This window comes from Oncorhynchus clarkii, chromosome 5, assembly GCF_045791955.1.
Source record: "Oncorhynchus clarkii lewisi isolate Uvic-CL-2024 chromosome 5, UVic_Ocla_1.0, whole genome shotgun sequence".
NCBI classification, from domain to species: domain Eukaryota; kingdom Metazoa; phylum Chordata; class Actinopteri; order Salmoniformes; family Salmonidae; genus Oncorhynchus; species Oncorhynchus clarkii.
The window spans coordinates 34,835,503-35,080,694 of record NC_092151.1 but is presented as its reverse complement, the minus strand read 5'-3'; the positions used below and the strand labels follow the sequence as shown (position 1 = coordinate 35,080,694).

Genomic DNA, 245,192 nt, shown 5'->3' with positions numbered 1-245,192 from the left:
GAAGAGACACATGTCATTATAACTGTGGATAAGTCTTACCTTGTGGGGATGGACATATTCATGACCCTTCTTCAATGACACAGTGGTCTTTACAGGGCATGTGTCTTTTATAAATCAAGGTATTACCAAGACGCTGTAGAACATACACTACATGACCAAAAGTATGTGGACACCGGCTCGTCAAACATCTCACTACATAATCACGGACATTAATATGGAGTTGGTCCCCCCTTTGTTCTTCTAGGAAGGCTTTCCACTAGATGTTGCAACATTGCTGCGGGGACTTGCTTCCATTCAGCTACAAGAGCATTAGTGAGGGCGGGCACTGATGTTGGGCGATTAGGCCTGGCTCACATTCGCCATTCCATTTCATCCCATTGGTGTTTGATGGGCTTGAGGTCAGCGCTCTGTGCAGGCCAGTCAAGTTCTTCCACATGGATCTCAAACCACTTCTATATTGACCTCGCTTTGTGCACGGGGGCATTGCAAGAAACAGGAATGGCCTTCCCCCAAACTGTTGCCACAACGTTGGAAGCACAGAATAGTCTATAATTTCATTGCTGTAGCGTTAAGATTTCCTTTCATGTTTTCTTTTAAATCCACAATTTGGATACCTCCACAGCCTCACAGGATCTTGGTAGTGTTTCTAACTTCTCTGGATTACATCCAAATTATGATAAGTGAACTATATTACTTATTGGATAAAAAAAAGACAATTTTTACATTACCGTGCACTTGACCAATAAAATGGTCTGAGAGTGAAGTTGACTTACTCAGTATACATATTCTAAAAGAAAGAAATTCTCACTACAATTCATTTGAAAAGAAAGCTAGCAAAAATAGATAAGATCTTGCTACCATCGAAAGGAAAATACCTGTATACTTGTGTAAAAATCCCCCTGATTAATTATTTAGTCTTATCCCAGTTTACCTACTTGCTTATGGCCTTCCCTACACCTAGCGAATTGCTTTTTAAATTATTTGAGCAAAAATTATTCAATTTCATTTGAAACAGCAGGCAAAACAAAATTAAACAGGACTATTTATATAATGAATATGATATCAGAAGGCAGAAATGATTAAATATTAAAGCATTAGACCTCTCACTAAAGTCCTCAGTCATACAAAAGATACTTAAATTCAAACTGGTTCTCTAGCTTGAGGACTTTAGTGAACACGCCATAGAAAGTTGGTTGATTTTCAGTTTAGTCCAACAGAAAATACAATATTATGCTTCAACCTAAATGATTAAGACAAATTATACACTGCTCAAAAAAATAAAGGGAACACTTAAACAACACAATGTAACTTCAAGTCAATCACACTTCTGTGAAATCAAACTGTCCACTTAGGAAGCAACACTGACTGACAATAAATTTCACATGCTGTTGTGCAAATGGAATAGACAACAGGTGGAAATTATAGGCAATTAGCAAGACACCCCCAATAAAATAGTGGTTCTGCAGGTGATAACCACAGACCACTTCTCAGTTCCTATGCTTCCTGGCTGATGTTTTGGTCACTTTTGAATGCTGGAGGTGCTTTCACTCTAGTGGTAGCACGAGACGGAGTCTACAACCCACACAAGTGGCTCAGGGTGGCACATCAATGCGAGCTGTGGCAAGAAGGTTTTCTGTGTCTGTCAGCGTAGTGTCCAGAGCATGGAGTCGCTACCAGGAGACAGGCCAGTACATCAGGAGACGTGGAGGAGGCCGTAGGAGGGCAACAACCCAGCAGCAGGACCGCTACCTCCGCCTTTGTGCAAGGAGGAGCACTGCCAGAGCCCTGCAAAATGACCTCCAGCAGGCCACAAATGTGCATGTGTCTGCTCAAACGGTCAGAAACAGACTCCATGAGGGTGGTATGAGGGCCCGACGTGCACAGGTGGGGGTTGTGCTTACAGCTCAACACCGTGCAGGACGTTTGGCATTTGCCAGAGAACACCAAGATTGGCAAATTTGCCACTGGCGCCCTGTGCTCTTCACAGATGAAAGCAGGTTCACACTGAGCACATGTGACAGACGTGACAGTCTGGAGACACCGTGGAGAACGTTCTGCTGCCTGCAACATCCTCCAGCATGACCGGTTTGGTGATGGATCAGTCATGGTGTGGGGTGGCATTTCTTTGGGGGGCCGCACAGCACTCCATGTGCTCGCCAGAGGTAGCCTGACTGCCATTAGGTACCGAAATGAGATCCTCAGACCCCTTGTGAGACCATATGCTGGTGCGGTTGGCCCTGGGTTCCTCCTAATGCAAGACAATGCTAGACCTCATGTGGCTGGAGTGTGTCAGCAGTTCCTGCAAGAGGAAGGCATTGATGCTATGGACTGGCCCGCCCGTTTCCCAGACCTGAATCCAATTGAGCACATCTGGGACATCATGTCTCGCTCCATCCACCAACGCCACGTTGCACCACAGACTGTCCAGGAGTTGGTGGATGCTTTACTCCAGGTCTGGGAGGAGATCCCTCAGGAGACCATCCGCCACCTCATCAGGAGCATGCCCAGGCGTTGTAGGGAGGTCATACAGGCACGTGGAGGCTACACACACTACTGAGCCTCATTTTGACTTGTTTTAAGGACATTACATCAAAGTTGGATCAGCCTGTAGTGTGGTTTTCCACTTTAATTTTGAGTGTGACTCCAAATCCAGACCTCCATGGGTTGATAAATTTGAATTCCATTGATAATGTTTGTGTGATTTTGTTGTCAGCACATTCAACTATGTAAAGAAAAAAGTATTTAAGAATATTTCATTCATTCAGATATAGGATGTGTTATTTTAGTGTTCCCTTTATTTTTTTGAGCAGTGTATACATATATATATATATACATATATATATACATATATACATATATATATATATATATGTATACACTGCTCAAAAAAATAAAGGGAACACTAAAATAACACATCCTATATCTGAATGAATGAAATATTCTTAAATACTTTTTTCTTTTCATAGTTGAATGTGCTGACAACAATATATATATATAAATATTTTTTTTTTTACAAAAATTATATAATCTGGTCCTCCCGAGTGGCGCAGCAGTCTAAGGTTCAATCCCAGGCTGTGTCACAGAATGCTGTGACCGGGAGACCCATGAGGCGGTGCACAATTGGCTCAGCGTCATCCGGGTTAGGGGAGGGTTTGGCCGGCTAGGATTTCCTTGTCCCATCGCGTTCTAGCGACTGCTTGTGGCGGGCACCTGCAAGCTGACTTTGGTTGCTAGTTGGACGGTGTTTCCTCCGACACATTGGTGCGGCTGGCTTCCAATTTCAGTGAGCAGTGTGTCAAGAAGCTGTGCGGCTTGGCAGGGTCGTGTTTCGGAGGAGGCATGGCTCATGACCCTTGCCTCTCCCGAGTCCGTATGGGAGTTGCAGCGATGGGACAAGACTAACTACCAATTGGATATCACAAAACTGGGGTGAAAAAGGGGGTAAAAGTTGACACACGCAGCCAACAAAACTATATGGAATTGTCTGCTCTACTCAAAATTACAACCAACTAATTGCAGCATTACCACAAAATTGGTAGAGGCAAGTGGAAGAAGGGAACTTGTCTGTCGGCCCTGCATTAAAGACAGTCATACTAGTTTATTAAAGGAGCAAAAAATAGACAGCTGTGCTAAACAGATTGCAAAATACTTGGATAGAGATATTCAATGTACCGATTCCATGGCACACGAAACAACGCCGGATCCAACACTTGCAGTAGAGTTTTTCAATTTAAATTATACAAAATTCTTGCAATATATAGAATGTTGTATGTATGGGGGCCACAACCATGCCAGCTCTGCAGATTTATCTGCAAAAAGACTCATTAGATCATTTGTTTTGGTACGGTCCATATATTGCTTGTTTTTGGTCACAGGTTCAGAACTGGCTGAAGAATTGCAACATTCCCCTGGAGCTAACTCTGCAATAGCACTGTTGGGTGATTTTAAAAATAATTCAATCAATAATACTTTCAGAATTTAAAAAAAGTCTTTAATTTACAATCTGTAGAAACTATGAGATAGAAAGGTTCAGAACTTTTGTGAAACATCACAGCACAGTTGAAAAATATATGGGAAATAGAAATCATAACAGGATGGTTTTCAGAGATACAGTTGAAGTCGTAAGTAAGTACATGCACTCAGGTTGTAGTCATTAAAACTCCACAAATGTCTTGTTAACAAACTATAGGTTTTGGCAAGTTGGTTAGGACATCTGCTTTGTGCATGACACAAGTCATTTTTCCAACAATTGTTTACAGATTATTTCATAATTCACTGTTTACATACACCAAGTTGACTGTGCCTCTAAACAGCTTGGAAAATTCCAGAAAATGTAATGGTTCCAGAAACTTCTGATAGGCTAATTGACATAATTTGAGTCAATTGGAGGTGTACCTGTGGATGTATTTCAAGGCCTACCTTCAAAGTCAATGCCACTTCGCTTCACATCATGGGAAAATCAAAAGAAATCAGCCAAGACCTCAGAAAAAAAATTGTAGACCGCCACGTCTAGTTCATCCTTGGGAGCAATTTCCAAATGCCTGAAGGTATAAACACTATGGGACCACGCAGCCGTCATACCGCTCAGGAAGGAGACCGTTCTGTCTCCTAGAGATGAACGTACTTTGGTGCAAAAAGTGTAAATCAATCCCAGAACATTAGCAAAGGACCTTGTGAAGATGCTGTAGGAAACAAGTACAAAACTATCTATATCCACAGTAAAACAAGTCCTATACCGACATAACCTGGAAGGCTGCTCAGCAAGGAAGAAGCCACTGCTCCAAAACCGCTATAAAAAGACAGACTACGGTTTGCAACTGCACATGGGGACAAAAATCTCACTTTTTTTAGAGAAATGTCCTCTGGTCTGATGAAACAAAAATGGAACTGTTTGACCATAATGACCATCGTTAGGTATGGAGGAAAAAGGAGGAGCCGAAGAACACCATCCCAACCATGAAGCACGGGGGTGGCAGCATCATGTTGTGGGGGTGCTTTGCTGCAGGAGAGACTGGTGCACTTCACAAAATCAATGGCATCATGAGGGGAAAATGTGGATATATTGAAGCAACATCTCAAGACATCAGTGAGGAAGTTAAAGCTTGGTCGCAAATGGGTCTTCCAAATGGACAATGACCCCAAGCATACTTCCAAAGTTGTGGCAAAATGGCTTAAGGATAACAAAGTCAAGGTATTGGAGTGGCCATCACAAAGCCCTGAACGCAATCCTATAGAAAATGTGTGGGCAGAACTGACAAAGCATGTGCGAGCAAGGAGGCCAACAAACCTGACTCAGTTACACCAGCTCTGTCAGGAGGAATGGGCCAAAATTCACCCAACTTATTGTGGTACGCTTGTGGAAGGCTACCTGAACGTTTGACCCAAGTTCAACAATTTAAAGGCAATGCTACCAAATACTAATTGAGTGTATGTAAACTTCTGACCCACTGGGAATGTGATGAAAGAAATTAAAGCTGAAGTAAATCACTCTACTATTATTCTGACATTTCACATTATTAAAAGAAAGTGGTGATCCTAACTGACATAAAACCGGGAATTTTTACTAGTATTAAATGTGAAGAATTGTGAAAAACTACATTTAAATGTATTTGGCTAAGGTGTATGTAAACTTCTGACTTAAACGGTAGATGGATGGCATTGAGGAGAGCTGAAGGGTGGGACTAAAAATAGCTATGCACACAGCCAAGACAACGCAGGAGGGGCTTCGGGACAAGCTTCTGAATGTCCTTGAGTGGCCCACTCAGAGGCCGGACTTGAACCCTGGAGACCTAAAAAACAGCTGTGCAGCAATGCTCCTGATCCAACCTGACAGAGCTTGAGAGGATCTGCAAAGAAGAATGTGAGAAACTCTCCAAATACAGGGGTGCCAAGCTTGTAGCGTCATACCAAAGAAGACTCGAGGCTGTAATCGCTGCCAGATGTGCTTCAAAGTACTGAGTAAAGGGTCTGAATACCTATGTAAATGTGATATTTCATTTTTTATAAATGAGCAAACATTTAGAAAAAAACAGTTTTTGCCTTAGTCATTATGGGGTGTGTAGATTGATGAGGAAAAACCAATTGAGTCAATTTCAGAAGGCTGTAACCTAACAAAATGTGGAAAAAGTCAAGGGGTCTGAATACTTCTAGAACACTGAGTGTACAAAATATTAGGAACTAACTAATGCTCTTTCCATGACATAGCTTTCACCTGGTCAGTCTATGATCCCTTATTGAATTAACTTGTTAAATCCACTTCAAAATCAGTGTAGATAAAGTGGTGGGGGGGGGGGGGGAGACAGGTTAAAGGATTTTTAATCCATAAAACAATTGACATTCAGAGGGTGAATGGGCAAGACCACATATTTAAGTGCCTTTGAACAGGATATGGTAGTAGGTGCCAGGCGCACAGGTTTGAGTGTGTCACCACTGCTGGGTTATTCACACAATATTTTCCCATGTGCATCAAGAATGGTCCACCACACAAAGGACATCCAGCCAACGTGACAAGTTGGAGCATTGGAGTCAACATGAGCCAGCATCCCTGTGGAACGCTTTCGACACCTTGTAGAGTCCATGCCACAACGAATTGAGGCTGTTCTGAGGGCAAAAGGGGGTGCAACTCAATATTAGGAAGGTGCTTCACACCAAATTTGTCCATCGGCTCAGTTCTTATAGCCCTGGTTTGATATGGTGCCATCTAGTAGTGTAGTGTGGCTGATTATTCTCCAATTCATTAGAAGCTAATTCATTGAGTCTTCATAACGAAATCTGGAGTCAATATGATTTATGGTTCATGAGAAGATTAAGTATTTTTTGCATCAGCATAAGTGCTAACGTGCATCTATAGGCACTGTCCATCCATACAGTATTTGAATGCAGCAAAAAAAAAATCTCAAAACCATTAAGCGACTGATGTAATGAGTCTATATACACAAAATCTGGAGTGAATCTGGTTCATGAGATGATTTTGAGCATTTGCGTTAAATATGAAAATAATTAGTTAATAGTTTCCATGTTTTTTGAGAAATCAACAAGAAATTCAGTGTGGTTCATCTTAGGGACGTCCATGATAGCGATGACACATTTCAAGTTGATAGGTCACTATGGAAGTGGATTTAGTGGTTTAAATGGACACAAATCAGATTTGTCAATAACTCAGCCATCTTTTGACCAATCCCTTAGTTTGAGAAAAGTTTGGAGTACCACCATGGTCCTACATTCCAAATTTAGTCAGGGATTTTTATGATTATTTAAAAGAATTAGCATTACATAGTCAAATTTGATTGTAAAGGTTCCTTATTTTTGAAGATGAATGCCAAACTTAACACGGTTCATCATGGTAATGTCTGTGATGACCCTAAAAAGTTTTGAGTTGATGGGACATTTTCTAGTGGATTTAAATGGTCAGAAAAATAATCAGATTTCCTGATTTATCAGTCATCTCTTAACCAATCCCGTAACTTAATTTGAGATCATCTAAGAGATGTCCCATGGGCCTACATACTGCATTTGGTGTTTTTGTAGTTCTTTTTTTTTAGAGTGTATGGTTCATGAGAATACGTCTTTCAAAAGTAAAAAATAAATAAAAAAATGTCCAAGATGGAGGAAAATCTATCCTGATGGACATTATGGATCCTTGAGGAGAATATGTTCAGGATGAGGAAAGACACCTACAAACAAGGTTTCAAGTGTTTAGGTCAAACGGGCCGCCGGATATGAGGGTTTAAGTGAGACTGCTTATAACAGTGCCACCTATAGACCTATCGGTAGTTGGCCTGTAGTATCTGTGTGCCAAATTCAAAACAAAAGTAACCAATCTATGCGAGTTCGCTGTGAACCCCTAATAATTAGCCAGACACATCAATAGCTATTTCTTAAATACTTTATACAAAATTAATAAATTGTAATGTACACATTTTAATGATCAATACCATGATTTTTCCAGTTGCAAAAATACAAATGAAACTTCACAAAAGTCCAGTTACTCGGACATACAACACGTGCTAACTATTGTAGTGATTTAATTATAGTGCAATGCTTCACAAGATTTAAAAAATATGTATTAAAAAAATGTAAATGAAACAATAAAAAGTGAACACTTGCACAGCTTGGCACAAGGAACATGTATGTTAGTGGCAATGCCCTCCTTAGAAGTATACATTTTCCCCTAAATCAACAGCCAAAAAGATGTATTCCCATTGGTACTGTAGATACTGCATATAAAGCCCAGATATAGCTTTAACAGTGTGTGATGTTGCAGTTTTCCTCTTTGTGTGAACATCAAACTGACTATTATTGTATGGACAACGGCAGTGTTACTTGACAAATAGCAAAACATTCTCCTCGTTTCTATCAGGGATATGACAGGCATGCATTACCCCTTACTGTATACTGTAGATCCAATAGATTCATGATACCGTACTGAACATCACTCCAACATTTAAGAGGGATCAAAATGGAAAACAAAAATATAAATACTATATCTAAGAAAATGAATACATCTAAACAAATATAAATCCTCCAATACAATTAAAAACTAAAATAAAGTAACAGCAATAAGGAAAATCACATTGACAATATCAGTCTGATACGGTTGATTTAGGTCAAATTGACCAACCCTCTGTATCGTTGTGAGACAAAAGAAATACACAGAAAATGGGGGGTAAAAACATGTATATAGAAATCTTCTATTATCACCAATGTAAGGCCACTCAGAGATACAAGGAAACATAGCTGGAAAATATTTGCAAACCGAGAGCTTGGACTGCCTTTTCCTAGCCTTGTTACAAACCATACGAGGCTAGCCTTTCCCTCATCTGAGATTAAAATCATTTAAACTCCTCTGATCCCAAAAGACCCTCTAGGTCCAGTTAGTATCTGTAGGGTCCTGCTAGAAAACTGCAGTAAAAAGAAATTCAAAACCACTTTGAAAACTATACTCAAACTGCATCTAGCAGCCCTCTGTTTGCAAAGTAGACCAGAGTATACATATGGAATAAATACATAAAAACTATAAATAAAATGGCTGTCATTGAGGGTTGGCCACATTAGCCAAATGTTTGTAAAATGTTGTATTCAACAGGGTTATTTAGCAGTGATTACTAAGTTCAAGACAGGGCCCTACATACACCATTGCCGTTTTTGATGTACGAAACAATAGTCCATATTAAAAAGTGCTCACCCCTCTATCCTTAAAAGGAAGTTTCTCTGGATAGAAGGCAGCCCTTGTGTTAAGAACATTTGACAATTTAGACTAAAAAGTATTACAGTAATTCTTATTCAAAGTGCATTGTTAACACTGTATGGGACTAATGGGTTATGAATAGGAGCCCAATACTTGACAAGGCACACAACTTACAAACCATTTACATTGAGTGCTGTTGCCGTTACAGTACCTCATGTCCAAAAATAGAGGGGGGAAGACAAACATAAAACTCACTTCAGAACCACCACACGGCACTAATTTCAATACAAAAAAAAAAAACACTTCACTTTTCTACAGGGAAAAACGGTGGATTTGTACACTATATTTAGGAGTAGGGTACTTGACATGCGGTAGAAGTCCAAACGATAGAAACCAGGTGAATCTACTTCAAACACCAACAATGACATCCTGCATTTGGACCCTAATAGTGGCATCAATGAGATGAACATGGATCCTGAAGAACACTAAAGAGAGATTGAGGAAGATAAACAGCTTTCTACTACAGTTACAGTTTTGTGTCTGAACTTCACACATTCACAGCTTCTAAAGTGTAAGGCATCAAACATATGGCCACAGTTGGGGGGTATTGCACATGAACACTGAGGGGGATTGTGGGGTGAGGGGGAGACCCTGTACTGAAGTACATACAGGCTGGCAGGAATTGATTGGCATATAGCGCCCATGGCACGTCCATAGTGCCAGACTGGCGAACCAACATAAGTACAATATCGTGTGAGATTGTGCCTAATAACCATTGAGTGAGAGAGAAACTAACTACGTATGTGTAGTAGATGGTGAGTGAGGGACACAAAAGGTGGAGTCTGAGAAAAACACAGTGAGTGACAGTGTGATGGTGAACCAGTGTAAATCAAACAGCCAGTAGCAGCCAGGGGACATTATTAGTCCAAAGTAGTAGTAGTCAATGTGCTCCTATTACTTCCCACTTTACTAGAGGCCCTTCACACCCCTCCCCTCCTTCAGGGAGACCTCATCTGCCCTCCTCCTCAGAGCGTAACTCAGACTTGAGCTTGACGAACTCCTTGGCCACCTCGTCGTTGGAGCGCTGGGAGAGGATGCGCATGGCGGTGAGGCCGGTCTCGTCCATGGTGACCCGCTGACCTAGGGGGCACCAGCACGCCACACTGCCCTTCTCTGCCACATCCCGCAGCTGCATCACAGCCATGCCCACCACCCGATCAGCACGGCCAAAACAGTAGTCCTTCACACACATCTGCAGCTCATAGCACTCAAAGCCATCCTCATTACCTAGGATACTGAGGAGACATGGAAGAGGGGAGGGAGATCAATTTTTACACTTATTTTTTTTTTTACAATGAGCAATGGCTATTTCAAGGGAGTACACATTGATAATTTTAGGCAACAGGCTACTGTACTATTGCTTGACTCTGGACTCACAAGTGGAAGGTCTCGTTGAACTTGGGCGCCCAGCTGTTGTTCTTGGACTTGGATTGGAACTTGCGCTTCTTGTCACTGAGGTGGGGTCCAATCATGGTGATCTCCACAAAGGGCCGGAACATCCCAGACGTCTGCCACTTCAGATCATTGGCTCCCACCACTGGTACAACGAGGAAGGAGATGAGTTTGTTTGTTGGGATGGGGAGACAGCGAGAAAAGTGTTTATTGGAGTAATTGTTTTCCTTAACTCCACAAATACACAAACCTTTGACAGTGACTTTGTGCTCCCCAGTACCAGGGTGGGTGAATAGGTCGATCTGAATGGATATCTCTCCCACCGGCTTGTCCACTCCTGACCCTAGCGCACACAAATGGAAACACAAGACATTATCTTCCAGTGGTGGTCAATGTGATTATAGATACCAGTAGTATCCTTTAGGGAGGAGGAGGAGAGGGTATGGGTAGGGTCATACAACCAGGAGGAGGAGCAGTCAACGTTGGTGTTTGGGGCAAACTCACCCACTGGGGCAGATGGGAGGGGGTTTATGTACAGAGTAAAGGAGACCGGTGTTGTTAGCACATGCTATCCATTAATGGCACCACCTACCCCTGGAGGGTTGTATTTTTTCGTTGGGAGTTAACCTAATACCCTTCCCATTGTGCACTGGTGAGGAGGCAGCAGAAAAGATCCCAAGAAAGAAGACAAATAAGCAAACAGTGTCAAATGGCAGCAGTGAGTCATTTTAGAGTTAGACAAATCACAGCACACACAGAACAGTCACAGAGCCAGTGAAAGTTTGTTTCTAGGTATGTAACAGAGGCACAGTATTTAGCTGATAGATCAACTTCAAGCCCAATACTAAATAGAACAGTACTCAAGAGGGAGCACTGGAGCCTCTGGTGACCCCTGGTGGCAAAGCAGGGGAGAAGCAAAGGTCTTATTTTATGACTAATGTATTTAGTTAGACACAATGGGAAGCAGACTGATGCTATTGTGTGTGTGTGTGTGTGTGTGTGTGTGTGTGTGTGTGTGTGTGTGTGTGTGTGTGTACTGCCTCACCTTGTGTGTGTTGTGTTGTGACAAAGGTCTTGATGAGCGTGTCTGTGGTCTGTGTGTAAAGGGACAGAGCGTGGCGTAGTGAGGTCAACTCAGGACTCTTCTCCAAGAACGCCTTCTTCAGACCGTTCCCTCCTGCATGGAAGTATTGCTGCAGAAGAGTGAGAGTGAGTGAGAGAGAGAGATGAAGAGGGAGAAGGTTTGATTCCCTAATATACAATGAATGAGGCCTGTAATTAAAGGATCAGCAACACAGTCCCCTCATCATCTAAGTAGTAACTTTACCACAGGTGTATGTTTGCCTATAAACTCAAAGACAAACTTTGATTGTGTCCAGTGCTATATCCATGACAGCACACTGTTTAGGTGTCAGGCTTTTGGCCTCTCCTGCCATGTGATCTTTAAGCTTCGAGAGCTGCCCCAGTTCCTTGGCTGCAGACAGGATCTGAGCCCCCTGAGGAGAGGAATACACAACATTAGGTGACGGTGTGTTTGGAGTAGAGTCTCGTGAGGAAAAGGGCCAGGTTTGAAGGTAAATGTTAGGAGGGTGTTAGGCCTTACGAAGGTGTCGTTTCCTTGGGGCAGGACGATGGTCTTCTCCAGGCTGCTCATCACAATTCTCCACAGCTCTTTCAGAACCCGCTTTAGAACAGTCTTCTCACACGCTGTGGCAAACAGAGTTAACCTGCATAGACACACACGGACGTTTAATGAGAAAACACATACAGCAAATCAACAAATACACAATCACGCAACATGGCACAACATACTGACAAAAACAACTGACTTCTGAGGGAACGCACCAAAATGGGCACCACCAAATCAGCAGCCAATAGAAAAGCAGGAGGGATCCACTCACTTTGAATCCAGGAAGTCCATAAGTGGCCGTAGCACGTTGTCCGAGTCGGCCTCCACCATGTTGCGGCTGTTGGCGTTGACTGGGCCCTTGATCTGGTACAGCAGAGAGGCCATCTGTCTCATACAGTCATCAATACAAACCTGGAAACTACAGGAGAGAAAGGAGCCACAGGTTTTAGGGTTCAGAGCCAAAATGGACTCCGTATACTACAGACTGAAGCTGTGTGTATGAGTCCACAGTAGAAACATTATGAGTGACATAGTATGGGGAGAGTGTACACGTTGGAATCCTGGGACTGTGTGGGAGCATGCGTGTACCTGTTTCCAAACGTGGTACTCAGCTCATCCAGCACATTGTTCAGCTTGACCTGAAGCTCATTCAGGAGGTCACTGGCTTCGGTGTCCAGCTGCAGACAAACAGGCAGACACACAGATAGTCAGACATACGCAGCGAAGCACACAGGGACAGTGTAATAAGTACAGAAGTACTGGGTACAGAATTGTTTTTGTAAAACAGTTAAGCATGATTCTCATAAACCATAGATATGGGGGAAAACAGCAACATAATTCCCTTTGATGCCAGATAATACACATACTGTAAAGTATGCGAATTGCAAGCCAAAGTTTTTGCCAGTAGATGAACGAGCATGGCAAGAAAATGCAATGGTCACTCAAACATCATTTTCAGAGAAACTGTGAAAAATGTTTGACTGAAGTAGCGAGATTCCCTGCAAGGTCACTGCTACTTCTCTTCCAGTTAGTTAGTCATTGTTATTAGAGCCAACACTCCTGTAGACTAACCCACCTTTTTGTCGGTAATAATCACCACCTTCAAAGACAGCAGATGAAAGAAAATGGCGGTTTAATATGACAGGAGATTCATTGACTCAGAAGTATATTCTATTGGAGGACCACCAGGGGTCACAATGTGTCCCGTATCTACAACCACAGCATCAGTCTGACAGAAACCATCTCACAGAGGCCTAAAGCAACCACAGCCAGACAGATGACAACATGATGTGGCCCATTAAGCTAATGCTTCAATAGGCCAGCTGATACATGGACTGCCAGGGACTAGACTACATGTCTAGATTGCAGACAAGAGTATAGGACAGCTGTAGGGGAGACTACTGAAGGAGTTCTGCACCAGTGGATACGAGGAAGGCTTACAGGGGCTATAGGGAGAGATTGAGTATGTTTTTCATGAGCCTTCTGTACGTGTGTATACTGCTGAGTAAGTGACAGTTAGTGAGAGTGATACAGTGTTAGTGGAGATGGGCACTGATGATGTCACATCCTTACTACACTCACCTTCTCCTCGTCTTTCTTTTCAGGCTATCAGAGAGTGGGAGGGGGGAAAAAAAAGGAGATGACCGTATTTATTGCTGTCTTTTATCAAGAGCTAGTATAGAGGTAAAAACTAGAAATACATGGCAAATATCTGATGGTGCTATAAAATAATATTGTACCAATTGGGAAATGTGTTGACCAATGAACCAGTGACATTTTCGTGAGCAGCATAGCTACCACTCAACTATACAACCCAGGGATAAAGGCACAAACTAACCCACCTTTTCCTCTGGGGGTGCATCCATCTTTGAGAGACGTACAATTAAAAAAAAAAAGAAAGTCAAATGTGTCTTTTGTTGCAATAAAGTACGGACCAGCAACAAACCCAACTAGTACTAACAGCAGGAGAAGATTTAGGATAATAAACTTAACCAAGACAAAATTGTTAAAAGAGGTACAGTAAACCTTTGCATACATACTGTAGGACTACATACTGTATGTATGCAACACTTGTTTGTAATGAACCCACCTTCTCTTTGTCAGTCTATTGAAAACAAAAGAAAAGGGAAAATAACTAAATCATTAAACTGCGTAGTAGTCTGAAAGTAAATGAAGTTGTGGGAACGAGATGTCTGTGTAATGGAGCGCAAGACAGCTGCACTTGGATTTAGCCAACAGGTAAGGGACAACAGTACCGTAGTCATATAGGGGAAGAGTGTTGCACCAAACAGATGACCAGTGAAAAACCCAACAAGATCAAAGTCACCCGGGTAACGATGGTGGTGTCCATTCCCACCATGAGAAGGCACAATGACGTGGCGAATGCGAGTGTGACCACCACTACGTGAGTGGAGAGAGGGGCAGTGAGTGGGAATGACTATATGTGACCATGACGATATCAGTGAGTGTGTCACTGACACAACCTCTACTACACCAACAAACCTCAACCTGCTCCTCCACCTCCTCCTCCACACTTTCCTGAAGGGTTGGAGTGAGACAGAACACAAAACATACTGTGAACCTTCAGCCAGAGGCAGAATGGTTGATAAACCCTCAGAGAAATGATTGATACACTGAGTCGGTTTACAAGTTACACCAGCCGACCATGTCAACAATGACAGCAGTATCAGACAGTACAGTATCATGTTCTGTATTTACAGTGCATTCGGGAAGTATTCAGACGCCTTCCCTTTTTCCACATTTTGATATGTTACAGCCTTATTCTAAAATTGTTTAAATAAACAATTTCCTCAGCAATCTACACTCAATACACCATAACGACAAAGTAAAAACAGGTTTGGAACCACCAAGACTAGTCCTACAGCTCGCTGCCCAGCCAAACTGAGCAATCGGGGGAGAAGGGCCTTCTTCAGGGAGGTGACTAAAAACCCGATGGTCACTGACAGCTCCAGAGTTCCTCTGTGGATATGGGAGAACCTCAAAGAAGGACAACCATCTCTGCAGCAGTCCACCAATCAGGCCTGTATGGTAGAGTGGCCAGAAGGAAACCACTCCTCAGTAAAAGGCACATGACAGCCCGCTTGGAGTTTGCCAAAAAGCACCTAAAGACTCAGACCATGAGAAACAAGATTCTCTGGTCTGATGGAACCAAGATTGAACTCTTTGGCCTGAATGCCAAGTGTCACGTCTGGAGGAAAACTGACACTATCCCTACGGTGAAGCATGATGGTGGCAGCATCATGCTGTGGCAATGTTTTTCAGTAGCAGGGACTGGGAAACTAGTCAGGATTGAGAAAAAGCTGAACAGAGCAAAGTACAGAGAGAGATCCTTGATGAATACCTGCTCCAGAGCACTCAGGACCTCAGACTGGGGCAAATGTTCACCTTCCAACACGACAACGACCCTAAGCACACAGCCGGGACAAGTCTCAATGTCCTTGAGTGCCCAGCCAGAGCCCGGACTTGACCCAATCAAACATCTCTGGAGAGACCTGAAAATAGCTGTGCAGCGATGCTCCCCATCCAACCTCACAGAGCTTGAGAGGATCTGCAGAAAAGAATGGGAGAAACCCACCAAATACAGGTGTGCCAAGCTTGTAGTGTCATACCCAAGACTCAGGGCTGTAATCGCTGCCAAAAGTGCTTCAACAAAGCACTGATAAAAGGGTCTGAATACTTATGTAAATATGATACGTTTTTTTTATTTAACATTTGCAAAAATGTAAAAACAAAACTGTTTTTGCTTTGTCATTATAAGGTACTGTGTACTGAGTGATGAGGGAAAAAAATACAATTTAAATCCATTTTAGAATAAGGTTGTAGCGTAACAAAATGTGGAAAAAGTCAAGGGGTCTGAATACTTTCCAAATGCACTGTACGGAAAAGGGGTCGTCAGTTTTCTATTTGAGGTTCAAAAACAATATATTATATATATATGTATATCCATGTACAGAAAGTCCATACATGCACATACATAATGTCCTCGTCTTACACCCACCTGCCGCCATTCTATCATTTTGCCCATGTTGCCCTAGGGGGGGAAAAGAAGGGGAAAATGCCCAAGTTTTTTTTATTCCTGCTAACTGCACGAAGTCAGCACCACAGTTTGAAGGTCTGAGTGATTATAATGAAGACCTGTGTGAAGGCTTTCCAGGACACAGATAAAAAGACATGTCGTAACAGCAGAATGTTCATTATCAGTCAACGGTTTATGACCATTCCATTATATTGTACAATTTTGAAGATACTGTAGTTTATTTGAGTATTTCTGACTGTCAAAATAAACATAACAGAATTGTTTTTTTAATTTTAATTTTTAAATTGGTGCTTGTTGACAATGAAACTTGAACAGTGTGTCTTTTAAGTGTCTAATTTGTGTTGACAGGCAGAAGAGCGTGAGTCAGCATGTACTGTGAAGTTCCTGTGAACTCTTCCTACTCAGCTTCATCTGAGATAATGCCATTCCTAATCACTCCTTCCCTCCCACATCTCCCTCCTCCTCTACAGGAGCCCAGAACAGTCCGCCTTTCAAGTTCATCTCCTTACAGCACGACGCAGAGCTTTGACGACAACATCACAGCTTCACACAACCCCAGAGTTGTGCTTCTTTGAAAACACAGCTCAGATTAGAGTTCCACTCTCTACATTCATTAGATGAACACTGATTGTCTTACCTTAGAAAAACCCAACCACAAGACAAATGCCATTCATCAGCAGTGAATAAACACCAATTCTGGATACTAGCTTATTCCATGTATTTCACACTTTCACAGCCCCAATAATCTGAAACTGAAGTTCTTACCATTACACTTCCATACCCTCAAAAGACTAAAGACTCATCTAATTGGCCACAGGGAACTATCATGTGAGAAATCTAGCTCCAGTAGTTGACTTGTCTATGGTTTTACTATGGGGGTTCCTAAAGGCTCTATAGAGGGTGAACTCTATCCTACAGTCGTCTAATGATAAATACCCACCAGAGTCTTTCTCTCCTCATCCTCAGTTATGACCTGCTAGTCAGGGGGAAGGTGAGTTGGACAATACTTAATATGCAACAGGATCTACAACACTTTGGCAACTATCAAACAGCCTCCGACCAAAAGTGAACGAACACCCACCTTCTCGTCCTCTTCTTCCTCATCATCCAACTGCTCGTCAATCTTAAGCAGCGAAGGAAACACCTATTTAAAGTCAATTTGTCAAAGTCTAGTGCTACAATTCAGCCATGGATGCGTAAACCAAAACGATGGGATTACTAGGCCAAACTACAAACTGCTTTGCTCAACATCCAAACCACATAACTGACTTACTACGCAGTAAAAACGGAACAATCATTCAGAATAAAGCATGTCCTAAACATACTTAACATATAGATACTACATTGTGCTCTTAAGAAGGGATGCTAAACATACTGAAGGGACGGTAATGAAAACCTATAGACCGCACATAGCTTTATGCACTCTAGGAAATTGATCTAGGGACATAATAGAATCACCAAGGGCATATGTTAATGTAACAGTCTAGTAGTCTACACAATAAGCACTGGCTTATAGCTGCTATTGATCTAATGCTTTATTCCACATGGCAGGATACTACAGTAGCACACATCCACTTCTCCAAGTCACGTGAACCATCTCCCTACCATTGCTTCCGCTTTTGCAATCTGGTACGGAAAGACACAAACATGTTCATAATCTTGTCTATGAAGAACAGTCACACACAAAAGCAATTTTAACCATGTGTTCACAGAGCAAATAGTTGATGTTCTTCATTTCTCTAGGCGTGATGCCAGAGTAGCACATCATTCACTCCTTTAAATCAAAACCTGCCAACACCAATGGCTGCTCGACCGGCTGCATGAGCCCAGAGACACAATGCGCATGTAGTCTTCTCTAGGAGGTTTCTGGTGGTCCAGAGCACAGTGAGTATGAACATTGTTCACCCCGATTCCATCTTACCCATCTGTGACAAATAGCTATTTGTTATCATCTTTTCCCCGTACATAGTGTTGCTGCTTACCTGTTTGGCACCCATGGACTCAAACATCTTCTCCAGCTGGATACGCAACTGCTGCACATTGTTCATCAGTACACAGGGCTACAAAGGGGAAGAGAGCGAGCGATAGATAGAGACCATTTAGAGGTTGAAACTCCCAATGAAAACACTAAGGATACAGTCCATTAGGAAAGTATTCAGACCCCTGGACTTTTTCAACATTTTGTTACGTTACTGCCTTACTCAAAAATGTGCAATGTCTAAAAACCTGATTTTTCTTTGACATTATGGGGTATTGTATGTAGGGAGAAAAAAAAAACGCTTAAATACATTTTAGAATAAGTCTAACGTAACAAAATACGTAAAGTCAAGGGGTCTGAATACTTTCCGAATGCACTGTATGTTGTGTAAGGCAGAATATGAAGACTTACAATCTTCTCTTTGTCAGAGTAGGAGGGGAAGCTCTTGGTCAGAATGGCACTGTACTGCAGAAGAACTTTGGCAATAGTCTGTGAGGAAGAAAACGGATCATTACAGTGTCATTGGAAATATGTTCTCATTCCAACCACTAAATGACTGTCATCCTTTTCTGTTAATGGGTAGTGGCCTTTAACACTGGCTAGAGGCTAGTGTGTTTTTTTAGGTAAAGTTAGAGTGAGGGTATGTGAGATTACTGTCGGGTAACTTTTCTGCACTACTGCTGGAAAGAGTCCTCTGAAAGTGGGAATGCATTCCCTGAATATATTCTCTGTGATGAAAAACCTCAGTCTCTCTATAGACTGTGCCAGCCCAAGCCCAGCTAGAAAGTACGATTGTCGCATTAGACATTTCTATTTAATAAGAACATATCATATCCAATTCCTTTACACAAATGTTAAAGTCCCCCAGACAATGCTCGGGCTGCTTTTATAGAAATAGGATTTTCTAAGGCTAATATCTGTAATAAGGGTATAGTACTCTAAAATAAGAAAAGCAATGGTAAGGATTTCTCTAAAGGGCAGAGTTGGCTGCTTTCCAAAGAAAATGCAATGGGCGGTCATGATCATTAATCACTTTAATGAGATTTGGGGCTATTTCAAAAGGTTTGAGCAAATGCCAAACTTTTTCTCCCAGTAACCAGGTTTCCATCCAACCATTTCATGTGAGTAAAGTACATGTCGGATAAAAAATGTTTTGCGACAGGCCTGATGGAAAAGCTCATTTGTCAGAAAATGTTGAGAAAACAAAATACGCTAGACAAGGTGGGATCTTTTTGTGTGAATAAAATTGGGCGAGAAATGGCGGGATAAACTTGGAGTCACACAATGATATGTTGTGTGGTCCTCACACTACAACTCGGGAAAGCATACAATTTATTAGGCTACAGATGAAATAAATTCTGATCAACTTCACAGGGTTGGGTCTCCCGAGTGGCGCAGCGGTCTAAGGTACTGCATCGCAGTGCTTGAGGTGTCACTACAGACCCAGGTTTGATCCCAGGCTATGTCACAACCAGCTGTGACTGGGAGTCCCATAGGGCGGCACACAATTGTCCCAGCGTCGTCTGGGTTTGGGGATGGTTTGGCGGAGGGGGCTTTAATTGGCTCATCGCGTATTAGCGACTCCTTGTGGTGGGCTGGGCGGCTGCAGGCTGACTTCGGTCGTCAGTTGAATGGTGTTTCCTCTGACACATTGGTGCAGCTGGCTTCCGGGTTAAGTGGACGGTGTTAAGAAGTGTGGTTGGGCGGGTCATGTTTTGGAGGACGCATGACTCCACCTTAACCTCTCCCTAGCCCGTTGGGGAGATGCAGCGATGAGACAAGATGGAAATTGGGGAGAAAAAGGGGGTAAAATTTAAATTTAAAAATCTTCACAGGTTGATGAAAGTGCACGGTGATGAGCTTGATGTTGTTTTCCAATAAATATAGAGGGTCTTATTCTGGTAACATGATGATCAATGCTTGGCTGCCGTTTGAGAAACAAAAATATTCTCACTATTTTGTCCATAATATTCTCAACATGTAGGTTGCTTAACCAGGATCTGGGGAAAAGAAATGACGAATATGACTAGATCTCTTCTCTGCCCAGAAAGCTACCATTCAAGCTACCACTCACCAGTTCTGCGAGTTATGTCAATCAATATATATATATATATATATATTATATATATATATATATATATATATATAAATAACTCACCAAATATGCAACAATTCTCATTTACTGCAGTTATGCCCGGTACGTAGTTCCAGAATAGGTGTATATGAAAATGTACAAGCAAATGTATTGTTTTTGACCGGAAAAGGCACCACTAGGGTTTCACCACCTGGTTTTCCCCCAAATCCCAGTTGGAGGGTCCCGGAATCAGGAGGGAATGAGCCACGACATGCTGAATCCTCCAACAAGGATTTCTGGAAAACCATTTCTTGCAACCCTAGCGATGCCTCTTCAGGTCAAAAACAATACATAAAAAAAATATGATTGCTTGTAAATTTTTATTTAGACCTATTTTGGTACAATACATACCTGGTGTAACGGCAGTAAACTACGTTAGATGCAGGCACATTTGGTGAGTAACAAACATATTTTGACATAACTCTTGCAGAATTGGTGAATGGTAGCTTTCTGGTCAGAGATCATCATATTCATCCTATCCTTTGCCCAGACACTGGATCAGTAGGTAGCATACCTGCGCTGTATGTACAAGCTCTTGGCTAGAGCGCACACTGTGTGCCAAGTACAGAGTGGGCACATTCGCAATATAAACACACATTTATTCATGAACAAAACCATTAGAGTTGAAAATGCGGTGGAAGCCCATTTAACTTGTATTTTTTTATTTGGTACATGGAAATGTAACCACACGTTATTCTTATGTGCACTACGTCATCACGCACAGCCTTTACCCGCAACAAGTCAATTTGATGGAAACACATCTCTGGTGGGAAAATGTGCATATCTTTTTTTAATGCCGATTTTTCATATTCACATTCAAATGTGTTGCCAATTGGACGGAAACCTAGCTATTGTTTGAAAAACATTTCAAGCCAAAAGTAGAACTCAAGCATGACTCAGGGAGAGGTTCCCTAAAATGAATCTTACAGATGGTAGAGATATGAGAGAACAATCTATCCCAACAGGCATTTGTCAACAGGTCAGACAGGTAGCTAAGACAACGAGGGTAAGGTTACCTTGGCGAATCGTCGGCTGTAGTGGGCCATGACCTTTGGGTCAGGACAGTCCAGTTTCTTGATGATCTCAAAGCTCTGGTTGAGCTGGGTGAAGACGTCCACCACCGAGCAAGAGAAGAGAGCATGCTCAGATGTCTGCTGGAACTGGTGGGAGAAGGGGATGGAGACAATTGTAACTATATCGTTTATAGTGAAGAGCTGACAAAGATTGGTTATCTTCCCATTACTCACTCCATCTTTCTTGTCTCTCTCCAGAGCTCCATGCATGAACTCCATGGAAACGCTTTCATTCTCATCCAGCCACTGCAGCACAAACTGTAAGAACCACCTGCACATGGGAAAGATTGGCACCAGGGGTAAAATAGAGTGAACCTATTTTTATACACATTTCTTAAGTTAAAACAAGTCACGGTTAACTCACGATGGGTAGTCGGGTACAACCCCTTTGAAGTTTGGCAGGTCCTTCACATACTCATTGTACAGCCACTTGACCTTGAAGTGCAGGTTCATGTAGTCGGCACTCTTACACAGCCGGTGCTTTTCATGCTCTGTGGAGACAAACACCACTGAGTGAGTGTGTGTCTCTCTGAGGGTGTGTTTCTTTTTGTGCGTGTCATTGTGTACAAGTGTGCATAAATATGCACTTATGTATGAGTGTGAGTCATAATATTACTTTAAGAGACGTATGGATATTTAGGGCACATAACAGGTAGGATTCAGTAAGCTTGGAGGTAGAGGAGTGAAGAGCAGCCAGCCACCCCCAGCGGGCTGTACAGCCACAGCCAGGTGACATGAGGGCTCTCCTCTCTCAACTGGGCTTTGAAGTGGGCTTACTGCAGGCTGAGTGTGTGATGGGCAGCTCCACTCCCCTTGTGCCCCTGGGCACGGTGATTAACACACACAGTGTGAAAATGAGTTTCATGATGACAGAGGAAAGTTAGAGATGTACAATCCACCTCTGGGGAGAGGAGGTAACAGATGGGGTCCTGGGAGACATGAGCAGCTTTCACACCCAGCATATCTGCTCCTTGCTTCTGTCGCCCTCTCGCTCTGCACCGCATGAAGCTCTACTGTGTCTCACATCCCCAGAACTCCTCAATCCTCCCCTCTCTCTCTCCATACTCAACTTCAGTGTAGCTTGTTCCACATTCTTCTCCCTCCCTAGTAATCCCACTCAGCCCTCCGCCTTGCCCTCGTCGGAATAAGTAAAACATTGTCAGAAACTGTCCGACCACAGAGAAACAGCCTTCCCTATAGGATTACCTTTGCATCTCTGTTGGAAATGACAGTTTTCACTGGAAACACAGATCTAACTATGTTTATATGTTGGGGGTTCTGGGAGAAGAACAAGACAAGAGGAGTGATGGGGTGGAGTTGATGCTCTCACCAGCATAAAATGTCTGCCCACGAAGGTGGAATTCAGATGGGGCTAGAACACAGAGGAATGAGCACGGACCGAAGGAACGAAATGAAAGACAACAAGGCAACAAAATAGAAAGAAATAGATCAAGATAGAAGTGGAGAGGAAGATGGAATGGAGACGAGCTCCGGTAGAAATAAAATTATATTCAACACTAAAATACATTATATTCAACTGGGTGGTTCCAGCCCTGATAGCTGACAGCTGTAGTATATCAGGCCGTACACCAGGGGTATGACAACACGTTTTCTTTTACTGCTCTAATAAAGTTGGTAACCAGTTAATAATTGCAATAAGGCACCTCGGGGGTTTGTTGTATATGGCCAATATACCACGGCTAACGGCTGCATCCAGAACAGTACCTAAGAACCGCCCTTAGCTGTGGTATATTGGCCATATACTGTACCACACCCTCTCAGGTGTTATTGCGGAAATATCTAACGGCTAACAGAATACTGGCACATCTTGTAGAATAGCATAAGAAGAGGGTCTCTTATCATTTACAGTACAGTATGCAGTCTTACCCTGAAGCCACTGGTAATGATCAACGTTATCCATTACTGAAAGAAAGACATGGTAGAAGACACATACACAATGCTGAGACAGAGACGGAGCCACAGACAGGGGGTGGAGAAGACAGACTGGGGAGATGTCCTTTTCCTTCTACTGTTACTTAGTACCTATAGTACACTCCACATGAACAGTTGAAGTCAGAAGTTTGCATAAACCTTAGCCAAATACATTTAAACTCAGTTTTTTACAATTCCTGACATTTAATCCTAGTAAAAATTCTCTGTCTTAGGTCAGTTAGGATCACCACTTTATTTTAAGAATGTGAAATGTCAGAATAATAGTAGAGAGAATGATTTACTTCAGCTTTTAATTATTTCATCACCTTCCCAGTGGGTCAGAAGTTTACATACACTCAATTAGTATTTGGTACCATTGCCTTTAAATTGTTTAACTTGGGTCAAACAGTTCGGGTAGCCTTCGACAAGCTTCCAACAATAAGTTGGGTGAATTTTGACCCATTCCTCCTGACAGAGCTGGTGTAACGGAGTCAAGTTTGTAGGCCTCCTTGCTCGCACACGCCTTTTCAGTTCTGCCCACAAATTCTCTGTGATTGAGGTCAGGGCTTTGTGAGTAGTCTTGCTTTCTTTATGGCGGTTTTGGAGCAGTGGCTTCTTCCTTGCTGAGCTGCTTTCAGGTTATGCTGATATAGGACTCGTTTTAATGTGGATATAGATACTTTTGTACCGGTTTCCTCCAGCATCTTCACAAGGTCCTTTTGCAGTAGTTCTGGGATTGATTTGTACTTTTCGCACCAAAGTACATTCATCTCTAGGAGACAGAACGCGTCTCCCTCCTGAGCGGTATGACGGCTACGTGGTTCCATGGTGTTTATACTTGCGTACTATTGTTTGTACAAATGAATGTGGTACCTTCAGGCTTTTGGAAATTGCTCCCAAGGATGAACCAGACTTGTGAAAGTCTACAATTATTTTTTTTCCTGAGGTCTTTGCTGATTTCTGTTGATTTTCCCATGATTTCAAGCAGAAGGTAGGTCTTGAAATACAGTGGGTTAAAAAAGTATTTAGTCAGCCACCAATTGTGCAAGTTCTCCCACTTAAACAGATGACTGTAATTTTCATCATAGGTACACTATGACAGACAAAATGAGAAAAAAAATCCAGAAAATCACATTGTAGGATTTTTAATGAATTTATTTGCAAATTATGGTGGAAAATAAGTATTTGGTCAATAACAAAAGTTTCTCAATACTTTGTTATATACCCTTTGTTGGCAATGACAGAGGTCAAACGTTTTCTGTAAGTCTTCACAAGGTTTTCACACACTGTTGCTGGTATTTTGGCCCATTCCTCCATGCAGATCTCCTCTAGAGCAGTGATGCTTTGGGGCTGTTGCTGGGCAACACAGACTTTCAACTCCCTCCAAATATTTTCTATGGGGTTGAGATCTGGAGTCCAGAACCTTGAAATGCTTCTTACGAAGCCACTCCTTCGTTGCCTGGGCGGTGTGTTTGGGATCATTGTCATGCTGGAAGACCCAGCCACGTTTCATCTTCAATGCCCTTGCTGATGGAAGGAGGTTTTCACTCAAAATCTCATGATACATGGCCCCATTCATTCTTTCCTTCACACGGATCAGTCGTCCTGGTCCCTTTGCAGAAAAACAGCCCCAAAGCATGATGTTTCCACCCCCATGCTTCACAGTAGGTATGGTGTTCTTTGGATGCAACTCAGCATTCTTTGTCCTCCAAACACGACGAGTTGAGTTTTTACCAAAAAGTAATATTTTGGTTTCATCTGACTATATGATATTCTCCCAATCTTCTTCTGAATCATCCAAATGCTCTCTAGCAAACTTCAGTCGGGCCTGGACATGTACTGGCTTAAGCAGGGGGACACGTCTGGCACTGCAGGATTTGAGTCCCTGGCGGCATAGTGTGTTACTGATGGTAGGCTTTGTTACTTTGGTCCCAGCTCTCTGCAGGTCATTCACTAGGTCCCCCCGTGTGGTTTGGGGATTTTTGCTCATCGTTCTTGTGATCATTTTGACCCCACGGGGTGAGATCTTGCGCTGAGCCCCAGATCGAGGGAGATTATCAGTGGTCTTGTATGTCTTCAATTTCCTAATAATTGCTCCAACAGTTAATTTCTTCAAACCAAGCTGCTTACCTATTGCAGATTCAGTCTAGTGCAGGTCTACAATTTTGTTTCTGGTGTCCTTTGACAGCTCTTTGGTCTTGGCCATAGTGGAGTTTAGATTGTGACTGTTTGAGGTTGTGGACAGGTGTCTTTTATACTGATAACAAGTTCAAACAGGTGCCATTAATACAGGTAACGAGTGGAAGACAGAGGAGCCTCTTAAAGAAGTTACAGGTCTGTGAGAGACAGAAATCTTGCTTGTTTGTAGGTGACCAAATACTTATTTTCCCCCATAATTTGCAAATAAATTCATAAGAAATCCTACAATGTGATTTTCTGGATTTTTTTTCTCATTTTGTCTGTCATAGTTGAAGTGATGGCAATTACAGGCCTCTCATATTTTTAAGTGGGAGAACTTGCACAATTGGTGGCTGACTAAATACTTTTTTTGCCCCACTGTACATCAACAGGTACACCTCCAATTGACTCAAATGATGTCAATGAACCTATTAGAAGCTTCTAAAGCCATGACATTTTCTGGAATTTTCCAAGCTGTTTAAAGGCACAGTCAACTTCGTGTATGTAAACTTCTGACCCACTAGAATTGTGATCGTGATTTATAAGTGAAATAATCTGTCTGTAAACAATTGTTGGAAAAATTACTTGTGTCAGGCACAAAGTAGATGTCCTAACCGACTTGCCAAAACTATAGTTTGTGAACAAGAATTTGGGGAGTGGTTGAAAAACGATTTTTAATGTCTCCAACCTAAGTGTATGTAAACTTCTGACTTCAACTGTATAGTCTGGGGCTCATTCTTTCGCCATATAGTCACAACTAACACAAACACACTCAGACAAAAGGCCAGATAGGGCCATTAAGACTGGGAATATGGTATTAGTGGTTGAGGAGCTTGACCCCAAATTGACGCAGACTGGACACGTGTCTGCTCGGCTCCTGATCGGCCATCTGTGGTGACTCACCCTCCATGGCATACTTCATGTCCTGGGAGAACAGCGCCCACATGACTTCAGCACACACCTTCCCCACATTCAGCTCCTGAGGGAACCTGGAGGAGAGATGGTAGAGAGTATCATTACATACTGGAAATATTACAGGAGTACATAAATTATTAGTGTGTGTGGATACTAACTGGTTGAGCACGGGTGTGTAGGAGTTCCTGTCCTCCTCTATGATGGAGACTATAAGGGTGATCAGTTTGGGCCAGAAGTCCAGGTTCTTGATGCTGGGGCCTTGCTCCTCCAGGGGAAGATCCTCTTTGTGCTGGACCAGAACACAACCACACTCCCAGTCAGACAAAACACTGAATGTAACACTGGTGGATTAAAGTGATATCCCGTGACATATTCATATGAAAAGGGTGTTGAATCAAAAACACATTTTGACCAACTGCAAAATGATATGTTAATTGTATAGACACTCCTCTAAGAAAAACAAATGATCGAAACTTTATGTCTCTATCATAATACGTTCAAATGTTAGAGTTTTTACCCTTATAATGGTTAAAATTAGGGTGACAAAATAAATGGAGACCAGAGGAAAAAAAGTGGTCATAAATCAGGAAAACAGCATCACGTCAGCTAGGGGATATACTGTGCAAGATTTAAGGTTAACTGACAGGCTCACTGTTGAACTCGCCATCTTTCTTTTCGAATCCGGAGGACATAAAACAATAGAGAGGTAAGATAAATACTGATTTTGATACATGACATAGTATTTTAATATACGCTGTTCATATTCATGCGAAATCCCTGTTCTTTTCCCAAAGACTTCTCGCAAAAACAAGCGTATTTCTGTGAAATGTCAACGGAACACTGAGGGTACTACAAGCTTTTTATTTATTTTCAAAGCCTTTTGCATTTAATTCAGCTCAATGTCATGCTAATTTTGATTATTGCGACACTCAGTAACAACTTGGAAGACAAAAAGTAAATTCCTCAAAAGTGTCGGCGATAAAGCTGCACCAATCTGTCAACTGAGCTTGGTGCTCATTATGGGATGTACTAGGTTATGACATCTGACTTTTTGATATCATGTTAATGATATGGTAGATAAAGACCCCACTGAATGATTCAGAACATGAACAATTATACTTGCCTTAGTAAAATGTATTTCTAACATAATGAAGTGAAATGTCATCACCAAAGTGCATTTTCAACCACTCTGGGTAGAATATGAATATCCTGCATTAATTCTGTTAGTGTAAATGGCAGTGAGTTGAACTAAGATCGACTGTGTGACTCACTGTGTCCAGCAGCTGGTACTGGCGGCTGTACAGCTCCTGGCAGTTGTTGAAGATGTAGTCGTAGGTGGAGTTGAGGCAGGCCTTAACACAGTCCCTCACCACCTGACTGGCTCTAGGGGGACTCTGTAGTTCCTGGACCTGAACACCAGAGGGAGATGATGAGTGTTACAGAGAACACTTACACAGCACAATAAAGAGTGATATATCATGATGATTTACAGTCATAGCACCAGTACTCATTGAGAGTAAGAAAAACTAAACACATCAAAGGCAGGAGTAGAGAAAATGTTTCTTCACAGAGAGTCTTTGTAGCCCATCCCTTTGCCTATACCTTCATCCTGAAGAAGGTGATGCTGGTCAGTAGGTCCACAGTGGACTTCAGGTCCTGGAGACGATCCTTACTGCTGGCAGGAAAGTTGTTCTGAGGGAGAATAATTGGGGACCATTCCATGAGGAAAAACAGAGATAGAAGGGGAAGGTGCATATTTAGAAGTCAATGTTAAAACTTCTCAATTTACCCTATATGTGGAGAGGTCAATGCGCAAGGAGTTGTGGAGTTGATCCAATAGCTTGACAAAGCGCTCTTTCTGTTGGAGGGAAGAGAGAATTAAGGTGAAAATCATTCAGAGAAAGACAACCTGTGGTATATGACAACTACAAGGTAAATGGTGTTATTGGGGTTGGGAGAGAAAGGGGTGTGGGGCCATACGAACCCCGAAGTTGGAGGCGGCGAAGCGGTCAGAGGCGGAGACGTTGGTGGAGGCGGTGGTGTGGGCGTAGAAGGCATTGATGTTGGCCAGCAGGGTGCTCATCACTGCCGGAACGCCAGGACACATGTACTTAGAGGACAGGCAGGCGAAGTGCCTAAACACACCAGGAGAGGGCACTGTCAGGGAGGGCTCAAAGACAGCAGCTCAATGTTGGTTGATTCTACTATTTAAAAGTTTCATTATGTCTCTTGTTCACATACCATAATTATCACAATGTTCAGGTCGAAATGCTAAGAACATGTTTATGTAATTTGACCCAATTTATACCACACAGACATCTTTCATTATTGGGCAAAATAATATACAGTAGCAGTGGATTTCAGGGACGTAATAGGATTTACAACACACTGCACAAGAGCAGGCCTATGTTTAGCTAGCTAGCACTCTCTCTGGGGTCAGGTTTTCACCCAATGATCCCTCACTATGTGGGATGGCTGTCTCATTTCTCCCATCAGGCCCCTGCCCCATTACGTCTGAGGGATGGCCACCTGAGTGTACTTTGTGTAAATGATGGAGCCAGTTAACAGGCATCTGTACGGAAAATGGCACCTCATGGAGACAAAGCCATTCTTAGACCATTTATAATAGACTTTCCTTCATTTGGGGCCACCAGGAAATGACAACAGCACCAAATGGCTATTTCATATTAGAGAAAAGGGGGAGGAGAGGGGGAGAAGGACAGAGAGTGAGACGGAGAGAGCACAAGAGAGAGATAAGATAAATAACAGAGATAAGAGACGAGAGAGTGAGAGAACAAGAGAAAGAGAAGAAACAGAACGAGAGAAGAGAGAACCAGAGAAAGAGAGCGAACAAAAGAGAGATTGAACAGAGCGTGTGATAGCAAGAGAAAGTTAGAGTAGATCGTCAGATTCCTCTGACTCACGTCATTGCTTGGTAGATTGACTCGATCCCGTATCGCATGGCAAACTCGTCCACTATCTCCTGGGCCACCTCGTCAAAGTACACCTTCCAGGCATCGTCTCCTTTGGCATCTGGGATCCTCACCACCCCCTGGCCCAGAACGTCCGTTGAGTGGTGGAAGAGGTTCTGGAAGGCAGACGGCCACAATGTCCGTGTGATACAGAGACCCACAAGAAGATGCGTTTCAGAGCTGGTTTAGGACTAGTTTCACTGATGGTTTCTGCAGTAATCTTACGAACAGAGAGATGTACTGAGTGTTGTACCTCGTGTAGACAGGTGTACTGGACGTGATAGGGAGCCACTTTCTCCTCTCCCTTGATCTCCACACTTATGTGGAGACGAATAGCGCCGGACACGGCCGACTTGTCGGTCCTCTTCTCTGTAACAATAGACATACAAGTCAGTGAGTCAAATAATATAATCTAGATCTGTCACATTGACCAGGTCTGCTAATCAAATGGCAATTACAGACTATTACTATCAATGGGTCTACAGTGGCTCTGCTACAAGGCCATTCAGTGGGTGCTATACTACTAGCATTACTACAGTTTGTACTGAGGACAAGGGCTCAGGGTTGTATGGATTTGTCCTTGTTCTTCCGGCTGAGGACACTTCAGCTGGTCTTATTCTGGAAGTGGCGTGTTCGGCAGCTCATCCCCGGCTATTTCCCCTGACAGCCACATTATCAGGGTAATTCGTACGTGTCGTCTAAGCGGTCGCGATACGACTGGAGTGTGCTACATATTAATCAAGGAGGAGATCTCCCCTAAGAGGATGGAGGAGGTGAAAGAGAGAGAGTGGCTTTGCGTATGATTTCACAGCTCTTTTAGTGTTGTATCGAACACAGTCAATGAGTAACATCAGCTAAATGTATATTTCACAGTCTAGGGAAAGTGTACAGACGTTTCCCCTTGTCATAGAGCTAACACACTAAACAACCACTTTAACATTCAAGAAGTGCTGTTCCTTTGAAGGCCTTTTCCGTATCATGGCGGAGTCGTTTTCAAAAAGTCATGATTAAACAGGCAAAGAAAGAGGCCTGCAGCTTCAGAATGGCACAGTTAATCACATACCCATGCACGCAACAAACACACCACATCAGTAACTCATGCTGGGTCTCTCATCTGCAGGGATAGGAAGTCCATGACAGACAGTGAGGCATCCCTAAAAAGGTTGACTATCATTAAGAGGAGGAAGAAAAAGGAAAGCCAAGGGCGATGAAACAATTCACTTTTGGAAAGTGTTTAAAGCAAGAAGAACATTGAAGAGCTTTTTCAACACCCCACCCTCCTCCTGAGTCCCTAACCAGCCCACTCCAAAAGGGAGAGTGTAAAAGCTAGAAAACAGAGGAAGAAAGAAGCCATGTGGACAAAGGAAGACAGAAAGGGGCAGGAGAGGAAGCACAAGTGAGAGTAAGCCCAGGGGAAAGTAAAGACCATGGTGGTGACAGCCAATGTTTTCATCCAGGGCAAGTAGGAGCCTTAGGGCCACTCCTCGCCTGTGCAATTGGGCAAGACAAATGGTATTGCTGGCCAAGGGAGACGTGGGTAATGAGGTACAAGCACAACACAGACTGGACTAGAGAAGAGGGCTACAATGTAGATCAGAGCTGGTGACATATGAGAGGCAGATACACTAGGGTGCTAACTAACCCACTGTGTTACAGTAAGAGGTCTTGGGTGTTGCGGGAGCTAGCACATAAGGATTTCACTGCACATTTCATGAATGCTGTCAACTGTGTATGTAACAAATACATTTTGATTCAATGTTTATTTTCTTAGACTTTCAACCCATCATTAACTAACCCTGGGACAGACAGTCCATTAAGACAAAGCACTGTGTAGCAACTAACAATCTGTTAGTTGAAAGGGTTGATTTCAGCCCTCCTATAGAGTATAATAATAATAATAATAGAGTATAATTCAAAACGGAAAAGGAGGGAATTGGCAGATGCAATGAGGACGCTAACAGAATATGCCTTTGGCATAACTTAGAAGAGTAGATGTATGAGTGATAGGGATTAGAGCAGTACATATCTGGAAAACAGAGGATTCCAGGATAAAAGCAGCATGAACAAAACAAACAACCTTCACCCTTTTGATCATCTGAAACGTTTTGATTCTCACACCAACCCCATCAGATCAGAAGGGAATATTCCCTCAAAGCGGCGGCTGAATACAAGCACTTCTACGTTGAGACCCGCATACACACACTAAAAATAGAGCCTCTTGGACACAATGAGGAGGGAACACAGGGGCATGTGAGGACTGAGGAGAGGCTGTGAAAGGAGGAGGGCCCTGTACACTGGACACTTTCCAACGGCTCAGAGTTGGCCTGGTATGGACAGTTTCATGGCTTCACTCCAGAGAACACATTAACATTAGATTAACATAGAATCAACAACTCCAAAACAGGCCCTGTGTGAAGCCACTATTTCTCAGGGCTGCGATGCAGTGGAATGTCCCCCTTTGACGCGGTCATTCTTACCATTCTGATCCCTTTGACTTATCTGTACATGCACTTAACATAATAACGATGGGTCTCGAACACAGGCAGCCACCTTCGTCTCACATACAGTCGACATTATACTGCAGGATAGCGAGGACGTACCCAGGTTATACCAGACGTCCATCTCTCCGCTGAGCGTGCGGACCTCGATGATGCTCTGACCCAGGAAGTCGTCGGACTCTCTCTTCAGACGCTGCTTCACCCGGGACTTGATGTCATCGTCCTCGTCCCACACACGCACCTTGATGCGGTCCGACGAGTTATGACACTCGCTGGGGGAGAAAATGAGTAAGGTAGCTTTAATGTGTAGATTTCATACCAAGAACAGATATGCATGGTAACTACATTGCGTGGATGCTAACATTGCAGCTCATTCTAAGGTAGTAGAACTGAACTAGGTGTGGCCTGATGTAATATAAAGGGAAGAGTTAATTACACGTGTGTGCTCCACTACCATGAATAAATTAGTGTCTCCCATTGTCAAATGGCTCCAGACAGCGTGTGATATTTTGGAAGTGGGTTAAACATGACCACATACGTCCTTTGGGTGAGGAAATTTAGACTGCCTGAGGCTTGAAGTCTTGGCCTGCTTACACATTAGAGGAACACGCGCTCTCGCAGGATAATACTACTGACTACATGTGCAGGGCCAAGTCAGACTCACAAGTGGAACTTCTCCTCCCAGACAGGGTTGAGGTTGCCGTAGATGGTTTTGGTCCTCTTCTTGGTCTTGCCCACCTGGACCGTGACATAGGGGTCGCTGGAACCCGTCTTATCTTTGGCCTGCAGTCCCTGGGCACACAGCACTGCAGACAGACATATGAACAGTGAGACAGGGAAGCATCATACCACAGGTGGACAGACAGGATGACACAGAGTCATTCGAAATCAATAAAGACACATGGACAAAGTCAGATGGGGAGAGAAGACTAGTTACAGTACAATAGAACAGTCATGGAACGTGACCACTGGTGCAATACCATTACTCCCTGTGTTGGTGTACCTGTGATGGTGATCTTGGCCGACCACTTGGAGGTTCCGTCCAGTACACTCTGTTTGATGGTCTTCATCTGCTGAGCGTGGATCGCCTTGCTGACGACAAAGACATCCCGGATCACGTCAAAGATCTCCGGCTTGTTCCTCTCCCTGATCTTCATGCGGTCCTTCATGGCCATGATGATGTTCTGGGTACGATCCTCAGCCCCATGCTTGGAGCTCTTCTCCGCAGCACCTAGAACATCAGAAACCATCCAAAAGCAGTACATGGAATAGGAGTCTCTTTGTGGCACCATAATGTGAAGGTTGTGATGTAAATATTCATATATATTTCCCCAGTTGTTAAAAGCTATTTATTTGACCATCCGAGTCATCAGAATGACAAAGCACTTGGATGTATAATTATGTCTTCAGTGCAACATCAGTCATAACCAACAGAGTACACCATATAATTCCACTGTACTTTACATATCACTGACAGCTGTATTCTGGGATGGTGAGGAGGTAGGAGTAAATCAACAGGAAAGTTCAAGCCACCAACTCGGTTGACAAAGTCTGGAAAAGTGTTGACCCAGCCAAATGAGAGAAATTATAAAACACAAATCTATTGCAAAATGCATATCTGTGTCTCATACACTGTCAATCGTGTGACTGGCTTTTCAATGCATCAGATCGCTCAGTTTAGCAATACGGCTGCGTCGTCGCAACAGGATCCTAAACATACTTTGTCTGTCTAGCTTCAGATGTGGTGTACTTACGCTGCAGGCAGTCAGCATTCAGCAGTTCCTGGCACTTCTCGTGACACTTAACACCGCACTCGGAGCACCTCATGCCCTGGCGGGCAATGCCCCACAGCAGCCCCTCACACTCGTAGCAGTAGGTGGGCGTGGTGGCCGTCCACACCTCAAAGTTATGGGGCGTGGTGCAGGAGATGGGGTAGATCAGAGCCTGAAGAGTCTTCTTATAAACGTGGTTCTTCTACAGAGGGGGAGGAGAGAGGATACTGAGATATTACTTATTCCTATGATATTGGTCCTCTCAGGTGAGTTTTGAACAGAGTCTTGATTAATTCAGTAGAGTAATATGCATCCCATGATGTACTCACCAGCTCCTCGTCTTTGACAGAGGAGCGCGCGGCCATGGAAGAGGTGATTCCAGCTTTTCTAGCCTGGACCAGTGACTGTGGACGACAGGTGAAAATCTTGTTAGTTGCCATGTTAAAACAACTAAACCCAAACAGTGATCACAAAGATTGGTGGAGTATTGTAAGTGTTCTGTGAACCTTTACCCAGTGAGTGTACTACCCAAGTGAGTAGAACAAGGCCCATAGAGTTAACACCAGACCGGGTGAAGGAAGGAACTAATGTAAGGATTGTTACAACACAGGTCATGTAAGGTGATAACATGGGAGGAACTAAACCATCACTGACCAGTCAAGATGTGTGTGTGTGTGTAGGTGTGTAGGTGTGTGTGTGTGTGTGTGTGACCAATGGAGGATTCAGTTAAAACTCCAGTAGTGATGGTCTGTACATGGCTCAGCATGTAAGGGTGGAGAATAAAACCCAACAGAACAAATCAATTTATCATATGAATGAATTAAGGGGAGAGGTAGAATACGAGGAAGGGAATATTGTTTTAAATGGTTATATCAAGTAGGAAAACTACAGTGCAGTTGCATGGTGACATTTGGTTACTCAGGTGCAGCATGAAACCCCTGTTGCACATTATTTGCAGAACAGCTGCATGGTGTACAATCTCTTGTCCTACTTGATATACAGTATAATAAAAACAATTCTGACTAAAAGGAGCAATTGTGTTTTTTCCACTTACCATAGCCTGACCAAGGAGAGTGATTGCATTCAAGAGAATTGTGGGGAATAATTAGAGAGAATGTAACACTGGTTTGACATGTGCCTCACTGGGTGATAGCTCTGTGATTCCTTATGATGATATCACTTTTTTTCAAGCAAATGCTTAAATTATCAATTGAATCCTTAATTATCAAGATGCTTCTCTTGTTCTGGTATTACAGGATAGAACAACATGTACTGACAGACAGGACAGAAAGTGTGATTTGAAGCATTGAGACGGATGGGAAGCAACACCTACCACATCGCTGACCAGAGGTATAGGCTTCCTCTTACGAAGGTCTGGCATGCTGTCAATCCCAAACAAACCACTTCCACCGCTGTGGACACGGAACAGAATGATACACTCGTACAGAATACACAAACACATGCATCAGCTTTTCCAGCACATTAAAAAGGTATGTGAAATATAAATCAACATTGACAGAAATTATTTGGGCATCATCATGATTTACCCTGGTTTGATCCAAGCTTGTCTGGAGTTGGGTCCATCATCTCGTCCCTGCAGGATTTAACACACATTAGTTTTTCAGAGTCAGTAATTAGACCACAGTAATATACTTAATCTTATATGTTAAAAAATGTACACAGAGGTTAGTGAGAATGGAAAGAGACAGAGCAGGTTGAGTTTCACCTCTTGGATGGTACATGCAGAACAAAACCATTTCAGAACAGCATTTTAAGTAATGTCTCGAGACAAGGAGAGGATTACATTTGATCCATACATGGCATCTAATGATTGTTGCCAAATTGAAAAGCCTAAAATAGATCAAATTCAACAACCAAAATGATCATTGTTTATACATACAGTACTAGTCAAAAGTTGACACACCTACTCATTCAACAGATTTTCTTTATTTTTACTATTCTCTACATTGTAGAATAATAGTGAAGACATGAAAACGATGAAATAACACATATGGAATCATGTAGTAACCAAAAAAAAGTGTCAAAATATATTTTATATTTGAGATAGCCACCCTTTGCCTTGATGACAGCTTTGCACACTCTTGGCATTCTCTCAACCAAGCTTCACCTGGAATGATTTTCCAACAGTCTTCCATTGGTGTTATTTCATAGTTTGTCTTCACTATTCTACAGAAAATAGTAAAAATAAAGAAAAAACCTTGAATGAGTAGGTGTTCTAAAACTTTTGACCGGTATATGTGTTTATCTCAATAGCAAGAGGGAGGTGCATGTCAAATCAGATGTGGGAAGGAGATGAGGAACACTGAGCAGTTTGCTGTCCCACATCACTACAATGTACAGATGCAGATAAAGCAAGGCACAACTTGTTTTTGTTGCACAGTTCAGAGTACAACAGAGAGAACTTTGGTTTGGGAAGTACATTGGATAATTATTTTGGAGTTTTACAATAACTATAAATGTTTTCTCTCTCTTCCTCTGAGGTAAAGTGTTTCATCAGCGCCAGTGCTCCTCTTCCAGTCAGATTAATGGGGCTACAGTTAGGTAGCTAGACCCCTCTGGGGCTCTCCTCTCCCAGTACTAGGAGGTTCTGACAGCGTTTGAAACAGTTCTGAGGGAACCAGGTAGATTCGGCTGTTGTATGTAAACACTGAAGCCAGTGCGAGAATATGGCTTCTCCAAAAACAACTTCACCACAGTGTTTTCTATTGGTCTGATCCTGCCAAGAACATAATTATTTTACTCTATTCAGGTTTACAGAAATAATAGGAGCTTTTAATTCAATCAAAACATAATTCTATATCCATTTGAAAATGCATTCATTAGGTGCAAACCTCAAAAATAAATCACAAGCAAAGAGTTAAACACCTCAGTTCAAGGTATGACAAACAAAAAGGGACCATGCTTGGCTCCGTGCATACAATATAAAAACACCCAACGGCAAACACAACAGTCGCACCAAAACTCAAACTATATCTGTGTAAATGAAAACAACAAAACATAACTGAAAAGGGAGCTCATTTGAAATTCATGAGAGTAACCTGGTCATCTTCTCTGCTGCCATCTGGAAGGAAGAACATCCATCAAAAAAGACAGCATTAGGATTCATGTATATAAACAGCTAAGAAGATCATAAATAACCAGGTCAACTATACTACCAATCAAGTGACAATTTTCAATCCAAGGTGTCAGGATCTATCATATCTTATACTGTTACATTAATAGTTAAAATTATGGGCTAAACGTGTAATTTCCATCTAATGAAGAGAAAAGCAGTCAGAGTTTAGGTACATAGGGAATATGAGTGTTAGATTACTTTTTTTTTTTTGCTGTACTTGCAAGTAATGTAGCACACGAAAGGAGATCTACCTGGATTGAACTCCTCCTCAGAGAATGTGGACTGGGATCCTTGGGAAGTTTTGGAAAGTTTACGTCTCTGTCTTTTTTCTTTCAGGATGCGCTGCAGATTAGCAAGGCGTTCCTTCTTAGGGCTGACAACATCCTGTTCTCTAAACTCATCCTGATCAGCTCCATCATGATCTTCTCCTATTGGACTTAACCCTGTTGGACTTAACCCTATTCCCTCTGGGCTGATGTTAAAATCTGCTGAACTCTTCCCAGCCCTTCCTGGAGGACTGTGGTCTGGTGTCAGCTCTGGGTTGGACAGTTCTCCATCAGTCTGATACTCTCCTTGGCTCTCTAAATGCTCCATGGAGTGATACTCGGTAGGGGTGCAGGGGGAGTGAGTCCTTTCATTTGGGGATGCTTGTAGGGAGCAAGGCAGGTTCTCTTGGGCTGGGCTGCAGTCCACATAGATTGAGGCCTCGCTGTATTCTTCCAGAGGAGACGCAGAGCGAACGTGATCAGTTGGCATAGTGATCGCTCCCTCCGGGGGTTCAGGGGAGCAGGTTCTGACAGGAGAGGGAGCTGCTTCTGACTCACTGTCATCGTTGCCAGGCTCCGGGCTCGAACCCTCCAGCTTCCTCAGAGCCCCTTTCAAAGCAGACCTAAAGGTGAGCACAGCCTTCCCAATGTTTTTCACATCAAATCCCACATTGAGGAGCTGGGTGTTCTCAGGCTCAGGGCTAGGCAGGTCCCCCGACCCCCACCCTCCTGCATCGTCTCTTGGGACACACTGTTCAGTCCACTCCCTGTCCAGGCTCTCAACGGATCCCACATCCAGGGTGTCAGCGGAGGACGTATAGCGGCCATAGGGGGAGTGCAGCTCCAGGTAGCCATCATCACAGTCTGTGAGCAGCACAGTGGAGCAACTCATGCTCCTGGACGGCCCACAGCTCCCCACATCAGCATAGGCGTCCATTGTGTGGTAGCCGGAGCTCCGAGAGTATGGGCAGTTGGCTGAACAGTCACACACTAGGTGTCCATTGCTGCCCTGCTGCCTGGGGTGCCGCCAGTCCACCACACTGGACGAGCTGGAGGGGGAGTTCTTATGGATGCCGAACAGCAGGGACAGGTGCTCTGAGCTGCTGTGGGAGGACTGGCCTGTGGTGCTGCTGGTCTCTCCTGTGGTGTACCTGTCCCAGGCACCTGGCCCTGCACAGTGGTCCTCCACCTCCTCCCCACTGTTCTGACAGGAGTAGATGTCTTCTTCGCTCCAAACGTTCTCATCGCTCCACCCCCCATCTCCGCTCACACTGTGCTGCATGCCTGCCGAGGCCCAGCCACTCTGCCATAGCCTGGCCTTAACTGAGCGGTACCTGGCATCCCGGTCCAGAGTGTTGGAGCTGTGACCTGATGACAGGGAGCTGGTGCTGGGGCAGTCATGGGCATACCCTTGGTCCAGGTAGGAGAGGCTGGCTTGACTGGGCCCTGGTTGTGAAGAGGGCACTTCTGAGCTGTGGTCGGAATTCTCCTGGTCAGCTGGTTCGGGTTGGCAAGGAGCTAACCTTTCTCTCCATGTTTTAGGTGACTCCTGGGGTGGCACCATCATCATCTTCACTGGGTCTTTGTCCCAAGACCCCTGCAGGCGCTCCAGTAAAGGACTGGTGGCCCTCTTGTGGAAGGCTGTGACAACATTTTGACAGCCCGGGCTGCCACTAAGCCTCTGAGGGGTCTGGGGTCCTGGTGCTGAGGCTCCAGAGGAGTAGAGCTCCCCTATCTCATTCAGCACTGCATCCACACAGCAGGAGACCTCGTCCACTGAGCCTCTCACAGAGGTCAGGTACTGCCGCAGGTCTGCGATCTCCTCCTGAATCTTGTTGATACCTCTCAGCTCTTTCAAGATGTGTTCGACGAGGTCACTGGAGCATTTCTCTCCCTCATCTTCCTCCTCTTCACTAGGAGAAGGCCTGTGTGTGTCCTCCACAACCCCGATCCCATCCTGACATTCAGCGCTGCTGTTCTCTCCAGAGGGAGTGATGGGTAGGCTAGCGGTGGGGCCGTTGGAACTTACAGTACCGGGGGCGTTGATGAAGCCCTCTCTGTTCAGCGTCATATTCCCAGCCACAGGTGGGTTTAGAGCCCCTGTGTGACTTCGGCCATTGGGCAGGGAGGAGTGGAGTCCAGTGAACTCCCCACTGGAGGGGTCTCTCTTCAGGCCACATATAAATATGTCCTGCTCCACAGGGGAAAGCAGATCCTGGGGCTGGTGGATGGAGGGCTCCCCCGGCCCTGCCGGGCCCTGCAGGAACTTCTGGAACTTCCTCCGCAGGCTCCGGCCCACCTTGGGGCTCTGAGTGCTCTTCTTACCTCCCAGCTCCCTCCTCTTGGACCACTTGTGTGGACTGTGAGGTGCCTCTACACCGCTGTATTCATCTGGTCCACTGAGGCCCTTCTCGTGGCCCCTAGAGAACATCCCTGAGGACTGTCTGGGGGCCTGGCTTCCTGGTCTTCGTCCTCAGGGGCCAACCAGCACCCTGGGCCTCAGTTCTTTGTGTGACCACACAACATCCTGATGATGTAGAAGAGACTGATCTGCTCACAGAGCCATGTCCATGACTGGCAAGGCAGAGAAGACAGAGACATAATACAACTTTGTTTTTCAAAATATTATTATATACACAAAGATTTTTTTTATTTTGCAATGTTTGTTTCCTATCAACATGAACCTTCCCTTATGCATGCGTACAAGCCATTTCATTCTTTACATTTCAGTCATTGGCATACAGTACACAAATCCCTCAGAGAATCAATAAACATATTTATAATTCCACCTTCATTTTGAGACCTTGCCAGTATACACATTTTTCAGTCCAACAGACCAGAAAGCAGAGAGAGAAAAACACCAAATTCCTGATGCTATATAATGGCCGCTATATAATGTCTGGTGATATCATTAAAAAACAAATTAAATAAGTGGTGCTATAGCCAAGATAGGTAAAATTGCAATGGATGACTGGATGAGTTCTTTGAGCAGTCCGTTTCTATATGGTTTGCAAACAACGCACATAAGAATTTAGCTAGCTCATGCCAATGCATTCCCATTTACACTGCCGGCAGAATCATACAAAACACACAGACAAAATGCAGACACTCAGGCATGGGAGAGTGGGAGTAGAGGGCATTCATCTCTGCAACGCCAGAGAGATAGATTATGTTGGAGCGTGGAATTGTGATAAAAATCCCACATTGATATTGGGGGTCATTGTGAGTCAAACCAATGCTCTGTACATCAGTGGGTTGGCCACTCACCCCCTCTCTTCAGTCACGGAGAAGGAAGGAGCAGGGAAATGATCGGACACCGTACAACTGTTATAAACTCTATAATTAGGACATGATCAAAAGACAGCCTGGTAATTAGTTGACGGCTCAATTCTCTCCTCTGAGTAAGGGTATTTTTTGTGCACACACCAGCTGCAGTAGAGATGCACTATATATACAAAAGTATGTGGACGTCCCTTCAGATTAGTGGATTTGGCTATTTCTGACAGGTGTATAAAATCAAGCACACAGCCATGCAATCTCCAAAGACAAACATTGGCAGTAGAATTTCCTTACTGAAGAGCTCAGTGACTTTCAAAGTGGCACCGTCATAGGATGCCAACTTTCCAACAAGTCAGTTCTTCACATTCCTGCCCTGCTAGAACTGCTCCGGTCAACTGTAAGTGCTGTTCTTGTGAAGGGGAAACGTCTAGGAGCAACAACGGCTCAGCCGCAAAGTGGTAGGCCACACAAGCTCACAGAACGGGACCGCCGAGGGCTGAAGCGCGTAACTCGCAAAAATCGTCTGTCCTCAGATGCAACACTCAGAGTTCCAAACGGCTTCTGGAAGCAACATCAGCACTAGAATGTTTGTCCGTAGCTTCATGAAATGGGTTTCCATGGCCGAGCAGCCGCACACAAGCTTAAGATCACCATGCGCAATGCCAAGCGCCATTGAACTCGAACAGTGGAAACGCGTTCTCTGGAGTGATGACTCAAGCTTCATCATCTGGCAGTCAGACGGATGAATCTGGGTTTGGCGGCTGCCAGGAGAATGCTACCCGCCAGATGCATGTAAAGTTTGGTGGAGGAGGAATAATGGTCTGGGGCTGTTACTAATATAATTGCTCAGAGAAACATATTTTGTTTAAAGGTGTAAAATATAGAAATCGAACTGCCATTTCCTTGTCAGTTTGTGACAAAACAAGCAATGGACAGTGTAGATAATCATTGTACCATCTAAACCGCTGTGAAATACAGTATCTTGTCATTAAATCCTAAAAATTTTATTTTCTGCAGTTTGAAGCTGGTGTACAAAACCGAAAGCAAAAGACACAAAACGAAACTTAAAACCCGGGAAGCATAGAAATAGAGCGAATAGAACAGATTCTTAGAGGGTGCCAATAATTATGAACCTGGATGTACATAGAAATCCACAAATGTACTCTATAGTGAGGCAATAAGTAAATATGCACTTACGCAACAGCCAACTAACATTTAAGGATTCATTGCTTGTTCATTCACCCAGTGTCTCCTGACCCCTCCTGCCTCAGCCTCCAGTATTTATGCTGCAGTAGTTTATGTGTCGGGGGGCTAGGGTCAGGTTGTTATATCTGGAGTACTTCTCCTGTCCTATCCGGTGTCCTGTGTGAATTTAAGTATGCCCTCTCGAATTCTCTCTCTCGGAGGACCTGAGCCCTAGGACCATGCCTCAGGACTACCTGACATGATGACTCCTTGCTGTCCCCAGTCCACCTGGCCGTGCTGCTGCTCCAGTTTCAACTGTTCTGCCTGTGATTATTATTATTTGATCATGCTGGTCATTTATGAACATTTGAACATCTTGGCCATGTTCTGTTATAATCTCCACCCGGCACGCCACCCCACATAGCCTGGTTCCTCTCTAGGTTTCTTCCTAGGTTTTGGCCTTTCTAGGGAGTTTTTCCTAGCCCCCGTGCTTCTGCACCTGCATTGCTTGCTGTTTGGGGTTTTAGGCTGGGTTTCTGTACAGCACTTTGAGATATCAGCTGATGTACGAAGGGCTATATAAATACATTTGATTTGATTTGATTTTGATTTACCCCTCATCCCCACTGATCCTGGTTGTTTGAAGCAGCTCAAACAGTGACAGCCAAACCCTATCCACTCACTGTGTGCCATTATGCTGTTAAGAACCAACCCGCTGAGGGGAATCAGTGCTGCACAATTTCCCTCCCCATGCTGCTGTCTCTAACTGAATGACAGACAGAATGGTCAGTTTAACCACCATCATGCTGTGTGGTTCTGTGGCCATTTGCCCAGACCAAGAAGTCTGTATCAGACAGAGCACAGGGTCGCTGGCTTAACTTTCTTTCCTGTCAGCTTTTGAGCTAGTTTATCATCTACGTCTAACTGGACTGGAGTTTGATGCATATACTGTAGCTAGAGCACATACCAAACATATCTAGGAAAATGTCCAATAAGATAAAATGTACACCGAGTATACTAAACATTAAGGACTCCTTCCCAATATTGAGTTGCACATAAAAACAGTCTCATGCATATAATAGGCCCACAAGAAGGGGAGACAAATATACTATGAAATCCATCTAACTGAGGACGAAATTGTCAGAATTATTTTTTTGGCACTGACCCAAAAATGATCAGACTGAATACAGTCTGACAGCAGCCAATGATCCTCTGTGGCCAAATCATGCTTTCTGGTGTAGTAGCCCATTATTTATGATTTAATTGATTTCTGTATTGACAAGAGTAGACTAATAAGGCTATATCATTTTGACAATTTAATTCAACGTACCTTATGGACGTGCCTCCTATGCCTAGTACTATATTAGACGCAAGTTCACAATGTAACATCACAAAGGTACTGCAAAAACGGCTTTGCTCCCATCTGAAATTGATAGGGGAGTAATTTTCTGGCTGGTGTTAAGGTGGAGAAACTAAGAGTATGTACAAATATAGGAGACAGTGGCGAACCGTATTGGGTATTGGTCTTCGGCCTTCGGTGGGGGGGGGAAAAAAACCTTCCAACATGTTGTACCAATTGCCCAAATCAAGAAAAAGAACATGAACATAGTATCAGGTCCTCAGATCCTGAAAAGGTTCTACAGCTGCACCATCGAGAGCACTCTGACTGGTTACATCACTGCCTGGTATGGAAACTGCTTCTACCCCCAAGCCGTAAGACTCCTGAACACATAATCAAATGGCTACCCATACTATTTGCATTGCCTACCCCCCCCCCCCCCCCCCCCCCCCCCCCCCCACCCACTCTTTTACACTGCTGCTACTATGTTATTATCTATGCATAGTCACTTTAATAACTCTACCTACATGTAACCTGTGCCCGCGCACATTGACTCTGTACCGGTACCCCCCTGTATATAGTCTCGCTATAGTTAATTATTTTACTGCTGCTCTTTATTTATTTTAGTTTTATTTTTTATACTTATCGGTATTTTTTAAAACTGCATTGTTGGTTTGGGGCTCGTAAGCAAGTTGAACCAAATAAACAGCTGGACTCACTAGGAGGGTGTACAACAAAAGCAGGATCAATGAGTTAGCCAGATAACTTTGATAAACAACCAGAAAGCTAAACTTAGATATGTGTTTTTAGTTGTTAAGTTTAGTAGACCATTTCAAGCTTATCAAAATAAAGTGATTTCAGAATTGAGGTAGGCCAACTCCTTACTCCGCTTTCTCCCGTTGTGCCGTTTCATTCAAATTTCTAAAGAAAAACTTCAAAGAAATACTTTCAATGGTATTTATTGAAAAACCATCCTGTGGCTACTTCCAAATAGCCCGGTATACAGTATACAGTATACCGCCCATGCCTAACACTGACCGTAATATGCAGAGCACACCATGTAGGAGACCACACTTTTTGTACAACAAATAGGCCTGATAGAGACAGCAGTCACACACAGCATGATGCTAAACGATAAGCAGCCCATTCACTCTGACATAATAAGCCAGTAGGTCCCAATCATAAGAATACAAAAACACAACCATTAGGCTAAGCATTTCCCAACCAAAATGTACAAATATTACTTCCCAGTGCAAAAAATTCTCACGTTTAGCACAAAGTAACCGGCGAGCTAAAGTTTAAATGCAGCAATGTTTCACATACATAAGTTACTTTCAAAGAGATAGCTAACAGCAAGTGAGCTGCAATAAAAAAATGTCAAACACTTCCACGCACCAGACGATGAAACTTATCTTCCTGTTCAATGTTAATCTTGAAAAGGGTGAAGCTATTAGCACCATCCTCTTCGATAACACCTGCTGCAGTCACTGCACACTAGCCTAGAACAGGAGTCTTCAACCTTTTCTTGCCACGGGACCCCTCCAAGACAAACCGGCGACCCAGAGACACCTATCACGCGTTAGCAAAAACAAAACAAATTCACGTCTCTTCGTCTCATCAAGTGAATGACAATGGCAAGGAGAAGTATTCAACAATTTAAAATTAATTGATGTGGTAGAACATTTTTCATTATTTTGACCTCCCCACATTATAATTGGAAGAGGAAGTGTAAACTTTAACATAGTCTATTAGCTACAAAAGGTAACTCCAAAAACATTTTCACTAAGAGCAGCTGTTTAGCTGGTTTAACAAATGTTAACCATGTATTGGCAAAGTCCAAGTCAAGAAAGCTTACCATCAGCACTTGCCACACTGCTAACCTATTTGCAGGGAGCTTTTTCAAAGCCTATTTTATGTCAGATACTCCAGTAAATATAATTGGAACCAATGAGTATAATTGGCTCAATATCAGGAGTTGAGAATCATTGTTAGAAAGAAGACATTATCCTCTTTTCTTCTGTAGGAATGTAATTTGTTTATTCTGTTGTTGCTAGCGGTCATAAAAATCCTCAGCAGTACCTAGGGGTTTGCGGACCCCATTGCCTACAACAAAAGCTAGCTAGCTAGCTAGCTAGCGAGACCATGGGAAACCTGTTCACATACGTTTCTGCCGAAACCGTCCCACTTATTACAAGTCAATATGTTATTGGTCGATTCCACTGTCACGCCAAAATTCTGCCCTAATACCACAGATCAAACAATGAGACATATTTTCCTGGATGTACAAATGTTAAGCATCCACTTGGAGTTTCAACTCACAACCAAATATGGAAGAGCAAGGTGTTCCCTAATGGAAATATGCAAATGCATGCTAGAACACGCCAATGGGATCTCGCTAGCTCGTGCTTGGCTCTGCCCACCTCCTTGCTTTGTTCCAATTTGAAAATGACAGGTGTATCTTGGTTTAGTAATAACAAATATTTGCTAATTCAGTGCAATGGCAGATGCCTTCTATCTAGCTTCTGAGAGCAAATGACTGACTTGGCTAGGATTTATCTCCCAAAAGACCAAAGAAAATTCTGATTGCATCTTTCTCTTCAGTGTTAACCCTTTCCATTCCAACAAACTGAAGTGATTAAATCAGAATATCAATGAAAAGAAAAATACAATTTCAATGATATTCAAATTCTATTGAAATTAAAAATGTATCTATATTTTAAAACTACAAATAATTTCATAAATCTTTAGGTCTTCTCAAATAGTTTGCGCAAGTTTTTTTTCTGGCAGACACTTCTCTCAAGATTAATTGCATCTGTGGCAAACCTGTGGTAGCAACATTTATTTCCACTAGTGGCAAACAGTTTACCAGCAGCATTTATGGTAAACACATGAGTTCCATGACCAGTAAGCATTACTGACCAATCAAGGGGAAACATCTGTTGGAAATTAGAAACCAATCCATCTCGCTAGCTACAGTACCTGACAAAGTTGTCTGGTGAGTGTAACTTATTCAACTTCCTAACATTTTATTCGCTAAATGGTGCCTAGTTAGCAATGTCATGTTTTATGAGATAGAGTGAAACACATTTTTGTGATACCAGTTTCAAATCGGTCAGCACCACTGACTGACTGGCTGGCTGGCTAGCACTTAACTAGTTAATGTTAACTATCATATTTTTGCACAATTCATGTGATTAGGTAGCTAGATTACTAATGATTTGCCTAAACAGATTTCTAGGTGAATACGTTGCAGCCTTTTAATACCAATATGCATGTCAATATGCTAGTGTCACGGTTCAGTAGCATGTTAGCTAGCGACTCAACTATAGCCTAAAGTTAAAGAAGAACATAAGTCTTTCACGCAGTGAGTATTCTATAAACGCCACCTTTTTTTTTAATATTAGGGAAGGTCCTCAGGACACACATAGGACTGTGGGCACACTAAGCGACACACCAAGCTTGAGCAGTAGCCGGGTCTTGCCAGGTATATGTTGAAAGATTTGTATATTATGAAAACTGATGTTAAAAGGAATATTATTATTTATTGAATACTTTGTGCTCACAACAGAGTCAAATATGAGAGCGCAGCCCAGATGACCAAGTGGTTGAACAACATCTGTCCTGCAAACCAGGTTGCAGAGTACATGAAGGAGACCATGATCTGGAGGGCTCAGTGGACCAGACAGAATGGGGCCAAGACAGTTGAGATAGTCAGAGAGTATCCACGTCTGCTGGATACTCCAGGCCATGGTGGATTACATTTTTTACAAAAACAGACTTGAATTTTATTCTGTTTGCTGTGATTAACTAGCCTGGCTGATGCAACTCACAGTGCAGGGAGAGCTGTGACCACACTGGTCTGGAAAGGAGGCTGTTTGTTAATGCAATATGTTCTAATAAATCGTGCAACAGGGTTTGATTGGTTCTCTGTTTATTTTTCCCTCGGGGTTGAGACCTCTCATTGTTTGTATCTGAAAATCCAACCATTGTAAGAAAGTGGGCAGTACTCAGGGGCTGTTTGAGAGAGAAATACAGAGAAGAGCCAACCAGTAAAAGCACAGCCCCTTTCATTATCGACGCATTGTGCCGACAACATCAAAGAGCCATTCCAGACTCTGAAGTCCGGAGGACTTCAAGAGTTAGGTGTTAGCCAGACTAACGATCAACTGCAATGGAAAAGTAATTGTTTGTCTGGCTACAACATAACACAATTTGAAGTCATATGGGGCAGTAATAAAATATTACACAAAAAGTTAGTCTGCTTTACAACAGATTGTTCAGGACTTCTACATTTCAAACCCAGACTGCTCATGGAAACTCACTGGTACTGGATTGCAGTCTTCAAGGACCCCAAAAAACTTTGTTTTGCCAGCCCAGCAAGAAACAGATCTAAAAACTTCTTGGAAGTGCAGGTATTGTTTTAAATAACCCTGCTGGTGGTACCTCATTTACTTTTAGCCTGAAACTATCAAGTTATTCCCTAAACAGTCTTCTCTCCAGATACACAAGGTGACATCGCTTTAAGACTTCTGACAGTGGTCCTCCCAACACCAGTATACAAATTAGGCAGGAAGACATTCCGACCCAGCTTCAATGAGACCAGAAAGCCCTTCATTGACTTTCAGCCTGTTAGTTTAAATATTAGATAAGCATAGGGAGATTGATGGGACAATTAGATGGCCTTTTGTAAACCTTGAATGAAAGGAACAGCATTCCAGAATCTGTTACGCGTTACTGCACACTCAGACATTGGGTAGATTTCCATCCAATTTGCGACAGATTTAAATGCAAATATTTAAAAAAATCTGCATAAAACAATATGCATTTTCCCACCGGTGATGTTGCCAGCAAACTGACTTTTTGTGGATAAAAGGCTGTGCGTGATGACGAAGTGCACATAAAAATTACTTTTGCAGTCAAATTCTCATGTAACTAGTAAAAAAAAAAGTGAAATGGGTTTACATTGCATTTTGAACTCTACTGATAGTTTTGTCACAAACGGTTGCATTATATAGCAAATGTGCCCCCTCTGGCACATGAATTCTAGCCCAGTGTTTGCCAACCCTGGTCCTCAAGTACCTCCAACAGTACAGTTTCGTTTTAGCCCTTGACAAACACCTCAATTCAACTCACCCAGGCCATGATGATTAGTTGACAAGTTGAATCAGGTGTGCTTGTCCAGGGTTACTTCGATATGACGGTTATTATAGCAATATTTGTGTGTAAAGGAGTTTCCGCCGCCATTTCTCGCGTAATACATTTAGGTTACTCTGGGTTAAGAGACATCCCACTACGTCAAACAAATTGTCTGTAGCCATTTAATCTTTCTATCAGCCCGGTCTTGACTATTCATGCGTCAGGTAATTCAGCCGCATGAAAATGGTTGGCTGGAAACATGGTTAGTGTTGTGTAAATGAAACTATATACCCCAGACCAAAATGAATAGAAGACGTAGGCATCAAACAGGGATTGGGTGTTGATTGATGTAAATTGCTATATACCAAATATACCAAATAAATTGTGTGATGGCATTGTCAGTGTGTCTGACAAGTCCTCATATTCTAACAAGTTGGGACCAACATGGTTGAGTACCAGCACCAGGCAGAGGTGACCAGACCCTACCCATTTGTGTTGACTCTTGGGGACTGCTCACAGGTGTTTACGGTCATTAATGGACCGGCATTGGAGCAAGGTACACACTGTTTTGGCCTCTGGATGTGTGCTTCAAGTCCTATGATGTGTTTGATATCAATTTTCCAACTGTGCCCCAGCATAGAAATTCCTACAGACCACAGTGTATCACCTGCAAGGAACCGAATGCTTACAACAGTCTTGCTGCAGGGGATGTATTTTTTCCACTCAACAATAGTGGATAAGTATCTGCTCTTGTATGTAGTGCGAGAAGTGACAGGAGGAAGCACAGCCCTCCTGCTGATATGTTCCTATGAATTAATAGATCAATAGACGGAATGAGACACTCATGGCTCATCCAACGCTAATATGCTCTTAAGCCACTGTTAAATTACTTTTAGTTTGTTTTAAATGCATTTGTGCCTGCTTTTTGCCTACAGTATGGTATCTGGCTTGTTAGCCTTTGGTTCAACTACTGAAGCACGTTGTGTTACACTTTCATTCTATCACAATAATTTATTTTAAATTCAAAATGTTCCATTTTGGAGATTGTGAAAAGTGCTTTATGAATAAAATACATTTAAGTAATGAGTCATTAGTCCATGTCCTTAGTAGTGACCTTCAAATGTAACATTTTAAAACATGTTCTCTGTGTAACAATGTTTTAACTTGACCCAAATGTAGACCATAACAGCATGGTGTGTGTATATGTGTTGTCACCTAAGATAGCCAAAGTGTGTCAGTGAATGTGAATATCTATTGATTTGCTCTGGTACTGTCTTTTAGACAGATCTATGTTAACACCACTTAAGACTGTCACACACACACATTTTGTATTTTTCTGATTGCAGTCAGAGTGTGCATATCAATTCTAATAATCAATCCCATCTTTTGAAAAACATTTAGACAATAGGGCTTTGTTTCAATGGGTTTCAAAAATGTATCATATATTCCTACACCTTCTCTGACATGTACAGTACCAGTCAAAAGTTAATACACACCTACTGTACTCATTCAAGGTTTTTTCTTTATTTGTACTATTTTCTACATTGTATAATAGTAGTGAAGACATCAAAACTATGAAATAACACATATGGAATAATATAGTAACCAAAAAACAAATCCAAATATATTTTATAAATTGTGATTCTTCAAAGTGGCCTGCCTTTTTGGCAGCTTTGCACACGCTTGGCATTCTCTCAACCAGCTTCATGAGGTAGTTACCTGAAATGCATTTAAAATTAACAGGTGTGCCTTGATAAAGTTCATTTGTGGAAATTCTTTCCTTCTTATTGTGTTTGAGCCAATCAGTTGTGTTGTGACAAGGTAGCAGGATATACAGAAGATAGCCCTATTTAGTAAAAGACCAAGTCCATATTATGGCAAGAACAGCTCAAATTAGCAAAGAGAAACGACTGCCCATTACTTTAAGAGGTCAGTCAATCCAGAAAATTTCAATAACTTTGAAAGTTTCTTTAAGTTCAGTCACAAAAAACATCAAATGCTACGATGAAACTGGATCTCATGAGGACCGACACAGGAAAGGAAGACGCAGAGTTACCTCTGTTGCAGAGGACAAGTTCATTAGAGTTAACTGCACATCAAATTGCAGCCCAAATAAATGCTTCACAGATTTCAATTAAGACATCTAAATATCAACTGTTCAGAGGAGAATCAGGCCTGCATGGTCAAATTGCTGCAAAGAAACCACTATTAACGGACAGCAATAATAAGAAGACTTGCTTGGGCCAAGAAACACGAGCAATGGACATTAGACTGGTGGAAATCCATCCTTTGGTCTGATGATAATTTTTGGTTCCAACCGCCATGTCTTTGTGAGATGGAGAGTAGATGAACGAATGATCTCTGCGTGTGTGGTTCCCACTGTGAAGCGTGGTGGTGTGATGGTGCTTTTCTGGTGACACTGTCAGTGATTTATTTAGAATTCAAGGCATATTTAACCAGCATGGCTACCACAGCATTCTGCAGCAATACGCCATCCCATCTAGTTTGTGCTTAGTGGGACTATCATTTGTTTTTCAACAGGACAATGACCCAACACACCTCCAGGCTGTGCAAGGGCTATTTGACCAAGGAAAGTGATGGAGTGCTGCATCAGATGACCTGGCCACCACAATCACCTGACCTCACCCCAAATGAGAAGGTTTGGGATGAGTTGGACTGCTGGGTGAAGGAAAAGCAGCCAACAAGTGCTTAGCATATGTGGGAACTCCTTCAAGACTGTTGGAAAAGCATTCCTCATTAAGCTGGTTGAGAGAATGCAAAGCTGTCATCAAGGCAAAGGTTGCTACTTTGAAGAATCTAAAATAGTAAATATATTTTGATTTGTTTAACACTTTTCCATATGTGTTATTTCATACTTTGTCTTCACTATTATTCTACAAGGTAGAAAATAGTAAAAATAAAGAAATTCTTGATTGAGTAGGTGTCCAAACTTTTGACTGGTACCGTACATTTAGTATGTTTAGTTTTTAGTAAGTTAATTTAAAGTTAAGTGATTTGATTTATGTTGATACATTTCAATGTTGTTTAAGAGTCACCAAAAACCGGATCTAATTTGCATATGCATACAGAGTTTGCAGCAAACACCGTTTACCATAAGTTTTCTGGAATTGTTTGCCAGACTTTCACAAATTCCCGCAAATTAACCACAACAGCTGGTCACAAAACTAATGTGCATGTGAAAATATGAGCGTGCTGCAAATTTGCTGCCAATTGACCAAAAGTTTGCCACAAATATTTGCCAGATGCCCGTTTTTCCCCGGTCAGGGCTTAAAGGTCCACACTGGGAGTAGATGTTAAGTGCGTCTCCAGCCTGTGGATAGTATGCACAGGACTCTACGCTGGTGAGAAACTTCACTAACCCTCCCCTATACCAGAGGTTTTACCTCTGTCCAATACCACTCAAGTACTGGAGGTGTGCATTAGCATGATAAGAGCACAGTTGGCAGGAAGGCATAATCATGCATAGCAATAAGAAAAGCTAGCCTGCCAGAACCATTTGGCTATTAGTGATGTATATACATTTATAACAGCTGTCCACGACTGTCAGGAATTAGATATCCACATTCATTAACTTTCCATTTAAAATGACCCGTTTTAGCCATTTCACATCATACTCCATTAACTATGACAATCAGAAAATAAACCTGGACAAGATTAACAGAAACGTTGAGGCAAAATACACATTGATTATCTAAATGTGATTTAGACACAAATTACTTTCAGCAGCAGCTCCTGAAGATCATTACTGGCCCATTTAACCTAGCCAGCCAGTGGCCCATATAGTCTGAATGGCCAGTGGCTCAGCCTCCACAGTAAGCTGTCCAGACTACGGAGAGGGGGAGGCAGCTGGTAGGAGCCTGTCTGGGTAATTCTGACAGTCACTTTAGTGCCCAAGAGCAACGTCTTTTCTCTCTTTCCTTCATGGTCTGCGGCCTGGAAAAAAAAGTCTGGTTTGCTTTGTTCGTTTTCAACTGATCGATGTGCCACTTTTTTTCTTATTCAGGCAACAGGAGCAAAGTTGTTCTTTCATATTTGTAAAAACAATACTCAACTATAATTCAATATTACACTTTCTTATGAAAAGCAAATATTCTATTAGTACATTTCACTAATAAAAGTCAGGAGAAAATATTCTCTTTATGTAGTGCAATACTGAATGCAAACTTCATGCAAGAACACAATTTCTACAGATGCATATCATTCAATAAACCTTACCCCATGTGGAAAACTGCTCAATAGTTGACAAGCGCAAAATTGTAAAAGTCACCATGGATTTTTAAAAATTTAGTTAAATATCTCCAGGTACTATACATTTAATTCCATGCTCGACATACAAAGAACATACGGCTGGTCGTCTTCACCCAGATTGACAGACGCAGGGGAAGTGTTGACTCTCTCTCATTCCAGATGTACAAACAGGAAGGGCAGGAGCGAGGAGTGTAGGCTCACATGACAGTTCATTCCCAGTTAAGTATCCCTCCCACCACTCTTTCGTGCGTTCACTTTCTCTTGTTCCCTCTCTCGCTCGCTCTGTCCTCTGGCGACATATTCCAGCACAAAGCTAATCTGAAACTGTGAAAATGCCAGCTCTCAGTCTCCCTCTTCATTTCCCCCTCTTTATCGGTCTCCTCCCGCTGTCCTCACTCACTCTCTCCGTTTGGCTGTGTGCCTACCCTTTTGACTTCATAACTCACACATACAGTGCCTTCAGAAAGTATTCACACCCCTCGACTTGTTTCACATTTTGTTGTATTATAAAGTGAGATTAAAATGGATTTGTCAACAATCTATACAAAATACTTTAACGTCGATTTTATTTTTTTTAAATTTCACAAAATGTTACAATTTATGAAAAATAAAACACTAATATATTTTTATTAGTTAATTAAGCATTCAGGCCCCTGACTTAATACATGTTAGAATCACCTTTGGCAGCGATTACAGCAGTGAGTCTTTTTGGGTGGGTCGAAGAGCTTTGCACACCTGGATTGTACAATATTTGCACATTCCTTTAAAAAAAATGTCAAGCTTTGTCAAGTTGGTTGTTAATCATTGCTACACAGTAATTTTGAAGTCTTTCCAAAGATTTTCAAGACATTGTCATCTTGGTAAGCAACTCCAGTGTACATTTGTCCTTGTGTTTTAGGTTATTGTCCTGCTGACAGGTGAATGTCTCCCAGTGTCTATTAGAAAGCAGACAACCAGGTTTTCTAGGATTTTGCCTGTGCTATTCCATTTGTTTTTATCCCCCCCAAAAATCCTAAGTTCTTGCTGATGACAACTATACCCATAACACAATGCAGCCACCACCATGCTTGAAATTATGAGGAGTGTACTCAGTGATGTGTTGTGTTGGTTTTGTCCAAAACTTTTCATATTCAGGACATAGAGTAAATGTCTTTACCACAGTTTTTGCAGTTTTACTTTAGTGCCTTATTGCAAACAGGATGCATGTTTTGGAATATTTGTATTCTGTACAAGCCTCCTCCTTATCACTCTGTCACTTAGGTTAGTATTGTGGAGTAACTGCAATGTTGATCTATCCTCAGTTTTCTCCTATCATAGCCATTAAACTCTAACCGCTTTAAAGTCACCATTGGAGTTATGGTGAAATCCCCAAGCGGTTTCCTTCCTCTCCGGCAACTGAGTTAGGAAGGACATCTGTCTCTCTTTGCACACAGAGTCCATGCAACTTATGTGACTTGTCAAGCAAATTTCTACTCCTGAACTCATTTAGGCTTGCTATAAGAAAGGGGTTGAATACATTTAATTTTCTATTCATTTGTAAACACTTCTAAACACATCATTCCACTTTGACATTATGGGGTAGTGTGTAGTCCAGTGACAATATCTCAATTGAATCCAATTAAAATTCAGACTAACAACAAAATGTGAAGGCACTGTACATGACATGCACACTGATGTACCCAGACAAACAGTCCTTACGAAGCTAATATCCATTCCCAAATGTGTGAAAATGTGTCTTAAGATGCATTGTAGCACCCCATTACATTTATTCTGACCTTTGACACCTTTGTTGACTGACTAATTGTACTTCCTTACACAGTCTTGTCAGGATACAGGCTTGTGTCTTAAGTCCCTCCTGATGTCCCAAAATAAATAACACTTACTGTGTATGGCTTTCACCTTTCTCTACATCTCTCCTGTTGCCTTCCATCAGCAGGCGTTTACATGGTCCTCTCTCTACCGGCCCTATAGCAATTAGTATAATGGAACCGGGCTATGACAATTGCTCGCTCATAACCAGACACTGCACAACAACTGTAACCTGTTCATTACGACCAGCACTGATCTCTAACCGCGGGTGGAGTTTGATTAATCGGGTGCATGCTTAGACAACATAATCTGTGCTACAGCTGAAAGCAGTCCTCACACTGTATATGAACTGTCTCTGACCAACAGACAGACTGGCTTCAATATGAACATAATCTTTCAATATAAAACCTCAAAGCAGCACCAACCCAGATACCTACATCACAGAGAATAAGGATAAATTGAGGTTGACAGAGGTCATTCTTTTTTTGATGTATTCAATTTCCTTGAGCGACAGTTTGGAGATACTGGTTTGACCACCCTCTCATTCAAATGAGTCCTAAGCACCAAGTCTACTATGTGAAATCAGCATGGTTTCTGACAATATTATTCTGCCAACATCTCAGCCCATTCCTTTCCCTTGTACCTTTTTGGTACAACTGGGTGTGTCAGTTATTATTTCCATATGTGCAACACTTCCCCACTATCCTTTCACTCCAAGTGAGCATCTTCAGAGAATAAAGCATGGCCTACATTTGCTCGAAAAAATACGCAAAAGAAAAACGGGATAAACATTGAAGCTGTACTTTATTCCCCTCACACTCATTCCCCATTTTCCCGCATCTCTCCCTCTCTCTCATTCAGTTGCTCAGTCTCTCCCCTAGGCTCAATTCACCACTCCATTAGCTCAGTTGCTGCAGAGGGATAGATCCATAGACAGGGAAGACGACAACAGGGATCGTGGAGCAAAATAAATAAGTACTGTAGACGGAACTCTGTTTTTCAGGAGATATTTTGGACATCAACATGCTTACTTTTGAACTACACATAATTTGGTTGTAGCTTGGGTTGTATTATGGAAAACACTAATCTGATATAGCACGAGAAGAAAAGAGGCTACATTTGAGAGGTCCTTTGTTGTATGAGAGAGCGATTCATTCCTGAGTTAACAATTCAATAATGATAATTATTCACCTCTGAAGCACAGGGCCACCAGGTCACGTGTAACTTTACAAAGAGAAGCTAAGCCTACCTCTCACAATTGCATGGTGTCAGGATGAGAGGTGAAATCAACTAGAGGGGTCTGAAGGGGGGGGGGGGGGGGGGGGGGGGTTGAAGAGGCAGAGAGTGCAAGAAATGAAAGGTTGTACATTTTCCAGAGTAAACTGTATACTGTACTGAAATACCAAGCAGAGTAACACATTCAGGTTGTTCAATACATTTTTATGCAACAAATAACTCCCAGTAGACCTTAGAGTGATGATCTATCTGCATGTACAACATGAAAACCCCTCTGGTACCTCACTGAGGGAACACCCAGATAGCAGTAAACAAGTAAATCCATCTAAATAGACACTTTAAATAAGAAATATAGTTTGCCAAGTTCAAACTACCATAGAGGTGAAACCCAACCATGCAGATGGGGAAACCATACAAACAGGTAGCAGGATATAAAATGGTGGTTGCAAATGTGTAGAGAGTGGGTAAAAGATAAGAGGAAAGGACCGACAAGTTACACTGAGATAACTTCCTACCTCCTGCAGCTGTACCCTCACTTTGTTGATGGCCTTCAACCAGCGTATTCTGGATGGAGAGAAGGGCAAAGGAGGCCCATTGTCGTGGAAACTGGGGTGTGTGGAGAGAAAGAGATAGATTGACCACTCACTAATACTGTATTTGTAATATTTACTGCTCAAAAATGTGGATGCTTATTTAAGTGTTTGAAATGTATGACACTAGCTGGAACTCAGACTCACCTTTGCAGCATTTTATTGGATATTTTCTCAACTGAGTGGTCCAATCTCTTCATAGAGCCATTTAAGCTCTTCCCCACATCCAGGGAGGGTCTGCGCAATACCTCCTGCCCCAAAACAGAGTGTCCATTGCTGGGGAGGTGTCCGTTGGTGGGTTGCTGGCCAGCGGTAGAGGGGCAGAAGGTGGTACTGTGGTAAGAGTGGAAGGACTCTTCCAGCCCTGAGCCTGGAGCACTCTCCTGGCCTGTCTCACTAAGCTGGGAGCTGGTCTGGCTCAGGTTTCCAGAGGACCCAAAGCGACTACTTTCCACCGGACTGGAGTGGTGAAAAAGAGGTAAGGGAAGAGACTTAATATTAGAATAATAAGTGAGGAAGAAAAACACTTTGAATTGTGCAACTGATTGGCTCATTAATTGGATATAGACATTATTACAACTAGTGCATTGTTCCTACTGAATTGTACACCATTGTAAAAGACATCTAACCTTACAGAGAGAGAAATACATTTTGGCAAATTAGAATGAATACACCAATTGCCTGAAATGAATTTGAATGTACTAAGTTATTTAAATAATTTAGTGTCTATTGGTTTAGCCTGTGTTGGTTTTCTGTATTTCTATTTCTGGGGGACAATGAGTTACTGAAATCTCTTTTGATCAAACTGAATGACAGGGAATTCTGTAAGGTTAGACTTCCTTTTGAATTAATTCATATAATTCATCTTACATTAGGAGTTCAAGAGTAAGAAATACTTAGCTTATTATCACTATACCACGATGGGTATGATACACTTCACAATCAACCACCAACACAAGGCTACAGTAGTACAAATGCTAAAAACAAACACGGTTAAAGGAAAGACACAGAACACAAAATTCAGTGGGGTGGAGTGCGGAGCTGGACCTGGATTACTCTCCCCAAAATATCAATGCATCATAAATGGTGTTGGGGAAGACCATTTATTATGCTTCTACTGGCCTTTTAGAACTCAATAGGTCCTTCTTGGACTGGTTGTCCAGCAGCACTTCAGAGGTGGAATCTGCAGAGGGGAGTGGTTCTACAAGGCTTTCTTTCTCCTTTTGGGACAGGGATGCTGAAGGATCTACGTCAGGTGTGGAGATGCAAATCTGGGGTTTGGCTAAGTCAGGGGGACCTACCGAACTTTGATCACTTGTCTCCTTGGTTGGCTTATCATTAGCTTTGGGCTGAGTGGTAATAACCGGAGGAGCTTGTGGCTTGGACGGTTCGGCAGCAGCCCCCCAGAAACCTAATTTTGTCCCAAATAGAGAGGCTGTGGATGGTGCTTGCTTTGCTGCGCCTGGCTTCTCCTCCTGAAACAGGCCTGCAGACATAGTTTTGAATCCTGAGAACAGACCACCACCTGCTTCTGCTTGAGGCATTGTGGGAAGGGCTTTGGGAATTGTGGGGGGAGATGAAAACATGGATCCAAAAGACTTTCCAGCATCACTGGTTCCTGTCATAAAATCCCCAAACAGGGATTTGGGGGCTGGCTCTTCAGTCTTAGTCAACTGGTCAGCTTGGGGAATCTTCTGGGGACTTTCCACTGGTGGGCCTGATTTGTCCGTTCCCTTACTCTCAGGCTCTCCCACAATTACAATAGGCTTATCATCTATTACTTCTCCTTCCACAAATGCAGCCTTTTCTTTCCCAGAACTGGACTGATCATTCATTGGAGGTTGTTCTGACTTTAAGGGCTGTTCCGTTTTATCAGGTTGCCCTGATGATGCAGGGATTTCCGCTTCTTTTGATTGACAGTCCACAGCTGTAGCAGGAAGTTTCTCAAACCCTTGACCCTGGGCTACTTCAACAGCATTACCATCAGGTTTGAGGCCAACCAACTCCTGAGGCTGAGTTTTGGTGTCAGGTTGTTTTGGTGCCTCAGATAATTGTGAGTGTTCATGCAAAGTAACCGTGCCAGTGTCTCCTGGCTCTTTCATTTTATCAGTGCTATCTGCTGTGGTGGTGTCAGGGGCAGCTGTTGAGATTTTATTCTCAGGGGGACTTGCTGTTGCTGTTTGAGGAGTAGTTTTAGCTGGTTGGGGAGTGGACCCTCCAAACAACCCCCCAAACATAGAAGCTGCAGTTTGAGAAGTAGCTGCGGGCTGGGGACTTAACCCTCCTAACATACCGCTGAACATCGAACCTGCAGTTTGCGGGGAAGCTGTAGCTGGTTGGGGACTAGACCCTCCAAACAGACCTCCCAACATAGAACCCGCAGTTTGATGGGCAGCTGTAGCTGGCTGGGGACTGGACCCTCCAAACAGACCTCCCAACATGGAACTTGCAGTTTGAGGGGCAGCTGTAGCAGGCTGGGGACTAGACCCTCCAAACAACCCTCCCAACATAGAACCAGCAGCTGGAGGAGTAGCTGTGCCAGGCTGGGGAGTAGACCCTCCAAACAGGGAGAGAAATCCTGTAGCTGATGGCTCTTTAGGGGTTTCTGGCTCTTTAGGTGGGGCAGGTTCCTGAGGTGCACCCTTTGGGATGGATTCCTTTTGGGCAGTGGCACACTCCGGGGTAAGCGCTGTGGTTTCAGCCTCAACTGCAGTACCATCTTTAGGGGTGTCTCCCGGCGCTTTAATTTTGGCAATGGTATCTGGAGTGGTATCAGACACAGCTGTTGATATTTTGTTCTCTGGGGGTTTTGTTGGTTCTGTTTGAGGAGTGTCTGTAGCTGGCTGGGGATTAGATCCTCCAAACAACCCTCCCAACATAGAACCTGCAGTTTGCGGGGCAGCTGTAGCTGGCTGGGCACTAGACCCTCCAAACAACCCTCCCAACATAGAACCTGCAGTTTGTGGGGAAGTTGTAGCTAGCTGGGGACTAGACCCTCCAAACAACCCTCCCAACATAGAGCCTACAGTTTGCGGGGCAGCTGTAGTTGGCTGCGGACTAGATCCCCCAAACATTGAACCTACAGTTTGAGGAGTGTCTGTAGCTGGTGGCTCTTTAGGGGTTTCTGGCTCTTTAGGTGGGGCAGATTCCTGAAGTGCACCATCTGGGATGGATTCTTTTTGGGCACTTGCACACTCAGGGGTAGGTAATGTGCTTGCAGAATCAACAGCCTCAACTGCAGTACCATCTTTAGGTGCGTTTCCCTGCTCTTTTATTTTTATAGTGCTATCTGCTTGAGTTGTGCGAGGTGCAGCTGTTGATATTTTGTTCTCAGGGGTTTTTGCTGTTTGAATAGGTGCTGGGGGTGGACTGGGTCCTCCAAACAATCCCCCAAACACAGAACCCGAAGTTTGAGGGGCAGTTGTAGCTGGCTGGGGCCTAGGCCCTCCAAACAACCCTCCCAACTTAGAACCCACAGTTAGAGGAGCACTTGTAGCTGGCTGCGGACTAGATCCTCCAAACAACCCTCCCAACATAGACCCTGCAGTGTGAGGGGCAGTTGTAGCTGGCTGTGGACTAGATCCTCCAAACAACCCTCCCAACATAGAACCTGTAGTGTGAGGGGCAGTTGTAGCTGGCTGCGGACTAGATCCTCCAAACAACCCTCCCAACATAGAACTCGCAGTTTGAGGGGCAGTTGTGGCTGGCTGCGGACTAGATCCTCCAAACAACCCTCCCAACACAGAACCCGCAGTTTGAGGGGCAGTTGTGGCTGGCTGCGGACTAGATCCTCCAAACAACCCTCCCAACACAGAACCCGCAGTTTGAGGGGCAGCTGTAGCTGGTGGCTCTTTAGGTGGGGCAGCTTCCTGAGGTGGAATACCTGAGATGGATTCCTTCTGGGCATTGGCACACTCAGGAGTAGGTACTGTGGCTACCGAGTCAACAGAGCTTGCTTGTGGGGGTGACAGAGGTCCACTGAACATGGAAAACACATTTTTAGTAGGTGGTTCTTTAGGCACTGTAGATTCTGGGACAGAGGAGTCTGGAGCTGACCCAGCTTGTCCTGGAGGTTGTGGGGCACTGGGGCCACTAAACATAGAAAATAATCCTTTTGGTGGGCTTTCACTGGCAGATGAACCAGAAAAGAGCCCCCCAAGAATAGAGCTAGTCTCTGGTTGAGGTTGAGCTTGTGGTGGACTGGGCCCAGATTGAGGTGCCTGTGGTGTTGCTGCCTGCGATGGTCCCCGTGGTGGACTTGGTCCACCGAACATAGAGAATAAACTTTTAACATGTGGTTCTGGAGGTGGTGCTTGAGATGACTCAGTTTGGGTTGGTGCCTGCTGAGGACTAGACCCCCCAAACATGGACAATAACCCCATACCAGGAGATTCCTCTTTAGTAGTAGTTGTAGTAGTTGTTGGTGGTGTTCCAGAGATCATGTCTCCAATTTCTCCCATAAAGCCGAACAGTCCAACTGATGGTTTGGGGGGTGGTTCCTGTTTGGTTTGTCCGGTTGGTGTCATAGTCTGTGATCGGCCTGGGGTGGGGCCAGTGCTTGTATTGGGAGGAAATACTTGTGACATGCTTTTACCTGGTGGCTGACCAGGAGCTGGATGTGGTACCCCACGTTGCACTCCATCCATTGTTTGTTGTTTCTGTAGAGATGGTCTTGATTGAGAACCTTGTGTAACAACTCTGTTTGGCTCATTTTTAACAACAGGTTTTGGTTGCTGTGATGGAGGAGACTCTGCACTTAAGAAGCTGCCTATTGACCCAAAAAGATTAGAGGCTCCTGTGTCTTCCTGTTTATTTAGGGATGTGCTGCCAGGTAAGCTAGCAGTAGAACCATTTCTATCTTGTGGTTTTGACAATGGTTCTGGGGGTTTAGGGGGCTCTGGCGTTGGCTCCTCAATCAGTAGGGCAGACTTGAAAAAGCTCATAAATCCTCCCTGTGGTTGTTCAGCTGGTTTTTCCACTGGTTTTACAGATGATCTATCTGTGGTGTACTGTGATTGTGGTTGTAGTGGAGAGAAAGATTTATTGAGTGGGTCCATGGAACTGGTTGGCACTGTGGGCTGTGTTGGTGGAGCAGCTTGCTGAGACATGGTGGCTTGTCGTGCAAGTCTAGGTTTCTGAGTAACAGTTGGTGGTTGTGCTGGAGGTTGCCCATATTGTCCAGATGCGGGAGGTGTGGGTAGAATTCTAGAAGAGGTGGATGCGGCTGGTCTCTCTGTCTGTTGAACTACACTCGGAGCCGGAGTTGTTGTAGCAGGGGGATCTTCTTTGATAATCTTTGATTTGAGACTCTGGAAACCTGATGAAAGTATGCTCTTGGCCTGTTGGTCCACCGGGGTAGACTCAGTACCAGGTGGTTTATATTGTTCTCCATTAACACAAGAGGCCAAGCCAGCTCTTCCTTTGTTCAAATCTGACTCAGCGGTTTTGCCAACGATTGAGGAAATGAATGAAGAGAACTTCTTGACATGCCGATTAGGTATTTCCTCTCCTGGAGTCACTCTCTGTCTCCATTCCTCCTCTGGTGTGTCATCTACATGCCTGACTCTGACCCCAAAAGATGAATGCCTTCTTTGACGAGGCTGGTAACAGTTGTTCAAGCGTTGTTGAGAGGAATCTGTGGTGGGGGTAGCATTGTGCGAGACAGCAACCTTTTGAGAGAGAAGTTCCTTCATTTGCTGATTGTTCCAATAAGGGCCTTTCTGATCCCTGTTAGAACATGAAAGGTCTATGACCTCCAAATATGGATTCTGATAGGCATGATTGGGTTGTCTTGGATCCATTCTGACTTTGTTCAGTCTATATAGTGAGAAATCTACAGCCTGTTCTTTTTGTGCAAGGAAGGAGCTCTCAAACATCTGAGAGAACCGCTCCAGGTTCAAATTCATGATCTGATTTCCTTTTCTATAGGCAGCAGATAGGTCCAGGGGGGCATTGAGGAGTTTGGGAACACCCTGATCTTGTCCAGGGAGCCAGAGGAGCTCATCCTCATTATAGAGAGGGACTTTAAATCCACATACTGTGACCATTTCATTATGTAGCCAAGCACTTGGGAAGTTATCAGGCCCAGTTCCCAAGGACTCTCCCTCAGGTGCACAAGCATAGACCATCGTACCTCCTGCATCTGTTAGCAGGGCATATATGTATTCATGATCAGTGTAAACAAAGTACCCACAATCCCCATCATCAGCTGGCCACCACATACCTTGCTCCAAAAGTACAAGCCATTGATGGTACCATTCTGTCTCTTCCAAGTACAAACACTCTTCCATCTCTCCATTGTGAGGTTTAGGGTAACTGCGATCAAATGACCTAGTCAAACTCAATTGACTTTGATTAACCATGCCTTGGTCACTATATTGCCAATTAGCTGAATAAGATAGATTAGGTGGATTTTCCTCATAATAGCCCTCATGATATGAAATGCCATTCATACTATAACAGCTACCATTATCAAAGGAGTTCCATTTACCAAACTTGGCATTACTCATTTTGGTGCTTAAGTTCAATGCACCCTCTTCTTCAGTCCAGTACTCCTTCTGTTCCATCATTTGATTAGTATGCAGATTTCCCAAGTCATCATAGCTGTTCATACATTTTTTCTTGGTATATGGATTGCTGTCAACATTTCTGGGCACCTCTTGTTGGTGGTGCTTAATCGGTTCTTGGTTATAGTCAATTTCATGCCATGGTTGAGGGGAACTATATTGATCATCTATATTTGTGGAGCTACAGTAGAGAGTGGAGTCTTGGAACACTGCTCCTTCTGGAGGCTGTACATAACTCACATCACTTGTGTGATAAGTCTGTGATTGATTTTGAAGCTGCTGCCACAGAATTGATTCTTGGATCCATTGGTTTTCACCATAACTAGAATTGACTCTATATGATGCCAACAGATCTTGGTAGCCATCCTGTCCGGTTACAGAATATAAGGAATGGTTACTTTGATTAAGATATTGTTGGGATGACATCATTGCAGTATTTGGATGCCCTTGTAAAATGGATAACATATTTTCTGCACTGTAAGAGGTGGCTAATGGGTGGTTAGACTGAAGAGAACCATGGTAGTGCATTAACTGAGGTAAATGGCCAGTGCTGCATGATGTGTAGGATGGTCGGCTCTGAAAAGACCTTGCATAAGTAGCTGACGTCCTTAAATCTAAAGTCTCAGCTTCCCACGAGCCAGGTGCAATTTCTGCAACATTTCTGTTTTGTCTTGGAATGGAGTGACCAAGGAGACCACTTTCTCTCCTCTCCATTTCAGACTCAGAAGTATTGTTCGCTACAGTGTTGCTTGGCCCAGTCTTGAACATGCTTGAGAGCAAACCTGGGGAGCTTGCAGATAGTGTCTTTGGCTCTGAATTGTACTTGAGCATTTCTGCTGATTTATGAGTGGAGACTTCATCATTCCTATTGAATAGTCCTGATAGAAAGCCTGGCTTTTTGTCAGCCTCCTCATTGGGTTCATGTGGGACCTGATGTGCTATATGTGTAGATGGAGGTGTTTGCTGTGTAGGCTGTCCAGCTGGAGTGATTGTATGATGTTGTATTTGCTGTATTTGCAAGGGTGGTGACGGATTGCAGGCCTCAACATTTCCAGAGGAGTTTGTTAACTTGTTAAACAATCCAGAGAGAACTCCAGGCTGGCTTGCAGTATCTTGCCGTGAAGGAGTTAGATTTTGCCTGGCATTTGGCGAGATTACATTTGGTGGCGAAATTACATGTTGCGGTCTTTCTTGGCTGATTGGTGGCGACTGCTGAGGCACATTTTCTGTGGAAGATTTTTTGAATAGCCCAGACAGCAGACTAGGCTGTTGAGTTGGTTGATTTTGGCTTTGTACCTGTTGACTAGGCTGCTGTGTTGGTTGATTTTGGTCTTGTACTTGTTGACTAGGCTGTTGAGTTGGTTGATTTGGGTTTTGCAATGGCACATTCTGCCTGTTTGGGTACTGCTGGCTAGGCTGATTGAGAGGAGGTGCAGAATGTGTCTGAGGTATTGGGGACTGATTGGTAGATACATTGTCTGCAGAAGCAAACTTAAAAAGTCCAGAAAGAAGACCACCTTGTTGAGCAGGTTTTGGAACTGTATGTTGTCTAGAGAAGTCTGGTTTGTTGTCTAGAAAAGCCTGGTCCCTCAGTGGATCACGGTTTGGCCCTTGCATATTCTGTTGGTTGAAGTTCTGCTGATTACGAGGACCAGCAGACGGCGGCAGTTGTTGCTGGAGTGGAGTTGTTTGGGTGCTCAAAACATTATCAGAGGAACCCAATTTAAACAAGCCAGAGAAAAGTCCTCCTTGTTGAGGAGGTGCTTGTTGAGAGGGTGGTTGTTGGGATGGGCTTGGTGCTTGTTTCTGTCTGGGGTGATTGCTAGGGAACACCCCTTGCTGTTGGCCCTGGGGAGGTGGTACATTAGGTGAAAGGTTTTCTGCAGAGGAAAACCTCAGTAACCCTGAGAGAATACCCCCAGGCTGAGAAGGAGGAGGTGCAATTTGTTGTGGGGGAGGTTGAGGAGGGAATTGTTGACAATTACTGGCACTAGGAGGTTGACTGTTTGGGGGAACTTGCTGTGGTGGTGGGTTCCCAGATAAGTCACTTCCAGAGCCAAATCTAAGAATTCCTGACAACAACCCTCCTTGCTGGGGCTGATTGGAGCCAACCTTAAATGTATCGTCAGTGGCGGCCCCTTTAAAAAGACCTGTCAAAAAACCTTGATGTTCAGGAGGTGCTTGCTGCATCCCAAGAGACATTGGTGGTGGCCTTTGATGTTGCTGCATATGCTGCTGATGTGGAACTGGGGGCAATTGGCAATGCTGGGCCTGTTCTTGATTGGGAATTTCTGGGGGTTTGTAAGCACTGACATCCTCACCAGAAGCAAATTTCATGAACCCAGAGAACATTCCTCCTCCTGCTGCTTTTGGAGGCTGTTTGGAAGAGACATTGTCAGAGGAGAGAAATTGAAGTTTTAGCTTACTGCCTAAAGATGGCTCCTCCACAGGCTTCTCTGATGTAATATCTGGTGCCGACCCAAATACAGGATACACTGCAACAGGTGGAGGGCCCTGCGGGGGAACAGGGTTAACTGGTGCAATCAATGAGCTGAATGATTTCTTGAAAGGGCTAAAGAACCCTGAACTTGCTGGTTCTGGTTGGTTGATGGACTTCCCATCCACTGAAGTAGGCACACTTTGCTGAGAGGCAATCATAGAGCCAGGTCTCACATGCACAACTTTTCCTTGTGTATTAACAAATGGTTTATTTTGGGGTACATTTCTTGAATTATCAAGTCTTCTGCCTCCTCCCACAGCCATTGATTGTTCACGTTGGTGGATATGTTTCTCCTCCCAGTTTGCAAGATTTTGAAAGCCCTCTCTTGAGCCACTTCTCCCTGGGGATTGTTTTCCCTCGGTGGAGTTCACTACCTCTTCACCAGATTTTTTTATAGCAAAACTCATTTTCTCAACAATTGAAGTGACTGCTGGTGTTTGTGGCTTTGTTGCAGAGTCCTGAACTTCATCACTTGTACTATACATCTCTGTTCTCATGGCTGGCATTTCTTGATTCTGGACTTGTGTCTTGGCATCAGACTGGGAAGGCAAATTGAAGGAAAATGTCCCGTTGGGGTGAGCTGTAGGAGATACAAGAGCTACACGAGCAGGAGCAGGGCTGGTGGATTTTGGAATTAATGAAAATAGCTTAGATATACCAGATTGAGAAGATGGTGCCGGTGGTACTTTTTCAGTTTCTGCAGAACCAGAGTGTGGCTGCTTGGGGGCTGAACTAACCTTGTCTGTGAAGGAACTGAATAATGAACTCATAGCATGTTTCACTCCAGATATTCCTGGTTCAGGTGGAGCCTCTGTCTGGGTCTCTTCCTTGACATCAATAGGGGTCCTTGGGTCCTCTCCAGTAGATTCTGTTCTTATGCTGCCCTGGGAAGATAACCTTGACTTGGATGACTTGGGAAGAGACCCATACCTGCTTATTTCCTCCTCTTTTTCAGCCAGGTATTCTGAAACTGTTTCAACTAGGCACTGGAGCTCATCCATGGGATCAACATACTCGTCGCTTGGTTCCTCCACTGGAGACAGCATTGCTTCAGGAGCCCATCCTCCCATTTTCCCCTTTCCACTCTTCTTAACCAGATAACTCTGATACTTGTCTATGTGACCTCCATGGGATGAAGCATACCTGCCTTGGCCCCTCCCATTCTCAGAGTGAATGGCCTCCGCTAAGGAGGCAATTTCCTCTAGCTCCTCCTCTGATCCCATGGAGTACGGCAGCTCCTCCTCTGAATCGTACGCCAAACCTGTTCTCATTCTGGCAGCTTCCTCCTCCTGATAGACCACATAGTTCTCCAAGGTGTCCCCCAGCTTGTTTTTGGCCCACATCCTAGTCTTGTAAAGAAGTCCATTCTTGTATGGCTTGAGGCATGGCGTCATCTGCTCCTCCTCTTCCTCGATCTCTGCCACCTGCCGCAGCACGAGCTCCCCTCTCTTCTGGCGGAGGAGTGCAAGGTCAGGGGGAAAAGGCTCATCTGTGAGTTTCTCCGCCTCGGAGAAGGACAGCCCTCCTGGATCCCGGATCTTTTTTCTCCGCCGCCGATCGATAGTGTCATAGCCCACTGGGTAGGTGGCAGGTATGATGCCACTGTGTTGTGTGCTTTGGCAGAGCGAGCTGCCTGAGGGCTCAGTGAGAGCTCGCCCCATTCGGAGAATAACATCGTCCTCAACCCAACGATTCTCTTCCTTGTCCAGGAACTCGCTCAGGTGATTTCTCCCCTGCACTTTGTATTTGCTTTCCCAATCCTCCACACCCATGCCAGAATCTACAGGGATGATTCTGACCCTCCCTTTATGGTTTATTGCTCTAGTTTAGGTTCATCGATTAAAGAAGCAAAATGGGATGTGCGAGGGGGGGGGGACAAAAACCAGAAAGAAAAAAGCAAACAGAAATTACTGCAAAATATAAGAGGACAGAAAAGTAATAAAGCCCATGTGACTGACAGACAAGCATTAAATACATATGATAAATAAAAATGTTTTTAATGTGTAAATAACAAATTAAATTTGGTGAATGTGTGTTCAGATTGTTTGATATGCCCATTTTATGTGCGTGATGCCGTCATTCTGGGGGATTATCAATAACAGCACAAAAGCCCTGAAATCCAACCTGAAGTATCTCTCTGTCCAAAGTCATTTTACAGACTGCATAGAAATTCGGTCAGGGAGGGCAGTATTTCCCTATAACTGAACCTTCCCTTCCAAAACCAGGGTCACAAAGACCCATATGTGACAATAGCAGGCTTAACTAAGCTCAGTTTCATCCAAACTGCCAAAGAAGTTTCATATAACAATACGTCAATTTTAAATCAGTTTTTCCTGGCTGTAATCCCACTTTTCTTTTCAGATGTTATGGAATTATCCGGATCAGCTTTCTATCTGTCCACACAGACTGAGATTTACCACAATCTCACTGAAGCACATGTTTTCCACAGCAAGTCACACATGTAAGAGAGCAAAGACCCACTCTACACTGGGTACGTGAATGGAGTTGGCAGATTATTTGTGCTCCATCTGGGAAAACATCTAAGCAGTTGGACAATTTCGACATTGTTTAAGACCAAATCTGTTCCTTCTTCAAAGCTACACTGCATTTTGACATTCCATTAACTAAATGAAATTCTATACTAGATCCAAATATACAAATCACCAAAGACTCAATTGCTATTAGCACGTCCTCGGGGACACTGTTCATATATTCAAGCAGGTGACATTGTTTACCTCCTTCCTATGCGGTGTCAAACCATGTGCCAGTGACAAATGAACATAAACTGACTAAATTTAAAGCTGCTCACATTACTTGAGGAATATGCTTGTATTCAGGGTACAACTAAGGCAGCCAATTGATTCTGCCATTCTGTCCCAGGAGGGTGGATGTCCCTTAATCGTCTGAAAGAGGGAAGCCTTCTAACATACAAAACAGCTAAGACTCAGGCCCTCAGCTAACTGGGTCTATTTGCAAAATTATTTATTTACATAGTTTGTTTTAAACAGTTTTCTAACAAAACAAAATAAATGTCCGATACTGCACTAAACATTGTTTTATTAATGTCCTAACTCTGGACATCCTTCACTATCTGTCAGTAAGTATGATTGTAGAATATATGAACAGGTGTGCAATCTTTTACAGTTGAAATTGTGCATTTCTGTGAATTCTGTGTCGGGGCATGTATTGTACGTTTGCGGGTGGTATCAGAAGCTCTACCTGCTACCACGGTGGTCTCTGTAGTCCATGTCAAAGCTGTGGATGGAGTCGGTGCAGGAGTCCAGGTGGTTCTGGAGCCGGGGGCCCATGGGGTACTGGTGCATGGAGGAGTTGGGCTGGGTCGTGGTGTGGTAGCGCGGGGGCAAGCTGTTGCTGGTCTCACTACGGTAGTCACTGTCCCGGTCGTCCACCGCACTGTCATGGTCATCCAGGGCTGTAAAGGGGGAGGGGCAAAAGGACAAGCTCCACAAGATAACTTCTAGAGACCTAGGCATTATAACTGCTAAAATGACTACAGAATCTCCATTCTATCCCACTGATGCTCACAATTTCACAAAAAAAAAAAAAAACATGTTCGCCTCACACATATGAGTTACACAATAAGAACAAGTGGTGATATACACTGGGGTCAGGTAGGGTCAGGTAAGAGGGAGGTAAGGAGGGCAAGGGTCATGCACCTTTGAATGCAAGCCAACCAGGAAGTAAACCACAGTGGGAAGGGGAATGTGATGCAACTGAACGTATAAATCATTAAACAGTCAAAAAGGGACACCCAAATTAATCAGTTAAGGAACTCAAATGCAATTTTGACATCGTCTCTCAGTGACGCAGTCTCAACTTTGGCACGCAAACAGGTCCTTTGGATTGCAGAATGCTGACCCTAAGCTGAGTGGCCAACTTAAGGTGACAGTTGAGGTGGGCTGCGTCCAGACTGATAAGTGAAAAAGATAGTTCAGGACAAACTGATGTTTCGATTTCTCAAAACAGGCTGGCGAACACTGCCCCCTGTCTGTGTGACGATGCTGTTGCATCTCATTGACATTGTTCACAAAGTCATCAACTGCCACTATGCTTATTAAGGTCACCTACTGACTGCAAAAACAGATGTAGGCTTAACTGCTATTGTCCAGTTCTGTTTACATGCAGGTAGAAACAATAACAATGTGTGTGTTTCCATGTCCCGTGGGGAAATTGATAAAGGTGATGAAACTCAAGAAATATAGATGAAACTGACATGAGGTGTAGAGAGAGGAGAGTGTGTGTGTGGGGGGGATATTTCCCCTGGCTGTAGCGATTGTTTTTGGTGCTGGATAACATGCACAATGCATTGAGGATAGGCCAAGGTGAAGCTTTGGGAAGGGATAAAATTCATCACAAAAAAGACTGTTACATACTCAGTGTGTCAGCCCATCCGAAATAGTTGCCTGGTGAGGGTGTTGGCAGAGAAGTAAAGTGAGAGGTAGTGGAGAGTGTGCAAAAACTGTGCATGACATAGGAGGGGAAATTATGACCATGCATGAAAGTGGCATCACTGTGTGTTGACATTCTTCCTAACTTTGCAGGAGTAGTGACTGTTTTGGGAAAAAATGTATTGGATAAAAGGCTTACTTGATGTTAAGTCTGGGTTAGGAGATTCACACATAACTCAGGAATACGACAACTTAAACAACGTGAAAAGCCCAAACTAATGGTAAGCCAGAGAGACACGGGGCTGATGAGAGACCGCCATCTAGTGGGATATTATGGTGTGGAAGTCAGTCCCACTCACAACATTGGGAGGCAGCAAGCGGCATGGGGCGTCTTTGGACCTCATCCTGCAGAGGGTACTGGAGAGAGGAAAAGAGAATAGGAATTGTGACCTCTGACCATCATCCACAACAAAGCATCATCGTCACTCTCAAACTCCTGCATTTGTATAACCACCATGACTTCAATGCCACTGCATGCAATAGTTATCTACAATCTATGTTGTCACTTCAGAGCACAGCAAACAGTGATGAACACATGTCAATACAGTACCTAACCAGTGTTTTCTGTGAGGAAAGAGTCAAATGACCAGAGTTAGTCCCATCGTCTAGTTACATGTATTTTACTGTGTGCTAGTGTATTTTACTGTGTGCAAAGAGCCAAGTGTAACAGAACATTTGACCGCAATGTACATGGTATTTTACAATATGCAAACATAGAGGCTAATTTCATAAATAGATTACCAGTGTAACTGCTTGAAATATAAATACGTACATTTTGTATCTACATATTTGACACACTGTTCCTGGCGCCTTGCATGTTGGGTGGGCCTTACCTCATCATGGATCCTCATAGTGTTGATGCGATCCAGCTTGCCGGTCCAGTACTGTGCCTCATCGTCTGGGATGTCTGGCAGAGAGGGGTGCAGACACACACACACACACACACACACACACACACACACACACACACACACACACACACACACACACACACACACACACACACACACACACACACACACACACACACACACACACACACACACACACACACACACACACACACGGGTGACTGGTGAGCTGCATCCTAACCTACACCATCCGTGCTCCCACATACACCATGCTGCCATTACATATTCATGTCCCTTTAAATATATCATAAGCCACTTAAGAATAAGACATTACAAATAGTTGGCTCGGCCCTCAAACTGCACTGTTGGGTGCCAGGGCCCGGTATTACAGCTCCACTGTAGAAACGTTTGTAATGACAGAGACAAATGAATGCACAGAAGAAAAGGATCATAGTCGTGACAGAACTTCAGAGACATAAGAAGCACAGAGTACAGGAGTGTTATGGGCTGCAAAACTGCACAAGCCTTTACTTGAGGACATAACCAGCCCAACAAGTGACTAATGTACAGACAGATAAAGTACACATTATTACCTACTACCAGGGTATTATGATGGCGCCGTGGGGGGGGGGGGGACTGCCGTCTTAACTGCTGTTAATCAACCATGCTATTTTGTTTGTTTTTTGCGTTGTTTGTAACTTCTTTTGTACATAATGTTGCTGCTACCGTCTCTTATGACCGAAAAGAGCTTCTGGACATCAGAACTGCGATTGCTCACCTCAAATTGAATGAATAGTTCTTCAATGAGTCGGATGGGAGGGAAATACTACTACAGAAACCCGACCAGATCCCCGTGATTCACTTGAGAAGGAAACTGAGATTTGTGAAAAAAGATCAGGGTGCCTTGCTAGGATTAGACGAGTGGCTCATCTGCCCTTACCTTCCATACTGCTAGCTAATGTTCAATCGATGGAAAATAAATGGGACGAGCTGAAAGCACATATATCCTACCCAGGGGACATTAAAAACTGTAATATCTTATGTTTCATTGCATCGTGGCTGAACAACGACATTAAGAATATACAGCTGGTGGGTTATGTACTGTTTCGGCAGGACAGATCAGCAGACTGGTAAGACACGTGCGGGGGCCTATGCATATATGTGAACAACAGCTGGTGCACGATATCTAAGGAAGTCTCAAAGTTTTGCTTGCCTGAGGTAGAGTATCTCATGATAAACTGTAGACCACACTATCTACCTAGAGAGTTTCTGTATTTTCCGTAGCTCTCTACATACCACCACAGACCGATGCTGGCACTAAGACTGCACTCAATGAGCTGTATACCGCGATAAGCAAATATGAAAACTCTCATCCAGAGGTGGTAGTAGCCGAAGACTTTAATGCATGGAAACATAAATCAGTTTTACCTAATTTCTATCAGCATGTTAAATGTGCAACCACCTTTACCCTACACACAGAGGTGTACAAAGCTCTCCCTCGACCTCCATTTGGCAAATCTAACCATAATTATATCCTCCTGATTCCTGCTTACAAGCTAAATTAAAGCAGGAAGCACCAGTGACTCGGCCCTCCCAAAAAGTGGTCATATGAAGCAGATGCTAAACTACAGGACGGCTTCGCTAGCACAGACTGGAATATGTTTCGGGATTCTTCTGATAGCATTGAGGAATACAGTCACTTGCGTTATCAATAAGTGCATCAAGGATGACGTCCCCAGTGACTGTACGAACATACCCCACCAGAAGCCATGGATTACAGGAAACATTCGCACTGAGCTAAAGGTTAGGGCTGACGGAAGCTTATAAGAAATCCCTCTATGCCCTCCGATGAACCATCAAACATGCAAAGCATCAACACAGGGCTAAGATCAAATCATACTACACCGGCTCCGACGCTCGTCAGATGTGGCAGGGCTTGCAAACTATTACAGACAACAAAGGGCAGCACAGCCAAGAGCTGCCCAGTGACACAAGCCTACCAGACGAGCTAAACTACTTCTATGCTCGCTTTGAGGCAAGGAACACTGAAACATGCATGAGAGCATCAGCTGTTCCGGACGACTGTGATAACGCTCTGAGTAGCCAATGTGATTAAGACCTTCAAACAGGTCAACATTCACAAGGCCAGATTGATTACCAGGATGTGTACTCTGAGCAGGCGCTGACCAACTGGCAAGTGTCTTCAGTGACATTCCCTGTCTGAGACTCTCCCTGTCTGAGTCTGTAATACCAACATGTTTCAAGCAGACCACCATAGTCCCTGTGCCCATGAACACTAAGGTAACCTGCCTAAGTGACTACCGACCCGTAGCATTCACGTCGGTAGCCATGAAATGCTATGAAAGGCTGGTCATGGCTCACATCAACACTATTATCCCAGAAACCCTAGATCTACTCCAATTTGCATACCGCCCAACAGATGATGCAATCTCTAATGCACTCCACACTGCCCTTTCACAGCTGAAGAAAGAAACACCTATATGAGAATGCTATTCATTGACTACAGCTCAGCGTTCTACACCATAGTGCCCTCAAAGCTCATAACTAAGCTAAGGACCCTGGGGCTAAACACATCCCTCTGCAACTGGATCCTGGACTTCCTGACGGGCCGCCACCAGGTGGTAAGGGTAGGTAACACATCCGCCACGCTGATCCTCAACACGGGGGCCCCTCAGCTACCTCCTGTTCACTCATGACTGCATGGCCAGACTCCAATACCATTGCAGATGACAACAGTGGTAGGCCTGATCACCGACAAGACAGCCTATAGGGAGGAGGTCAGAGACCTGACTGTGTGGTGCAAGGACAACAACCTTTCCCTCAACGAGATCAAGACAAAGGCGAAGATTGTGAACTAAAGGAAAAGGAGGACCGAGCACGCCCCCATTCTCATTGACGGGGCGTCCACATCACCAACAAACTAACATGGTCCAAGCACACCAAGACAGTCATGAAGAGGGCACGACAAAACCTATTCCCCCTCAGGAGACTGAAAAGATTTGGCATGGGTCCTCAGATCCTCAAAAGGTTTTACAGCTGCACTATCGAGAGCATCCTGATGGGTTGCATCACTGCCTGGTATGGCAACTGCTCGGTCTCCGACTTCAAGGCACTACAGAGGGTAATGCGTACGGCCCAGTACATCACCGGGGCCAAGCTTCCTGCCATCCACGACCTCTATACCAGGTGGTGTCAGAGGAAGGCCCTAAAAATTGTCAAAGACTCCAGCCACTCTAGCATTAGATTGTTCTCTCTGCTACCGCACGGCAAGCGGTACCGGAGCGCCAAGTCTAGGTCCAAGAGGCTTCTAAATAGCTCCTACCCCCAAGCCATAAGACTCCTGAACAGCTAATCAAATGGCTACCCAGACTATTTGCATTGCCGCCGCCGCACCCCCCCCCCTGGAACATTGCTGCTACTCTCTGTTATCTATGCATAGTCACTTCAATAACTCTACCTACATGTACATATTACCTCGACACCGGTGCCCCCACGCTTTGACTCTGTACCGGTACCTCCTGTATATAGCCCCACTATTGTTATTTACTGCTGGCTCTTTAATTATTTGTTATTCTTCTCTTATTTTCCTAGGTATTTTATTAAAACTATTGTTGGGCTTGTAAGTAAGCATTACAATGAAAGGTCTACACCTGTTGTATTTGGCCCATGTAACAAATACAACTTGATTTGATGCCGCTGGTCTATTAGAGCAGAGCTCCCACTCCCTCCCTGTGCCCGGATGGGCCATGATCCTTTACAGAGACACTGGACATTAAAGAGAGCCGAACACAAAAGGCCAGGGCTTCAAAGGCAGATGAAACCAAACCCTTTTCCTGGTGAATGAATGGGATCAATTGTACAAAGAACCCAGACAAACACACAGCCTCACCTACCCTACCTTCAAAGGCCTGCCTTTAAACACCTGAAAGTAGCCCAAGCACCTCCCACAGTTTTAACTTTGAAGCTACCAATCTGAAGTGTTTTAGGCACGCCGACGCCAATACTGGCAACATTAAGGGACAGTGATGTCGAAAGTGACGTACAAATTACATAACTGTTCCCTCTCAGTGTGGAGAGACGAGAGTGGCTGCATCCAAGAGGCTCACTACTCAACCTGCTGGCATTTCAGCCAATCGATATCATGTCTGGTGACGTACGTTAAAGCACAGGTCATTGGAAAATCTACTACTGTATAAATCATTACTGTGCCTTATGTCTGTCACATCTTCCAATGCAACAACAAAAACAGACCTACAACATTTCAGCATCGTACCTTTAGGTACTATAACTGTAAAAGCTATTTGACCATGTACTGTATAGAAGCAACAAATACATTTTAAAGAGAGCCAATTATATAAAAGAGATAGCTATGTGCCCAATCGAAAAATGGTGATCTATATGACATTTTACCGAAAGGCAGCTCAAAGCGCGTGTCTAGCAGAACCCGGTGGGGAGTTGGGTTCTTGGTGCCGTAAATCTCATCAGCCTTCATCAGAACCTCAGCGTCCAGGAAGGTCCACTCCCCTGAGCCCTCCTGAAGGAAGAGGAAGACAAGGTCAGAGGTCATAAACAAACCAGATTAAACCAACCGGGCGGTGAACTAGTGCCCAGACATATGTGTACATGGTTTCAACATTTGAGCTGGATGTCTGATGTAATTGTGTGCGTACGTTTGGATGCATGTATGCGTTCTGTGTTCCTCACCTCCTCTGACTGGCGGATGCTCTTGAGGGGGATCCAGGCAGTCCCCAGCATAGTGTCCCAGATAAGGCCTTTGTTCCACACCTCCACGATGAGCCCCAGGTCCAGACGGTTGATCTCACTGGAGAAACAGAGGATGGGAATGAAGGAGATTGGGTCATAATCAACTCTCATTTGATAAAGTTTGATAGACAGAAATTGGTATTAAGAGAGACAAAGTGATTGAGCCCATAGGTAACAATGTAAACTGTAAATATTCTAAAGGATGGTTGCATTTATTATGTAGTGAGTCACATCCATTCAAATGGAAACGTCGAAGTAACTATGACAACAGAAACTGGGATAAGTACTACTGTCTGGCCTGCTGCTCATCGACTACTTGTGGTCTTTGTTTACGCATCATGTCAGACGTTGTGATGCATTCAGTCCTTTATTTGCCATTCAAATGGAAGCAAAGCCTGCTAACAATAAAAGAGCATCTCCTTTGAAAGAGACTATTGCTCGTGATGTATCGATCTCATTTGCATACTGGCATCGACCGTGGTTGACAACTTAATGTGGCAAAAACAATAGAAAGATGAGAGAAGATAATTATCAAAAGTGCACTGCCCTAAGTAACAGTGGCAGTAAGAGTGAGCCCAGGTGCAAACAAAGATATTGTAACCACTCACACTTAAAGAGATGCACCAAATGACGACAACACTATTACCCTAATGAGAAAACCATTCACTGTCAATCTCTTAGGCTCTTTTGTTGCCACAGTGAATGCAAACATGATCAACCAGGTACTTGTATAAACTGCTTATGGTCATAAAGTAATTGGTCATACCAATATACTTTTAGAAAACAAATAAACAATGAGAAGACAATTTTGCACATATTAAAATAGTAAACAGACTCAATCACACACTGAATTCACTTTGAGCTCTCTTTCTGCAGCATAGAAACAAACTAAAGAACCCACGGCACAGACTGATTTCTGTGAAAGCAGCATCCAGAAATCCATTAACGTTTCATTTGAGCTTCCCATTGTCTGTGGAGTGAGATGGGAATGAACCACAGGACCCCACCCCAACAGGCTTTGGGAAACAATGCTGGAAAATACTGCATTTATAATTTACCCCCATTACTTTCTCTAAACACTAAAAAAGCAGGGATAGGACAGAATGATGATTAATTGATGGGTTGCCATAGAAACATATGGTTCTTTTGAGGCCTCATTCAAGCACAGAAACATTAAGGCTCTCCTCCATGTCACTTCCTGGAGCACCCCGTCACGGAAACAGTGAGAGATCCTTCCATTACCACAAATCGTCAAAAACAACACCATCACAGTCAGTGTAAACATAAGCCCCAGTCCAAATGAGACAATTCCATGTAGGCTCTTAACATCACATACTGTAGGCTTGGCTCTATCAAACTCTGTTGTATTTGTAAACCGAAAGAACATTAAGAACAATAGGATTATAATGACTCTGAGCTGCATAGCAGAGGCGCTATGGAAAAAGCCCTACCTAGAGATAAGGCGAGTGTGGGATGTAAGATATACATATCGATCCACAGCTGTCACTACACGCCTGTTTTCTGTAACCTCTGGTGGCCTGAGCATGTCTCTAGGTGGGGATGGCCATTCAAATCAAATAATCAAATTTTCTCACAAGGAAGGTGTGGTCTGATCTGGACTCCAGTCTCGCTCTGGCTAACATAGAAACAGAAGCCTGGCCTGACAAACCATAAGACCCTTTGGCAATCTGCTATGTCATTAAGAAGACCAACGTGCAGCCATCCACTAAAGTATTCGGAGTCAATTATATAGAATGTGATCGATATCAATTAGGGAAGCTGTTCCATAAAGGTTGACCCACAGAACTAATAGGCTACAGCTTTCTGGCAAGAAAACATCACTGAAGGAGGAAGAAATCGAGCTGAGCCAGTTTTCAGATAACAGTAAACTTGTTTATTTTCCGACACACTAGATATCATTTTTAACATGCCAATGCCATTCGCTAGCGCTTCAATTGCTCACCTCAGCTAGACCATACACTGTCCTGTTCATTGGCATAGGACTTGTAGTTTGTGCTAAACTAACACATTTGCTAAACATGATTTACATACAGGACTAACAGGTGGTGCTCGTCAAGGGGCCTGAGCTGAATGTTTGATGGCAACACTGTTGAGTGATGTGCTAAGCTATCGTATTGTGTTTCATAAATAGTACTAAGGCAGAGCATTTACACGCCGCAACATCCTTGTGAAAGTTCTGGAAAAATAAACAGAACGATGACCACACACACAAAGAGTAAATCTACAGTTACAACATAACAGCCTACAATCAGAACACTAAAATGAGGAGATGAGACGATTAACAATAAGTGAACAGCTGCGAGAACCGGTTAGCTACCTTTCTCGAAACAACAACCCACCTGGTAGTCAACAAATGGGGACAAAACTGGAAATCCCTGACTGTGACCTACTGTCACGTATTACTGTCTGAAAATCATAAACCTGAAGTGTAGCTACAGAGCTTTACCACCAGCGGCAGGCTAGCTTTCCTGCTCTCACCTGTCTGTAGGGTAGAGCACTCGGGTGATTGCATCTGCTGCATAAAAGGTGTTCGTGACTGAGCATGGAGGACATACTGTCACAATAAAGTCTGTTGAGCTCAGAGCCATAGAGCCTCCCTTTATCTTCACTCTCTGATCCTCATTGACCAAAACAAACCTGATGTTACATGATTCCGTTGACACGGTATGAAAACAGCGACACTTACAGAGCCCTCAGACTATTCTATACTCCACACAAACAGGTGTGTTGTGGCCTATACGACAGTGTGTGAGTGCATAGGACAGGAAGAGCAGTCTAAGTGTGTGGTCACTGGTCACTTACAACATAAAGTCCTGCTCCCAGCATGGCTGGTCCCCTCGCACGGTGATGGTGGTGCTCTTGACATTCTGTACCTTCAGAGTCACATATGAATTGAACTTGTCTGTAATACAAAGAGATGAGAAAGGAGGTTAAAAGCCTGCACGATGACATAAGACCATGGAGGTGACTCCTATACACGGAATACAAATATAACCCGCAACATGTAAAGTGTTGGTCCCATATTTCATGAACTGATAAGATTGCACAAATTTGTTTACATCCTTTTTAGTGAGCATTTCTCATTTGCCATACCAATACGTTGATTACACAGCTTGATCATTACACAGGTGCACCTTGTGCTATTGACATTAAAAAAGAGCATTCAAAAATGTGCAGTTTGTCACACAACACCACAGCTGTCTCAAGTTGAGTGTACACAATTGGCATACTGATTGTAGGAATGTCCACCACAGCTGTTGCCAGATAATTGAATGCTATCGCCACCTCCAACGTTGCTTTAGAGCAGTGGTTCCCAAACTTTTTATAGTCTCAAACCCCTTCAAACATTCAACCTCCAGCTGCGTAACTCCTCAAGCACCAGGGTCAGCGCACTCTCAAATGTCTTTTGCCATCATTATAAGCCTGCTACACACACAAACATAATAATTAGTGTGTTTGTGTCACAACCCAGCTTCTGGGAAGTGACAAAGAGCTCTTATAGGACCAATGCACAAATAATAATTAATAATTTAGCTCTTTATTTAACCATCTTACATATAAAACCGTATTTGTTCATCAAAAATGGTGAATAACTCACCACAGTTTAATGAGAAGGGTGTGCTTGAAAGGATGCACTTAACTCCGCAATGTTGGGTTGTATTGGAGAGAGTCTTAGTCTTAAATCATTTCACACAGTGTGTGCCTGTATTTAGTTGTTTTCATGCTAGTGAGGGCCGAGATACCACTCTTACATAGGTACGTGGTTGCAAAGGGCATCAGTGTCTTAACAGCGCGATTTGCAAAGGCAGGAAATCTGGCAGTGGCGTCTGATTAAATCAAATTTTCACAGAACCGCTTGTTGCAATTTGGCTCTTGTTCAGATATTGGTAAGTGGACTGGTTGCAGGGCATGAAAGGGATAACGAATCCAGTTGTTTGTGTCAGTCATCCATTTCAGGAAAGTACCTGCGTAATTGCATACCCAGGTCACTCAGGTTCACATTTTACATTGTCCGTAAGCTTTAGTTCATTTTCACACACAAAAAAATCCTACAGTGATGGAAAGACCTGTGTGTGGTCTTTGTTAATGCAGACAGAAAAGAGCTCCAACTTCTTAATCATAGCCTCAATTTTGTCCCGCACATTGAATACAGTTGGAGATTCAGCGAGAATTTTTTTTAATAATACTTTTAATTTTTTTAAAAATTTTATTATCACCCAGTCATGTGAGAAACTCATCACCACACAAGCAGTCAGACAAGTGAAAATTACGGTCAGTAAAAATAAAAAATTTAAACACGTGGCAATACTTTGCCTCTTGATAACCAGTGCATTTCTCTCTGTTGTAAAAGCGTTACATGGTTGCTTCCCATATCATTGCATAGTGCAGAAAATACACGAGAGGGAGCCTTGCTTTACCATTTTCACTGTAGTTTCCAAAACGTCTTTCAAGCTGTCAGGCATTCCTTTGGCAGCAAGAGCCTCTGTGTACCCAAGTGGCGTTGGGAGCAACGGCTTGCATGCACGTTACCACTCCACTACGTTTTCCTGTCATGGCTTTTGCTCCATCAGTACAGATACCAACACATCTTGACCACCAAAGTCCATTTGATGTCACAAAGGTGTCCAGTACTTTAAAAATATCCACCTCTGTTGTCCTGGTTTTTGAGCAAACGGAATGAGCAGCAGCTACGTTAGGCTACATACAGACCGTTAGTGGAACTCCCACGAGAGAGTAATTGTTAATGTGAGTGGATGTTAATTATTTTACTAGGCTACCTTTATTTGATAGTGTTATTTCGCTGAACAGTAGATGGTTTAATTTCATTTTTGGCAGTGAAACGAGGCTACTCAGGCAAGAAAAAAAACTCACCCAAATGTATAACCCCGTTGGAAAATCGAAATGGACTGTTTGAAAATGGTAAATCACATTTTTATTTGGCGTAACCCCAACGGCATTGCCACGTACTTCTGGGTGGGAGTAGCCGTTTTAGAACATTTGGCAGTACGTCCAACAGGCCTCACAACCGAAGCCCATGTGTATGGGCGAGCAGTTTGCTGAGAGTCCCATGGTGGTGGTGGGGTTATGGTATGGGCAGGCAGAAGCTACAGACAACGAACACAATAGCATTTTATCGATGGCAATTTGAATGGACAGAGATACCGTGACAAGATCCTGAGGCCCATTGTCATACCATTCATCTGCTACCATCACCTCATGTTTCAGCATGATAATGCACAGCCTCATGTTGAAAAAATCTGTACACAATTCCTGGAAGCTGAATATGTCCCAGTTCTTCCATGGCCAGCATACTCACCAGACATGTCACCCATTGAGCTTGTTTGGGATGCTCTGGATCAACATATACTACAGCGTGTTCCAGTTCCCGCCAATATCCTGCAACTTCACACAGCCATTAAAGAGTGGGAGAAGACTCCACAGGCCACAATCAACAGCCTGATCAACTTTATGTGAAAGAGATGTCACGCTCCATGATGCAAATGGTGGTATATTTTTGTTCAGTACACAATACTGATACAGTATTTATCCCCACCACATAATTAGGATAGGGTTGTCATGCTGAAAGTACCTCAGTAATTGTGGGAGGGGACAAAAGAGAAAGATACAATTGAGTCAAACATATTACTGTGTACATGTAGGAGACGAAGTCTCCATATTACTTTGTCTTTATATGACATAGGCAGTAATCTGCAGGACATCAAATGATTTTCCAGACAAGAATCATAGAACTTCTGTATGTAGGTCAGAAAACAAAAACATGGTGGCTGACGTGGCCATGATGGGATGCAGTAACATGATAGTAACATGATTGACCATAGATCAAACTTCAGGCCTGTACAGTAGCAGTAAAGCTAGCTTGGCCAACAGCTTCACTTAGTCTTTGTGCGACTGTGACGGTTGGCAACATTAGTGAGAGACCAAGGAGATAAGTCTGTTCCCCCCCCCCCATGCTAATCTCACTACAGAGTCGGACACCGCCAGGGTGGCAGCAAAATATAGCCTAGCCATTCTCTCCCCAGGAAGATCCGATTCCCTCACTGCAGAGCAGCCTCCCGAACATAGCTCTGGGAATGATCACCACTTCACCTCGGATACTGAAACAAGCCAGTACATAAGACTACGTGATGCAGAGACAGTCGGTATACTTGTGACCTGCTTCTACAGCAGAAAAGGTCACTGTCATCAATCATACTATGAAGTTAAAGACTAAGGTTAAAATACCATTGATTCATAAACATTGAAAAAGGCAGCACTGAAGCAGGTCGTTTCATTTAATAAAACAATGATAGGCAAACTATTTCATATTTACTGTAGGATATTATACTGACTGTAGAAAACATTAGGAATCTGTTAAATCAACTTCAGTGTAGATGAAGGGGATGAGACAGGTTAAAGAAGATGTTTAAGCCTTGAGACATGGGTTGTGTATGTATGCAATTCAGAGGGTGAATGGGCAACACAAAATATTTTAGTGCCTTTGAGTGTGTCAAGAACTGCAACACTGCTGGGTTTTCCACGCTCAACAGTCTCCCTTGTATATCAAGAACGGTCCACCACCCAAAGGACATCCAGCCAACTTGACAACTGTGGGAAGTATTGGAGTCAACATGGACCAGCATCCCTATGGAACACTTGACACCTTGTAGTCCATGCCCAAAGAACTTTAGGGGTGCAACTCAATATTAGGATGGTGTTCCTAATGTTGTATACACTTAGCGTATAGTACAGTATACTATGTTGTGTACCAAATCTAAATAATTGGTAGAGAAGACAATCTCCATCTTGATTGTTATTGAAATATATGAAGGCCACAACATGAAACATATTCCACTTTAGTGGTAGGAGGATATGCAACCAGACGTTGGCTGGCCCTTCAGTCTGAAGTTGCATTGTTAACTCCCTCTATCCCTCCAGCAGCACTGACATGGAGAGAGGGATGACAGGAGGAGGGTAGATCAGGATGAGCCCATCCCAGTGGCCCTGGCCGTAGTGTACAGCTTTACACAGCCAATGCTCACCCTCAACGTCAGCATAACATAACGTTGTTGGTTGGTTTCTCCCAAAAAGGGAGCCAGCAGCGGTTTGCAGCGGCGCCAGCCCAGGGGAGATTAGAGCCCGTGTGACATAACCACCACTTTTCATTTCCTGTGCCAGTTTGCGAGAGCGGGCGGGCCCGACACGTGCCTGCTGACGCACTCTGCTAGCTACCAGCCCCCGCGCCACCCCCGCCCTCCCATAGTGCTGTTGGTTCTGCTTGACCCACAGCCTGGGGCAGAGGGGAGGGGCCAGGATTAGAAACAGTCATCTAAACTATCAGATACAGTGGTAGTGGTACCGTAACACAGCTACACAAACACGCCAGCACCAAAGCGCTCAGACTATGGATTTGAATGTCGTCCAACAAACCAGTAGACAATTATATACAACACTCAGGAAAATGACCTGTTTTCCAAGAGCGGTGATCTCCGACAGACACGCATTCACGCAAACCCACCTATCGACCTGGGAAAATATACATGTAACCAGATTAGTTTTAGACTGGTTAAATCACATCCCAATGCCTCTCCACCGGTTTACAAGGTGACAAAAATAAACATTTATTATGCCATGGACACAAACTCAACAAAACTTGATTAAAATCATTAGAACAGGTACAGAATGAGACTGTATAGGGCAACAACGTCATCCATGCACGGACCACATTATACAGAGAAGGAAACAATGCATTAACACTAATGGAATATCACCTGTTAGCCCCAGAGGACTCATTAGATACATAACCAGGCGAATTAACAACAGCAGGGTTTGACATTCAGGTACATTTGCCAGTGCTAACAAAGCTACTGGTCCGAAATAAAATAATAATGGCCCGAGAAAGCGAACGTTGCGCACGTAAATAAAATGTTCTTAATTAGCGGGCTGAGCAAGTAGTCTATAGCCAATAATGTCATGCCCTGCGAACACAATTAATTCCAATTTGACAATATCATATTTACATTGATTGTTTGGAGGGAAGAAATACAACCTTTCGCAATCTCAAAAAGGGTGTTATTGTTTGCGATTCACTCCACAGGCCCTATGAAAATCAGTTCAACCTTTTTCCTGGTATTATTTTCCAGGTTAACGAGTTGTCCTAGGTTTTTCAGGTTCACTCTCAAAATCACACTTTTTTTAATAGAAAAAAGTAAAAAAAATGGGATTTTCTAAATCCACAACAATGCTTCAACCACTTAAGGTCTGGAAACACATTTATTTATTTTAAAAAATGAAAAAAAATAATAATAATAATAAATATATATATTGTGTGTAGATTGAGGGGAAACAATTTTATCCATTTTAGAATAAGGCTGGAACGTAACAATGTGGAAAAAGTCAGTCTGAATACTTTCCCGAATGCGCTGTATGTGTATATGTGTGTGTGTATGTATGTATGTGTGTATGTGTGTGTGTATGTATGTATGTATGTATGTATGTATGTGTGTATGTGTGTATGTATGTATGTATGTATGTATGTGTGTGTGTGTGTGTGTGTGTATATATATATATATATATATATACACATACACACATACAGCGCATTCGGGAAAGTATTCAGACTGACTTTTTCCACATTGTTACGTTCCAGCCTTATTCTAAAATGGATAAAATTGTTTCCCCTCAATCTACACACAATATATATATATATATATTTATTATTATTATTATTTTTTTTCATTTTTTAAAATAAATAAATGTGTTTCCAGACCTTGAAAACAAATGATAGTCCCACTAAGCACAAACCAGATGGGATGGCGTATCGCTGCAGAATGCTGTGGTAGCCATGCTGGTTAAGCGTGCATTGAATTCTAAATAAATCAGACAGCGTCACTAGCAAAGCACCCACACACCATCACACCACCTCCTCTATGCTTCACAGAGGGGACCACACAGGCGGAGATCCTCCATTCATCTAACATGCGTCACACAAAGACAGCCGTTGGAACAAAAAAAAAATCACATTTGGACTTATCAGACCAAAGGGCAGATTTCCACCAGTCTAAAGTCCATTGCTTGTGCTTCTTGGACTAAGCAAATCTCTTCTTATTGGTGACCTTTAGTGGTGTTTTCTTTGCAGCAATTCAACCATGACAGCCTGATTCACACAGTCTCCTCTGAACAGTTGAGGAAATAAATAAATTACTAGCACCCTAGCACCAATAAAAAAAATTGGTGTCACACTGCCAAGTCAAAGCCTTGCAAATGCAAATGTTTTGTTCACAGTTATGTTAGCCCCAGAGGACTAGTTATATTGACACCAGGCCCAGGGCTTTTGGGGTGAGAAGACACAGGTCTAATTAGAGTCTTAGGAGGACAGGCAGTCTGTAACAACAATACAGCCATTACATTACAACCATGCCCTGAAGACACTCACCATCTCCCACTTACAAATTAGATGTCCCATACCTAGTCTTGGACCACACTTGCTGTTTCCCATGAATACTAGGTAAAAAGGTAAGGGGAGAAGGAGGAGGCCTTGATTAGATCAGAGCCACTTAGTGATTGCGGTCTCTCCCTGAAAGAACTCTTCCACAAAGGAATGATACCATTAGGAGGAAACACTCACCCTCTGTCATAACACAGATCCGTGCAGCGGCACGCTGGTAGAAATAAGCATACAAGAAAATGCTCATCCAGGTTGCGCTCCTCGTGGTCGGTGATTGTAATGTAGGGAAACAGAAATAGGGCTGTTACGGTCTTGGAATTTGAGGTTACGGTAAATGGCCAGGCCAATGTACACTGTCACTGACAATGGTTCAATTCTGTTTGTACATTTGTTTTCATGGATATGCTTCTTAATAAAAGCTATTTGAAACAAGCCATGACACTTTGTTATTATCATGCCATTTCAATCTTATCTTCTTAAGGCTAGGGGGCACTATTTTCACGTCCGGATGAAAAGTGTGCCCAAAGTAAACTGCCTGCTACTCAGGCCCAGAAGCTAGGATATGCATATAATTGGTAGATTTGGATAGAAAAACGCTAACGTTTCTAAAACTGTTAAAATGTCTGTGTATAACAGAACTTATTTGGCAGGCTAAAACCAGACGACAAACCATCCAGGATGTTTTTTTAGGTCACTCTCTTTTCAATGGGTTTTCTATGTGATCTAGATTTCTAAGGCACTTGCTTGCAGTTCCTATCGCTTCCACTAGATGTCAACAATCTTTAGAAATTGGTTGATGTTTTTCCTTTGAGAAATGAAGAAGTAGGGCTGTTCAAAACGAGGGTCGAGTCTAGTGTACTGTTGTGGTTGGGGCGCGCGACCTGAAAGCTCGCTCCACTTTTTTTTTGTACGGTATAGAACACAGTTTATCCAGTCTTAAATTTTATAGATTATTTACATTTAAAAATACCTAAAATTTGATTAGGAAAGTTTGAAATGTTTGGATCTAGTTTACAGGTAACTATTAGGTACTTTGTCGCCATGTTGCGCAAGTTGGAACCAGTGTTTTTCTGAATCAAATGCGCCAAATAAATGTACATTTTGGAGATATAACGACAGAATAAATCAAACAAAAGGACCATTTGTGATGTTTAGTCGACATATTGGAGTGCCAACAGAAGATCTTCAAAAGTGAGGCATGAATTATATCGTTCTGACTTTTGTGTCGAGCCTGGCGGGTTGAAATGTGATTTGTGTTTGTTTCATGGGGTGCTGTCCTGAGATAATAGCATGGTTTGCTTTCGCCGTAAAGCCTTTTGAAATCTGACACTGGCTGGATTAACAAGAAGTTCATCTTTAAACACTTGTATGATTCATAAATTATTGTTATGAGTATTTCAGTTTTTGAATTTGTAGCGCTGCTATTTCACTGGGTGTTACCAAATCAATCCTGTTAACGGAATTGGCACACGAAGGGATCACTAAGAAGTTATTCATGTTATTACTTGTAGGCCTTTTATTAAAAGAGACAGAGTTCAGACAGTCAAGGTAGCTGATTCTCTCCATGTCCATGTTAACTCACACGTGCACACCTCCGTAAAAGCACTCAAAGCCACCAGTAGGCTTGGGCGGTATATAGTATTTACCGTATACCGGGGTATTTGCTTCAATAGAGAGATCAGGGGCGTGTGGCTAGTTTTCCTTCACAGAAAATAGTGCAACACGAGGCAGAAAATAGCTTAATTTATCAGATGACAACAGAAGTGCAACGCTATTTGGCTGGTAGCCACACAAGTAGGCTAAATGAGTTTAATGAAAAAGCAAGGTATTTTTCACAAAAAATATGCATGGCCATCATATTTCTGTTTATTATAGAAAGAATGTAGCAAGCCACATTTCCTACTGTTTTTCTTAGTTCATCTTGCGTTTTACCAGAGAAAAGTAGGCTGGCTACACTGAGAAAAGTACCTGAGAAAAGTAGCTACACATTTGTCAGAGTGCTTGCTGTTTGCTGATAGAATGCCCATTAGTGAATTCTCTGCGTGGAGAAGTGCAACTAAAGCACAAAATTAGTCTGATGCAGAGCAGAAATGACAATAACCAGCTTTTTAGAACTGCATTTACAAAATTAACATTAAATATTTTATTCCTGCATGAAAAACAAATAATTTTGCATGGTTATAAGACAAAGAATTGACAAGGTAAGTATGAAAGGGGATAGCTATGAAGAGAAAATGGACAATCATTAAAATAGAAACAAAAACACGTCCATAGCCTATTTATTAGCGACGCTGATTATAGAGGGGGAGAGTGTTGTGAAGATAGTTATGCACAGTATTTGAACAATTACAATTTGAATGGATGTAAAAATAAAAAAAAAATAGAAAGACTTGACTTACTGTGTGAAGTGAAGAAAAAAAATCCTGAGAAGCTGAGCTGGACACTTAACTACATTTGACAATTGCGAGAAGCATGCCAGCTTCTTCTATGAGTCCTCAGGTGCGTGAGCTCTCTGTCAACATTAACAGGACAGAGAAACCAGGCACATGCTCATATGGAGTGTGGTATTAAATAAACCAAAACTTGTTTCTCACAAGTGTAGCAGGTTATGAATGAACGCAAACATTTCCAGTCAGAGAATGATAACGATAATTGATACATGCATTAACAGAAATGAATTTAACTTAATTACAGGGATTAACAGTAAATTGTTTTACAAACAGTAGGCTACCACATGGGCATTCATAAAAGTGCATTGCAGGCCGACACTAAAGTCTAGGCTAGTATTCTACTTTGCGGGGATTGGAGGGTGGAATTATTTTGGGTCTCGCCTAGGGCAGCATATCAGCCAGGATCGGGCATGATCGGTGTTGATTGGTCTATAAATTAAAAAAAGACTATCAAATGATACCATGCCAGGTTGGAAAGGATTGGCGCATTGTCCATTTGACACAACATTAGCACATTAGGTTATAGGCCTCAGAGCCAGAACCACCTTGTCAACTGCTGTTGACAATTAAAGTCAGACATATCCAACCTTTAAAAACCAACAAAAACACAATATATTAATTTACTAGCAAAGCAATGAAAGCGTGCATTGTATAAAAGTCCAAATATTTCTTCTGAAGTGCCACGGCCTACAGCGCTCTACACCCCCCCCCCCCCTCACATCTAGCCAGACTAGTTGATCCAGCATCACAGTTGGAAAGAGGAGATGTAGAATGTTTAGACCAAGTTAGCAAAACACTTGCTTATAATCAATCATTAGTGAACACTCCCACTTTCAAGTAAAGTTTTATCTACATGAAAATAAAGTTTAGAAAAATAAAACAAATCCTTTAATGAAAAGTAACTGGCCACTGACAAGATCTACTGGCCCAACATGTTTTCACTGGCCCCGGCAAGCTATCGTTAATGTCGGACCCTGCACGCGAAAGAAAATAAATGAAATGCCAGAAAACAATAGGCTAATTGTGACACGCAAATTCATGCTCTGTCCCACCGTGTAGAAATTTGACTGCAACCACAGTGCACTGTGCACACAACACATCCAGGTATCGAGAGGTCGGACCGACAGCAGACTGTCAAATGAGCAGTCTTTCCCTGTCATCACACACTTCGTGACTGACAGGCGCCTGTCTTATCAACAGATCGCTAGAAGATGCATATTGTTCATTCTAGCGGGAGATGGCTCTGCAGACTTTTTTCTGACTAGTGAATTGAAAAGTAGCCTAGTTAATGGAAATGGAAAAAGTACCCGGCTGAAAATGACACTGTAGTTGGCTGGATAGCCGACAGCAGGTGCTGGTGGAAAACACTGTTCAAGGGTCTTCAGTGACATTTTGAACCTCTCCCTGTCTGTAATACCTACCAGTCTAATACCTACATGCTTCTTGTACACCACAATAGTCCCAGAACGCCAAGGTAACCTGTCTAAATGATAATCACCCGTAGCACTCATATCTGTAGCCATGAAATGCTTTGAAAAGGCTGGTCATGGTTCATAAAAACACCCTGGACCCACTCCAATTCGCATACTGCTCCAACATCTCCACATATGACACAATCTCTATTGCATGCCACACTGCCCTTTCCCACCTGGACAAGAGGAACACCTGTGTGAGAATGCTGTACATTGACTACAGCTCACCATTCAACACTATAGCGCCCTCTAAGCTCATCACTAACCCAAGGTCCCTGGGACTGAACACCTCCCTTTGCAACTGGAAAACCTTCCTGGTCGTTATGGTTGAATCACTGCTCGACTGTGGGATCTTACAGATAATATATGTTTGTGTGGGGTACAGATGAGGTAGTCATACAAAAATCATGTTAAACACATAATTGCACACATGCAACTTGTGAAGCACATTTTTACTCCTGAACTTATTTAGGCTTGCCATAACAAAGGGGTTGAATGCTTATTGACTCAAGACATTTCAGCATTTCATTTGGTATTGGTTTGTTAAAATTTCAAAAAACATAATTCCACTGACATTATGGGGATATCATGCCAGTAACGACAACAACAAAACATCTCTATTTAATACATTTTCAATTCATGCTGTAACACAATTTGGAAAAATCAAGGTGTATGAATACTTTAAGGCACTACATATGTACAGTTGAAGTCGAAAGTTTAGATAAACGAGTTAACTCCAACCTAGGTGTTTCAACCACCCCACAAATTTCTTGTTAACAAATTATAGTTTTGGCAAGTCGGTTATGACATCTACTTTGTGCATGACAAGTAATTTTTCCAACAATTGTTTACAGAAATTTCACCATCACAATTCCAGTGGGTCAGAAGTTTACATACACCAAGTTGACTGTGCCTCTAAACAGCTTGTAAAATTCCAGAAAATTATGTCATGGCTTTAAACGCTTCTGATTGGCTAATTGACATAATTTGAGTCAATTGGAGGTGTACCTGTGGATGTATTTCAAGGTCTACCTTAACTCAGTGCCTCCGTTTGACATCATGGGAAAATCAACAGAAATCAGTCAAAACATCAGAAAAAAAATTGTATACCAAGTCTGGTTCATCCTTGGGAGCAATTTCCAAACGACTGAAGGTACCACGTTCATCTGTACAAACAATAGTATGCAAGTATAAACACCATGGAACCACGCAGCCGTTATACTGCTCAGGAAGGAGACGCGTTCTGTCTCCTAGAGATGAACGTACTTGGGTGCGAAAAGTGCAAATCAATCCCAGAACAACAGCAAAGTACCTTGTGAAGATGCTGGAGGAAACAGGTACAAAAGTATCTATATCCACAGTAAAACGAGTCCTATATCGACATAACCTGAAAGGCAGCTCAGCAAGGAAGAAGCCACTGCTCCAAAACCGCAATAAAAAAGCAAGACAATGGTTTGCAACTGCACATGGGAACAAAGATCGTACTTTTTGGAGAAATGTCCTCTGGTCTGATGAAACAAAAATAGAACTGTTGGCCCATAATGACCACCCTTAGGTTTGGAGGAAAAAGGTGGATGCTTGCAAGCTGAAGAACAGCATCAACTGTGAAGCACTGGGGTGGCAGCATCATGTTGTGGGGGTGCTTTGCTGCAGGTGATGGACAATGACCCCAAGCATACTTCATAAAGTTGTGGCAAAATGGCTTAAGGACAACAAAGTCAAGGTATTGAAGTGACCATCACAAAGCCCTGACCTCAATCCTATAGAACATTTTTTTTATTTCACCTTTATTTAACCAGGTAGGCAAGTTGAGAACAAGTTACAAATGGAGTAAAACAAACATACAGTCAATAATACAGTATAAACAAGTCTATATACGATGTGAGCAAATGAGGTGAGATAAGGGAGGTAAAGGCAAAAAAAGGCCATGGTGGCAAAGTAAATATAATATAGCAAGTAAAACACTGGAATGGTAGATTTGCAGTGGAAGAATGTGAAACAAATAAAAATAATGGGGTGCAAAGGAGCAAAATTAATAAATAAATAAAATAAAATACAGTAGGGAAAGAGGTAGATGTTTGGGCTAAATTATAGGTGGGCTATGTACAGGTGCAGTAATCTGCTCTGACAGTTGGTGCTTAAAGCTAGTGAGGGAGATAAGTGTTTCCAGTTTCAGAGATTTTTGTAGTTCGTTCCAGTCATTGGCAGCAGATAACTGGAAGGAAAGGCGGCCAAAGAAAGAATTGGTTTTGGGGGTGACTAGAGAGATATACCTGCTGGAGCGTGTGCTACAGGTGGGAGATGCTATGGTGACCAGCGAGCTGAGATAAGGGGGGACTTTACCTAGCAGGGTCTTGTAGATGACGTGGAGCCAGTGGGTTTGGCAACGAGTATGAAGCGAGGGCCAGCCAACGAGAGCGTACAGGTCGCAATGGTGGGTAGTATATGGGGCTTTGGTGACAAAACGGATTGCACTGTGATAGACTGCATCCAATTTGTTGAGTAGGGTATTGGAGGCTATTTTGTAAATGACATCGCCGAAGTCGAGGATTGGTAGGATGGTCAGTTTTACAAGGGTATGTTTGGCAGCATGAGAGAAGGATGCTTTGTTGCGAAGTAGGAAGCCAATTCTAGATTTAACTTTGGATTGGAGACGTTTGATGTGGGTCTGGAAGGAGAGTTTACAGTCTAACCAGACACCTAGGTATTTGTAGTTGTCCACGTATTCTAAGTCAGAGCCGTCCAGAGTAGTGATGTTGGACAGGCGGGCAGGTGCAGGCAGCGATCAGTTGAAGAGCATGCATTTAGTTTTACTTGTATTTAAGAGCAATTGGAGGCCACGGAAGGAGAGTTGTATGGCATTGAAGCTTGCCTGGAGGGTTGTTAACACAGTGTCCAAGGAAAGGCCAGAAGTATACAGAATGGTGTTGTCTGCGTAGAGGTGGATCAGAGACTCACCAGCAGCAAGAGCGACATCATTGATCTATACAGAGAAGAGAGTCTGTCCAAGAATTGAACCCTGTGGCAGCCCCATAGAGACTGCCAGAGGTCCGGACAGCAGACCCTCCGATTTGACACACTGAACTCTGTCTGAGAAGTAGTTGGTGAAACAGGCGAGGCAATCATTTGAGAAACCAAGGCTGTCGAGTCTGCCGATGAGGATGTGGTGATTGACAGAGTCGAAAGCCTTGGCCAGATCAATGAATACGGCTGCACAGAAGTGTTTCTTATCGATGGCAGTTAAGATATCGTTTAGGACCTTGAGCGTGGCTGAGGTGCACCCATGACCAGCTCTGAAACCAGATTGCATAACAGAGAAGGTATGGTGAGATTCGAAATGGTCGGTAATCTGTTTGTTGACTTGGCTTTCGAAGACCTTAGAAAGGCAGGGTAGGATAGATATAGGTCTGTAGCAGTTTGGGTCAAGAGTGTGTCCCCCCTTTGAAGAGGGGGATGACCGCAGCTGCTTTCCAATCTTTGGGAATCTCAGAAAGAGAGGTTGAACAGGCTAGTAATAGGGGTGGCAACAATTTCGGCAGATAATTTTTGTCTAGCCTGGCTGATTTGTAGGGGTCCAGATTTTGCAGCTCTTTCAGAACATCAGCTGACTGGATTTGGGAGAAGGAGAAGTGGGCAGCTGGGAGGAGGTGCTATTATTCTCCATGGACTTTACAGTGTCCCAGAACTTTTTTGAGTTAGTGTTGCAGGAAGCAAATTTCTGCTTGAAAAAGCTAGCCTTGGCTTTTCTAACTGCCTGTGTATAATGGTTTCTAGCTTCCCTGAACAGCTGCATATCACGGGGGCTGTTTTGTGGGCAGAACTGAAAACGCGTGTGCAAGCAAGGAGGCCTACAAACCTGAACGTTACACCAGCTCTGTCAGGAGGAATGGGCCAAAATTCACCCAATTTATTGTGGGAAGGTTGTGGAAGGCTACCCAAAACATTTGACCCAAGTTAAACAATTTAAAGGCAATGCTACCAAATACTAATTGAGTGTATGTAAACTTCTGACCCACTGGGAAGGTGATGAAATAAATTAAAGCTGAAGTAAATCACTATTTTTCTGACATTTCACATTCTTAAAATAAACTGGTGACCTAAGACAGGGAATTTTTACTAGGATTAAATGTCAGGAATTGTGAAGAACTGAGTTTAAATGTACTTGGTTAAGGTGTATGTACACTTCCGACTTCAACTGTATCTACATTAATTACCTCGTGCCCCTGTACATCGACTCGGTACTGGTACCCTGTATATAGCCAAGTAATCGCTACTCAGTGTATTTATTATTACTCATCTTTTTTTCTCTCTCACATTGCATTGTTGGGTAGGACCCATAAGCATTTCATTGTTAGTCTACACAGGTTATTTATGAAACATGTGACAAATACAATTTGATTTGATCCAGCATCAAGAAGCATAGACAGTCCAGCTTCGAGCAGGAAATGATTGCTCACGGTCTATTATCAGAGTGTGGAGACTGATCAGCGAAGATCTGCCCAGGTTACTAAACCATTCTTTGGGAGCTCACCAAGCCCCTCTGTCTGTCGCTCCAACTCACCCCACATGCCTTAGTCAAGTGCCTTCATTCATTATTAACGCATGCTAAGTTTTTCAATAAATTAGTCAGAAAAACACGGGTGGTTTGAAGGCTGACATTTAAAATTAAGACCTCTCATCAATGTTGTATGAGTTAGGAGACATATTCCTCTGTCACAAGAAGCACCTGGATAGTTGTGTTTTATGAATAGCTTACAGTACAAATGTATGTGGTGGGTAAGTATTTGCTAGTAGCTACAGTATATTTGTATTCTGGGCAACAATCTATGTCAAGCACGACCAGCTGGATTAATTTGCAATTGAAAAACTATCCTAACATGGAGTAGTCAAAACATTGAGCTCAACCAAACACTGCCTCAGAAGATACGTACTGTACCGTGCAGTATAGCTACACCATCCTCTTTCCCCTGCCCAGTGACTACCATAAAACACAGCCATATTCTGTCCAATTCTAGGACTATATAACCCCGTTGATACTTCCAGGAAAACGTCAGTGCATGCACATTTCAAATCAACCACACAGCCTCGTATCAAGTCTCCATTCTGAGCACCAGAACTCTGCTAGAGAGGAAAACAAAGGCATCACCCATCAAGCCCATTGGCCGGTTTCAAGGTAATATGGAAGCAGCATGATGCAAGCCCTCGCAAAAATCCCAGGCCAATTCAAGGTCAATCGTAATGTGTGGTAAAAGCACTTGACCAGAGACCAAAACATTAAAAGGGCTGTGCATGTGTATGCCTGTATATGCGTGTCCATGTTTATTCTGCAACTAACCTATCACCTCAGTCAAGTCACAGAACTTTTCAGAACAGAGCTTACAAATCAAGCCATGATTACAGGCTCAATAGAACTGAATAAACAGACAAAAGACAAACTGCTGGCAAACTGGTCCTGTCCTTGTCTGTGAGGTGAATGTTTACATGTAGCCCACAGCACAATGGAGGAGATTGAACAGACTTTATGTCTTCTGTTCTGAGCAGAGAAGTGGAGTGTTTGCTCTGCGGCTGAGCTATTGTCACAAGTGGAGGGGCCAGAGGGATACTGCTCTCTTACCTCCTAGGACATAGGCTGTTCACCTAGGACTATACAACACATCCCAGAAAAAGTACAAAGTTGAACTGTTTTAAGACAAAGAATCAAACAACTCTAGGAGATAAAGTCTAGACAATCAGTGATCGTTAGCCAAGACAAGGGTCAGTCAAGGACCTGAGGTGTGCGAGTTCCACCACACTGGGAGATGCCATGGTAAGGTCAGCAGTGACTCACTGCACTGCTGCAGCTACTGCTAGCCAGGAACACGTTCATGGGGCTTATGGGATAGGCGAAGGCAAACAGTGGAAGGATTTGCCTAGGTGGAGGGCGTGGGGATTTGGACTTAGCCAACACTGATCTGAGCAGCTAACCTGAAGCACATGGGCTAGAGCTAGGCAGGAAGCAGGGACACAGAGCTCCATGAGATTATGCAATACACAATCAACCAATCACCGCCCTGACACATTTAACTGTTTGACCTACAAGATAAATGGGTGCAACTGACTAGCTGCTATGAAGGCTTTAAGGTTTACACACATAGGCAGGCACGTGCACAGATAGGGCTCTACCTGCACTTCACCCTTTGTCCCGCCAAAGTGCCCTTTTCAGTGGTGATAGAATTTCCCCAAAAATATTAATTTATTTTGTATACATTTTGTCGTTGTTCAGAACCCACAAGTTGTGGTTAAATTCTCATCTACGCTTTAGAACCAATAGTTGCACGTCTTGATTGTTGATGTTGACCAATGACCAAACATACTTCGGAGGCATCTTTGCCAAAACAATAATAGACAACCTGCCAATTTGATTGATCATTTTCCACATAGGCCTAGTTTGAGTGGCTACATGTCTAAATATAAGCAGCTGTAAAGTCGCACTGCCTTCAAAATTATAGGATGAAGATGTAACATATTCTGGCAAATGTATTACGACAAGGAAGAACAAGGCTTCCCGGCTGGCAACGAGCACTCTGCAGGCAGGCTGCACTCCAAAAAGATGGCGCAGTGCAGACATAACATGCTTTCCATCCAATCCTGCAACAACTGCTAATGTAGGGTATATGATTTTCCTTGCCCTGGACTCCAAAAAAAGCTACATGATATACCCCTAGTTGATATTTGCTGCAAACATGAATGAATTTCTGCTCCAAATGCAGTTGTAAAACAGTAGATTTCTCTAGCCGATCTTGCATTTTGAAAATGCATCAACGTTTATGGCTGTAATGACAGGCTAGATTTGTGCAGCGATTGTGAGCCTATGCACACTTGCATGTACAGTGGACTTGGAAATATTCAGACCCCTTGACTTTTTCCACATTTTGATACGTTATAGCCTTATTATAAAAATGTACTAAATAAAAGTTTTCCCTTCAATGTACACACACACACACACACACACACACTACCCCGTAGTGACAAAGCAAAAACAGGTCTAGAAATGTTGGCAAATGTATTTTTTTTAAAAATAGAAAAAAATAGAAATATGACATTTACATAAGTATAAAGACCGTTTACTCAGTACTTTGTTGAAGCACCATTGGCAGCGATTACAGCCTCGAGTCTTCTTGGGTATGACACTATAAGCTTGGTCCACCTGTACTTGGAGCTCTGCCAGGTTGGATGAGGAGCGTCACTGCACAGCTATTATCAGGTCTCTCCAGAGATTTCAAGTCCGGGTTCAAGTCCGGGTTCTGGCTGGGCCACTCAGGGACTTCCACGAAGCCACTCCTGCGTTGTCCTGGCTGTGTACTTAGGGTTGTTGTCCTGTTGGAAGGTGAACCTTCAACCCAGTCTGAGGTGCCTAGCACTTGGAGCTGGTTTTCATAAAGAATCTCTGTACTTTTCTCCATTCATCTTTCCCTCGATCCTGACTCGTTTCCCAGTCCCTGCCTTTGAAAAACATCCCAACAGCATGATGCTGCCACCATGTTTCACCGTTGGGATGGTGCCAGGTTTCCTCCAGATGTGATGCTTGGCATTCAGGCCAAAGAGTTCAATCTTGGTTTCATCAGACCAGAGAATCTTGTTTCTCATGGTCTGAGAATCCTTTAGGTGCCTTTTAGCAAACTCCAAGCTGGCTGTCATGTGCCTTTTACTGAGGAGTGGCTTCCATCTGGCCACTCTACCATAAAGGCCTGATTGGTGGAGTACTGCCGAGATGGGAGATCCTTCCAGAAGGACAACCATCTCCACAGAGGAACTCTGGAGCTCTGTCAGAGTGACCATCGGTTCTTGGTCATCTCCCTGACCAAGGCCCTTCTCCGATTGCTCAGTTTGGCCGGGAGGCCAGCTCTAGGAAGAGTCTTGGTGGTGCCAAACTTCTTCCATTTAAGAATGATAGAGGCCACTGTGGTCTTGGGGACCTTCAACTCTGCAGACATTTTTTGGTACCCTTTCCCAAGATCTGTGCCTCGACACAATCCCGTCTCAGAACTCGACGGGCAACTCCTTCGACCTCATGGCTTAGTTTTTGCTCTGACATGCACTGTCAACTGTGGGACCATATTTTTACTGTGGGACCACACAAATTACATGTGTGCGCCTTCCCAAATCATGTCCAATCAATTGAACGTACCACAGGTGGACCCCAATCAAGTTGTAGAAACATCTCAAGGATGATCAATAGAAACAGGATACACCTGAGCTACATTTCGAGACTCATAGCAAAGGGTCTGAATACTTATGTTAACAACATGTTTTATTTTTAATACAATTCCAACAATTTCACTGTCATTATGGGGTAGTGTGTGTAGATTGATGAGTAACTTGTATTTAATCCATTTTAGAATAAGGCTGTAACGTAACAAAATGTGGAAAAGGGGAAGGGGTCTGAATACTTTCCGAATGCACATGTGCCAAATAGTTTTGGGGGGGGTAGCGGGACAAAACATTTGAAAACCACTGGGATACATATTAGTGGCAAGAAATGGAGTTGGGTTGGATATAGTAATGTTAGGCTATAATATTTCGACGGAATTATTGTTAATAAATGTATAATTTATTCAAGATCAAAATAGTTTGGCAAAATACTTTACTTATCCGATTGTGCTGATTTCCCCACTTGTGTTAATTGCTGAACGAATCTGTGACCGCGGTTGTGGGAAACCTTTTTTGGGATGCCCCCACAAAAGGTCTGTGCACGTTAGATTTAGGCAGTTTTCAGACTGTCAAACAGACCTTGTGCCATCCTGGGATATTCAGTAACACCGGCACTGAACACAAGGGGCAAACCCCACTGAGCCGCTGTAATCTGAAGGTTAGCAATGCTAACAAGTACATGTCAAATCTCATAGCAAAATGCAAGCTATTTGCAGGACAGTCATCCCAGCTCAAAGTTATGCAAGCAACTCAATTCTACTCAGTTTGCTGCATACAAAACAAATAGACAGCAAGGCTCTTGATCCAGGAGGGGATTCTCTGCTGTTACGTTTCATTTTGCAAGACTATATAACTAGCTACTAAGTTAGCAAACCAAATTCAGAACATTTAGCACATTTTAGACAGTTACGGTAATAATTATAAGATCTATCATTTTGTGAATTCCATACTGTAACTAGATCACCTGGTGCGTGCTGCACCACAGTGAGTGACTCACAAGGCTCTGGTCTCTTGTCGTTGTGTGTGTGTAAACAAACGTGACTTAGGATAGCCCTAGCACATTGGTCAACCGGTTGATTGTTGGGTCATTAGGCTGTTGGTTGACCAAGAGTGTTTGCTACCGCTTGACTAAAACAAACAAATATATATTTACCCCCATCTCAGTGAACTAATCCATTGCGGAGACCTAGACTAAAAGCCAATTTATGCTTGATCCGAAAATGTGGTCGGAAGCACCATATGCAGGGTGTGACGCAAATCGCGGAGCCTCCAGAGGCATGCAGAGGTCAAATCCAGCTCTGTACCGCATCGCCATGCACCCCCCAAATGTTGTAACAATGCGGAGGGCTGCATATAGCTCCGCATTGACATGATTGGTTGACACTAGGTGGGGGCGGTAAATCCTGTATAAACAAACTCACTTCCTTGACAACAACTCTGCGCTGCTCCATGAATCGCAAGAAGTATGAATGCCCTAACTTGTGCCGAGGTCATATCACCATAAATGCTGCATGGCCAATTCAGACGTTGGATTGACCATGCACCCAGATGCACAATGTACTTCTCTCTCCAGAATGCGCTCTCTAGCCAATTTGTGCACATTCATTGTTTCATAACTTCATTGTGTGAATTGTTTGCGTTTGATTGTTAGTGTATATCAATTCCCTATTACATATATAACCAGTAGCACATCAGAAATTATAGGAATTTAAATTATAAGAATTTAAACTTTAAATCTACAATGTTTCTTTATTTGGTTATGGTCATTTCTGTTAATGCATTCAATATTATTATTCCAATCTTCCTGTTCTCAATGTAGGAGTGGAAACATTGTGCACTCAGCAAACAATGCTACACTTGTGAGAAACAAGTTTTGGTTTATTTCATTCCATTCCATTTACAAGTTGTCAATTTAGTCATTGTCTTTTGTTCGGAACGCTCCTGTCAATGATGTGTAAGGACGCGCACACATAGAAATAGGCATATAGGTGCAAATGTAGGCATATAAAATGCGCCCATTTGGGGATCTGAGTCTTTCTAATTGGCTTTACGCACCACCCCTAATGACCTATGGAGTTTCGCAAAGTAATGCTTTCTTCACTTCAAAACAGCAAGCATGTATGTTTTTACATCCATTGAGAATTACAACAGCCCCTCTATGTATTTGAAAAATCTTTCCAGCTCTCCCTTTCGATAACCACTGTGTAAAAAGAGAAATGTCATGCTCTCATCCAGAAACCTAATAAAATAGGCCTACCTGACTAGTTCTTATCAAAATCAAACTGTCACGTGCGCCGAATACATCAAGTGTAGACCTTGCGGTGAAATGCTTACATACAAGCCCGTAACCAACAGTACAGTTCAATAAGAGTTAAGAAAATATTTACCAAATAAAAAAAATCAAGAATAAAAACACAATAACGAGGCTATATACACAGGGGGTACCGGTACAGAGTCAATGTGCGGGGTTACAGGTTAGGTAATTTGTTGGTATGTAGGTAGGGGTGAAGTGACTATGCATAGATAACAAACAGCAAGTAACAGTAGTGTACAAAACAAGGGGGGGGCATTTGATTAATTGTTCCGCAGTATTATGGCTTGGGGGTAAAAAGTTGCCAAGGAGCCATTTGGTCCTAGACTTGATGCCCCGGCACTACTTGCCGTGCGGCAGCAGAGAAAACAGTCTACGACTTGGGTGACTGGAGTCTCTGACAATGTTATGGGCTTTCCTCTGACACAGCCTATTATACAGCTTGAAGCTTGGCCCCAGTGATGTAATGGGCTATACTCACTACCCTCTTTAGCGCCTTACGGTCAGATGCCAAGCAGTTCCCATACCAGGCAGTGATGCAATCGGTCAGGATACTCTCGATGGTGCAGCTGGAGAAACTTTTGAGGATCTGAGGACCCATGCCAAATCTTTTCAGTCTCCTGAGGGGGAATAGGTTTTGTCGTGCCATCTTGACGACTGTCTTGGTATGTTTGGACCATAATAGTTTGTTGGTGATGTGGAACTTGACTCTCAACCCGCTGCACGACAGCCCCATCAATGTTAAATGGGGACCTGTTCAGCCCGCCTTTTCCTGTAGTCCACAATCAACTCCTTTTGTCTTGCACACACAGAGTTAGAGGTTGTTGTCCTGGCACCACACAGCCAGTTCTCTGACCTCTTCCCTATAGGCTCTCATCGTTGTCAGTGATCAGGCCTACCACTGTTGTGTCATCAGCAGACTTAAGGGTGTTGGAGTCGTATTTGGCCACACAGTCGTGGGTGAACAGGGATTACAGGAGGGGACTAAGTACACACCTCTGAGGGGCCCCAGTGTTGAGGATCAGCGCGGCAGACGTGTTGTTACCTACCCTTACCACCTGGGGGTGGCCAGTCAGGAAGTCCAGGATTCAGTTGCAACGGGAGGTGTTTAGTCCCAGGGTCCTTAGCTTAGTGATGAGCTTCGTGGGCACTATGGTGTTGAACGCTGAGCTGTTGTCAATGAACAGCATTCTTACATAGGTGTTCCTTTTGTCCAGGTGGGAACGGGCAGTGTGTAGTGCGATTGAGACATCTGTGGATCTGTTGGGGCTGTATTCGAATTGGAGTGGGTCTAGGGTATCCGGGAGATGCTGTTGATGTGAGCCATGACAAGTCTTTCAAAGCACTTCATGGCTACCGACATGAGTGCCATGGGGCGGTAATCATGTAGGTAGGTTACCTTCGCTTCCTTGGGCACAGGGACTATGGTGGTCTGCTTGAAACATGTAGGTATTACAGACTCTGTCAGGGAGAGGTTGAAAATGTCAGTGAAGACACTTGCCAGTTGGTCAGAGCATGCTTTGAGTACACGCCCTGGTAATCCATCTGGCCCTGCGGCTTTGTAAATGTTGACCTGTTTAAAGGCCTTGCTCACATCGGCTACCGAGAGCGTTATCACTCAGTCATCCAGAACAGCTTGACTTGGACTGAAATAGGTTTTGGTACTCATTTTGGGTGCTGGTACTGTTTATATTTAGGTGCAGGAGATCCACAATACTTTTGAGCTAATATTCTATAAGAGGAACAGGAGCTCAAGCAGTAGAACATTTGAGGTTCCTGCCCAAGTCAAGCACTGCTTCTTATCCCTTGCACAAATAGCCTAGAGCTGTGTCTGTCCCGAGCTCACTGGCGCAGGAAACTGAGTGCCCAGAATATTTTATACAATGTTGCAAGTTCGCTAGCACAAGCATCATGACTGGACCCAACTTAATAGTTGATACAAAGTTTCAAATTCGTTGCAGAGAGGTGTTGGCAAAAAAAGTTTACCCCTTTCTCTTCCCAATTTTGTGGTATCCAATTGGTAGTTAGAGTCTTGTCTCATCGCTGCACCTCCAGTACGGACTCAGGAAAGGCAAAGGTCGAGAGCTGTGCATCCCCCGAAACAAAACCAAACCAAGCCGCACTGCTGCAAATCCCCACTTAACTCAAGTCAGCAGCACCAATGTGTTGGAGGAAGCACTGTACACTTAGCAACCATGTCAGCGTGCACTGCACCCGGCCCACCACAGAAGTCGCTAGTGCACACTGGGACAAGGCCATCCCTGCGGGCCAAACCCTCCCTTAACCTGAACAACGCTGGGCCAATTGTGTGCCGCCCTATGGGTCTCCCAGGCATGGCCAGCTGCGACAGAGCCTGGACTCGAACCCAGAATCTCTAGTGGCACAGCTAGCACTGAGATGCAGTGCCGTAGACCACGCAAGGTTGTATAGGATTTTTTTCTACCTGCAGGCTGCAATGTTTTTATTTGTTGGCTTTATTTCTACATACTTGGCAATGGCAATAATTTACTTTTTTAGGTTTATAATTTTCATTTAGATTTTTATGGAATTTTGATTAACCACATGACAATAATTTGACATGAAGACGTTGTTATAGATTAAATTAAACTGTTACACGAAAATGTGCATATGAAAACCATAACTGGCACACAGATCGGTAGAAAAGATCAATTGGCATTCAATATGAGAAAGGTTGCCAACTCCTCGTGTAGCGCATTACAAGCAACTTCAGGAGAGTAATAGCAGAATCTGCGAAAGCCAGCAGGAGCTGGAGGAGTATAGTTGGGTCAGGTTACGTTTTTTTCTTCTAGTTATCTAGATCTCTGGCGCCCTCGAGGCGTTTGTCTTATTTCATCAAACCGTAAGCTTTAAGCATCAGACAAGCTCAATGCATTAGTTGATTTCATTAACCTGTTGAGTGTAGGGGGCAGTATTTTGATGTTTGGATGAAAATGTACCCAAATGAAACTGCCTATTTCTCAGGCCCAGAATCTAGAATATGCATATAATTGTCAGATTAGGATAGAAAAAACTCTAAAGTTTCCAAAACTGTAAAAATATTGTCTGTGAGCATAACAGAACTGATATTGCAGGCGAAAACCTGAGGAAAATCCAACCAGGAAGTGCCTAAGAGAAACGAATCTCCCTGTTCCATTGCATGCCTTCTCTCCATTTAAAGGGATGTCAACCAGATTCCTTTCCCTATGGTTTCCACATGGTGTGAACAGTCTTTAGACATAGTTTCAGGCTTTTATTCTGAAAAATGAGCGAGAACGATGACATCGCGTCAGTGGATGGCTGGGTGCCAGCAGAGTTTTGCATGCGCAACAGCTTGGAGCAGACACTTTCTCTCTCTCTCTCTTATTGAAAAAGCTAGGGTCCGGTTGAAATATTATTTATTATTTATTGTAAAAACAACCTGAGGATTGATTATAAAAAACGTTTGACATGTTTCTACAAACTTTACTGATACTATTTGGAATTTGTCTGCCGTCATGACCTGCACGAGCCTGTGGATTTCTGAACGAAACGCGCCAAACAAATGGAGTTTTTTGGATATAAAAATAATCTTTATCGAACAAAAGGAACATTTGTGTAACTGGGAGTCTCGTGAGTGTAAACATCCGAAGATCAAAGGTAAGCGATTCATTCTATTGCTTTTCTGACTTTCGTGACCAATCTACTTTGCTGCTAGCTGTTTGTAATGTTTTGTCTGCTGAGAGAGATGTCCTAACATAAAAGCTTAGACAGCTTTTGCTGTAAAGCTTTTTTGAAATCTGACACACCAGGTGGATTAACAACAAGCTAACCTGTGTTTTGCTATATTGCATTTGTGATTTCATGAAAATTAAATATTTTTAGTAATTTAAAATTTGACGCTCTGCAATTCAGCGGATGTTGACGAAAATGATTCCTCTAAAGGGATGGGTGGGCCAAGAAGTTAAAAACACAGGGTGTCTCTATATGGAAAAATACATGTTTAAAAATTTCGACCAATTGATTGGACCAAGATTTTTTTTAGTCGGGACAGCCCTAGACTGGAGACTACCAGTAAGCTTCATAATTTAAAAAAATGTGACAGGTGAAATGAAGAACGCAACCTGCTTTATCTCCAACGATCGCACAAGTTCACTGCAGGTATTTACTTAATAAGTAACTACAAATATTCAAAAGTAATGAAAGCTTCAAATAAATTGTTTCAATGGCATTGACAGTATAGAAAATCATCCCGTGGCCATTTCCAAATACCCTCGGTAATACCTCTATTTTTAGGCTGGCAATTGTCAAACACGCTTGTTGGTAATTTATACTTGTTAAAATCGGTGCTCTGCTATTTTCCAACCCTTGCAGCAGGATTGGTAATTTACCTGTTTTATGTGCTCGCTTGAGCTGAGGTGGGAGGGATGGCAATATCTGAGGTGTGTCCTTAAAAACGTGCACCAGTGCTAAATCAGTCTGACAGTACTTTTGACAGTACTTCAATCATATGGAAGTATGGTTTGCAGTGACAAATGCATCAAAAAGATCTTGGGAAATTCATGAGATCATCAGGCAATACGTGTTCCTGCGAGACTTATCTTTCAGTGATGTAGTCATAATATTTTGTAGCTTAAACCGTTCAAGACAGCTAGCTATACAGTGGGGAGAACAAGTATTTGATTCCCTGACGATTTTGCAGGTTTTCCTACTTACAAAGCATGTAGGTCTAATTTTTATCATAGGTACACTTCAACTGTGAGAGACGGAATCTAAAACAAAAATCCAGAAAATCATATTGTATGATTTTTAAGTAATTAATTTGCATTTTATTGCATGACATAGGTATTTGATACATCAGAAAAGCAGAACTTAATATTTGGTACAGAAACCTTTGTTTGCAATTACAGAGATCATACATTTCCTGTAGTTCTTGACCAGGTTTGCACACACTGCAGCAGGGATTTTGGCCCACTCCTCCATACAGACCTTCTCCAGATCCTTCAGGTTTCGGGGCTGTCGCTGGGTAATACGGACTTTCAGCTCCCTTCAAAGATTTTCTATTGGGTTCAGGTCTGGAGACTGGCTAGGCCACTCCAGGACCTTGAGATGCTTCTTACGGAGCTACTCCTTAGTTGCCCTGGCTGTGTGTTGCGGGTCGTTGTCATGCTGGAATACCCAGCCACGACCCATCTTCAATGCTCTTACTGAGGGAAGGAGGTTGTTGGCCAAGATCTCACGATACATGGCCTCATCCATCCTCCCCTCAATACGGTGCAGTCGTCCCGTCCCCTTTGCAGAAAAGCATCCCCAAAGAATTATGTTTCCACCGCCATGCTTCACTGTTGGGATGGTGTTCTTGGGGTTGTACTCATCCTTCTTCTTCCTCCAAACACGGCGAGTGGAGTTTACACCAAAAAGCTCTATTTTTGTCTCATCAGAAAACATGACCTTCTCCCATTCCTCTGGGGATCATCCAGATGGTCATTGGCAAACTTCAGATGGGCCTGGACATGCGCTGGCTTGAGCAGGGGGACCTTGCGTGCACTGCAGGATTTTAATCCATGACGGCGTAGTGTGTTACTAATGGTTTTCTTTGAGACTGTGGTCCCAGCTCTCTTCAGGTCATTGACCAGGTCCTGCCGTGTAGTTCTGGGCTGATCCCTCACCTTCCTCATGATCATTAATGCCCTACGAGGTGAGATCTTGCATGGAGCCCCAGACCGAGGGTGATTGACCGTCATCTTGAACTTCTTCCATTTTATAATAATTGCGCCAACAGTTGTTGCATTCTCACCAGCCTGTTGTCCTGTAGCCCATCCCAGCCTTGTGCAGGTCTACAATTTTATCCCTGATGTCCTTACACAGCTCCCTGGTCTTGGCCATTGTGGAGAGGATGGAGTCTGTTTGATTGAGTGTGTGGACAGGTGTCTCTTATACAGGTAACGAGTTCAAACAGGTGCAGTTAATACAGGTAATGAGTGGAGAACAGGAGGGCTTCTTAAAGAAAAACAGGTCTGTGAGAGCCGGAATTCTTACTGGTTGGTAGGTGATCAAATACTTAGGTCATGCAATAAAATACAAATGAATTACTTAAAAATCATACAATGTGATTTTCTGGATTTTTGTTTTAGATTCCGTCTCTCACAGTTGAAGTGTACCTATGATAAAAAATTAGACCTCTACATGCTTTGTAAGTAGGAAAACCTGCAAATTTGGCAGTGTATCAAATACTTGTTCTCCCCGCTGTATTTGTAGGTAGACAACAGACAACGCTCTGTTTATTACAACCTCAAAAAGCTTCGGAGCAGGTTTTCATTGGCCAGTGAGTGGTCAAACCCTCGTCAGACCTATAACTTATTTGTTGCGTTTATTACGCTAACGCCAGGTGTTCTGCCCATAACTCCCACTGTCAAAATAGCTAACATATTTATGACACACCCACAAGGTCCTAGTTTGGGACAACATTCAAAGACATAACACCAAGCTAAAGAGTTTAAGGACTTACCCCGTGATCCATGTAGCTTGGCTTTCTTTACTGAAAAAGAAAGAAACATAAAATAACCATTAGAAATGTCAGATGTGTTTTTATTTTTCATTTTTAAAGAAACAGCAAGTCAGTATCCCTGCTCATTACTTACTTCAGGGATATCACACAGCTTTATCAGAAACAAATTGCTGTAGACTACATTGTGTACAATGACTGTGATCCCGTGGTCACTTCACGTCTCCTCAATGGCATCCCCTGAGAGGCTGCAGTCAGATCCATCATGCTGAGTGTAACCCAGCAGTGCATGCCAATTGGTGAATCAGGGACCAGGAACCAGTCACACAAACACCAATCAACCACAACCACAGAAAAAAAGAGCACATGACATGTGTAGGTGAGGCCTGAAAAATGAATGAATAATGTATGTAGACCAACAGATAGAGCACGTGTTGATGAAGCATCGAGTAGGAATCTGTTAAGGGTGAGACGTGGCCATCCAGGTGATGTCTGTATGAGTGAGCATCAGCATTACAATATCCTCTCAACCTCAACCTAGCAGCAGAAAACACCAGCCTCTCACATTTTAGACAATCACTAAATACTAAAAAAAAAATGAATCTAAACCCTAAAGACGTGGGATACTTTCATAAAAACTGATTAGTTATTCCGATGGAGAACAGCAAGGCTGAAAACATCAATATTTTAAAACCAAAAGAAACCATGATGTTTCAATACACCATTGAACATCATAGAAAGGAGTTAAAATAACATGTTACAAGGTTATCAAGTTCTCATGTAAATATTCAGATGTAAATGTAAATTTACCACTACTCTGTCAGGCCACACTTTCATATTGACCTCTGTGCTGTAATCTTTCACAGTCAAATCCCATAATACACAATCCACTCCCGTACTGACTTAGCCTATCTGGGAGGGCTATGTTCTCTGGCACTGGAGCCATAATCCCAACCTTTGCCTGGACAAAACCCTGATAGACTGGAATATGGAGAGCCCTGAATCCTATTCACACAGGACTAGTATTACTATAGAACGTTGGTTATATAAATGTTACCACAGCATGTCCGTTTTTCCAGTGGACAATTCAGACAGAATTAGTTTCACCAAACTTCCCCTGCAATATTTTTTATTTATTTTTTTACTTAAAATTATGACAGAAGCCTGGAAGCTCTTCTAGACATGAAGATACTTCACATGTCTAGGGATAGCCCAATGTTGACCTAATGACCTTCAGTTCGCAGAAAGTCAAAGTCATACCTATCATTCCAGTGTAAGGTGTGTGAAACATATCAGAATGGTGAAAAGGTAGTCATTTTTTTATTTATTTTACCTTTATTTAACTAGGCAAGTCAGTTAAGAACAAATTCTTATTTTCAATGACGGCCTAGGAACAGTGGGTTAACTGGGGCAGAACGACAGATTTGTACCTTGTCAGCTCGGGGGTTTGAACTTGCAACCTTCCAGTTACTAGTCCAACGCTCTAACCACTAGGCTACCCTGCCGCCCCATTGGTTGAATGGCGGATTAATCTACACGAAATATAGGTATCACAAAGCAGAATGTAACATACAAGGGCAATGATATGATGCTAAGCCTACCAGATGTTTATAAAACAAAACAATTAGCAAATTCTCTTTTCATCTACTATGTGGACAACGAGAGCAGAAAAACAACATCTAGTGCACTCGTGTATTTTTAGACCTGGCTGACTTTAGACATTTCCTGTATCTATACAATAAGGGTTATGGATTTGAAAGACGGTTTAGAGGGGATTAATTGTGAATGCTGCTTCAGCCGTATGTACCAGCGACTAAACGACAGGGCTGGGATGGCAGATGGGCAGGATCGGGTGGCGGTGAGTGACAGGAGCGGACTCTACATGATTTTAATATCAGCACGTACAGCTCTTCCCCCTCTCTCGCTCTGTACACAGCTAGAATAACATGCAGCCCAAGTGAGTGTGGCTCTATTTATTTGCCCATCTTAGTTAGCCTCTTAATCTCCCCAGCAACAACGTGGCAAAGAGACGACCCCAAGGAGGGAAATGAAGGAGGTAGAGGAGAGAGCGCTTTCAAAATGCACCTGCCATCTTCCATTCTCTACACAGACGGAGATATTTTCAAATGGGCAAAGGTCTGTCCACTCCGACTCCTCCTTCCTCCAGGACCCGGAAACCGACAAGCGGTCACCATGTGTTGGAGAGCATCAATTAGTTAATAGGTGACCGGAGGAATTTGCTCCTCTCCTAGATTGCCTCCTGTGGGGGAGTATGTTCAGGTGTATCCTACCACGGAAGAGTTTGTAATCCACCACACTCCCTTTGAAACTGCTGTTGTTTTCTCAGATAAGAAAAGCATGCGCACAAATTGATACCCTACTTATCCTTTTATATATAAAAAGTCTAGCACAACTAGCTACATTCGTCACTTTACACATTATTTTGGGATTCCACTTCTGTAATTGTAATTTTGCTGATGATGACGCGCTAGAGAAGAGTCATTTCATACAAGCTCATTTATTTCCATCTTTCCTCTTGGAGGAACCAAGGAAATCCAATTGCGATTCTCCCACTGGCTCTGCGAAAATAGGAAAGGGAGCAGTGGAAAAGCAGAAGGTCAGGAGTGTGACGTCAGTGTTTCCAGAGAGGCTCTTCTAGGCCACCAGACTGTGACTCTGGCCTGAGCTGGCACGACGGCAGGCATGATGTCCCAATCAAGCTGACGTCATTGTAAGCGGAGGCGAACAGAGCAGAGGGCCATAAAGCGAGGGGCCATTATGATGGAAACTGATTCTTATCGCTCTTCTGCTCAGCCGTCCATCTTTGTGACTGGAGGAAGCCATCAGTGTTTGGCCAGGGGCAGTTGCTCAGTTCCCCTATCAACCTACTGTTTACTAATCTGCTCTACTGTGTGCTCACCTGATGTCTGACCATAGCTTTGTTTCTTTACCAAATGATAGGAACAACAAAAGAACCCTAACTGTAACCAAAGCAGTAAAAGGAAACAATTGGCTATATATAATTGAAGATAGGGTATATATTAGTTTTAGTAGACTGGAAACACAGCAGCAGAGTAATAAAATGATAAGACAGAAAAAAGGTCCAATAAGAATACTACATACCAACTATATCATTGATCACATCCAGTCAAATTTTAAGATACGTTTGGGAGTTGCCAGCAGCCCAGCACAAGGTGCATTTGAATATTGAGTTAAGGGATTTCCACCAGTGAATCCACTGGACGCCTGCCTGGCTTGCGATTGTTACTCAGCTCGGAGGATTAGTACTGGTAACCCTTAAATTGGGGTCAGAGGAAGCAAGTCACGTGACCACATTGTGGATGGGACGGACACACTGCTTACTCCGGCCACGCATGCCTAGGGAGTGTTGTCAGGCGGTACAGGGAGACAGGAAGAGAAGAGCAGGGTCAGAGGCTTCTATTGTTCTGTATTTACACACTGCACTGGAGCTGATCAGGTGGAGTTTATGGGCGGGAAAGCAGACCAGAGAGCAGAGAGAAACAGAGACAGAGCGAGCGAGACAGAGCAACAGATGGCCAGGGGATTACTGTTGCAATCTCTCAGCTCTCTCCCTCGCTCTCACTGCACTTTATACTCAATCTCGCTGTCCTCTCTGACCAATTCTCTTTCGCCCTGTCAACATGACATCTTTCCCCTCTCACACTATCTTCTTGATTTATAGGCCTAGACCATACATCTCAAGCTATCCTTCTGTCCCTCTATCTATATATCAGATTATTGACGCAGCTGAATCTGTGACAAAGTCAACATGGCCCATTTCCTCATGTAGTGTGCTTTCATTTCATCAAGACTGTCAGAAACACTGTTTTTTATAGCACTGAGACACACACATCAGAGTTTATTCATAGGAGCCACAGAATAAATCCCTCTCCATGTCAATGGCACACTTAGCATTTGAAAAGGCTTGGTGATACTCCTAAAACACTCAGTCTGCAATAATAATCATCTACCAAACCAGGATGCCTATTCAGCATCCACACAATAGAATCCCTAGGTTTGCAGGACCATATTATTATGAGATGTCCATGTGTACTGTCCACCCAGCCCAGCCCTGATCCACGCACAGCATGGGTCTCTGTGACTGTCCACCTGTCACACTTGGAGGGGTAGAACACATATCTGTTGTGTAAAGACATCACCATGGAGATGGGCCTTTCTATGGGCAATAATAAACAAAAAACCATGACACTGCTGTACAGGGGAAGGGGTGAGTCACAGCAGCCAATCACATACAGGCTGACCATCCGGTCTAGGATTCAATGCACTACTACTATGTTTGGGTTGGTAGACTAAACTACGGTGGCTCCAGTTTCCATTTTCTCAATACTAATCAATAAATGTATGTTGTACATTTTCTAGGACGAACGTGTTCGAGGAAACCACAGCATATTAAACAAACATGCTAAATTACTGTAAATTAGAGTGTTCGTCTCTGGATGTGCTGTGTTCACCTGTCCAGACTCCTCATGACCCATACACTGCCACAAGCCCTAATCTCTTCTGGCCTGTGACGGGCCCAGGTTGAGGCTTGGCCTAATGAGGTGTCAAACAAGATTCTACTGGATGGGGAGAATTAAGGTTAGCCCATGGAGAGATGCCAAGAGAAGACAGCTATCATTTATATTGTTTTATTACATCACCATCTGGTATCATGCACCTGCTGTAAGTCTGGACGTGACAACAAAAGCCATTGACTCAATTAGGTGAGCTAAAAACTTAAGACGCCTCACTTGTTAGGAGGAGCCTGATTACAATGAAATTGTGACAAGGCACAAATTCCATCAAAAAGTGCCTCTGCCAACTGCTGTTCCTACTGACCACAATCACACATCTGTGCCATTATATACCTGCCAAAATAGAATGTTTGAAGAGATAATGAAAATAACGCTTCAAGCATGGTTGACACTGGTCTATTACCTGGTCTGCTATGTATACTAACATGAGATGTCAGGCATAAAATGTTGTTTAAACATCATTAGTCTTGATGGAGATAGGTCTGAAAGACTTGACAGTCAACACCTGCCTGTTTTTCATCCCATTTCCCTCAGTGCCAAAAAGAGAGATTTCCCGTACCAGCCGAAGAGCCATGGGTATTGATCCTGAACCACAGGTATTGGTGACAGAGGGGGAGCTAATAAAACTAGTCGGATACTAGTAATTATTTTTCAGTTTCATTAATAGATATATCTGAGTGATATTTTGCCTCATTTTTGTATTGTTCAGAACGGAAAAAAAAGAAACAGGGAAAAGCTTTTCTTACAGTATAAATAATTGAGAAGTTCAGAGAACTCAGTCAAGCAAAATTGTATTTTTTGCCTCTATTCCTTGATGGTATTTTGTGCATAATTTCAATGACTAATTACATCATCAATTGAACAAGGAGTCACTGCACAAGCATAAATTGTGCCAGTATCAAGAACCCCCAGAAAAATAATTGAAAAACATGCCAGCCAGCTTAACCAACAAAAATGCCAGTCAAGCATGAATGAATAATGGCTGTATACTACACATGTATAAGAGGAGAAATGTGGTTTTGGCTAAGTTGACACTTATTTCACTTTAGACAACCTTATTTGCTAAATGTTACCTGAACTGTAGTATACAGTATTGTTAAGACACTTTAGATGTTAAGCAGAAACACTACCACACAAATTGGATTAAAGGCTACTCTTTGTGAAGTAAATGAGATGTTTAGAGGACATGGCAATGGTGATCACACACACCACACAAACGATAACACGATTGCAAAAACCAGATTGTGTACCATAAGAGCACACAATCATACAATATTCTAATTTAGGTGGCTTTGGTGTACTTGATATAAAAGCCAACCAAATTCTAAATATACTTTTGATAACCAATTACAACCATTACACAAGCAAAAAATATTTAGCAAGTAAAACTACTTTTTCCTAATGTTGTAATATGGAAACTGACATGTCAAACTAACAAACGTTAAATCAGCTGACAAGAGCAGAAACACTGGAAAACAGCTGGTGGTAGAGGTGACGGCTCCCATCTCAGAATTATGTAATAGATAATCTCCAAATCCAAATAAAATTGCCAAAATATACTATTTTTATACAATATATTAACTACAGGCGTTTCTTTTACATCTACATAAGGGAGACACATACGGAAACAACTTTGTTTCAACAAGGGAAAAAACAAACAATCACGGCCGCAAAAGTTCAATTCATCCAGTTTGGTCTATCCGGCTTTCAAACCGGTTACTGCTGGGTTTCACAATCTAACGTTACTTCACTTGAAACAATTGTTCTGTTTTCGATTTATGAAGTCAAAATATATGAAAATGTATTAAAGAAAAAAGGAATAACTCACCTCTTACACAAAGTAGAGACATGGCAAGAGCTTTTCTCTGACAATCCCTCTAGTTAAAAAAATGTACCAAACGTCTCAGAAAAAATGCGCTCAGCCAGGTAACATTACAAACAATGTCTCCAATCACTTTTTTAAATTGTTACAGGTGGGCTTGAGATGCTGTAAAAAAAAACATAAAGGTTCGGCAGAGAGCAATAGCCCCCTGCCACGGGCACGCCATGATAAAATTCATTAGACTAACCTGAGGGCACCGAGATAAGAGGGCGGCACCGAGATAAGAGGGCGGCGCCGAAATACTCTCTAATGACATCTAGTCCATCCATTGAGTGAGCATAATCTCTGAAAAGGTCGGACCGTAGAGAAGGTTCTGACCAATCAATGAAGAGAGACTAAAAACCACAGATTGAGGGAACAGGTGGTGACGCAGATTTGTCGCTCCCAGTTAGTGGCCTGTTTTGTAGTTTTCACCTGTACAAAAAATATAGAATTAAAAAAGTGTAACTTTTTGGTCTAAATATAGGCCTATATCAAATTTGCACAGAACATAAGGTATTTATTTATTTAACATACATATTTATCTTCCCTTAAGGATTAAAAAGTATGGTTTTGCTTTTTTCCAGACATGTTTTTTTTTTTTAAATCTAGAGACATAAATGGATAGAAATTTCCCAATGTATGTTCAGTAAAATGTGTCGGGCAAGCGTATGATACAAATGACAACAACCCATGCTGAAAGAATAAATAAATAACTACTAAGGATTGGAGTAATTTTCTTAATGATTAAAACGATCACAAAACTGCTTGGAAGCAATGGTGTCACATGAGTAAATCCTACAATATCACAAACAATGATGCCATCAACAGTACATTTTGATAGCCCTTTATTGTCCATTCACATGGATATTCTAGACTATTATATTTTCTGCTGACAGTGTTTCCTATTTCACATAAACTACATTATGTACATATCTAGGTGGCCAATACCTTGTCATTGTTGAGTCTGAGTGATGTCATTATGCCTAAAAACCATCAGGATAACCTAGAATTTGACCAATATAGCTGGTTCACAGTTGGTTTTAGTATTTTAACCTGCGTGTCATGAACACATCTGGTTGGGATAGTGAAAATCAACATACGCACGATGGCGCAGAGGTGGTTTGGTCAGCATGTAGCTTTGATTGGGTGGTTCATGGGATAATTGACGATATTGAACAATTCTCAATTATACAAAATTCCATCCTCTCCTCTGTGATCCAGAGACCGGTAGGTGGTCGAAGTGGCAATTCGTTAGTAGGCGAACAGTATGCTCACCTCCTCGATTATCTACTTCAGCAGAGGATGCACAAGAGCATCCTCCCTACGGCTAGCATGAACGCGTTTTAAAATCTGCCTATTCCCCTTTGAATCAGCTGTTTTCTCAGAGGAGAAAAATATTCTCTACTTAAAATGTCTGGCAAAATAAGCTTAATTTTTGGGGCACTTAACACATATTTTGGGATTCCTCCTGCCTGATAAAGTGCTAGCGGCCTAGTCTCATTTCAAACAAGGGCATTTGTTTCCACGTTTCCTCTCTTTGCCACCGAAATTATCTTTGACATTTTTCGGAAGCAGGCGAAATGAGGATGGAGGACGACATAAGGAGTTGAGCCCCCAGTCACGGTGCATCAGAAATGGTTAAGAAAGGCTGTAAAGCAGCTTTGTAGACAAACTACCACTGAATAACACAATAGCCCCCCCCTGAGGCTTTTTCTATGTGTAACATGCATACTGATGGAAAACATCTGATGTCAAAGGTGAAAAATCATCAGAAAATTGCACTTTAGGAGAAATCTCACTGAGATAGTTGTCATTTTCAGAGAGCATGACTTCTGTATGTATATTTACTACAATATGTAGAAGAAATTACTGGAAATAACTGCTGTGTCTACTTCCAAATCATTCAAACCAAGATTTATTGTGATGAGGTGTTACAATCCTCCCTAAAGTCAATCACAATACCTTTAATAGTGACAGTATCATCGTGGATGACCATTATCGGTATATTGGCCATTTAAATCAATAAACTTGCTATGTTATGCAAAACCTTCCTCCAAAACAGAGGCCCCTTCCCATTCGGTATTGGTGTGAAATAAAACATTCCACTTCAACAAACTATTTCCATCCAAGGTCATTTTCTTACAAGTACTTTTGGTGACTTAACTTGATGTAGTTTATAATTTACACAGGCATCATTCATTTCATTAATTGGTCTTTTGACCAATCAGATCAGCTCTGAAAAAGATCTGATGCGATTGGTGAAGACCAATTAGTAGAAGAAAGATCAGAATGGTCTGCCCGTCTAAATGCAGCCAAATTGAAAGTATTCCAGGAAAGATTGCATCCTAACCTCTCTTCATATACCTGACCGTATTCCCTCCTCTGCTTGCTCTGACCCTGGGTGGCTCTTAATGTAAGGTCACAAGCTCTCACATGAAGGAAAACATTCATGACATATTGAAATGAAAACATATGAAGGACAAATAGTTGGAAATATAAAAAACAACAATACAGCACTTAAACAGAACGCACTAAATCAGGTTACTAGTTTTCGATCATTGCAGTCATTTGGTATTTGATGCAAGAGAAGAGTACCAATATGACAGCTTGTGGATTTGTAATTGGAACATATGTATGTAATGGGTGCAATAACACTCAATCAAAATTAAACAATGTGTAAGTGACATGAATCCTCCAAAATGGGTTGATGTTTCCAGGCCTCTAAACAAGTCTTTATGTTCTTATCCTGTTCCTGTTTCAATGTCCTTCAATCTGCAACAGATAGTGTGTCCTTTGGGCCAGACAGTGGTGGTGCTGACCAGGCAACAATGCCTTGGCGCCTCATGGTTGTCTGTCACTGCTTCCGGTTCGGTGACTGCTTTGAGTGGTCTTGACATCCTTCACTACTGGGCTGGTGGTACAAGCTCCTCACTCTTCTCCATCGCCCACTCTGGGGACACACTTTCTAACTTTTTTGAGCTCTGCTTAGCCAGGCTGCCATAAATAGTCATAGCCTGAGGGGAAGGGGAAGATATAGACTGTTACTGTTCTGAGAGAGAAGACGGAGAGACAGGGGTGTGTTGAAAGGGAGGATCAGGGAGGATGGGCTGAGCAATCACACATAATTAAATTGTTTCTTAAACAGAGACAGACCTGTGTGACCATGCCACTGATGTCACCAGAGTTGGAGGGCAGCAGGATGGTGTTAGACTCTTTGGCCAGGTTGGAGAAAGCGGAGACGTATTGCTCAGCCACACTGAGGGAAGCTGCAGCGTTTCCATTCTGTTCGAAACACATCAGTTGGGTCAATGTGCCATCTAGATGCGCGCGCACACACACACACACACACAATGAAGCCAACAACTATTTTACCTGTTCAGCTAGAGCGTCTGACAACAGCCGGATAGCCTTAGCTTTGGCCTCTGCTTTGGCTAAGACAGCATTGGCCTCACCTAGGTGAAGATAACATGAGTCTAATCAGAAACGGTCACAAAGGCTTGCGTCCTGTCAAGTGGGTGTACTTGTTCAGTGCATTCGAAAGTACTCAGACCCCTGGACTTTTTTCAAATGTTATTACGTTACAGCCTTATTCTAAAATGTATTAAGTTTAGAGGTCAACCGACTAATTACGGCCTATTTCAAGTTTCAGCATTTTTGGACGCCGATTACATTGCACACCACGAGGAGACTACGTGGCAGGCTGACTACCTGTTACCCGAGTGCAGCAAGGAGCCAAGTAGGTTGCTAGCTAGCATTAAACTTATCTTATAAAAAACAAATCAATCTTAACATAATCACTAGTTAACTACACATGGTTGATGATATTACTAGTTTAACTAGCTTGTCCTGTGTTGCAAATAATCAATGCGGTGCCTGTTAATTTATCATTGAATTACAGCCTACTCGCCAAACGGGTGATGATTTAAGCACATTAGTGAAAAAAGCACTGTCGTTGCACCAATGTACCTAACCATAAACATCAATGCCTTTCTTAAAATCAATACACAAGTATATTTTTTAAAACCTGCAGATTTAGTTAATATTCCCTGCGAACAGGAATTTATTTTAACTGGGCAAATTGTGTCACTTCTCTTGCGTTCTGTGCAAGCAGAGTCAGGGGATATGCAGCAGTTTGGACCGCCTGGCTCGTTGCGAACTGTGTGAAGACCATTTCTTCCTAACAAAGACCGTAATTAATTTGCCTGAATTTTACATAATTATGACATAACATTGAAGGTTGTGCAATGTAACAGCAATATTTAGACTTATGGATGCCACCCGTTCGATAAAATACGGAACGGTTCCGTATTTCACTGAAAGAATAAACATTTTGTTTTCAAAATTATCGTTTCCGGATTTGACCATATTAATGACTTAAGGCTCATATTTCTGTGTGTTATTATGTTATAATTAAGTCTATGATTTGATATAGCAGTCTGACTGAGCAGTGGAAGGCAGCAGCAGGCTCGTAAGCAGTCATTCAAACAGCATTTTCCTGCATTTGCCAGCAGCTCTTCGCAATGCTTGAAGCACAGCGCTGTTTATGACTTCAAGCCCATCAACTCCCGAGATTAGGATGGCAATACTATAGTGCCTATAAGAACATCCAATAGTCAAAGGTTAATGAAATACAAATCGTAGAGAGAAAAATAGTCCTACAATAACGACAACCTAAAACTTCTTAACTGGGAATATTGAAGACTCATGTTTAAAAGAAACCACCAGTTTTCATATGTTCTCATGTTCTGAGCAAGGAACTTAAACGTTAGCTTTTATACATGGCACATATTGCACTTTCACTTCCGGCGCCGACAGAGATGGCCGCCTCGCTTCGCGTTCCTAGGAAACTATGCAGTTTTTTGTTTTTTTACGTGTTATTTCTTACATTAGTACCCCAGGTCATCTTAGGTTTCATTACATACAGTCGAGAAGAACTACTGAATATAAGATCAGCATCAACTCACCATCAGTACGACCAAGAATATGTTTTTCGCGACGCGGATCCTGTGTTCTGCCTTACAAACAGGACAACAGAGTGGATCCTATGCAGCGACCCAAAAAAACGACTCCGAAAGAGAGGGAAACGAGGCGGTCTACTGGTCAGACTCCGGAGACGGGCACAGCGCACACCACTCCCTAGCATTCTTCTTGCCAATGTCCAGTCTCTTGACAACAAGGTTGATGAAATCCGAGCAAGGGTAGCATTCCAGAGGGACATCAGAGACTGTAACGTTCTTTGCTTCACGGAAACGTGGCTTACTGGAGAGACGCAATCCGAAGCGGTGCAGCCAACAGGTTTCTCCACGCATCGCGCAGACAGGAAAAAACATCTTTCTGGTAAAAAGAGGGGCGGGGGCGTATGCCTTATGACTAACGTGACATGGTGCGATGAAAGAAACATACAGGAACTCAAATCCTTCTGTTCACCTGATTTAGAATTCCTCACAATCAAATGTAGACCGCATTATCTACCAAGAGAATTCTCTTCGATTATAATCACAGCCGTATATATCCCCCCCCAAGCAGACACATCGATGGCTCTGAACGAACTTTATTTAACTCTCTGCAAACTGGAAACAATTTATCCGGAGGCTGCATTCATTGTAGCTGGGGATTTTAACAAGGCTAATCTGAAAACAAGACTCCCCAAATTTTATCAGCATATCGATTGCGCAACCAGGGGAGGAAAGACCTTGGACCATTGTTACTCTAACTTCCGCGACGCATATAAGGCCCTGCCCCGCCCCCCTTTCGGAAAAGCTGACCACGACTCCATTTTGTTGATCCCTGCCTACAGACAGAAACTAAAACAAGAGGCTCCCACGCTGAGGTCTGTCCAACGCTGGTCCGACCAAGCTGACTCCACACTCCAAGACTGCTTCCATCACGTGGACTGGGAGATGTTTCGTATTGCGTCAGATAACAACATTGACGAATACGCTGATTCGGTGTGCGAGTTCATTAGAACGTGCGTTGAAGATGTCGTTCCCATAGCAACGATTAAAACATTCCCTAACCAGAAACCGTGGATTGATGGCAGCATTCGTGTGAAACTGAAAGCGCGAACCACTGCTTTTAATCAGGGCAAGGTGTCTGGTAACATGACCGAATACAAACAGTGCAGCTATTCCCTCCGCAAGGCTATCAAACAAGCTAAGCGCCAGTACAGAGACAAAGTAGAATCTCAATTCAACGGCTCAGACACAAGAGGCATGTGGCAGGGTCTACAGTCAATCACGGACTACAGGAAGAAACCCAGCCCAGTCACGGACCAGGATGTCTTGCTCCCAGGCAGACTAAATAACTTTTTTGCCCGCTTTGAGGACAATACAGTGCCACTGACACGGCCTGCAACGAAAACATGCGGTCTCTCCTTCACTGCAGCCGAGGTGAGTAAGACATTTAAACGTGTTAACCCTCGCAAGGCTGCAGGCCCAGATGGCATCCCCAGCCGCGCCCTCAGAGCATGCGCAGACCAGCTGGCCGGTGTGTTTACGGACATATTCAATCAATCCCTATACCAGTCTGCTGTTCCCACATGCTTCAAGAGGGCCACCATTGTTCCTGTTCCCAAGAAAGCTAAGGTAACTGAGCTAAATGACTACCGCCCCGTAGCACTCACATCCGTCATCATGAAGTGCTTTGAGAGACTAGTCAAGGACCATATCACCTCCACCCTACCTGACACCCTAGACCCACTCCAATTTGCTTACCGCCCAAATAGGTCCACAGACGATGCAATCTCAACCACACTGCACACTGCCCTAACCCATCTGGACAAGAGGAATACCTATGTGAGAATGCTGTTCATCGACTACAGCTCGGCATTCAACACCATAGTACCCTCCAAGCTCGTCATCAAGCTCGAGACCCTGGGTCTCGACCCCGCCCTGTGCAACTGGGTACTGGACTTCCTGACGGGCCGCCCCCAGGTGGTGAGGGTAGGCAACAACATCTCCTCCCCGCTGATCCTCAACACTGGGGCCCCACAAGGTTGCGTTCTGAGCCCTCTCCTGTACTCCCTGTTCACCCACGACTGCGTGGCCACGCACGCCTCCAACTCAATCATCAAGTTTGCGGACGACACAACAGTGGTAGGCTTGATTACCAACAACGATGAGACGGCCTACAGGGAGGAGGTGAGGGCCCTCGGAGTGTGGTGTCAGGAAAACAACCTCACACTCAACGTCAACAAAACTAAGGAGATGATTGTGGACTTCAGGAAACAGCAGAGGGAACACCCCCCTATCCACATCGATGGAACAGTAGTGGAGAGGGTAGCAAGTTTTAAGTTCCTCGGCATACACATCACAGACAAACTGAATTGGTCCACTCACACAGACAGCATCGTGAAGAAGGCGCAGCAGCGCCTCTTCAACCTCAGGAGGCTGAAGAAATTCGGCTTGTCACCAAAAGCACTCACAAACTTCTACAGATGCACAATCGAGAGCATCCTGGCGGGCTGTATCACCGCCTGGTATGGCAACTGCACCGCCCTCAACCGTAAGGCTCTCCAGAGGGTAGTGAGGTCTGCACAACGCATCACCGGGGGCAAACTACCTGCCCTCCAGGACACCTACACCACCCGATGTCACAGGAAGGCCATAAAGATCATCAAGGACATCAACCACCCGAGCCACTGCCTGTTCACCCCGCTATCATCCAGAAGGCGAGGTCAGTACAGGTGCATCAAAGCTGGGACCGAGAGACTGAAAAACAGCTTCTATCTCAAGGCCATCAGACTGTTAAACAGCCACCACTAACACTGAGTGGCTGCTGCCAACACACTGACACTGACTCAACTCCAGCCACTTTAATAATGGGAATTGATGGGAAATGATGTAAATATATCACTAGCCACTTTAAACAATGCTACCTTATATAAATGTTACTTACCCTACATTATTCATCTCATACGCATACGTATATACTGTACTCTATATCATCGACGGTATCCTTATGTAATACATGTATCACTAGCCACTTTATACTATACTATGCCACTTTGTTTACATACTCATCTCATTTGTACATACTGTACCCGATACCATCTACTGTATCTTGCCTATGCTGCTCTGTACCATCACTCATTCATATATCCTTATGTACATATTCTTTATCCCCTTACACTGTGTACAAGACAGTAGTTTGGAATTGTTAGTTAGATTACTTGTTATTACTGCATTGTCGGAACTAGAAGCACAAGCATTTCGCTACACTCGCATTAACATCTGCTAACCATGTGTATGTGACAAATAAAATTTGATTTGATTTGATTTGATTTGAACACTTTGTTTTTGCATTATTTAAACCAAATTGAACATGTTTCATTATTTGAGACTAAATAGATTTTATTTATGTATTATATTAAATAAAAGTGTTCATTCAGTATTGCTGTAATTGTCATTATTACAAATAAAATACAATTTAAATGTAAAAAATTATAAAATAAAATTAAAAAAATGGCCGATTAATCTGTATCGTAGTTGAAAAACAATCATAATCCGTCGACCTCTAGCTAAGTTGTTTTATTTCTCCTTAATCTATACACAATACGCCATAATGACAAAACAAAAACAGGATTTTAGAAATTTGGGCAGCTTTATTCAAAATAAAAAACTGAAATCTCACATTTACATAAGTATTCAGACCCTTTACTCAGTACTTTATTGAAGCACCCTTTGCAGCAATTACAGCCTAGAGTCTTCTTGGGTATGACGCTACAAGCTTGGTACACCTGTATTTGGGGAGTTTCTCCCATTCTTCTCTGCAGATCCTCTCAAGCTCTGGCAGGTTGGATGGGGAGTGTCGCTGCACAGCTATTTTCAGGTCTCTCCAGAGACGTTCGATCGGGTTCAAGTCCGGGCTCAGGCTGGGCCACTCAAGCACATTCAGAGACTTGTCCAGAAACCACTACAGTCCAGTGGTGTAAAGTACTTAAATAAAAAACACTTAAGTACTACTTAAGTAGTTTTTTGGTGTATTTGTACTTTACTATTTATATTTGACAACTTTAACTTTACCACATTCCTGAAGAAAATAATGTAATTTTTACCTGATACCCAAAAGTACTCATTACATTTTGAATGCTTAGCAGGACATAGAAAATTGTCAAATTCACGCACTGAGTGTTGGAGTGTGCCCCTGGCTATTCATAAATGTTAAAACATGAAAATGGTGCCGCCTGCTTTGCTTAATAGAAGGAATTTGAAATGATCTATACTTTTACTTTTGATACTTAAGTAGTATATTTAGAACCAAATACTTTTACTCGGGTAGTATATTACTGGGTGACTTTTACTTGAGTAACTTTCTATTAAAAAGGCATCTATACTTTTACTCAAGTAGGACATTTGGGTACTTTTTCCACCACTGCTCCTATGCTGTCTTGGCTGTGTGCTTAGGGACGAGGCCCTGAGCGCTCTGGAGCAGGTTTTCATAAAGGTTCGCTCTGTACTTTGCTCTGTTCATCTTTACCTAGATCCTGACTAGTCTCCCAGTCCCTGCCGCTGAAAAACATCCCCACAGCATGCAGGTTTCCTCCAGACGTTACGCTTGGCATTCAGGCCAAAGAGTTTGATATTGGTTTCCATCAGACCAGAGAATCATGTTTCTCATGTTTCGGAGTCCTTTGGGTGCCTTGTGGCAAACTCCAAGCGGGCTGTCATGTGCCTTTTACTGAGGAGTGGCTTCCGTCTGGCCACTCTACCGTAAAGGACTGATTGGTGGAGTGCTGCAGAGATGGTTGTCCTTCTGGAAGGTTCTCCCATATCCACAGAGGAACTTTGGAGCTCTGTCAGAGTTACCATTGGGTTCTTGGTCACCTCCCTGACCAAGGCCCGTCTCCCCGATTGCTCAGTTTGGCCAGGCGGCCAGCTCGAGGAAGTCTTGGTGGTTCCAAATGTCACGCCCTGGCCTTAGTTATCTTTGTTTTCTTTATTATTTTGGTTAGGTCAGGGTGTGACATGGGGGATTTAAGTATTTTGTCTGGTCTAGGGGTTTTGTATGTTTATGGGGCTGTTTCCTTTCTAGGTAGTTTTGTATGTCTATGGTTGCCTAGATTGGTTCTCAATTAGAGGCAGCTGTCTGTCGTTGTCTCTGATTGGTAACCATATTTAGGCAGCCATGTTCTTTGGGTATTTTGTGGGTGATTGTCTTCTGTCTGTGTCATTGCACCAGATAGGACTGTTTCGGTTTTCACTTTTGTTGTTTTGTATTTTGTAGTGTTCTCATGTATGGTCTTGATTAAACATGTTGAACTCTAACCACGCTGCATTTTGGTCCTCCTCTCCTTCAGCGGAAGAAAACCGTTACACCAAACTTCTTCCATTTAAGAATGATGGAGGCCACTGTGATCTTGGGGACATGCAATGCTGCAGAAATGTTTTGGTAACCTTCCTCAAATCTGAGACAAAACACTATCCTGACTAGAAGCTCTACGGACAGTTCCACCTCGTGGCTTGGTTTTTGCTCTGACAGGCACTGTCAACTGAGGGACCTTATATAGACAGGTGTGCGCCTTTCCAAATCATGTCCAATCAATTGAATTTACCACAGGTGGACTCCAATCAAGTTGTAAAAACATCTTAAGGAAGATCAATTGAAACAGGATGCACCTGAGCTCAATTTCGAGTCTCATAGGAAAGAGTCTGAATACTTATGTAAATAAGGTATGTTTATTTTAAATAAATTGGCAAACATTTCTAAAAACATGTTTTTGGTTTGTCATTTTGGGGTATGTCTCACCAGGGCTGATGGTCGAAATCGCGTTTATCGTCGAAGGAGTGGTCGTTACATCGAGGCCTGTCCTCTGGAGCGGGATCGATTTGGAGGTGGAGGGTCCGTCATGCTCTGGGGCAGTGTGTCACAGCATCATCGGACTGAGCTTGTTGTCATTGCCGGCAATTTCAACGCTGTGCGTTACAAGGAAGACATCCTCCTCCCTCATGTGGTACCCTTCCTGCAGGCTCATCCTGACATGACCCTCCAGCATGACAATGCCACCAGCCATACTGCTCGTTCTGTGCGTGATTTCCTGCAAGACAGGAATGTCAGTGTTCTGCCATGGCCATTGAGCACGTCTGGGACCTGTTGGATTGGAGGGTGAGGGCTAGGGCCATTCCCCCCAGAAATGTCCGGGAACTTGCAGGTGCCTTGGTGGAAGAGTGGGGGTAACATCTCACAGCAAGAACTGGCAAATCTGGTGCAGTCCATGAGGAGGAGATGCACTGCAGTTCTTAATGCAGCTGGTGGCCACATCAGATACGGACGGACTGTTACTTTTGATTTTGACCCCCCTTTGTTCAGGGACACATTATTCCATTTCTGTTAGTCACATGTCTGTGGAACTTGTTCAGTTTATGTCTCAGTTATTGAATCTTGTTATGTTCATGTTCACAAATATTTACACGTTAAGTTTGCTGAAAATAAACGTTGTTGCGTTTGCTGAGTTTATTTAATCAATTTTAGAGTAAGGCTGTAACGTGGAAAAAGGGGACTGAATACTTTCTGAAAGCTCAGTACATCAAGCTGCCTCGCACAACAGAAACATTTACGTAATTTAGCAGACACTTATCTAGATCGACTTACATTCAACTAAGGCAGATAAGGCAAACATAAGCCGTTCTAACTCAGACAAAACTTACATCAAAAACAACGGTCCAACTTTCACACCATCCTTAGTAGTTAACAAAGGCCTTAAGTCATCTAGATATGTGAATTAACCTACCAGCTGCTTTGTTGATCTGTTCTGTTTTCTGTCCTTCCGAGGCCAGGATCTGAGCTTGCTTGCGACCCTCAGCAACATTGATGGCTGCTTCCTTGTGACCTTCAGACTCCAGCACAGTGGCTCTCTTCTTACGCTCTGCCTCCACCTACACAACGGAAGGCAGTCAGAAAGGGTGTAAACATGCAAAACTGATAGGCTAAGTATTAATAATGTGCAATGTATCACTAATCTATAAATAAGATCATGCTCAGAAATAGTTTGAGGTTCAAGACCTGTCTCCCAGTTCGTTGGCAGCAATGCCAGCCCCTCTCACCTGCATCTGCATGGACTCTTTGACACGTGGTGGAACATGTATATCCTTGATTTCATAACGAAGGCAACGGATTCCCCAATCATCTGACGCCTGGTTGATGGAGTGGACTATGTTGGTATTAAGGGTCTCTCTTTCCTGGAGAAATAGAGAAATATAAAACAAGGAAATTAGGTTAAAAAAAATATCACAAACAATTTGTAAAAAATAATCGAGACTCACCCTGAATACTTTGTCCAGGGTCAGTTTTCCCAGCTCTGAGCGCATGGTGGTCTGGGCAAGTTGGGTGACAGCATACTCTGGGTCCTCAACTCCATAGCTGGCCTGGAAGGAAGTACATCTTGTAATCAATATCTACAAACAAAGCAAAAACGTCCATGAACAACAACCTCAAGAAATCATGGACTTCACAAACGTACCTTAAAAGGATCCAATATTCTAAGATAGAGGACTCCATCTATCTGTAGTGTCACATTATCTGTGGATGTAATCAGATATCGGTTAATTCTGAGACAAGGACTGACTGAGAATAATAAAGACTGGCTTACAGTGAAGACAACAGTGACAGTTGTCACTCACCTAAAGAGACCGCAGACTGCTCTGGGACATCAATAACTATCTCTTTAAGACTTTGCACATAACGGATTTTGTCCAGTATTGGTATTAGGAAATTCAAGCCCTACAGAATATCCAGAAAAGTGAAAGACAAATTAGTAAATTGATCATTTTTATGCATTCTGGATATAAACTGTGAAATAGTGTGAAAGTAATTAAGGGTGCAGATCACTGGCTAATTGGAAAACAATGGTTAAATTACCGGCTCTAAGATGCGATGGAAGCGGCCCATCCTTTCCACAACCCAGGATTCTTGTTGTGGCACAAACAGAACCACAGTGTTCATGGGCAGACTGGACGCCCATCGCTGCTGGGCTTGTGTCACCCACAACGCTGGGACTGTGGGCACTGTTCTCTGGGAATGCTGGAGGGAAACAATAAAATCACCATCAATGTACATTACACATTGTTGCATCAGAAGGTTACTCCATGAGAGTTGCAACTTCAGAATCACCTTTATTCACCAAGTACATTTACACACTCAGAATTGTACTTGGTGATATGGTGCTGCTAGTGATAGACAACATTTAGAGACAACATTAAGAGATAGAATTTACAGTGTTTACATACATTATATACAAATAGGTAGAGAGAACATAGAGCTAGCTATAAGAGAATGAGTAGTGGCTGTACAGATATACAGTGGGTGTACAAATGTACTGTCAATATAAATATTTCCAAAAGTAGAGAGATGAACAGAAACCGAGAAACATCTTGGCTCCTGGGGAAAAAACCCTGTGCTATGCTGGAGCACGAGTACAGGACATTACAAGGCAGCTTTTGACTGTTCTAAGACAGATGCCGGGAGCTGACGCTGTCGTAGTCCATGTGGGGTCAAATGACGAGGGCTAGCTCGGAACTTCTGAAAATTGATTTTAAAATAACTGATTCTAGCACTGAAAGATCCCAAAAAGCAGCCAATTATTTCAGGTCTGGTACCATCGTCTAGCCGCGGTTGTGAAAGATTCAGCAGGTTTCCTGGCATTACACACCTGGCTAAAAGATTACTGTAGTTCTGTTGGAATCACTTTTATAGATAACTTCGACACCTTCTGGAAATAGAAGATGCTCTACAGGAATGACGGATTGATCCAAATCATCTTGGCTCCTGGATCCTGTCCACGCATTTCACGTTGAGAATGACTTAATGACCCAAGACCAGCTCAGTTAATCCCTACCATTGTGTTGCTAAATTGTCATAATGTGGCATCAAATGTACATTAGCCCAGGGGCGTTGGCAAACAACATAAGTAACTTAATTTGTCCTTCTAAATGCCCTGAATGGGTCTGTTGATCCAACAGCTATTGTATGCAGTATTAATGTGTCTATGAACCAGAGTAATACTATTAGCAGAGGTGGTGTGCCTTAGTAGGAAGTCCACCATGTGCAGCTCACCCTGCACTATCAGCTCAAACAAACAACATGAGCATGTCTACTTCTGATCAGCTTCAGCAATAAAGACAATCAAGCATCCCAGAAAAGTTCTAAAAATAGCCCACATTAACATATGTAGCCTAAGAAACAAGGTTCATGAAATGAATAACTTGCTAGTTATAGATGACATTCACAGTCTATCTCTGAAACTCACTTAGATAATAATACCTTTGATGATACAGTGGTAGCAATACATGGTTATGACATCTACAAAAAAATACAGAAATGCCATGGGGGCGGTGTTGCAGTCTATATTACGAACCACACTCCTGTAAAGCTAAGAGAGGATCTCATGTTAAATACTGTTTAAATAATATGGCTACTGGTTCATCTGCCTCACCTAAAGCCCATTCTTGTGGGAAGCTGCTTCTTGTTCTATACTAGAAATTCTTTATTATCCCGGCACCTATGTTAAGGATGTGCATATGGCCACAAACTTTTCTAAAGCTGTTGTAGAACACCAAGTGCTAACAGTCAGTATATGGATAATATGTCTGAAATTCTTGATAATGTATGTGATATACCTCTCTATTGTCTGGGTGATTTCAGTGGATTTAAAACTGCACAGTCAAGAAAAAGCCAGTGCCTGCAACCTGGTTCAGGTTATCAGTCAACTGACAAGGGTAGTTACAAACAGCACAGGAATGAAATCAACATGTATTGATCACATCTTTACTAGTGCTGCAGAAATAAGCCTGAAAGCAGTATCCAAATCCATCGGATGTAATGATCACAATATAGTAGCCATATATTGGGAAACCAAAGTATGAGGTCATAGAATACGTTCTGTAGTGATTCCTATGTTGATGATGTAAAGAACATTTGCTGGTCCATTGTGTGTAATGAGGAGCAACCAGACACTGCACTTGACACATTTATAAAATTGCTTATTACAGTTACTAAAAAGCATGCACTCATTAAGAAAATGACTAAAGACTATTAAATCCCCCTGGATTGATGAAGAATTTAAACATTATATGGTTGAGAGGGATGAGGAAAAAGGAATGGCAAATAAGTCTGGCTGAACAACCAATTGGCAAACATACTTCAAATGGAGAAATCATGTGACTAAACTGAATAAAAATTTAAAAAAAGAAACTATACTGTGAAACAAAGATGCATGATAAAGAATGAAAGTAAAAAGCTTTGGAACATCTTAAATTACATTTTGAGCAAAAGGGTAAACTCAGCTCCATCATTAATTGAATCACATGGCTCATTCATCCCAAAATCCACTTATATTGGCAACTAGTTTAATGATTTTTTGGGCATGACATGCCAGCAACATACACTGACACTACACATACAAGTATAACTGACCAAATTTTGAAAGACAAGCATTGTCATTTTGAATTGTGTGTGTGGAATAGGTGAAAAAATTGTTGTCTATCAACAATGGACAAACCACCAGGGTCTGACAACTTATATAGGAAATTACTGAGAATAATAGCAGACAATGTTTCCACTCCTATTTGCCATATCTTCAATCAAAGCCTACTAGAAATGTGGGTGCCCTCAGTTCTGGAGGGAAGCAAAAATAGTTATGCTACCCAAGAATTGTAAAGCCCCCTTTACTTGCTCAAATAGTAGACCAATCAGCCTGTTACCAACCCTTAGTAAACTTCAGTGCGGCTTTTGACATTATCGATCGTCTACTGCTGGAAAAACTTGTGTTATGGCTTTACACTCACGCCCTAGTTTTGTTGCACCTGGACTACTGTTCAGTCGTGTGGTTAGGTGCCACAAAGAGGGACTTAGGAAAATGACAGTTGGCTCAGAACAGGGCAGCAAAGCTGGCCCTTAAATATACATGTCAATCTCTCATGGCTCAAAATTGACTTGATCACTACTTGTTTTTGTAAGAAGTGTTGACAAGCTGAATGCACCGAGCTGTCTAATAGCACACAGCTCAGACACCCATGCATACCCCACAAGACGTCTCTTCACAATCCAGAACAAATACAGAACAGGCTATAGGAGGCACACGATAGTTTAGGCTTACATTAAGCCTATATGAATCCTACCTTTTTAAGCACATCTCATGAGTAGTAGGCTCTTTTCCTTTCTGTAAGTGCCATTAAAATGTGCCTAAACCTACTGTCAAGTTACCAGGTTGTTAGATAGCTAGGTAACATGACTGAACAACACTGTATATTATCAAACCAATTAGCGACCCAGGATTAGTTTAAGGAGTCCCTCGACATGGTTTGTGAAATTATATAAAATGAGCGTGAATCCCGATAGAAAGAAAAAAGGCTTCTCTGGTAATATGGCACATTTTTGGAACCATTTAGGCTAGAGAAAAGCCATTTTCTTTGCTGTAAAGCGGCAAGCATACCTGTCGCGGAGCGGTGCTTTTTCCATCTCCGACACTCAGAGGCTGCATGAGAGTGAGCTTGCAAAGGCTACTCAGACTGGTCAGTGCTCTTGGTTATAACATGTGATGGATGATAAAGAGCAATGTTGAGCAATGTTGATACATTGTAACAGAAGACTCATCAGGGTCTGCATCCCGGCTAAAGTATATCTTTTTTCAAACTGACTGAGGAATAGATGCGAGCAGAGTGGACGGCGAGAAGTAGGTGAGTGAGGGCTGATAGGGGATGCGGTTGGCGATTACAGATGCCACAAGTGATATGCACATGAAAGTGGATATTATTGGATCTGCACATACAAGAGACTAGCGGATGTAGCTTAAATTCAACAGAATTCAACTGACTTTATAAAGATTTTATAACAGGCACAAGCATGTTCTTCAGATGGGTAGGGCTGAAAAAGTCAGTAGTATCTATCATATGAAATGGTATTCTAAAATGTTAGTTCATAAACGTTTCGGTACCATTATATTACCGTGCAACACTAAATATAATAGCACAGATTTAGGTTTATAAACTCTAAAAACACCATTCGGCTAATGTGACAAATACAACTTGATTTGATTGTATTGTTGAGGGCATTTTCAACTGGCCAACGACATACACTACATGGCCAAAAGTGTGGACACCTGTTCGTCGTACATCTCATTCCAAAATCATGGGCATTATCATGGAGTTGGTCCCCTCTTTGCTGCTCTAACAGCACCCACTCTTCTGGGAAGGCTTTCCACTAGATGTTGGAACATTGCTGCAGGGACTGCTTCCTTTCAACCACAAGAGCATTAGTGATGGCGGGCACTGATGTTGGGCGATTAGGCCTGGCTCACATCAGCTTTCCAATTCATCCCAAAGGTGTTAGATGGGGTTGAAGTCAGGGCTCCGTGCAGGCCAGTCAAGTTCTTCCACATCAATTGACAAACCTCGCTTTATGCACAGGGGCTTTGTCATGCTGAAACAGGAATGGCCCTCCCCAAACTGCTGCCACAAAGTTGGAAGAACAGAATCATGTAGTATGTCATTGTATGCTTTAGCTTTAAGGTTTCCCTTCACTGGAACTAAGAGGCCTAGCCAGAAACATGAAAAACATCCTCAGACCATTATTCCTCCTTCACAAAACTTTACAGTTGGCACTGTACATTGGGGCAGGTAGCGTTTCCCTGGTATCTGCTAAACCCAGATTCGTCTATCGGACTGCAAAATGGTGAAACGTGATTCATCACTCCAGAAAACACGTTTCGGCTAGTTCTCTATCGGCGAGCTTTACACCACTCCAGCCGATGCTTGGCATTGCACATGGTGATCTTTGGCTTGTGTGCGGCTGTTCGGCCATGGAAACCCATTTCAAGAAACTCTCGACAAACAGTTGACATTGCTTCCAGAGGCAGTTTGGAACTCGGTGGCGAGTGTTCAAAACGGAGGACAGACTTGGTGGTCCCCTTCAGTGAGTTTGTGTGGCCTACCACTTTGGGTTTCACCTTCACAACAACAGCACTTAAAGTACACCAGGGCAGTTTTAGCGGCGCAGATATTTGACGAACTGACTATATATATAATGTAAATAGTTATCTAGTTAGCTGACTAACATCTCAGTGAACAAATGATAGCAAGGCAAGCTAGCTGGCGTACAGTAGCAAGCTAACTCAGTAGACTAACAGTAATTACCTAACGTTAGCTAGCTTGAATTAGCATGTGTCTTACCATTAAAAGGGCACCGCCAGTCCGGCACAATGTTCGGAACATTTTCTTAACGTAATTGTTGGCTGATATGTGGTTTAGGTGAAATGAATGAATATTTGTTCATGTGTGACCCTCGGCCGATTCAGGAAACGAAGTTACAACATCAAATTGGTGCACTGGTTAAACACGTCCCCCTGTTGATAGGGGAAATGGAACTTTGGCGATTATATTTCCAGATGATGCGTAGTTTCCTGAAAAAAATATACGTTTAAATTATTGTAAATATAATAAAAAATACATTGTGAATGTTTAATATTTCTAACACTTTCAGATGTTTTTAATCATTGTTATGTAGGCCTTGACAATATTCCGAGTCTGAATTTCCAGCACTTTCCATATGTTGCAGTGCGAATGTCAGCATAGACCAGAGAAGACACTGTCTGTACTCTTGAGTTTTGATGCAGGAGGACATGAGACAAAGGAATGTGTAGTATTGGTGGAAAAAGTTGTGTGTGTAACAGTGGTGTAAAGTACTTAAGTAAAAATACTCTAAAGTACTAAAGTGTTTTGGTGTATCTGTACTTTACTTTTCTATTTCTATTTTTGACAACTTTTACTTCACTACATTCCTAAAGAAATTAATGTACTTTTTACTACATACATTTTTCCTGACACCCAAAAGTACTCTTTACATTTTGAATTCTTAGCAGGACAGGAAAATTGTCCAATTTACACAGTTATCAAGAGAACATCCCTGGTCATCCCTACTGCATCTGATCTGGCGGACAAACTAAACACACATACTTTGTAAATGATGTTTGAGTGTTGGAGTATGCCCCTGGCTATCCGTAGATAAAATCAAATTAAAATAAACGGTGCCGTCTGGTTTGCTTAATATAAGGAATTTGAAATCATTATTTATTATTTTGAAACTTAAGTATATTTTAGCAAATACATTTACTTTTGATACTTACGTATATTTAAAACCAAATACATTTAGACTTTTACTCAAGTAGTATTTTACTGGTTGAATTTATTTTCTATGAAGGTATCTTTACTTTTACTCAAGTATGACAATTTGGTACTTTTTCCACTATTTGTGTGTAAACTGTTGGGGTGCCGATGATGCTGGAGATCAGAGGTGTCCATTGAGAGAAAGACAGGTTGAGGTTGCCAGGGTTAGAGTAGTGCAGAAGGTGTCGTATGCTGAGGCAGTGAAGAGAATAGAAGAGGAAAATGGGTCCAGGGTGAGGGATCCTAAGAGGATACCTGTGAGTAGGCCGAGGCCTATAGTGATATGAATAACGTGCTTCAGTAAGGTTGCTTATTTGGTGTTCATGGCCCTGGTTGTAGATTGTACCGCAGGAATGGAACGTAAATCACAGAGGATAGATGTTGTGGTGGCAGTTGCAGAGAAGTACTTGGGTGTCTTAGATTTACTTGCTGAAGAGTTACAGGATGTTTTGAACGATAGTGTTCCGTCCTCCCAGACTGCTGGCCTGGAGTAGGATCAGATAGGGCCAAAGTAGTGGAATAGTGGTGAGATTTTAATGTGTGCAGGGTTACTTGGTAGGGCAATGTTTTCACATTGTGTAATTAATTCGTACTACAGAATAGTAGGCTGATACACAGCCGATACAGTAGGTGGTAGCATGCAATTCTAAAAAAAATTGCAGACCATAATAATACCAAAGAAGAAGTATATACCGGAAGTGGGGTTACAGCGAGAGGTGACCGTGTAGGGACATGCGCTTCTGCTCTGTTAGGCGCTGGCAGTTGAATGAATAGCTGAACTGGAGTCCCAATGAAGGTAAGAGGGAATATTATCGCACTGTGTGTACCTGAGGCACCTGTCTCGTTGCTGGCTCTCGTGTATACACTCGTTGTCGACAAGCCCCGTCTCAGAGAGGACAAAACGGAGCTCTACAAGGTCAGTAACGTTAGCTAGTAATTGTACAGGTTGGTACCTAGGCTAACTAGCACTAGCAACTGATAAGCGATATGGCTGTTGCGTTTAAAACAGATCATGTAAATAGCTACGTGGTAACAAGTTACAAGTCCAGCTCGCTAACTTGAATTCTAACGAAACCAGTCTTAAAGTCTTACGGAAAAGACACGTCAGATAATTTAACTTTTTGGCCCATGGTTATGGATGCTATGGCGCCTCCTGTGTACCAGTAGCTAGCGAACGTTGGCCAGTTTGCTGTTACATAGAGGTTGAATCTGTACATATATTGCAAGATTCTACATTATTTTTAAATCACGTAAAAATGCTGCTATTATAGCAATTACCGTGATTATCAGTTGGCTATTGACATTTTTATGTCATGATCAAGATTTCAGCTACAACCAGCAAATTGTTTCTACACTCATGCATTTGGCCCATATACAGTCTATGATCTGTCCCTAGGATGAAGAGACTCCCCATCCTAGTTCTGCTCTTGTGGCTATGTGCCATGTTCTACATTGGCATCTTCCTGTTTGTGGGCGGCTTCCTGCTGGTGAGGCTGGAGGTCAACCGGACCAGCACCTGTGGGGATGTTTTGCTGCCAGGGGACCAGCAGGGGGACTTCTGCCAAGGACAGCCACGCTTCCGCAAGGCTGTGGTTCTCATCATAGACGCCCTGAAGATCGACTTTGCCCGCTTTGACCCCGCGAACAAAGAGCCCCGCCCTTTCGAGAACAAGCTGCCCGTGCTGGAGGAAGTGACCTCATCAAAGCCCTCCCATGCCCGCCTGTTCCCATTCCGTGCCGACCCCCCCACCACCACTATGCAGAGGATCAAGGGCTTCACCACAGGCTCCCTGCCCACCTTCATTGATGTGGGCAATAACTTTGCCTCCAGTGCCATCCTGGAGGACAACCTAGTTCACCAGCTAGCAGAAGTGGGTGAGTGACAGTCTATAAAGTCTGGCTCAATTCGCCATCCTGTAAGTAAAACATTCAAGGTTATGCTCAGAAAGGCACAGATGGGACATGACAAAAATTTGAACTCAGCTTTGCCTGATTATTCCCTTTCTTCTTTCTATAGGCAAGAGAGTGGTCTTCATGGGTGATGACACATGGGAAAGTCTCTTCCCAAAAAAGTTCCACCGTTCCCTGCCCTTCCCCTCTTTCAATGTCAAGGATCTGCACACAGTGGACAATGGAATTCTGCAGCACCTGTACAACATCAGTAAGCATTGGCAGACAGCCAGACACATTTGTATTTGTGGTGTACAGTATTGGCTTCTCCTTCACATCTCCCTTTCTCTCTCCTCTCTTCCTCAGTGGTAAGTGATGACTGGGATGTGCTGGTAGCTCACTTCCTGGGGGTGGATCACTGTGGCCACAGGTTTGGTCCTGACCACCCGGCCATGGCTGACAAGCTCACCCAGATGGATGGGGTCATCAGGTCAGTGGGAATTATAAGGTCTCCTGGCCACAGTAGCACTAGGCTATTTCATACTCTCTTAGATTCAGTAGTACAGAATGTAATATCAATGCCATTTTAAAAAACTATTTTTAGGATTGCATTTGTACAATGCTCTCTAAAATACTGTGTGCGGTATGTCAGATGACATACCATGGCTCTACCAGTCTGACCATTGTTTTGTCCCCAAGATCTGTGCTTGATCGGCTGCAGAATGACACCCTGTTAGTGGTTATGGGAGATCATGGTATGACAGATACTGGTGACCACGGGGGGGAGAGCCAGAAGGAGACTGATGCTGCTATCTTCCTCTACAGCCCCTCTCCCCTCTTTCCAGCATCCCCTTCCAAGGTGAGTATAGCAGCTGCACATTCCCACCATTCCTATAATATCCTCAACAATCATGATATGAATAGTGAGTGTTGCATTGATCATTCCACATTGAATGACCCTTGTTTTGTTTCTGTCTCCCTGTAGAGTGATCCTGAGGTGGTGCCCCAGACAGACCTGGTGCCTACTCTGGCCCTGCTCCTGGGCATCCCCATCCCCTACAGCAGTGTGGGACAGGTCCTGCTGCCTCTGTTCCCTGCAGAAAGCCAGACAGGGGGTGCACCAGCAGGTCTCAGCCAGGCAGAGGCACTGTGGATCAATGCCAAACAGGTAATCCCAAAGATCTGTTATCATATCAGATGCACACGTGATGTATATTGAACATTACAATTGACTGCACATTTCTGTGCATATTCTAACCATGAATACGAGTTTATATTAATTTGGATTATTAAGTGTTTTACGGTATACTTCTGGTAAACTTCTGTACTTATTTGATACTATAACATGGAAAATGAGTCAGTACTAGAATTGTTGTTACTTTCAGTACTTCTCTCACATCATCTACTGATTTGAGAGAGGATCAACTCTATCAGTGCATCTGATGTCCCCTTATAGCCCGAGCTCACTGTACCTGCTCCACTTATTTATTGCTAGCTTTAGCCTGTACTGAGGAACCGCTTCCCTCACTGGGAGTCTGGGCTGCATGTTAGCTCCTCACTCATGCTACACTGAAGTTAACACACTTCAATAATATGGCATGTAGAAATGTTGCAATTGTTCAGAAAACAATTTACAACACTTTACAATGCAAGAAGATACAGGTAGCTTCCAGCTTTGTAGGCAAACTTTCCTTGCTAGTTTACAGGTGAAGCTAACATCAATTCATGACCCTTGTACTTTTTGATAATATACCAACCATAATGCAAAATATGTTGATTTTTTAAAGCTCATTGTCACAAAAAACAGTCATTGCCAAAACATTTATTCATTCACTTTATCTCCTTCGCCTCAGCCACGATTCTCCTGTCTCTCTCACTTTGTGTGTGAATTAATTAATTAGTTCTTAGAGACATCTCGCACTTCTATTCAAATGTTGTTCATCAGTTAAATACAATAAGTCCCAAATGGAAAGGAAACTGATTGTTTTATGTCTATAGCCTTTTGAAATCCAGCTCAAGCTCAATAACTCAATACATGCACACACTCCTATTGAATATGCATTCACTTGAAATGTGGTTAGGCTACATATTGATTGACTCAATTTATTTTGGGGCGGCAGGGTAGCCTAGTGGTTAGAGCGTTGGATTAGTAACCGGAAGGTTTCAAGTTCAAACCCCGAGCTGACAAGGTACAAATCTGTCGTTCTGCCCCTGAACAGGGGAATTTGTTCTTAACTGACTTGCCTGGTTAAATAAATAAATAAAATAAATATTTACCATTCAAATAAATAATAAATGATGTAGTTATACTGAACAGAAATATAAATGCAACAATTTCAGTCAATTGAAATTTATTCATTAGGCCACGCCTAATGGGGAGCCAGGCGTAGCCAATCAGAAGGTTTTTCCCCACAAAAGGACTTTATTACAGACAGAAATACTCCTCAGTTTCAGACGATCCTGCAGGTGAAGAAGCCGGAGGTCCTGGGCTGGCATATGTAATGATCAAGCTGTTTATTCAGCTTCTTGATATGCCACACCTATCAGGATTATCTTGGCAAATGAGAAATGCTCACTAACAAGGATGTAAACACATTTGTGCACAACATTGGAGAGAAATAAGCAATTTGTGTGAATGGATCATTTCTGCAATCTTTTATTTCAGCTCATGAAACATGGAACCAACCCTTTACATGTTGCGTTTATATTTTTGTTCAGTATATATTGGTAAAAACAAAGTCAAATTGATTGTAAAATTGATTCATTAATGCATACATGGCTATCTCTGAAAAATGTCTAATAATATTGAACTCAAGAGATCTTTCTGGATCAAGTCCCGTTCTGTGACTTTGGCTAATACGTCTTGTTTTGACGTGGTATCGGGCATGGTAATGCTAAACCTGGTGTCGGTATCAAAGCCAAAATTCTGGTATCGTGACTACCCAAATTATAAATTTGACCCTTTTTGTCTTTTTAAAGGTCAACCGTTTCCTAGAGACCTATTCCAGCATGGCCAAAGACATCCCTCCAGAGAGTCTGTCTCAGCTGCAGGCAGACTTCTCCCGCCTCTCCTCCAATTACCTCAGCACCGTCAAAGAGGGCCACTCTCCCACCCCAGAACTAGTGGCCTCCCTGCAGGGGTACCTGACCTCTGTCCGGGACACCTGCCGCGCCACCTGGGCCCACTTCAACCCAGCCAAGATGGCTGCCGGCATAGCTGTCCTGGCGTGTGCCTGTGTGCTGTGTTACGTCCTCTCTGAGATGTCCTCTGTGCTGGTGAGGGAGAGTGGTCTGCTGAGGGTCCCTCTGGTGGTAGCCACTGTGGTGGGGGTGTGTGTGGCTGCAAGTCAGCTGTTCACCCAGGGCTATGCTGAGGGGTCCTGGTGCCTGGCGGCTGCAGCCCTCTCCTCTGAGGTACTGGTCCTCTGGAGAGCCCAACAGGCCAGGAAGACTACAGCGGCTGAGGGTGGAGAGGTGGCCCCAAGACGTGGCTGGCTGACCCTGCCTCGCTTCTTATTAACCCCTCCCCTTCTGGTGCTCCTCCTGCGCTGTGCCTCCCTGCTCTCTGACAGCTATGTAATAGCAGAGGGCCGTGTGGTCACCTTTCTGCTTTTTTCCATGAGTCTTTATGTCCCCTTCCATCTCAACTGGGACGGCCTCCTGCTACCCCCTGTCCATGACCCCCTGAAACCCGCCGGGCTGCTGCCCTCCCCGGTTCTATCCCCCTTAGCCGTAAGGAGGGAGAGCAGCACCTTCCTGGCCTGCCTGGGGGTGTTAGTGGGCTCTCTCTACCTCTCCCTCTTCTTTCACGGCTGTCGTGAGGAGCAGGGCTCCTGCCAGCCCTCCCCGTTCCTCTCCCCCCTGTCACGGGTGCAGGACAGCCGTCTGAAGAACCTGCACTACATCCTGTCTCTGGCCTCTCTGGGCGCCTGGACCTACCTGCTGCGGCGCTGGCTGCGGCACTACGGCAACCTGAACAGCCCTGGTGGCACGGTGTTCACGGCCCGCTGGATCCTGCCTCTGCTGTCTGTCTGTTTGGGGCTCCACTGGGCTGTGGCTGCCACCCCAGAGGACAGCTTTCGGAACCTGGCTGAGCTGATCAGCTTGGGCCAGCGGGCACTCCCTAGGGTTGCCTTCTCTCTGCTGGGCGTAGGGCTGGCGCTGCTATGGCTGGACCCGCTCACCGTATTTATCAAAAGCAGGGCTGCAACCCCTGTCCGAGGCCCTGTATCGCTCCCCCCACCCCGCTACCGGGCCAGCACGGGCATCAGCACCCAGGCAGAGCTGCACCACCTTATCCCCCAGCTCTACCAGCGCATGCGCCGCTCCCTGGAGGATGGAGAACCAGCCAGGGTTCCTGAGGGGGGTGACCGGCCAGCCGTGGAGGCCTACGGGCTGGGTACGGTCTACTCGGCCCCCGTGGTCCTGCTGTGCGGCCTGCTAGGGCTGGGCCTGCTGCTGCTGCATCCAGAGGGCATGTCCCTGTCCTTCCTGCTGCTGCTCCTGGAGATGGGAGCCCTGCTGCAGATTCACGCCTCCTCCACTACCCTCAACGCCCTGCAGGGGTCGCACTCTGGTAAGCTGCTCACAGTGTGTAATCAATGGTCTGACTATTTGGTCCTCTTTTCATCTTCAATAACATGCCTGTAATTTTACTTTTGCATATGTTGAATGTTTGTCTCGAACTAACTACTATAGATACTAATGATTATGGATTTATCTTATTTGCCTCTGACTTATTTGTACCCTGCCCTGAACTTTAGTAACTGTCACTGGCCGGCTACCACCCGGTTACACTACCATGCACCTTAGAGGCTGCTGCCCTATGTACATAGTCATTGAACACGGGTTACTTTAATAATGTTTACGTACTGTTTTACCCACTTCATATGTATATACTGTATTGTAGTCAATGCCTATCCTATTTAACTATTGCTGTACATTATACTATTTTTCAGAATATACAGTGCCTTGCAAAAGTATTCACCCCCCTTGACATTTTTCCTATTTTGTTGCCTTACAACCTGGAATTAAACTAGATTTTTTGAAGGGGTTGTGTCATTTGATTTACACAACATCCCTACCACTTTGAAGATGCAAAATGTTTTTTATTGTGAGACAAACAAGAAATAAGACCAAATAAACTGAACTTGAGTGTGCATAACTATTCACCCCTCCAAAATCAATACTTTGTAGAGCCACCCTTTGCAGCAATTACTGGTATGGGCAAAACTTGGATGGGTTCCGCTGGTGTATAGCAATCCAATCTTTAAATCATACCACAGATTCTCAATTGGATTAAGGTCTGGGCTTTGACTAGGCCATTCCAAGACATTTAAATGTTTCCCTTAAACCACTCGAGTGTTGCTTTAGCAGTATGCTTTGGGTCATTGTCCTGCTGAAGGTGAACCTCCGTCCCAGTCTCAAATCTCTGGAAGACTGAAACAGGTTTCTCTCAAGAATTTCCCTGTATTTGGCGCAATCCATCATTCCTTCAATTCTGACCAATTTCAAAGTCCCTGTAGATGAAAAACATTCCCGCAGCATGATGCTGCCACCCCCATGCTTCACTGTGGGGATGGTATTCTTGGGGTGATGGTATTCTTGGGGTGATGAGAGGTGTTGGGTTTGTGCCAAACATAGCATTTTCCTTGATGGCCAAAAAGCTCAATTTTAGTCTCATCTGACCAGAGTACCTTCTTCCATATGTTTGGGGAGTCTCCCCCATGCCCTTTGGCGAACACCAAACGTGTTTCCTTATTTTTTTCTTTAAGCCATGGCTTTTGTCTGGCCAATCTTCCATAAAGCCCAGCTCTGTGGAGGGTAGGCTTAAAGTAGTCCAGTGGACAGATACTCCAATCTCCGCTGTGGAGCTTTGTAGCTCATTCAGGGTTATCTTTGGTCTCTTTTTTGCCTCTCTGATTAATGCCCTCTTTGCCTGGTCTGTGAGTTTTGGTGGGCGGCCCTCTTGGCAGGTTTGTTGTGGTGCATAATCTTTAATTTAATGGTACTCCGTGGGATGTTAAAAGTTTCAGATATTTTTTTTATAACCCAAACCTGATCTGTACTTCTCCGACTTTGTACCTGACCTGTTTGGAGAGCTCCTTGGTCTTCGTGGTGCTGCTTAGTGGTGTTGCAGACTCTGCGGCCTTTCAGAGCAGGTGTGTATATGTGTATATATATATACTGAGATCATGTGGCCGATCATGTGACACTTAGATTGCACACAGGTGATCTTTATTTAACTAATTATGTAACTTCTGAAGGTAATTGGTTGCACCAGATCTTATTTAGGGGCTTCATAGCAAAGGGGGTGAATACATGTGCACACACCAATTCCCCCCCCCCCATTTCACTTCACCAATTTGGACTATTTTGTGTATGTCCATTACATGAAATCCAAATAAAAATCCATTTAAATTACAGGTTGTAATGCAACAAAATAGGAAAAACGCCAAGGGGGATTAATAAATTTGCAAGGCACCTTATATATACAGTGCCTTGCGAAAGTATTCGGCCCCCTTGAACTTTGCGACCTTTTGCCACATTTCAGGCTTTAAAGATATAAAACTGTATTTTTTTGTGAAGAATCAACAACAAGTGGCACACAATCATGAAGTGGAACGACATTTATTGGATATTTCAAACTTTTTTAACAAATCAAAAACTGAAAAATTGGGCGTGCAAAATTATTCAGCCCCTTTACTTTCAGTGCAGCAAACTCTCTCCAGAAGTTTAGTGAGGATATCTGAATGATCCAATGTTGACCTAAATGACTAATGATGATAAATACAATCCACCTGTGTGTAATCAAGTCTCCGTATAAATGCACCTGCACTGTGATAGTCTCAGAGGTCCGTTAAAAGCGCAGAGAGCATCATGAAGAACAAGGAACACACCAGGCAGGTCCGAGATACTGTTGTGAAGAAGTTTAAAGCCGGATTTGGATACAAAAAGATTTCCCAAGCTTTAAACATTCCAAGGAGCACTGTGCAAGCGATAACATTGAAATGGAAGGAGTATCAGACCACTGAAAGTTTAGAGGGACGGCCAGGCCTTGGTAGATTTGCAGTGGTCTGATACTCCTTCCATTTCAATATTATCGCTTGCACAGTGCTCCTTGGAATGTTTAAAGCTTGGGAAATCTTTTTGTATCCAAATCCGGCTTTAAACTTCTTCACAACAGTATCTCGGACCTGCCTGGTGTGTTCCTTGTTCTTCATGATGCTCTCTGCGCTTTTAACGGACCTCTGAGACTATATCACAGTGCAGGTGCATTTATACGGAGACTTGATTACACACAGGTGGATTGTATTTATCATCATTAGTCATTTAGGTCAACATTGGATCATTCAGATATCCTCACTAAACTTCTGGAGAGAGTTTGCTGCACTGAAAGTAAAGGGGCTGAATAATTTTGCACGCCCAATTTTTCAGTTTTTGATTTGTAAAAAAAGTTTGAAATATCCAATAAATGTCGTTCCACTTCATGATTGTGTCCCACTTGTTGTTGATTCTTCACAAAAAAATACAGTTTTATATCTTTATGTTTGAAGCCTGAAATGTGGCAAAAGGTCGCAAAGTTCAAGGGGGCCGAATACTTTTGCAAGGCACTGTGTATATATATATATATATATATATATATATATATTAGACCCAAACACAGTACCAATCAAACGTTTGGACACACTTATTCATTCCAGGGCTTTTCTTTATGTTTGCAATTTTCTACATTGTACAATAATAGTGAAGACAAACTATGAAATAACACATGGAATTTAACAAATGTTATCTATTTTAGATTCTTCAAAGTGTCCACCTTTTGCCTTAATTACAGCTTTGCACACTCTTGTCATTCATTCAGCCAGCTTCGTGATGTAGTCACCTGGAATGCATTTCAATTAGCAAGTGTGACTTGTTAAAAGTTAATTTGTGGAATTTCTCTCCACCTTAATGCATTTGAGCCAATCAGTTGTGTTGTGACAAGGTAGGGGTGGTATACAGAAGGTAGCCATATTTTGTAAACTACCAAGTCTATATTATGGCAAGAACAGCTCAAATAAGCAAAGAGAAACAGTCAAGCTCAGTCAATCCAGATAATTTCAAGAACATTGAAAGTTTCTTCAAGTGCAGTCATAAAAATCATCAAGCGCAGTGATGAAACTGGCTCTCATGATGACTGCCACAGGAAAGGAAGAGCCAGAATTACCTCTGCTGCTGAGGATACTTTCATTAGAGTTACCAGCCTCAGAAATAGCAGCCCAAATAAATGCTTCACAGAGTGTCTTTGTGAGATGCAGAGTAGGTGAACGGATGATCTCCCCATGTGTGGTTCTCACCGTGAAGTATGGAGGAGGTGGTGTGGGGGTGCTTTGCTGATGACACGGTCAGTGATTCATTTAGAATTCAAGGCACACTTAACCAGCATGGCTACCACAGCATTCTGCAGCGATATGCCATCCCATCTGGTTTGCGCTTAGTGGGACTATCATTTGTTTTTCAACATGAAAATGACCCCAAACACACCTCCAGGCTGTGTAAGGGCTATTTGACCAAGAAGGAGAGTGATGGAGTGCTACATCAGATGACCTGGCCTCCACAATCATATGACCTCAACCCAATTGAGATGGTTTGGGATGAGTTGGGCCGCAGAGAGAAGGAAAAGCAGCCAACAAGTGCTCAGCATACGTGGGAACTCCTTCAAAACTGTTTGAAAAGCATTCCAGGTGAAGCTGATTGTCAGTATGCCTTGACAGCTTTGCACACTCTTGGCAAAGGGTGGCTACTTTGAAGAAATCTCAAATATATTTTTCTCAACACTTTGTTTTGGTTACTACATGATTCCATATGTGTTATTTAATAGTTTTGATGTCTTCACTATTATTCTACAATGTAGAATGTAGTAAAAATAAGAAAACCCTTGAATGAGTAGGCGTGTCCAAACTTTTGATGTGTGTGTGTGTGTGTGTGTGTGTCTCACACAGAAAAAAAACGATTTAATCAAATGTTAGAATAAGGCTGTAATGTAACAACGTGGAAAAAGTCAAGGGGGCTAAATACTTTCCGGGTGCACTGTACATACACAACCGTTCAAAGGTTTGGGGTCACTTAGAAATGTCCTTGTTTTCCATGAAAACATATATGAAATGAGTTGCAAAATGAATAGGAAATATAGTCAAGACGTTGACAAGGTTATAAATGAGGATTTTTAATTGAAATAATTGTCCTTCAAACTTTGCTTTCATCAAAGAATACTCCATTTGCAGCAATTACAGCCTTGCAGACCTTTGTCATTTTAGTTGTCAATTTGTTATGGGAATCTCTAGAGATTTCACCCCATACTTCCTGAAGCACCTCCCACAAGTTGGATTGGCTTGATGAGCACTTCTTACGTACCATACGGTAAAGCTGCTCCCACAACAGCTGAATAGGGTTGAGATCCAGTGACTGTGCTGGCCACTCCATTATAGACAGAATACCAGCTGACTGCTTCTCCCCTAAATAGTTCTTGCATAGTTTGGAGCTGTGCTTTAGGTCATTGTCCTGTTGTAGGAGGAAATTGGCTCCAATGAAGCGCCTTCCACAGTGTATGGCGTTGCAGAATGGAGTGATAGCCTTCCTTCTTCAAGATCCCTTTTACCCTGTACAAATCTCCCACTTTACTGCCACCAAAGCACCCCAGACCATCACATTTCCTCCACCATGCTTGACAGATGGCGTCAAGCACTCCTCCAGCATCTTCTCATTTTTCTGCGTCTCACGAATGTTCTTCTTTGTGATCCAAACACCTCAAACTTCGATTCGTCTGTCCATAACCCTTTTTTCCAATCTTCCTCTGTCCAGTGTCTGTGTTCTTTTCCCCATCTTAATCTTTTATTTTTATTGGCCAGTCTGAGAGATGGCTTTTTCTTTGGAACTCTGCCTAGAAGGCCAGCATCCCAGAGTCGTCTCTTCACTGTTGACATTGAGACTGGTGTTTTACTGGTACTATTTAATGAAGCTGCCAGTTGAGGACTTGTGAGGCGTCTGTTTCTCAAACTAGACACTCTAATGTACTTGTCCTCTTGCTCAGTTGTGCACCGAGTCCTCCCACTCCTCTTTCTATTCTGGTTAGAGCCAGTTTGCGCTGTTCTGTGAAGGGAGAAGTACACAGCGTTGCATGAGATATTCAGTTTCTTGGCGATTTCTCGCATGGAATAGCCTTCATTTCTCAGAATAAGAATAGACAGACGAGTTTCAGAAGAAAATTTATTTATTTCTGGCCATTTTGAGCCTCTAATCAAACCCACAAACGCTGATTCTCCAGATACTCAACTGGTCTAAAGAAAGTCAGTTTTATTGCTTCTTTAATCAGGACAACAGCTTTCAGCTGTGCTAACATAATTGCAAAAGGGTTTTCTAATGATCAATTACCCTTTTAAAATGATCAACTTGGATTACCTAACACAACATGCCAATGGAACACAGGAGTGATGGTTGCTGATAATGGGCCTCTGTATGCCTATGTAGATATTCCATATAAAATCCTCAGTTTCCAGCTACAATAGTCATTTACAACATTAACAATGTCTACACTGTATTTCTGATCAAGTTGATGTTATTTTAATGGACAAAAATGTGCTTTTCTTTCAAAAACAAGGACATTTCTAAGTGGCCCCTAAACTTTGAACGGTAGTGTGCATACCTAGATACATAAATGCATACAGACAGACAGACTCCGACATTGCTCGTCCTAATATTTCTTAATTCCATTCTTTTACTTTTTCGATTTGTGTGTATTGTTAGATATTACTGCACTGTTAGAGCTAGGAACACTAGCATTTCGCTACACCTGCAATAACATTTGCTAAATATGTGTGTGCGACCAATAAGGTTTTACTTTGATTTGACTTGTCTCTCCCTCTGCCAGGTGGCTTTTCTGTGCCCTGGACCCCGGTAATGCTGTGGTCCCTGGCTGCCACTCAGTTCTTCCATGCCACAGGCCATCTGCCTACGTTCCCATCCATCCAGTGGGCTGCTGCCTTTGTGGGCTTCCCTGGTGGGCACACGGGCACCATACTCCCCGCTTCACTGGTCACCCTCAACACCTTCTCCTCACACATCCTCTTTGCAGGTACTCACCCGTTTACTGTGTTGTACAGTAAGAATTCTAATGTATTTAGGTTGATTGACATCGTGGTTAATGTGGCTATAATCATATCCCTCCTGACATTATTTCAGTCTATGCGTAATACCGTACCACACTTCAATACTGACAACCTCTTAAGTTAATTGATGGCTACACAGTGTACCTGAATATTGATCATGAATATGATGCTCAGTTTATGCTGATGTGTCTGTATGTTTGTGAATACAGTGGCTTGTCCGCTGCTTCTCTTCTGGCCGCTGGTGTGTGAGGTGCGAGGGGGACGAGGAGGAAGAGGGGGGGGTGGGGAGGAAGGAGAGGACAATGCTATCATGGAGATGAGACTAAGGGAGAGTCCCCAGCAGTTCAGCTCTGCCCTTCTACAGCTCGCAACACGCTACCTCTTCATTAACGGGGCACAGGTAAGCACTATTAGAATAATACCATGCATATTTTAAAAAATAACCAAAATATTGCTCTTGACTAATCAGAATGATGCAAAATGTCACAAACATAGTTGTTTTCTGGGTGCTATTCTCCGGTAGTTTCTGGCTAACAGAAGCCTAGGCTAACAGCAACAGTGAAAGAGAAGTCTGGCGTTTGCCATTGTAGAACTGATTCTGTTCTGGTGAGAGTTTTGCATTGATCTGTGTCTGGTCTCTGTTGGTGCGTGCCTGTAGGCTAATTGTTGTTTGAAGTGGGGAAAATAGCATATCGTTGTCAGGGCTAACCGGAGGGATAAATGCTGTAATAGTATAAAATGCCTTTTCATGTAAAACATAACCCATAGTCCATGAGAGAGACAATGATATTAAAATAATCACTTTGTGTGTCCTCAGAAATGTAGGCTACATTTACAGCTGTAAACAGTGTACTGTCAGCCATGTGACGTCTGAAGCAGCAGTAGCTCAATGGACCGTACATAAACACTACATTTTAAAAGTTTTTATTAAATTAAGAATTTCATGAAAATATGCTTGTGTGTAACAAAGTAACTTGGACCATTTCAGTTAGACAACGTTTTAAAATAGACCTATGTTTATCAAAATGAATACACTCACAAGTGTTTGAATAATAACGTCCATTCGGATAGTAGAATTACCATGCCCATCCCTAACACACACGCTACTGCTCTGCCATTGACTCAGGACCTCCTCTCCCCTCTTTCAGGTCTTTGCATCAGTCTGTGCAGCTGCTATCCTCAGGAGACATTTAATGGTGTGGAAGGTTTTTGCACCCAAGTAAGTATCTTTACCAACTCACAGTAACCACAGTATTGGCTTTGTGTCATTCCTTCCTACTCTGTGTTACTGGGTTTGTCCCTGGTCATGCTCTCAAAATGTGTCATCTGTCTTCTCTAGCATGCTATTAAGCATTATGTCTTCTCTAACATGTTTCCTATATATTTGCAGGTTGATGTTTGAGGCCTCAGGGTTCCTGGTGAGCAGTGTGTTTGTGCTGGTGGGGGTGACCCTGGTGATGAGGGTGGACGTGGCAGTGGGGCGCTGGTTTAAGAGACTCCTCCCTGACACGTCTGGGTAGAGCTGCTATTGCACTGTTGCAATTGACCAGGGCCCACTGTTAGGCACCCTACACTGTACATCCCTCTCTGGTTCTGGGGGGGGTGCAAGGATGGACGGGGGGGGGGTCCTGGGGTAATTCGCCATAAGGGCAGCCGTAAGTATCTAGAGGGACTGAGGTGTTTGGGTGACTTGTCCTCTCAAACTCAACTTCAGTGTAGGCTGTATGATGTCAACAAAGGTGCTCTCTCCTCTTGCTCTGTCAATGCAGACGGACCACAATGGAACTGAATGATTGAACTTTTCACATCCATCCTCAAAACGACAAACTCTAAAACCATTGAAGAACATCTGTAATACTCCACTTTATTCTCCTTGGTCATGTATGGGACAGATCCAAGCCTTCACAGCATTACTCTCCATTGTATTGCCTATCGGGTGGCCAGTTAATGAGGCTGTTTACAGAGTGGATGGGAAAGGGGCCTATGGGACCCACAATGCTCTCTGGCTCATGCTCAGTTATGTATGACAGGTCAACAGGAAATGGGTGGATAGTGTGCAAAAAGCAATGAAATTAATCCATCCCAACAAAGTGCATTATGTCTGTCATCTCAAGTGTCTGCTGAAGGAAATGCTCAATTCTTCTGTTTTTATCGTTTTTATATTTAAAACTGGTGGTTTCTTACTGCCAACACTGACGATTATATTACAATATTTCACAGCATCAGCAATAACTGTCTTAATTCATCTCGAATAACAGTATGATTTATAATAATGTTTTCTAATCCCAAATATACAGGTCAGTAGTCTTGTGAGCCAATAAAGCACCTTTTCCCTTGGACAGGATGGCTTTAATGAATGCCTTGTGTGATGTGACTTGTTGGATGAAAACAAAAAAAAAAAGTAGAAATTGAGGACATAAGCATTGACTGTTTTTATTTATTTCTCTGTGGTAGGTACAGTGTTCTGTAGGTCACTGGACAAGGACATGTTACATTTCTCAGCTCTAGTCTACAATGCATGAAACTGAAGGGATGTAATTTGAGCTCAGGTTGAATTTGCCCCAATGCAATAGAGCTCCCTTGCTCAAGCTGTCTAAGTGAATGATTGATGTCTACTTCTCTTGGCGGAAGGTAGTGGGTACTATATTTATGCCAATCTGAGTCATGCCTTGTTATAAGTGTTGGTGAGTTGATAGGTTCAGTTGCCATAGATTTTTTTCGTTACAAATACTTTTGTTTAATATAACCAATTAACTAAATTGATCTTATTGTGAAACTCAAATTAAATAGTTTGTACATTTATGAAAGTGTTTGTCCCGCTTTAAATTGTTTAGCTTATACTGTTTTCATAAATCATTCATAAGCACTATGTGTTACAAAGCATCCATAACAGTATGTCATGCTTTATAAAGGGTTCACAAATGTGACATGTTTTGATGAAGGATTGCATACACTCTAAAGTAAGGTCACATTACACCTAATCTCATTCCAAGACACTATCGGCCAAATGTGTGGATGGTCTGGTGTACCAACGCATCACACTTGGCCTTCATTAGTTAGGTTTCAAATCAAATAAATAGTGGAAATGGCCAGGGTTTAGCCATCATTTTGACGACTTACTTTACTCTGTAAGGTCACTCCTGTAGAATTCTCTGGTCACTCCCACTAAGGCCAACTGAATGATTGATATCCCAGGCTTATACAGTGGGGCAAAACAGTATTTAGTCAGCCACCAATTGTGCAAGTTCTCCCACTTAAAAAGATGAGAGGCCTGTAATTTTCATCATAGGTACATTTCAACTATGACAGACAAAATGAGGGGGAAAAAATCCAGAAAATCACATTGTAGGATTTTTAATGAATTTATTTGCAAATGATGGTGGAAAATAAGTATTTGGTCAATGACAAAAGTTTCTCAATACTTTGTTATATACCCTTTCTTGGCAATGACAGAGGTCAAACGTTTTCTGTAAGTCTTCACAAGGTTTTCACACACTGTTGCTGGTATTTTGGCACATTCCTCCATGCAGATCTCCTCTAGAGCAGTGATGTTTTGGGGCTGTTGCTGGGCAACATGGACTTTCAACTCCCTCCAAAGATTTTCTATGGGGTTGAGATCTGGAGACTGGCTAGGCCACTCCAGGACCTTGAAATAGTTCTTACAAAGCCACTCCTTCGTTGCCCGGGCGGTGTGATTGGGATCATTGTCATGCTGAAAGACCCAGCATCTTCAATGCCCTTGCTGATGGAAGGAGGTTTTCACTCAAAATCTCACGATACATGGCCCCATTCATTCTTTCCTTTACACGGATCAGTCGTCCTGGTCCCTTTGCAGAAAAACAGCCGACAAAGCATGGTGTTTCCACCCCCATGCTTCACAGTAGGTATGGTGTTCTTCGGATACAACTCAGCATTCTTTGTCCTCCAAACACGCCGAGTTGAGTTTTTACCAAAAAGTTATATTTTGGTTTCATCTGACCATATGACATTCTCCCAATCTTCTTCTGGATCATCCAAATGCTCTCTAGCAAACTTCAGACGGGCCTGGACATGTAGTGGCTTAAGCAGGGGGACACGTCTGGCACTGCAGGGTTTGAGTCCCTGGCGGTGTAGTGTGTTACTGATGGTAGGCTTTGTTACTTTGGTCCCAGCTCTCTGCAGGTCATTCATTAGGTCCCCCCGTGTGGTTCTGGGATTTTTGCTCACCGTTCTTGTGGTCATTTTGACCCCACAGAGTGAGATCTTGCGTGGAGCCCCAGATCAAGGGAGATTATCAGTGGTCTTGTATGTCTTCCATTTCCTAATAATTGCTCCCACAGTTGATTTCTTCAAACCAAGCTGCTTACCTATTGCAGATTCAGTCTTCCCAGCCTGGTGCTGGTCTACAATTTTGTTTCTGGTGTCCTTTGACAGCCCTTTGGTCTTGGCCACAGTGGAGTTTGGAGTGTGACTGTTTGAGGTTGTGGACAGGTGTCTTTTATACTGATAACAAGTTCAAACAGGTGCCATTAATACAGGTAACGAGTGGAGGACAGAGGAGCCTCTTAAAGAAGAAGTTACAGGTCTGTGAGAGACAGAAATCTTGTTTGTTTGTAGGTGACCAAATACGTATTTTCCACCATAATTTGCAAATAAATTCATTAAAAATCCTACAATGTGATTTTCTGGATTTTTTCCCCCTCATTTTGTCTGTCATAGTTGAAGTGTACCTATGATGAAAATTACAAGCCTCTCATCTTTTTAAGTGGGAGAACTTACACAATTGGTGGCTGACTAAATACTTTTTTGCACCACTGTATTTCTTGTGCAATAACCTGAGGATGACATTACACCAAGAAACACTTACCTTGATGAAAGCCCCCAACCTAAAGAAATAGAAAATGTCTTTCTTCTGGAATCAAGTTACATGTTCCACAGCTCACAACACGCACACAAAAACTAGCCATATCGTGGGGTGCTTGGCCCAATCAGGTCACATTCATCCACTTCCCCACTGAAAGATCCCCTACAGAATGTTGTCACCATTGTAACAGGCTGTAATCAAGCCCTGGTCTCAAGCATGGGAACAGAAGAGGAATACCTGATGCAGTCATCTCAGGTTGGACACCAAGTCATCTTGGTTCTGACACACACACAAATGCATTTAAATACCTCTCACACCCTACTGTAACCTGTGGATCACGAGAGAACCTTCATAAATCAGCAGAACGTTAATAACCTATTTATTGACTGTGTAGTGTCCTGTACTACTTAGTTTGAATTGAGAGACCTTCGGTCATTCACAACGCAGTACTTAATTTAAAGATATACCCCTATGGCCATTTATAACACATACATTAATGCCTTGTATCATATGATGCTGTTCTGACTATAAAGTCAGACACCTTTGGTCATAACACATACAAAAAGATTTAATGATGTACACACATGTATTTACACAAATCACAAACCATACATTTCCTTTAATTTGTATTTTTTCTTAAACAATACAAATAAATACATTAAGTTTCAAAAAGTCCAGCAATGCAATTACATTGAATATTAAACAGAGCTGTGAATAGAGTAGCTTTACACTGAGCTGGCGGACAAATGGTTATTGGTCTCTGCCTGCTGGAGGTTTCAACCTTAAAAGTAACAACAAAGAAAGCTAGCAGGTCTGTTAGGAAATGCCTTTTGTCACACCATCTGGATAAGGGCATTTCTGTGGTGTGCCAGAAACTCTAAATGGGGAGATGAGAAACTCCATTAGATTCATATCATTATATTCCTCTTTCCTTTACAAATTTCATGACGTGACTAAGGGGAATTTTATTTAGCTGAGCCTGCTAGCTAGCTTAATTTTGGCTAGCTAGCAATTGCTCTGAAGTCACCGAAATTATTAGAAATAACGATTGAGGTAAGTACAGTATGTAATCTAACTCAAACTAATTTAAATTACAATAAATAAAGGTTAAGTTACTTGTTTTTCGCTGTCCTGTGACACCACAAGTGGGCATTTAATTTTTGAACTCACATGATCAGCAACACTAAAAAAGTACTTCTGGGTCACAGAATTTCAGAAATGTTCTAAATAAAAGTCCCCAACAAATAGTAGAAAACTGTCAATAACCTGTATTCATGATATATGAAAATAATTGTCTAAACATGAACAATAATTAATGTGTTCATATTTAAGGGACATTTGCATTGAATGTGGGTTTAAAAAAAACATTTTCCAAGATCACATTAATGCCCCCAATTCAAATCACTGTGTATGGAATACATATTGGCTTATAGCCGGCAGCCGTGCATGGGTAAAATCACTGGAGAAGCCAAGCCAGTTAAAAAGCCATGTAACAACCTATGTTGTGATGTTTGCGTTGTTTGCTCAAAAACCCATTCGTTCATACGCCACGTGATATACAATAAGGCTGTGACAGCATAAAGACAACAGTCACACTGTGGCGGAACATATTAAACTACATCACAAAACCAGAGAGAAGCATCTGTCCGGGAATATTGTAGGGAATACTCAGTAAGGTGTGTAGAATGTATATATGGTGTAATGTCATGGGGCTCTGAATAATACGGAGTGTTGCTGGCCTTTTACTCCACCCATTCCATTGGCCACAAAGCAAATCACTGAATATGGAATACATAACCTTCACGTGACTTACTGAGCTACAGAAAACCGCTAACCAAACAACAGTACAGCGCATGTTCACTGAATTCAAGGGATAGTACCCTCAAATGTAAGTTTCCTTAGATTTTTCCCAGACTTCAGAAGTCATCCAATTATGCGGTCTAGGCATTGTTAGCAAGCAGCATGTCACCCTGCATCCCACTGCTAGCTTGCCTCCCAATCTGGCTGTAACATCACGGCCATCTAATCATCCCCGGCTTCCAATTGGCTCATTCCTCTCCCCTGTAACTATTCTCCAGATCATTGCTGTAAATGAGAATGTGTTCTCAGTCAACTTACTTGGCAAAATAAGGGTTAAAATCCAATGTTTTTCTACTAAAAAAGTCTGAAAAAAGGTGAAAAATAGAAACAGGCCTTACCAATGTTTTTTTGCTGTGCAGGACTTCACTTTAGAGTGTGCATTTTTGGAGAGGTTGAGGTCAGGTCCAATATTGTCTGTGCACCCAAAAGGGAAAGAGGTTGGGCCATCCTAGAAATGTTTGAGTAATATGATATAATATATACAATTTAGAAGCTTTAATCGAAAGGGACTTACAGTCATGCATCAATATATTTTTAAGTATGGGTGGTCCTGGGACTCAAACCCACTATCCTAGCGTTGCAATGTTCTACCAAGATGCATGACAGGGTAATAAATACTTTTTGAAGCCTCAATTTAATATGATTTATAAGGCCTTTAAAGCACAGGTTTATGTCACATTTGACATGGGTGGTTATGCCACATTTATGAACCCTTTACAAAGCATGACATATGGTTAAAGATGATTTGTAACACATTTATGTAGTGTTTATGAAGGCTTTATGAAGCCTTTATGAGCTGCACTTCATTTAAAGCAGCACCGAAGTTGGTCTGTCAGTCACACTAGTCATTGCTAGTCGCAAACTGGTAAGTCACAGTCATGACAACAGAACAGCTCTGCTCAAGGAAGTTAGGCTTGAAATGTGTTGCTAATTGAGATATGAAACAATGTCCAATTTTTTAAAAACTGAACAAAGGGAAGCTGAATAATAGTTTTTCAACATTTTTGGCACTCCCACCTGAAGAGAGGAGTCCATGTACAGCCCATTTCCATAGCTTGGTTCAGGCTGTGAGGTAGGAGTTGATACATTCTGTCAATTCAAGGTTATATCAGCAGTTTCCATGGCTCTGTGAGAGGGTGGGAATCCCCTGCTGACTGCCTGGGATTTCTGGGAATTGTAGCCATTGACCCCTAGTCAGGGTGACACTTGCCATAGGGTCAAGCAGCCTTATCTCTGATTTTTGCAGAGTGAACTTGGGGCTTTCCACAACTCCCTGGCTCTCCTTTACCACCCAGTAGAAGATTAACATTATAATCATGTACAAATATGCAGTGCCACTACCACAGCCTTTCCTTGAACAGGTTAGTTTCTAAAGATTACATGACTAACACTGTCAGAGTATAAAGGAATAGCTGTGCGAAATAAGTGTGCAATATACATTGTTAAACAGTCTCGTACTGCTTATTTTAGAAGCTAGGATTGTTTTCGTACGACATTGCTTTCTTGTGAAAAGAGGTGTACATAGTGGGTCATTGTTAGTCTTATGTTATCTGTCAGGGATCCCTGTGGAATGACTTCCCAAAAACCAAGTATTCTTGGAACTGTTACAATGAATTTCTGCTTGGCTTCTGGCCAAAAACAAGACATACCATTGACACATACAACCCTCTTAGTACTGGCTAATTGTTTGTTGACTGGACAACTACATAACTCTGTAGTGACAGTGGCATCGGCAGGCGAGCTACAACTTTACGGTTGACATGAGGCGAGCATGGGGCAAATTACTCACCTACGGATGACCACCACAGTCTATTAGGATTTGACTGCTGCGAGGGGTTGTTAAATGTTAAGGTACTAAACATTCATGGCCTATGAAACAGGAGAACATGAGAACAGTCATTGGCAACTTCATCCTCCATTTGGCATCATCATCAGGTCTCTGTAGCTCCAGCCGTTGGTAATTACATGCCTCTGTCACAGCAGAACAAAACACTGACTGACATTCCCCTTGCCGGCACTGGAGGACTGCCATCTATTGTGCCATGCCTTACTTACCTGCATATCCTGTATCTTTCATGCCAGTACATTATCAAGGGCTCTCTTTCCCGGAATAGACTTACCCAACAAAGATCCCAGCATAGATCTGGCAGGCGTTGAATAGAGTTATGTGAAACTGGTAAGAATTGACACAATGTGGTGTTTATGTGACATGACACTTTGAAGAGACTTCACAGTGTTTAGATAATCATTCCTAATAACCGATCTGAACAAATTTTACGAGATACAAGTTTGAACGAGTAAGTTTATTAGGACTCTGATGGGTTTAGTTGTGTGTCAGATAACAAAATGGGAAAACGGCAGTGCCAGTCATATGTTCTGCAGCTTATTTTGTTACGAGCTACTGGCCCATTTTGTGTGCAGAGATATTCTAAACAACGTAAGAGATTTAACGATAAGTACTTAGTATTGAGAAGCCATATTGTGTACCCTTTTGATAAAACACAGTGTAAAAAGAGTTGTTCTAATCACTAGGTTTTGAAGGAGAAGGCTGCCTCTCTCTGGCTTGATTCATCGTAGAGACTGGGTGGCATATAATAGCAAAACGAGCTGGAAGGGATACACATTTAGCTCAACGCAGGATCAAAGTAAACACTAAGCCTCTGTCTCTCTTCATGCCTCATCAGTCTTCATAAGCGTTTCAGCCTAGACCTGACACAGGGTTAGTAAGACAACCGCTGGAATGTACATTTAATGCTACGGTGCATTTGAGAAGGTTCCACACAATTCATATCTGGGAGACAGACAGGTAAGGGCAGACGGACACATCATAGAGGTAGCCTGCCTCAGACATGTGTGTCCCCTCTGTCACACAGTAAAACACAAACATAAAAGAAAGAGTACTGACTTACAGTAACAGCCCCCTTCTTACATACACACAAACAACCACAAACCAACACACGTTGACACAAGCCACACACATTGACACACACCCACACACAGGATTGTGGCCATCCTCTATTATCAGTTCTCATAGGTTACTTATCTCCCCATCAACGGTGAAAATGATTTACAGACATTATTGCCTGGAGGCGTAACTGCAATGAAAGTATTCTTAATCTCAGAAGAAAGCACTGGCAGAGCCTCTATTTAGTTTTCTTTAAAAAGGTGAGAGGTCAAGGGGCGTACTGAGCTGAAGCATGGTTTACGGGAAATGGGTGCGTGACTTGAGGACAGTGAAAGTGAAAGGAGTTCTGCGGTGAGGATATATATATAAAGCTGTGCCTGAACCACAGTAGTCCATTGATCTGCAGATCCTTGTCTAACGCATTAAGACAGAGCACAACTGAGACAGGATGTCATTACGGGTGGCTGCACTTCTTCTGTTGGCATCTGTCCTCTGGAGCCATGTAGCAGGTGAGATCCTCTTATTTTCTACTGCAGAGTTGCTGTTATTACTACTTTTGCTGCAAGTTGCCGTCATAGTAACTACTCTAACAACGTCTTAGTAACATGATGCTGTGCCTTGATCACTAGTTGTTATCATCATCTGTGGAACTGTAAACACGCTCTTCATTTAATTTGAGTAGAACGGTTTACGCACACAGAAGGGATACACAGAGGGTATAATCTAACCTGCTGTGTGTTTGTGTGTGTGTCCCTACAGCAAGCACGGATCAGGCTTTGGACTGCTGCTTGACAACGACCGATACCAAGCTTCCCCACAGAGTGGTGAAGTCATACAGTATCCAGACAGTCAGTGGAGGATGTCGGATAGCTGCCACTGTGTAAGCAACATTATACCTTCTACAGACTGAATTGAACCCATTCACCCTAACCACAAGTGAATGTTTTCTGCCTGTGTGTGACTGCATTGATGCAATGTGTCTGATCTGCCATTTACTTCTGACAACAGGTTTGTCACGAAGAAGAACCTTAGACTGTGTGCTCCTCCTGCCACCAAGAAGAATTGGGTGGCCAAACTCATCAAGCAACTGAAGAGGAAATCGCATAAGGGAAAGGACAGAAAAGGGAAGAATGGTGAGCTTCTATGTAAAACTTTGATGCAATTCAATAAACAATTATATTAAGGATACAAATAGTCAGTCATGGGGCTCATCTATACTCTTCCTTTAAGAGTGAGGTTTCCCAACCGGCCTCTGTATTAACCTGTTGCTTTCCCATCAGGCAAGAGAAGACACTGAAAGGCTGTGGTGATCCTTAAACCTCGGAGCTCCAGTATACGTCCTTTGAGAAGAGTCAACATTTCAAATATTTTGTGAATGGGACTGAGAGTTAGTTCTCATTTTAAGGTGGACGGCACTGTGATACCGTTGAATTATTTTTGACCAACACTCTTGTCACGTGTTGTGTATTGCAGAACGTCATTGTCAAAATGTTGCTCACAGTTACTATAAGCTTGATTTCATATTGTATAACTCATTTTATGTAAATAAATAAGTGTTTATTTTTTTAAGAAACATTGCATTTTTCATCTTGGTATCAATGATTTAATAATTTCATTCAGTCAAATCCTTGGTCTTATATTATTGGGAATAGGTAAAATTTCCAAGTTATCAAATCAAATCAAATGTTATTTGTCACATACACATGGTTAGCAGATGTTATTGCGAGTGTAGAGAAATGCTTGTGCTTCTAGTTCTGACAGTGCAGCAATATATAACATGTAATCTAACAATTCCACAAAACACAAAAGTTAAGGAATGGAATAAGTAATATATACATGTAAATATATGGATGAGCAATGACAGAGTGGCATAGGCAAGATGCAATAGATGGTATAAAATACAGTATGTACATATGAGATGAGTAATGCAGATATGTAAACATTATTGAAGTTGCATTATGAAAGTGACTAGAGATACATTTATTAAAATGGCCAATGATTTCAAGTCTGTATGTAGGCAGCAGCCTCTCTGTGTTTGTGATGGCTGTATAAGTCTGATGGCCTTGAGATAGAATCTGTTTTTCAGTCTCTCGGTCCCAGCTTTGACGCACCTGTACTGACCTCGCCTTCTGGATGATAGCGGCGTGAACAGGCAGTGGTTCTGGTCCTTGATTATACAGGACACCTACAGAAACCAATGTCACAGGAAGCTGTGACATTGGTTGCTGTAGGTTTCCTGGAGGGCAGGTAGTTTTCCCCCGGTGATGAATTGTGCAGACTGCACCACCCTCTGGAAAGCCTTGTGGATGTGGGTGGTGCAGTTGCCATACCAGGCGGTGATGCAGCCCGACAGGATGCTCTCAATTGTGCATCTGTAAAAGTTTGTGAGTGTTTTAGGTGACAAAACAAATTTATTCAGCCTCCTGAGGTTTAAGAGGCGCTGTTGCACCTTCTTCACCACACTGTCTGTGTGGACTATGTCCGTGATGTTTACGCCGAGGAACTTAAAACTTGACACCTTCTCCACTGTTGTCCCGTCGATGTGGATAGAGGGGTGCTCCCTCTGTTTTTTCCTGAAGTCCATGATCATCTCTTTTGTTTTGTTGACGTTGAGTGAGAGGTTGTTTTGCTGACACCACACTCCGAGTGCCTTCATCTCCTCCCTGTAGGCTGTCTCATCGTTGTTGGTAATCAAGCCTACTGCTGTTGTGTTGTCTGCAAACTTGATGATTGAGTTGGCCACACAGTCATGGGTGAACAGGGAGTACAGGAGGGGGCTGAGCACGCACCCTTGTGGGGCTCCAGTGTTGATGATCAGCGAAATGGAGATGTTGTTTCCTACCTTCACCACCTGGGGGCGGCCCGTCAGGAAGTCCAGGACTCAATTGCACAGGGAGGGGTTGAGACCCAGGGCCTCTAGCTTAATGATGAGCTTGGAGGGTACTACGGTGTTGAATTTTTGTATTAATATTTTTTTATTTAAGGCCAGTTGAGAACAAGTTCTAACTGCGACCTGGCCAAGATAAAGCAAAGCAGTGCAACACAGACAACAACACAGAGTTACACATGGAATGAACAAACATACAGTCAATAACACAATAGAAAAAAGTCTATATACAGTGTGTGCAAATGAGGTAAGATAAGGGAGGTAAGGCAATACATAGGCCATAGTGGCGAAATAATAACATTTAGCAATTAAACACTGGAGTGATAGATGTGCAGAAGATGAATGTGCAGATACTGGGGTGCAAAAGAGCAAAAAAAATGAACAGCATGGAGATGAGGTAGTTGGATGGGCTATTTACAGATGGGCTATTTACAGATGGGCTATGTACAGGTGCAGTGATCTGTGAGATGCTCTGACAGCTGGTGCTTAAAGTTAGTGAGGGACATATGAGTCTCCAGCTTCAGTGATTTTTGCAATTTGTTCCAGTCATTGGCAGCAGAGAACTGGAAGGAAAGGCGGCCAAAGAAGGAATTGACTTTGGGGGTGACTAGTGAGATATACCTGCTGGAGCGCATGCTACGGGTGGGTGTTGCTATGGTGACCAGTGAGCTGAGATAAGGCTGTGCTTTACCTAGCAAAGACTTGTAGATAACCTGGAGTCAGTGGGTTTGGCGACGAATATGAAGCGAGGGCCAGCCAACAAGAGCATACTGGTCGCAGTGATGGGTAGTATACGGGGCTTTGGTGACAAAACGGATGGCACTGTGATAGACTGCATCCAATTTGCTGAGTAGAGTGTTGGAGGCTATTTTGTAAATGACATCGCCAAAGTCGAGGATCGGCAGGATAGTCAGTTTTATGAGGGTATGTTTGGCAGCATGAGTGAAGGATGCTTTGTTGCGAAATAGGAAGCCGATTCTAGATTTAATTTTGGATTATAGATGCTTAATGTGAGTCTGGAATGCTGAGCTATAGTCAATGAACAGCATTCTTACATAGGTGTTCCTCTTGTCCAGATAGGATAGGGCAGTGTGCAGTGTTATTGCGATTGCGTCGTCTGTGGACATATTGGGGCGGTAAGCAAATTGAAGTGGGTCTAAGGGTGACAGGTAAGGTGGAGGTGATGTGATCCTTGACTAGCGTCTCAAAGCACTTCATGATGACAGAAGTGAGTGCTACGGGGCGATCGTCATTTAGTTCAGTTACCTTGGCCTTCTTGGGTACAGGAACAATGGTGGCCATCTTGAAGCATGTGGGGACAGTAGGCTGGGATAGGGGGAGATTTAATATGTTCGTAAACACACCAGTCAGCTGGTCTGCACATGCTCTGAGGACGCGGCTAGGGATGCCGTCTGTGCCGGCAGCCTTGCAAGGGTTAACACGGAGTCGGAGAGCCCACAGTCCTTGGTAGTGGGCCGCGTTGGTGGCCCTGTATTATGCTCAAAGTGGGCAAAGAAGGTGTTTAGTTTGTCTAGAAGCAAGACGTCGGTGTCCGTGATGTGGCTGGTTTTCTTTTTGTAGTCCGTGATTGTCTGTAGACCCTGCCACATCTCGTGCCTGCTACGCTGAATTGCGACTCGACTTTGTCTCTATACTGACATTTCGCTTGTTTGATTGCCTTGCGGAGGGAATAAGTACAATGTTTGTATTCGGCCATAATCCCAGTCACTTTACCATGGTTAAATGCGGTGGTTCGCGCTTTCAGTTTTGCGTGAATGCCACCATCTATCCATGGTTTCTGATTAGGGTAGGTTTAAATAGTCACAGTGGGTACAACATCTCCTATGCACTTCCTTATAAACTCACTCACCGAATCAGCATATACATCGATATTATCCTTCTAGCTGGCATCAGAGAGAGGTATGCTAGGCATAGAGCAGGTTCTAACAACATCAAGGGATAGGTACAGAGAAACAAGTCTCTGAGTTACAGTACATGCTTAAGGTGTTAATACTTTGATGAGGTTACTTAGGAACAAGCTGGTGCAAGAAATATCTTCTTTGCCATGAACAACTCTCTTGACACTTTACAAATAAAGCATGAACACACTTTAAGACAGATTTACACTTTTACTTGAATGGGTTATTCCTTATTCTCATAACCTTTATTTCATAATTCTGTTCTATGCAAGTTCTATGTTTAATTTCCTCAAAAAAATTATCTGGGGGCCTCCTGGGTGGCGCAGTGGTCTAGGGCACTGCAAAGCTGTGCCACCAGAGACTCTGGGTTCGTGCCCAGGCTCTGTCGCAGCCGGCCGCGATCAGGAGGTCCGTGGGGCGACGCACAATTTGCCTAGCGTCGTCCGAGTTAGGGAGGGTTTGACCGGTAGGGATATCCTTGTCTCATTGCGTACTAGCGACTCCTGTGGCGGGCCGGGCAGAGTGCACGCTAACCAGGTTGCCAGGTGCACGATGTGTCCTCCGACACATTGGTGCGGCTGGCTTCCGGGTTGGATGCGCACTGTGTGAAGAAGCAGTGCGGCTTGGTTGGGTTGTGTTTCGGAGGACTTTCGATCTTCGTCTCTCTCGAGCCCGTACGGGAGTTGTAGACAAGATAGGAACTACTAACAATTGGATACCACGAATTTGGGGAGAAAAGGGGGTATAATTTAAAAATAAAAAAATATAAAAAGAATCTGGCCCAAGTTGTGGCCTAGCATATCTCTCTCCGATGATAACAGTATGCCAACTGAAAGAATTGAGCATTGGGACATCAGCTTCATGTCTCCCTGTGACTCACCATCTAATGGCTCATGAGAATGTGACATCTCTATATTCATGGAAGCCCCATGTAGGTGAAGTTCACTCAGGTTACTCCTCTAAATCCCAGCTTCACACCCAGTCCTGTCAGACTAATGTGGGAACATACTAACTCCCTCAGATTGACAGTTGAAGTTGAAACAACCAGTCTGTTCTGTGAGGGATGTGACAGAGCCTGGGCTGTATTCATATTCCTATCATGTTTCAATCCACTATTCATATATAATGTGTTTCTAGTATTTCTAACCCATGCTGTATGAAAAATACCTCATATGGGATGTGCCACTGAAAGTCATTTATACAGACATTAGATGAGGGCAGTTCATTACAGCGGCTGATTGTCTCCCTTTTCTGATACAGGGTCAATTTGGCTGATTTGAGCAGAATCAACAGTCATGAAGAGGTGATGGTCAACGTGCGTCATCTTCTGGTGATTTATGAAGATGAGGTGAGGTAGAGCATGCTTTGTAAATTAGATTAATTTCCCCTTTTGCTCCACAGGAAATGTGTACCTGCTGTGTGGATGGCTACAGGGTAATGGAATAGAATGACAAAGTCATTTTGCTGCATAAAAACAATATTTAGTGCTGGGGATACTTTGAGTATGACCCTAGAGCAATTCACATAAATCATTTTCGGGCTGGATTTGATTGATATCAAAAGCTGTCTCATGCTAATGTTATATTACAGAAACAGTAGCACACATACATAGGATCACACACACCAGACAGATCCTGATTTCTTTTGGATATGATATTTTCCCAGCCGGCGGGTAATCATCTGAGTCGGTCTCTTCTGTCCCTGGACTGAGACTGATTTCTCTCTCCACTGGGGCTACTGCTAAGATTAGGAACACACACACACACACACACACACACACACACACACACACACACACACACACACACACACACACACACACACACACACACACACACACACACACACACACACACACACACACACACACACATCCCAGATGTCCCAGAATCCTTCATTGCCTGCAGCCCTGAACGCACCGATTACAGTCCTACACTCTATGATATGAGACTAAATTCAGCTTTCTCAACACGGTCAATTGCTTTCTCAGCAAGGGTGAGGATGTTACTATAGTTCTCTTCACCAACATTGAGGATATCTGGGGAATGCTTTTCATTCATTATAAAATATAAACAAAGTTTTTACATCTAAGCACATTTTGGTTTAGCCTTCATCAATTTTGCAGCAGTGGAACAGGAAAGGGCTTGTGTACGAAAATAAAGTTCCCATCTGTCTCTTGCTGCTCTATTTTCTTTCCCTTCCATTTATTCCCTTTCATAGTCACTTTGAGTCAGTCTCATGCACTGCACCCTGTTTCTGGTCCTCCCAGTGTTCAATCCCACTGGTAACTGTTACACTCTGCAATCACACACTCATTCAGCAGCCTCTTACTCTGCCTCTGCCTCTCTCCCCATCTCTCTCTCTGTCTGTCTCTGTCTCTCTATCGCTCTCTCTGCCTCTTTCTGTCTACCTCTCGCTCTCTGGGCTCCCCTCAGCAGTACACTCATGTGGGCACTTCACAGAGCTGCTCCCGCCCTTCTCAACCCCTTGCCACTTTGAGGATGAGAGAGAGCGAGAGACGAGGGGCTGTGATATCTCTTTTCTTTCTTTCAGTTCCCCGGAGCAGAGCTCTGACAGTGCACTGAAAGAGGATGGGAGGGTGTGTGTGTGTGTGTGTGTGTCTCTGTGTTTGGAATGGGGCAGTGGTACTGATTTGGCTGAAGGAACACAGGCTAATGGATGGAGCCAGTGGGCTACTCCATACACTTCTCTAACCTCCAACCTCTGTTCACTAATGCACCATCTACCCCAAGCGTGCAGGGTAATCACTGGGTCTGCCTGGGAGAAACTACGGTATGCTTTTTATCAGTGTGTTGCAAGAGCAGACTTTGTTGGAGAAGCTACAGTATACTATTTTCTTATACGAATATTGAGCCTATTTTTGTATTTATATTTGAGATATAATGTATCAAGGATTATCTATTATACTGACAAGATACTGGACTGTCTGGTCTAACAATGGGAGTACATTTCCTCAAAGGCTGAAGGCAGGCTGGAGGAGGGGGGAACAGGCGGGAATATTCTAGCCAATGAGAGGGAAGATACACGTGAACAACAGGCACAACAACGATATAAAATATTTTTTCTCAAAGTTGCCAGGAAGCCACGTGCATCCGCTTATATCAGTACATTCATAACAACCAAAACAATACAAAACGTATATTTCACTTAGCAAATTACCAATTCAATTTTATGTTGACCAAACACTCTCATTGACCTCCATACAAAACATCTCCACTTGGTCTCCTTCACTCTTTATTCTCACACGGACAGATTTTGGGGGGCAGAGTCAGCCCTCTCGCTTCGCCTCTTCCTCTCTAGCTGTATTGGAAGAATATCATAAGAGAGTTCTGAACTCTGACCTAATGGCTGTTTAAAGTATGAAACAGTGCTAGGTGCCACGGTTGTTGTGGGCAACTATAGACCTTCTCATCCTTTCAGGACTTGCCTGTCATGACTAGAGGTATAAGCTAACCTGGAGTCGATGTTTTCACTGGTCCATCACATCCTGGTCCGGCTGTGGACTTCCCAAGGTGTTCTCAAAACCCTTCAGTATAGTTCTGTATGGGATGTGTTAGAGCAGTGGTTCCCAAACGTTTTACAGTCCCGTACCCCTTCAAACATTCAACCTCCAGCTGCGTACCCCCTCTAGCACCAGGGTCAGCGCACTCTCATTATTATCTGACCCTGCTGGTCATCTATGAACATTTGAACATCTTGGCCATGTTCTGTTATAATCTCCACCTGGCACAGCCAGAAGAGGACTGTCCAACCCTCAGAGCCTGGTTCCTCTCTAGGTTACTTCCTAGGTTCTGGCCTTTCTAGGGAGTTTTTCCTAGACACCATGCTTCTACATCTGCATTGCTTGTTGTTTGGGGTTTTACACATACAGACCGTTAGGGGAATTCCCGCTAGAGTGTAACGGTTAATGTGATTGGATGTTAATTTTTTGACTTGGCTACCTGTATTTGACATTGTGTTGTTATTTCGCTGAACACTAGATGGTTTAATTTTATTTATGGCAGTGAAATGAGGCTACTCAGGCCAGAAAAAAACCTCACCCAAATGTGCAGCCACGTTGGAAAATATAAAATGGACTGTTTGAAAATGTGTTAGAGGACATGGAAGCAAGCCTTCAAACCAATTCGGTATCTTATTCCATCTTACATGTTTATCTGCAGTTGTTAACATCATTGGACAATGGGAGGGGAGTGGATAACTTTTGCATTGATAAAGTGAAACAGGATGAGGATGCTGAGTAAATAATCTCCATAACTAACCATCAGGAGGAAAGCAAAGGAAGAACCAAACTAAATCACCAAAATAGGCCTCTTTTCCAGATGTGGATCATTGTGGCGAGCTCCTTTGCTTACCTTCCAAATGCACCTCTCTTCACCAACTGGCATTCTAACAATGATCTGCTTTTAAGCAGATGAGATTAAAGTCTCTATTGTAAATATACAGAAGTTCTATCCCTTCTATAATAAGCTTAAAGTGCATCACACTACAGTCAAGGGTTGCACGGCTGTGGATTGCAGAAAGCTCCATGTCTTATTGTTGCATACTAAATGTCCAAGTCCGTGAGTGGATACTCAGGGAGTCCCTTATTCTCCAGTAAACCCCTTAAGTGCTCCTAAGAAGCCATGTAAGAGGAATGTGCATGGCTGATCATAGCCCTGGAGGTCTTCAGGGGACCATAATGATAATGAAGCCTGTTCAGGATCACCACTCTTGGCGGATTGGATCATGAAATCCTGCCTGATTCCCAGAGGCTGTCTATCACTGCTCTGCTATGTTACTGCAGCTACTGGCAACACAGAGGAAGGATGTTTTCAGGACTACAGGGTGAAAGCCTCTTCACCGGCTACCACTCACTTCCTGGAGTGAGCAGAATCGATAGTGTTGGAAAATGTATAATGGAGAGAGAAAAAGAGGGACAGTGTTTTTGCTGAGTGTGTTTTGTGTTTTTGCAGTGTGTTTTTGCAGTGTGTTTTTGCAGTGTGTTTTTGCTGAGTGTGTTTTGTGTTTTTGCAGTGTGTTTTTGTCCACCTGTCTTATTTTGAAGCGTGTGCACAGTCTGCTGTCTGAGCTATTGCTTAGTCCAGTGAGATAGCATATTGGAATTTTATTGGCGTTTTATTCCTGGGCCCCCCAAGTAAGGTCAGGTAACGCTGTCAAATTCTACCAACTTTGCTGGAAATAATTGAGCCTTTAAAAGCCGTTGAGCAGCTGATGAGCTTTATATCATCAGATTATCAAGAGTCTGAGGAAAGAGCTAAATGTTTTTCAGGAAAAACTGAAGATAGTTTGCATATGATCTTTTGGTGTAAACCAGTGAAACCAAAGCAAATCAAAGACTTGTCAAATAATCTTATTAAAATCCAATCAAATGTTATTAGTCACATGAGCCGAATACAACAGATGTAGACCTTACAGTGAAATGCTTACTTACAAGCCCTTAACCAACAATACAGTTTTAATGTTTTTTAAATGAACATAAAAAATATATATATGTGAAAAATAAAACAAAAATGGGAAAAAAATAAAATATCAAATAACAATAGCGAGGCTATGTAATGTACAGGGGGTACCGGTACAGAGTCAATGTGCGGGGGTACCGGTTAGTCGAGGTAATTGAGGTAATATGTACATGTAGGCAGAGTTTTTGAAGTGACCATAAATAGATAATAACAGAGAGTAGCAGCAGCATAAAAGAGGGGGGGGGTGGGGGGTGGGGGGGGGGGGGGGGGGCAGTGCAAATAGGCAGTCATTTGGGTAGAGGAGTCTTATGGTTTGGGGGTGGAAGCTGTTTAGAAGCCTCTTGGACCTAGACTTGGCGCCCCGGTACCGTTTGCCATGCGGTAACAGAGAGAACAGTCTAATACTAGGGTGGCTGGAGTCTTTGAACATTTTTAGGGCCTATCTCTAACACCGCCTGGTATAGAGGTCCTGGATGGCAGGAAGCTTGGCCCCAGTGATGTACTGGGCCATACGTATTACCCTCTGTAGTGCCTTGCGGCCGGAAACCGAGCAGTTGCCATACCAGGCAGTGATGCAACCCGTAAGATTGCTGGTTGATGATTGATGGTGCAGCTGTAGAATCTTTTGAGGAGTTGAGAACCCATGCCAAATATGTTCAGTCTCCTGAGGGGGAATAGGTTTTGCTGTGCCCTCTTCACGACTGTCTTGGTGTGCTTCGACCATGTTAGTTTGTTGGTGATGTGGACGCCAAGGAGCTTGAAGCTCTCAACCTGCTCCACTACAGCCCTGTCGATGAGAATGGGGGCGTTCTCTGTCCTCCTTTTCATGTAGTCCACAATCATCTCCTTTGTCTTGATCACGTTGAGGTTATTGTCCTTGCACCATACGGACAGGTCTCTGACCTCCTCCCTATAGCCTGTCTCGTCGTTGTCGGTGATCAGGCCTACACTGTTGTGTCATCGGCAAACTTAATGATGGTGTTGGAGTCGTGCCTGGCCGTGCAGTCATGAGTGAACAGGGTGTACAGGAGGAGACTGAGCACGCACCCCTGTGGGGCCCCCGTGTTGATGATCAGCGCGGTGGATGTGTTGTTACCTACCCTTACCACCTGGGGGTGGCCTGTCAGGAAGTTCAGGATCCAGTTGCAGAGGGAGGTTTTTAGTCTCAAGATCCTTAGCTAAGTGATGAGCTTTGAGTGAACTTTGGTGTTGAACACTGAGCTGTAGTCAATGAATAGCATTCTCACATACTGAAGGTGTTCCTTTTGTTCAGCTGTGAAAGGGCAGTGTGGAGTGCAATAGAGATTGCATCATCCTGTGGATCTGTTGGGGCGGTATGCAAATTGGAGTGGGTTTAGGGTTTCTGGGAAAATGGTGTTGATGTGAGCCATGACCAACCTTTCAAAGCATTTCATGGCTACAGACGTGAATGCTACGGGTCGGTAGTCATTTAGGCAGGTTACCTTAGGGTTCTTGGGCACAGGGACTATGGTGGTCTGCTTGAAACATGTTGGTATTACAGACTCGGAAAGGGAGAGGTTGATAATGTCAGTGAAGACACTTGCCAGTTGGTCAGCGCATGCTCTGAGTACACGTCTTGGTAATTCGTCTGGCCCTGCGGCCTTGTGAATGTTGACCTGTTTGAAGGTCTTACTCACATCGGCTGCCGAGAACGTGATCACACAGTCATCCAGAACAGCTGATGCTCTCATGCATGTTTCAGTGTTCCTTGCCTCAAAGTGTGCATAGAAGTAGTTTAGTTTGTCTGGTAGGCTCGTGTCACTGGGAAGCTCTCGGCTGTGCTTCCCTCTGTAGTTTGTAATAGTTTGCAAGCCCTGCCACATCCGACGAGTGTCGGAGCCGATTCGATTCGATCTTAGTCCTGTTTTGACGCTTTGCCTGTTTGATGGTTTGTCTGAGGGCATAGCAGGATATCTTATAAGCTTACGGGTTAGAGTCCTGCTCTACCCTTTAGCTCAGTGAGGATGTTGCCTGTAATCCATGGCTTCTGGTTGGGGTATGTACGTACAGTCACTGTGGGGACGACGTCATCGATGCACTTATTGATGAAGCCAGTGACTGATGTGATGTACTCCTCAATGCCATCGGAAGAATCCCGGATTCCAGTCTGTCCTAGAAAAACTGTCCTGTAGCTTAGCATCTGCTTCATCTGACCACTTTTTTATTGACCGAGTCACTGGTGCTTCATGCTTTAATTTTTCCTTGTAAGCAGGAAACAGGAGGATAGAATTATGGTCAGATTTGTCAAATGGAGGGAGAGCTTGGTACACGCCTCTGTGTGTGGAGTAACGGTAGTCTAGACTTTTTTCCCCCTCTGGTTGCACATTTAACATGCTGGTAGAAATTTGGTAAAAATGGATTTAAATTTCCCTGCATTAAAGTCCCCAGCCACTAGGAACGTTGCTTCTGGATGAGCGTTTTCCTGTTTGCTTATGGCGGATACAGCTCATTGAGTGCGGTCTTAGTGCCATTATCGGTCTGTGGTGGAATGTAGACAGCTGCAAGAAAACTCTCAAGGTGGACAGTATGGTCTACAGCTTATCATGAGATACTCTACCTCAGGTGAGCAAAACCTTGAGACTTCCTTAGATATGGTGCACCAGCTGTTGTTTACAAATATACATAGACCGTCACCCCTTGTCTTACCAGAGTCTGCTGTTCTTTCCTGGCGATACAGTGTATAACCCGTCAGCTGTATGTTATTCATGTTGTAATTCATCCACAACTTGGTGAAACATAAGATACTACAGTTTTTAATGTCCCGTTGTCAGTTTATACGCGCTTTTATTTGTCCAATTTATTATCCAGTGATTGTACATTGGCCAATAGGACAAGGCGCCCTGATTTCCTTCCACGATACCTCTTCCGTCTCTTTCTCCTGCAAATGACAGGGATGAGGGCCTGTTCTGGTGTCTGGAGTAAATCCCTCTCGTCTGACTCATTAAAGAAACATTCTTAGTCCAATTCAAGGTGAGTCATCCCTGTTCTGATGTCCAGAAGCTCTTTTCGGTCATATGAGACGGTAGCAGCAATATAATGTACAATATAAGTTACAAACAATGCGAAAAAAAACTAGCAAAATAATATGGTTGAGCCAATAAAACAGCAGCCATCCTCTCCAGCGTCATTACATCACAGTGCACCATCAAAACTGCAAAAGATGTTCACTTATCAAGTAAATAGAAATGTGCTTGTGGACACAAACAAGCCAGCATATGTTGGTCTCAGAATTGGAGCGATAACCATTTAAAACAAATGGAAGGAGTTTGGTACTGTAAACTCCATGTTAAACTGTGGTGAAGGGACAATCTATCTTCATCAGCTTATCTTTGCAGCCACACTCAGCACAACACCAACTGGGGCAAAAAAATAACATAGGACTAAATGAGTCTGAGACCAGTCAGTATTGCATGTACCTGTATTTTGTCAAAATGTTTCTCTCACAGCCAATTACTACTTTGTAATTCACAATGTGAACGAGAACGACTCAATGTGTTTGTGTACTTCCTAATTATAGATTTGTCCTCAGAATGAGATATGTCATAATAAAGAATCTATGGCAATCCCACTGGGCACACACTGGTTGAATCAACGTTGTTTCAACGTCATTTGTCAAAGTATTATGACGTGGAATTAAAGGATTTGAAAAAAGTAATCAACCAGTATATCATCTAATTTCAACCAGCTTTGTAAACATTGAAATTATGGGTCAAACGTTGACTTAAATACATTGACTAACCTCACTAACAGGTCGTTACATAAATCTGATTTAAACATAATCTTCAGAACTACACTGAACAAAAAGATAAACTCAAAATGTAAAGTGTTGGTCCCATGTTTCACGAGCTGAAATAAAATATTCCAGAAAATGTCCATATGCACAAAAAGCTTATTTCTAGATTTTGTTGTGCACACTTTTGTTTACATCCCTGTTAGTGAGCATTTCTCCCTTGCCAAGATAATCCATCCACTTGACAGGTGTGGCATATCAAGAAGCTGATTAAACAGCATGATCATTACACAGGTGCAGCTTGTGCTGGGGACAATTAAAAAGGCCACTAAAATGTGCAGTCACACCAGATACGGATTGGTTTTCTGATCCATTTTTTGTTTTTTAAGGTATCTGTGACCAACAGATGCATATCTGTATTCTCAGTCATGTGAAATCATTAGATTAGGGCCTAAACAATTCATTTAAATTGACTGATTTCCTTATATGAACTGTGACTCAGTAAAATCTTTGAAATTGTTGCATTTATATTTTTGTTCAGTGTACATTTAACTATGCAAGTCACTTAAGAACAAATTATTATTTACAATAACAGCCTAGGGACAGCCTTGTCCTGGGGCAGAACGACAGATTTTTACCTTAGCAGCTCAGGGATTCAATCTAGCAACCTTTCGGTTACTGGCCAACGCTCTAACCACTAGGCTACCTGCCGCATATGTTGAAATTGCATGTGTATTTAGTAAAATATTTGTAAAAATCTCATCCAATATTCAAGATATATTTTATATCCAATATTCAAAGGTAAATGTTTTCTATTAATATCATGAATTTGGCTTCCTAATTTTAGGGCTAATGGTAACTACTTCTAAACTTCCAAAGATCCATATCAACCATGGATGACTTATAGTATAACTAGCTTCATATTGAAATGATGATGTCCTTTGTTTGGCAAATCAGATGTCAATGTAACCGACATAAACCCAACCTCACTCTGAATTTACTTTCACATACAGCTTGTATAAGAAAGGTTAGAGTTACTTTCAACTATTCAATGTTATTTAGATAGTCTACACAAATGAGTATGAAAGCTGATCAATACCTAAATGTGTTGACATGATAACTCAGCTGAAACGAACACAGCTTATTTCTAACGATAAGCAGGTTACATAAAGGTACGGTAGGCATTTGGATGGTAGCTTGTTCTCACTGAAGTGTGTTCTCACTACTGTACCAGTAGGAGTCACTGTTCAGGCAGAAATAGCTGAACTGTAGCTTCCCATTGTATTTCAAGACATCTCTTCATCTAGGTTGATAGCATGATGTTGAGACAAGCCTCTGGTTCAAATCCAGGCTGTATCACATCCGTCTGTGATTGGGAGTCCCGTAGGGCAGGGCACAATTGGCCCAGCATCGTCCGGGGTAGGCAGTCATTGTAACTACATTTTTGTTCTTAACTGACTTGCCAAGTTAAATAAAGGTTAAATAAATACACATTTTATGTTTCCATGTGGAATTTTGTACGCAATTTCAATGTACACATAGTTCTGATGATTATGTCGAAATGAGATTGATGTAACAACCCGCTAGTCAGGTTAAGTCAATATACCTTAATTTAACTATTTAACTAAGCAAGTCAGTTAAAAACAAATTCTTATTTACAATGACAGCCTACCCTGAACAAACCCAGACGACGCTTGGCCGATTGTGCACTGCCCAATCACAGCCGGATGTGATACAGCCTGGATTCGAACCAGGGACTGTGGTGACACCTCTTGCACTGAGATGCAGTGCCTTAGACCATGTTTACAACGCTGGTTGAAATGAGATGATAACAGTACTGGTTGATTACTTTTTTCAAATCCAATGTATTTCCCACGTTGATTCCATGTCACAATACGTTGACAAATTACATTAAAAACAATGTTGATTCAACCAGTGTGTGCCCAATGGGATGTGTCAATGCTCATAAAAATCCTCCAGGCATATATGTTCTCAGTTTTAAGGGCCCCAGAAATTGATTATTCAATATAAAAGCATATGGAATCTCAACTTTCCAGGCATTAAAACGATTAAAAGTCATTATTTTGAGAGGCTGTCATAAATGCATGAAAAATAGACATCTCAGAGAAGAATAAGTCAGATAAAAATGACAGCATTCAGTGCCTTGATTTACAATTTTACATCAGAAATAAGCAATCGGAAGGGAATACATACTCACCCATTTGTACACATAGCCACCTTCCTTATCCAATAACACACAGACAAACAGCTAGAAGCATGTAATATCTTAGCCTATCTTGTTCCTGTCATTTCAATCTAGTTGCTACAAGAGACTGTCCTATCTGCTTCCAAACATAAATCCTCTTTCAAACTTATTTGAATATCTACAAGAATAAATAATGGAAAATGTTAATAGGTTCAAAAAAGTGATTTTCAAAGACATGCAGAAAGAAAGACCTGCCGGGTATGAAGGAAGAGCAAATGTAGCAGATGACTCAGCCATTTTTATACTGTCAAGTGTAAAATACTTAAAACATAAAAAAAACATCAACATTTAACAAAATACAAAATCCATGGGCTCCGGAGTCTGTTGTCTTGGATCCAATAACAGCTTATACTGTAGGTATGGTTTTAACACTGCTCTCCTTGTCCAATTACTGTAAGTGCACATCCTCACCACAAGGCCGTACAGCCATCCAGGCAGCCTGAAACAGTACCAGTCAAAAGTTTGGACACACCTACTCATTCCAGGGTGTTTCTTGATTATTACTATTTTCTACAATGTAGAATAATAGTGAAGACATCAAAACTATGAAATAACACATATGGAATCGTGTAGTAACCAAAACATAAGTGTTAAACAAATCAAAATATATTTTATATTTGAGATTCTTCAAAGTAGCCACCCTTTGCCTTGATTACAGCTTTGCACACTCTTGGCATTCTCCCAACCAGCTGAGGTAGTTAGTTACCTGGAATGCATTTCAATTAACAGGTGTGCCTTGTTAAACGTTAATTTGTGGAATTTCTTTCCTTCTTAATGGGTTTGAGCAAATCAGTTGTGTTGTGACAAGGTAGGGGTGGTACAGTATACAGAAGATAGCCCTATTTGGTTAAAGACCAAGTCCATATTATGGCAAGAACAGCTAAAATTAGCAAAGAGAAATGACAGTCCATCGTTACTTTAAGATATGAAGGTCAGTCAATCCTGAAAATTTCAAGAACTTTGAACGTTTTTTCAAGTTCAGTCACAAAAACCATCAAATTAACTGCACCTCAGATTGCAACCCAAATAAATGCTTCACAGATTTCAAGTAACAGACGCATCTCAACATAAACTATTCAGAGGAGACTGCGTGAATCAGGCCTTAATGGTTGATTGCTGCAACGAATACACTACTAAAGGACAGCAATATGAAGAAGAGACTTGCTTGGGCCAAGAAACATGAGCAATGGAGATTAGACCGGTGGAAATCTGTCCTTCGGTCTGATGAGTCAAAATGTGTGATTTTTGGTTCTAACCGCCATGTCTTTGTGAGACACAGAGTAGGTGAATGGATGATCTCCGCATGTGTGGTTCCCACCGTGAAGCTTGGAGGAGAAGGTGTGATGGTGTGGGGGTGCTTTGCTGGTGACACGGTATGTAATTTATTTAGAATTCAAGGCTCTCTTAACCAGCATGTGATACGCCATCCCATCTGGTTTGTGCTTAGTGGGACTATCATTTGTTTTTCAACAGGACAATGATCCAACACACCTTCAAGTTGTGTAAGGGCTATTTGACCAAGAAGGAGAGTGATGGAGTGCTGCATCAGATGACCTGGCCTCTACAATAACCCGACCGTAAGCCAATTGAGATGGTTTGGGATGAGTTGGACCGCGGAGTGAAGGAAAATCAGCCAACAAGTGCTCAGCATATGTGGGAACTCCTTCAAGACTGTATGAATCTTGAATCTTGAATGAATCGTGAATAATGAGTGAGAAAAACTCTCAAAAGATGCTCAAATATCGTACCCCCACTCATCATTATTCACTACAAAAGTGCTGTAATGTCTAAACGGTTCACCCGATATGGAAGAAAATACCCTCAAATTAAAGCTGATAGTCTGCACTTTAACCTCATAGTCATTGTATCATTTCACATCCACAGTGCTGGAGCACAGAGCCAAATCAACAAAACGTGTCACTGACCCAATACTTTTGGAGCTCACTGTAGATTCAGACTCTTGACCTCTCCCCTCTCTTTGTCTCACCCTCTCTTTTCACACTGTATCCATGCCGACAACAGGATGAGTTGAACCAACAAACAAGGCATTCATAACAGTGCATCTCTGATAAGTGGCAGTCCATTTCCTTTCACATTAGGGCCAAAGGGAAAACATTTTCCGCCTCTCATCGCGCACAAAAGCATGCCCATCTTTAATCTGGCCCAGTGACGAAATCAATTATGCATGCAAGCTGAGCCTGTCTTTCTGACTCAAGTACATTAGAGCATCATGGCTGGAGCGGTGACGCCTGCAGTTTGGATGTGATGGATGTATATCTTTATCTTGTGTCTCCCTTGCGCCCATCTTTCCGCAATCTCAGGAAGCACAGCTGGGTTTATTGGTGCTGAATCTGAACAAAAACAAACTTGAGCGCATTGAGTTGATGAGATCATGTCTCTCCATCTCTCTGTTTGCAAGGTGTCATGCTGCCATGGAGAGAGGCACTTTTTACTTATCCAACTGGTGATTTGGGTAGACAGCCGTACAGTAATTTGTGAGGATGTGCGGAAGAGGGTAATTAGATCAGTGAGATGGTAGATTTTCCCCTGCAGCTTTCAGTTTTCAAGCATTACCTCCAAATTATGTCACATATTCCCTTACGCAACAGTAATTTGTTGACCACTTATTAAAGTAGGCCTATATTATGTTGTGTTGATTTATTCAACAATATAGTGATTACTTTTTTATGTTCATTTGGAAGGACATACAAAGTTCAAATATATTCTGGTAAATAGGGCACTGTAATAGGGTACAGTTGCTGCCTTGTGGTTGTGAGGCCAATGTAACAATGCCAAGACTATGCTATGATGTTCATTAGCGGCAAAGTCCTCTAAGGTACTAAAAATCTGCTTGAGCTGGCAAATATGAAAATGAACAGACCAAGACCAAGTAAAGAGTCATTTATTTTCTCTTTACATACAAGGAAGTGTTTACTGTAGGTGCGCTCAGTTAGCTTGAACGTTTGCTATGTTGTGGTACGGTGTACTGAACGACACGTTTCCACCAAAATGTTCTTAAACGGACTTTGAGGTACGTTTGGTCCCCTTTGGTGGGTGTGGCTTGAAGTAATATGTGACGTATTTAAAGGGAAATGGCTGACAGCGTGCTGACAGCATTCCACAACCCAACCCCTCCCCGTTTTCAACTCGTGGTTCAGTACAGCACAATTTCTGGTCAATTTGACGTTCCAGAACGTAAAAATGTAATGAACGCAGCCCTGGTGTCCACTCCATGGAGCTCCTTCCTCTGGGCGGCCACACCCAAATCCTTATCAGCAAATGAGAGGAGTCCAGTAATTAGACAGCCTTCAATTGGTTGCAAATAGCATGCAATGGAAAGCAGTGCAGACAGGCTTTGTCACATGTGTGGTCTTAACACTCTGGCAGGAGATGTTCCCTCTGATGCTTTGAAAGTTTGAATGCTCAGTGCACCACAACATCAGGTTCTGGTTGTACCTATTTCCTTTACAGGAAGAAGTGCTGTAAAGCGGTTTGTTGGATTACTGCCACGGTAAGATGGAATTCCTTTTGTGCCGTCAACACTATTTATATTTGACATCTGAGTGATTGTCTGGCAGACAGAAGGGGCCTTCTTTCTCCTTACTCTAAAGCTAATGCACTTTCAATTCATTACTGTCCAACTTTTATGAAGTTACTCTTCAGTGAAGTGCCCTCACAGTAAATCATAGATATATTTCTAAAAGACAAATTAACAATGAACTACCCTATTGGAAAATAAGAGGAATGAAGTCAGAGGTGGCCATTCTCTGCTCATCTCTTTCTCCTCTTTAATCAGCAGAGATCCTCTCATGTTGAGGTTTTGTCAGGCTGCTGTCAGCCACAGTTTTCAGCTGGCTGTATAAATAATATTTAAACATAACTATTTTGTTAGTAATCCTGTTTTACTTATTACTGCTTGAGGCAGCAGATCTATTAAATTAACGGAATACTTAAAGCTGAAATCGGCATAAGGGAAACAGTGCCACTGTTCGCCCGAGCACTTTTTGTTTTTGTTTTGTTAATGGAACTGAGGAGCATCCAGCATGGTGGTAAATGTGTGCAATGATGTCAGAAGGAAAACAAAACATTGTTGGTTGTTTTGAAGTAACTTCTCTGTCGTTGCAATATCACAAACAGACATGGCAGTTTCACCATGAGGGATTCCTCATTTTTAATTAGAATCCATTCTAATTAAATTCACACTTTCATAGGAGGAAATGCGACGCAATCATGCTAATTGTCAAGACTAGATTTGCGTTCCTCTGCAGCTCTGCATTTAATCTCAGCAGGTTTTTTATATATGCTTATGAAAGTAGCACGTTTTCAGTCAACTCAACAAAACAAAAAAATATTTTTCTGCTTTCAAATAAATATGTACCAAATGCCTGTGGATTTATTGTATCACGCAACTGTAATGACGAAGAGTTTCTTTCACTTTCATCATCCAGACACAGAAATAAATATGAAAAAGGCTTGAACACTATTAATGGTTTAGAGAATAATCATGACACATTTCCAGATGAAGCATTACTGTACACAGTTTGATAATCTTATCTATTAATGTAAACTGCTAATTGCATTTCTTCAGATGGTTCATTGCTAGTCAAGTTAATGCTTCCTCTCTGACAGTGTACATTTTAGAGAGGAAGCATTAACATTGTACAAACACAACCCCCCGCCCCCCTCTCTCTCTCTCTCTCTCTCTCTCTCTCTCTCTCTCTCTCTCTCTCTCTCTCTCTCAGGTAGAGATGTGGCAGATACTCTCCCCGATGCCCCATTTCTGAAAACCATATGTTTCATTGGTGCTAATGTCCTCATTCCGGCATAATCAATATCCATCAACCAAATGTAGGGCTATGCGATGTACACACAGCTGGACATTTATATGTTTGTCATTTAGCAGACACTCCTGTCCAGAGTGACTTACAGTAGTGAGTGCATACTTTTGTTGTACTGGTCCCCCATGGGAATTGTATCAAACCCACAACCCTGACGTTGCATGCACCATGCTCTACCAACTGAGCCACAAGGGACCCAAGAGTCATGACCGAAAAGACTGTGTAAATACAAAAAAAAGTCATTGATTGCCTCAACAAAACATCAAACATGAATCCCCTTAGCACAGCATTTCCCAGGGGGGAATTAGACCCTCCAGCTGATCTGTTCAATTGCATTTAGCTTTCTTCTCTTTTTCCGCCCATATTTTTGACAGGTCGGTGTATATATCACATTTATCTGCATTTAAGATTTTTTCATATTTATTTTTCCTCTTGGCAAGCTACACATCATAGTGTCTAGGTTTTGAAATATTGTTTGGTCTAATTATTTTTTTATCAGGGGAGATTAAATTATATAAATCTCCTGCTGTGCTCACCAGCATTACAGCCTGTCCTCTGTACTCCAGCTGTGCCATAAATAGGCAGAAACCTGTGACACATTTAATTAAATTCATTGCTCAAGGCTGTCAGCGGTTCTGCCTGGCCGTCTCACTGGTCCTAATGGATGTCTTGTGGTCCATAATGACTGTTTGGCAGGTCCACACTGTTGGCTCAGCTCACATTACTACTGATGCGCCGTCACCTAGCCTTAAAGGCCAACTCCGACACTTTTCAACCTCATATTCATTATCTCCAGCACCAAACCAGTGTCTGTGAAAATGACGCTATCTGTGAAAAAGGCTTCTGTGACATCCCACGATAGGAATAAAAGTAAGAAAAACAGTGATTTTCAAAACCTGCAATGAGTTTATAGCCAGAGGGATGGTATTTTCTTGCTCCCCATGTCATCGTGATTTTCAGTGTTTGAAAACCACTGTTTTTAAAATATAACTTTTGATGTCATTGGGTAGAACTTTTTTAAAAATGTTTTCTACCAAACTTAAAAATGTGCAGTTTTCACATGTATACACTGGTTTTCATGAATATGAGGTTGAAAGTGGCAGAGTTGCCCTTTTAAGGTATAAGCTGTAAAATGCAAGGGTCAAAACCTCAAGATTGAACTGTTCCTACCCAAGAGGAGACAAGCACCATTTCGCAGGGTTTCTTCCCTCGTATGTGAATTATTGACTTGGTTCCAATCAGAGGCCGTAAAGCATTGCAATCGACTGCTCAGCAGGAGGCACCATCGATAGATTTCATCTAGCAAACTCAACCAGTCAATTATTTGTTTAATACATTAGTGTCGGTATCTATGCATTGCGTAAGATAACTGGTCCTAACCCTGAACCTATAGACTCTACAAGAAGCAACATCTCTTATCATCCATAATATTAGTCAAGCTATGTTGCTTGATTGTGAATGCTAAGCCACAGACTAATTAACCAGTCCTAGGATCCTAGGCTCTGACCAGTGCTTGTGTGCTTAAAGCAATGTAGTGATGTCTCTGTCACTCAGCATAGGGGTGCAACAGAGTTGCGTGCCCCCCCCCCCCCCCCCCCCCCCCCGAATCACTCTACACATCTGTCAAGCAACTCAAATTTGCAGATGACACCACCTTGATTTGCCTTATCTCTAACGGTGATGAGTCTATATACTGGAGAGAGGTTGGCCGGATAGTTTCCTGGTGCAGTCACAGTAGTATAATATATGCTTTCATCCATGGTAACTTAGTCAGGCATGCATACATTTTATGTCTGGGTGGTCCCCGGAATTAAACCCACTTTCTGGCATTGCAAGTGACATGCTCTACCAACTGAGCTACAGAGGACCAGCTCAATAACCTGGAGCTGAACATTATCAAAACCGTGGAAATGGGGATTGTCTTCAGGTAGCATATTGATACATGTTTGATTGTGTATGTAATATTTGATATTTAATTTTGTGTTTTTAAATTGTGTATAATTTTCTTTTCTGCATTGTTGCAAATGAGACCTAGATCTCAATGCCTTTTCCCCTACATAATAAATGAAAATAATCTATGGCTCAGCTGTAAGTATGGTTGAATCATTCAGATTCCTGGGGACCATCATCTCCCTCAAGGAGGAGGACAACATTACAGCAGTCACAAAGGCACACCAGATGATGCACTTCTTGCACCAGCTGAAGAAATTCAGACTCTTCCAGACGATACTGATCTGGTTCTACAAAGCCATCCTTGAGTCCATTCTCACCTCTTCGATCAATGTCTGGTTTGGGAATGCGTGTGCCTGGTCCAAGGGCAAACTGCAAAGGATTGTCCGATCTGCTGAGAGGGTCATCGGTTGCACCTGCACTCTATCGAGGTCCTGCCCTTCAGGAAAAGGACGCTTGCAGGAAAATCCTCGCCGACCTCTTTCACTCCGAGCCCTCCCTCTTCAGAAGACTCCCCCCTCTGGCAAACTGTTCAGGTCAATCACAACAAAAACCTCCCGCCACCTTAACAGCTTTTCCCCCGCGCCGTGAACCTTACTAACCGGTCACCATTCATGCACGAACTCTGCACCATGCACTTTCATCCTGGACTGCACATTGCTCTCTGCACTGCCTTTTGCGCTATGCCATGGACTGACTCCAACATATACACTACACCTGTGTTTCCCAACCCTGGTCCTCCAGTACCCTCAACAGTACACATTCTTATTGTAACCCTGGACAAGCACACCTGATTCAACTTGTCAACTAATCATCGTGCCCTCAATGAGTTGAATGAGGTATGTTTTGTACCGAGTTACAACAAACATGTGTACTGGAGGACCAGGGTTTGGAAACATTGCAGTACGTGGCCAACATTATGTGGACACCTGCTCGTCAAACATCTCATTCCAAAATCATGGACATTAATATGGAGTTGCTACCCTCTTTGCTGCTATAACATCCTCCATTCTTCTGGAATGGCTTTCCACTAGATGTTGGAACATTGATGCGGGGACTTGCTTCCATTCAGCTACAAGAGCATTAGTGAGGTTGGGCACTGATGTTGGACAATTAGGCCTGGCTCGCAGTCAGCATTCGATGGGGTTGAGGGCAGGGCTCTGTTCAGGCCAGTAATGTTCTTCCACACCGATCTCAACAAACCATTTATGTATGGACCTTGTTTTGTGCATGGGGGTAATGTCATGCTGAACAGGAAAGGTCCTTGCCACAATGTTGGAAGAGCAGAATAGTCTAGCCTGTCATTTTATGCTGTAGCGTTAAGATTTCCCTTCACTGGAACTAAGAGGCCTAGCCCGAACCATGAAAAACAGCCCCAGACCATTATTTCTCATCCACCAAATTTTACAGTTGGCACTATGCATTCGGCCTGGTAGCGTTCTCTTGGCATCCGCCAAACCCAGATTAGTCCGTCGGACTGCCAAATGGTGAAACGTGATTCCTCACTCCAGAGAACACATTTCCACTGCACCCGCGTCCAATGGCGACGAGCTTTACATCACTCCAGCCGACGCTTGGCATTGTGCAAGGTGTTCTTAGGCTTGTGTGCGGCTGCTCAGCCATGGAAACCCCTTCCATTAAACTCCTGATGAACAGCTCTTGTGCTGACGTTGCTTCGAGGCAGTTTGGAACTTGGCTTTGAATGTTGCAACAGAGAACAGATGATTTTATGTGTTACACGCTTCAGCCCTCGGCGGTCCCGTTCTGTGAGCTTGTGTGACTACCACTTTGTGACTGAGCCGTTGTTGCTCCTAGATGTTTCCTCTTCACAATAACAGCACTTACAGTTGCCCGGGGCAGCTCTAGCAGGGCAAGAATGTGAAGAACTGACTTGTTGGAAAGGTGGCATCCTATGACGGTGCTAAGTTGAAAGTCACTGAGCTCTTCAGAAATGCCATTTTACTGCCAATGTCTGTCTTTGGAGTTTGCATAGGCTCTGTGTTTGATTTTATACACTTGTCAGCAACGGGTGTGGCTGAAATTGCTTAATATACTAATTTGAAGGGGGGGGTCCACATACGTGTATGTGTGTATATATACATTTACCCCATTGCACATCATCCTGTTACATTGTTTCTCTTAGATTTTATATACAGTCGGAAGTTTACATACACCTTAGCCAAATACATGTAAACTATTTTTCACAATTCCTGACATTTAATCCTAGTAAAAATTCCATGTCTTAAATTAGTTAGGATCACCACTTCATTTTAAGAATGTGAAATGTCAGAATAGTAGTAGAGAGAATAATTTATTTCAGATTTTATTTATTTTAATCACATTCCCAGTGGGTCAGAAGATTACATACTCAATTAGCATATGGTAGCACCGCCTTTAAATTGTTGAACTTGGGTCAAACGTTTCTGGTAGCCTTCCACAAGCTTCCCACAATAAGTTGCGTGAATTTTGACCCATTCCTCCTGACAGAGCTGGTGTAACTGAGTCAGGTTGTAGGCCTCCTTGCTCGCACACGCTTTTTCAGTTCTGCTCACAAATTTTCCATAGGATTGAGGTCAGGGCTTTGTGATAGCCACTCCAATACCTTGACTTTGTTGTCCTTAAGCCATTTTGCCACAATTTTGGAAGTATGCTTGGGGTCATTGTCCATTTGGAAGACCCATTTGTGACCCAGCTTTAACTTCCTGACTGATGTCTTGAGATGTTTGTTCAATATATCCAATCCACATAATTTTCCTCCCTCATGATGCCATGTATTTTGTGAAGTGCACCAGACCCTCCTGCAGCAAAGCACCGCCACAATATGATGCTGCCACCCCCATGCTTCACGGTTGGGATGGTGTTCTTCGGCTTGCATGCATTTCCCTTTTTCCTCCAAACATAACGATGGTCATTATGGCAAACAGTTCTACTTTTGTTTCATCAGACCAGAGGACATTTCTTGAAAAGGTACGATCTTTGTCCCCATGTGCAGTTGCAAACGTTAGTCTGGCTTTTTTTTATAGCGGTTTTGGAGCAGTGGCTTCTTCCTTTTCTGAGCGGCCTTTCAGGTCATGTCGATTTATAGGACTTGTTTTACTGTGGATATAGATACTTTTGTACCTGTTTCATCCAGCATCTTCACAAGGTCCTTTGCCTTTGTTCTGGGATTGATTTGCACTTTTCGCACCAAGGTACATTCATCTCTAGGAGACAGAACGCTTCTCCTTTCTGAGCGGTATGATGGCTGCGTGGTCCCATGGTGTACTATTATACTATATACTATACTATTATATTATACTTGTGTACTATTGTTTGTACAGATAAACGTGGTACCTTCAGATGTTTGGAAATTGCTTCCAAGGATGAACCAGACTTGTGGAGGTCTATAATTATTTTGGCTGATTTTTTTTGTTGATTTTTTTCCCCCATGATGTCAAGCAAAGAGGCATGGAGTTTGAAGGTAGGCCTTGAAATACATCCACAGGTACACCTCTAACTGACTCAAAAACTTCTGAATCCATGACATTTTCTGGAATTTTCTAAGCTGATTAAAGGCACAATCAACTTAGTGTATGTAAACTTCTGACCCACTGGAATTGTGATACAGTGAAATAATCTGTCTGTTAACAATTGTTGGAAAAATGACTTGTGTCATGCACACAGTAGGTGTCCTAACCGACTTGCGAAAACTAGTTTGTTAACTAGTGTATGTGTATGTAAACTTCCGACTTCAACTGTACAACTACAATGTAGCTTAAAGTGTTTTAAAGTATAGTCTGTAGTTTTTAGCTTCAGTGCCTATAGTGTGAATAAATGTGATTCAGACACCTGAATGACGGAGACTATTGACTGTAGTAGTCTCTATCGCGTTTCAGCATTAGGACCCTAATCCAATTACCATTACATTCTATTATGTCTGGTAAGGTGGTGTAACCAGCTGTTTCTATCTCCCAGGTTTATGAAGGAAGGGCCTATAAGGACAGTTGCACAGTGCCAATCGAGACATGACACTTTGCAAGAGCAACAATTCACAAATTGGAGTAATTCTAACTCAGTTGTTTTAGTTGCTCGGCTACAGTCCTGTCATCAACATACATCACTATACTTTTACAACCGCCTCCTATTCACGTTTAAATCAAATTTGTATGTCACATGCGCCGACTATAACAGGTGTAGTAGACCTTACAGTGAAATGCTTACTTACAAGCCCTTAACCAACAACGCAGTTAAGAAACTTTCTTTTTTTTTTTTTTTACTTTAGTTTATTTAGTAAATATCAACACAATACAGTAACATAGGGATTCACAAATATGTTTCTATTTTAAATCCTATCAAACCATGAAGGACCGTTTTAACCCAGTTTAGAAAGAAGGAGGCTAAATGTTATCTCAGAGAATGACACACTCCAGGGTCAGTCATATATAGGTCGTTGATTATTTTTGGAGGGGTGTAAACCCATAGGGTTCTATCTCTTTTGTGTAAACCCCTGCACTACTAGAATATTCTATCGTAGCTATTTGAAAAGAGAAGAAAGACCAACCGCCAAGGTTGGGAGTTTCCCTATAGTGAAGCATTGCACTTAAAGTATTATGCTGTACAGCCTCCGGTTACATGATTGAATCATGTTCGACTAAATAGGTTTGACAGCACCACGTCAGTTCTAAACTCACTTTTCCTCCTATACTGTCTGCTCACTCTGTTATTGAGTTTTGATGGTCCTCTGATGGGGACTGCGTTGAACTGAAGAGAAAAAAGAAAATCCCCCATATTCTCTGAAAAACAGTTTTTTTTGGTTAATATTTAAATCATAACTCACAATGATCTGGAACAATCTCCCTGCGGCAGCCCATTTGGCCTCTAAACATTCCGTTTAAGTCTCTGACTGACACTGTTTGGCAGTGTGAGCTGATTTGATGAAGAGTACACTGTGAAAGAACCCTGATAGGTATCGTTGTCTCAGCTGTCTTGGACAAAATACAGATACAGTATAACTGCACTTGGAAGGAGAGGCTGTGGGCATATCAGTAATTGTAATGCAACAGTCCAGCTTGAATAAAAAGGGAATTAAAGAAGATCAATCTGGAGACACTGAAATATTTTTATAACCTTTGAAAATCTCCAATTTAAAACAACTTGGATAATAGCCAGCTCTCTTTTGTGCTCTCTAAATCTTAATTTATTTGCATGGTATACAACAGATGAAAGCCTTGAATTGCCCTTTGATGAATTAATGTTTTGGGGTTGTTTGATAAAACAGGTCATATTTTATGAATCATCTTTTGAACAGAGCGAGAGCGTGGATGTGCTTTTCATTATGTTGGTTTGAATCCTGAGCAGTCAATCATTCAGGAAATTCCATCTACAGTGTGACAGTGACAAGGTCACAAGGATCGCAGATGGCAAGGACACTGAAGAATGAAAGGCTTTGTAAAGGTTCATACTTGAGTTGATGTTCTGTATAAGAAAAGGACAAAGGAAGCAAGCATATCACTCACTCACATCAATCTTGGCTCAACCATAAGGCAATGCAACAATTACCATATCTATGGAGGGTACGTACGGGTGCGAACGAAAGGGGATAGGAGACTGTGACACCCTGTCTCTGGTATGGTGCTGGGGCATTTGTTCATTAGGGTGCATGAAAAGCAGCCAAGGCTATTCTCCTAAATCCAGCCAAATTAATGCTAATGGAAAATGCTATTGCATTGTGGATGAACTGCTAATGATTTGTTCCATTGCACCATCCCAGCCGATCAGTGTAAAGGAAACTAGTCACTTAAAGGGTATTAATGTCAAAAGCTGTTAGTATTTGGTCCCATATTCCTTGCCCGCAATGACTACATCAAGCTTGTGACTCTACAAACTCATTGGATGCATTTTGCAGTTTGTTTTGTGTTATGTTTTGTCCAATAGTAACTGAGTAAGTAAGTAATTTATTTTTAAGTGAGTAGATAAGATGTTTATGAATAATTTATAAATGAATCCTGATAATGCTGATAAAGGTTAGAGGCTACACCAAAACATGCTAACTAACCTATTTCCAATAACAGGGGAGCTTAGCATTTGTATGATCTTTGTGCCTCTGTAAATTCACTCATCATTATTCATGATTATGCATAATCATGGTAGCATCCACACAAATGTAGGAGTGTTCAGAATCATCCTCTATTCTTACTTATGACAAAAGTGACTCCAAAATACTACAATATTTTTCAACATTCAGTTCCTTTTGGGCTAAAGATAATCCAAAACAAACCTCAAATGCATCCAACAAAATGCATCTCAAATCTAAAATGTTGGAATATAGAGCCAGATTAAATTTTTTTGCTTCACTGTCCAAACACTCCCGTCCATATGTAGAAAGGACAATCTTAGTGAAGTGATGTGCTCAGAAACTGAGGGCTTTTAAAGCTGAGTGTTCAGGCACAAGGACGACAATTTATGATATTCATTTGAATTTCTTCTCTGTTCAAATGTGCAGTACTGCAAGTGAATGTGTCTAAATATAATTTCCAATGAATTTGGAAGATGCCTGAACTTAAATTTGAACTATTTGGTATTTATTAGGATCCCCCATTAGCAGCTTCAAAAGCAGCAGCTACTCTTCCTGAGGTCCACATGAATCATGATATAATCCACAGTACAGAACATATTAGTCTAGGACTGAAATACATACATTTTAAAACATCACACAGCCTACATGTCAGCATATACACACAATATCTAGGTCTAATACATTGTGTATATATATTTATATATATATATATATATATATATATGGCTGTGTCTCTCCAGGCCCCTTTGTGCAGTAAAGTGTTATTTTATCTGTTGGTTTGAAACTGGTTTTATTGCTAGCTTGAGTTACCAGGGGTGGCAGAGAGTTCCATGTAGAGTTTCCCAGCCTCTGTTCTGGACCTGGGGACTGTGAAGAGTCCTTTGGTTGCATGTCTTGTGCTGTACCGATGAGTATCCCGAACTGTGTGTCAACAGATAGTTCTATAGGCTTCCATTAAATCTCCAGATTGCATCATGTTGTTTTGAGTTGATGATATTGATCCATGAGAGCAGTGAGTGAGGGCTGTGAAAGCCTCCACATTCCATTTACATGACGTTCTCAACCTTTCTGGGAGGTTATTGGCTATAAGTGTATCCTGGCGCAAACTTCATTTTTTTAGAACTGGTCCCGGCCAATCAAGAAGGTAGATTTAGTAGCCTACAAGTTATCTAGCTCCTCGATGCTTTCGATTGACTAGCAAGGCGTGTTAGTGTGGGTGTGATTAGTGCATAGCACTTGCTCCATGGTTCTTTATTCTGGCTATAACTGTGCTGTGCGTACGGCTGTATTTTCAAGGGCGCGTTCCTCTTGGCGGAGCTGCACTGTCGCTCTCCACACGTGCAAGTGTCAAGAAAAAATATTTCAGCACTGGAGCTGTCCACGTCAGCGTTTTGACGGACTCTTGTCACTCTTATCACGGATAGGTAATTCGTGTCACATTTGCAGTATATATTTGTGAAATTCAGGCTATTTTGAGTAGGCTAAACGCGTACTTTTCATTCAATCGAAGCCTTGCAATGCTGGGTAGCTGTTCGTGAGACACAAGGAAAAAAGTCCCAAATCGCGGTGGAGAGTTGTCCGATTTTATCTCAGGTAAATTCCATTTATTTTCAATATGACATACAGACCAACAGAAAAATTGTTGCATAACACATTTCAGAGTTGCATTTAATTTAATGCATGACGAAAAGGCTTCTCGGGTGATTTGCAGGAGCTAGGCTATAGCATTTTTCTTCATCTGCCAATGATTGCTGGCTGTGTTTTTAAACTAAACATTCATAGGCTGGATATAGTGACCTGGTGTCAGCAAGGCCTTCGCAACGCTATGTGTGTGCTACAGGGGTGAAACCACAGATATCCCATTTAATTACTAGAGTGGCTATGGCCCCAATTTCCAAAATTATATGAAAATGGCAGCCATTGTGGCCAGGGAGAAATCCAAACCAGTCTAATTTGAATGAATGGTAGTTGTGGCATAGGTGATGCAATTCTTGCTTTTTCTTATGCAGGAACTTGAAAGTAAGGCATCTGATGTATATCAGAGATTGTGTAATATAATTACTGTCATCCTAAAATATTGTCATATGATTATAAATACATTAAACTGGTTTTATACCAATATAAATAGCCTCTAAAATATATGTAAACAGACCATAAATGTCTCAATGTTTGTTTTCTAGGAAAACTGAGTGTTATGATAAAATATCAGTACTTGTTGCATTAAGTCCTATCATCAACTGATTTCAGCTACTGTATGGCTGTTGATTGACTGCATTGTTTGTATGGAATGTTGGCATACTGACAGGTCATTTGAAAAATATTTGGAATCATTCCACTTATACTGGCTGGAATACAGCACGTTTGGCAGCCGATTTAGGTCGGCACTCAGCTGGGGGGTAGATCCTAGCCACGTTTGATCATTTTGTGCATCATAACCTCTCTTTGGGCAGTGTAGGATGGCTCACTTCAATTAATGGTGGCAGGAAAAGGAGTTAGTCGTGTGGGTGGGGGAAATAACATCCTGCTATTCCTCAAGACCAAAGGCTGAATCATGTCCCACTATGTAGGCTACCTGCAACAGAGCAGAACAGAGCAACAGAGTTCAATACTACCCCAGGTAGTATGTCCCATCCTGTGGTAATCCTGGGGTCAACACAGGTCCTGTACCTAGGGAGTTCTGGATCCCTGGACTGAGTCATGCTCAACAGCCTGCGACAGATATCTGCAGCTTGTGCATGTTCCTCTGCCGTTCTCACAGTGACCATTGTCCGCTTCTCTCAGCCTCAGTGTATTGACTGGCACAGCTTTTCTGCTTGCCTGGCAGCCTGTCAATGCCAACATAGGAGCTGCTCTCTAAGGATGCATTTAGATTTAAATTCCTCTACTTCCAGGCGCCTTTGTCTGTGCACCATGGACAGCACACAAACAGAATTTGTTTTTGGGACCAACCAAACAGTTGTCAGCCCGCTGGGTGTCTTTGTTGGGTTCTAGGACAGAGAAGAGAAGAGGTGTTCTCGGTGTACCAGAGATGAGGAGTCCCAGCAGGGCAAGGAGATTTGGTCTCAGTCATTCTCTACATGCACAGAGAACTATGGCAGTGTGCCTCACACAGATGTGATTATACAGCTTCTGCCTGATGGTCTGTGTTTCCAAAAAGAAACCGTTGTCTCTGCCATTTTTGTGTATGCTTACCAGTGTGTGTGGTTGTGTTTGTGTACGTTTTGTAAACGATTCTGCTCATTGGCGAACTTGTTAGTGTAATTAGTTCCAGGTCTTTGCTCTGTGGGTCCGTGGATGAGATCTTTGGCTAAATAGGATTCATTCCCATGAACGCTTTGTGCCCCCCCCCCCCCCAATGATCCCATCATGAAAAGGAGGACTGGTTGGGATTCTAATCAGCACATACCCAGAATGGACCTGTGAAGAGAAACATGTCACAACTCTAGTCAGACCTAGAACCTCAAGCCTTACTGTGAAAATGGATTCCTTGAACTAATCTTTTAAATCCACCAGTTTGTATAATGCAGGAAGAAGAAAAAATCATGTAGGCGCTAAACTTGGATGACATTCCACAGTAGCTAGGTTTCCATCCAATTTGCGACAGATTTTCATGCAAATATTATATAAAATCTGCATGGGGGGGGGGGGATCAACATTTTCCCAGCAGAGGTTTGTTTCCATCGACCTGACTTGTTGCAAATAAAAGGCTGTGTGTGACGACAGTGCACATAAATACCACTCTTGATAAGTTCTCATGTACCAAATAAAAACAAATTCAATCTATTGATGGTTTTGTCACAAACTATTGCAATAAAGGGCAAACTTACCCAATCAGGTTTTTGCGCATGCTCTCAAGGCATAAGTTCACTCCCATCTCCAATTACTCAAGCTAATAACAAAATTACCTTTATTAAATAACGGATTAAACAACATCTCATGGAATGGCAGGGACTGTGAGGACACACACACAGAGAGACACATGATGTCATTGCATACAAATTATGACCCTAGATATTTATTGGTAAGGAGCATCAAGCTCATCACCATACACTTTCACCACCCTGTGAAGATCATTCTAACTTTCATCTGTAGCCTAATAAACTGCATGCTTTTTCAAATTGTAGTGGGCACACACTGGTTGAATCAACTTTGTTTCCACACCATTTTAATGAAATGATGTTTAATTGATGTCTGTGCCTAGTGGGATGACCGCAACTTTGCCTTTACATGATGGTTATTCCATCAAAAATTGAGCAAGAAATCGTTTCCACTTCAATTTGTCGCATAAATAATTTTACAGGCACAAAAAGATCCCACTGTGTCAAACAAATAAATTGTCTTTCGACATTTATAAAACTGTACCGACCCTTCCTGTTTCCATCACAGATGTTATGATTTATTTTTGTTATACGGTATGACTTTAGGCACATAAAACGTGTTTAGAGACCTGTGCACAGGAGGTGTCAGACTGAATACTAATGGTGAACCAAGGTGTCCTGATCTGCCCCTGATACACGGCTCACAGGATTCAAACCATTCTAATTCCAGTCCACGATTAATTTCCTGTTTGGCATATGCTCTGTCTTTGCCAAAAATGTCTCTGCGGGACAAAACTAGATTCTATATAACACCCAAGAACTCCCATCAGAGCTGCCTGGCAGTGCCAGACATGGTCTCGTTCTGATAGATCATGTGTGGACCAGTGGAGTGTAGACAGCCTACATACAGGATTACTGGGAGTGAGCGCTAGATCAGAGGGATTTAAAGAGCACCATGGTGCTCTTATCTTCCTCCAAAATTATCAATATTTAACTACACCAAGACGGTGCAGTGAGCGTCATCCATCTTGTTCACCACCATTGGGTGCCTTGCTTCTACAGAGCGCAAACACAGTTTGAGGTCTTAGTTAAAATTAACAAGCTAATCAAACTGATTCAGATGTTTCTGTAGAAAACAATCCACACTTGGATCCACACATTGAGTTACACTACGTAAGACATCTAACAGTGTGTGTTGACCACTCATTCACAAAATGACATTCAGAGATGGTCACTGCATGTGAAAGTGCTCCTCTTTTAGCTTGAGCAAATTCACTATGCTGTTGCTCTGCCAAAAATACTGCACAATCGTTTTTCTTGCTTTATTACAGTAATACCCAGTTCTTCATAGGTATTACGGGTCTTGTTAAACAGAAAAATATGAAAGATACAAGTGCCAATAAAAGGGCCTAGAATGAAACCCATATCTCAAGACCTAGTGGAAGAATATTCAGGCTGTCGCAGTGCAGCTCATTCAGACTGGGATTCTCTCTCTGCCGTGCATGTATGTCAGGTCCGGCCCCAAGGAGTGGCCATGTTTTCCGCTCCATCCACCCCCAACCCCCAAAAGTATCCAGGGGCATTTAAATCATTCAGAGTGGTGTGACCCAGCTGCTCCTGTAGGAAACGAGTGAGAAGCCAGCCTGACGGAACCACAGCACTCATCCCCTACATATTTCTCTTCATTTAGCCTAAGTTGTAGTATGTGGGCCAAAAGATAAAGGTTGTTGCCATCTTAGACATATTGAGTCTTTATCCCCTTTTGTAAATAAATGCCGTTTTCACTGGAGTAAATTCTGGATCATGGGCTACACATTCTGAGTGTCTCATGAGGTAAGATTTGTGTAAAACATTCTTAATAAAACACCAGCCAAGTGTGAGGGGAAGTACATTATTTTGTGACAGTTACTTGGCAAAAGCTTTGGTTTAGCAGACCTGCTAGACAACCAGTGGAATATTTCTCAATTCCCTTTATGGTACAAAGCACTGACCAACTTGTCAGCTTCAACTTGCCTCCACAAGAAAAATAAATAAGTTAAAACCCCCATTCAGTCTTTGTTATTCATTTAAGTAATCACTATGTCTAAACTGTTTAATAATTTATTTCCCTGAGCCTGTTTTGGCCCTTGAAATGCTCAGTGGTCGTGCAGGCAGTAGGAAACAAATGGGATGATATTTACAGACATTGTCATGTCTACTCCAGCTCGCCCACTCTGGTGCTCATTGTTGCTTGTTTACTTATTATTACGCACACCTGCCACCATCGTTATGCACACCTGCGCCTCATCAGACTCACCTGGACTCAATCACCTGCTTGATTAACTTCCCTATGTCACTCCCTTTGGTTCTTTCCTTAGGCATTATTGTTTCATGTCTGTATGCTACCCGTGTTTCTTAGTTTGGTCCATGTTCATTTATTTATTAAATGATTCACTCCCTATACTTGCTTCCCGACTCCCAGTGAACATGTTACAGAATAACGCCTCACCAAAGGGGAGCATCGGGGAGTGTTTTGTGTTATTTTTTTTGTTAGTGTAGGTGATGTCGGGTCCAGGTACTGGAGAAATCGGGGATGCCTCAGCTGGCTCATCAGGCTTCCATGCCTCAGCTGGCTCGTCAGGTTTACAAGACCCGGTTTCGCCATCAAGCGTCCGTTGCCATGTCTACCGAGGACGCCTCAGCTAGCTGAGGCTCCCATACCTTAGCTTGCGCGACAGGTTCTCCATGCCTAAGCCGGTTTGTCAGGCCCCCGCGCCTCAGCAGGATCTATCGACTCGCTCCTGGTCTCCGGGATCGTACCTCTCGTCGACGGCTGGAGCTGCGCGTCAGGGAGAGGGTACTGTCACGTATACTCCCTCTCTGGCGCTCAAGGTCGTCAGGCTGCTCATTATTATGCACACCTGTCACCATCGTTACGCGCCTCATCACTCACCTGGACTCAATCACCTGCCTGATTACCTTCCCTATAACTGTCACTCCCTTTGGTTCTTTTCCTAGGCGTCATTGACTGTGTTTATGTCTGTACGCTGCTCATGTTTCTTATTTTGTCCATATTCGTCTATTTATTATTAAATTCACTCCCTGTACTTGCTTCCCGACTCCCAGTGTACACGTTACACAGGGCCTTGATTGGCTGATAGGATGTTCTAGAGCCCACTCCCTTACCCAGATGAACAGTCATTGGTCTATTATAATCAGATCACATTGTGACATCATGTGGGCCAAAAATTCCATCCTTCCTGAAAAGGCTGAAATTCAGTTTTCTTTTTCTTCTCCAAACGGCTCACACAAAGGGCATTTTATGTAATCTTCACAATTTCAGAGTGTTATTTGGAAATATAATAAAAAAAAAACGGAAAATCATGTTTATAATTGCACTGCCCCTTTAACCTCAAAACGGTGAGGACTGCTACACTGCTCAGTCTCTCTATGAGCAGTTCCAGCTCCAGGGGAAGATGTTTAGTAATGAGAGGCAGATTATTTATTAGATCTATCAGGGGGTGCCAGGCCCTGTAGTGAGGATGGTAGTGTGTGTGTGCCAGGTCTGGTCAGCCAGCGATATCCTCCCTGTGGTTTTCCTCAGATGCCCTGTGAGCTCTATAGACTCTTCCCACAACCGGGTGCCATGAGTCTTGCAGCAATATGTGAGCTCCAATTCCCAGATACAGTCAGACTTCCCATCATAGAAGATATCTGACATGAGCAAAGGAGATTATTATTATTTTTTAACCTGCTCATGTTTTTACATGATCCTCTGCATGGTCTTTCCTCTCCTTATTCACAGTGCAAGCTCTTCACTTTCATTTAACTTAGTTCTAGTGTCTGGAAACACCTTTTACACTAGCTAACATTTTTAATTATTTCCTCTTTCCGTTGATATTTAATACTGCATTGTTGGGAAAGAGCTTGCAAGTAAGCATTTTCGCTGTACTGTTTTACACCTGTTATATCCTGTGCACGTGACAAATCGTATGTTTCCTCAGTACATTTTGAGTAGATTCAACAAAGATGACCACCCTGGACCTTGCCATTACTCCTGATTTCAATACCATCTAATATGAGACAGCACACAGACAGACCACTCCGCAGACACATCCTGGCTCCTAAGCCTCATCACTGCGTCTCTGTATCACCCGTCCCCCATCACCTCAACACTCTGAGCTAAGGGAGGAAGGACACATCACTGGGTGAGGTTAATTACACCAGCATAATTATCGCCTCCTGTCACTTAGAGGACTTTGATGAGCTTGTGTTCACAATCTGTCTCTGTCTGTCTGAGCTGCTAGTTAGTGGAGGTCCACAGAAGGAGGCTGTATCAGTAAAGGGCTATGGGTGTGAGGAGAGAGTGTCCTCCAAATCCTGTCATTGAGCAGGAGGGAATAGGACACCAAAAGCCCTAAGAACTGAAGCCCAAAGCCCTTCAACTGGAGAATGACAGGAGAGGACAGAGTCACGGAAGGACAGAGTCACGGAAGGACTCCTGTTGTACTCTGGATGAATGGGATTGGATTTCAGATCACAACATGTGTCCTCTAAGTACCGTGTAATCAACTTGAATCCAACTGCCCCATTTTCAATAATGGAATTCATGGTCACTTATAAACCGAGCGGAATGAGCACAAGTAGTTAGTTACATGTGTTGTGTTTGTTGTCTGGAGATTACTGGGTTTTGTTCTACGATTCCCATCCATTTCATTTGTTGGTTTATGTTTACTGCTCCATTTCATCCCCCTGTGCACATACTGGTTGAATCAACGTTGTTTCTACGTGTTTCTATTTCAATGAAATTATGTTTGAACCAAGTGGAATAGATGTTGAATTGACATCTGTGCCCAGTGGGATGTGATTGAGCTCAGCCGCTTCTGCTCATCAATGTGGTGATGGATCATATGTCACTAGGCCTGAGAATGGAACCATTAAGAGCAAGGCATGTAATGCAAGCACACAAACACCACACAAAGTTGTTCAGTATATCAGTTTGATAGGAACTCTTGATAAAATGGCAAGTCTAATTAACCATATCGCTCAACCGATATTTATGCCATGCACGCAGTAATGAACACCTCTCTCACCCCCCCCCCTCTCTATCTATAGTAATGGGAGTGCTCATGTCTAAGAAGCAGCAGGTGCAGAAATGCACCTCGGTCGTCTCTGCCTTTCAGCAGGGCATGAAGGAACGAGCTCCAACCACAACAAACCAGGGGGAAAGATCTGGAGAAGGGCCGGCTGAATCCTTGCCACTACCAAATCCAAAGGAGGAGGGGGAGCACGGGGAGGCAGACGGCAAAGTGGGACCCTCGGGGATCTCCCAGCAAGCTGCTGTTCCTGGTCCGGCTCCCACCAGGGACGAGTGTAAGGTCAACCAGGAGGCCTGGAATAGGTTACGGGATGGGAAGGGGGTGGAACCTGAGGATCTGGACAAGACCGGCCATCAGCTCATCCCACCTGCATTTGTACGTCCCAAGAGAGATGCCAATGATGACCAGCCTGTTGAAATAGCACTGGGACAGAGAGAGCAGGTAGGGTATTCTACAATAAAGGGTTTACTTTGACTAAATCCACACTTTGTTCTTTAAATCCCCGGATCTTGGAATTTTAAAGATGAGTGTGAGATTTTAAAGGAATTACCATGGCAACCGTATTATCTCCCATGCATTCCAGTTGAGTTGATGTTCTGACTGAAAAGAGACCTAAACAACTGTTAAGTATGGTGAGTCTTATCATTTTCTACCATAGGTGAAATAAGCATTTATAGATGAGCAAGGAAGCATTTCTTTGGACGGTGTATACCATGTCTATCCCGTGCATATGACTAATTAAACACACCAGCTATTTCCACGCCACGATATAATTTTTGTCTAAGTGCTCTTCATAGAGCGCGTGCTGTGGTGTGGGCGGGTACTCGGGCTGTCTCAGAGAGGAGGCCTTGGCCCTGCCTCACTACCCAGGGCCACCATAACTAATTGGGATCCTGATGTGGTCAGGGATGGGGGCGGGGTACAGGAGTGTACCAGATGACCAATCAGCCGGTTGGGACTATTGGGAAGAGCACATTGTTATAATAGGACTTTTAGAGAGGATTGTTATGCTTTCTATCACTAATGGTGCTCATCAGATATACCAAATTGAATAGAGAGTGGACGACTTGCAGCAATTAACAATGATATGTTACAATAATACGAGCTCCAGGGTCAGACTGGAGAGGAAAAGATAAAACATTAACATCTGACTGAAACGGATGGCCATAGCAGCAACAAAATGCTGAATGGCATATATTACTATAGCACTTACAGATCAGACCTAAATTACACTGTTTATATTTGGAGCTGTAGGATACTTGGCATAAGAGTAAAAAAAATCATAATTAGTCATCAATGAGTTACAAAAAAATCTGCTATAATTGTGATATTGGAAAGCAGTTTCAGTCTCCTTCCTGGTTGGGTAGAACCAATAGTCATTTCTCCTTTCCGATCAGCCTCTTCAGAATAATAAGAATCCTCCCTCATAAGCTAGTTGGAAACTACTGTTGAGTTGCATCCGTTTCATAATGTGATGAGTGTAGACCACACTGTCTGTGGGATATAATTCATAGGTTTGAGTATTGAGCATGGAGGAGGTATGGTTCCTTCTGGCTATGGTCACCTGTCAAGGACCAGGTTTGACAAGGTCAGTCCAGATGACCATGGTAGGATAAAAACTATGGTTAAAAAGGTAAGTACACAGACAGTGAATTGAATCTAACTTATTATTCTAATAATAATAACTTCCTGTGCTTTAGTCAAACTTCCCACTATAATAATTTTCACTGTGTTGACAGTCAAGTGTGTACCTCCTGTAAATACAGTCCTGAGGGACAGACCTGAAATCAGAGGAGACCAAGACTAAACCTGATACTGCTAGAATGTCACTCCAAACGTATTAAATTACTACAAAATAAATCATTGCTGTCTAAGCTTTGAATCCAAACATAAATACAAGTATTTGAATATGTGGCATGATCAGCAGACAATGGCATAATTATTTGTATTCACTGTTTAATCAAGCCAATACCCAGTCAAGACTGTAACTTCAAGGAGAGGACCGCTAGCCTTCATCATGGTGCCATCTGATTCAAAGCTGCTCTGTCTGAGAGTCTGTGTGTGAGTGACTTAAATTTCACAGACCTACGGATGCATCTTTCACCTAGTTGATTTGAAATAGAACTCGCAGTCCTCCTACATAGGCATCAAACCCCAATGAGTTTTATGATTTGAGTATGCCCTTTAACCTAGTGACCTTAATTGCCTTTTCCTCCAGCCGGTCAATGATGAGATGTGCGAGGTGTGTGAGGTGTGGACGGCCAACGACCTGTTCCCCTGCAGGACCTGCACACGAGTCTTCCATGACGGCTGTCTGAGGGAGTTGGGCTACCTGCGCACCGAACTCCTGCAGGAGATGAGGGAGACAGCACACACTTCGACAGGCTGGAGCTGCTACTACTGCGTGAGTCACTCAATCTGAACCTCCCATTGGCTATTCACATGGACCAACCACGCTCCACAAAGTTGTTTTACATTTTTTGTATCTCTATTTTTTTTTACCTTGAGTCATACCCGTTACTGTTAAAAAATAAGAAAAAAATAGTTTTATTGTCACATACACCGGATTGGTGCTGTGACATGTTATTTTACAGGGCAGCCATAGCAGTACAAATTAAGGTTAAGTGCCTTGCTCAAGGGCACAAACATATTTTTCACCTTTTCAGCTCGGGTATTTGAACCAGCAACCTTTCGGTTACTGGCCCAACGCTCTGACCACTAACAGCACACACTTTATGAACCTGAACACAGCATGTACCCAAATACTATGCAGCACAATTCTGCCAATTGACTTTTTCCTATCTGGCCCAAGATTAGTGTTTTTTATTTTTTATTTTATAGTTGAGAACAAGTTCTCATTTGCAACTGAGACTTGGCCAAGATAAAGCATAGCAGTTTGACATATACAACAACACAGTTACACATGGAATAAACAAAACATACAGTCAATAATACAGTAGAAAAATTTTAAAAAAAAGTCTATCTACAGTGAGTGCAAATGAGGTAAGATAAGGGAGTTAAGGCAATAAATAGGCCATGGTGGCGAAGTAATTACAATATAGCAATTAAACACTGGAATGGTAGATGTGCAGAAGATGACTGTGCAAGTAGAGATACTGGGGTGCAAAGGAGCAAGATAAATAAATAAATACAGTATGGTGATGAGGTAGTTGGATGGGCTGTTTACAGATTGGCTATGTGCAGTGATCTGTGAGCTGCTCTAACAGCTGGTGCTTAAAGCTAGTGAGGGAGATATGAGTCTCCAGCTTCAGTGATTTTTGCAGTTCGTTCCAGTTATTGGCAGCAGAGAACTGGAAGGAAAGGCGGCCAAAGGATGAATTGGCTTGACCAGTGAGATATACCTGCTGGAGCGCGTGCTATGAGTGGGTGCTGCTATGGTGACCAGTGAGCTGAGATAAGGTGGGGCTTTACCTAGCAGAGACTTGTAGATGACCTGGAGCCAGTGGGTTTGGCAACGAGTGAAGCGAGGGCCAGCCAACGAGAGCGTACAGGTCGCAGTGGTGGGTAGTATATGGGGCTTTGGTGACAAAACGGATGGCACTGTGATAGACTGCATCCAATTTGTTGAGTAGAGTGTTGGAGGCTATTTTGTAAATGACATTACTAAAGTTGAGGATTGGTAGGATGGTCAGTTTTACAAGGGTATGCTTGGCAGCATGAGTGAAGGATGCTTTGTTGCGAAGTAGGAAGCCAATTCTAGATTTAATTTTGGATTGGAGATGCTTAATGTGAGTTTGGAAGGAGAGTTTACAGTCTAACCAGACACCTAGGTATTTATATTTATCTACATATTCTAAGTCAGAGCCGTCCAGAGTAGTGATGCTGGATGGGCGGGCAGGTGCGGGCAGTGATCGGTTGAAGAGCAGGCATTTAGTTTGGGGGAGAGGGAGAAAGTGAAGAGATGAAGGGTGATAGTAGAAGAGGGTGACAGTGAGAAAAAGACACCTTTTCATCTCAGAAGAGTTCAGCTCTACACTCAATGTGCTATCTAGAAGCTAAAAGTGGTTTTTGGCTGTCCTCATAGGAGAACCCTTTGAAGAACCCTTTTTGGTTCCAGGTAGAACCTTTTCCACAGAGGGTACTACATGGAACCCCAAAGAGTTCTACCTGGAACCAAAAAAGGTTATCCAATGGGGACAGCCAAAGAACCGTCGTCAACGCTGCAGAAACAAATACTATTTATTTTATCGCCTAGTACAGTCATCCAAAATGTCTAGCTGTGTCCCCATTTGACATTTTAATTTCACAGCTTTGGTGTTGTGCCATTATCACCTCTCTTCTCATCCACAGGCTTGGGGCTTTGACTGAAGTGGTTAGAGCTCGTGCTGCTGTCACTTCTGACTAGACTTTTCCACTGTCAAGGGGACCAGAAAGTCACAGCAACATTGTCCCTACATTTTATTGTTATTGCTTAAGGGTCTTTGTAATATAAAAGGAATTACTTTTAATATGTTATAATTTGATTCGGTGCACAAATCCCCAAAGTGCTCATGATAGAATAACCTATTTAAACTTGTTTGGATTGTGGATTAACACATACATAAAAAAAACTCCAGGTGTTACTCGGGAGATGACAATATCATCAGAAATATCTAGGGCAGGTCATCCAATTTATTACTGTTGTTGTACTATATATACAAAAGTATGTGGACACCCCTTCAAATTAGTGGATTCGGCTATATCAGCCACACTCATTCATGACGTGTATACAATTGAGCACACAGCCATGCAATCTCCATAGACAAACATTGGTAGTAGAATGGCCGTACTTGTAATGTCCGGGATGTAGTGGAGGAAGGAGTCAGACGCAGGAGACAGAGAGTTCAGAGTAGGCACGTCTTTAATACACCGACCAGGTGAAAAAGCAGACGCCACTCAACACAAATACCCCAAACCACAGGGGAACTAAACTGTATCCAAAAGACAGCTCACGTACACGAAACAGCCGTGACATACATGCGTGCACGACAAGTACACATAGAACAATCCCACACAAAGAGCAGGCGGGCCGGCTGGCTAATAAAGCCCAACTAATATCCAAATTAACAACCGGTGTAACCAATAAACAGACAAGGAGGGGGAGGAAAAAATCAGTGGCATCTAGTAGGCCGGTGACGACGAGCGCCACCCGAATGGGAAGGGGAGCCACCTTCGGTAGGAGTCTTCAGTACTGTGAATTTCAATGTGGCACAGTCATAGGATGTAACCTTTTGAAAAAAGTACGTTTGTCAAATTTCTTCCTGCTAGAGCTGCCCCGGTCAACAGTAAGTGCTGTTCTTGTGAAGTGGAAACATCTAGGAGCAACAACAGCTCAGCCACGAAGTGGTAGGCCACACAATCTCACAGAATGGGACTGCTGAGTGCTGAAGCGTTTAAAAATCATCTGTCCTCGGTTGCAACACTCACTACCGAGTTCCAAACTGCCTCTGGATCAACATCCGCACAATAACTGTTTGTTGGGAGCTTCATAACATGGGTTTCCATGGCCGAGCAGCCGCACACAAGCCTAAGATCACCATGCCAAGCGTCGGCTGGAGTGGTCATTGGACTCTGGAGCAGGGGAAACCACGTTCTGGAGTGATGAATCACACTTCACCATCTGGCAGTCCGACGGACGAATCTGGGTATGGTGGATGCCAGGAGAGCGCTACCTGCCCGACTGCATAGTGCTAACTGTAAAATCTGGTGGAGGAGGAATAATGGTCTGGGGCTGTTTGTCATGATTCGGGCTTGGCCTCTTTGTTCCAGTGAAGGGAAATCTTAATGCTACAGCATACAATGACATTCTAGACTATTCTGCTCTTCCAACTTTGTGGCAACAGTTTGGGGAAGGCCATTCCTGTTTCAGCATGATAATGCCCACATGCGCAAAGCTAGGTCCATACAGAAATGGTTTGTCGAGATCGGCGTGGAAGAACATTACTGGCCTGCACAAAGCCCTGACCTCAACCCCATTGAACACCTTTGGGATGAATTGCCTAATCGTCCAACGTCAGTGCCGACCTCCCTAATGCTCTTGTGGCTAAATGGAAGCAAGTCCCTGCAGCAATGTTCAAACATCTAGTGGGAAGCCTTCCCAGAAGAGTGGAGGGTGTTATAGCAGCAAAGGAGGCACCAACTCCATATTAATGCCCATGATTTTGGAATAAGATGTTCGATGAGCAGGTGTCCACATACTTTTTCTCACGTAGTGTATGTTTACTGTAGCTCCCTGGGGATTTCAAATGGGATTATTTTCACCATGAACTGATCTTGAGCAATAGTTTAACAAACCTGCCAGAGAATACACATACATACAGTAGCCAAGAAAGTGGGTTGTGGAGTTTTAATTATACACCAAGTTCAACACATCCCACTATGTACAGATACAGAACAGATTTTGCTCTTTCAAACATGAAGTCAGCAGTCTCCCAGTGCTGAGGTGATTTGATCATGGTGGATATTGAGTGAGAGTGAGTATGGAAGACTGCCAGGCCCAGGAAACTCCGTCCCCATGCAGGCTAATCAATGCACTCACAAGTATGGGATTATTTGTTGACTCGTATTGAATGCAGTGTGTTTACGCAATACTCAGAAATACTAAAGTACTAATGTTACCCAGCAGGCTGTCTCTAGCAGCCCCCAGATTTGATTCACCACCTCTTCATCCCCTCCTCTTCTGACGTTTTCCTGTTCGGACACCCCCTGTAATGATATCTGGCAGGCAGAGTTTGGACTACTTAGCATACGTGTGATAAATAAACTCTCTAAAGCAGGTCTTCCCAAACTGGGGTACGTGCAATGCCGTCGGGGGTATGACAAATAAAAATATTGTCCTTTCACATTTTCAAACTACATTTTTTATATTTTCCAACGTGGCTGTACATTTGGGTGATGTTTTTTTTTCTCGCCTGAGTAGCCTCATTTCACTGCCATAAATAAAATTGAACCATCTAGTGTTCAGCGGAATAACAACCAAATGTCAAATACAGGTAGCCTAGTCAAATAATTAACATCCAAACACATTAACCGTTACTCTCTCGTGGGAATTCCACTAACAGTTTGTATGTAGCCAAACGTAGTTGCTGCTCATTCCGTTTGCTCAAATTGATAAATGGTTCAAATAAAATAAGGCCCACGTACGTGTCTATGGACCAGCTCTACTGGTAGTACTGCTACTACCAGCAGTACTACATCTGCACCTGTCGACGACACAAGTTGTTCTGCTTCCACGAGCACATCCAATGCCAGCATCAGTAATTCTACATTTGTTGTTAGCCCAGCTAGCATGGACACTGACAGTTGTGAATCTGATGCAGCCTAAGAGCTACTGCACCCTTACCCAGGAAAGCACCGAACAACAGACCATCAAAGGCACAAATATGATGAGAACTACATTGATTTGGGGTTCACTTATATTGGGAGTAGTACCTTTCCTCAGCCATAGTGTGTTATATGTGCAAAAGTACTATCTCACAACTCGATGAAACCTTCACTCTTGCTCAGACATTTAGAAACAAAACATGCCAATTTGAAAAATAAGCCACATCAGTTTTTTGAGCGAGAATTAAGACGACTTTTGAGTAGTAAGACTTATTAAAGCAACAGATACCATTATTAAGAAGGGGCTAGAAGCATCTTATATGGTGAGCTATCGAGTGGCTAGGACAGGCAAGCACCATACTATTGTGGAGGACTTAATTCTTCCTGCTGCTGCAGATATGGCTGGGGATAAAAAGGCCTAGGCCTTCATCAAACACTGGTTCATGACGCATCAGTGACATGGCAGGAGATGTTTTGAAACAATTACTGCTTCGCATACAAGCCAGTGAATTCTATGCGTTACAGCTGGATGAGTCAACAGACGTGGCGTGCCTGACACAGCTACTGGTATATGTCCTTTATGTTTATAGGGGGTCAATTAAGGAAGACATCCTCTTCTGCAAACCACTGTAAACCAGGAAAACGGGAGAGGATATTTTTTAAGTACTGGACAGCTGATGTGTTGGCTTTTGCGCCATCTGTACAGATACCATGACAGGGAGACATAGTGGAGTGGTAACGCGCATTCAAGCAGTTGCTCCCGACACTACTTGGGTACACTGCAGCATCCACAGAGAGACTCTTGCTGCCAAAGGAATGCCTGACAGCTTGAAAGACATTTTGGACACTACAGTGAAAATGGTTAACTTTGTGCCTCTAAATTGTGTGCTGTTTATCAAGGGGCAAAGTAGGGGGGGGGGGGGGGGCAAAGTATTGACACTTTTTAAAAACATTTTTACTGACCATAATTTTCACTTGTCTGACCACTTCCATGATGATGAGACGACAGGCCTATCTGGGTGCTACATTTTTTGTAATTTTTAAAATTCTCACTGCATGATCTGAATCTAGTATTACAGGGACTCTCTGTAACTGTATTCAATGTGCGGTACAAAACTGAGGCTATGATTTAAGAAGTTGGTGCTCTTCTCTGTCTGCATTAACAAAGACAACAGACAGGTCTTTCCAGCATTGTATGATTTTTTTGTGTGCAAATGAACTCAAGCTTACGGACAATATAAAATGTGATATAGCGAAGCACCTGAGTGAGTTGGGTACGCAATTACGCAGGTCCTTTCCCGAAACGGGTGACACAAACTGGATTCGTTATCCCTTTCATGCCATGCCTCCAGTCCACTTACAGATATCTGAACAATTGCAACAAGCGGTTCTGTGAAAATTGAATTTCTGGATTGGGCTGCGTTCTGCATTGGCAAATTGTGCTGTTAAGACACTGATGCCCTTTGCAACCACGTACATATGTAAGAGTGGATTCTTGGCCCTCACCAGCATGAAAACAACTAAATACAGGCAGACTGTGTGGGAAATTATTTAAGACTGAGACTCTCTCTAATACAACCCAACATTACAGTTATGTCCATCCTTTCATGCACACCCTTCTCATTAACCTGTTATTCAGAATTTATGATGAACAAATATGGTTTTATATGTAAGATGGTTAAATAAAGAGCAAAATTATTATTATTTGTGCCCTGGTCCTATAAGAGCTCTTTGTCACAAACTGCCTCGTGTGAAGTGACACTCATTCTTATGTTTAATACAATGAATGGCAAAAAACAGTTGAGAGTGCGCTGACCCTGGTGCTAGAGGGGGTACGCAGCTGGAGGTTGAATGTTTGAAGGGGTACGGGACTATAAAAAGTTTGGGAACCACTGCACTAAAGAATACTCCCATCTTTCCTGAAGCTACTGTTTATTTGATTCCTTAAAGGGGCTAGTGAAAGCCCAAAGAGCACTGGACTCCATATCCAGTTTTCAAGTTCCATATTAGTGCGTAAAGCTTTAATCTAAATATATTTTGATGGGTGACGCTACTGGAAATCAAGTTGGTTTGATATTCATGTGATCTCATAACCCTGGGTGACCCAGAGATTTCACCCATCATGGCCAATTATCCAACCCAATTATTACCTTCTGTCCTCCAACTGCCTCCTCTCAACCTGCTCATCAGGGTTGAGGGCCTCCGCATCCACCACACACCTGCAGATAATTAACTTAATTTAAGTTTTAATGTGTTCGACCTGAACTGCTCCCTCTTTTTAGCGTGAACAGCATGATAGACAGAATCAGGTAGACATATGGTGCACATTCAGACTCATCACCTTTCTGGAGTGTAGTAAAATGGCTGCTAGGCTTATATTTTCCTATTACCGTGGTTGTTAATTTTAGGACAGATTCTAAGAAGCAATACTATAAAACCACCTAGCAGCCATTTTACGACAGCTCATGCACTTGACATACTTTATAATAATAGCTTCAGAGAAACTGCATAATAAGCACACCAAGGCTTTCTGGAACATGTATGACGCATGCTGAACTTAATGCATTCAGACACACTGCACATTAATCCATAAGGGCACACACCATATAATCTACTACAGAACACTTCAAATAATTATGATACACGCAAGTATAGCGCATGCAGTGGGTCACACTTTTTGCTAGGGCTGAGCGGTATCCAGATTTTCATATCTTCATACCGTCCTTCTCTCATCCTGGAATGTATGGTATTACTGGCTTAGTACACAATGGGGCACCAAAAACAACTCACAAAATCCCATTGGGTGTCTATTTGTGTCTACCAAATTTGCAGAAGTAATAGTGAATTTCCATGCTAGCTAAATATTCCAACGAGCGCAAACAAATATAAGTGAATTGCAAAGGTCAAAGTTTTATACATATAGGTAGGAGCTACCGAATTTAGAGCAGCATGTGTACATGCCCTGCCTGCTCTGCTCGGAGAAGAGGGGGGGAGAGCAGAGGCACAAGAACAGAGAGGAGAAAAAACGCAAGGAAATCATAGCAGTGGCAGCTGTACAGACTTCTCAAACACAGCAGAAAGCGAACACTATATGATGCCCCATCTCCTCATTAATTCAGCCACTTACTTAGTTAACTAGCAAGTTAAACTTAGGGAAAGCGTTAACGCAAAATTATGATATTTGTTTTTCACAATGAAAAAAGATAAAAGATAAGATAAGGAATGGATCGAAATTTACAGAATAAGTACCTGGAGTAAAATTGGAGGGTGAAGGGTCATGCTTTTTCAATTTCAGTCAAGAGCAGGGTTTTAGTTAAAAAAAAAAAAATCTAGTCCATGGGAGGGTCATGTAATTGTTTGATTACATTTTTAGAATGAGCTTTGTTTTAATTACTATCTTGGGTATAGGCGAGGGTCACTTGTTTTTTTTTTTTCAAACTTTTAGGGAGGGTTTAGGTCATATATATATATATATATATATATATATATATATATATTGGTCAAGGGAGGGCCATTTTCATTTCAGAGATGTCCAATTTTCTCCATGTAACCCTTAATATAGTGTTCAATCCCTAAGATATCTTGCTGCATTTTGTAAACACAAATGCTTCTTATTTAAATTTTTGCTAGGCATCAGACAAATTTTGTGCTTCAGTTGCCTACTTTTTGTGGTGTAGCCTACTTTTCTCTGGTAAAATGCAAGATTAACTTTAAGCAAAACATTAGGAAATGTAGCTGGCTACATTATTTCTATGTTAAACATTAGAAATATGATGGCCGTGTGTCGTTTTTGCCAAAAAAGACCTTGCTTTTTCAATGTAGGCTAATTTACTTGTGTGGCTGCCAACCAGATAGTGTTGCGCTTCTGTTGTCATCTGATGTAAATTAAGCTATTTTCTGCCGAATGTGTTGCACTAATGTATTTTCTGTGAAGGAAAACTGTAGCTGTACGCCACTGATCACTCTATTGAAGCAAAAACAGCAGCCTTTCAATATAAAACGCAACCCCTGTCAATACACTGCTGGGGACACCTGCTTTCTCCTGTTGTGCTATTTTCAAACAAACACATGACTGGTTCAGCTGTTGCTCAGCTTTCATCGTGTGAAATGAAGACCGTGATCTGCTTTATTACCTATCGTATTGCACAAGTTGACTGGAAGTATTTACTTAAATAAGCTATAAATATAAAAATGTATTGATGGTATTGAAAAAAACATCCTGAGGCTATTTCCAAATACCTCAGTATACGGTATCCCGCCCAAGATAACTTTGTGCTGCTTTCCAGTACCTTCTACTTGACTTGACTTCAGATGCCAGTTTGTATCAGATCTCTCCCCATTTAACCGTGGCCTTTCCCTCCCACAGGACAATGTGAACCTGCTTCTGACTGAAGAGGAGATGTACAGCCTAATGGAAACCTTCAAGCAGTGCAAGATCATCCCTGGTCAGTCATACTGCTGCAGTTCTAGAGAACAATACATTTCATAGCTGACAGATCTCCATAAGCCGGGACAAGTATGCTTTATTTGGTACAGCACAGTTGACAGATTAATAGATCAGTACATGCATACAGGACTGTTCTCATGTGATTATTATTATTTGACCATGCTGGTCATTTATGAACATTTGAACATCTTGGCCATGTTCTGTTATAATCTCCACCCGGCACAGCCAGAAGAGGACTGGCCACCCCTCATAGCCTGGTTCCTCTCTAGGTTTCTTCCTAGGTTTTGGGCTTTCTAGGGAGTTTTTCCTAGCCACTGTGCTTCTACACCTGCATTGCTTGCTTTTTGGGGTTTTAGGCTGGGTTTCTGTACAGCACTTTGAGATATCAGCTGATGTAAGAAGGGCTATATAAATAAATTTTATTTGATTCTCATACAGCTCTTCAAGTATCTCTGAAACAACCCTCTGAGCGCAGTGAGTTACTGAGTACAGAAAGGTGCCAAAAGCTCTCTGTTTTTGTAATGCGCACATGCCTATAACTAAAAAAATTCTCTATACAGGAATCTGTACCTGTTAATGTACAGTGGCGAGAACAAGTATTTGATACACTGCCGATTTTGCAGGTTTTCCTACTTACAAAGCGTGTAGAGGTCTGTAATTTTTTTTTTATCATAGATACACTTCAACTGTGAAAGATGGAATCTAAAACAAAAATCCAGAAAATCACATTGTATGATTTTTAAGTAATTAATTTGCATTTTATTGCATGACATAAGTATTTGATCACCTACCAACCAGTAAGAATTCCGGCTCTCACAGACCTGTTAGTTTTTCTTTAAGAAGCCCTCCTGTTCTCCACTCATTACCTGTATTAACTGCACCTGTTTGAACTCGTTACCTGTATAAAAGACACCTGTCCACACACTCAATCAACAGACTCACACCTCTCCACAATGGCCAAGACCAGGGAGCTGTGTAAGGACATCAGGGATAAAATTGTAGACCTGCACAAGGCTGGGATGGGCTACAGGACAACAGGCTGGTGAGAATGCAACAACTGTTGGCGCAATTATTATAAAATGGAAGAAGTTCAAGATGACGGTCAATCACCCTCGGTCTGGGGCTCCATGCAAGATCTCACCTCGTGGGGCATCAATGATCATGAGGAAGGTGAGGGATCAGCCCAGAACTACACGGCAGGACCTGGTCAATGACCTGAAAAGAGCTGGGACCACAGTCTCAAAGAAAACCATTAGTAACACACTACGCCGTCATGTATTAAAATCCTGCAGCACATGCAAGGTCCCCCTGCTCAAGCCAGCGCATGTCCAGGCCCGTCTGAAGTTTGTAAATGACCATCTGGATGATCAGGAGGAGGAATGGGAGTAGGTCATGTGGTTTGATGAGACAAAAATAGCTTTTTGGTGTAAACTCCACTCGCCGTGTTTGGAGGAAGAAGAAGGATGAGTACATCCCCGAGAACACCATCCCAACCGTGAAGCATGGAGGTGGAAACATCATTCTTTGGGGATGCTTTTCTGCAAAGGGGACAGGACGACTGCACCGTATTGAGGAGGGGATGGATGGGGCCATGTATCGCGAGATCTTGGCCAACAACCTCCTTCCCTCAGTAAGAGCATTGAAGATGGGTCGTGGCTGGGTCTTCCAGCATGACAACGACCCGAAACACACAGCCAGGGCAACTAAGGAGTGGCATCTCAAGGTGTGGCCTAGCCCGTCTCCAGACCTGAACCCAATAGAAAATCTTTGGAGGGAGCTGAAAGACCGTATTGCCCAGCGACAGCCCCGAACCCTGAAGGATCTGGAGAAGGTCTGTATGGAGGAGTGGGCCAAAATCCCTGCTGCAGTGTGTGCAAACCTGGTCAAGAACTACAGGAAACGTATGATCTCTGTAATTGCAAACAAAGGTTTCTGTACAGGGGCCTCTCGGGTGGCGCAGTGGTTAAGGGCGCTGTACTGCAGCACTAGCTGTGCCATCAGAGACTCTGGGTTCGCGCCCAGGTTGAAGTGATAAAAATGATAAAAATTACAGAGCTCTACTACATGCTTTGTAAGTAGGAAAAGCTGCAAAATCGGCAGTGTATCAAATACATGTTCTCCCCACTGTATGTATTTGTTAGCAATTGTCTGTTTACAGGTAGCTATAAAACTGCACACTACCGCCTTGTTTCCTACTTTGTGAAGGGAAATCAACAAGAGGCATTTCACCTTCGTAAAATTAATCATTTTCGATCACTGCTTGTGGAGATTAATTTTCTTTCATTTGCTCTTGCTGTGTAGAGTCGTGCCTGGTGTCAGATGAGCTGCTGCAGTACCGCCACTTTTTGTCCAAGCAACTGTTTGAGAAGGACCTGTCTGATGAGCAGGAAGAGGAGGTACTGGCTCAGTTCGCTGCCCTGGACTCAGAGAAGAGGGGCCAGATTGAGTGGTCTGACTTCCTATACCATGAGTCCCTGGGAGTGCTCAGGAAGTTCCGCACAGAGGTACCAAAACCCATCAAACACACACACTCACATACTCCGGATTCCCATGTTCCAGTGTTCATTTCGTCAACAGAAATAGTGACTCAAACACCTATTTTTCAGTGGCAATTGATGAGACCATAACTGTCTAAATAGACCCAGAAACTATAACTAAACAAACATTATTTTAATTTCAGATGTCTAAAACGAGACGAGACAAAATCATATCTAAGTGGACTGGAAAAGGGTTTTTGGAGAGATTGAGAGCTTTTCAGTGATAAGCACAATAAATATTAGAAGCGCAGTGCAGTTCTGTTCAGTAATGGGATGTACATGCCACACCTGGCACACAGCCTGCATCAGCTGGTGAGCTGCAGGGGAGAAAGTGATGTGTGGCGGCATACAGGCTCTGGCTCTGCTCCAGGGAGTGTGGGCATACAGGCTCCGCTCCGGCTCCGCTCCAGGGAGTGTGGGCAGACAGGCTCTGCTCCAGGGAGTGTGGGCATACAGGCTCCGCTTCGACTCCGCTCCAGGGGAGTGTGGGCAGACAGGCTCCGCTCCAGGGAGTGTGGGCAGACAGGCTCCGCTCCGGCTCTGCTCCAGGGAGTGTGGGCATACAGGCTCCGCTCCAGGGAGTATGGGCAGACAGGCTCCACTCCATCTCCACCGCCATCTCTTGCTTCCTTGTAGCTAACCAGTCACCACCAGCCTTCTAGTTAGCTACCCTTTGCCTGGTTAAGAAACACAAGCTGCTTTACGAAATTAAAAACAATAACAGCATTCAGTTTAATAGCAAAACAACAGTCTAGCTATGCCTTTATCTCCCTTGAGTGTAGAAAAGTAGAATGTCTTTGAAGTTGTAGTCTCCCTCAACCTTCCCACATTCCCCACTGCATTTAATTTACATTCATAGAGCATATAGCAGGCCATTCTAAACTAGGCTACTTGTGGACCGGACCGGATTTTAGGCTACACCTTGTTCAGTTATGTTACCTCATTAGCTAGCGATAGCTAACATAGGGCGTGTTCAGCAGGACGGAACATTCAGATATAGAAATATGATCTGTAAAACAAACATGTTTTGCTGACATGTTGCATAAGGAACAACGTCGTTTCTATTCATGGAATTTCTACCTGCAACATTCCACAACGTTTTGCAACCGTTAACATTACCAAAAATATTTGGTGGCACAGAGGAAAAGGCATAGCAAACAATTTATTGACCAATTTCCCTTTTCCACTACATTGACTTGGTAAATATTGTTATTTTGAGTTAATGTGGACCCAGTGACTCAGACTTGAGCAATTGGACCAGGACTTGAGCACTGGGACTTAGACTTCAGCCATAGGGATTTATGACTCGACCATTGGTGAATTGGACTTTGTCTGGGACTCGAGTACAGGGGACTTGGAAATGCGGTTAAGTGACTCAACTACATCACTGGGCGAAACCCCAATTGTGGCCGATTCATCTGTGGAACATTGACAACAATGGCAATGACGCGAGGTGCAACCCACACTACTTTGCCAATACTTTGCTGCACCATCTGCTGATTGTGCTTCTCTCTATCTCTCTCTGTTTTTTAAAATGTAATGAGTAATATCTATGTAGGCTGAATTAGGAATTTACATGGCCAGCTAATTGTTATATAAACTCAGCAAAAAAAGAAACTTCCTCTCACTGTCAACTGCATTTATTTTTAGCAAACTTAACATTGTGTATACGCTTGTTTATTCCATGTGTAACTCTGTGTTGTTTCTGTCGCACTGCTTTGCTTTATCTTGGCCAGGTCACAGTTGTAAATGCGAACTTGTTCTCAACTAGCTTACCTGGTTAAATAAAGATGAAATAAAATTTAAAAATGTGTAAATCTATATATGAACATAACAAGATTCAACAACCGAGACAAACTGAACAAGTTCCACAGACATGTGACTAACAGAAATGGATGTGTCCCTGAACAAAGGCAGGGTCAAAATCAAAAGTAACAGTCAGTATCTGGTGTGGCCACCAGCTGCATTAAGTACTGCAGTGCATCTCCTCCTCATGAACTGCACCAGATTTGCCAGTTCTTGCTGTGAGATGTTACCCCACTCTTCCACTAAGGCACCTGCAAGTTCCCGGACATTTCTGAGGGGAATGGCCCTAGCCCTCACCCTCCGATCCAATAGGTCCCAGACGTGCTCAATGGGATTGAGATCAGGGCACTTTGCTGGCCATGGTAGAACACTGACATTCCTGTCTTGCAGGACATCACGCACAGAGCGAGCAGTATGGCTGGTGGCATTGTCATGCTGGAGGGTCATGTTAGGATGAGCCTGCAGGAAGGGTACCACATGAGGGAGGAGGATGTCTTCCCTGTAACGCGCAGCGTTGAGATTGCCTGCAATGACAACAAGCTCAGTCCGATGATGCTGTGACACACTGCCCCAGACCATGACGATCCCGCTCCGGAGTACAGGTCTCAGTGTAATGCTCATTCCTTCTACAATAAACGCGAATTTGACCATCACCCCTGGTGAGACAAAACTGCGACTTGTTAGTGAAGAGCACTTTTTGCCAGTCCTGTCTGGTCCAGCGACGGTGGGTTTGTGCCCATAGGTGACGTTGTTGCCGGTGATGTCTGGTAAGGCCTACAAGCCCTTAGCACTGATGGAGGGATTGTGCGTTCCTGGTGTAACTCGGGCAGTTGTTGCCATCCTGTACCTGTCCTGCAAGTGTGATGTTCGGATGTACTGATCCTGTGCAGGTGTTGTTACACGTGGTCTGCCACTGCGAAGACGATCAGCTGTCCGTCCTGTCTCCCTGTATGCACTGTCTTTAGGCGTCTCACAGTACGGACATTGCAATTTATTGCCCTGGCCACATCTGCAGTCCTCCTGCCCCCTTGCAGCATGCATAAGGTGAGCAGGGACCCTGGGCATCTTTCTTTTGGTGTTTTTCAGAGTCGGTAGAAAGGCCTCTTCAGTGTCCAAAGTTTTCATTACTGTGATCTTAATTACCTATAGTCTGTAAGCTGTTAGAGTCTTGACCGTTCCACAGGTGCATGTTCTTTAATTGTTTATGATTCATTGAACAAGCATGGGAAACAGTGTTTAAACCCTTTACAATGAAGATCTGTGAAGTTATTTAGATTTTTACGAATTATCTTTTGAAGAGAGGGTCCTGAAAAAAGGACGTTTCTTTTTTTGCTGAGTTTATGTTTGTCATATTTCTGCTGTTGGGAAGAATAGGATGTTATGCATTAAAATATGTTGGTAGGACAAGGCTATGTATGTTTGTGCACATGGTCACTGATTATGTTAACTATAGGTTAATGAGGCAATAAAAATGTGATTAAAATGAAAGGGCATTTATTTGACTAAAATGGCCCACTGTTTTCATGAGACTGGACTAAATCTAAAAAAAGAGAGCCAAAATTAACACTGCCTTGTTCCCAGAACTCGTTGGTGCGTCTGTTGAGCGCTAAGGAGAGAGACCACGTGCGGTCAGTGTTTGTGGGTTTGGACCTGGATAAAGATGGTGTGGTCACGGGAGCAGAGACCCGCTGGGCCCAGCAGTCCTGGTTTCAGAAGTTCAGCAAGGAGTCCCAGTCCTGCAACGTGAGGTGAGCAAAACGCTGGTGAGACTGAGCTCATGGAGATGAAGTTGAATAGTTCATTCAATGTCTGTCACAGACTCGCAGTCAGGCGCTCCTACTCAATGTGACCCATTTCTATCCGCCTCATACTCTACAACAGGGAACATCAACTAAATTCAGCTGCGGGATGATATTTTCATAATTACAAATATTTTGTAGACTGCAAATTGACTGCAAGAAGCCCAAACGGATACAATTTTGTACTAAAACATAATACTTTAAAACCTTGCTTAAGTTAGTATACAATCAAATACAGTATCTCTCTATTATGCGTGGGAATACTTGAACAGATTTCCGAAGCTCCCTTGGAGCTGATTTTACTGGTGTTTTCAGTCTTTTATGTCCAACAATAAAACAATTAAAATCTATGAGAATTGAAGGCCGCCAGTTAGGGAACCCTGCTCTACAAACGAAGAACTAATATTAGTTTTTTTCATGGTGTGAGATGCTGCAAATTGACTGTGCCTGTGAGAGCTGTGAACTAAAGCTGACTGCTGGGGTTTCATCTGAATTTTCTCACATTGCTGTAGATGCCTCAACTTTTAATCATATTTCAGTGCCAACAGCACAGTCTGCATTGTTGACAAATGCCCATCCTGTCTTTGAAGAACACTCAGTGGGGTCCATTTTGTTGTTGCTGGCTGTGGCTGCCATTTCACTTTGCAAGAATGTTCGAGCCACAATAAACTCCACCGGTTCAGTTTTGGTTAGATGCAACAGGTTGTCAGTTGCTATTGACTGGGGTAACAGAGGTACAGGTGCTTGTTGTGATGTTACCCTTGTACTGCTGGTGATAAGCCCTGGCTCTTCTCCATCTCAGTGGTCGGGCCTGCCGCAGGCTCATCAGTGAGCTTGGGATCGCTCTCGACATGGTCCTCTTTTTTATTTTTTGGTGTGCTCTTGGCAGTGCCCAGCCATTTTTGGATGTCCATGCTAATAAACGCTTAGCCAACCACCTATAATTATTCAGCTTGTCACTACCAAAACGTAACGAAGCTAGTATCTACTAGCTAGGTTATTATTAGCTGTCTTCAAAAATGAACAACTTTTTTTTTCGCCTGTGAGGAAAGAAACCCCACCCTGGGATCCGATGAGCTTCCTTAACAAGGTAATGGTGGTACCTTATGACATAACCAGGCCCGGCTTTGCTACCTTGTAGAGCTGGCCCTGTTCAGGGCTGCTCTGAGCTGTATGAAATAATTTACCTAAGCTAGCTTTATTTCTATAACTCACCTTTCTTCATCTCAGTGTTGGTCTCACTGTGATCTAGACCTTCTCTCTGATACCAATTAATTCACAATAAGTGTGTGCATGCATGCACTACCCTGTGTTACCCTCCTTCATTGTTATATGTCATGTAATGCCATTCCATCCTTCACAGACTCTTTGGATTGTGTTCTCCTGTGAATTGTGGGTAAGTGACACAGCACGGCATGGGTTATACGTATCTTTCTTCTCTTCGGCACATCCAAGCCCTCAATCCACAAGTAATCTCACACAACCTATTCCCTTTTGACATTCCACCCATCATTTCACTCCCCCACCCACCAAGGCCAGGATAAAGTCCACCTGAGGAATAATGAAATCACAGATCAAACAATACAGGTGGTAGCTATAAAGTTGAAAGAACAATTGAGATGTCTATCCTATACTCCAAGAGTCCTTCCTATGATGATTCCCTGTTGGTTAGATAAGATCGATTCAGTCCTCTCATTAGAAAGATCAAAAGATAGGCTTTTGTTTTTCTGTGAGAAGCTCTAGAAGGCTTCACTTGTCAGTTTTGAGGACACAGGGGGCTAAGTTGACGTGAGAGGGTCTACGCCCAGAACTGAGAATGCATTCTAATTCACCTCTTAGGTCAGGAGCTGCTGTTTTCTTTTTCATTTTTTAATTTTTATTTTTTTTTACAGCTTTTGCATAGAGCTTACTTATAGTATATTATAGACATCATTTTAAGCCGGAGAATGTATAATGTAAACATAATATTAAGCCAGAGAGTGCGAGAAGATTGAGGATGTAACCAAGTGTTCAAGTATTAAGCTTTCATAGAGGTTCACAAAGCAGACCTTGAACCTTTCTCTATTGTTAATAATTCATGAGTTTGGCTGTGGCCTGGAAGAGAGTCGTTTGGTCTCAGTAACCCACTGAGACATTCTCAGTGGGAATGTGGTTTTGCACTATATTTGCACCTGACCTCTTCACAGCTGAAACAAAATACTTTTTGAAAGAAAAGGGTGTCTTGTCCTTGGCAGACATGTTGGAAACTCAATGCCACCAATTGTAGTGTATAGTGATACAATATTTCTGTTTGTGTGTTTCCTGAGGCAGTATTAGCCACGTTGGCCCCATATCTGAGAGCAGTCCAGCCAGCTCCAGCAGTGAGAGAAGCAGTCAGAAAGATGACAACAGGTATGTACTAAATATAATTGTGTGTTTGCAGTAAGCAAGCCTCAGTTTAGAGGAGTTGGCTCCCTAACCTCTCTGTTCCCATCACCAGACCAGTGAGCTGGGAAGACTTCCTGAGGGAGAGTGCCATCTACATCCTGGCTGCACGGCCCAACAGCTTGGCCATGCACATCCGCCTACCACTATAGCCCACGAGACCTCACCCTGCCTGGGAGAGCATATACCATGGCACTATAGGGGACAAACCTGAGCAAATAGAGGAATACTGCACCACTAAGAGACTGGACAGAACAAGCCATCAACAGATCTCCTGTTTCACACCACCGATCAACGACCCACTGACAACCACCGATCGACAACCACCGATCAACGACCCACTGACACCACCGATCAACGACCCACTGACACCACCGATCAACGACCCACTGACACCACCGATCAACAACCCACTGACACCAACGACCCACTGACACCACCGATCAACGACCCACTGACACAACCGATCAATGACCCACTGACACCAACGACCCACTGACACCAACGACCCACTGACACCACCGATCAACGACCCACTGACACCACCGATCAACGACCCACTGAAAACAACATTCAATGACCTACAAGTACTTACTGACAGTAAAATGACAACACAAGCTGACAACCCACTTGTTATAGACACTCATGAAACACTAAGGATAAAAAGGCAACGGGCCATTTTCACACACAAGCCAACAATTCAGTGGTGCTTTGAAGGCTTGGGGTTTCCCGGGAGGCTCACTTTTCCCTAAATCAGTGCTTCCCAACTCCCGGTTCTTGATTTCTCCCAACGGCACACATTTGTGTTGTTGCCCCGGACAAATTAAATCAGATGTTTTTGTCAAGGTCTTCATGATTAGTTGACAAGTAAAATCAGATGTGTTTGTCTGGGGCCACAACACAAATATGTACCTTTTGGTGTACTTGAGGACCGGAGTTGGGGAAACTAAATGATTACTTTATACATTCCATTTGTCATGGTACAGTCTAAGACACCTTTTGTGTGATCAATTTTGAATTGGATAAGAATTACATTGATAGCATAAGACTATCACATAACCTGCTATTGGTTCAAGCATCTTAATTGGATCATCTTCTGTATTGTATCATAATTGTTGAAAGTAAAATAGTATCTCTGTCATTGAGGGAGATTTTGAAGCCCCTTCAAATCTTGGTTGATGAACGGATAGACTTCTGTGTTAAGACTGACAGTGCAACTGCTTCCTGATCAGCACATGTACCAAACAGGAATGAAAGCTATGTGCATACGTAATATTATATATCGAGACATATGCCATATAAGTATAATAACATATATTATTATGCATTTAAAACACTGTATTTATTCAACCCTCCATTATTACACTCACTTGTTTAAGATCCATGTGTTATCTTTAAGCGAAGACTATGATGAAGGTTGTGAATTTGTTGTTGTATTGGACACTAATCCAGTAGCTGGGCCTGTTCATTCACCTATAAGTATATTTGCTCCTGTACTGTAGTAGCCTTCTACAACCACTGCACATGACAAAGTGGAATACTCTGCTGCTGCCATTCTAATATTTTATTTGAACACTGAAATGTAGAATTGTACAGCTTTTGAGGGTTATTTCTTGGAATTGAAATCATGCATTTAAAAGGGATTTCCGTAGGATGAGTGAGGTTGGAGCCCACACATTCGGCCTTCATGATACTTGCAGTAGCATTGCTTCAGACTCGACTTGTACATTAACTGTGAAATGTATTGGCTTTATGGAGTGGCATTACAGTTTGGGTTAGTTAGGGGAACATGTTGATACATTTTGCCAGGTGCTACAGTATATAATGTTTATGCTCATGTAATGAAGGTCTAATGTCTGGTACTTGAAAGCTAAGATGGTAAAGGCTGGGGAAAATGTGACAGTGCTGAAATAAATGCATGGCATTAACCCTCCTAATGGGCTCTATGTATTACGTGTTTCTTTGCTAAGTGTCCAATGCTCAGGGAACAAACGTTAGTGTCTTTACTAGATTCCATTTGCTCTATCAAGATAAATGTAAACGTGAAAAACTGTAAATAAATTCCAAGAGTACTATATAGATAGTGACTAACCATTGTGTCCTAAGCAGCTCACTGGAGTGTTGTTGAGTGGAGTGGCTCATTGAAACCCCTCAGGTGTTCATGTGGCGCCAGTAAGCGTGAAAGGCACAGAGTGATCCACATTATTCCTGGCTTGGTGGTTTTCTAAGAAGCCCTACCTTGCATTGGGAGTAAAATGGTTACTGCGAGTGGTTACTGCCACCAACACCACTGAACACTATCCCCGGGAGTTTGTCAAGACTGCAAGACTGTTCTTCTGAAAAATAAAGATTGGATCCATCTCTAAATGGAGTTTTAAGCTTGTGTATATTTTCTTAGATGAGCGTTTATAACGCTTTCATAACAGATTAAGTGATGATATTCTGTTTATTGGCCGCTCCGAAGAAACTCAACTAATCTATGTGAGAATGTTGTTAATTGACTACAGCTCACCATAGTGCCCTCCAAGCTCATCACTAAATTAAGGACCCTGGGATTAAATGGCTCCCTCTGCAACTGGATCCTGGACTTCCAGGCGGGCCGCCCCCAAGTGATAAGGGTAGGCAACAACACAAACACCACGCTGACCCTCAACACTGTGGCCCCTCAGGGGTGCATGCTTAGTCCCCTCTTGTACCCCCTGTTCACCAACCACTCCAACAACACCATTAAGTTTGGCGACACAACACAACGGCAGTAGGCCTACCACCGATGACAATGAGACCTACAGGGAGAGGGTCAGAGACCCATCAACATCGACAGGGCTGTAGTGGAGCAGGTTGAGAGATTCAAGTTCATCTGTGGCCATATCACTAAGGAATAATCATGCTCCATACAGACCAACACAGTCGTAAAGAGGGCATGACAATGCCTCTTCCCACTCAGGAGGCTGAAAAGATTCAGCATGGGCCCTCAGATCCTCAAAACGTTGTAAAGCTGCACCATTGAGAGCATCTTGACTGGCTACATTACCGCTTGGTATGGCAACTTGCATCACTGTGGCCGAGCACGCTGCCATCCAGGACAGGACTTCTATACCAAGCGGTGTCAGAACAAGGCCATAATAATTGTCAGACTCCAGCCACCCAATTCATACTGTTCTCTCTGCTACCGCACGGCAAGCGGTACCGATGTACCAAGTCTGGAACCAACAGGACCCTGAACAGCTTCTACCCCCAAGCCATAAGACTGCTAAATAGTTAGCCCGGGGAACTATTTTGCACAAACTCTTTTTACTTATCACGCTGCTGTTATTGTTTATCTATCCTGTTGGTTAGTCACTTTATCCCTACCTATATGTACATACAGTTGAAATCAGAAGTTTACATACACTTAGGTTGGAGTTATTAAAACTCATTTTCAACCACTCCACAAATTTCTTGTTAACAAACTATAGTTTTGGCAAGTTTTTGCACTTTGTGCATAACACAAGTAATTTTTCCAACAATTGTTTACAGACAGATTATTTGACTTATAATTCACTGTATCACAATTCAAGTGGGTCAGAGGTTTACATACACTAAGATGACTTGGAAAATTCTAATTCTAAGACAGCTTGGAAAATTCCAGAAAATGATGTCATGGCTTTAGAAGCTTCTGATAGGCTAATTGACATCATTTGAGTCAATTGGAGGTGTACCTGTGGATGTATTTCATGGCCTACCTTAAAACTCAGTGCCTCTTCGCTTGACATCATGGGAAAATCAGAAGAAATCAGCCAAGACCTCAGAAAAAAATTGTAGACCTCCACAAGTCTGGTTCATCCTTGGGAGCAATTTCCAAACGCATGAAGGTACCACGTTCATCTGTACAAACAATAGCATGCAAGTATAAACACCATGGGACCACGCAGCCGTCATACCGCTCAGGAAGGAGACGCGTTCTGTCTCCTAGAGATGAACGTACTTGGGTGCGAAAAGTGCAAATTAATCCCAGAACTACAAAGGACCTTGTGAAGATGCTGGAGGAAACAGGTATAAAAGTCTCTATATCCACAGTAAAACAAGTCCTATATTGACATAACCTGAAAGGCAGCTCAGCAAGGAAGAAGCCATTGCTCCAAAACCACCATAAAAAAGCCAGACTACGGTTTGCAACTGCACATGGGGACAAAGATGATTATTTTTGGAGAAATGTCCTCTGGTCTGATGAAACAAAAATCGAACTGTTTGGCATTAATGACCATTGTTATGTTTGGAGAAGAAAGGGGGAGGATTGCAAGCCGAAGAACACCATCCCAACCGTGAAGCACGGGGGGTATCATGTTGTGGGTGTGCTTTGCTGCAGGAGGGACTGGTGCACTTCACAAAATAGATGGCGTCATGAGGCAGGAAGACATCTGAAACATCAGTCAGGAAGTTAAAGCTTGGTCGCAAATGGATCTTCTAAATGGACAATGACCCCAAGCATACTTCCAAAGTTGTGGGAAAATGGCTTAAGAACAACAAAGTCAAGGTATTGGAGTGGCCATCACAAAGCCCTGACCTCAATCCTATGGAAAATTTGTGGGCAGAACTGACTCAGTTACACCATCTCTGTCAGGAGGAATGGGCCAAAATTAACCCAACTTATTGTGGGAAGCTTGTGGAAGGCTACCCGAAATGTTTAACTTGGGTCAAACTATTTAAAGGCAATGTTACCAAATACTAATTGAGTGTATGTAAACTTCTGACCCACTGGGGATGTGATGAAATAAATAAAAGCTGAAATAGAGTGATTTATCTACTATTATTCTGACATTTCACATTCTTAAAATAAGGCGGTGATCCTAACTGACCTAATACAGGGAATTTTTACTAGGATTAAATGTCAAGAATTGTGAAAAACTGAGTTTAAATGTATTTGGCTAAGGTGAATGTAAACTTCAGAGTTCAACTGTATCTACCTTAATTACCTCACACCTCTGCACATCGACTTGGTACTGGTACCCTGTGCATATAGCCACGTTATTGTTACTCATTATACATTCCTCATGTTATTATTTTTCTATTATTTAAAATTTATATATATATATCTTGGCATTGTTGGGAAAGGCTGGTAAGTAAGCATTTCCACAATTTTTTACAAAGTGTGACAAATACAATTTCATTTGAAGTTGAATTTGATTTAGCCTTTGTCTCAAAAATAACTCACAGCACTGCTATTCTTTACAACAGCAATGATCCACTCAGTGACAGCAGGGTCAGGGCCCATTCAAGCGAGAGTGTGTCTATGCAGAGTCTCTTGTGTGACTGAATGAAGGTCAGTGTAAATCAATGTGAAGGGTAACAAACGTCCCACTGAGCTCAGAGGAAGGACTGCTGACTGGCCTGGCCTCTAGGGGCATGCTGTGCCGTGTGATTGACAGACAGGGCACCACAGGGATGCTGGACCATCAACACCATCCTGCTCCCAGCTAGAAAGTAAAGCTCATTATTTGACTAAAAGGCATTCGGGTGAAGGAAGATTGAATTCTAAACATGGGGCCATGTTACTTTAATATAATGATTATGTTTTTAGATAGCTTGGTAATAATTAGCCTCCTACTGTCTGTGGGCATCACAACCCAGCATCCCTTTGAACAGCACTTTGATCCGAGACCTCATTATGAGCCACAGCAAAGGGCACAGGCTCCCTGTGCGGTAGCAAGCAAAACTGGAGGGTATCCGTATGTTTGTGAGGATGCCTTATGTACTGTATATGTGTACCTGACCTATGCATGAGAGAGAGAGAGAGAGAGTGTGTACGTGTCTGTCTTGATAAGTGCATTTATTAGAAAAAAATGTTCACCTTTATTTAACTAGGTAGGCCAGTTGAGAACAAGTTCTCATTTACAACTGCGACCTATCCAAGATAAGGCAAAGCAGTGGGACAAAAGCAACAACACAGAGTTACACATAAACAAAGGTACAGTCAATAACACAAAAGAAAAATCTATGTACAGTGTGTGCAAATGTAGAAGAGTAGGCAATAAATAGGCCCTAGAGGTGAAAATAAATACAATTTAGCATTAATACTGGAGTGATAGATGTGCAGATGATGATGTGCAAGTAGAGATATTGGGGTGCAAAAGAGCAAGAGGGTGTGCTATTTACAGATTGGCTGTGTACAGGTACAGTGATTGGTAAGCTGCTCAGACAGCTGATGCTTAAAGTTCGAGAGGGAGATATAAGACTCCAGCTCCAGAGATATGTGTAACTGTGTATAATGAGTGTGTCTGTTTATGAGTGGATGAGTGTGTGTATCACAGGTGGCTGATGGCACCTTAATTGGGGATGATGGGCTCATAGTAATGACTGGAATGGAATGCTATGGACTGGTATCAAACGCATCTAACATGGTTTCCATGCGTTTGATACCATTCCATTCTCTCCAGTTCAGGCATCATTATGAGACATCCTCCCCTCACTAGCCTTCTGTTTGTGTATTATGGAGGGAGGCTGGAAAGGGAGTAATTTGTACTGGCATATAGGACATGCAGAAGGTGAGGATAAAACAGTGACAGAATAATCTGCAGTCTCCTCTGTAGCTCTCCTCACACTCAGACGGACTGAAGATAGGGACCCATCAGACAGTGCAGCCAGAGCTATTTCACAAGCTGCTGAGAGCTGTAGGGTGTTGGAAAAACCATATCAGAAGTTTCTAAGCAAGTGACCATTCTTGTTTGTTTGACTGGCCGTCATCATGATTGTAAAGTTGACTTGAAAGACCTCCATGAAAAACACAAGGACTACTAGTTTCACTTTCAGCACAGGGATTATACATTGTTATGTTACTGTAGATATACACAAGGGAAATGTTTGAAATAATGTCTAAATAATGCTTAAATAATGAGTGTTTAGCTAGGATGGTTATAACTTTTATGTCCTCGAAATCTAGCTTTCCCTGCTGGACTGAGCCTTGATAGCCCATTAAAGGTCGACACTTCCACCAGGTGGTAAGAAAGTGAAACTGCATGCGCTCTCTGACCGTCAAGAAAGAAGAGAGGCGGGGCGCTCTGGAATGATGAGGAAGGTTGTGTTGTCAACAACAGAACGTGGGAAAATTGTCAAATAAAAGACGAGCATTTTAGTGGTGTAAACTGACATCAATTCTAAGGTATGGTTTTCAATATTCATATTTCCTTCTCAGTTTGTGGTTCTTGTCAACGTTAAATCAGATATAGCTAGCTGTTTACTTTAGCTCGCTAGCTAGTAACTATAGCATCCTATGATCCATCGGTTGCAGCAGCTCGAAAAGAGCTTGCCCGATTTCCTACACAGCATGCATCTATTATCTGTTCCCGGTAAAACATTTAATATCCGACCATGTGGAAAAGTTTTACCCCAGGGACGCACACACAAATTATTTGACATAGATACTAAACATTGCTTGGTAACGTAAAGCGAACGTTAGCTAATGTTTTTAGCTAGCTACGTTAACACAGCACCCTAACCAGGGATACTAAACTGTCCGGTGTTTCCAGGTGTCTAGTATGAAATATAACCAATAATTAATTACAATACGAGTTAAATAATTTTCCTTCCAAAAAACAAATTGCAATTATGTAGCGTATCTGGGCCCTGTTGCGGATGTATTTTCGTTGTTTAAAATAGTAGAATATAAAGAGTGTTTAAATTATCTCAAAACAATTTATCCATTCACCTGCAAGTAACGTTAAGGGTTATAAAAAGCGTCATTCCCGTATTGTTTACTGCGTTTCCCGGAATTGGAAGTTGATCCATTGATCAAAAAAACGTCAGCCTGTTTTAAAGGTGAACTATGCAGAAACAAACAGGAAGCGGCAAAGCGAGGCTCCACTTGATGGAAAATCTGTCTCCCTCAAGCAGTTGGTGTTTTTTCGCCCACCAAGCAAGGAGTTTTTGTATAGAGATCAATGTGATTGTTGAATTTGATCAACAACAAAAAAACGAATGGTTTATTTGCTATTTATATTGGAATGGGGCTGTTTGGGGGGGAGATAAAAGCATCTTGTCAGTATAGCCATCATTTTTGGGCAGAAATCGCTCTGGCATTTCCTGGTTGCTAAATTTCTAATCATTTGCCTGATTTTGGTGTATGTGACAAAACAAGCATAGAGAATGTAGAGAATCATTGTACCATCTAAACTACTGTGAAATATATTTTCAATAACTGAAAATATAGTATTTAGAACGTGAAGCATAGACATAGTTCACATAGGACATATCTACCACTTCTTAGACTGTCTTTCAAGGAGAATGAGAGGCTTATAACTCACATTTTCTATGTGAATTTGGTAGGGTTGCCTAAAAAGTTAGATATTGCAGCTTAAAGTAACTGTCCAGTGAAAACATTGTAACACTACAAAATGTGGAAAAAGTCAAGGGGTGTGAACATTTTTTGAAGGCACTGAAGCTAGTTATCATTATGAATTAAATACATTTTATTTCAATCACTTTTTGATAGCACCCCTTTTTATTTGAACGAAACCTTTCCAATTTTAGAAATGCTCAGAAAGCGATTTTTTTGGGGGACCTGAATGCCAAAACGTTCAATGGATAAAGCTGCCCAGTTGACCTATTTTGCATACCCCACCATACATACATACATCCATGTCACTGCAAAAATCACATTTGAGATTTATATAATTTAAAAGCTTACAAACGGGGTTGTCAAACTATTTAATATATATATGTGTGTGTGTGTGTGTGTGTGTGTATATATTAGATGTTGACCGATTAATCGGAATGGCCAATTTAATTAGGGACGATTTCAACAATTTTATATATACCTTTATTTAACTAGGCAAGTCAGTTAAGAACACATTCTTATTTTCAATGACGGCCTAGGAATGGTGGCTTAACTTCCTTGTTCAGGGGCAGAAGGACAGATTTTCATCTTGTCAGCTCGGGGGATCCAATCTTGCAACCTTACAGTTAACTAGTCCAACGGTCTAACCACCTGCCTCTCATTGCACTCCACGAGGAGCCTGCCTGTTATGCGAATGCAGTAGAATCCAAGGTAAGTTGCTAGCTAGCATTAAACTTAATCAATCATAATCACTAACTACACATGGTTGATGATATTACTCGTTTATCTAGCGTGTCCTGCGTTGCATATAATCAATGCAACGCTGGGGGATGATTTAACAAAAGCACATCTGGGAAAAAAAAAACAATTGTTGGACGACTGTACCTAACCATAAACACCAATGCCTTTCTTAAAATCAATACACAGAAGTATACATTTTTAGACCTGCATATTTAGCTAAAAGAAATCCAGGTTAGCAGGCAATATTAACCAGGTGAAATTGTGTCATTTCTCTTGCGTTCATTGCACGCAGAGTCAGGGTATATGCAACAGTTTGGGCAGCCTGGCTCATTGCGAACTAATTTGCCAGAATTGTACGTAATTATTACATAACGTTGAAGGTTTTGCAATGTAACAAGAATATTTAGACTTAGGGATGCCACCCGTTAGATATAATACCGAACGGTTCTGTATTTCACTAAAATAATAAACGTGTTGTTTTCGAAATGAGTGTTTCTGGATTCGACCATATTAATGACCAAAGGCTCATATTTCTGTGTGTTATGTTATAATTAAGTCTATGATTTGATAGAGCAGTCTGACTGAGCGATGGTAGGCAGCAGCAGGCTCGTAAGCATTCATTCAAACAGCACTTTTGTGCGTTTTGCCAGCAGCTCTTCGCAAGCACAGCGCTGTTTCTGACTTCAAGCCTATCAGCCTAATGGCTGGTGTAACCGATGTGAAATGGCTAGCTAGTTAGCTGGGTGTGCGCTAATAGCGTTTCAAACGTCACTCGCTCTGAGACTTGGAGTAGTTATTCCCCTTGCTCTGCAAGGGCCGCGGCTTTTGTGGTGCCATGGGTAACGCTGCTTCGAGTTTTGCTGTTGTCGATGTGTTTTTGGTTTGAGCCCAGGGGCGAGGAGAGGGACGGAAGCTATACTGTTACACTGGCAATACTATAGTGCCTATAAGAACATCCAATAGTCAAAGGTACAGTGCCTTGCGAAAGTATTCGGCCCCCTTGAACTTTGCGACCTTTTGCCACATTTCAGGCTTCAAACATAAAGATATAAAACTGTATTTTTTTGTGAAGAATCAACAACAAGTGGGACACAATCATGAAGTGGAACGACATTTATTGGATATTTCAAACTTTTTTAAAAAAACAAAAACTGAAAAATTGGGCGTGCAAAATTATTCAGCCCCTTTACTTTCAGTGCAGCAAACTCTCTCCAGAAGTTCAGTGAGGATCTCTGAATGATCCAATGTTGACCTAAATGACTAATGATGATAAATACAATCCACCTGTGTGTAATCAAGTCTCCGTATAAATGCACCTGCACTGTGATAGTCTCAGAGGTCCGTCAAAAGCGCAGAGAGCATCATGAAGAACAAATAACACACCAGGCAGGTCCGAGATACTGTTGTGAAGAAGTTTTTAAAGCCGGATTTGGATACAAAAATATTTCCCAAGCTTTAAACATCCCAAGGAGCACTGTGCAAGCGATAATATTGAAATGGAAGGAGTATCAGACCACTGCAAATCTACCAAGACCTGGCCGTCCCTCTAAACTTTCAGCTCATACAAGGAGAAGACTGATCAGAGATGCAGCCAAGAGGCCCATGATCACTCTGGATGAACTGCAGAGATCTACAGCTGAGGTGGGAGACTGTCCATAGGACAACAATCGTATATTGCACAAATCTGGCCTTTATGGAAGAGTGGCAAGAAGAAAGCCATTTCTTAAAGATATCCATAAAAAGTGTCGTTTAAAGTTTGCCACAAGCCACCTGGGAGACACACCAAACATGTGGAAGAAGGTGCTCTGGTCAGATGAAACCAAAATTGAACTTTTTGACAACAATGCAAAACGTTATGTTTGGCGTAAAAGCAACACAGCTGAACACACCATCCTCACTGTCAAACATGGTGGTGGCAGCATCATGGTTTGGGCCTGCTTTTCTTCAGCAGGGACAGGGAAGATTGTTAAAATTGATGGGAAGATGGATGGAGCCAAATACAGGACCATTCTGGAAGAAAACCTGATGGAGTCTGCAAAAGACCTGAGACTGGGACGGAGATTTGTCTTCCAACAAGACAATGATCCAAAACATAAAGCAAAATCTACAATGGAATGGTTCAAAAATAAACATATCCAGGTGTTAGAATGGCCAAGTCAAAGTCCAGACCTGAATCCAATCGAGAATCTGTGGAAAGAACTGAAAACTGCTGTTCACAAATGCTCTCCATCCAACCTCACTGAGCTCGAGCTGTTTTGCAAGGAGGAATGGGAAAAAATGTCAGTCTCTCGATGTGCAAAACTGATAGAGACATACCCCAAGCGACTTACAGCTGTAATCGCAGCAAAAGGTGGCGCTACAAAGTATTAACTTAAAGGGGCTGAATAATTTTGCACGCCCAATTTTTCAGTTTTTGATTTGTTAAAAAAGTTTGAAATATCCAATAAATGTCGTTCCACTTCATGATTGTGTCCCACTTGTTGTTGATTCTTCACAAAAAAATACAGTTTTATATCTTTATGTTTGAAGCCTGAAATGTGGCAAAAGGTCGCAAAGTTCAAGGGGGCCGAATACTTTCGTAAGGCACTGTATGTATATACACAGTGCATTCGGAAAGTATTCAGACCACTTGGCTTTTTCCACATTTTGTTACATTACAGCCTTATTCTGAAATGGATAAAGAAAATAAAAAAAATACTCATCAATCTACACTCAATACCCCATAATGACAAAGCAAAAACAGGTTTTTAGAAATGTTTGCAATTTTATTAAATATAAAAAACAGAAATACCTTGTTTACATAAGTATTCAGACCCTTTGCTATGAAACTTGAAATTGTGCTCAGGTGAATCCTGTTTCCATTGATCACCCTTGAGATGTTTCTACAATTTAATTGAAGTCCACCTGTGGTAAAATTCAACTGATTGGACATGATTTGGAAAGGCACACACCTGTCTATATAAGGTCCCACAATTGACAGTGCATGTCAGAGCAAAAACCAAACCATGAGGTCGAAGGAATTGTCCGTAAAGCTCCGAGACAGAATTGTGCCGAGTCACATATTTGGGGAAGGGTACCATCATTATTAAATGGAAGAAGTTTGGAGCCACCAAGACTCTTCCTAGAGGTGACCGCTTGGCCAAACAGCAATCGGGGGAGAAAGGCCTTGGTCATGAAGGTGACCAAGAACCCGATGGTCACTCTGACATTGAATCATAGAAATATAGATCATAGAATAGACATGACCATTTAAGTTGACATTCGCCGGCACCTTTATCTCCTGAATGTTTTGGCATTCATGTCCAAAAATAATCTTTCTGACCACTTCTTCCACGGGAAAACATGTATGCAAAGTTTTGTTTAAATTAAAAGGGATACTGTGAAAAAATGATTAAATTCAAATGCATTTACCCTACGCATAGTCATTGGATGTGCCCACGTTCTCTGTCCATGATGTCCCTTATTGATTTTAGTTTATTTTACTGTTCCATTAGTTTAAGCAATTTTCCAACCTTTGTCCACAGTGATTTTGGCTTATTGACACAGCAGGGGACCATGGGGAACACTAACACCGGTATGGGTACGGGACACAGGCGAGACAGCCGTGCCAAGGAGGGCGACAGGCCTAAAATCCTCATGGACAGTCCAGAGGATGCTGATATGTTCCATGGAGAGGACATCAAGGTCAGTTTTACAGGAGTGAACCTCTGTAATTATGTAGGGTGTCCAACCACTCTGCCCCAGAGAAAATGTGCTTTGGTGATAAAATGTAACTTCCTTATGTTTATAAAATACATTTTACCAAGACAAATATGATTATTCATGTTATGAATTGTTCAAGTGGGGTCGTTCTCTATCATTAACATTCTATCCAAAAAGATAACCTAATACATCCGATAATAAGCACCGAGCTCTGTTGACAGTGGTGCAGGTTTCTCGTAATAACTGTTGAGGTTTTTACATTTTGTGGTCGTCAACTTCAAATTTATTTCAGTGGGTCTTAAAAAGCTAATTGAGCATGACATGAGCTGAATGAAATGTAAAAGGCTTTGAAAATAAAAAGCTGGGTATGAGCTCAGTGCTCTGTTGACATTTCACAGAGATACGCTTGTTTTTGTGAGAAATATTCTAAAAAGAACGTGAATCTTAAAAGAAAATACTACATATCATGTGTCCTATCCATCTTACCTTTATTGTTTTGTGTCCTGTGGATTGTCAGGTAGACAGTAGCCTTAATTCTTGCACAGAATCCCGCCTAGCTGACTTGATGCCATTTTTCCAGATTTATTACCACTTATTTTCTCTGTCCTCCATTTAGTCACCCTGTAGGATGCCAAACTAATTCTGTCTGTCCTTCAAGGGTAAAAACTTCAATAACTTTTGAATGGATTAAGATGGAGACATTAGGTTTGGACCATTGGTTTTCTTAGAGGATTGTCTACAGTATTAACGTAGTATTTTACCCCTTGGTCAAAACACACACAGAGAGACTCATCTCTCCCTCTTCCCATTTCTCACACACACAGAGACTCATCTCTCCCTCTTCCCTTGTCTCCTAGGCTCCACTAGAGAAAGAGGAGTACCTTGCATGGCGGCAGGACCTGGAGGCTGATAAAGGGCCCACACTGGACCGCCCCACTGTGTTCCGCTGGACTGGAAGCGGAAAGGAGGTCTTTCTGTCCGGTTCCTTCAACAACTGGGCCAACAAGATTCCCCTAACCAGGAGGTGGGTTAGCAGCCATGAGAAGGGCATCATACTTATAACATTATCGTTGACCTGCCTTTGGTGCAATTCACACAGTGTTGTGAGTGAGTATACACTGAATGTACGAAACATTAGGAACACCTGCTCTTTCCATGACATCGACTGACCAGGTGAAAGCTATGATCCCTTATTGATGTCACCTGTAAAATCCACTTCAATCAGTGTAGATGAAGACTGGTTATAGAAGGATTTTTAAGGCTTGAGACAATTGAGACATGGATTGTGTATGTGTGCCATTCAGAGGGTGAATGGGCAAGACAAAAGATTTAAGTGCCTTTGAACAGGGTATGTTAGTAGGTGCAAGGCGCACTGGTTTTATTCTGTCAAGAACTGGAACACTGCTGGGTTTTTCACGCTCAACAGTTTCCTGTGTTTATCAAGAATGGTCCACCACCCAAAGGACATCCAGCCAACTTGACAGAACTGTGGGATGCATTGGAGTCAACATGGGCCAGTATCCCTGTGGAACACTTTCGACACCTTGTAAAAGGGGGTGTAACTCAATATTAGGAAGGTGTTCTTAATGTTTTATACACTCAGTGTATACTGTATGTATGCCCTTACTGTTTATTTAAATTTTATTTTAGGGGGGTAGATCAGCTTTAAAATTGCAGATAGATTGTGGTCGGGTGATTGTGGAGGCCAGTTCATTGTATGCAGCATTCCATCACTCTCCTTCTTGGTCAAATAGCCCTTACACAGCCTGGAGGTGTGTTGGAATATTGTCCTGTTGAAAAACAAATGATAGTCCCACTAAGCGCAAACCAGATGGGATGGTGTATCGCTGTAGAATTCTGTGGTAGCCATGCTGGTTAAGTGTGCCTTGAATTCTAAATAAATCATGACAGTGTCACCAGCAAAGCACCCCCACACCATCACACCTCCTCCATGCTTCACGGTGGGAACCACACATGCAGAGATCATCCATTCACCTACTCTGCGACTCACAAAGAGACAGCGGTTGGAACCAGAAATCTCAAATCAGACCAAAGGACAGATTTCCACCGGTCTAATGTCCATTGCTCGTGTTTCTTGGCCCAAGAAATTATCTTCTTATTGGTGTCCTTTAATATTGGTTTCTTAGCAGTGTCGTGTCTTTACTATCATTAAATGAAGACTTTTAGTTTTTATCAAAGATTCCCTGTAATTATTATTACGCGGTTAAACTGATTAATCAGTAACTGTAATTATCGAGGAAGTCGGGGCACCAAGGAAAATATTCAGATTACAAAGTTATAATTTTCTAATATAACTTTTCAGATATTTTCATATCTTATCAATAGTCTTCTCATTAATTATTTATTTATTTTACCTCACGTTAGTCTCATTCCAAACGTCGGAATTTGTTGGTTATCTGCACGAACCCAGTCTTCACTATGAGTCATCCATACATCAATTGTCTTAAATAATTTATTTATTAACTAACTAAACAATCACAGAAATGCATAAACAAACAAACAAAGTAAATATGGTTACAAGAAATGATAGGGGAATATACGAAAGGGAAGTGGGGGTCGACTGAGAAGACAACACACAGTTGATCATTGAAATGCTAATCCTTTGCACATGAACGCTCACTCATTCGGGAACAATTGCAATCAATATATATATTTACGCTCAGGGTGTCGTCGGGATCTCTGCTGAAAAGTTAGTTTCTGTTGGAGAGTTTCCGTCCTCTCTCTCTCTCTCTCTCTCTCTCTCTCTCTCTCTCTCTCTGTCGTGGTTAGAGGGGATAGTTCAGAGTGACATTCATTCATGTTGTTGTAGAATGGATGTTTCGGCGGTTGTCGTTCTTCGCGTTCAATGATACCAAATTCCTAGCTGCAGACTAGTAATTAATATCAAAGACTTATTCTTATTCTGTCGGTATCGATAGTCTAAGAGTTTAACCACGTGGTATGGTTAAAAGATTCAGCAATGGTCTGCAAACTTTGTTCTCTCGTAATGGAGAAAAACATGGTCTCGTGAGAACTTCTCAAAGTTGGGGTTTTATTCAGGAGTTGCAGAAAAGGGCCTGTCCCAGGATGCCCGACCCTAACTGGGCTCATGGACGGTCCTCTGATTTAGTTAAACTCAAAAGGGAATTGGAGTTTCCTTCATTAAAAAGTCCAAAATCAAGGGCCTTCCGGGTGGCGCAGTGGTTAAGGGCGCTGTACTGCAGCGCCAGCTGTGCCATCAGAGTCCTGGGTTCGCGCCCAGGCTCTGTCGTAACCGGCCGCGACCGGGAGGTCCGTGGGGCGACGCACAATTGGCCTAGCGTCGCCCGGGTTCGGGAGGGCTTGGTCGGTAGGGGTGTCCTTGTCTCATCGCACACCAGCGACTCCTGTGGCGGGCTGGGCGCAGTGTACGCTAGCCAAGGTGGCCAGGTGCACGGTGTTTCCTCCGGCGCATTGGTGCGGCTGGCTTCCGGGTTGGATGTGCGCTGTGTTAAAGAAGCAGCGGCTTGGTTGGTTGTGTATCGGAGGACGCATGACTTTCAACCTTCGTCTCTCCCGAGCCCGTACGGGAGTTGTAGCGATGAGACAAGATAGTAGCTACTACAACAATTGGATACTACGAAATTGGGGAGAAAAAGGGGTAAAATTCAAAAAATAAAAATTAAAATTTTTTAAAAAAAAGTCCAAAATCACATTACACAATTTTACAAATAGTATCATCCTCACTCATTCATCTTATACAACAATTAGATGTAAACCTGTAAATCTGAGGCTATTATATAAACAGCATTATGGTAATGTGGCCACACCGTCTCTCATGAGTTTTTCAAACTTGTACCAAATGGACCAGTTCGTAGTTGGATTCTTCACCGATCTTTTATACCTTCTCCAGAACATAAATGTTGTTTGGACCTCAAGTTCTGTGAGGTGGAAGAAATTCCTTTGTTCTCTATGAAACTTCACTCTGTCTCTATACTGTGTGGCCATGGGGCAGGATCTTCCTGGAATTTACGACCTCTCTGACCACAGCAGCCTAGTTGTAGGAGGCAGGGAGGGGGGGATGGGGCTTGCTGTACCCAAAGAGGGCAACGTCATGACAGCAGCAATTAGACCATGAAGGCCTGATTCACGCTGTCTCCTCTGAACAGTTGATGTTGAGATGTGTCTGTTACTTGAACTCTGTGAAGCATTTATTACCTCTGCAGCAGAGGTAACTCTGGGTCTCCCATTCCTGTGGTAGTCCTCATGAGAGCCAGTTTCATTATAGCGCTTGATGGTTTTTGCGACTCAACTTGCAGGAACTTTAAAAGTTCTTTGAATTTTCCAGATTGAATGACCATGTCTTAAAGTAATGATGGACTGTTGTTTCTCTTTGCTTATTTGAGCTGTTCTTTCCATAATATGGACTTGGTCTTTTACCAAATAGGGCTATCTTCTGTATACCACCGCTAACTTGTCACAACACAACTGATTGGATCAAATATTTCACAAATTAACTTTAACAAGGCACACCTGTTAATTGAAATGCATTTCAGGTGACTACCTGAAATGGTTGAGAGAATGCCAAGAGTGCAAAGCTGTCATCAAGGCAAAGGGTGGCTACTTTTTAAGAATCGGTTTCAGAGGAAGGCCCAAAAAATGTCCAGACTCCAACCACCCTAGTCATAGACTGTTCTCTCTGCTACCGCACGGCAAGTCTTGGTCCAAAAGACTCCTTAACAGCTCCTACCCCCAAGCCATATGACTCCTGAACAGCTAATCAAATGGCTATCTGGACTATTTGCATTGTCGTCGTCCCCCCACCCACACCCCGATTTTTATGCTGCTGCTACTCTCTGTTTATTATCCATGCATATTCACTTTACCTCTACCTACATGTACATATTACCTCAACTACCCAGACTAACCGGTGCCCCTCACATTGACTCAGTACCGGTACCCCCTGTATGTAGCCTTGCTGCTGTTATCTTATTGTTGGTCCTTAATTATTTTATACATTTACTTCAGTTTATTTTAGTAAATACTTAACCAAAAATGCAGTTACGGATTTTTTTTTTAAGGGCTTGTAAGTAAGCATTTCACTGTAAGGTGTAATGTGACAAATACAATTTGATTTGAATTCTTCTGCCATACCTGAGACCAAAAACAAGCTACATATGGACAGTACCAAAACATATGATCTGATGATTCTGTCTATTCGCGGCAAAATCTTCAGAGCTGGGATGGTTGTATCCCCCATATATATATATAACATTATATATGTTGCAAGAGTTTTGTCAAATCATTTAAATTGAATAACTCTTAGGTTTTGAAACCGGCATCCTTTTGTGTATCAGTTCATGAACCATGTGCCATGGAATCAGTGCGTCGAAAATCTCTTCCCAACTATTTTGCCATCTATACAACACAGCTGTCAATTCTTTGGTCCTTTAATGAAACTGGTATACATTTTATTTATCACAGTTTTCTTTAACCAATTATGGTCTTTAATTCAGGGCCGACAAACAAGTTCGTTACTTTCTCCCCCTTTCACTTTCCTCCTCCATTTTTGTGGTAATGTTGCAATCAGTTGGTTGTAATTTTGGACAGAGCAGGCATTTCCATTTTAAAAAAAATATGAATTAATATATTAATATATTTGAGTTTAACTATAATATTTGTTGTAATATTTGTTCTGTCTTTTCTGGTGGATTAAACTGAAATTGCACCCAACTTTCTATGGCTTGTTCTAAAAATAGTGATATTTTGGAAATTATTTCATTTTCAAACAAGTGATTCTTGAACACTGGGTGAGCCATTCTTACCTATCTGATAGAGAACCAGCTTTTGTATGAATGAAGACCTTTAGTGAGAGGTATAATGCTTTAATATTTAATCATTTCTGCCCCCGAATTCATAACGCTTAATATTAGTTTGTTCTCTATTTCAGTCAGAACAACTTTGTGGCAATTGTGGATCTGCCTGAAGGGGAGCATCAGTATAAGTTCTATGTGGACGGCACGTGGACCCATGACCCAGCTGAGGTGAGCAGCGTGTTTTGGGGACCAGAACGACCTCTGTTTTACATGTTGTAATGGCTTTATAGGAACAACTGTCTCCTCAGCTATTTACACAGGCATATGGGAGTGAATGACTGGAACAGATTTGATGTTTATGAGTTCTCTGTTTGATTGCTGGTTTTGTGGTCCTCCAGCCTGTTGTAACCAACCAGCTAGGCACAGTCAACAATGTCATCCAAGTGAAGAAGACTGACTTTGAGGTGTTTGATGCACTTATGGTGGACTCACAGAAATGCTCTGATATGTCAGGTCAGTGTCAAGGTCAGTATCCATAACGTGTTCATCCATTCAAGTTATGCTACTGTATTGGAAAATGTCTCCATGGTGTTAGAAAGTTACATTTCAACTTGCAATAGCAAAATATTAACTAGATAAATCTTGGTGTTCGCTCTCCCATTGTATTTATTAACTTGCCCCTCCTCCCATCTGTTTGTGAGTTAGACCTGTCTAGCTCTCCTCCCGGACCATACCATCAGGACCCTTACACACCCAAGCAGGAAGAAAAGTTCAAGTCTCCGCCCATTCTCCCACCTCACTTGCTACAGGTCATCCTAAACAAGGACACAGGAATCTCTGTGAGTACAAGACGCTAACAACTGAATCTAAACCCTCGTGGGAATACCAATGATGAAGACATGAGAGCTATTCATGTAATTGACAGTAATGTGTATGCACTGGAGTAAGATGTATTCTCTCTCCCTCTTCAGTGTGACCCTGCATTGCTCCCAGAACCCAATCATGTCATGCTCAATCACCTCTACGCCTTGTCCATCAAGGTAAGACCACAGGGAGATCAGAAAGATTAAATCAAAGCCATGGAGCCTTAGTAGATTGATTCAACGTCTGCAAGAGGTAACAGAAGGACTCCTAGAAGAGTTACTTTTGGAGAGGTGAAGGTAAATGTCAAGTATGTGCTAATGGAGTTGTATATTTCTCTCTCCTCTTAGGATGGTGTGATGGTGCTTAGTGCGACTCATCGCTACAAGAAGAAGTATGTCACCACCCTGCTGTATAAGCCGATCTGACCAGAGGTCTATGGCGTCTCTGCCTTTGCACCGCAGACACCACAGCTTCTCACAGCACAGCCTCCAGCATTACACCTGTACATATCTCAGTTTAGAGTTATTTCTATCACCCCAATCTTCCTCAGTCTGCCTTTCCTCTTGTTCAATGACTGCCATCCCATTTGCTGATCACCAACCTTGCTTTGTTATAGACATAGAGGAGTACTAGGTAGCAGAATAGTTACGCATAGGAAGGATAGAGACGTTTTAGGGGTGGTGGTGAATTCTGACTGATAATACGTAAGGGTTGTGTTGTGACCTGTGCTTAATGACAGGAGGTCCCTTCATCAGACAAGAACAGGAAATAGTATAACAGGAGTAGTAGGTAAGATGCAGTATCATGGAAAACCATACAGTGTTTGATTTTGGACGGATGCCCCAGTGTTGCTGTACAGTAGTAATAATCATGGATTTTGCCAGTGGAGTTTTTTTCCTGCCAATTTTATTGTGATTTTCTCTTCAGCCTCTGTTACTTGCCATTTGGCCAGTGTGCCTGGCCTTTGTATCATTATGCTTCACCAGCTATATCCATTTGCGTATCAGTGCACATGTTTTATTTAAATAGTAGTAAGTTAAGTAATCATTAGATAGTGCTGTGTATATTTTCTAAATGACTATATATGGTCTAAAACACCTCCCCTACATGTGAATCCAAGGGACCAACTCAGTGCGGTGACAGACAAGCAGAGTTGGAGATGGATTAATGAGGCTTGAAGCTCCTTTGACATCCTTGTTAATGTAACCCTCTTGGACCATGTTGTGTACATTTTTCTTCTTTGTTTCCAGATTTCTATCCCAATAAAGATAATTGATTTTTATAGCATTCTTATTGTGTGGTATCTCTGAAATAAAGGGTCTACCAGTATGGATAGGAATACAACTCTTGTAGATGGGCGTAGCCCCTTGACTATCAATTTGAGTGTCACATATGGGAGATCTAATCTAAATGTATTCCTCCCCTTTGTTTGATCTGATTTCCACAGTATTCGTTGAACCAAAATATTGTGAATCTATTGAAGTGTTATACTAGTATTCTTTCATGTTCAAGTAATAGGTAACATTTTGTTGAGGCATGGCCCTATTAATCCTAGGGGAAGGAGCCAGATGGCATTCTAAAAGTGTGAAGATAGCAATATGTCAGCGGGAAAAAATGATCTTCCTCAATGCAATATGAACATTTCTTTCCTGGACATGTTTTGGGGTGAAAAGGATAGAGACCTTGAGAGTCATTGCAGGAGTACACACAGCCCTAATTTCCAGACACATATTTCTCACCATGTCTTTCCCCATACAACCACAACATATGTTTAATCTACATGAGTATAAATGTGTGATTTTGATGTATTGTTGCATCAACTTTAAAAAAACAGCATTTGGACAACTAGTAATGTGACTCTTTTTGGTTTGCCCTGAGCTCAATTGCAGTGAAAGTTGTCATATGTTTCCAAACACTCACCCAATTGGTGGAAATTCAACAGTGTTACCTTGTCTTCTTATCTAGTAGTGTGTCTGTTCGTTGTGTCATGCCATGTTATCTCAAAGCTATTCTGGGAACACATCCGCCTGAGTCTGGGACACTATAAAGTCACTAAAACTACTGTACTGTATCTCGTACATTACTTTTTGAATAAATGTATATGAATCAAATCAAATTTGATTGGTCGCATACACATATTTAGCAGATGTTATTGCGGGTGTAGTGAAATACTTGTGTTCCTAGCTCCAACAGCGCAGAAAAATCTAACAATACACAGAAATCTAAAAAGTAAAATAATGGAATGAAGAAATATTAGGATGAGCAATGTCGGAGTCCAGAGTGTGTGTGTGTGTATATATATATATATATATATATATATATATATATATATACACACATACAGTTGGAGTCATTCTTTAGACTAGTGGAGCATCTGGTGCATCATCATTTGTGGGTTCGATTAAAGGCTCAAAATGGCCAGAAACAAAGAACTTTCTTCTGAAACTCATCCGTCTATTCTTGTTCTGTGAAATGAAGGCTATTCCATGCGAGAAATTGCCAAGAAACTGAAGATCTCGTACAACGCTGTGTTCTACTCCCTTCAGAGAACAGCGCAAACTGGCTCTAACCAGAATAGAAAGATGAGTGGGAGGACAAGTATATTAGAGTGTCTAGTTTGAGAAACAGACACCTCACAAGTCCTCACCTGGCAGCTTCATTAAATAGTACTCGCAAAACAAAACAGTCTCAATGTCAACAGTGAAGAGGCGAATCTGGGATGCTGGCCTTCTAGGCAGAGTTGCAAAGAAAAAGACACATTTCAGACTGGCCAACAAAAAGAAAAGATTAAGATGGGCAGAAGAACACAGACACTGGACAGAGGAACTATTCACTGTTGACATTGAAACTGGTGTTTTGTAGATTTCTATTGGTCTAATGACCATTGCTTGTGTTTCTTGGCCCAAGAAAGTCTATTATTCTCATTTGTGTCCTTTAGTAGTGGTTTCTTTGCAGCAATTTGACCATGGAGGCCTGATTCACACTGTCTCCTCTAAACAGTTGATGTTAAGATGTGTCTGTTACTTGAACTCTGTGAATAATTTATTTGGGCTGCAATCTGAGGTGCAGTTAACTCTAATTAACTTATCCTCTGCAGCAGAGGTAACTCTGGGTCTTCCTTTCCTGTGGCGGTTCTGAGAGCCAATTTCATCATAGCGCTTGATGGTTTTTGCGACTGCACTTGAAGAAACTTTCAAAGTTCTTTAAATTTTCCGGATTGACTGACCTTCATATCTTAAAGTAATGATGGACTGTCATTTCTCTTAGCTTATTTGAGACAAGACAAGCTCAGTTGTGCCTGTCTGGACTGGACTGTATGTTCTCCTGCGATCTCAGGTGCGGCTGGAAGTAAGGAACCCCAATCGCTCTGCGTAAGAGCGTCTGCTAAATGACTAAAATCTCAATCTCAGACATGACCATATGTGTCTGGAAAGAGGGGCTGCATGTTCTCCTGTAAACAGTATCTGCCACAATGTCTACTACTGGTTTGTCTTGGAAAGCGCCTCAAGGTCGCTGAGTTACAAGTAATATAAGTAGACCCTATTTCAGAGATTTACTGTAGGTCCAGAACTTCACTTCTCATTGGCTGACAACATGAACACCCTTCAAGCAGTTTTCCTTGTGGCTTTGGGCCTCTCTGTTGGTGACTAGCAGCTTCATACGATCTAATTATAATCGAGAAAGTTTACAAGCAACAGTTTCAATTGCATTTTGTCATGCATAAGTCTCGATCATTATCATCATCCTCGTTAGCATTATCCAATATTTGTGAATATGTTAAATGTATTCAATGGATGAAGAAAACAAGTAAAGGGGTCAAATCTTAATATTTATATTAATCTGATCTGACCCATCCTTTATCATCTTTCTTACAGCCCAGGCAACCAACCTTAACAACAGGGCCCTGTGGCAGTTCAGAGACATGATCCCCTGCACCATGCCTGATAGTTGGCCCATCTTGGACTACACTGACTACAGATGCTACTGTGGCAAGTGAGGCTCTGGTCCCCTGTGGACGATCTGGACAGGTCAGGGGTTAAGGGTCAAGGGACAAGGGTTGGGAATATGGCGATAGGGTTAAAACCATTCCAGTCCACACACATTCTATCCCAACCACTAATGAATCTGTGTTGACTTGACATCAATGAAGGTTTTGCTTTAAAGTGTTGTTTCTTTGTTACTTATTGCTGCCACCAAAGTACTGACCAAAGTGTTGCCAGTGTGTGTTATTCTGATATTGTCTCAGAGTTAGTGTGTCCTATGGTATCATCCAACGGGTGCTGTGAGGTCCATGGCAAGTGCTACAGCACAATGATGCCATGCAGCACAATGAATGATGGGCCATCATTGACAATACTTACACCGAGTCCTATGCCCATGACTGTGACCAGAGCCTCAGAAAGGTCACTTGATGCTCCAAAGAGTCCCCTCCCCTCTCACCTTATTCACGACAATGATTAGCGATGTACTGCATTATTTATAGTACTGCTCATGGTATTCATCACACTCTTTACCTTGCTCTTTCCATGTCACTCTCTTTCTCTACCCTCCTTATTGTTCTTTCTCTCACATCCTCAGGCAACAATGACGGTTGTGAGAGGTTCATCTGCGAGTGTGACAGGAAATAAGGCCTACAGTGGACCCTGCTCCTGCTGGATATCACACAACATAGTTCAGATAGCTCCTTCACAGTGGTGTAAATTACTTAAGTGAAAATACTTTAAAGTAATACTAAAGTAGTTTTTTGGGGTATCTATACTTTACTATTTATATTTTTGCCAACTTTTACTTCACTACATTCCTAAAAAAAATGATGTACTTTTTACTCCATACATTTTCCCTGACACCCAAAAGTGCTTGTTACATATTGACAGGAAAGTGGTCCAATTCAGACACTTATCAAGAGAACATCCCTGGTTATCCCTACTGCCTCGGATCTGGCGGACTCACTAAACACAAATGCTTCATTTGTAAATTATGTCTGAGTGTTGGAGGGTGCCCCTGGCTATCTGTAAAAAAAATATATAAGGAATTTGAAATGGTTTATACTTTTACTTTTGATACCTACAGTAAGTACATTTTAGCAATTCCATTTACTTTTGATACTTAAGTATATTTAAAAACAAATACTTTTAGACTTTTACTCAAGTAGTATTTTACTTGGTGACTTTCACTAGAGTCATTTTCTGGTATCTTTACTTTTCCTCAAGTATGACAATTTAGTACTTTTCCCACCACTGCTCCTTCAGTGCTCCAGGTAGCTCCTTGTTCAATTGCTTTCCCCCACTAAAACCACCTTATCTTTTCAAGTCATTACTTTTGAGTTGAATCTATTTGGTTGTCAGCTTTTGATGTTACCTGTTGTGTACTATATCTGGTTGTGACCTACCAGCCAGAAACTCGCTCCTACCAGCCAGTAACTCGCTCCTACCAACCAGTAACTCGCTCCTACCAGCCAGTAACTCGCGACCTACCAGCCAGTAACACACTTCGTTCTACTGTACTCTTGGATTTATTTATATTTGAGATTGTGTGGATGATAAACTAAGTAACAGATTAAACTTAATCAAGATTGAGAAACTCGCACTAGTGTCACTGTCTCTCTATTTGGATAACTGTCCACTATGGAAGTAAAGAAAGAGGGAGCCAAAGAGATTATAATTCAAACAGGGCCCAAATATTGTACTATGCAGGCCAACATTCAAACCCCCAGTAGAGGGAACCAATGTTTTCATATGTCCTAGTGACAAGTCCTGCACTTTGAGAGGAACATGGACAACATATTTGAACACCTGCCAAACTGTGGAACGCAATGTTACCAGTTCTCTGTTTGTCTGCTCAGGCCCATCTCAGGTGTGCTGCTGACAAAAGAGCTCACAGACAAAAGAGTGTTCCCCTCTTCCTCTTGTCATGGTGAAGAGCGGCAGCAATAAGCGACAAAAACACTTCACACAGCAACATAAACCCTCTGTTTAGCAAGTGGTTCATAAATGTTAGAAGCATTCAGGTGGGACAACACTAGACTCAACAGGGGAGCTTTCAGAATGGCACTGTGAAGCAGACTGGTTGGCGGACAAATTACTGGCCTGCATTTTAGAAAAAGACCACCGACTGACATTTCATTGGGAGAGCTTTACACATGTCCAGACATTTTAACTTGGCATAATTATTGGGTAATATGTTGTGTTTCTGTTCTTTGGAACAGCATGTGCCGTTTCATTGTGAGGTTGGAACTTGGAACATTCCACAACATGTAGGCCTACCTGTACCAGCCTGCCAGAACAGCCTGGTCTCAGACGTCAGACGTAACACAGCAAATGTAAATCCAGGACTCTCAAATTAGTATGATACCTGTTTGTTATGTTTGGTTACATAAGACAGATGGTTACCTTAAAGCAAAATCTAGTGGGGTGATTGGTCGAGGTGGATGGGTGGGAAAATACAACACAAGTTCGAATCTCATCACGGACAACTGGGCCAATTGTGTACCCCCTCATGGTTCTCTCCGACACAGCCCGGGATCAAACCCGGGTCTGTAGACCCAAATTTGCAACATGTCATACGAAATGGCTGATGGATATCCACAAATGAATACATACAATACGAAACATATATCATACTAAATGGAGTGTCTCGGATATACATACAGAATAATATGAAATGCTCCAAGTCCATGCTGGTCAGAACATACAATAGTGGACACATGCTGCCTTTTGAGTTGTATTTGAAATAGAGAACTATAATGTTTATGTTTTGTGGGGAGGGGTCATGACACATGGCATCCCCTTTCATGATGACCATACAATGTGAGATCCACACACTAGTTTCAGGCTGACCTATCTACCTGGAACAATTCACAACATCTTATGTCCAAGGACATTATAGTCCTGGGGGGGGGGGTAAGAGAGAACAAATGAAAGCAGACTCACATCACTCTCTATTCCGAACACATGGTGACTCCACCCTAGCATGTAAACAAACACAGGCTCCAATGCTGCCATGGTAACAAACCATTTGCTGTGTCTCTACCGCCCAAGTGAGCTGATGTTCACGTTGCCGGAGGCTCTACAGCATTACCCAACAGTACTGCAGATAGTTGGGCGTGTCAGTCAAGGTGGCTCATGTGGAGGCATGCCATTGTATCACTCCTACACCCAGAACATCCATTGACATAGGCTGTTTGGAATGCATGATGTGGCAGATAGGAAGACACTCAGGGAAATCTGAGAATTGTTGATGTAGAGCGCAATATCAAGCCTTTAGATAGTGTTCGGTAGTGGAAGCATGAGCAAACTGCACACCTGACTTATATACTAATGTGGACACAACTCAAAAGCATGATTAGTTAGGATGTTGACAACTGTGCCATACAGATTGCTAAATAGTTGGGAAGAGATTTTTGATGTACCGATTCCATGGTACAGGGTGTATGAGTTGATATATTAAACAACGCAAGATTCAAGACTTCGTGATTTTCAGCTAAAATTATATAGAATCCTTGCCACCAACAAAATGTTGAATATTTGGGGCATAAAATCATCGAAGCTCTGCAGATTTTGTGAGGATACAGAATCAATAGACCATTTATTTTGGTATTGCCCTCAGGTAGCCTGTTTCTGGTTCAGGAATGGCTGAAAATGCATATCATTGATCTAAAATTGATCCTAGAAATAGTACTGTTAGGAGATCTGAAGAGACCAGGTCAGTCAATTACTAATACTCTTCCTAAAAGTATTTATCTTCAACACACAATCTGTAGATTCTATTTGATTAGATAGCTTTAAATTGTACGTTAATCATAGCATAGTTGAAAGATATGTGTTGCGTAGAAACACAAAGTGGGTGTCCCAGCAGAGATAGATGGGATGGGCTGAGGGAAGGTATGTGGAATTTGAGACAAGTGGGAGTGGAGTTGCTGGGTGAGAGAGAATGATGGTCAAAAGATCAAGGGGAAAAAAGAGTCTAAATAAAACAAAAGCACATTTTAATGACACTAAGTGGCAGTGTTTTTACAACTAATGTCGGTTTGCCCTGAGGCTGATGCCGTGCAGGTGTTTGTACACATGCATATACACACACACTCTTTCAAATAAACACATACAAGAACACACATGTAATAGTGCCAGACGTGCACACAAACATATACAGTTGGCATTGCTGTTATGATTTGTTGTCCTTGATTTTAAATGTATTTTGTTTTACATTGTCGTTTCCTTTTTAGTTCGGGGTTCTTGGGGTGGGGAATGGAATTAATTGTATATTTCTTCTGGGGGGGTGGGAGGGGTCTGGAATGATTGAGGGACAGCTATTTGGGAACATCTTGGAGGGTTTGGATTTCACAAGATTGTGATCATGAAAAAGGAAACGGACATTATCACTATCATGCACACACACCCTCACACATAAGGATGGCTCTGTTGTGGAAAGACTGATACATGTTTGATAGTGTATTGATTCCGTATTGTTTGTCCTTCATGTTCTAATACTTTGTTACCCCCTTTTTTTTAAACTTAAAAAGCTTGATTAGTTTTAAAACGCTGCTGTTCATCGGCTTTGGACAAAATCCTGTTCCTACTGCATTCCATTCATGTGACAGAAAGAATGCGCACGATTCCATCCACATTTGTCAAAGTAGGCTCATTTGAGTTGCTCATTTTGGTATACGTGCTTATAGTAGGAGTTAGCTTAGATGTCTAATAAATAGTATAGGAAACTGGAGGGTGGTATGTTGTCTGTTTAGCTATCCATAAAGTTAGAATTTATTTACTTCACCTTCATTTAACCAGGCAGGCCAGTTGAGAACAAGTTCTCATTTACAACTGCGACCTGGCCAAGAAGAAGCAGAGCGACAAAAACAATTACAAACAAACGTCAATAACACTAGAAAATCTGTGTACAGTGTGTGCAAATGAAGTAAGGAGGGAGGCAATAAAAATCAGCCGTAGTGGCAAAGTAATTACAATTTAGCAGTTGACAATTACAATTTAGCAGTGATATGTGCAAGGACTAGAATGAGAACTTAATATTATTTTCAAATGTTTAATAAAAACTCAAAGCACATATTACATTTGTTCAAAGGCCAGTCAGGGTGGCTGAAGTTGGATTCTGCATGGCAGTTATAAAGAACATCCAGCCTCAGTGGGAGGGCATTGAGTTTGTACAATTAGTGCATCATATACACCTAGAAACAAAAACCTCTGGACGTTTCCCCCAGAAGCCTCGATACACTAAAATAATAACTTATTATGATCTTGGTGCTGGGAAACTCACCCACTGAAATGGGTAAAAAAAAATAAAGTAACACAGGACTATATTCTGTAAGAAATACAATGGTGCAAATCAATTTCACATTAGTTGGGGCCCAGATGAGCCGTGGACATTAAGGGCCACTACAAAGGAACACATTGTAGTCCTCCTAACCTCTACCATCAGATGGGGTCATTCCATTTTAACAGTCAATTCAATGACTCACTTCCTCGCTCAAGATTAAAATCAGGTTTAACATTGTACATTTTCTAAGCAACAGATTGCCCAGCTGGCAGTTGAGACAGCTACTTAGATCCACACCTGAATCAGAAATGGCAAGGCTGGCTCGCTTCCTGACCAAACTAGGGAGAGTTCACTCTACCAGAAAGTGACAGTTATCCAGTCACCCTGAACTCTGGCTGATGAAGGCTTCTGAGGGGTGGGAGAGTTCAGTGTAAAGGGGGCTCTTCAGGCTGGTTCCCCCACTCCTTGGCCATGAGGGGGGACGTTGGAGGGAGCGGGGAGTGGTGATGCGGCGCTGTACCGGGGCTTTACTAAACCCAGCCCCCTCAGGCTCTACACACACACAGTAGTTCTGTCCCCCGTTGTTGTCCCAACGCAGCGCGGCCCCGCTGCCTGGCCGGAACAACACACAGAACTCCAGACGCTCGCTTGGATCCAGGTTTTGGGGGAGGGGAACATCAAAGGCAAACACGTCAGTCTCAGTGGCCCCGTAGCGCTGCTGCAGGTAGGAACAGGGGATGTCCTGGTGGCTTCGCCACGAGTCAAAGGTTACTCGCACGTACACAGCCTTCTCAAAGCTGACATTGCAGACACGCACGGTGCCACTCAGTGATCGCTCAGTCACACTGCAGCTCTCCAGCTGCACCAGGACCTCCTGCAGGCGGGCTTGGAAGGTCTTGAAGTCTGCCATGGGTTGGGGGAAGGCCAGACTTAATCTCAAGAGCTGCTGCTTCCCACCGGCAGGACCCGGCCACAGGCCCTGCGGTCTGATAGGAGGGGAGGAGGTAGAGGGGGAAGAAGAGTCAGCCCTCTGGGTCGTGGAAAAGGAGTTGTCTGGGATATATAGTCGCACTGCAGTGAGAGACAGCCCCTTAGTATCAGCAAACACTACACGCTTCTTCTTAGGGCTGGCACTGCTCCTACGCACACAGCTCTTGGTCTCAGACCGCTCTGGGGAGGAGGAGGAGGATGAAGATGAGGAGTGCGGCGCAGCAGTGTGAAGGCTGGCTCTGGGAGACCGGTAGTCTCTGGTGTGAAGGTGAGGTCTCAGGACCTTCAGCGGGGACACACCCTGTAGACGACAGAGGGGCAGGCTCTGGCACAGTTGCATGGCGAGGTCCACTGGCATGGCAGACTGCTGGGGTATGGAGTGGCCGACAAACACATGAAGCACTCTGAGGATGGAAGGAGAAAATGATGTTGAGAAATGGGGATGCACCCCCCCCCAAAAAAATATATATAACATCTACAAATGTGTTGGTGAGATCCAATGGATTAGTGAACACTTACTGTGTACAGCTCATTCTCAGACTGGATGTTGTATGGAGCAGAGCTAAAAATGTGTTCTAGCAAAGACCAGAATGATATCTGTGAACAAGAAAAACACCAAATGTAATACTCAATCTAAAATGATACTGTTAAAACCCTAATGTCATGGACAGACAGAAATAACCGGAATGAGCATCTGACACACTTATACAAGATTACATTTGAGTTTCTGAGATGATTAAAACCCAATCTCCACTATGGAAGTTTAGGATGTAGCATACATTTTAAGAAGCCGTTTTGATTAGTAATAACTTAATTTAAAAATAGGCATGTGTAAAGTTAGTGTAACACCAGTGAAGGTAACACTATACACACCAGTGACTGTGACAAATCTGCAGACAAGATGCATAGCTAAAATGGCACCCATAGTAGCTTGAACCACAATTCTTAAAATGTAAATAAAATCACTTAATCATATGATTTGATCAATTAAAATGTCCTTTCCCCTGACTATTAAACCACTGACTTAAGGCCTTGCATGAAATGACCACATTTCTAGAACGCACACCTACGATGTGCTTTAAAAAAAATTAAATGGCCCTGCCTCCAATGAACATTTGACCCAGGAAAAAAGTTGTAAGGGATGTTGAATTTACTTTATTTTTTATAAAAAAAAGGGTATAACATCAGTGATATGGAATTGAGGCAGCTATTCCCTGAAATGATTTTACATTAGTAATAGTTAAGTAGTCAACTAAATAAAAGCTAATTACTTCTGTATTATGACATTTAAAGAGAAACATTTTTACATTTAAAAATATATATATTTTTTCTCTAGACCTCAACTCATGACCCCAGAGATTAGCCAATTTAATGCTACTGATCCTGTTCAACATAAATAAAATTGTTTGTAATTTAACTTAAAACATTTAAACAAAAAAAGCATTGTGTCAGTCAAACACTTCTTGTGGGACAGGAAAGCCACTTTTCGTAGAACGACCCAGTTAACGAGCTATAAAAACTAAACACATGGACAAACACATTTCATTCGAAGTAGCCCTAATTTGTGAAAACCCCCCAAAATAAACGTAAAAAATAAGAATAAGCGTAGGTTACTTACGGAATATTCACTCTAATAAAGTCCATCTGTAATTGGCTTGAAGAACAGAGAATAAACACACTGAATACCTTCGTAATATCACCTCCCAGTTGTTTCCATTCTAAACGTTGTTACAGTATCAACCCTTTCGACGGCTCATGTGAATGTTCTCTCAAGACATCCAAGGGCTATTTAATGAGATCCTACTCGTGAGTCGCGCCCCCAGCAGTTGAGTCTTCACGTGAACCGTGTGGTTTAACCAATCATATGTCCCCTGTCTCCACCTTCGTCAAACGGAGCTTCCTGTATGAATGAAGTGTGGCATGATCAAATTAATCTAATGTAGCAGACTGGTCTAATAGACTAGACGTAACATAATAGGCTAAATGCAAATCAGAGACAATCAAATAAAATATGTTATGTTTGGTATGGTTACATAACGTGAACGTACATTACGTGTAACACGCATATTGAATCTAATGAAGGACAACTGCAGCATTTGAGCTATTTAGACATGTTGCAACTACTTACTACTTTTCACTACTTACTTAGTGTGTTAGCTAACCCTTCCCCTAACTCTAACATTAACCCTAACGTTAGACACCTAGTTAACGTTAGTCACAACAAATTGTAATTTGTAACATATTACATGAAATGGATGATGAACATCAACAAATATATAATAATATAATTGGACTACACACATATTTACATTTACTATGTTATGTCCATCCATGAGTCCAGGTTGCAGCTAGCAGGCAAAAATAAATGTCAGAAACAAGATCCCCTACATACCAGGGCATTCTTCTTCTTTGGGGTTTAACGGCAGTTGGCATCCAACATGTTGCATTACCACCCCCAACTGGACTATAATTTAAATTTAGACATACAAAACGGAAAAAAGTCACACACAATAATTTTTTTTTTTTTTAAATAATACAAATAAAAAAATACAGTTCCAACTAACCCTAGACTCATGAAAAATCCACTACCCCATTCCACTACTTTGAACCTATATTTATTTAACCAGGTAGGCTAGTTGAGAACAAGTTCTCATTTACAACTGCGACTTGGCCAAGATAAAGCATAGCAGTGTGAACAGACAACAACACAGAGTTACACATGGAGTAAACAATAAACAAGTCAATAACACAGTAGAAAAAAGAGAGTCTATATCCATTGTGTGCAAAAGGCATGAGGAGGTAGGCGAATAATTACAATTTAGCAGATTAACACTGGAGTGATAAATGATCAGATGAACATGTGCAAGTAGAGATACTGGTGTGCAAAAGAGCAGAAAAGTAAATAAATAAAAACAGTATGGGGATGAGGTAGGTAAATTGGGTGGGCTATTTACAGATGGACTATGTACAGCTGCAGCGATCAGTTAGCTGCTCAGATAGCAGATGTTTAAAGTTGGTGAGGGAAATAAAAGTCTCCAACTTCAGCGATTTTTGCAATTCGTTCCAGTCACAGGCAGCAGAGAACTGGAAGGAAAGGCGGCCAAATGAGGTGTTGGCTTTAGGGATGATCAGTGAGATACACCTGCTGGAGCGCGTGCTACCGGTGGGTGTTGCCATCGTGACCAGTGAACTGAGATAAGGCGGAGCTTTACCTAGTATGGACTTGTAGATGACCTGGAGCAAGTGGGTCTGGTGACGAATATGTAGCGAGGGCCAGCCGACTAGAGCATACAGGTCGCAGTGGTGGGTGGTATAAGGTGCTTTAGTAACAAAACGGATGGCACTGTGATAAACTGCATCT

At 42.6% G+C, this 245,192-nt stretch overlaps 7 protein-coding genes across 17 annotated transcripts; 4 read left to right on the top strand and 3 right to left on the bottom strand.

The window, feature by feature from the left end:
• Positions 1-7,867: 7,867 nt before the first annotated feature.
• On the bottom strand, positions 7,868-112,199 carry LOC139408693 (unc-13 homolog Bb (C. elegans)). Of its 5 annotated transcripts, XM_071152911.1 has the most exons (47): positions 111,949-112,144; positions 105,568-105,597; positions 78,018-78,117; positions 75,135-75,252; positions 74,841-74,964; positions 70,392-70,465; positions 69,858-69,915; positions 69,484-69,513; positions 68,309-68,522; positions 56,171-56,482; positions 55,949-56,039; positions 35,326-35,372; positions 35,112-35,190; positions 34,108-34,182; positions 33,761-33,980; positions 33,010-33,237; positions 32,671-32,812; positions 32,109-32,278; positions 29,762-29,877; positions 29,461-29,624; positions 28,521-28,671; positions 28,326-28,394; positions 28,139-28,228; positions 27,808-27,945; positions 26,695-26,825; positions 26,525-26,610; positions 23,399-23,434; positions 22,842-22,883; positions 21,876-22,002; positions 21,686-21,782; positions 21,455-21,598; positions 18,716-18,793; positions 18,309-18,386; positions 17,932-17,952; positions 17,408-17,449; positions 14,111-14,134; positions 13,851-13,874; positions 13,345-13,368; positions 12,858-12,946; positions 12,541-12,687; positions 12,243-12,366; positions 12,004-12,135; positions 11,685-11,832; positions 11,232-11,288; positions 10,890-10,982; positions 10,625-10,784; positions 7,868-10,482 (listed from the first exon to the last, which is right to left on the bottom strand). In XM_071152911.1, exons 1-47 carry the CDS (start codon positions 111,968-111,970, stop codon positions 10,197-10,199), a joined length of 5,052 nt encoding a protein of 1,683 aa, XP_071009012.1. In that variant the 5' UTR covers positions 111,971-112,144; the 3' UTR covers positions 7,868-10,196. The 5 variants fall into 5 exon arrangements, with proteins under 5 accessions (XP_071009012.1, XP_071009013.1, XP_071009015.1 ...); XM_071152912.1 differs by lacking the exons at positions 11,232-11,288; positions 13,345-13,368; positions 14,111-14,134; ... (3 more) ...; positions 23,399-23,434; positions 69,484-69,513 and having other exon boundaries at positions 111,949-112,186; XM_071152914.1 differs by lacking the exons at positions 68,309-68,522; positions 69,484-69,513; positions 69,858-69,915; ... (4 more) ...; positions 105,568-105,597; positions 111,949-112,144 and adding an exon at positions 57,325-57,468.
• A 1,674-nt stretch (positions 112,200-113,873) lies between these two features.
• Positions 113,874-130,317, bottom strand: LOC139408692 (stomatin (EPB72)-like 2). Of its 2 annotated transcripts, XR_011634314.1 has the most exons (11): positions 130,146-130,299; positions 124,840-125,001; positions 124,602-124,701; positions 124,442-124,500; positions 124,245-124,346; positions 124,026-124,160; positions 123,713-123,857; positions 115,357-115,436; positions 115,138-115,266; positions 114,327-114,998; positions 113,874-114,278 (listed from the first exon to the last, which is right to left on the bottom strand). XR_011634314.1 is itself a non-coding variant. In XM_071152909.1 (10 exons), the coding sequence occupies exons 1-10, from the start codon at positions 130,185-130,187 to the stop codon at positions 114,888-114,890; spliced, it is 1,065 nt and encodes a 354-aa protein (XP_071009010.1). In that variant the 5' UTR covers positions 130,188-130,317; the 3' UTR covers positions 113,874-114,887. The 2 variants fall into 2 exon arrangements, 1 of the variants encoding a protein (XP_071009010.1); XM_071152909.1 differs by having other exon boundaries at positions 113,874-114,998; positions 130,146-130,317.
• Positions 130,318-131,834: 1,517 nt separating this feature from the next.
• Positions 131,835-146,977, top strand: LOC139408691 (phosphatidylinositol glycan anchor biosynthesis, class O). 3 transcript variants are annotated; one of them, XM_071152906.1, is made up of 11 exons: positions 131,835-131,934; positions 132,535-133,013; positions 133,156-133,299; positions 133,395-133,518; positions 133,728-133,887; positions 134,014-134,196; positions 136,008-137,604; positions 143,938-144,141; positions 144,385-144,575; positions 145,324-145,394; positions 145,566-146,977. In XM_071152906.1, the coding sequence occupies exons 2-11, from the start codon at positions 132,536-132,538 to the stop codon at positions 145,693-145,695; spliced, it is 3,282 nt and encodes a 1,093-aa protein (XP_071009007.1). In that variant the 5' UTR covers positions 131,835-131,934; position 132,535; the 3' UTR covers positions 145,696-146,977. The 3 variants fall into 3 exon arrangements, with proteins under 3 accessions (XP_071009007.1, XP_071009006.1, XP_071009008.1); XM_071152905.1 differs by having other exon boundaries at positions 131,846-132,054; positions 145,566-146,576; XM_071152907.1 differs by lacking the exons at positions 144,385-144,575; positions 145,324-145,394; positions 145,566-146,977 and adding an exon at positions 139,128-139,189 and having other exon boundaries at positions 131,846-132,054; positions 143,938-144,073.
• Positions 146,978-154,172: 7,195 nt separating this feature from the next.
• On the top strand, positions 154,173-155,790 carry LOC139409966 (C-C motif chemokine 19-like). Its single transcript, XM_071155382.1, has 4 exons — positions 154,173-154,292; positions 154,543-154,663; positions 154,792-154,916; positions 155,064-155,790. Exons 1-4 carry the CDS (start codon positions 154,232-154,234, stop codon positions 155,078-155,080), a joined length of 324 nt encoding a protein of 107 aa, XP_071011483.1. The 5' UTR covers positions 154,173-154,231; the 3' UTR covers positions 155,081-155,790.
• Positions 155,791-184,108: 28,318 nt separating this feature from the next.
• On the top strand, positions 184,109-214,102 carry LOC139409965 (PHD finger protein 24-like). Of its 2 annotated transcripts, XM_071155380.1 has the most exons (9): positions 184,109-184,522; positions 191,842-192,266; positions 194,044-194,229; positions 203,515-203,593; positions 205,897-206,099; positions 209,520-209,686; positions 211,101-211,133; positions 212,048-212,128; positions 212,217-214,102. In XM_071155380.1, exons 2-9 carry the CDS (start codon positions 191,844-191,846, stop codon positions 212,311-212,313), a joined length of 1,269 nt encoding a protein of 422 aa, XP_071011481.1. In that variant the 5' UTR covers positions 184,109-184,522; positions 191,842-191,843; the 3' UTR covers positions 212,314-214,102. The 2 variants fall into 2 exon arrangements, with proteins under 2 accessions (XP_071011481.1, XP_071011482.1); XM_071155381.1 differs by lacking the exon at positions 211,101-211,133 and having other exon boundaries at positions 184,449-184,522; positions 212,217-212,423.
• Positions 214,103-219,164: 5,062 nt separating this feature from the next.
• On the top strand, positions 219,165-232,853 carry LOC139408689 (protein kinase, AMP-activated, beta 1 non-catalytic subunit, a). Of its 2 annotated transcripts, none has more exons than XM_071152904.1 (8): positions 219,165-219,296; positions 224,735-224,894; positions 225,770-225,936; positions 230,842-230,935; positions 231,106-231,220; positions 231,413-231,546; positions 231,679-231,747; positions 231,919-232,853. In XM_071152904.1, exons 2-8 carry the CDS (start codon positions 224,766-224,768, stop codon positions 231,994-231,996), a joined length of 786 nt encoding a protein of 261 aa, XP_071009005.1. In that variant the 5' UTR covers positions 219,165-219,296; positions 224,735-224,765; the 3' UTR covers positions 231,997-232,853. The 2 variants fall into 2 exon arrangements, with proteins under 2 accessions (XP_071009005.1, XP_071009004.1); XM_071152903.1 differs by having other exon boundaries at positions 231,106-231,232.
• A 7,743-nt stretch (positions 232,854-240,596) lies between these two features.
• On the bottom strand, positions 240,597-243,731 carry LOC139409964 (protein phosphatase 1 regulatory subunit 3C-B-like). Of its 2 annotated transcripts, none has more exons than XM_071155378.1 (3): positions 243,450-243,731; positions 242,351-242,428; positions 240,597-242,235 (listed from the first exon to the last, which is right to left on the bottom strand). In XM_071155378.1, exons 2-3 carry the CDS (start codon positions 242,362-242,364, stop codon positions 241,221-241,223), a joined length of 1,029 nt encoding a protein of 342 aa, XP_071011479.1. In that variant the 5' UTR covers positions 242,365-242,428; positions 243,450-243,731; the 3' UTR covers positions 240,597-241,220. The 2 variants fall into 2 exon arrangements, with proteins under 2 accessions (XP_071011479.1, XP_071011480.1); XM_071155379.1 differs by having other exon boundaries at positions 240,812-242,235; positions 243,518-243,615.
• Between the last annotated feature and the right edge of the window lie 1,461 nt (positions 243,732-245,192).

Coding starts and splice junctions, on each gene's coding strand:
- LOC139409965 (XM_071155380.1), top strand. CDS start 191,844: ATGGGAGTGCTCATGTCTAAGAAGCAGCAGGTGCAGAAATGCACCTCG. Junction 203,594..205,896: donor GCAGTGCAAGATCATCCCTG/GTCAGTCATACT, acceptor CTTGCTGTGTAG/AGTCGTGCCTGGTGTCAGAT. Junction 212,129..212,216: donor AGTCAGAAAGATGACAACAG/GTATGTACTAAA, acceptor TCCCATCACCAG/ACCAGTGAGCTGGGAAGACT.
- LOC139409966 (XM_071155382.1), top strand. CDS start 154,232: ATGTCATTACGGGTGGCTGCACTTCTTCTGTTGGCATCTGTCCTCTGG. Junction 154,293..154,542: donor CCTCTGGAGCCATGTAGCAG/GTGAGATCCTCT, acceptor GTGTCCCTACAG/CAAGCACGGATCAGGCTTTG. Junction 154,664..154,791: donor TGTCGGATAGCTGCCACTGT/GTAAGCAACATT, acceptor TTCTGACAACAG/GTTTGTCACGAAGAAGAACC.
- LOC139408689 (XM_071152903.1), top strand. CDS start 224,766: ATGGGGAACACTAACACCGGTATGGGTACGGGACACAGGCGAGACAGC. Junction 231,233..231,412: donor TATGTCAGGTCAGTGTCAAG/GTCAGTATCCAT, acceptor TTTGTGAGTTAG/ACCTGTCTAGCTCTCCTCCC. Junction 231,547..231,678: donor ACAAGGACACAGGAATCTCT/GTGAGTACAAGA, acceptor CTCCCTCTTCAG/TGTGACCCTGCATTGCTCCC.
- LOC139408692 (XM_071152909.1), bottom strand. CDS start 130,187: ATGTTCCGAACATTGTGCCGGACTGGCGGTGCCCTTTTAATG. Junction 125,002..130,145: donor CTGGCGGTGCCCTTTTAATG/GTAAGACACATG, acceptor GTTTCCCTCCAG/CATTCCCAGAGAACAGTGCC. Junction 115,267..115,356: donor CAGACGCTCTAGCTGAACAG/GTAAAATAGTTG, acceptor TGTTTCGAACAG/AATGGAAACGCTGCAGCTTC.
- LOC139408691 (XM_071152906.1), top strand. CDS start 132,536: ATGAAGAGACTCCCCATCCTAGTTCTGCTCTTGTGGCTATGTGCCATG. Junction 133,014..133,155: donor TCACCAGCTAGCAGAAGTGG/GTGAGTGACAGT, acceptor TTCTTTCTATAG/GCAAGAGAGTGGTCTTCATG. Junction 137,605..143,937: donor CCTGCAGGGGTCGCACTCTG/GTAAGCTGCTCA, acceptor TCCCTCTGCCAG/GTGGCTTTTCTGTGCCCTGG.
- LOC139408693 (XM_071152910.1), bottom strand. CDS start 62,070: ATGGTCACAGTATGTGGATTTAAAGTCCCTCTCTATAATGAGGATGAG. Junction 32,279..32,670: donor TGGGAGGAGAAGTTCCACTT/GTGAGTCTGACT, acceptor TTTCTCCCCCAG/CGAGTGTCATAACTCGTCGG. Junction 10,983..11,684: donor CACAACACAACACACACAAG/GTGAGGCAGTAC, acceptor TGTGTGCGCTAG/GGTCAGGAGTGGACAAGCCG.